At 40.3% G+C, this 204,257-nt stretch overlaps 1 protein-coding gene and 1 pseudogene across 2 annotated transcripts; one reads left to right on the top strand and one right to left on the bottom strand.

Annotated features, from left to right (window-relative positions):
• Window positions 1-4,472: 4,472 nt before the first annotated feature.
• On the bottom strand, window positions 4,473-73,769 carry ADGRE1 (adhesion G protein-coupled receptor E1). 2 transcript variants are annotated; one of them, XM_053586173.1, is made up of 20 exons: window positions 73,706-73,769; window positions 70,683-70,745; window positions 56,016-56,162; window positions 55,184-55,339; window positions 54,921-55,040; window positions 34,587-34,730; window positions 34,346-34,492; window positions 33,178-33,266; window positions 31,390-31,473; window positions 23,854-24,031; window positions 21,133-21,252; window positions 19,002-19,201; window positions 17,382-17,552; window positions 15,419-15,613; window positions 13,758-13,993; window positions 12,675-12,741; window positions 9,258-9,349; window positions 6,502-6,670; window positions 6,273-6,377; window positions 4,473-5,003 (listed from the first exon to the last, which is right to left on the bottom strand). In XM_053586173.1, exons 1-20 carry the CDS (start codon window positions 73,734-73,736, stop codon window positions 4,998-5,000), a joined length of 2,520 nt encoding a protein of 839 aa, XP_053442148.1. In that variant the 5' UTR covers window positions 73,737-73,769; the 3' UTR covers window positions 4,473-4,997. The 2 variants fall into 2 exon arrangements, with proteins under 2 accessions (XP_053442148.1, XP_053442149.1); XM_053586174.1 differs by lacking the exon at window positions 6,502-6,670.
• Window positions 73,770-90,233: 16,464 nt separating this feature from the next.
• On the top strand, window positions 90,234-157,717 carry LOC128580969 (RNA-binding protein 39-like; annotated as a pseudogene).
• Window positions 157,718-204,257: the final 46,540 nt, after the last annotated feature.

A 204,257-nucleotide genomic window follows, 5' to 3' on the forward strand; every position in this document is an offset into this window, starting at 1 on the left:
GTGAGTTCTGCTTTTTTAAATTTCCATTTCCCTGAAATATGACATCCAACCCTTCACCCTAAGTTTTGTTTAGTCTTTGGAGCTTAGATGTGTTTCCTGAAAACATAATATACTTGGAATGTGCATTTTTTACCCAGTCAGCCAGGCTTCTCCTCTTCAGTAGGGAATTCAAGCCATTTACATTTATTGAGAGACTTGTAGTTATGCTTGTCTTATTTTTTGTAGGTCTGTTGCTTAGTTTTATCCCTTGTACCGTTGAGGAAGTTAAGCTTTGTTCTTTAGTTTCTGAGTGTCTTTACTTTGCTGGTGGTCCACTGTGATGGTCAGTGTGAAGAAAGTACTCTGAATATTTCCTGCAGAGCTGATCTTATTGTGGCAAATTTTCTCAACATTTACATTTCAATAAAAGATTTGATCTCTCCATTGAATATGAAAATTATTTTTGCAGCATACATGATCCTGGACTGAAAACTGATTTGTCTGAGAAGTTTATAGACAGGTGACCACTCTTTTCTGGCTTAAAAAGTTTCTACTTAAAAGTCAGGTATCACCTTAAAAGAGGTAAAAAGAAGATGCTTATGCCTGCCTGCCTGCAGAATTTTCTCTTTCATTTTGACTTTAGCCAAGTTAATTGCCATGTGTCTAGGAGATGCCTTTTTGAATTGAGTCATCCTGAAGTTCTGAAACTGTCTGGTATCTGAATTTCTAGGTCTCTCATAATGCTTGGGAAATTCTTGATATCTTAAAGTACAGCTTCCATGCTTTTATGACTCTTCCTCTTCAAGAATTCCTATAATTCATATGTGCATGTATTTTTTGTAGTCCTATATCTCTCTAAGTGATAGTTCTACTTCTTCTCTTTTCCTTTTTGCTTTTTTTGAATGCTTGGGTTACTTCTTTGATTTCTGATATTTCTTATTCTCCTTATTCTCCACGTTCTACCCTATTGGTAAGACTCTCTATTGTATTTTTCAGCTCCTTGAATACCTCTTTCAATTCCTTAAACTCTGCTATATCCTTCCTAATTATGTCTAGATTCTCAGTGACTTTGTCTTTACTTTCACTGATTTCTTGAGACACTTTTTGTACTTCTTTTTTTATTTCTTTTTCAATTTTCCCTTCAATTCCCATTTGTCTTGTCATCCATACTCTGAATTCCATTTCTATCAATTCAAAAATTTCTCTATGGATGGTATTTTCAGCTGTATTTCTCTTGCAATGTCTTAGGGGAGTTGATCTACTCTGATTTTTCATGTTGCCAGGGTTTTTCTGCTCATTCCTCCCCATGTGGGTTTTCAATTTATTTATACATTTATTACACTTTTTAAGCTGGAGTATTAGGCTGTCTCTAAATTGTTATTAAGTAATATTGTAATTGAGGTCATTTGGGCAGCACCCCACAGCCTGATGGAGCCCAAGATATGGAGCTTGACAGAGTCTGACAGAGTACAGCACCTATATTCTTAAAATAGTACTGTTCAACTGTCCAAGCAAGTGGGCTAGTAGAAAAATTTGCTGCCCCAAATTGCACAGCTATCCACCTCCCTTTAAGAAATTACACATGGAAACCAGCAGGCTGAAGTCAGATCCAGAGGCCCCAGTATATGGGCTTGCCACTCCCCTTCACCACTGTTCACACAAGCTGCTGCTTATACCTGTGGCCCTCCCTGCACACAGCCTCCCTGAGCTCCCTTTCAGGGCTGAAGCATGTCGGAGTCCCTAAGGACCAGCCTTTCTTTCTCTAAGCTGGGTGAGATACAGGTGGAGACAGGACCTCCAGGTGATGCCTCTATGCCAGGTGGCTCCCTGACACTGAGCCAAACTGTTCCAGCCAGAGGACCTGCCCTGCCTACCAACAAATTCAATAAACCGTACTTTTCACCAAAGCCCTGTCCCACAATAGATTCAAAATGCTATGGTTTTAACCTGTGGGTGGGGGAGGGGAACCTACAACTTGCCACGTGATTCCCTAATTTCTCAGAGCTGTTCACCTAAGCAAGACCCTCTGTTCTCCTAGCCAGCAGATGCTCTCCTTTAGGACAAGAGGAGAGTCTTGCAGGGCACAGATGCCAAATTGAGTCACCCCATGGGGTGGGGAAGTTTCCCCTTTGCAGGAGACAAACTCAACAAAAACCCTGCCTGGCCAGTTTTATTGTACTTGAGCCACCATTTCCTGGCCTGAGGTGGGGATGGGGATCCCAGTTCACAGGGCTACACAATGCAGTGGTCCCTCAGAGTTGCCGCCAGACCTGTTGGGAAAGCAGGGCTTGTCTCCCTTTCCTCCAGCAGCTGGCTAAGGATCCCTCCAGTTGCCAGTAACAAAGAAAGCAGCCTCTGTAACCCTTACTTCCATGGATACTATGAGGATGAATAGGGAACAAACCTCCTTAGCCTTTCTGGTGCCTGGGGTGGGGCGGCCCTTCCTGCTTATCTGGGCTGTTCTGGTGCTCCAACGTGCCTGTGCAGGGAAGCAAGCCTTTGTAGGGGCCAGTCAAGCTACCAAGAAAGAGCAGGGTGGACTGTGGACACAGTGGTTCAAGCCAGGATTGTTCACTATTCTTCCAGGCAGGCAAAGACCCAGAGGAGGATACCCCTAAGTTCAGGAAAACAGGGACTATTTGTCCTTCATGACACTGCGCAGTGGGGTGAGAAGTCCTGTGCATCACAGCTCAGAAAGCCCAGGTGGGATCAGGGCCCCTTTAATCTCTACTGGGCTATGGCTCATCCAAGTCTGGTCCACTCCATGACTGTCCTCAGTTCTCTTCTTTTTATTCTGCTTCTCGTTACTCCCAGTTAGTTTCAGTATGGCTGCTTTATTTTTGCTATTTTGATTGGCTTCTAGATATAATGTTTCATTTCTTTGCAAAAGCCCATGTCTAAAACAGTGGTTCTCAACAAGGGGAGATTTGGACCCCCATGCTCCCCTCTCCTGGGCACATTCCACAGAGTCTGGGGACATTTGGGGTTGTCATAACCCAACAACGAGGATACTACTGCCACCTAGTGGGTGGAGGCCAAGCATGCTGCCCATCATCCTGCAATGCCAAGAGCAGGCCCTGACCCTCTAGCAGTGGTTCTCAACCTATTAAGATACCAAAGCAATTATTTCCAAGTGGGCAATGGCAGGGTCTTGCCATGATCTTTCCATCCCTTATCTATGGCACCAAACAGTCCACCACTTTTTGACTCTCATGTATTTTCATTGTTACAAAGGGGTCGCACAATTAAGGTTATGAGGGGGGAGGAAAAGCAGAAAGAGGGACGGAGGGAGGGGGGTGGGGCCTTGGTGTGTGTCACACTTTAGGGAGGCAAGACATGATTGCAAGAGGGACTTTGCCTAACAATTGCAATCAATGTAACCTGGTTTATTGTACCTCAATGAATCCCCAACAATAAAAAAAAAAAAAAGAAAATAGAACAGAAATACAGTTGAGCCTTGGACAAGAAAAAAAAAAAAAAAAAACAAAGGGGTTGCAACCCACAGGTTGAGAACCGCTGCGAGTTACTCAGTCCAAAGGTCAATAATGACAAGGCTGGAAACCTCAGCCCTGGGATGGTTTTTCTACATCAAAGGGAGATGTGGCTTAAAACTAGTACAATAAAATTAGAAAAAGTTTTGTAGGCAAATTCATTTTCAGAAACCTCATAATCCCCACAGAATTCTTCACCATTGCTGTAGCTATATTATTTTGGTATTGAGTATCCGTTTTCTTTGAATTCAATAGCATTCACTTATTAAGATACCAAAGCAATTATTTCCAAGTGGGCAATGGCAGGGTCTTGCCATGATCTTTCCATCCCTTATCTATGGCACCAAACAGTCCACCACTTTTTGACTCTCAGGACTATTGGGTTCAGCAAACATGGTGTCATTCGAAGGAGCGAGAGCACAAAGCTTCAATTGTGTATCAGCCCTCCCTGAAAAGGGCTAGACTGGCTGTGTGAGATGCTGGGCTCTACTGCTCACCTGCTGTGCAATCTCGGACAAGCCCCAGAACCACTGACCCCATTTTCTCATCTGTGAAATAGATCTAAGAAGAGTGACTGCTTCTTGGGAATGTTGGGAGGTGCTTAGCAAGATACATCCTCCTTTAACATTCTCTATCACTCTTCCCGATACTGTCCACCCTCTCTACTGGAACTGTCTGTGTCAAAACCACTATCAAAGCTGGGCACAGTAGCCTGTAATCCCAGCACTCTGAGAGGCTGAAGCAGGAGGATCCCTTGAGCTCAAAAGTTTGAGACCAGCCTGACCAAGAGCGAGACCCCATCTCTACTACAAATAGAAAAACTCAGCTGGGGGTTGTGGAGGGCACTGGTAGTCCCAGCTACTCAGGAGGCTGAGGCAGGAGGGTCACTTGGGCCCAGGGGGTTGAGGTTAATTGCAGGGAGCTATGACATCATGGCTTTCTAGCCTGGGTGGCACTATTGACTTTGGCAGGCATGAGGCACAGGAGCCACTCTGGTGGGCAAGTTTGTGCCACAGTAGCCTTTGTGTCCATGAGCTCTATGGTTCCTGGGGACTCTCAGTATAGTTTTGCTGACCATTTATTTAAAAGCAGGAAGAATCCCTGGCCCAGCGTACCTCAGTCAGACAGACGACAATCATTTATTGAGAGCTGCTCTGAGCCAAGTACTGACAGACGCTGGAAGACAGACTGGGAACCACACACCAACAAGTGCAAGAGAAACAGCCTGGATGCCAGTTGTCATGGTCATGCCATTGAACTGGACCTGTTGTTTCCCCAAAGTCAGGAAATTCACAGAGATGCATGATCCAGGAGACAACACGGTCCTTTGAGGCAGAAAGCCTTGCTTCTCCCCACTGGGCATAAAACCATGAGAAACCAGCCCAGACGTGCAGGCTCTGAATCATGAGGGAGTTCTGGGGCTGCTGGGATCTAGCACTTCCATGTTAAGCTGCAAAGAGATTTCAGAGTAGGCATCTACTGTCTTCAACTATTACTCCATAGTGTATATGAGAGCAAGAATGGACTTTAACCCTGTGAGAGAGAAAAGAGAATGTTTTCCAAGTCACTGGGAGGATTTATACAAAGTTGATACCAAAGGTCATATCTACAGAGATATGGGTCTGAAAAATACATGGGGAGGTTAATATAGCAAGAAACACTGGAAAGATAAACATTGAAATGTGAAAAGTGATTGTCTGTAGTGTGGTGGGCACTGTTGGCAAAGCCAAAGACATTCTCAGCCACTTCACCATTGACAGCTCCCATTCTAGAAGTTAGAAATCCACATGCAGTCATCCTCTGTTCCTGCAGGACTGTTGCCAGGAGCCACTGAAGTCACCAATATCTGTAGATGCTCAAGTCTCTGGCATAAACTAGCATGATATTTGCATATAACTTACACACATCCTCCTTTATATTATAAATCAGGCATCCTCAAACTGCAGCCCGCGGGCCACATGAAGTGGTGTGAATTGTATTTGTTCCTGTTTTATTTTTTACTTCAAAATAAGATATGTGCAGTGTGCATAGGAATTTGTTCTTAGTTTTTTGTTTTAAACTATAGTCCGGCCCTCCAATGGTCTGAGGGACAGTGAATTGGTCCCCTGTTTAAAAAGTTTGAGGATACCTGCTATAAATCATCTCTAGTTTACTATGTAAATAGTTAACTGTATTCCTTAAAGAATGACCCCAACAAATGTCTGTGCATATGAAGCACTTTTCTGAATATTCATGATCCCCAGTTGGTTGAATCCATGGATGTGAAATCCATACATATAGATGGCAAACTATACATGTGTGTATGTGCATGTATGTATATACATAGAAGTATGTATAATATATGCACACACACACACCTGTTCTTTGTCTTCTCTCTTTTTTTTTTTTCCTGAGGTAGAGTCTCAAGCTGTCACCCTCAGTAGAGTGCCATGTCATCACAGCTCATAACAACCTCAAACTCTTGGGCTTAAGCAATTCTCTTGCCTCAGCCTCCCAAGTAGCTGGGACTACAGGTTTGAGTCAATTGTTAACATCTACCTGATCTGGTTCCTTCACTGATTAATGATTAGAATAAAATCCTTAACATGCTCAATTCATATCAGTATAAATCATGATTTTAGCTTTTTCTAGGTCACACCTAGGAAGGGAAGCCTGGTTTCCCAACCCAGAGGCTTCAACCCTCACTCCATTCCTTGAACTCACTAAGATGGGAACACTGGCAACCAGTGAGAACCCAACACTTGGCCGCCTTGAGCAGCACTCAACAGTGAGCTCGCCTTCCTCCCAGCACCAGTCTCTCACCATCTTGGATGTGGACGGTAGGGAGGACAGTAAGATCCTTGAGGTCTGGGACTGGGAGCTGGGCTTGGTCTTCCCAGTGATCCACCTCCTGTATTCTTCTCGTACCTGCAGACGGAGACAAACCACTACCAAGTGCAGGGAAACAATCCTGGGACATGCATGTTGGGTGGAGGCTCAGTGGGGGTGGGGTGGGAGTAGGGCAGGAACAGGACGGACAGCAGCCACACACCTGGTGGTTGAGCAGACAGTGAATGAGGAAGATGAAGGCCCCTTGAAGGCTGTTGGTGATGGTGAACAGGTAGGCCATGACACTTGCTATGGGCCCAATCTGGAAAATGCCCAACACCCAGGTGCAGCCCAGGACAAAGAGCTGAGCAAAGGCCTTGAAGGTCAGTAACCTGGGGGAGAAGATGGGCAGAGCGTGAGGTTCTAGTGAGTGGCTGTTGTCCTTGTGGGCCATGCTTCTGGCAACCATCTGAAGCTGCTACCCTGTGACCTGCCACCTGGGTGGAATCTCCAAGTCCACTTGCAGGGAAATCAAGTCCTGCAGGAATTCAAAAGCAGTAAGCTCACTGACACATGCAGACACAAAGATGTCTGGGCATGTGTATTTAAGGAACTTTTGTGTGTAGTTGTGAAAAGATAAGAGAACCCCATGTCCAAAAACGTGGGACCATTTAAATAAATGGCGAAACCATAGTGTAAAATACAGCCTTCTTTTCATTGGTGTAAAATTCACCGAACAAAAGAGTCACCATTTTAGTTAAATATCTAACAATGGATGAATGGATAAACAAGATCTGGTATATTATCCACATGATTGGAATATTATCCAACCATGAAAAGGAGTGATATAGTGATACATGATACAATGTGGATACACCTTACAAACTTAATGAGTAGAAGAAACCAGACACAGAAGACAATAGGCAAATTTATAAAGGTTGAAAGCAGAGTATAAAGACATGTTTAAAACTAATATGAGAGTGGCTATATGCTGTACTGGAGGAGGGTATAGGCTGGATCAGACAGCCTGCATTCTAATTCCCCTGATCTAATCACTGACACTGTGGCCTTAGCACGTTATTTAATCTCATTGTGCCTTAATTTTCTTACTTTGACATATCAATAATAATGCAACACCTAACCAGTAAACTTATTCTACACATTAGATGATGAGACAGAAATACCTGTAAGATGCTTAGAACAGTATCTGGCACAACATAAGCATTTTTGAGTTATTATAAGCCACAAGTATCGATGTAAGATAAGTTATATGTTATTTGTCAAAAATAAAGTGCAGAACAATATATGCAGTATTGTATCGTTTATATAAAATAGGTGGACAGGACACATAGCCAGAGACTGTTCTGGAAGAAAGCACAGTGTGAGTGACAATGGTTGCTTCAGGTTGGGTCAGATCGGGACACCTGAGAGTGTAGGAGATTTAAAAATGTTAATGGGCACAGACTGCTTTGTGGGATGATTGAAGTATTCTGGAGCTACAGAGTGGGTGGGGGCACAATATTGTGAATGCACTAAAAGCCACTTAATTGTACCTTTTGAAGTGATTAAAGATGAAATTTACTGTTTAAATTTTGCCATTTGTATTATTAACTTTGTTTTAGTTTAACTTTTGTACTACTAAAAATATCTAAAATGGATAAGGGATCAAGATACATAGAAAAGAAGCAGGCCAGGCATGGTGGCTCGTGGCTGTGATCCGAGCATTTTTGGAGGCTGAGTCAGGAGAATCACTTGAGGCTACAGTTCAAGACCAACCTGATCAACATGCCAAAACCCTGTCACAACAAAAATATTATAAATGAACAGGGCATGTAGACACCTTTAGTCTTAACTTCTAGGGAGTCGGAGGCAAGAGGATCACTTGAGCCTAGGGGTTTGAGGTTGCTGTGAGCTATGATGACACCACTGCACTCTAGCCCAGGCAAAAGAGTGAGACCATGTCTCAATTTAAAGAAAAAGAAGCAAAGTATATCATCAGGTTACTGACAATATAATCTACACAATGGTTGTAGTAGGTTCTTAAAAAGAACAGTAAGTTAGTAATAAAGTTAAGAAACACAAATGATACGTAAGAATATGAAAAGGTCTCACATCTCTAATACAATATAATAATAGAATATAATACATATGTAACTAAAATAATGAGGTGGTATATTTCACCCATTGGATCACTAAAACAAAACAAAACCAAAGGCAAAAATGAACCCCAGTGCTGGCAACGCTGCAGGTAAACAAGCACTCTCATAACTGGAAACAAATTTATTGGAAGATATATATACTAAAACCATTATGATCCAGGCCACCCTTTATACAGGCACTCTTGCATGTGGTGTTGTAATTAAATAACACAATATAGAAGTATTTACAATGGGTACAATGGTATACAAGGCAGTATCATTTGTGATAGAAAAAAAGCAGCAACTTAGATGTCTATGAATAAGAGATAATTTAAATACAATGGGCTACCTCCTTCCACTGAACTGCTATGCAAAAAAAATACTGTAGAATAATTTCTGATTAAATGATAATGTTAATTACATTATTAAGATAAAAAATTATTAAAAATAGTATGATTCTTTTTGTTATAAATATGCACATATATGTATGCATAGAGAAGAATGAGAAATGTGTTATTAGTTGTAATATATGAAACACTATTCCTAATAACTGTGCTAAATACTTCATAAGCCACATGAAGTAAGCAGTATTTATTAATATCCTTATTCTATAGATGAAGAAACTGAGCTTCAGAGATGCTATGTAACTTGCCTAAGGTCACACAGCTATTAGGAAGCACAGCTGAAGTCTGAGCCTTCTGATCCAGACCCTGTGCTAGCCTAAACAAGCTTCATCACCTGTTTTGGGCACAGGATCCAGCATACAAAAGGAGCACAAGGAGCTTTAGTGGGAAGAAGGAATGGAAAGTAGAAAGGGAGTGGAGAGGAAGGAGGATAGTACCTGGTGTCTTTCAGTGTCGACACGTCAGCATTGACACTGGAAAGCTTCTTTCTCAGGATGTACAAGGCCCAGGTCAGGAGGATGCAGTTGACCTACAAAGTGCAAAAGAAAAGACCAAGAGACTCAACGTGCAAATGGACAATGGCCAGCCATCTATAGAAAGAGAATCCTGACCCACAATCCATAGCAACCAGCTCAGGAACCCACCAATCATCCCCAGACAAGCAGCATGTCTTGGTTAATAACCGACAATTTCCCTAATTTTTATTCCTGCTTCCAACTTAACATCCACAGGAGGGAGCCCATGTGCTCTCCTAACCAATCAAACAGGATAGCTTGCTTCTAGTTAGCCACCCTGCAGCTTCCCCATGCCAACAACCTCAGTCGGGGCTGCCTGAAGCATTCTCTCTTTTTCCACTATAAAGATGTCCACTCTTCTGCCTGCCTTTGAGGCTTAGCCAAATGCAAATAGTGGCTGGCTCCCTTATGCTATACTATAGCCATCTCTGCAGAAGTAGCCTTTGCTTGAACTCATTTAAGTGGTCATTGTTTATTTCCACAGGTTGGATCTGATAAGTTCAGACACAGGCTGAGAGTTTAGTACCTTCTTGGGCCTTCCCTCAAAAGCATCTCAGCTTGGGATGCACAGGCTCCTGGGCAGAGTCTCTGCACCTTGGCAATGTCAACACTGGGGGTTACATCATTCTTGGTATGTGGTCCTGATGGGAGACTGGGGTGCTGTCCTGTATGTTGTAGAATGTTGAGCAGCCTCTCTGGCCTGTACCCACTAGATACCAGCAGCGCCCACACTCTTAGTTGTAGCAACCAAAAATACCTCCATACTTTGCCAACTTCCCCTGAGGGGCAAAACTGTCCCAGCAAGGACCATTACACTAAGGGAATTGTTTTTTCCAAATGAATAAAACTTCCAGGAGAGCTTAATGTCATTGAAGATTTCAGAATGGAAATCTTCATTATTAAGGATAATGTATTATCCTTAATATTATCATCATTTTCCTTATTCTTGCTCCTTCCTAATATTATTGCATTATTCACAATGCCATAATATTGTAGTAAGCATCTCTTTGCACTAAGATAGGGACAGAGGAGGAAAGAGAGGGGAGATAGAGGAGGAGGAGGTATGTTCATGGTTTGAACCCCACCATTACCTCCATGAGAAGAGTATGCAGGGAAGAACTTGACATTCCAAGGGAGGAGAAAGTTCAGTGTTACCGATAGAGGGCTGAACTTGCACAGGAGAAGAAAGGGATGCCCTGAAAGCTGGACAGGGCCAGGTCATGAAGGACCGTAGGTGTCAGGCGTAGAGATTGGGCATTGCCCTGGGACAATAGAGAAATCATGAGAAGGGTTTCCATCATAAGAGTGTGAGGATCAATTTAGGGTTTTCTGAAAACCTCTCTCATTACAAAACATGACAAATGGTGGAAAAACCCAATTGACAGTTTCTTCTCTTTTTTTAAATGAAAAATTTTATTTATTTATTTATTTATTTTTATTAAATCATAGCTGTGTACATTAGTATGATCATGGGGTACCATACACTTGGTTCATAGACCGTTTGACACATTTTCATCACACTAGTTAACATAGCTTTCATGGCATTTTCTTAGTTATTTTGCTAAGACGTTTACATTCCACATTTACTAGGATTCACATATACCCTTGTAAGATGCACCGCAGGTGTAATCCCATTAATCCTCCTCCCTCCACCTAATGTAGGACCTCCACATGAAAGCTATAACCCAGTTACAACCTAAGAATAGGGAGAAGGGGGAAAGGGAAGAGTGGGAGGAGCCTTCCCCTCCCTTTCCCCCTTCTCCCTATTCTTAGGTTGTAACTGGGTTATAGCTTTCATGTGGAGGTCCTACATTAGTTTCATAATAAGGGTGAGTACATTGGGTACTTTTTCTGCCATTCTTGAGACACTTTACTAAGAAGAATATGTCGTATAACAGCAAGAAAATAAAATAAATCCACCCACCAATGAAAGAGTCATCATGAAGAAAGAATATTGGAACTGCCCCAAGTGTACATATTTCCTAAAACCAAGAATCTAAAGCACTGGAAATTTAAGCCTTATTCAAAAAGACAGGAGAAAGCCATGTAAGTTGGGGAGTCTACAAAATAATTCAAGGATCACATCCTCATTGAAAGAAAAGGCAAAAAAATATCTTGGCAAATAAGGTAACTTTTTGCCAAGGTTGTGGAGCTTAGTGAAAAAAAAAGAGAAAAGACAACAGAATGAGACCCTGCCTTAGAAGAGAGAGAAGGAGGGAGAGGGAGAAGGTGAAAGCAGAAGGAAAAAGAGGAAGAGGAAAGTGGAAACAGAGGGAGAGAGGAGAGAAAGAGAAAGAGGACAAGGCAGGGAGCAGAAAAGAACCATAGGTCTGGCCTCCCATGGATCAGGAGTTGAAATTTATGTTACCTTCACGGTCTGGGAAACCCTGCAATGAGAAATGTACTTAACATTGTTTGAGGGTGGTAGTGCCTCAAATTATGGGTTTGAGGGGTTAAATCGTGCCCCTGAAAAAGACATGTTGATGCTCCAAACTCCCAGCATCTCCAAATGTGACCTTAGACACAAACATGCATACAAGGAAGATGATGTGAAGAGAAACACAGGCTAACTACAAGCCAAGGAATGTCTGAGGCTACCGGAAGTTGAAGCAGATCCCTCCCTAGTGCTGTCAGGGGGACTTTGGAACCATAAAACAGTAAATTTCTGTGGTTCTAAGATACCCAGTGTGTAGTACCTTGTTATGGCAAAAAAAAAAAATCTGATAAATATCAGAGAAAAACCTCTCTGGAGGATTATTTAATAATATTGAGGGTTCCTAAGATTTAGATCAGTCAAACATGAGCTCACAATTAAAAGTTACCAGCGACACTAGGAAATGAGCCACCATGAGTGACAGTCAGAAGAAACATCATCTTTTGGGACTGTCGGGTCTGGATGGGAGGCAGAGAAGCAAAGACATGGTGCTCAACGTTCCCAGGCTTCCCTTTGCCTTTGTCCACCATTTCCTTCTGTCACCTCACTTTTCTCCCTGCTATTGCTCTTAATATTTTTGTACCTTTTCTTTTGTTCAACATTTATGAATGTTCAACATTTATAACTTGGAGAGACTGATAAAATTCTTCTTACTGAAGCATAAAGGAAAATCAATAATACTCTTATCCCTCCCAGGACATCTGCATCTCAGCATTAAAAAAAAAAAAAATCACAAGTCAAAGAAGTTATTCTCTAACTTGGAAATCTAAAGATTCAAGGGTCAGAAGGAGAACTTTTCGGGAAAATAAGAGACCTTCTCAACTGTGCACTTCTCTGGCAATTCCCAATCCCTCAGGACCCCTTGTATCTCCTTCAGAGCACAGTACCCCGAGCAATTTGCTTACCGTTATAATTGTGCAAACTGGCCCCAAGAAACTCCAGATGAACCCTGTCTCTGTATTCAGCCAGCAGCTATGGAGAGAAATATGTATCAGAGTCTGGACCCTATAGTTACTCATATTCCAACAAAGGCACTGATAGAGGAGAATGTTGGGAGGTAAGACTCAGATGATCCTCTTGATGGTTCAGGTCATGTTTCAGTTTCCTTTGGTCCATCGCTCTTCCTCTTTCAGAACTGCTTCTTGGGAAAATCTCCATGAAATTTTCATCTGGCATCCTAGGTTCAGTTGATTCACAATTCATAACCATTGTGATCTTCTTTCCCTCCATGCAAAACTCTCTGGTACATCTTGTCATTCAAATGTCACCTCCTCTGAGAAGCCACTCCTAAGTATCCTTTGTGAAAGTATCCTGTATTTACCCCTGGCTACTTTCTAGCCAAACTCACTGCATTCTTTTTAAATGGCAACCATCACTATCATAAATTATCATCTCACTCAAAACTTGCAGACTGTCCTTTCCTACTAGATGATGAGCTGCAGATGGATCTTAACCTTGAATGGTCATTCATCTCTCTATACCCAGCACCCAGAGCAAAGCCTGGCATGGACAAGAAATTCTGTAATTATTTATTAGTAAGGAAGAAAGAAAGGAAGGCAGGAAGACAGGAAGAAAGAGAGACTGATCTGCCTCTTTCTATCATGTTACTGCTATATATTTGCTACTTTTATCACCAACAGCCATTCTTCCATGTTCAATTACAGCACTTAATATTCTTTTGGCAGAATATTCATTCCCCTTTCCCCATCTACCACACATGCACAGATGAGAGAAAGAAACTGTTCATGTTAGGCCAACCAAATGTTGTCTCCTGGAATGTGAGACTTAGTAGTATGCCTACTGGATTTATGCAGTGCACAACCTGTGCTAGTGTACATGACAGCCCTGACACCAACAGCACATAAAGTAAGAATCCAATAAATGGCAGCCACACTACTGCTACTGTTATTACTAGTCTTCTTGTTCATCTAATAATAACCATGAACCCTGGTTGCAGGGTCTTCAGGGAACAAGAAGATGTCACTCACCGATTATTTGTCCCATAGTCCCATGACTGCACAGTGGCTGAGATAAGCACCACCAGCCCTGGGAGTCCATAGCCAAAGGAACAGAGGTGCAGCATCTTGATGTTGCGGGAGCTGAAGTAATTCACCACCTTCAGGTTCCTGACCATCAAGAAGAGCATCACCGCCTCCACCAGCATCCAGAAGAAGCAGGCAAGGAAAAGGTAGTGCAGAAAGCCTGCGATGATGGCACAGCCCATCTGGAGGGGAGAAGCCTGCACATCAGGTCCCCCAACCCCAGAAAGCAGGGTGGAGAGGGGGGCAGGGAGGGACTAGTGTGACTGGAGTTCCCCAAACATGCTTATTCATCCAGTTCACAAATATTTATAGAGACACACAGTAATTTTTATTCCGAGGCAATGTTTCTCTTGGAAGGGTGGCACATTGTCCTGGTTTGTCTGGAATGGAGGTTTCCCAGGACACGTGATTTTCAATGCTAAAAGTAGAGGGGTTTGGGGAAAATGGATAGTTAATCACCATACTTTAGGGAGAATTTGAAGATGTGGGTTTTCAAAAAACTACAGCCCATGGGCTGGCTGCCCATTTTGTAACTAAAGTTTTATTGGCACAGTACTATGCCCGTGGGCCTGTTATCTACAGGTGCTCTCCGACAGCTCAGTTGAGTAGTCATGACAGAGACTGTATGGTCTACAAAGTTGAAGATACATAGTACCTAGCTCAGGAATATCCAACCATTTTTCTTTCTGTTGCACATTAGAAGAATAAGTGTTCCCCTGGGCCACACAGTAGATGTGCAAACAGTAATAAAAGCTGATGAGCAAAACAAAAGGTCCATGCATAATTTTCCTGATCTCTGACACTACTGATAAACAAAAAAAAGTCCTCATAAAATCAGTCTGTGGCCCATGGACCACAATTTGGACACCTCTGATCTAGCTCTTACAGAAAATGTTTGCCCATCTCTAGCTAAATGATTAGCCTACTAGCATTTGGTGTTCAGGGAGGGGTAGTTCTACACCAAAAAATGATAGTCTCATTTAAAATGTCAATAGTAATCCTTTTGAGAACCCCTGGGAGCCTGCTATGTGTCTAGTGCTGTTATAGGGTATGAACTGGCTGAAGCTGTTATTCCCATGGGGCTCACAGTCTAACAGAGGATTTAGTGACACAAGAAATATAGCCACAAATAATAAGTATGGCTTTAAGTAAGTGCTGGGGAGACAAGACAGAGTGATAGAAAGGAGCAGACTCTCAGCTCAACGACACTATTGCCGGGTCATTCTCTGTCGTGGGAAGCTGTCCTGTGCATCACAGGATGTTCAGCAGCACCCCGACCTCTATCTACTAGATGACGGTGGCCCCTCCCTCCAGGAGTGACAACAAAAGATGTCCCCAGACATTGCCCCTGGGAGCCAAATCATGCTGGCTGAGAGCCACCCCCTTAGAAACTAATAGGCGGGACCACTGCGGTTCATAACATAATCCAGAAAGTAATTTTAAACTGACACCTATGACAAGAAGGAGCTACCTAGTGGAGGGGCTGGGATGAGTGCTACAGGCAGTGGGCACAGCATGTGCAAAGGCCCTGAGGTTAGAACAGGCTTTGAGGGAGCTGAGTAGGGATGAGCTGAGGCAGATGGGGACACAACCAAAGGGATATAGACCTTGTTGTCTGTCTTGCCTATGCCAGCAAGGAAGAGACTCTTGGCCAAGAAGAGGCACACACAGAGGTGTAGGTGGATGTAGGTGTTACGGTTTCGAATGGAGCGACACAGCAAGAAGGTGGCAATGGCCAAGATGAGGCACACCAGGGAGATGATCATGCCCACATGGCTAATGACATACAAGGAGAACTCCACCTGTGGGGAAGAAATTCAGCTGTTAGCCTCAGAAGGGGATCAAAGTCCTCACCAGGCAGGAAAAGGTAATCATCCAGATCCCTGGATCAAAGCCTTGCCTCCCTTTGACACGCAGAGTGAACTGGGTCCATCAGCATTTTTGCAATCCATTGCAATCCACCCATTCCCAGCCTGTCCTGTGCTCTGCCCTGCATATTCCTGGGGCTGGATGTCTACAAACTACATCTCCCAGAATCCTTTGGGGTGGGTGTAATTCATGTTCTCCATTGGGACGCATCTGTGAAAGTTTTGAAAGGTAGATGGGAAGCAAATACCAGCTTTGTTCAGACAGGAGTCAGCTGTGGCTAAATTTCATATTCCAACTGTTCAGTCTCCAGTTTCATGGTAGAGGGGACATGACAGTAGGAATTTCTGACCTCTGCATTAGAGCTGCAGTGGGAGTCACCCGGGAAGCAGAATCCAAGAGGCAGCCCCCTGACTTCAACTCCTCCATCTCCTTCCAGCATTTTATGAGCATGTAATTCCCTGTGTTAAATCCCTTTCTGATTGAAATACCTGGAGTGGTTTCTGCTTCCTGCACTGAATTCTGACTGATACTCAAACATTCCAGCATGTTACAACTACAGGGAGCGAAGCATGACATGGTTAGTCCTTCCCTTAGGTCATTCATTTATAATTATTTTTAATATTAATTTTAAATATATTTGATTCTCTGTGTGATATGTGAGGCAGGCACTCATTACCTCCTTTTTTATAATATTGTCAACAAAGTGGTTAAGAAAACTGACTACAGTTCTGCTGGTTTCTAGCTGTACGAGTTTGGACAAGAAACTCAGCTGGACTGTGCCTCATTTTCCCCTTCTGTTAAAAAGGTAACATTAATAATAACTGCTTTATAGGGTTGTTTTAGGAGGATTAAATGAAAATGCTTCAACATACAACTGTGCCAGAAGCATACTATACACTGTGTAAGTGTGAGCTGTCATTATTTATTTGAGATGAGAGAGCTGGGCTCAGCTCAGACAGGTTGAGTGCCATGACCAAGAACACAGAGCTAGGAGGTGATAGAGATAGATGAGTTTTGCTCTGCATTTGGTTCTCTTAAATCCTAAGCCACATGGTCCTCTAAGTCGCATTTAAGACATCCCTGGCCGGGAATCGAGCCTCAAGTACAGTGTGATGATCGGCAAGGATATTCTCCACAACACCAATGGGAATGTCTTCCTTCTCTCCAATTCTACCCATTCACCAAAGCTCACTTCACATGCCATTCCTCCCTGACCCACCATCAGCTCTCACAGAAACATCTCTGAATTCCTACAGCACAGCTCTTGCTCCATTTGTATGGTTTAGTGGGATGTGATCTGTGAGCCAGACTTCCCTGGGTTTGAATGTTCCCTCCACCAATTACTAGCTTTATCAATAGGCAGTACCTTTTAATGAACTTTAGTCTCCCATCCTGTAAAATGGGCCCCAACACACTTAACTTAAAATAAAGAGCCCAGCACACAGCAAGCACTCATTTGGTAAGATCTGTGATACCCACACCTGTTCAGGGCCATTATTTCTCATGCTGTCCTTGAGTGTCACAACTTCTTCAACCAGTCTGCACATCCAGCAGGGGCAAAGGTGTGGTACACACACACCCTCTATCTCCATGACTCCCTCCACAAGGTGTCCTCCCACCACCACAGAGGACACACAACACATGTTTAGTCTGTATTTCCCGGTTGGATTTAGGGCCAGAGAACAGATCATCCACACTGACCGTGAGTTCCCCAGAAGCCATGATGACGGCAAGATTCGCCACCCGATTACAGCCACAGACAGTGTGCATCTCAGAAGCTTTCAGGGTCACACAGCCAGAGGGCGTCCATCTCCCGCCCTCAGCATCTGTGCTCCAAGAAACGCAGATGGGCCTCTCTGACTCCCCCTTTGGCTGAAAAACAAAGGGCCTGGTCACCGATGGATTACCTTACATAGATTAAATGTGACCACCCTCCAGAGTGCTGGAGGCGAGAACATGGAAGGTATGTTCTGCAGGGAATGGAGGGAAGTGCTGGTGTTCCAACATGCAGTGATGGTGAGTCGGACAGGGCCACCTATTCTCTGGTTGCTAGAAGGAAACACCTCCTCTCATCAGACCAGGAAAGGTGTCCTGCAGTCACTCATGTGTTCTCTAGTCATTCAGTGTGTTCTCATTAAGCACAAGGCTGGATCTGTACTGCAAAGGCATAGTCAGTAAAACAGACCTCGGTGGGCAAAACAGACATGGTCCTGCCCTCAAGGAGATTATAGCCCATTGGGAAGAGAAGCACATACAAAACGGGTTCATGAGAAATATTTTTAGTAATAGTTTAAAAATGTCAATATACCTTAAGAATGTATAATAGAAATTAAAATAATCTGGGGTTGGGGACAGGCACGGAAGACTTCTCAGAAGAAAGCACATTAGAGATGCAAAAGGTACTTGGTGTTATCTGGATGAATGTTGAGCATGGCGTATATGGGGTGAGGACAAGACAGTCTAAGCAGGAAGGATAACACATACAAATGTCCTGGGGCAGAGAGGAGGTTGGTGCATTTCTGAAACTGAAATAAATCCAGGGTGGCTGGAAAACAATAAAAAGATACCCATGAGAATATTCATGGTGCTGACTCAGAATTAAACACCTAGAGTGATGGGTCAATGGGGAGCCCTCCAGAACATTCCACTAAGCTCATTATAAAGACGCTTACTTGAAACTTATCAAAAAAGTCAAACATATATTAGAAAAATAGAGATACAACAATGATAAATTTAAGAGAAATATCTACAACTAGTTGGGCAGTACTGGAGAGTATCACTGAGGAGAAGATAATGGGTCAAGTCTCATTACTCCAAATGGCATATGTTATTCCAGCAAACACACCATCTCCTATTTCTACTCTGGCTAAAACTGGTCACTTGAGAATTCCTCTCAAATGGATTCGATGTGACCAACTTCAAGAGTAATTTGGGGTAAGAAGATGAGAGATATGTTCTGTAGGGAATGGAAGAAAATGCTGAATATTTCAAAGTGCAGGGATGAAATGAAATGTCTTAGAGGGCAGACACGTCTCCACTACTGATGTGAATGTAGTTAATGTAAATAACCATCAATGTACCTGCATTGATGGTACTTCATCTACCCTAAATATCATGCCACGTACTGAATGGAGGGATACCATGGAGAAACGGGAGAGCTCATTCCTTTAATGGTGGCTTTGGGAAGTGGCTTTAGTTGCTGGAAATGATGGAAATGAGCTACCTTAAGGGCTTCTCATCAAAAATGAGAGTTGAGGCCATGGAGAGAGATGGGGCATTTCTGAGGTAAACAGGGGTCTCAGGACAGACCTCTTCACAAACCTGGATGTTCTCCAGAGTGTAGATGATGGGAGCTGAGAAGTCATCTTTCCTTTCCCCAGTCACGATGCCCCCAATGACCCGGGAATTCATCTTCAGCTTCCTCCAGGAGTTGCCCAAGGGGGTCTGGAGGTCTTGGAAGAAATGCTCATCTAAAGCAGACTCCATGCCCACAAAGGAGACAAAAGCCACTCCAGCAGTCCCTGCAGATTTCCCCCAGTGGAAAAAGAGGGGGAACCGTGTGGTCAATAGTTAGTATAGATGAGCCAACACTCACGTGTGCACACACAAAGACACACTTTAATATCTCACTGGTAGTTCACTGAAATACCAGTGAACTTCCAGATTGATGACTGCTTTCCTGGAACCATACATTTAAAATTAAATTTGAATTTGTGGGCCAGATGCAGTGGCTCATGCCTATAACCCTAGCACTTTGGGAGGCTGAGAAGGAGGATCACTTGAGGCCTGAACTAGTCTAAGAAGGAGTGAGTCCCCATCTCTACAAAAACTAAAGTAAGGTGTGGTGGTGGGAGTTTATAGTCCCAGCTACTGAGGAGGCTCACTTGAGCCCAGGGGTTTGAGGCTGCAGTGAGATATGGTGATGCCACTACACTCTAACCCAGATAGCGGAGTTACACCCTGTGTAAAAACAAAAAAAAACTGTATTTATACTTTTAGGGAAAATACTTCACAACTCCATGGTGGTAATAAAGCTTTCCTCCTATATTTATGTTCTTCTTGTACAGTCTCTTTGGGGGGCTTCCCTTTTAAATAATGATATGGTCCCTAGGGATGTGTCTGAGGCTTTCTTCCTGTCCCACATAGACAGCACCATCCTCCAGCCTTCATCTGCCACCTCCAAGCTGAGGGAGGAACCCCACAAATGTCCCCCCAGATATCATAAACTGAGAGCTTCCTCTTCCTTCTTCTTTTATCTGTATCCCTATTTTCAATAAATGGTGTCACCTGACCTGGAGCCTGGAGAGTCATCCTCAGTTTCTTCTCTACCCAAAAATCGCTTCCTCCTTCTTAATGTGCATTAAGTCTATTTCTTATCTCTTCTCCACATCTCCCATGTCTAACACCTTTCTCCTGCACCTCTGGCTCTCCACACGTCCTCGTCTGCCCTCAGCCTCATCCCTCCAAAAAAGGGTCTACATTGCAGCCAGAGGGCTCATTTCTAAACAGACTTCTATCTGGAAGACATAATGAGATCATCTTCTGACATCATCAAAACATCCCAAAATTTTCGGTGCCCTCAGGAGAAAGCCCAAACATACCACATAACAGCCTGGAGTTCAATGGCCTCAGTTATCTTCCCCTGTCTCCCACATTCACGGCTTTCCAGCCTCACACTACCTACTCCTAGTTCCATGGACACTCCAAGCTTTTTCTCAAGGCAGAGCTATAGCTCGTCCTGCCTGGAACACTCTCTCATGCTTTTTCTTATTCCTCAGAATTTAGCTACATATTTCTTCCACATTGCACCCTGTGCTTTTACACTGAAGCATTAAGCACAATATCAATCACATACATAGATCAAGGGGTGTCAAACTCTGGGCCAATCTGGCCATCTCCTGCTTTTTGTAACTAAAGTTTTATTGCAACGTGCCCATGCCTGTTCATATAGACAGTGTCTCCAAATGCTTTTGCACTAGAAACTAGAATGGTGGAGTTAGGGGGTTGTGACAGAGAATGTACTGATTACAACACCTAAAATATTTATTAACAAGTCTGCTATAGGAAAAGTTTGCCAACCCCTGATATAGATTAGTTCTGTCCAATAGAAATACATTAGAAGCCACATATGTAATTTTAACCTGCTTTAAAAAGCAGGCTGTATTAATTTTGTTAATGTATTAACTCAATATAAGTAGGATATTATAACTTTAACATGCAAATTTTATATTTTAAATATAAAAATACATTTTAAAGATCTTTTAAATGTGTATTTTTTTAAAGTATTTTTCATTTTCAATATAAAAAAATGACTAGTGAGGGAACAGACCCTTTCTGCCTCCACGTCATTGATTCTCAACCACCTGTGCTGGTCCTGGCATCTGGAAGGTGATCAGTAAATATTTGCTGGTGGAAGGTACCCTCAGCTGGATTCCAGGAAGTGGGTCAGTACCTGTGGATTCTGATTCTGCAATTGTGGAACACCCAATCTTCATCTCATCCCCCTTGGCTTTCAGATTAAAGACTACATTCTCTTCAGTGCATTCATCATTGATAACTTTGCTCTCGATATCTAAATAGAAAAAGGGAGAGTTTGTATGAGGTCACCTGGAAAGTGGGTCCTGAGTCTGGCTTCCGTCTAAGAGAGGCACCCATACATAGAGAGGCCCCCATATATAGAGAGGCACCATACATAGAGAGGCACCCATACATAGAGAGGCACCATACATAGAGAGGCACCCATACATAGAGAGACACCATACATAGAGAGGCACCATACAAGTGAAGCAGAACAGAAGGGACTCACACCTCATCATCTTCTGGATACTCCCGATATAAATAAGTTTTCCAAGGACACGGGAAGGGGCTGGGGCAAGCGTAGTGTGGCAGACAGGAGCTCAGGTTGTGCAGTCACATGGTCATAACGAGGAGACCCAGCTCTGCCACTAACCAGCTATGCAAATCTGAGCAATGACTTAACCTTTCTGAGTCTCCCATCTCTCATCTGTAACATGGTGATAAATTCAAGACCTGTCCCACTGACTCTTTATGAAAATAAAATAGATAATAGAACAAAAGTATCTTCTCACAATGTTAATCAAATAATGTCATGCCTGTACCCAAAGTCTCCAACACACCCCAGTCTTTCTTCAAATAAAACATTTATCTGCAAAATTTTCCTCCTTCTCTTTTCTAACCCCTTCTCTTACTGTGCTCACCTCTGCCAGGGGCCCTCAAACTGCGGCCCGCAGGCCACATGAGGTGGTGTGATTGTATTTGTTCCCATTTTGTTTTTTTTACTTCAAAATAAGATATGTGCAGTATCCATAGGAATTTGTTCATAGTTTGTTTTTGTTTTTTAAACTATAGTCCAGCCCTCCAATGGTCTGAGGGACAGTGAACTGGCCCCCTGTTTAAAAAGTTTGAGGACCCCTGCTGGGCCATTCACCCACACTGGCCACCCCATTGTTCATTGAACTCACCAGGTATTCCAACAATTACTCTTTCTCCAGATATTTACATGGCTCCTTTCCTTGAGGTCACTGCCCCAGTGAAGTAGCTCATGACCACACTCTGAAAAATAACAACTCAGGCTGGGTGTGATGGCTCACACCTGCAATCCTAGCACTCTGGGAGGCCGAGGTGGGTGGATTACCTGAGCTCAGGAACTCAAGACAAGTTTGAGCAAAGCAAGACCCTGTCTCTACTAAAAATGGAAAACCTAGACAGGTGATGTAGCAGGAGCCTATAGTCCTAGATACTCAGGAGGCTGAAGCCAGAGGATCACTTGAGCCCAGGAGTTGGAGGTTCTGTGAGCTATGACACCAAGGCACTCTACCTATGGTGACAGAGTGAGACTGTCTTTGTGGTGCATATTACAGGGGTATTTGTGAAACTTGGTAAATGTAGAATGTAAATGTTTTGGCACAGTAACTGAGATAACGCCGGAAAGGCTATGTTAACCACTGTGATAAAAATGTGTCAAATGGTTTATGAAGTGAGTGTATGATGCCCCATAATCATATCATTGTATACAGTTATGATTTAATAAAAAAATTAAAAAATAAAAATGGGAACAAATACGATCACACGGCCTCATGTGGCCCGCGGGCCTCAGTTTGAGGACCCCTGCTTCTGTAAAGTAGGAAGTATATTTAAAAGTTAATAAAAAAAAGAGAGAAAAAAAAATTATAAAATAAAATAAAGAAATGAAACAATATACTAACAAAATAAAATAAATAAAATAAAATAGCAACTCTCCTCCTTATTCCTGACCCCCTCTAACCTCCCAGGCCTGCTGTATTTTCCTCAGTAGAAATAGCTCTGTTTGGTATATAAGATGTCTGTCTATTGTCTGACTTAAGTCATTAAAATGTAACAATTGTGAGGCCAGTTGTGTTCACAACTGGTGGGACTCCACCAAATACCCTATTTCTGCTAATACCGCTTGGCCTCTGGGCATCCCTTAGGATTGAATTTCCTAAGTTTATGTGGCTGATACAAAAACTACTAATAGGAGTGGGGTGTTAGCATAAAAGATCCATAGCACCAGGTATTCCCACATGGCCCCTGGTCAAGCATGTGCCAGTCAGGAAAGGATTAGTCATGCAGCAGTAACAAACAACCTTAATAGATTAGAAAATAATAATGATGCATTGTCATTAAGGCTTTGTGCTTATCATGTTGCCTTGGGGCCACACTCTGTTTTCCTTACTCTGGGACCCAGGCAGATGGAACAGCTGTGATTTGAAACTCTGCCAATAACTATGTCAGAGGGAAAGAAAGTTCTGGAACATCTCACACCTTCAACTATTCTCTTCCCCAATTCATTGGCTTTAATTAGTCACAAAATCCTGCTGAATCCCCAAACCAGGAAGTACAATCCGACCATGTTCCCAACAGGGAGAAACGATAATATTTGAACGCAACAAATAACTAACATACCTTAACCTAGGATAAATATTTGTTGAAAAATTAATGTCATGCTTTTAGCACAGTGCCTGGTCCTTGCCAAACACTCAGTAAATGGGAAACGTTATTATAATTAGACTTGCTTTGCTTGGAGATAAGGGTTTGGACCAGCTGGGGGAAAGGTGAGTGGGAGGGTGATAAAAATTCCATTTCCAGAGTCACTCATGAAATTCAACACCTTGCCATAAGTGGAATGTCCTACCCAGGTATTCTGTCTGAATAGTCTCACTGACGTTCGCTGAAGGGTTCAGAAGAGCTGCCAATGTGGTGCTTTCCACACTCTCCAGTAGGACTCTACCCAGGGTGGACGTCTCTTCTTTGGTGAATCTGGACCATGTAGATATTTGTTCAAGCACAGAGGATAAGCTCTCAGCCGTACTCTGCAAGGAAAGATGTTTGCCATGTTTTCTCTCTCTCTCCTCTGTCTTTCTCTCTCTCATTCTCTCTTTGTCTCTTTCTTTCTGCCTCTTTCCCTTTCTCTCTTCCTCTTTCTATCTCTCTCCATCTCTTCCTCTCTTTGTCTCTCTTTCTCAATCTCTGTCTCTCTTCCTTTTCTTTGTCTCCACTCTTGTGCGCTCTCTCTCTCTCTCTCTCTCTCTCTCTCCCTCTCTCTCTCTCTCTCTCTCACACACACACACACACACCGCTAATAAAATAACAGCTGTCTTTTCTCTTTTTAGGAAGAGAAGTTTGGGAGTCGAGACCAAAGTCTAACTGAAAAAACCATCCACAGGCTCCTCTTGCTGATTCAAGATGTTCCACTGTGAATACACACCCGTGTCACCTTTACAGGGTGCAGTATAAGTTGCCACCTATAACTGCATAAATTGCACATACCTTAGACCCAGCAATTTCCCTTCCAGGAATTGATCCTACTAGAAATACTTAAAATTTGTGCAAGGATCTTACCCACTGATGTTCATTTTAAGATGGTTCATGGAAAACCCAAATACCAAATAGATTGGTTAAATAAATGAAATAATATGCCAGCTGTTAAAAAGAATGTGTACTTATACATATTCACAAGCAAAAAAAGTCCATGGGCTATTGCTAAGTCAATCTAATTACAGAGTAACATGTATGTATTATTTCATTTGGTTTAGAATAAATAATTCTAATTTTGAAAATTATATTTATAGCTATTAATATTTGTGTCCTGGCATATAGAAGTAAAAATAACATACACTTATTAAGAGCTAGGTATTGTTTTGGGTGCCTTATGCATATTAACTTGTTTATTTTTCATGTGATACTTTTTACGTCTTTTTTTAATACATTAATGCATTTATGGGGTTCAAGGTGCTGATTTTATATAAAATTTGGAATGCTTACATCAAACTGGTTAACATAGCCTTCACTTCACTTACTTAATAATTGTGTTAAGACATTTATACTTTACACTTAATAGATTTGACATGTACCCTTGTAATATGCACCATAAGTGAGGTCTCACCATTTACCCTCCCTCCATCCCCTCTCCCCTCCCATTTCCCTCCTCTTCCCTCCTTCATCCTGGGCTATAGTTGTGTTTTATCTTTCATATGAAAGTGTGGGTGATTATAAATTGGTTTCATAATCCACCTCCATCCATGTAAACATAAAGGAGGTAAAGCCACCATCTTTTTAAGGCTGTGTAATATTCCATGGTATACATATACGGTAATTGATTAATCCATTCATGGGTCGATGGGCACTAGGGCTTCTTCCATGACTTGGCAATTACGAATTGAGCTGCAGTAAACAATCTGGTGCAAATATCTTTGTTGTAAAGTAATTTTTGATCTTTTGGATATACACCTAGTAGAGAAATTGCAAGATCAAATGGCAGGTCTAATTTTAGGATCCCTAAATGTTCTCCAAACTTATTTCCAAAAAAGGAAGGTATTTGCTTACATTCCCACCAGCAGTGCAGAAGTGTTCCCTTTTCTCCACATCCACACCAACATCTGTAGTTTTGGGATTTTGTGATATGGGCTACTTTTATTGGAGTTAGATGATATCTCAAAGTGGTTTTGATTTGCATTTCTCTAATGATTAAAGATGATGAGCATTTTTTCATGTGTCTATAGGCCATGCACCTGTCTTCTTCAGAGAAGCTTCTGTTCATGTCTCTTGGCTACAATGAAATGAGATCACTTGTTCTTTTCTTATTAATAACTTTGAGTTCTCTGTGGATTCTGGTTATCAAACCTTTGTCAGAAACATAACCTGCAAAAATCTTCTCCCATTCTCAGGTCTGTTTGCTTTTTTGCTTACTGTGTTCTTGGCTGTACAGAAGCTTTTTAGTTTGATCAGGTCTCACTAATATATATTTGATGTTGCTTCAATTGCCCCCGGGGGAGTCTTCCTCATAAAGTATTCTCCAACGCCAGTTTCTTCAAGTGTTTCCCCTGCACTCTCTCAAAGAATCTTTATAGTTTCATGTCTTAAGTTTAAATCTTTTATCCACTCAGATCATGAATCAGGCAAGGTTGCCATTGTCTCCACTGCTTTTTAACATAACATCGCAATCAGGCAAAAGAAGGCAATCAAGCATTTGCCATAGGGTCAGAGGAGATCAAACTTTCACAAATCATATGATTTTATACCTGTAAAACCCCAGGAACCCAACTAAAAAACTCTTAGAAGTGATCAAGGAATACAGTGCATCTCAGGATACAAAATCAATACTCACAAATCAGTAGCTTTTATATATAGCAACAATAGTTAACCTGAAAAAATAGTCAAGGACTCTATTCCTTTTACATTAGTGCCAAAGAAGATGAAATATTTGGGAATTTACCTAACAAAGGATGTGAAAGATCTCTATAAAGAGAACTATGAAACTCTGAGAAAAGAAATAGTTGAAGATGTTAACAAATGGCAAAACATACCATGCTCATGGCTAGGATGAATCAACATTGTTAAAATGTCCATACTACCCAAAGCAATGTACATATTTAATGCAATCCCTATTTTGTTATCTCTTAAGGAAATTATTATTTTTTATTAAGTCTTTTATACATAGATCATAAATACATTTATGCCATTTTCAGTGTGTTGATTATTTGTACAAATTGGAGTGCTTACATCATACTAATCAAGATAGCTTTCACGTCATTTACCCAATTATAGCATTAGGACATTTGTGTTCTACACATGATACCATGGAATACTATGCAGCAGTAACAAAAAAATGGAGACTTTACCTCTTTTATGTTTACATGGATGGAGCTGGAAAATATTCTTTTTAGTAAAGTATCTCAGGAATGGGTGGAAAAAGTATCCAATGTACTCAGTATTACTGTGAAACCAATTTATAATAACTCACACTTGCATATGAAAAATGAAATACAACTTTATCCTAGGATGCAGGAGGGAAGGGGGGGTGGGGAGGAGTGAGAGGGATAGTAGGGGGACTACAACTATGAAGCGCATTGCAAGTATAAATGCAATCCCTAGTAAAGCACCTCTGTCATACTTTAAAGATCCGGAAAAAATAGTACTTTGTTTTATATGGAATCAGAAAAAAAAACTCAAATAGCCAAGACATTACTTAGAAATAAAAACAAATCAGCAGGAATCACACTACCAGACTTCAGACTATACTATAAATCTATAGTGATCAAAACAGCATGGTAGATGGCTACCTATCTACAGAGGTAGATATATGGAGCATAATAGAGAACCAAGAGATGAACCCAGACTTAGCGTCATTTGATCTTTGATAAGCCTATAAAAAGCATAAATTGGGGGGAAAGATTCCCTATTTAACAAATGGTGCTGGGTGAATTGGCTGGCAACTTGTATATGACTGAAACCCCACATCTTCACTATTACCTTGTTTAATTTGGAGAAGATAGCTATAAAATTGAGCCTATTATTATTTTCATTTTGGATTAGCAAACAAGGCTGCATATCTAGTAGGTGGAAGACCCATGATTTGAATCTTGCCAGCTTAGCACCAGAGGGTGGCTCCCTAATCATGGCCTTAAATCTCTTATAATAGTGCAATAAATGACCCAAATTTGTTTGTGTGCATGTACACACAAAATAGAAAGATATACATCTAACTGTTAACATTGGTTAAGTCTGAGGAGTAGAATTAAGATAAGAAAAGCAATATTAATAACAGTAATGTTCATACTACCCTCCTTATTGTTGATAATTGTCAACAAATTGACTATAACATGTAACTCTGACCCAAATAAAAAAAAATGAAAAGAATTCAGAACCTAATAAATGCATGAAAGAAATGAATTAAATCAAGAAAGAATATTAAGGAAATTAAACTGAAATATGAGCAAATTTTTATTTTTCCAAATTAGACAGTGTTTTAATTAAAATGGGGTATGCATGAAATTTGAGAGATATTTGTCTGGGAGGACCTGGATGCCTTGACCTCTGTAAACTAACCCCAGAAACACACAGGTTTGGACTTTATGCCCACCACAACCCTGACATACCAGAAAAATGTCAATTAGAAGTGTCCTAGACTGTCTGACTCTGTTGCCCAGACTGGAGTCCAGTGACCTGGTCAGCCACTCAATCCTCCTGTCTCAATCTCCCAAGTAGCTAGGACTACAGGCATATTCCATGCCACCATACCTGAATAAAATTTTTTTTATTAAATCATAGCTGTGTACATTGATATGATCATGGGGCATCATACACTAGCTTCATACGCCGTTTGACACATTTTCATCACACTGTTCAACACAGCCTTCTGGAATGTAGATGTCTTGGCACAATAACTAAATAATATTTTTTATAGAGAAAAAGACTCACTATGTTGCCCAGGCTGGGCAACTCAAACTTCTGGCTTCATATTGCCCTCCCACCTCAGCCTCCCAGAGTACTTGGATTACAGATGTGAGCCACTGTAAAAGTTTATTTAGACATTTATTTTAAAATTATGATTATATAGAATAATTATATAGGGTCAAATGATAATGACTATAAAAATACTTAGTTTATGGCTTGGCATTGTAAATTGGCACATAAAAATAGTTTTACTAATGTTTTTAGATCCACATTTAGGTCCAGTTCTTACTTTCTGCAGGAAAAGTAGATAAATTCAGAAGGAACTAGGGAGAACAGCAGACTCAATAGATAGTACAGAAATAGAAAATGTGATATTTTCCACTAAATTAAGCTTAGCTCTTTAACAACCAAATTTTTATTTTAAAATTTTTTTTGTTTTTTTTATTTTATTTATTATTTTTTTATTTTTATTAAACCATAGCTGTGTACATTAGTATGATCGTGGGGCACCATACACTTGGTTCATAGATTGTTTGACACATTTTCATCACATTAGTTAACATAGCTTTTGTAGCATTTTCTTAGTTATTTTGCTAAGACCTTTACATTCCACATTTACTAGGATTCACATATACCCTTGTAAGATGCACCGCAGGTGTAATCCCATTAATCCCCCTCCTTCCCCCTCCCTCCCCTCCCTTTCCCCTTTCTCCTTATTATGAAACTAATGTAGCACCTTCACATGAAAGCTATATCCCAGTTATAACCTATTTTAAAATTTTAATGTCACTCTTTCCAACACACACATCACACCTTCTTGCCTACTAGACACATTATAATGATCACATCCCAGGTCTCCTACCCCCTCGCTGTAACATAGGGGAATTTATGTGATAGCTGCTCTGCCTGTTTTCACTTAGGGTAATATTATAACCTCTTTCATAGTACTGGTAGGTATGAAAAGAATAATTTAAGCATTCAATACTTTTAATTGACTAAAAAGAAAGAAAAGAAATGTCCTAGAAAAACATGGTCCTCAATTCTACAGCTGACGAAATCTCATCAAACTCTCTGAAATGCTGCATCTATTCTTCCTAGCTGGGAAGTTTATTTTATATCTCAGGAGAGTAAAAAAAAAAAAAAAAAAGGCCAATTAAGTATCCTTAATGGACAAACTTTTGTGTTAAATTTAAAAGGTTTTGAGATATTTAGTATAATCCAGAAACAACTGTTATTTAAAGGGTTTAGAACAATTTGGCACATTACAGAAGGTTGCCAATTAGCCTTGTGGTGTTTTACTGGAAAAAGAAATTAGACTTTTGATTATAAAAGGATCAACTGAAGACCACACGGTTGTTTATGAACTGTACTGACAGATGACAGTCTGAACTTAGATGACAGTCTGAACTCTCACATTAATAGGTGTGATCAGTTGAATGTGTGAGTCCCTCAAGGGATTGAGTGACCTAGCCTATTAGATTTATAAATCTAACTCATTAGGTACTTGAAATCTGGGGGGAATTAGGATATTTAATGAGGTATGCAAGCAAGGCAAACTATGAAAATGTAATCTGAAAACTCTATGAATAAATTTGCATTTAATGAATAGATAAGTTAATTAATTTTAAATTAATAAAATTACAAGTAAACTTATTATTCTTATTTTCTTACACAAATAACCACATTAATAAATAAAATAATGACATCCTTAAGTCAAGTCTAAAGGCTTAAGAAAAACTGGATTTTAATATTGACAAAGATAATGACCTTGTAACTCCTCAGTATTTACTTTGGACAAATGAAAATTCCTATTCATACCAAAAAGAAACTACACATGAAAGTTTATAGCAGCTCTGCCAGTAACCACCAAAAGCTGAAAACAACCAAAATGCCCTTCAACAATGTATGCATAAATCAACTGTGGCTCATCCATAAAGTGGGGTATAACTCAGCATGACAAAGGAACAGGGCATTGATCCAGGCTTCAACAAACGTAAATCCTCAGGACACTCTTCAGTGAGACAGCAGGCACAGAAGGACACATCCTGTGTGGCCTCACTTAGATGGGCCAGCCACGGAAGGACATATCCTGTGTTACCCACTCACCAGAGGTCTCCAGAGTGGTCTGATCCACAGGAACAGGTAGTAGGAGGTGGGTGCAAGGGCTGGGGAAGGGTGGAGAGTTGGTGTCTCATTGGGACAGAGTTCCAGTTTGGGAAGATGAGAAAGTCCTAAAGATGGAGGATGGTGATGGTTGCACAAAACTGTGACTCTACTAAATGTCACTAATGGTAAAAAAAATTTTAAGAGAAGGAGGAGGAGGAGAAACACCTGTGGAGCATATGACAAGGGTACAAGTCAAATCTGTCAAGTGTAGAACACAGATGTTTTGGCAGAATAATCAAGTAAATGAGGTGAAAGCTATGTTGATTGGTTTGATCTAACCACATCAGATTGCATTAAAAAGAATCAGCACGTTGTACCCCACAAATGCATGAATGTATTCATGATCTATGTGTATTTGACTTAATAAAAAAATAATAAAATAAAGACAACTTCAGTGAGTCTCAAGTGCACCACACTAGGAGAAATAAGCCAGTCTCAAAAGGCCAGATACTACATGATTCCATTTATAAAATGTTCTTGAAAAGGCAAAACTGTAGTGACAGAGATTTATGAAGGTTAGGGGTGCAGGGAGAATCTGAATATAAGGAGAAGACCCAAGGGAATTTGGGGGAGAAATTAAATTGAAAAACTGTTCTGTATTCAGATAGAGGTGGTAGGTCCACAAATCTATTCAGGTGATAAAACTCACAGAACTATACATCAAAATAAAGGTAATTTTACTGCATGTTAATTTTTTAAAACCTCATAACTATAATAAGTTAAATGTTAACTCACAACCCATTCATTTTTATAAAGAGGACTTTCTGCACCCAAAATGTACACAAGATATTTGGAACTCAACACACAGTTACCAAGACATTGTCATTACCTTCAGAGGAACCACAGCAGTTTTGTTTTCACACACATTGTCCAGAATGTGGAAGGTGTCCTTTATCAGTGCACAAAAGGAACCCTGTGCCCCAGAAAGAAGAGTTTTTATGAACACTGATGGATCTATTCCTTCAAGCATGAAATTTACAAATTAAGCCATCAAGCCCACCATAGTCCTGCATCCCAAGGAGCTATATCTCAGGGAAATAAAACTATCATTTGATCTAAATTAGAATAACATCACCTTTCTCTTCCATGAATAGAAACAGCAAACATAAGCAGTGAAAATATTTAGTGGGACAAAAAGATGGGGAAGTGTGTAAGCAAACAACAGTTCAAATGAAACATTAGTCAGCCCTGAGAAGGAAGGAGTTCTGACCCCCGATGTAGTGTGAGTGGAACTTGCCAACGCCATTCTCGGTGAAAGGAGGCAGACACACATGAACAGATACTGTACGATCCCATTTGAATGAATCCATAAGGATTTGATGGATTCCATAAGGATAGAAAACTGGTTAATGTTTTCTAACCAGTTTAACCATGGGGGGCTGGGAAAAGGAAAAAATGGGGAGGGAGAACATAATTGGCACAGGGTCCCTTTGGAGTGATGAAAATATCTGGAACCAGATACATTAGCAGCAGCGATGGTTGCATGACATCGTGAATTGTGCGCTTTAAAATGTTTAAGATGGTGGATTTTGTGATAAGTATATTTTGCAAATTTAAAAGGAAAACAGTGGTCCAAGGTGTGTGGTAGTTTCCAAAGGTATTTACAAGCTCATATTTATAATAAAGGCATCAATTCCTTAAGAGACTATAGAGTCTTTACTCAGTGCAATGGCTTCATTAGATAGGAGGTCCAAATTCCTCTTTGCCTGGCTGGCTGTGTATCACCTGTCCCATAGCACTTGGATGCAGCAGTATGATATCTCCCTGTGGGGAGACTCTAATATATTCTTCTCTTCTGCTTTCTCAAGTTTTAAACAGGCCAATATCCTTTCTTCCCAGCTTTCCTTGCAGCTATGAGGGACCATGTGACTAATTTTTGGCCAATCAGGTGCACACAGAAGTGATGATGGGTCATGCACTGAAAAAAAGTACTGTGCCTTTCACTTCCCCTTCTCCATTTCCCACCATGTGGAATGCACATGTGATGGTAGGAGCTTGAGCAGCTCTCTTGGACCACAATGCAGGAGTCTTATGTTGATTTCAGGGCATTATGAAGCTGTGGTTATCAGCTCTGCACAGCTAATACTCAGACTGTTTACAGAACACAGAAAAAAACACTGTCTGGTTTAGGCCACTATTATTTTTGCCTTTGTTAAAACTTCAAAACCTGGGCGGTGCCTGTGGCTCAGTGAGTAGGGCACCAGCCCCATATACCAAGGGTGGTGGGTTCAAACCCGGCCCTGGCCAAACTGCAACCAAAAAAAGAAGAAAAAGAGCTGAGCGTTGTGGCAGGTGTCTGTAATCCAGCTACTCGGGAGGCTGAGGCAAGAGAATCTCCTAAGCCAAAGAGCTGGAGGTTGCTGTGAGCTGTGACACCATGGCACTCTACCAAAGACGATAAAGTGAGACTCTGTCTTAAAAAAAAAACAACTTCAAAAACAACATCTAGGGCAGTGCCTATGGCTCAAGGAGTAGGGTTCCAGCCCCATATACCAGAGGTGGCGGATTCAAATGCAGCCCTGGCCAAAAACAAAACAAAAACAACAACAACAAAAAAATTTTAGCTAACGGGTTCCTAGGAAAACTTCAAGAAGCAAGAACCTTCAGAAAGACTTACATATTCAGGCTTTACTGCTGCCCCCTGTGGGCACTGCTGGACCTGTTCATGACTGGGTATCACATCTTCCTTACACTTGAAGGGAAGTCCTAGGAAGAAATCAAAGGAAAGAAATCAAACCAACTTCAATTAGAAAGACAGCATAAAGAAAAAAGCAAGTCAGGTTTCATTCTCCCCTCCAAGGTTTAAAAACCATCTGTTGCCTTAATACACATGGTGAAATGAACTAACAACAACCACACACCACAGCGTGAAAGACTTCATGGAGTGTGGTACTGAGTGAGAACAGAGGCAGGGAAGACTGCATGGTCTGATATCACTGTTGCAAAGCTCCAAAGCAAGCAAGACCAAGCAGACATGGTGTAGGGCTATACACACAGGAGAATATTTTTTTTAAGTCAAAGAATAATGAAAGCAAAATTCCAAGTGGGTCCCTCTGAAGAGGAGGCAGAGTGAGGAAGGAACATGCAGAGGACACACAGCACTGATGATATTTCCTTTCTTTTCTTTCTTTTTTTTTTTTTGAGACAGAGTCTCACTTTGTCACCCTCAGTAGAGTGCTATGTCCTCATAGCTCACAGCAACCTCAAACTCTTGGGCTCAAGTGATTCTCTAGCTTCAGCCGCCTGAGTTGCTGGGACTATAGGCGCCTGCCACAACATCTGCCTATTTCTACAGACAGGGTCTCGCTCTTGCTCAGGCTGGTCTTGAACTCCTGACCAAGCAATCCTCCTGCCTCGGCCTCCCAGAGGGCTGGGATTGCAGGCATGAGCCACTGCACCTGGCCAATATTATCTTTCTTATGTTGGGAAGGGACTGAGATATATCCATTTTACTGTTATACCTCATTTTCCTCCATATAAGTAACATAAATGTGTGGGCACTCCCTGTTTCCTTCCTGTACAAGCTGCATGAGGACAAGAACATGCCCATCATATCCATAACTGAAGACTCTTCAGTATCTCATGCAAGGAACCTGTTTAATTAGGTAAGTAAATAATCAGTGCTCAAAACATAATGTACCAAAATCACTAATAAATTAATAAAAGAAAAAGAGTATATGGATGACATGGAAATAGAAGGATCCAGGAGTTGGGCAGAGTGAGAGTTTTTGCAACCAAAGCAAGACACCAAGAAACCATCACCAAGAAATACAGGAGATCATTACTTTTACAGCTGAAGTTGCCATATTTCTGGAATCCTTCTGGGTTGGGACGAAAGCCCACAGTGCAGCTACAGCTGTAGGATCCCAGGGTATTGGTGCAGACAGAATTTGGACCACATGGTGATGGATCTTGGAAGCACTCATCAATATCTGCAAAAAAAGCTGTAGAATATTAAAAAAAAAAAAAACAGAAGAACAAGAAGGAGAAATGTTTTCTCAGGGCCATCTGGCAAACTGTGCTCACCTCTACATTCCACTGCTTGGTCTGTGAAATCCAGCTGTCCACTGCTTGGTGCAAAGCCAGGATGGCAGGTGCAAAAGTAGCTCCCAGGAGTATTGGTGCATGTTGCATTCGCAGGGCACATTTTGACAATACACTCATCAATATCTGTATGATACAGGATGAGTGCCAAGGAGTGGTGGCCAACAGTCCAACCAAGTCATACTTCTGAAGTATAGAGTCATGTTTCACTAGAAAATGGCATCCCTGCTAGGGACTACATTTCCCAGAATGCCCTGCATCTGGGTGGGACCTTGTGACCAGTTTCCTAGTCTCTAGAATAGGAGAGCTATGATAGACGCTTCACTTGTGAGCTAGTCAATAAGTAGGCATGACCCCTCTCTCTTGTCTCTTACCCCTTCACTGGCTAAAATGAGGAATTTCAGAACCAAAAGGTGAAGACCAGTTCCCTCTATCATCAGGTGGAGAAAAGCTGCCCACTGGTCATGTATATCCATATGGATTTGTTATAAGATTGAGAAATTTCTATTATGCTAAGGCAGTAGTACTCAACTGGGGGCAATTTATAGGCAATATCTGTAGACATTTTCTGTTGTAACAACATGAGTATAGAAAGAGCAATATCAAGATCTAGTGGGTAAAGTCCAAAGATGCCATCAAACATCCTACCATATGCAAAACACCATCCCTGCAACAACAAAATATTAAACAACCCCAAATGTGTTTTTCTTTCTTTTTTTTTTTCTTCTTGAGACAGAGTCTCAATATGTCGCCCTTGGGAGAGTGCTATGCCATCATAGCTCACAGCAACCTCAAATTCTTGGGCTCAAGCAATCTTCTTGCCTCCGCTTCCCAAGTAGGTGGTACTACAGGCACCCGCCACAATGCACAGCTATTTTTAGAGATGGGGTGTCACTCTTGCTCAGGATGGTCTCGAACTCCTGAGCTCAAGCAATCCACCTGCCTCAGCCTCCCAGAGTGCTGGGGTTACAAGCTTGAGCCAAAATATTAATAGTGCTAAGGTTCAGAAACTCTAACTTACCACTACAGGAAGATGCCAGGTTACTATGCCAATAGATGGTTAGCTCTACCTCTGAGAATTCTGAATTGCAGTGGAATAGAACATTAGGGGTGGGGGGAGGGGAAATAACTAGGAAGTAGGTAAAGAGAAAACCTTTCCTGTTTCTACATCAACTCACAAAATACAAGGAACAAACAGGCAAGTAGTGACTCAGGCTAGTATATGATGGATGGATGGCGTGTTACCATGGAGAGTCAGGATAAAAGTCTTTGTGATATGAATGTAGATTAATTTGAAGACTTCCACAGACACAAGAATGGGCTGTTATTGGAAGGTAAGGGAAAGTGGTTTTCCTATTAGCATTCATGGAAGACGTCACAAAAAAGTCTTAGTGGGAGAGAGCTCTCCACTTCCAGAAACATTTAAGAATAACCTAGGTGAGCTCTTGTTAGTTATAACACATATGAACTTTTGATATATTCTTGTGAACTACTGGCTTATAAATACCTATGAAGTTGGATTAGATGCATGATCTTCTAAACGTTTTGACCCAGGAAGCTTTTCCTTATGTGAAATGAAACCTAAATATGTAAAACAAATGAAAGAGGTGCTGATTTGATAGAAAATGGAGTGGGACAATCCAAGACTTTGCCTTGGCCTTCGTGGGATCCTGATTGTGTTCCCTGGAGTGCCCAAAGCTATATTAATCTATTTATCAAATCGCTTTTGATATTAATGCTGTTTATTATTAAATCTTGTAACAATGTCAGAAACTAGTAAAGATTGACAAATAACATTAAAAAATGAGATTTTTAATGAAGAAAAGCATGGACTTTTTCCTCAGGGATGAAAGGATATAAAATACAGTCTGCAGGGGGGAGAAGGTGTTCCAAAGAGGGCCACCATCAATTCTAATCACACTCTGCAGTGGAGAAGGTATTCCAAAAGTGACCACCATCAATTCTAAATGCACTCTGCAGGGGAGAAGATGTTCCAAAGATGGCCACCATTGATACTAATCACACTCTGCAGTGGAGAAGGTATTCCAAAAGTTACCACCAAGGATTCTAAACACAATCTGCAGGGGAGAATGTGTTTCAAAGATGGCCACCATCAATTTTAAACACACTCTGCCGGGGAAAAGGTGTTCTAAACAGGGCCACCATCGATTCTAATAACACTCTGCAGTGGAGAAGGTATTCCAATAGTGACCACCATGGATTCTAAACACACTTGCAGGGGAGAAGGTGTTCCAAATATGGCCACAATCATTTTTTGCACTACCTGTATGCACGTTGCTCCTCTAGTGAGACAGAGAGTTTGTTTACCTTTCCTTGAAATCTATACTGACCCCTTAAAATCTATATAGACAGCCTTGGCCAATAGAATGTGGTTGAAGCAACATTCTGGAACTTCCAACCCAGCCTATAAAAGGACTGGCAGTCTCTTTCTTCCTCTTGAAACGTTCTTTCTGTGCACCCCAGTATCTATGTTCTCCCCTTCTCCCAGGGCTCACTCTGAGACACATTTCCCTGTCCCCACTTGCAGTTAGGTATATAAATTCTGGACAATGATATGTAAGTAGAAGTGTGGCAAATAGTTTCAAAATATAATTAACAGAGATGCAAAAATGGCCATAGTCCATTCCTCTTGTATTCACACCTTGGGATGTAGATTGCATACAATAGACATTGCCACATCTGCCATTACGTCCCTGGGAGAAAAATCACTCTGGCTTAACCTTTATGTAACAAAATTATGAGCTGTCTTGCAGCTTCCATGTACACCCAGGTTGAAGGTCACTGCCAGCTGAACCAAGCATTCAATCGTAGGAGGAACACAGAAGCAGAGACTAAATTAAGATGGCAGGATCCGAGATCCAATCAGATCTAGCCCTGGAATCATCCTGCAATATGATCCAATCATATCATGCCTCCTGGTTTTACCTCATTGCAAGATCAAATCAGATCATATTGGGAGGTGGAGCATGATGGTGGACAGCACAGATGTGTAGCCCACCTCTCCCAAGTCATTAGGTGAGAGGGAGGGGGCTCTGGATCTTTTCCCCATGTGGATTATTGGTGTGGATAGACAGCTGGAGACGTGCAGCAAATTGGCAGATTGCTGTATATGAGGTGTAATTTAAAACCACAGACTCTGTTGTAGGAATTTCCCCTGCCTGGCCATGCTGGCTGGCATCTGGCTTCTCCCTCACAGAGGACAGCAGTTCGCAGTTCCTGGCGAAACCCAATTGATGAAAATTTATTCCTGAGCAGAGTTTGGCAACCAGAAAGGGGTGCCACACAGAACCACAAGGGGCTAAGTAGCCTGATGAAAATTGAAGGGAAGGTATACAGACATTTTTAATTGTCCGAAATGGCAGACAGCTTCTCCCAGAACAACAGGAATGATTAAATAGACCACACCATTCCTGGTGGGGAATGTTGGTGTGGACTGGCAGTTTAGGCTGTACAGTGAACTGGTGGGTGGCTGGACTCTAAAGTCCAGAATCAAAAGTGAGACGGCCGAGCCACAGAAACTGAGGGAAAGGTCTCCATGCACCGCAGCGGTGGAAGACAGCAGCAGCCAACCCCTCCACCACAGCCGATTGCAGTTGCCAGTTTGTGGGAGAATGTAGGAGCACAGTGGAAAGATTTGTGATGCGTGGACTCCTGCACTGAGTTGAGAGGTCAGATAGGAGTGTTGTCTGGAACAGAGCAGCCAAAATTCGACAACAATTAGGAAATACACTTTTATAGAAACTCCAAAAATGGCAATCGGGCAGGTAGGGTGGTTACCATGGTAACAATGTAAACTGTGAATCAGGTATAAGCCTGGGAACCACTCACAGCACCACCTGGTGTCCAGAAAGTATGTTGCATTATAAATATATTCCTACTAAAGTTGACACCTACGTCATACATATAGATGTATATTTCTATATATATACAAGAATAATATTTTTGTGCTTGGTGACTTTATTTTTCTTCTCTTTTTTTTCATCCTTTTCTTGGAGGAGCTATTGTTAATTCTTTTTATTTTCAATTTTTTTCTTTCTTCTTTTTTAATTTTTTTATGAACACCACTTTTTTTTCCTTCTCACTTCCTCTTCTTCCCTTCTATGGTTTCTGAGAGTGCTTACATCAGATTTTTAGAGGTTTTTTTTGTTTGTTTGTTTTTCCCTTTTTTCAATATTTTATGATTATCATTATTTTTATTATAGTTTTTTTTCTGTCTGTGTGTCTATGTGTTTCTGATTGTTCATGCATCTGTGGGCTTGCGTGTCTGGTAGCCTTTTATCTGTTTATTTGCTCATTTGGTCTCAATGTGTTTGGTGTTTTGCTAAATCCTCGGGTTGGTTATTTTCCCTAACTCCAATTTTCAATTTTAATAAGAACAAAGGGGGGGACAGGGGAACAATGGCTGATTGGAGCCAGCTCTCAATAGAAGCTCCAGTCTGGAGGGAGAGATAACAGCCAGAAAGAACCCAACAAATCTGAAGAAGGGGAGCTGAGCTGAGAGATGAGATAGATAATTGCTCATCTTCCCTGCTGAGGCAAGATTCGACTCCAAAGAAACTATTTTCAGGTACAGATCTCATCCCAAAGAGATTGTGTGGCCGTACCCTCCCCTAAAAGAGTTGCTTGCTTACTGTGTGATCTCTACTGGTGAGCAATAAACTGAGCTCTCCTTCCTCACCCCACTGAAGGGAATTGCTGGAAGTTGGGACTCCTTCTCAAGAGACCCGATGCTGTGAGTCTAGGAATTCCCTTGTCTGGCAGGAAATTTGAACAAATATTTTCCTTGCCACCTTAATCCTTCAGTCTACCCACTCCCACCACACCCCCGGCCTGGCAGTCTAGAAGTCCAACTCCTCCAGAATCCAGAATGTCTGCATTTCTTGGCTAGGATCGGGCATTGCATAGACCGTGGCAGTACAGCTGCACTGCACCTGTGAATCCAGTAACTGTACAGAAAGACATAGAAGGAAAGGTGACTGACCTGGCCCAAAAAAAGAGTATCTCAGCAGCAGACAGAGGCTTGGGTTCCTGCACTGTGGGTGAAGGCTCGGAAACTGCTGATGTACACGAACCCAAGAGGAGGCATCTCCCACCCAACTTCATCATTAATAGAGTGATCCTGCTGGGGCCTAACTCTGGAGAGTCAGCTCTTGTGGCCTGCCAGAGGGAACCAGACCTCACCCTATAGGGATTCTAGAGCTTCAGAACAATGGCAACAAAGGTGCAGTGGCTGAGGGAGAAATTCTTTTGCTGTCTGGATATCCTCAGGTTTTAACTGAGCTCAGGCAGAACTTTCTTCACCTGCCATTGAGCACCAGAGGCAGGCAGACCTCAGCTTCACCTGCTGGATGGTGGTAGACTGTGGTAACCACGAGGAGGAGGCAACAACCTCATTTTCACTCTGGCAGGCACATAGCCTTGGCACATTTGCTTATTGGACAGAACAGGGCCACAGAGAATTGGTTAACAGAGATTGCCAGTGGGAATACTAGAGACTGAGGCGACCAAAGTTCAGTGGTGAAGGACAAGCAAGGTGGGGTAAGAGGCATTAACCTCCTGGCTCTAAACCTCCTACTGGACGGACCTCTCTGACCCCTCAGAGCACCAGAGGTGCTCAAATCACACTTGAGCTGCCAATAGACCCCTAACATCTAGCTGCTGGAATCCTCTTAACTCTCCAGATACAGAGTGGGGGCTGTCTTGGACAATTGGTCTGGAACTCTTGAACTGGACAAATTACCCAAGGACCCTCCAAGGTGGGAACCTGGTTTTACTGTAGTGGGAAGGTTTGATTGTCCTCTTCCAGATATTACCGATGGGGGAAGGGATGTCCTAGTTGCTTATATTTCACCAAAGCTGAGACTGAAACCTAGAGTCACTGATTCACTAGAATTGGACAGAGATCAACCGAATACAAGACAGAGCCACCTACCGCCACTTCACCAAGCAGGCCTCTAGAGTCACAGACTGTGGTACTGTACAGGTCCTTTGCAAAATTGTACAGGAAAAGCTGCAGTCACCAGTCCCTGTTCCTAGGTGAAGGGCTGGTCAACCAAAACTGTAGAAGTTTCCATTTTAATTTCACCTTACCTGCTCATCTAGCTAAACACTGGAAAACAATGATGGGGTGGAATCAGCAGAAAAACTCTGGCAACATGAATAAACAGAACAGTTCAACTCCCCCAAGGAATGAGAAAACAAAACAGCCAATCCAGAGGATCCCATTCACAAACAGATAACTGAGATGTCTGAAATCAAATTTAGAATATGGACTGCGAGGTGTCAGTCGAGGGAGAGCAAGATGGCGGCTGAGTAACAGCTACCTTGCATCTGGGCACCATGAGTCTGGGGAGATAAGACTCCAGGCATCACTGGCTGGTGGGATCTGCCTATAATCATCCCTTTGAGGATACAGGTAGTCAGAGAGAGACTTCTGGACCCCAAGAGGAGGACAAAAACAGTGAAAAACTGGCAAGTAATCTTGTGTGTTCGAGTGGTCTAATTCCGCCGACAGCTGTAAGTGCAGTAGCAGCGAGACTGCAACTCGGAAAGGCCTTACCTGTGAACTGTTTTGGTGTTTTTTGACTTGGCACTCAGTTGAACTGCCTTGGGGAGAGCTTGAGTGGGAGTGCAGAGAACTTTGGGCATTGTCTGGGACCCCAGACTGAGCTGCTGAGCCAGACAGATGGAGCTAATAGTGTTTGGCTGTCGGCCGCAGGGATCCATTGTGAGAGAACTGCCCCAACAAGGTCCAACCTAGGGGTTGCAGAGCAAGCATTGGGCAGGACCTAGTAACCTAGTGACTGAGCAGCCTAAAAGTGGGGTCTGAGCCGCCTTACAACCCTAACCCTCAGGGGCAGAGTGAGACCAGTTTTGGCACACTGAGTAAGTGGATAGCCACTTCACCAGTCATTCCAGCAACAAGCTCATTCCTGGGAAAGCTTCCACTTAGCAAGTTTAGAAGCTTAAAGTACCTTTTAAGAGGGCTGAAGAGAGACTTAGGGTGTCTACCTGTGAGGTCTGAGAAATCAGCGGAGGCCTCAGGTAGTATCAGCATGGTAATTAACATCTCATACCCCAGAAGACCACCTGTTGCCCAGACAATATTCAACAAGATATATATACTCCTTTGTTTTGCGGGGCTTTGTTGTTGCTGTTGTTTGTTTTTTGTTTATTTTGATGTCGTTGTTGTTGTTTTGTCTTTTAATTTCAACCTTTTCCATACAGATTTTTTCTTTTCTTTCTCCAATTTCTAGTATAAATACTATTTCCCATTGCTGCCTTTTTCAATAACTAGAACTTCATTTTTGCTAGTGTTTCTACCCCTATCATTTGGTTTTTCACCCAATTTTATCCCATAAAGCTTTCTGTTTGCTAGTTTTGGTTGATTTATAGCATTTTTGTTTTTCCCCTCTACTTGGTGGAGGTGGGGTACTGTGTCTGATCACGTAAGCAAAGAGTTGCTGACCTCAAGGGAGCCACCCAACCGGGCACCCCAAGAGGTTGGGGTTTTTAAAGGTTGTGTCAAAGTACCACACTGTACACCTATATTGCTCTGCCTCCCTCTCTTTTTTTTTCTTTTTTTTTTTTTTTTTTTTTGGTCAATATTACTTTTACCCACCCCCTCTCCTTTCTCTATTTTCTTTTCATTTTTTCTTCTTTCTTTCATACCTTCTTGCTTTTCAACCTTCTCATCCTTCTGGGCCTATACCAAAAGGACTCATCTAAACCTTAGTCCACAGGCATGGGAACTTAAAGAGCAAGAGGAAATTAGAGGAAAAATAGGGCAAGGAAACAGATCAAAGAAATCACTCACAAGGAAGAATCAGCAGAAAATTCCAGGCAACATGAAAAACCAGTCCAGAACAACCCCTCCAAGGGACAATAAGGTAGCTACTGCAGAGGATTCCACCAATAAAGAAATGTTAGGAATGACAGAAAGAGAATTTAAATACACATGATGAAAACAATGAAGGAAATGATGGAAACAATGAAGGAAACTGCTAATAAAGTGAAAAAATAACCAAAAGGAAATACAAAAACAGAATCAAATAAGAAATGAACGATATGAAGAATATAGAAAGGATATAGCAGAGCTGAAGGAACTGAAGCAGTCAGTTAGGGAACTTAAAGATGCAATGGAAAGTATCAGCAAAAGGGTAGACCATGCAGAAGAAAGAATTTCAGAGGTAGAAGACAAAGTCCTTGAGATAACTCAGATAGTAAAAGAGGGAGAAAAGAAGAGAGAGAAAGCAGAACATTCACTGTCAGAATTATGGGACCTTATGAAGCATTCCAACATACAAGTTATAGGAATCCCAGAAGTGGAAGAAGAATGCTCCAGAGGAATGGAAGCCGTATTAGAGAATATTATAAAGAAAAATTCCAAAATACAACCAAAGAATCTGACACACTGCTTTCAGAAGGATATCAGACCCCAGGTTGCCGCAATTCTAACCGAGCTTCTGCAAGACACATTGTGATGAACCTGTCCAAAGTCAAGACAAAAGAAAAGATTCTTCAACCTGCCAGAAGTAAGCGCCAGTTGACCTACAGGGGCAAACCCATCAGAATGATGGCAGACTTCTCTAATGAAACATTCCAAGCAAGAAGACAATGGTCATCTACCTTTAATCTACTTAAACAGAACAATTTCCAGCCCAGAATTTTGTACCCTCCTAAGCTAAGCTTAAAAATTGATGGAGAAATCAAATCATTTATGTATGTACAAACATTAAGGAAATTCGCCACAACAAGACCAGCTCTACAGGAAATACTTCAACCTGTTCTACACACTGACCATCACACTGGATCAGCAGCAAAGTAAAAACTCAGAAATTAAAGGACAGAACCTAACCTCCACACTGATGCAAAAGATAAAACTAAGCAATGGACTCTCACAAAATAAGATGAATAGAACACTACCAAACTTATCAATTATCTCAATAAATGTTAATGGCTTGAATTCCTCACTGAAGAGACATAAATTGGCTGACTGGATTAAAAAAACACAAGCTATCTACTTGCTGTCTGCAAGAAACACACCTGGCTTCAAAAGACAAATTAAAGCTCCAGTCAAGGGTTGACAGACAATTTTTCAGGCAAATGGAATTCAGAAGAAAAGAGGAGTTGCAATCTTATTTTCAGATACATGTGGATATAAAGCAACTAAAGTCAAAAAAGACAAACATGGTCACTTTATATTGGTCAAGGGAAAAATACAACAAGAAGACGTTTCAATTCTAAGTATTTATGCACCCAACTTAAATGCTCCCAGATTCTTGAAACAGACCTTACTAAGTCTGAGCAATATGATATCTGACAATACCATAATAAAAGGGGACTTTAACACTCCTCTTACAGAGCTGCCAGATCCTCTAAACAGAAATTAAACAAAGATATAAGAGATTTAAATGAGACCCTAGAACAACTGTGCTTGATAGACACATATAGAACACTCCATCCCAAAGATAAAGAATATACATTCTTCTCATCACCCCATGGAACATTCTCAAAAATTGATCATATCCTGGGACACAAAATAAATATCAAAATAATCAACAGAATCAAAAGAACTGAAATCTTACCGTGTATCTTCTCAGACCATAAGGCACTAAGGGTAGAACTCAACTCTAACAAAAACGTTCGACCCCCCCCCACAAAGACATGGAAATTAAACAATCTTCTGTTGAATAACAGATGGGCGCAGGAAGAAATAAAACAGGAAATTACTAACTTCCTTGAGCATAACAACAAGGAAGACACAAGCTACCAAAACCTGTGGGTACTGCAAAAGCAGTTTTGAAAGGAAAATTTATGGCTTTAGATGCCTACATTCAAAAAACAAGAAGAGAGTGCATAAACAAACTCACAAGCCATCTTATGGAGTTGGAAAAAGAAGAACAATCAAAGCCTAATGTCAGCAGAAGAAAAGAAATCTCCAAAATCAAATCAGAGATCAATAAATTGAAAATAAAAGAATCATTCAGAAAATTAATGAAACAAGGAGTTGGTTTTTTGAAAAAATTAATAAAATAGATAAACCATTGGCCAGACTAATGAGAAATAGAAAAGTAAAATCTCTAATAACCTCAATCAGAAATGATAAAGGGGAAATAACAACTGATCCCACAGAGATGCAAGAGATGATCTCTGAATACTACCAAAAACTCTATGCCCAGAAATTTGACAATGTGAAGGAAATGGATCAATATTTGGAATCAAACTCTCTTCCTAGACTTAGCCAGGAAGAAATAGAGCTCCTGAACAGACCAATTTCAACCACTGAGATCAAAGAAACAATAAAAAATCTTCCAACCAAAAAATGCCCTGGTCCAGATAGCTTCACACCAGTATTCTATCAAACCTTCAAGGAAGGGCTTTCTCCTGTATTGCAGAAATTATTCCAAAAATTAAGGAAGAAGCAATCTTCCCCAACACCTTCTATGAAGCAAACATCACCCTGAAACCAAAACGAGGAAAAGACCCAAACAAAAAGGAGAATTTCGCCCAATCTCACTCATGAATATAGATGCAAAAATTCTCAACAAAATCCTAGCCAATAGATTACAGCTTATCATCAAAAAAGTCATTCATCATGATCAAGTAGGTTTCATCCCAGGGATGCAAGGCTGGTTTAACATACGCAAGTCCATAAACGTTATACACCATATTAACATAAGCAAAAATAAAGATCATATGATCCTCTCAATACATGCAGAAAAAGCATTTAATAAAATCCAGCATCCTTTTCTAATTAGAACACTGAAGAGTATAGGCATAGCTGGCACATTTCTAAAACTGATTGAAGCTATGTATGACAAACCCACAGCTAATATTTTACTGAATGGACTAAAACTGAAAGCTTTTCCTCTTAAAACTGGAACCAGACAAGGTTGTTCTCTGTCACCTTTACTATTCAACATAGTGCTGGAAGTTCTAGCCAATACAATTAAGGAAGACAAGGAAATAAAGGGAATCCAAATGGGAGCAGAGGAGGTCAAAATCTCCCTCTTTGCTGACGACATGATCTTATACTTAGAGAATCCCAAAGACTCAACCACAAGATTCCTCCATGCATTCCTCCACACCATGCTCATGGATGGGCAGAATCAACATTGTCAAAATGTCTATACTTCCTAAAGCAATCTACCTATTCAATGCCATTCCTATCAAAATACCAACATCGTACTTTCAAGATTTGGAAAAAACAATTCTGTGTTTTGTATGGAACCAGAAAAAAACCCATACAGCTAAGGCAGTTCTTAGTAATAAAAATAAAGCTGGGGGCATCAGTATACATATTTTAGTCTGTACTACAAAGCCATAGTGGTCAAGACAGCATGGTACTGGCACAAAAATAGAGACATAGACACTTGGAATCGAATAGAAAACCAAGAAATGAAACTAACATCTTACAACCAACTAATCTTCGATAAACCAAACAAGAACATACCTTGGGGGAAAGACTCCCTATTCAATAAATGGTTTTGGGAGAATTGGATATCCACATGTAAAACACTGAACTGGACCCACACCTTTCCCCACTCACAAAAATTGATTCAAGATGGATAAAGGACTTAAATTTAAGGCATGATACAATAAAAATCCTCAAAGAAAGCATAGAAAAAACACTGGAAAATATTGGCCTGGGGAAAGACTTCATGAAGAGGACTGCCATGGCTTTTGCAACAACAACAAAAATAAACAAATAGGACTTCATTAAACTGAAAAGCTTCTGTACAGCCAAGGAGACAACAACCAAAGCAAAGAGACAACCTACACAATAGGAAAGGATATTTGCATATTTTCAATCAGACAAAAGCTTGATAACTAGGCTCTATAGAGAACTCATATTAATCCACATGAAAAAAGTTAACAATCCCATATATCAATAGGCAAGAGACATGAATCGAACCTTCTCTAAAGAAGACAGACAAATGGCTAACAAACATGTGAAAAAATGTTCATCATCCCTATATATTAGAGAAATGCAAATCAAAACCACCCTGAGATACCATCCAACCCCAGTGAGAATGCCCCACATCACAAAATCTCAAAACTGCAGATTCTGGCGTGGATGTGGAGAGAACGGAACACTTTTACACTGCTGGTGGGACTGCAAACTAGTACAACCTTTCTGGAAGGAAGTATGGAGAAACCTCAAAGCATTCAAGCTAGACCTCCCATTTGATCCTGCAATCCCATTACTGGGCATCTACCCAGGAGGAAAAAACTCCTTTTATCATAAGGACACTTGCACTAGACAGTTTATTGCAGGTCAATTTACAATCACCAAAATGTGGAAACAGCCTAAATGCCCACCAACCCAGGAATGGATTAACAAGCTGTGGTATATATATACCATGGAATACTATTAAGCTATTAAAAAAATGGAGACTTTACATCCTTCATATTAACCTGGATGGAAGTGGAAGACATTATCTTATTAAAGCATCACAAGAATGGAGAAGCATGAATCCTATGTACCCAATTTTGATATGAGGACAATTAATGACAATTAAGGTCATGAGGGGAGGAAGGAAAAGCAGAGAGGGAAGGAGGGATAGGGGTGGGGCCTTGGTGTGTGCCACACCTTCTGGTGGCAACACATGATTGCAAGAGGAACTTTACCTAACAAATGTAATCAGTGTAACCTGGCTTATTGTACCCTCAATGTATCCCCAGCAATAAAAATAAAATAAAATAAAATAAAAAAGAATATGGATTGCAAACAAGATCAACAGAATGGAAGTAAAGATGGAGGTAGAATTGGTAGGATTAATTCAGAAGATGTCTCAAGAATTCAATGAATTCAAAGACAAAATACCCAATGATTTAGACACATTGAGAAAAGAAGTTGCAGCCTTACATGATGTGAGAAATACAGTAGAATCCCTCAGTAACAGAATGGAACAGGCAGAAGAAAGGATTTCTGGCATGGAAGACAAAGCTTTTGAACAATCCCAAATGCTCAAAGAGGAAGAGAAATGAACAACAAAAACAGACGATTCTCTCAGAGAGCTCTGGGATAACCCAAAGAAAATCAATATTCACCTTATAGGGATTCCTTAAGGTGATGAAGTAGCTTCACAAGGCACAGAGGCCCTTCTTCATGAGATTATGAAAAAGAACTTTCCAGACATGCCAAGAGATATCTAAAATCCAGATAGCAGACAGTTTCAGAACTCCAGCACAACTCAACCTGAACAAGACATCCCCTAGGCACATCATAATTAACTTTACTAAAGTTAATATGAAGGAGAAAATACTAAAAGCAGTCAGACATAAAAAAACCATAACGTACAAGGGGAAGAATATTAGAATGACTGCTGATCTCTCTGCTGAAACCATTCAAGCCAGAAGAGAGTGATCATCGACTTTTAATGTCCTAAAAAAAAAATAACTTTCAACCAAGGATCCTAAACTCAGCTAAACTGAGTTTCATTTATGACAGAGAAATTAAATACTTTAATGACATTCATATGTTGAAGAAATTTGCCATAACTAAACCAGCTCTCCAGGATATCCTCAGATTTATTCTTCACAATGGCCAGCACAACTCCCCACCACAAAAGTAAACTCACTCTGAAACTTTTGATCAAATTCCAAATTCCACAGTGGTGAAAGGTTTTATAAAGTGCACTGGTCTTTTGAAAAACTCGATACCCAAAATTATACCAGGCCTATCAATGTTCTCCATTAATGTGAAAGCATTATATTGTCCTCTAAAGAGGCACAGGCTGGCTGACGGGATACAAAAACTCAGACCAGATATCTGCTGCATACAAGAATCTCATCTTACCTTAAAAGATACATATAGACTCCAAGTGATGGAGTGGTCATCTATATTCCAGGCAAATGGAAAACAGAAAAAAGCAAGAGTTGCAATTTTATTTGCAGATACATTAGGCTTTAAACCAAAAAAAAGTAAGGAAAGATAAGGAGGGTCACTACATATTTGTTAAGGGCAAGACTCAATTGATGAGATTTCAATTATTGATATTTAGCACCCAAGCAAAATGCACCTCAATTTATAAGAGAAACTCTAACAGACATGAGCAACTTGATTTCCTCCAGGTCCATAGTAGTTGGAGATTTTAAAACCCTTTTAGTGGTGTTGGATAGATCCTCCAAAAAGAAGCTAAGCAAAGAAATTTTAGATTTAAACTTACCCATCCAACAATTGGATTTAACAGACATTTATAGAACATTTTATCCTAACAAAACTGAATACACCTTCTTCTCATCAGCTCTTGGAACATACTCCAAAATTAATCACATCTTAAGTCACAAATCTAACCTCAGCAATTTTAAAAGAATAGAAATTATTCCTTTCATCTTCTCAGACCATCATTGAATAAAAGTGGAACTCAGTAACAACAAGAACCTGAGTACTCATACAAAAACATGGAAACTGAATAACTTCATGCTGAACTATAGCTGGGTCATAGACGAGATTAAGAAGGAAATAAACAAATTTTTGGAACAAAACAACAACGAAGACATGAATTGTCAGAACCTCTGCGATACCTCAAAGGCAGTCCTAAGAGGAAAATGTATAGCACTGCAAGCCTTCCTCAAGAGAACAGAAAGAGAGGAAGTTAACAACTTAATGGGTGTGGGTTAAACTGTCCCACATAAGCCACAGAAGGCAAGTCTGTAATGGGTTAAAAATGGCTTTCGCTAACACAAAGGCAAAAAGGGAACTGGACTCCCCTCTGAGGCATACTCAGAGCCTGTTTCAGAACAGTTTCTCTAATGTTATGCTTCCGTTAAGCCCACGTGGTCAGAGACTTACAATCTCTCCACTGGAGATATAGGCCAGAGGTTGACAGATGTTAAAAACACATTGTCTTTGGAGCCTAAAGATCTCTACCTTGTGGAAGAACAAAGTCATTACTCCATTATGAGGCAAATTAAGTGTGTGCTTGAGGTATTTTGTTTCCCCTTCTTCCCCAGAAGTTCTTTGTGATTTTTATTTGGATACCTTGCTCAAGAATTAACATATGTCTGAGAAGAAAGAGAAAGCAGAGGAAATTGGATGATTTGTAGACTTGATGTCTCCTCAAAAGTTAAAGTTAGATAGAAAGAGTTAGAGATAATAGATTAAGTGTGTACGTGACCAACAGTGTATATAAGGTGGTCAACAATAAAAATGTTTTGCTACAAGCCATCCCATGCGATGTAGTCTGTTTCTTGTTTACTCTTAATAATTACAGGAGCGATCTTATACCCACAGCAAAGCTGCTGTTCTTTTGCGTCTCTGGTCATGCAACAATGGGACATCTCAAGTGATTGGAAAAGGAAGAACATTCCAACACCAAACCCATCAGAAGAAAAGAAATACCAAAATTAGAGCAGAATTAAATGAAATTGAAAACAAAAGAATTATACAACAGATCAATATATCAACAAGTTGGTTTTTTGAAAAGGTCAATAAAATAAATAAACCTTTAGCTAACCTAAATAGGAAAAAAAGAGTAAAATCTCTAATTTCATCAATCAGAAATGGTAAAGATGAAATAACAACAGACTCCTCAGAAATTCAAAAAATCCTTAATGAATACTACAAGAAGCTTTATTCTCAGAAATACAAAAACCTAAAGGAAATTGACAAATACTTGGAAGCACGCCACCTCCCAAGACTTAGGCAGAATGAGGTGGAAATGTTGAACTGGCCTATATCAAGTTCTGAAATAGCATCAACTATAAAATCTCCATAAAAAAGAAGACCTCAGGTCCAGATGGCTTCACATCAGAATTCTACCAAACTTTTAAAGAAGAACTATATTACCTATATTACTCATACTTTTCCAAAATATAGAAAAATAAAAAATACTACCCAACACATTCTATGAAGCAAACATCACCTTGATCCCCAAACCAGGAAAAGAGTCAACAAGAAAAGAAAATTATAGATCAATATCACTAATGAATATTGATGCAAAAATATTCAACAAGATCCTAGCAAACAGAATCCAGCAACACATCAAACAAATTATACACTACGACCAATTGGGTTTTATCCCAGGGTCTCAAGGCTGGTTCAATATATGTAAATCTATAAATATAATTCAGCACATAAATAAATTAAAAAACAAAGACCATATAATTCTCTCAATTTATGCAGCTTTTGATAATATCCAGCATCCCTTCATGATTAGAACACTTAAGAATATGGGTATAGAAGGGACATTTCTTAAACTCATAGAGACCATATAAAACAAACCTACAGCCAATATCGTATTGAATGGAGTTAATTCAAAACCATTTCCACTCAGATCAGGAACCAAGCAAGGTTGCTCATTGTCCCCATTGCTCTTTAACATTGTAATGAAAGTTTTAGTCTACACAATTAGGGAAGAAAAGGTGATCAAGGGTACCCATACAGGGTCAGAGGAAATCAAATTTTCACTCTTCACAGATGATATGATTGTATATTTGGAAAAAATCAGGTATTCTACTACAAAACTCTTAGAAGTGATCAAGGAATACAGTAATGTCTCAGGATACAAAATCAACACCCATAAATCTGTAGCCTTTATATATACCAACAATAGCCAAGCTGAAAAAACAATCGAGGACTCTATTCCATTTACAGTAGTGCCAAAGAAGATGAAATATTTGGGAGTTTATCTGAAAAAGAGTGTGAAAGATCTTTATAAAGAGAACTATGAAACTCTAAGAAAATAAATAGCTGAAAATGTTAACAAATGGAAAAACATACTGTGCTCATGGCTGGGAAAAATCAACATTGTCAAAATGTCTGTACTACCCAAAGCAATATACAATTTTAATGCAATCCCTATTAATGCTCCATTGTCATACTTTAAAGATCTCAAAAAAATAATACATCATTTTATATGGAGTCAGAAAAACCTTGAGTAGCCAAGACATTACTCAGAAATAAAAACAAAGCAGGAGGAATTATGCTACCAGACCTCAGACTATACTATAAATCAATAGTGATCAAAACAACATGGTACTGGCACAAAAACAGAGAGGTAGATATATGGAACAGAATAGAGAATCAAGAAACGAATCCAGCTACTTACCGTTATTTGATATTTGACAAGCCAATTAAAAACATTCAATAGGGAAAAGATTCCCTATTTAACAAATGGTGCTGGGTGAGCTGGCTGGCGACCTATAGAAGACTGAAACTAGACCCACACCTTTCACCTTTAACTAAGATAGACTCTCACTGGATTAAAGATTTAAACTTAAGACATGAAACTATAAAAATGCTAGAAGAAAGTGCAGGGAAAACTCTTGAAGGAATTGGCCTGGGCGAATATTTTTTGAGGAAGACCCCCCAGGCAATTGAAGCAGCATCAAAAATACACTACTGGGACCTGATGAAACTAAAAAGTTTCTGCTCAGCTAAGAACATAGTAAGTAGAGCAAGCAGACAGCCCTCAGAATGGGAGAAGATATTTGCAGAATATGTCTCTGACAAAGGTTTAATAACCAGAATCCACAGTGAACTCAAGCATATTAGCAAGAAAAGAACAAGTGATCCCATTTCAGGCTAGGCCAGCGACTTGAAGAGAAACTTCTCTGAAGAAGACAGGTGCATGGCCTACAGACACATGAAAAAATGCTCATCATCTTTAACCATCAGAGAAATGCAAATCAAAACTACTTTGAGATATCACCTAACTCCAGTAAGATTAGCCCACATCACAAAATCCCAAAGCCAGAGATGTTGGCATGGATGTGGAGAAAAGGGAACACTCTGCACTGCTGGTGGGAATGCAAACTAATACGGTCCTTTTGAAAGATGTTTGGAGAATACTTAGAGATCTAATTCCTCTACTAGGTATATGTCCAGAAGACCAAAATCGCATTATAACAAAGATATCTGTACCACAATGTTTATTGCAGACCAATTCATAATTGCTAAGTCATGGAAAAAACCCAAGTGCCCATCGACTCATGAATGGATTAATAAATTGTGGTATATGTACACCATAGAATATTATGCAGCCTTAAAGAAAAATGGAGACTTTACCTCTTTCATGTTTACATGGATGGAGCTGGAAAATATTCTTCTTAGCCTGGTATCCAAAGAATGGAAGAAAAAGTACCCGATGTACTCAGCCCTAATATGAAACTAATTTATAGCTTTCATACGAAGGCTATAACCCAATCTCAGAACAAGAATGTAGGAAAGGGGGCAAGGGAGGGGAAAGAAGGGGGAGAAAGGGTAGAGGGATGGTGATTGGTGTGTCCGCACCTACAGTGCATCTTGGAAGGGTGCAGATGAAGTTTACTAAGTGTAGAGTATAAGGGTTTGAACACAAAAATTAATAAAATGCCATGAAGGCTAGGTTAAACAGTTCAGTGAAAATATTTCAGACTGTATATGGAACCAGCACATTGTACATCATGATTGCATTATTGTACACAGCTATGATTTGATTTAAAAAAAAAAAGAGTCAAAAAAAAAAAAAGATTGTTACTTTCTGCTTCTAAAGCCTGACCCACCCCTGCTCCAGGAAACAGATTTGAGCATTACCCCTCTCTCATTTCCAGTCACCAGTCAACTTGCAATAAAGCTTTTCTTCATTTTCTTTAACTCTGGTGACATGGTATTGGCTTCTATGCACACCACACAGTAAGCCCATTGATTTGCTCAGTGATAGAGCTCCCTATTATGCTCAAATACAGCCTGTCTTCCCAGGAATTCAAACCCAAGCTCTTACACTTAGTAGTCGCATAACCTTGAGAAAATCACTTCACCTCTTTGAGGCCAAATTTTCTCATCCCTAGACCAAGAAAATTCAAGCTATACATAGTGGCTCATGCTTGTAATTCTTTTTTTTTATTATTTTATTTTATTTTATTTTTTATTAAACCATAGCTGTGTACATTAGTATGATCATGGGGCACCATACACTTGGTTCATTTATCGTTTGACACATTTTCATCACATTAGTTAACATAGCTTTTGTAGCATTTTCTTAGTTATTTTGCTAAGACCTTTACATTCCACATTTACTAGGATTCACATATACCCTTGTAAGATGCACCGCAGGTGTAATCCCATTAGTCCCCCTTGTTCTCCCTCCCTCCCGCTCCCTCCCCTCCCTTTCCCCTTTCTCCCTATTCTTAGGTTATAACTGGGATATAGCTTTCATGTGAAGGTCCTACATTAGTTTCATAATAAGGGTGAGTACATTGGATACTTTTTCTTACATTTCTGAGGTACTTTGCTAAGAATACGTTCCAGCTCCATCCATGTCAACATGAAAGAGATAAAGTCTCCATCTTTCTTTAAGGCTGCATAATATTCCATGGTGTACATATACCACAATTTATTGATCCATTCGTGGATCGATGGGCACTTGGGCTTTTTCCATGACTTAGCAATTATGAATAGGGCTGCAATAAATATTCTGATACAAATATCTTTGTTATGGTGTGATTTTTGGTCTTCTGGGTATATGCCCAGTAGGGGGATTACAGGATTGAATGGCAGATCTATTTTTAGATCTTTAAGTGTTCTCCATATCTCTTTCCAAAAGGAATGTATTAATTTGCATTCCCACCAGCAGCGCAAAAGTGTTCCCATTTCTCCACATCCGCGCCAACATCTCTGGTCTTGGGATTTTGTGATATAGGCTAGTCTCACTAGAGTTAGATGATATCTCAAAGTAGTTTTGATTTGCATTTCTCTGATGATTAAAGATGATGAGCATTTTCTCATATGTCTGAAGGCCATGTGCCTGTCTTCTTCAGAGTAGTTTCTCTTCAAGTCCCTTGCCCAGCCTGCAATGGGATCCCTTGTTCTTTTCTTGCTAATGCGTTTGAGTTCTCTGTGGATTCTGGTTATTAAACCTTTGTCGGAGACATAACCTGCAAATATCTTCTCCCATTCTGAAGGCTGTTTGCTTGCTTTACTTACTGTGTTCTTGGCTGTGCAGAAGCTTTTTTAATTTTAGAGGCCATGGTAAGAGGATTATTTGAGGCTAAAGTCTTTGAGACAGGCCTGGGCAACATAGCAATATCCCATCTCAAAACAAAAAAAATTTAAACTTGCTGGGTATGGTGGGGCACCTGTAGTCCCAGCTACTTGGGATGCTGAGGCTGATGTATCACTTAACCCAGGCATTTAAGGTTGCTGTAAGCTATGATAATACTACAGCACTCTACCTGAGGCAATAGAGTGAGATCCTGCTTCAAGAAATAGTAAAATAAAATGAGAAAATACTTTCTTCATATGGTCTTCTAATGATGTGATCCATAATTAATTAGGCAGGTAAATAATAAAAAGTTGGTCCTTTATACCTTCACAGATAGAATTGCTAGAGATGAATCCAACTTGGCAGCTGCAACTGTAGCTTCCCATGGAGTTGACACAGTCAGAATGCTCAGGGCAGACCCCGCTGGAGAGACACTCATCAATGTCTGAGATGCAGGGGAGACAAGACACTCATCAATATCTGAGATGCAGGTAGACAAAAGATCAGTGTCTCAGTCCAGAAACACATGAACTCAACCCAGGGGTAGATGTCCACCAAGGCCCCTGTTGCAGAGCCCAAGAGCATTACCTGTGCAGGCAAAACTGCCTGGCTTTTCTGGGGTCCAGTCATTTCCAGTGGGAGAATAGAAACCAAGAAAACAGCTACATTTGTACCTCCCCAGCATGTTTCTGCAGACTGAGTTAGGACCACATTTGGGGGAACTTTGAGAACACTCATCAATATCTGGACAAAGAAAGAGTTGAAATTACAAAGTGACCTCATCCTGTGTAGCAGGCTGCTGTTTTCCCAAAAGAGCTGAAACAATATCTTCCCCACATGCTCTCCATTCCACTGACTTTGGTGCTCCTTTCATCAAGTGATGGGGTGTTTGTCCCCTCTGCTCTTGAATCTGAGCATGCCTGTGACTATGATGGAAGTGACACTCGACCAGAAAAACACTATGCTAGGTCATTTATTTATTTATTTATTTTGGTTTTTGGCCGGGGCTAGGTTCGAACCTGCCACCTCTGGCATATGGGACCAGCGCCCTACTCCTTGAGCCACCGGCGCCGCCCTGTATGCTAGATCATTTAAAAATTGTGTGCTTCCACCATGTCTCTTGAGATACTCGTCCTTAGAATCCAGCTGCCACATTGTGAGGAATTCCAACCATCCATGAACTTTTACAGTAAACTTTTATATTTTCATAATCAGAAAAATAAATAGAAAGGGGGAAAGAGGGAGAGTGGAAGGGAGAGAAAAGGGGAGGGAAAGAATTTAAAAAGGAATAAGGGAGGGAAGGCAGGGAAGGGAAGGGGGAAGGAATCATGTTTGGGGCAGGAGGAAGAACCTACATCTTCAGCTTCCACCTGATTTTCCTATCAAACACTGCAGAGTTTTGAGGGGGCTGTGAACTCACCTGTGCATTTTACTCCTGGACCTTTGAAGTGACTCTGTCCATTACTGGACAGGAAGCCATTTTTGCAACTGCAATAGTAACTCTCCATGGTGTTGGTGCAAGTGGCATAAGCTGGGCATGCAGTGGTGTCAGCACACTCATTCACATCTAAGCAGCATAGAAGGGAGAAATGGGACAAGAGTAGAACATCAGAGTGAGGCTGCAATAGAACCCAGCCTAAAAATGACTATGGGTTGAATTATTTCCCCACCAAAAGATATGTTAAAGTCCTAGACCTGGTACCTGTGAATGGAATCTTATTTTCAAGTAGGGTCTTTTAGATGTAATTGAGATGTAAGTTAAGATGAAGTGATACATCCAGTACAACTGGTGTCCTTCAATGAAAAGAAGACACAAGGAGACAGCCACCAGGGGAGCACCAGGTGGTGACAGAGGCAGATTTGGGGTACTGTGCCCACAAGTGAAGGGACACCAAGGATTTCCACAATGCCAAGAAGCTAAGTGATGCAGTTTGGATGTCTGGCCCCTCTGGATCTCAGGCGAAGAGATCCAGATGTGAAGAGCTGAGGCTCAAAGAGGTTAAGTGAGTTGACCAATGACACATAGCTGGCCTTTCAAAATCCAAATTGTCATGCAAGATATGGAATCAACCTGAGTGCTCATCCATGGAGGAGCGAATAAAGAAAAAGTAGAGATATAGAGATTATCCAAGATGGCGGCTGAGTAACAGCTTCCTTGCAACTGGGCACAGTGAGTCTGGGGAGACAAGACTCCAGGCCTTTCTGGCTGGTGGGATCTGCACAGAAACATCCCTTTGAGGACACAGGCAGTCAGCGAGAAACTTCTGAATCCCATGAGGAAGATAAAAGCAGTGGAGAACTGGCAAGTGTTTGCATGTGTTTGTTTGGTCTAATCTCGCCGGCAGCTGTAAATACAGCAGCAATGAGATAGCAAACTGCAAGGCCTTACCTGTGAGCTGTTTTGGATTTTTTCGACTTGGCACTCAGTTTAACTACATTGGGAGAACTTGGGCAAGAGTGTGGAGGACTTTAAGCATTGTCTAGGGCCACAGACTGAGCCGCTGAGCCAGACAGAGCTAATAGTGTTTGGCTGTGGGCCACACGGATCCATTGTGGGAGAACTGCCCCAGCAAGCTCTGCCCTCAGGGTCACAGAGCAAGGATGGGCTGAGAGCTAGTAATCTAGTGACTGAGCAGCCTAAAGGCAGGGACTGAGATGCCTTGCAGCCTTAGCCCTCAGGCGCATAGAGTGAGACCAGTTTTGGCACACTGGGTAAGTGGATAGCTACTTCAGGAGTGATCTCAGGGACAAGCGCTTTCCTGGGAAAGCTTCTGCTTAGCCAAGTTTAGCAGTTTAAAGTGACTTTTAAGAGGGCTGAGGAGCAATTTAGGCTCTCCACCCTGTGGGGTTTGTGAAATCAGCAGAGGCCTCCAGTCTCCATCTCATACAAACGTATCAGCATTGTGTTTAACATCTAATATCCAGAAGATCACCTGTTGCCCAGGCAACATTCAGCAAGATATATACACTGCTTTGTTTTTGTTTTGTTTGGGGGGGTTTTTTTTTTGTTGTTTTGTTTTTTAATTTCAACATTTTCCCTATAGATTTTTCTTTTCTTTTTTTTCTTTCTTTTCTTTCTTAGTTTTTAAATATAATTTCCCATTGTTGCCTCTTTCAACAATTAGAACTTCATTTCTGCTAGTGTTTCTACAATTATTATTTGATTTTTCCCCCAATTTTATCCTGGAAGGTTTTCCATTTGCTTGTTTTGGTTTGATTTATAGCATTTTTGTCTTTTCTCTCTACTTAGTGGAGGTGGGGTACTGTGTCCAAAAAGGCTAGCAAAGAGCTTCTGACCTCAAGGGAATCCCCCAACCCAGTACCCACAGAGATTGGGGGTTTTTAAGGTTGTGTCAAACTACACTACTGTACACGTATATTGTTCTGTCTCCCTCTTTCTGTGCCTCTCTTCTTTTTGTCAATATTCTCTTCTACCCACCACCTCTCCTTTCTATTTTTTCTTTTATTTCTTTTGTTCTTTTTTTTTTCTTTTTTCCTTTCCTGCTCGTCAACCTTCTCATCCTTCTGGTCGTGTTCCAAAAGAACTCATCAAAACCCTAGCCCAGAGGCACAGCAACTTAAAGAGTGAGAGAAAGTGAAAGGAAAATTAGGGAAACTAAACAGATAAAAGAAATCACTCCTGAGGAAGAATCAGCAGAAAAATCCTGTCAACATGAAAAACTGGCCAGGAGAACGTCCCCAAGAGACCAGGAGGTAGCTACTGCAGAGGATTCCACTTACAAAGAAATGTTTGAAATGGCATAAAGGGAATTTAGAATTCAGATGATGAAAACAATGGAAGAAAACAGCTGATAAAGTGGAAAATAACCAAAAGGAAATCCAAAAACAGAATCAAATAAGATATGAATGATATGAAGAATATAGGAAGGATATAGCAGAGCTGAAGGAACTGAAGCAGTCAATTAGGGAACATAAGATACAATAGAAAGTATCAACAACAGATTAGACCATGCAGGAGAAAAATTCTTGGAGTTAGAGGACAAAGATTTTGAGATAACTCAGATAGTTAAAGAGGCAGAAAAGAAAAGAGAGAAAGCAGAATGTTCATTGACAGAATTATGGGACTTTATGAAGTGTTCAAACATACGAGTTATAGGCATCCCAGAAGGAGAAGAAGAATGCCCCAGGAGAATAGAAGACATACTAGAAAAATATTATAAATGAAAATTTCCCAAATATCACCAAAGATTCTGACACACTGCTTTCACAGGGATATCAGACCCCAGGTCACCTCAACTCTAACTGAGTTTCTCCAAGACACATTGTGATCAACCTGTCCAAAGTCAAGACAAAAGAAAAGATTCTGCAAGTTGCCAGGAGTAAGCGCCAGTTGATCTACAGGAGCAAATCCATCAGGGTAACTGCAAACTTCTCTAATGAAACTTTCTAAACAAAAAGACAATGGTCATCTACCTTTAATCTACTTAAACAGAACAATTTCCAGCCAAGAATTCTATAACCTAGGTTTTAAAATTGATGGAGAAATCAAATCATTTACTGATATACAAACATTGAGGAAATTTGCCACAATAAGACCAGCTCTGCAGGAACTACTTCAACCTGTTTTACACACTGACCATCACAATGGATCAGCATAAAAGTAAGAACTCAGAAATTAAAGGACACAACCTAACTTCCACACTGATGCAAAAGATAAAACTAAGCAACGGACTCTCACAAAATAAGATAAATAGAACACTACCACACTTATCAATTATCTCAATAAATGTTAATGGCTTGAATTCTCCACTGAAGAGGCATAGATTGGCTGACTGGATTAAGAAACTCAAGCCATCCAATTGCTTTCTGCAGGAAACACACCTAGCTTCAAAAGCCAAATTAAAACTCTGAGTTAAGGGTTGGAAGACAATTTTTCAGGCAAACGGAATTCAGAAGAAAAGAAGGGTTACAAGCTTATTTTCAGATACATGTGGATTTAAAGCAACTGAATTCAAAAAAGATGAAGATAGTCACTTTATATTGGTCAAGAGAAAAATACAACAAGAAGATGTTTCAATTCTAAATATTTATGCACCCAATTAAATACTCCCAGATTTTTGAAACAGACCTTGCTTAGTCTGAGCAATATGATATCCTATAACATCATGATAACAGGGGACTTTACCACCCCTCTCTCAGAGCTAGACAGATCCTCTAAACAGAAATTAAACAAAGATATTAGAGATTTAAATGAGACCTTAGAACAACTGTGCTTGATAGACGTATATAGAACACTCCATACCAAAGATAAAGAATATACATTCTTCTCATCGCCCCAGGGAACATTCTCCAAAATTGATCATATCCTAGGACACAAAACAAACCTCAACAGAATCAAAAGAATTAAAATTTTACCTTGTATCTTCTCAGAACACAAGGCGCTAAAGGTGGAACTCAACTCCAACAAAAACGTTCAACCCCACACAAAAGCATGGAAACTAAACAACCTTCTGTTGAATGATAGTTGGGTGCAGGAAGAAATAAAAGAGGAAATCCTTGAGTATAACAACAATGAAGACACAAGCTACCAAAACATGTGGGATACTGCAAAAGCAGTTTTGAGAGGAAAATTTATTGCTTTAGATGTCTACATTGGAAAAAAAGAAAGAGACAGTATCAACAAACTCACAAGCCATCTGATGGAATTAGAAAAAGAAGAACAATATAAGCCTAAACACAGTACAAGAAAAGAAACATGCAATATTAAATCAGAGATCAATGAAATTGAAAACAAAAGAATCATTCAGAAAATTAATGAAACAAGGAGTTGGCTTTTTGAAAGAATAAATGTAATAGATGAACCTTTGGTCAGACTAACTAGAAATAGAAAAGTAAAATCTCTAGTAACCTCAATCAGAAATGATAAAGGGGAAATAACAACTGATCCCACAGAGATGCAAAAGATCATCTCTGAATACTACCAGAAACTCTATGCCTAGAAATTTGACAATGTGAAGGAAATAGATCAATATTTGGAATCACACCCTCTCCCTAGACTTAGCCAGGAAGAAATAGAGCTCCTGAACAAACCAATTTCAAGCACTGAGATCAAAGAAACAATAAAAAAAGCTTCCAACAAAAAGAAATGCCCAGATCCAGATGGCTTTACACCAGAATTCCATCAAACCTTCAAGGAAGAGCTTATTCCTGTACTACAGAAATTATTCCAAAAAATTGAAGAGGAAGGAATCTTCCCCAACACTTTCTATGAAGCAAACATCACCCTGATACCAAAACCAGGAAAAGACCCAATTAAAAAGAAGAATTTCAGACCAATTTTACTAATGAATATAGAAGCAAAAATTCTCAACAAAATTCTAGCCAACAGATTACAGCTTATCATCCAAAAAGTCATACGCCACAATCAAGTAGGTTTCATCCCAGGGATGCAAGGCTGGTTTAACATACACAAATCCATAAACATTTTTCACCATATCAACAGAAGCAAAAACAAAGACCATATGATCCTCTCAATAGATGCAGAAAAAGCATTTGATAAAATCCAGCATCCTTTTCTAATGAGAACACTGAAGAGCATAGGCATATGTGGCACATTTCTAAAACTGATTGAAGCTATCTATGATAAACCACAGCTAATATTTTACTGAATGGAGAAAAAAATGAAAGCTTTTCCTCTTAGACCTGAAACAAGACAAGGTTTTCCTCTGTCTTCATTACTATTCAGCATAGTTCTGGAAGTTCTAGCCAATACAATTAGGCAAGACAAGAAAATGAAGGATATCCAAATGGGAGCAGAGGAGGTCAAACTCTCCCTCTTTGTTGATGATATGATCTTATCTTTAGAGAACCCCAAAGGCTTAACCACAAGACTCCTGGAAGTCATAAAAAAATAATGTTTCAGAATATAAAATCTATGTCCACAAGTCAGTAGCCTTTGTATATGCCAATAACAGCCAAGATGAGAGGTTAATTAAGGACACAACTCCCTTCACCATAGCTTCAAAATAAATGAAATATCTAGGAATATACCTAATAAAAGAGGTGAAGGATCTCTATAGAGAAAATTATGAAATCCTAAGAAAGGAAATAGCAGAGGATATTAACAAATGGAAGAACACACCATGCCCATGGCTGGGAAGAATCAACATCGTTAAAATGTCTAAACTTCGCAAAGCAATGTACCTATTCAATGCCATCCTATTAAGATACCAACATCATACTTTCAATATTTGGGAAAAAATGATTCTGTATTTTGTATAGAACCAGAAAAAAACCCTGTATAGCTAAAGCAAGTCTTAGTAATAAAAACAAAGCTAGGGGCATCAGCATACAGATTTTAGGCTGTACTACAAAGCCATAGTGGTCAAGACAGCATGGTACTGGCACAAAAATAGACATTTGGAATTGAATAGAAAACCAGGAGATGAAACTAACATCTTACAACCAACTAATCTTTGATAAAACAAACAAGAACATACCTTTGGGGAAAGACTCCCTATTCAATAAATAGTGCTGGGAGAACTGGATATCTACATATAAAAGACTGAAACTGGACCCCCACCTTTCTCCACTCACAAAAATTGATTCAAGATGGATAAAGGACTTAAATTTAAGGCATGAAACAATAAAAGTCCTCAAAGAAAACATAGAAAAAAGCACTGGAAGATATGGGCCTGGGGAAAGACTCATGAAGAGGACTGCCATGGCAATTGCAACAAAAATAAAAAAATGGGACTTAATTAAACTGAAAAGCTTCTGTACAGCTAAGCAGACAACAACCAAAGCAAACAGACAACCTACACAATGGGAAAGGATATTTGCATATTTTGAATCAGACAAGTTTGATAACTAGGATCTATAGAGAACTCAAATTAATCCACATGAAAAAAGCCAACAATCCCATTTATCAATGGGCAAGAGACATGAATAGAACCTTCTCCAAAGAGGACAGATGAATGGCTAACAAACATATGAAAAAATATTCATTATCCCCATTTATTAGAGAAATGCAAATCAAAACCACCCTGAGATACCATCTAACCCCGGTGAGAATGGCCCACATCACAAACTCTCAAAACTGCAGATGCTGGCTTGGATGTGGAGAGAACGGAACACTTTTACACTGCTGGTGGGACTGCAAACTAACACAACCTTTTTGGAAGGAAGTATGGAGAACCCTCAAAGCACTCAAGCTAGACCTCCCATTTGATCCTGCAATGCCATTACTGGGCATCTACCCAGAAGGAAAAAAATCCTTTTATCATAAGGACACTTGCACTAGACTGTTTATTGCAGCTCAATTTACAATCGCCAAAATGTGGAAACAGCCTAAATGCCCACCAACCCAGGAATGGATTAACAAGCTGTGTTATTTGTACACCATGGAATACTATTCAGCCATTTTAAAAAATGGAGACTTTACATCCTTCCTGGATGGAAGTGGAAGACCTTATTCTTAGTAAAGTATCACAAGAATGGAGAAGCATGAATCCTATGTACTCAATTTTGATATGAGGACAATTTATGACAATTAAGGACACAGTGGGGGTGGGGAAATGGGAGAGCAGAGAGAGAAAGAAGGAGGGGTGGGGGAAAGGAAGAGCAGAGAGGGGGAAGGAGTGGGTGGGGCCTTGGTGTGTACCACAGCTTTTGGAGGCAAGACACAATTGTAAGAGGGACTTTCCCTAACAAATGCAATCAGTGTAACCTGGTTTCTTGTACTCTCAATGAATACCCAACAATAAAAATAAATGTACATATACACAGTGGAGTATCAGTTGGCCATTGGAAAGAACGAGATTCTGTCATTTGCAACTGGAGTACATTATATTAAGCAAAACAAGCCAGGCACAGAAACACAAATAGCACACATTCTTATTCATGTGTGGGAGGAAAACAAACTGAACTCTGGGCTTAACACAATGGTTCACACCCGTCATCCCAGCACTTTGGGAGGCTAAGGTGGGAGGATTACCTGAGGCCAGGAATTTGAGACCAGCCTGGGCAACTGAGAGAGACCCCATCTCTACAAATAGTTTAAAAATTAGCTGGGCATAGTGATGCACACCTATAGTCCCAGGTACTCAGGATTGGATGTGAGGTCTGAAAGGAAAGGAACCAATGATAATGCCCAGTGTTAACTGGTGGGGTGGGGAAACTCCTCATAAAGTACCAGATAAAAAATAGAAAGGATGATGATCATATTGATGTACACAGCTATGATTTAATAAAAAATAAAAAATAAAAGAAAATAGAAAGGATGGATCATCATCATTATTATTATTAATCATCATCATCATCATTGTCTTCATGATGTTTTCCACTCTGGTTATTGTCACGCTAGTTTTGAGATCCAGGCTGCTCTCTCCTCTGATGTGCCTTGTTTATTTCCCTTCCCTGCATGAGGCCTCAGATGGTATCTCTCTCCTCACTGCCAGCTTCCTCTTTCCTCTGCAGAGGCAACCTTTCTCTTTACAGATTTCCTGTAATTTACTAGTGTGGTCTCTTGATGCTATGAACTTCCCAATACCCTCTTCCTCCAGCCCAATTCCTCGAGACTCAAAAATCACCCAAAACCAGATCAACAGCCCCGCCCTGCATGACAGTCATCTGCCTACCTGCCCCACTCATTCCCTGCCCTGTCCATGCTCACCTTCACTCAGTTCTCCAAACTCTCTTCAACCTCAGCAACCTTGGCTTCAGTTAAGCAAACACACCCTCTCCCACCATGCTCCCTTTGCTGGATAACATCAATCCATCCATCCTTGTGTGTCCACTGAACCACTTCCTCAAGGAATTTTTCCAAACCATCTCAATAAAATTTGTCTTTTAAAAAAAATCCCCCCACTCGGGCGGCGCCTGTGGCTCAGTCGGTAGGGCACAGGCCCCGGCCAAACTGCAACCAAAAAATAGCCGGGCGTTGTGGCGGGCGCCTGTGGTCCCAGCTACTCGGGAGGCTGAGGTAAGAGAATGGCTTAAGCCCAGGAGTTGGAGGTTGCTGTGAGCTGTGTGGGGCCATGGCACTCTACCAAGGGCCATAGAGTGAGACTCTGTCTCTACAAAAAAAAAAAAAAAAAAACCCACAAATGACAACTCACATCTAAAAAAATACAATAATAATAATAGAACCTAAACAATTTTAAGAAGAAAAATAAGTTGGGGTAAGTCTAAAGTTTACATAAACAATAGCTATGTTATCAAATCCAATTCTGGTAGGAAAAAAGCAACAAACATACACATTTGGGGTGAAGAAACATTTAAAATTATCCCACTTTTTTTCTACACCTTTGTTCACCATAGTTTATAGGTGTGCTCTGTTATAATACAGAGTAAATAAAGCATTGGGAGAGTTGGTCAAAAACAGTTAAGTTTTTCAAATCCCTCCGCCTTTATAGACTCAGTCTTCTTGTACCCATCGGTGCCTGTGTTGCCCAGGCTGGAGTGCAATGGCGTCATCACAGCTCACTGAAACCTCCAACTCCTGGGGTCAAATAATCCTTCTACCTCAGCCTCCCAAGTAGCTGGGACTACAGCCACATACCACCAGCCTAGCTAATTATTCTTATTGTTTTTGTTTGTGTGTGTGTTTGTTTTTTGGAGAGATGGAGGCTCGCTATATTGCCCAGACTTGTCATGAATTCCTGGGCTCCAGAGATCCTCCCACCTCAGACTCCAAACTGTTGGGATTACAGGCATGAGCCATGGTGCCTGGCAAGATACCATAGTTTTTTTTTTCAAGATCCTAAAGGCAAAGGAGGAGGAGGATGGAGTGAAGAAAGGGGAGGAGGAGGAGAAGAGGGGGGCAGGACGATGTTAACATTAGCAAGCACTTACTACTACTACTACAAGGACCAGTCCAGGAAAAAAAAAAAAAAAACCTGTGTTTTATCTCACTAAATCCTTAGTTCTCTTGCCATTTTCATGGAAACTGAAGTCCTATGCAATTAACTGAAAAGACCTAACATCATCATGGCAAATACTGGTACCAAAAGTCCCAAGAGCCCAGGAAGGAAACACGAGCTTCAACAGCACCACTGTGGAGTCAAATTCTCATAAGTACACCACTGCAAGGCCTATGAGTCAGATGGCAAGCTGAGGCATGCAGGCATGCACACAAGGTCTAATTCCCTCATGTTCAAGGAATCCTCTTGCCAGAAATGCTCTACCACCTCAACTGCAGATTTAAATCAGCAAGCAGAGGAAACAGAAGTTGTTAGATCTCCTGGAAATGTAGTCACAAGCCATTTCCTCACTCGGTAAGCCCCACTGGCTAGACACACTGCAGGTGTCTCTGCAGGGCCCTTTCTTTTTCTTTCTTTCTTTTTTTTTTTTTTATAGACAGAGTCTCACTTTATCACCCTTAAGCAACCTCCAAGTCCTGGGCTTAGGCAATTCTCTTGCCTCAGCCTCCCAAATATCTGGGACTACAGGCACCCACCACAATGCCTGGCTATTTTGTTGTTGTTGTTGTTGTTGCAGTTTGGCTGAGGCCAGGCTTGAATCCACCACTTTCAGTATATGGGGCCAGTGCCCTACCCACTGAGCCATAGGCGCTGCCTGCAGGGCCCTTGACTCACTCAAAAATCCTCATCTCAAATATGAATTGTATATGTCTAAGAGGTATAATGGAATGTTTTGATATATGTATACAATGTGTGATTAAATCAAGCTAATGAACATAACCATCACCACACATCCATATCATTTTTGTGTGTGGTTTGTCAATTAAAATAAGATTTTTTAGAAAGAATAAAGTACAAATTATTTCATGAAAAAGCAAAAATATCCTCATGTCAGGCTCCGCTTCTAAAAAAGAACTAACCCTTTTCACATGGAAATGTCTATCCTATCCCAACATTGTTTGGAAGCACATAACTTGTTAATATCATAGGCTCACAGCTGGAGAGGGGTTTGCCTCAGAATGAATTATGCCTTGAGTCTCAGCCATACCTGATTTGTACACTCCTCTAGACTTTGGTCTTTTGAGATGATGCTGGAATGAGCTAATGCTTTGAGGCCAGGTGGCATGGCTCATGCCTGTAATCCTAATACCCTGGGAGGCTGAGGCAGGAGGATCACTTGAGGATAGTAATTCAAGATCAACCTAAGTGAGAGTGAGACCCAACTGTTGGGATTACAAGCATGTAATCATCTCCACAAAAAAATAAAATCATTAGTCAGGGATGATACCACTACTCCCAGCTACTTGTGAGGCTTAGGCAAGAGGATCCCTTGGAGGCTGCAGTGAGGTATGAGTCATGACAATTAAGTTCACAAATTCATCCTAGAAAAAGTTCTCTGAAAAGTGGAATAGGCATTGATTTCAGAGCATTGCTTCCCAACAGGAGTACCTCAAAGGCAACTGCAGTGATGCTCACCAATGAGGTATATAGCACCTTTTCTAGGCTGAGTTTGTAAACTTAATTTTTTGACCTATATGATGGTTCCAGAGCACTCTAGCCTAGAAGAGGCAAAACCATGTCTATAAAAAAAAATTTTTAGGGTTGTTGGAATGAAATTAATGTATTTTGATGAAATGAGTGTATTTTGTATGTTAGATACATAGGATTTAGGGGAGCCAGGAACAAAACATTATGGTTCGATTATATTCCCCAAGTTCATGTGTTGGAAACTTAATCCCTAATACAGTAGTGTTGAGGGATGAGACCTTTAAAATATGATTAGATCAAAAGGCAAGAGCCATGATCATATTGATGTACACAGCTATGATTTAATAAAAAAAAAAAAGGTAAGAGCCCTCATGAATGGATTAAGGTCATCATCGTGGCAGTGTGTCTATTATATCAGGGAGTCTGGCCCTCTGTTTATCGCTTTCTCACGTACCCTCCCCTGCCTTTCCTCCTTTCACCTTCTGCCATGGGAATGACACATCTGACAAGAAAACCCTTGCCAGATGCCAGCACCATGCTCTTGGGCTTCCCAAACTCCAGAACTATGAGCAAATAAATGTCTTCATAAATTACCCTGTTTTAGGTATTCTGTTACAATGTCACATTAAAAAACAAAACAAAACAAAGCAAAGATAGCTACTGCATTGGTCAGTGTCTATCTAGAAAGTTCCCACCTCACAGCCAGTCCTGTTGAGCAAGGTGTTCTCTGATACTTGCTTGTTGACTCATAGCAGGTCTTTCAGAATCAAGACAGCAAAAGTGTCAAGTTTTTTAACTGGTTCAGGAATAAACTGGGGGGGGGGGGTAATTGTAGTATTTTCTCTGCCTTTGGATATTTAAATAGTTCTATAATAAAAATAAAATGTTTGGAGACATCTTTCCAAGTCCATTTATGTAAACCTACCTCATGCTTTTCTACAGCTGCATAATATTCCATTGTATCCATCCAGGGACTAGATTTGTGCCAAAGATACCTAGCCAGCCAAATACCAAACCAAAACACTAATCTATACTCCTTCTCCATGGTTGGATCTGCCTCTAGGAGGAAGCCACCCACTCATGGACTACATTTCCCAGGAATCATTGCATCTAGCATGAGTGGAGGTGACAGATGTTGGTACCAGATATGAGTTTTTATAAAATACATGCATCTTATCCCTTGTCTCTTGCCTCTTCTGCCACTATCTGCTGGTGGGATTGTAAACTAATACAACATTTCTGGAAAGAGGTATGGAGAATTCTCAAGGAACTAAAGTTGACCTACCATTTGATCCTGCAATTCCATTACTAGGTATCTACCCAGATCAACAAAAATCATTTTACCACAAAGACATTTGCACCAGAATGTTTATTGCAGCCCAATTCATAATTGCCAAGTCATGAAAACAACCCAAATGCCCATCAATTCATGAATGGATTAACAAATTCTGGTATATATACACCATGGGGTACTATTCAGTCATAAAAAGAGGGAAACTTTACATCTTTTATGTTTACCTAAATGGAGCTAGAACACATTCTTCTTAGTAAAGCATCTTAAAAATGGGGAAAAATTATCCAATGTACTCAATACTATTAGGAAACCAATATATAAACACTTACACACTCATGTGAATGATAAAACACAAATACAGTCTAGCAGAGGGAAAGGGCCAGAAAGAAGAGGAAAAGGGAGGATTATTGGTGGAAGGGGGGAGGGCATTTGGTGGGATCTCACCTAATGTGCACAATGCAAGGGTATATTTCAAAATTTTAAATGTCAAGTAAGTGTGGTGATGGCTATGTTAATCAGTTTGATTTAAGCATTCCACACAGTATATCAAATCATCACATTGTACCCCATAAAAGTATACAGTTAGAATTTTAATTTAAAAATAATTAAAGAATTAAAAACAAAAAAAGCTGGGCGGTGCCTGTGGCTCAGTGAGTAGGGCACCGGCCCCATATGCCAAGAGTGGCGGGTTCGGACCCAGTCCCGGCCAAACTGCAACAGAAAAATAGCCGGGCATTGTGGCGCGCGCCTGTAGTCCCAGCTACTGGGGAGGCTGAGGCAAGAGAATCACGTAAGCCCAAGAGTTAGAGGTTGCTGTGAGCCGTGTGACGCCACGGCACTCTACCCGAGGGCAGTACAGTGAGACTCTGTCTCTACAAAAAAAAAAAAAAAAAAAAAAGCTAACTTAAGGGAGGAAAGAAGACAGGTAGAGTAAATTCACATCTAATCAGTGCAATGCACATATTCTGAGTGAGGGCACACTTATAACCTTGACTTAAAGTGTACAAAATCAAATTATGTAACCCCTGTAATATTCTGAAGTAAATTTTTCAAAAATTTGAAAAGAAAAAAAGAAAAGAAATGTACCCCAAAAACTAAGAACAGATGCACATGGGTGGTAGAATTGTAGATGACTGCTCCCTCTAATTGCTATATAGGCTGTAATTTGGATTCTATTACTTTCATAATAAAAAACTAGTTTAAGACCCTGAAGATCTACTTAATGTGGATCTACAGTTGACACAACAGTTACTTAGGAGAATGGCTTGATTAGTCTACTTAGGGGATATACAATGTAAGAAGCCACGTTTTGCCTACTAAGATTTGCATGATTGGAAAAATGATATAAATTAAGGAGAATGGTAGGGGTTACCATTAGCATAATAAAGATAAATTAGTAGAAGAAAGGAGAAGAACAAAATCCCTTTTATGGCCTTTATTGGACACCAACATTGTCAGCTTCATCACACTGAATAAAAACATTAGAATTGGTAATATATGTATTTCAGCAAAGCTTTATATGTATGTACCTAAATAGACATATACACACAGAGATATATTTTTGTATCAAATAAACTAGGAAAAATGCTTACTCTGAAAATCTCCTGAGAAATTGTCTAAAGACCCATCTTTAGGGTTGGGTTGTTGTTGTTTCACTGCCATTCATTGGCTCTGTTTTAACTACAAAAATAAACAACATACATTTTAAAAAAGAATAAGGCAGCGCCCTGGCCACATACACCAATGGTGATGGGTTTGAAACCAGCCAGGACCAGCTGAAACAATGACAAATGCAACAAAATAAATAGCTGGGCATTGTGGCAGGCGCCTGTAGTCCCAGGTACTCGGGAGGCTGAGGCAAGAGAATTGCTTAAGCCCAAGAGTTTGAGGTTGCTGTGAGCTGTGACATCACAGTACTCTACCAAGTGTGACATAGTGACACTCTGTCTCAAAAAATAAATAAAATAAAATAAAATAAATAAAACATGGAGGAGCCCTTTGGGGTTTTTTTCCACATGGAATTGTAGTATGAGTAACTTTCATACCCAATCCTTCCACACTACCATTTACAAAGCTCACACCATGTACGAACCAGGTGGTTTACAAAGTTACCTTTTTGAATTAAAGCTTCACAACACGCTTGTGAGATAGGAACCATTGTTACCTGTATTTCACAGTGGAGGAAACTGAAGATCAGAAAGGTTAGGTAACTTGCTAAGATCACATAGCAATCCAAAGCACAAAGAAAAGAGCCTGGATTGGAAATCAGGACTCCTGTGTGTTAACTCTTGCTCTGCCACTAAATATATCCCAGCAAGCATCCAAGTGAGCTACCAGAGCATTCAGACAAAAGAGCTCTTCTCCCCAGGGAAACTTCGTCACATCAGGCACATAGATCCTCAGATCCGCACAGCAAACTTACCCGCTGTCGTGGTAGCCACGGTGGATACTACATGCATTTTCCAGCTGTATATACCACAACACCCTGTGAAGACAGAAAAAAAAAAAAAAAAAAAAGCACCCTGAACCACCAAGAAAAGAAAAACACTTTTGTTCACAACCTGAAGAATCACTCCTGGGTTGGCCTCACAGAGGGTGAGGCTAGATGAGAAACCCAGCTGGCTGAGAGACAAAACTCTTTCAGGTAATCTTGCCAGTGACCCTTCTTGATTTTCTACAATTTGTTTTTGTTTTTCATCACGTTCGTCTTTATCTTTGTTTTCTTTTCAATTACAAAAATTGTCCCAGCTTTTTTTTTTTTCAAACATATACATTGAAGGCTCGACACCTGTCGCTAAGTGGTTAGGGTGCCTGCCACATACACTGGGGCTGGTGGGTTTGAATCCACCCAGGCCTTCTAAAACAACGACAAGTGCAATAAAAAAAAAAAAAATAGCTGGGTGTTGTGGCGAGTACCTGTAGTCCCAACTACTTGGAAGGCTGAGGCAAGAGAATCATTTAAGCCCAAAAGTTTGAGTTTGAGGTTGCTGTGAGCTATGATGCCATGGCACTCTAACCAAGGGCAACATTGTGAGACTCTGTCTCAACAGCAACAACAACACACACACAGCAATACACACACATGCACACACATTGAAGTGTATATTCTTTTTTTTTCTTGAGATAGAGTCTCTTTGTTGCCTTCTGCAGAGTGCCCTGGCCTCATAACACACAGCAACCTCCAACTCCTAGGCTCAAGTGATCCTCTTGCCTTAGCCTGACAAGTAGCTGGGACTACAAGCACCTGCTACAACACCCAGCTAGTTTTTAGAAACAGTGTCTCACTCTTGCTCAGGCTAGTCTTTTACTCTTGATCTCCAGCAATCCACCACCTGTCTCGGCCTCCCAGAGTGCTGGGATTACAGGCATGAGCCAGTGTGCCCAACATAAAGTATTCTTAAAAGGGGTGCTGTCTCCTCCAAGGGAGGCAAACTTGCTTCTTAAGGAGATTTTTTTTAAATTTATTATTTTTTTAATGTGTAAGACACATGTGGATATCTATATGTAACACATGTAGATGTACAGTGTATCTGTGACATTTAAATTTCCCGAGAGGGCAGGTGGTTAGATCTTAAGTGTTTGAAAAACAGTGCAGCCTCGCAGCATGCAGCTTCCCCAGCACAACATCATCAGCATCACCAGTATCACCATATCATCTTCACAACTCTTTGCTGATTAGCTTCAAGGTAGAATAAGGGTTGCTACTTAACACCAGTGCCGATGCCCTAAAATGACTACTCTGCACCTCTAGATTTGATGTCCATGAGCCAACTATTTCTTCTAATAGAGCCTGCCAATCAACAGCTCCCACAGTGGCTGGGTGTGGTGACCATGCCTATGATTCCAGCACTTTCAGAGGCCAAGGCAGGAGGATCACTTGAGGCTTGGAGTTTAAGACCAGCCTGGGAAACACAGCAAGACCCTATCTCTACAAAAGTTTGTTAAAAATTAGCCAGGTGTGTTGGTGGGCACCTTCAATTCCAGCTACTTGGGAGGCTGGGGTGGAAGGAATGCTTGAGCCTAGGAGCTCAAGGCTGCTGTGAGCTATGACTGCACTACCACACTCCAGACTGGATGACAGAGCAAGACCCTGTCTCTAAGTACAAAGAAAAAAAAGCCCCTAGACCCAAATTCCCATCCATTATCACTAACAAAAAATTCTTTTGCTCGGTAATTATTTTAAAGCCCACACAGTATAGTGTTTAAGTATGCAGGCTCTGGAGTAAAAACATGATGGTTTAAAAATATGGCTTTAACAATTAATCATCACTTAGCCTTGGAAAATTTATTTAATCTTTTTGTGCCTCAGTTTCCTCCTTGGTAAAATAGGGGAACCAGATCCACTGTGCAACAGCAGAGGAGAACCAGGCTTACAACTAAGAAAATGTTCCCTATTCTTACGTTTTATGACAATGACAAAAAGTCACAAAATGTAGAAGAAAAACAGCAACATGAAACATAAACAAGGCCAGGACAAACCGATGCCTGAAGAAAGAGAAGTAAGAGTAGACAGGAAGGTTTCATCTCAGTGTTCAGGTCTTGGTGCAAACCTCCACAGAAGTGTCTTCTCTGACTTCCCTTCATTCCAACACCCAGTCCTATTTTATGACAACTTATTCAGTAGCACTTATCACTACACAAATTTCTTTTGTCTGCTTATTATCTGGTGCAACATAGTGTAATGCTAATAAGGCATACAGATGCTCAAATCAGATGGCCTGGTTTGAAACCCTGGCTCTACTTATTGGCTATTTGGACTTGAGCAAGTTATTTTATCTCTTTTGCCTCCATTTTCATCTTTGAAATATGAGGCTAATGATAACCCAATATCATAGAAATTTTATGACGTTCTGACTTTAAAGAACTTAGGACAATGTTAACTGAGTGACTGATGTGACAGTCCCTGGCTTCTTCTCTGTCTGCCCTTAACCCTAACCCTAACCCCATGAGCACAAAAACCTGTCTGTTTGTCCATTACTATATCTTCAGTGCCCACCTAGAACAGCACCGGTCACACAGCAGATACTCAGGAAATCTCTTCTCCAGAAACGCACAGTGGCACATATCTGTAATCCCAGTACACTGGGAGACTTAGGCAGGAGGATCGCTTGAGGTCAGGAGTTCAAAACCAGCCTGAAATCAAGACACTGTCTCTACTAAAAATAGAGGAATTAGCTGGTCATTTTGGCTACTTGGGAAGCTGAGGTAGGAGGATCACTTGAGCCCAGGATTTCAAGACTGCAGTGAGCTATGATGGCACCACAGCACTATAGTCTGGCCAAGAGAGTAAGACTGTCTCACAAAAAAGAGACAGAAAAGAAAAGAAACTATACGTATGGAATTTTGTCAAAGGGGCCCCAATTAAAGTATTTGCAACATCCAACCCAGTGCGTCATTCAGACCTCGTCCAGAACCTGCAGCGCCCCCATTCAGCTTCACACTCACCCCAGAAGAGGAGCAGGCTGAAGGGCCACATCACTTCTTGATTCTGCTGTTCCAACAAGGGAACCTTTTCTTCTCACCCAGGGTTTTTAATAACGGAAGGTATGGAATGAGAGGGAGGCGGGGCCAGAATTGCTCAATGCCCAGTGCATCACAGCCTATTTTTGCTGAGTTGTTGGCTCTAAAGGACATCCTGAAAAACTCTTCATTTCCCCCTTTCTCCATAATAAAGGGAAGTTAATCTGGCCAATGTGTGCTATTCTCTACTGCTCCCTCTGTCTCTCTCTCTTTTCGTTCCTCACCAACATCTATCTCCCTATCTCTCATCACCTTCTTTAACTGCACCCAATAAACGAGTTTCCATCTCCTGCCCCTGGTGAAGAAAGCCCCAAACTTAAGGGTCTCTTCCCAGCCTGCCACACAAAAATAGCTTTTAAATGGCCATAATGTGCTGAACACATTACCAAAAAATATTAATTTCCTCACCATGTCATCTTCATAAAGTGGGAATTCCCCTGCTTCCACTCAATGAAAGGAAACAGACTTGCAGAGGAAATTTAACTTGTCCCAGGTCACACAAACCCAAGATGTGAAACAAAGACCCTTTGGCTCCAGGGTCAAGAGCTTTAACTATTTCATCTTCCTTCAGACTTCAACTCTATCTGACCACTGTGCATTAGCACTCCCAACCCCTTCTCAGTTTCCTCATCTATCTCTGTCCTCTCTTCTCTCTTCTCTCTCCCTCTCATAAATATGGAAATTTAACAATATCTTAAGGTCTTCCAAATGGCCAGACATGATGGCTATAATCCCAGCACTATAGGGGGCCAAGGCAGGAGGATTGCTTAAGGCTAGGAGTTAGAGACCAGCCTGGACAACATAGTTGTTGGGGTTCCATCTCAGGGGCAGGATTTGTTAAGACTTGCAGAACTGGAGGTGACTGACTGAAGAATATAAAGTTAGAAATGATGATAAAGAGAGAAACAAGAGACATAGAATAGAATTTTTAAGGGTGGGAACTCAGAGGACCACTGCCCATTTGTGGAGTTCTGGTGATGGCCCTGAGCATCTGTTTTACTCAGCTTTCTTTTTTTATCATTACTAAGTCATATATACACAGATCATGAATACATGTATCCCTTTGTGGGATTCAATGTGTTGATTATTTGTACAAATTAGAGTGCTTACATCCTACTAATTAACATAGCTTTCAATTCATTTACTTGATCACAGTGTTAAGACTTTTGTGTTCTATACTTGATAGATTTGACTTGTACCCTTGTGATATGCTCCATAGATGTGGTCCCACCATTAACTCTTCCTCTATTGAACCATCCCCCTCCCTCCCCATCTCCTTCCCCTTCCCACCTTCATTGTGGGCTATAGTTGTGATTCATCTCTCATATGAAAGTGTGAGTGATTATAAATTGGTTTTATAGTAGTACTGAGTACATTGGATCTTTTTTCCATTCCTGAGATACTTTACTAAGAAGAATATTTTTCAGCTCCATCCATGTAAACATAAAAGAGGTAAAATCTCCATCTTTCTTTAATGCTGCATAGTATTCCATGGTATACATATACCAAAATTTATTAATCCATTCATGGATCAATGGGCACTTGGGCTTCTTCCAACACTTGGAAATTATGAATTGAGTTGCAATGAACAATCTGGTGCAAATATCTTTGTTGTAAAGTGAATTTTGGTCTTTTGGATATACACCTAGTAGAGGAATTGCAGAATCAAATGGCAGGTCTACATTTAGATCCCTGACTGTTCTCCAAACTTCTTTCCAAAAGGAATGTACTAGCTTGAATTCCCACCAGCAGTGCAGAAGTGTTCCCTTTTCTCCACATCCACACCATCTTTAGTTTTGGGATTTTGTGATGTGGGCTACTCTTACTGGAGTTAGATGATATCTCAAAGTGGTTTTGGTTTGCATTTCTCTGATGATTAAAGATGATGAGCATTTTTTCATATGTCTGTAGACCATGCACCTGTCTCCTTCAGAGAAGCTTCTGTTCATGTCTCTTGCCCACAATGAAATGGGATCACTTGTTCTTTTCTTATTAATAAGTTTTAGTTCTCTGTGGAATCTGGTTTTTAGATGTTTGTCAGAAATATAACCTGCAAAAATCCTCTCCCATTCTGAGGGCTGTCTACTTGTTTTACTTACTGTGTTCTTGGCAGTGCAGAAGCTTTTTAATTTGATGAGATCCCAGTGATGTATTTTTGATGTTGCTTCAATTGCCTGGGGTGTCCTCCTCACAAAGTATTCTCCCAGGCCAATTTTTTCAAGCTATTTCCCTGTACTCTTTCTAAGAATTTTTATAGTTTGATGTCTTAAGTTTAAGTCCTTTAACCAGTGAGAGTCAATTTTTGTTAGAGGAGAAAGGTGTGGGTCCAGTTTCAGTCTTCTACAGGTTGCCAGCCAATTCCAGCACCATTTGTTAAACAGGGCATCTTTCCCTCAATTTATATTTTTGATAGGCTTATCACAAATCAAATGACAGTAAGTGTCTGGGTTCATCTCTTGGTTTTCCATTCTGTTCCATACATCTACTCTCTATTTTTGTGCCAGTACCATACTGTTTTGATCACTATCAATTTATATTATAGTCTGAAATCTGGAAGCATGATACCTCCTGATTTGTTTTTATTTCTGAGTAATTTCTTGGCTATTCAAGGTTTTTTTCTGTTTCCATATAAAACAAAGTACTAATTTTTCCATATCTTTAAAGTATTACAGAGGTGCTTTAGTAGGGATTGCATTAAATCTATAGCTTACATTGGGGAGTATAGACATTTTAACAATGTTGATTCTTCCTAGCCATGAGCATGGTATATTTTTCCATTAACATCTTCAGCTATTTCCTTTTTCAGAGTTTTATAGTTCTCTTTATAGAGATCTTTCACGTCCTTAGTTAGAGACACTCCCAGATATTTCATTTTCTTTGGCACTATTGTAAATGGAATAAAGTCCTTGATTGTTTTTTCACCTTGAATATTGTTGGTAAATATAAAAGCTACAGATTTGTGAGTGTTAATTTTGTATCCTGAGATTCTGCTGCATACCTTGATCACTTCTAGGAGTTTTGTAGTTTAGTCCCTGGGGTTTTGAAGATATACAATCATATCATCTGCAAAGAGTGACAGTTTGATCTCCTCTGATCCTATTACTCAGCTTTTATTGAAATTTATTTGCCTAGAGGGTAAGCTGAAGGAGAGAACAAAGAAGTTAGTAGTTTCTCTGAATGAGTATATCAGTTATTATTATTATTATTAACTTTAAGGGTCTAAGTAGTCTTGAGAAATCTGAAACCTGAGTCTTGTGTGAGGGACGTCACATACATAGATTTTTAGGGAGGTGTGAAATTCTGTTATTTCCCTGTGGAGTAAAATGCCACTGGTGTCAATCTCCTCTGAGGAATTGGTGGGAGAGAGGAAACTTTCTTTTTCATCACCACCACAAAGGGTCTTCCTCTGTGATAGGGGATAGAAGCCCTCTTGTCCATATCTCAGGGCCCAAGTTGTTTTCTGCCCCGGCCAAACATAAATCTTTATAATGGGTATTTGTTTTACCTGTTTACCAGACAAAAAATAACCTAGTTAATATTTTTTTTAGGTCTTGTCATAGTTTCTTTTTATGGCCACTTTCTTTTTTAGTGTATTCACAGACCCAACAGGGGTGTTTATAAATTATATTTCTAATAGGTCAGAGTTCTAAACAAGACAAAAAACTTGTTCAAATAAACAAATAATTGTTGAATTAAAAGTAAACTAGCTGACTTTTCTTTTTTCCAACTTCTTCAACTTACTTTTCAATTTTCCCTTTTTCTGGGGGTGCCTTTCCCTGCCAAGGATGGGATCTTCAGTCCCCATTCTGCCTACAACAGTGAGACCCCATCTATAAAAATAAATAAATAAATTAGCTGTGCATGGTGATGCACACCTGTAATCCCAGCTACTCAGGAGGTCCAGGAAGAAGGATCACTTAAGCAGAATAGTTAGGAGGTTGCAGTGAGATCTGATCACACCACTGCACTCCAGCCTGGGTGAAAGACCAAGACTCAGTCTCAACAAACAAACAAACAAAAGTAAAGGTCTCCCAAATGTAGACCCTGAGATAAGGATTCTAGTGAAAGTTTATCAGTGAGGTGACCTCAGAAAACACCATCTGGGGAGTTAAGAGGACTAGAGATAGGGAAGAGAAAGAGTCACTAACAGGTGTGTTGAAGTTATACAGTGAAAAAAATAGAGCTTAACCTCTGCAGGCACATCCAGGAGGCAGCAAAGAACACACTCCTCAGAGTTAGCCTAACCGAACGGTGGTGGGGTTGTCAGTTATGGGTTGAGTCCATCCCCGGGTGGGCAGGGGAGGGAAACACCAACCCAGAGGCACTTCAGGCCTGGCCTCCAAGCAGACAGAATGGGCTCCACTTGATATAAGTCCATTGATAACAAAATGCAGTGGCTGGCAGATGTCAGGCACCAACAGTGTCTCCTACAAGCTACAAAACTGGCTGCAAATTACACTCCTAAATTCTCAGAAGGAAAATCTCCACTTGCTTCATCATTCTCCTTTCTGTTCTAGGTAAGGTAAATATCCACCATGGAGCTATTATCTCTGAAGAAGATTTATCAATGGCTTTGCTTCCTGTTTGTGGATTCAGTGACCCTGCCAGGTTAGGCTGCAGTTAAGAGCTAGCATGAAAATACAATTTTTTTAAAGTACATATATATATCACACATACTAAAAAGTACATATATATTATGCATACTTTTTTTTATTAAATCATAGCTGTGTACATTAGTAGGATCATGGGGCACCATACACTTGGTTCATAGACTGTTTGACACATTTTCATCACACTAGTTAACATAGCTTTCGTGGCATTTTCTTAGTTATTTTGCTAAGACCTTTACATTCCACATTTACTAGGATTCACATATACTCTTATAAGAAAATATATATATATATGTATATATTTCCAGCAGGGAGGAGGATAACAAAGCTGAACGCCAAATCTGGAACCAGATTGCTGGGGGTTCAAATCCCATCTCCATTTGCCTCAATATTCTTAAATATAAAATGGGTCCATTAACAGTAAGATCTACCTCCCTGGTGGTTGATGTGGGTCTCCCAGGAGTTGGCAGATACAACACACTTAGAAGGGAGGCTAGCACACAGCAAAAACATTGAGTGTTGGCTATCTCAGTGGCAAGAACAGGCATCAGGCAGCCCTGCGTTCAAAGCCTGACTCTGCAGGGTGTGCCCCAAGTGTCTGTGCCAGGTAACTCACCTCTCTGGGTCTCAGTTTCCTACCTGGAGGACAGAGATACTGCTCAGTGCTGCCCAAAGAGATCCTTAAGTGCTGGACACATGGCCTGACAGGCAAGTGGGTACAGGCAGGTCCCAGGTTACAAATGAGATAGGTTCTATAGGTTTATTCTTAAGTTAAATTTGTATGTAAGTTAGAATGGGTGCACTTACCTACCACCTCTGATAGCCTCCATTCTTTTTTTTTTTTAAGTTTTTTTTTTTTATTAAATCATAACTGTATACATTGATATGATCATGGGGCATCATACACTCGCTTCATAAACCATTTGACACATTTTTATCACAGTGGTTAACATAGCCTTTCTGGCGTTATCTCAGTTACTGTGCCAAAACATTTACATTCTTAAGTGCAAATCAGTCAGGTGTCAGTTGGGTGTTTGTAACTCGGGGACTTATTGTAATAGCCTCCATTCGTATGAGTCTCATGTCGGTCGGATGTTTGTAACTCAGGGACTGCCTGCATCGCCTGAGCCCAGTAACCAGTGTTGCTATGGTCCCTAGACGCGCAAGAAGTCAGACTCCCCACATCCCAGGGTGACAGAAAAAGGCAGGTTTGTCCTCCTCGTTGAGAGGTACAGAGAGCCAGAGGCCAGGGACCTACTACCCGGGCAGAGGAAGTCTGAGCCCGGCCAGAGCCGAGGGAAGGGCCTCCCAAAATAGTTGGCGTCTAAGCTGAGACCTGAGAACCAGCGGCCGCCGCCGAGCTGCGCGGAGGACTCGCGGCGGGGAGGGGAGGCGCGGGCAGGGCCATGGCTCTGCGGACGCTGCTCTCGGAGGAGGCTCCCTGGTCTCTGCGCCTTCTCTGCAGAACAGAAACGCCAGCTCTGCCGTGGTGGCTTTCTTAGCCTTGGTTTATTCTGACTTCTCATTTACCTGGTTGAGATGTGACATCTTTGTGTTCTTCCTTTCCCGATTTTTCCCCTTTTGTTCTTTTCTTAAATTTTTGTTTTTAGTTGATAAATAAAAACTATATATTTATGGTGTACAACATGATGTTTTAAAATACAAACTGGCTAAATCGCAGTAATTAATGTATCTTTAACCTCTCATGCATATTGTTTTTTGTTGGCAAGAACACTTAAAATCTATGCCCATGTTTGAGTACACAATACATTGTTCTTGAGTCAACATATTGTACAATAGATCTCTTGAACATAGTCTTCCTGTTTAACTAAAATTTTGTATCTTTTACCAACATCTTCCTGCACATGCCTTGTTAACATGCTTCCAATCATTGAGTACAGGGAAAAGGCCCAAATAGCCACAGGACTCACCAAAGGAGTTGAGAGGATTTCCCCCAACAAATACCAGCTCTGCAGAAATCACAGATGTAGCTCTCTCCTCCCACGTCCCTCCTGGTAATATTACCCCACCCCCATTCTCTCCCTGATGATTCCCTGTGGAGTAATATTCCCTCCTAGGAGGGACTGCCAGAGACCTGCCCTCTCTTCTGTGATCTTTGTTCGATGTATGCAGGACTGTGGTTCCTAGACAGTTCAATGTGGTGATTTTAACACATATCCACAAATTCTTTGACACTCCTTCCTTCAAGTGGTGGAGCCTAATTCCTCTCTCCTTGGGTGTGGGCAGAACTTAGTGACTTGCTTCTAATGAACAGAAAAAGAACATGACACAATATGTCATATCTGAGACCAGGTCACAAGAGGCATTGTACTCTTCTCTTTGCTCCCTCTTTGCAGGATCAATCGCAGCACTCCTGGCTGATCACCATGTTGTGAGGACACTCAAGTAGTGCTGTGGAGGAACCCAGGCCTTCCACCAATAGCCACATAAGTAAGCTACCTTGCAAGCAAATCTCCCAGCCTCCTCTGACGCAGCTCCATCCAAGAGCTTATCACCTGAGCAAGATCCTGAGCCAGAACCACCCAACAAAGCCACAACCAAATGCCTGACCCCCAGAGACAAAAGGAAAGTAAACTTTGCTGTTTTAAGCATCTCAGTTTTGGAATAATTTTGTTACATAGCAAGAGATAACAAATTCACCTAGGAGGCAATTTTATCTTCAATGAAATAAGAATACTAATGTGTCTGCTTCACAGGGTTTGACACTTAATGTACAATCATAAAACCCTGCCTGGCCCAGATTAAATGCTTAACCATTTGTGTGATGCTAGCTGGCTGTTTTGTGGTTATCTCTTGGGTGCATGTTAAACAAAGGAAGAATTGTTCATGAGTTTCTTGGGAGAGTGATAGAGAATCTCTAGAACCGTTGGTCCTCCTTCCATTTAAACAATGTAGGGCAAATTCCAGGAATTGCCATGGCATCTGGATATTGTATGGTGTTGGAGGGAGTTTATTTTGGCATATTAATGCATTACAGTGGTGTAATAAGCAGTGAGGGTAAACTGAGGTCAGTTTTCATCACCATCTTGACTTTAACTTATTTTTGCTGGTTTCTCTACCACCTTCTATTTTGTTTTGTTGTTTGTTTATTTGTTTGTTTCTTGAGAAAGGGTCTCTTCTGTTGCCTGGTGTCATCATAACTCAAGCAACCTCAAACTCCTGGGCTCAAGTAATCCTCCTGCCTCAGCCTCCGTAGGAGCTGGGACTACAGGCACCACACCACCATGCCCAGCTAATTTTTCAAATTTTATTTAGAGATGGGAATCTTGCTATGTTGCCCAGAATGGTCTCAAATTCCTAGCCTCAATCAATCCTCCTGCCTCAGCCTCCCATGGTGCTTGTATGACAGGCATGCACCACTGCCCTGGCCCTGCCTATCTATTATAAGGGATCTTGGTTCAGGTCTTTATTGAGCAAGACCTACTGATTCCCTCTCTCAGGCAAGAGTTTAGAATTTTTTTAAATTAAATCATAAACGCATAGATCATGTATCCATTAATGCATGTATGGGGTACAATATGCTGATTTCATATAAAATTAGGAGCATTTACATCACACTGGTTAACATAAACCTCATCTCGTTTACTTAATTATTGTGTTAAGACATTTATACTCTATACTTAATAAATCCAACAAGTACCCTTGCATTATGCACCATAGGTGTGATCCCACCATTCACCCTCCCTCAATATTACCTCCCCCTTCCCCTCCTTTCCTCCCCTCCTCCCTCCTTCATCCTGAGCCATAATTGTGATCTATTCTTCATATGAAAGTGTGAGTGATTGTAAATTGAATTCACATTGGATACTTTTTCTTCCATTCTTGAGATACTTTACTAAGTAGAATACGTTCCAGCTCCATCCTTGTAAATGTAAAAGAGGTAAAGTCTCCATATTTTTTAAGGCTGTATAATATTCCATGGTGTACATATACCACAATTTATTAATCCATTCATGGGTTGATGGGCACTTGGGCTTTATCCTCAGGACAATAAAAGTGAGTTTAGCAAGGGAGTCACAAGCTCAGGTTGGTGTGCTACTACAGAGAGATAACAGACATGATGGGGCCATAGGTGAGCAGATGGGGAGGAGGCTGGGACTGCATCCAGGACAGAAATATGGGGGTGGGATAATGCCATGGATGAGCTTCCTGTGGCTGCCACAACAAATCACCACAAAGTTTGGGACTTGAAAATAAATGCAGATGCACTTTATTATAGGTCTGGAGGCGACAGCCCTACATGACTCTTAACGTAGCTAAAATCAAAATGTTAGCAGGTCTGCCTTCCTTCTGGATGCTCTGGGGGAGAATCTAATTCTTGTCTTTTCCAGCTTTTGAAAGCTATCTGCATTCCTTGGCTTGTGGCCCCTTGTTTTATCATCAGAGCCAGCAATGTAGTGTCTTCAAATCAGTCTCTCTCTCTGTCTCTCTTCTGTCTCTCTCTGTCCATCTGTCTCTCTCACTCTGTCTCTCTCTGTCTCTGTCTCTTTCTGTCTCTCTCTATCTCTGTCTCTTTCTGTCTGTCTCTGTTTCTGTCCATATCTGTCTCTGTCACTCTGTCTCTGTTTCTGTCCATATCTGTCTCTGTCTCTGTTGCTCTGTCTCTGTCTCTCTCTGTCTCTGTCTCTCTCTCCATCTCCTCCTCTCTGTCTCTGTCTCTTTCTGTCTGTCTCTGTTTCTGTCCATATATGTCTCTGTCTCTCTCTGTCTCTGTCTCTCTCCTTCTCTGTTGCTGTCTCTTTCTGTCTGTCTCTCTGTTTCTGTTCATATCTGTCTCTTTCTCTGTCTCTCTCTCCGTCCCCTCCTCTCTGTCACTCTATTTCTATCACTATCTCTTCTTTCAATCTCTCTTCCTCTCCCTGACCCTCCTGCCTTTCTCTTATTAGGACACTCATAATGACATAGGGCCCCCCAGATGATCTGAGATTAATTCCCTGTCCAAAGATTCTTAAATGAATCTCTTCTTCAAAGTCCCTTTTGCCATGGAAGGGAACAGATCCACAGCTTTTAAGGACCTGTAGGGCCGTGGACACCTTACAGAGGTGAGGGGAGCACATTACTTACACAGGTAGGGTCTCTGGCACTGGTGAATAACTAAATACACAAAACCCCAGACACCCATCAGACCCACAAGAGCTGATCCAGGCTATAATCTGAACTGCAGAGATCCTGTGGGGGTGCAGGCAGTGTATGGGGACGAGAAGGTGAAGATAGGCAGGAGGAAATGAACCATTATTATGGTCCAGCTGCTTGTAAAAATCTAACCCCTCATGACTTTACCGGCAAATGGGTAAAGCAAGGGACGCTCAAGATTGAAGAAGTCAGCTGGAAGGAGCCCCATGGACACCACTTGCTGCGGCCCGCCAGTCGAATGTGTCTCAATCTGAGGTTTTTTCAGGGCGAACGTTACAGGTTGATTGGAAGGTCGACGCAGGATGGTTTTTGACAGACTACTAGACACCACAAGTGATGATGGAAGTAGCTGTAACTTTACTGAATTTTAAGAGTGTCTTTTATACATTTTTGACAAAGCATTACAAATCACAAAAGACATTTTTATGACTTGCAGGTGGTCACAAGTTCTTATCTTGTCTTACAAACGCAGGCATTCAACCATCTATCTTACACAGTGTTTTGCCAGCAAGGGGGAACAAATGGCAGCTGTGAGGTAGCTGATAAGCAGCAGTTACTTTTCAGCTCCTTTTATCTAAAGTTGAAATGTGTTTTTTAACATATAACACTACTTTCTTTCATAGTTTTAGTTTCATGATTATATATAGTTGTTATGATTAGAGGTGTATTATGAATCATATAAGTGATTAAAGTGTGAAGGAAACATGAGAAATAAAAGGATATTGTATGAAAACTAAACTATATTGAAAGTGAGGTTAGGAAAGACAAGGTTAGAGATAGGGGGAAAGGGTGGGTGGATATCAGGTTGGAAACATTTTGTTTATGGTATTTACATTCTTTTGATGCACTGTATACTTTCAAGGTTTTTGTTCTAAAGAAGTGGTTTCATTAGTAACACTTGGTTGCTTCCCCTTATCTAGGAATGTCAAGGCTTGTAACTTTTCTTAGTTCTTTAATTGGTCTCAGTTTCTTATGATCTCTCTTAAAAACAGCTGAACATATTCTTTTATGTATAATGTTTGACTACTTCTATATATTTTTACTCTAATTAGTAACTATATTTTGATTCATAGTTAATTGCTTGTTAAACATTAAACTACTTTATTGATTTGTGTTACATATGAAAATTAGTGAAGTAAGACATTTTTCTAAGTAAAGTTTTACTAATTAGTGAAGTCAGATGTTTTTCTAAGTAAAGTTTTACTGCAGGAGGTGTCATGTTGGAACATCCTGTTTGCCGTGCCTGCATTCTCTCGATGTACTATTTCAATTCACTGACATTTATGGTGGGGACGTGCTGTTGTACAGGCTCTCTTGGAGCCACTGAGTCCGGCACAGCCATACTTGCTGTGTTTAATTGTGGATCAGTAAGTCACTGTGTTTATTTTTAGTTTCTCAAAACAATCAGGCAATAATCAGTCATTCAACTGAACAGACAGGTTTCAGGGTAAAAGTTTCTTAGGCTTTTATGCCGCACCTCATGACTTCCTACGTTCACTAAAAGGCATGCTAGGCAACTTATGTGCTGCTGTCGCAAACCAGGGGGACTGGGGGCAACGCTCCGAGGAGCACCCACCGCCTTACCACAGTTTTTACAACGCGGACAGAGCCATCCCGCCACGGCTTGATGCCGGGGGTGCGGCAACCACTCACTGCACAGTGAATGGGAAGAGTGTGCAGGGAACCTCTGGGGCTCTGGGGCAGCCCTGCTTCACCTGAACATGTACTTCTATACTCTGAACATTTCCATGGTTCCCTACCACCTTCAGGATGAAGTTCAAGTTATTAATAAGGTGCTCAAGACCCTTCCTAGTCTTAGTCTTATCTCCACACTTGTCTCACTGCCCCCCCCCCACAGTGATTCTAAAAGAATTGAATTGCCACCAGGGTGGCACCTGTGGCTCAAGGAGTAGGGCGCCAGCCCCATATACAAGAGGTGGCAGGTTCAAACCTGGCCCTGGCCAAAAGCTGCAAAAAAAAAAAAAAAAAAAAAAAAAAAGAATTGAAGCCCCCTGTAGAGAGTGATATTGGTGCTCTGCCCTATCTCCCTCTACCAGCTGGTGCACCCATCCCCTCACTGCTGTGAGTGCTGCCTCCTGATAGCTTTTAGTTTCTCCCTTCTCCAGAGAACTGCCTTCAGCCAAATAGTTGCACAAACCCTCAGACCCAGTGCATGGGTGCAAAAGACCAGCCCTGGGCCTTCAAAGTGAGGTCAACTTGGTGGTGCCATTCACATTCTGTGGGTGCTGGCTGAGGCTAAACCCCAGCTCAGACACCCTCGTTGCTTAGCCCTTCCCTGCCATGCCCCAGTTCCTTTGCTCCTTACCCAGCAGAGTTGATAATTTGTTAATTAGGTAGTTTCTCAAGCATCTATTGGCAACTAACAGGTGTGAGATGTCTGTCAGGGCAACTCATTGGAAACTCAGTGCCCAGGGTTTTCTCAGAGGGAAAGCAGGTCTTTCCTTCTGGTTTCCACAAACAGTATGAGAATGGTGAGAAACACCTCCCAATCCAAATTTCTGGACACCACAAAGAACCAACTATGTTATCTTGTCATGAGCCAGTGTGGCAAGGGGAACAAACCAGAGTGGAATTGGTGGGGAATGAGGAAAATACAGCATAAGAGAAGAGATGAAAATGAAAGATGGGATGGAGGGAGCTGACTGAGCTGATGGCTGCAGCCACCACCAAAGCAGAAAATCAGCTTTATTTTGTAGTATCTTTACAGGGTTGTCCAGGGAGAAGTAGACAATATGGGGAAATACCATAAACAAAAGACATAATTTTGGTCTTACAGTACAATTGTAAAATGTAAATGACTATAAGAAAGACAAATCATCATATTAATGGTTTCTACTCACCTTCATTGACATATGACAAGAAAGAAGGGAAATATCACGAGGATCTCTGCATAGTTGGCAAAACAAAGGAAGAACTTTGTTGACTTAGTAGTTTCTACTCAACTTCATTAACATGTTATAAGAAGTAGGAAAGCAAAGATCACAAGGGTCTCTGCATAGTTAACTGGACAAAGAAAGAGCTACGTGACTTCTGACAGAGGGAGCATGAAGAAAGGAATATGGCTGTTTCAGGAATAGTGGAGAAGCAGTTGGGGGTTCATTCCCTGAATGTTCCCCAGGCTGTGAGGTCCCTGCCATCTCACAGCCCGCTCTCCACACTATCTCACTTCTGCACAGGTATAGGATACCTGTGTGGGGTGAAACACAGACCAATCAGAATGCACTCTGGCTAACATCCCAAATAGGATACCTGCATGGGGTAGAAAACTGACCAATCAGAATGCACGCTGGCTAATAACCCAAGGCAAGATTGTAGGACCCATGCCTAGTGTCAGGCACTAACCCATTAGTAGCTGGATTGTAGGGTGTCTTAGGGTAATGCTTGGATATTCAGGGGACTTGGAGTCATGACTACTTACCATCAAGAATGAAAGTTTGCCTGTATTTTAGCCATTCTCCTCCTATGCTCTTACTTGAAGAAAGATAAAAATATAGATCCACAAAATGACTCATATATAAACATTTGCAGGAGTTTTATTCAAAATTGTTAAGCATGGGGAAAAATTCAAATGACAATCAACAGATAATGGGTTTGTACAATGAAGATATAAACCACTAAAACCCTCAAGGACATGGCTGAATCTCAAAGACATCATACTGAAAAAAGGAACTGACAAGAAAGAATAAAAACTAAAGGGGTCCTGTATTATTCAGGGTTATCCAGAGAAACAAAACTAATAGGAAAGATGGGGAGATAGAGAAAGAGATTCTAAGGAATTAGCTCACAATTTTAGGGTTTCAAGTCCAAAATCCATAGGACAAACTGACAGGCTGGAGATTCAGGTCAGAATTGATGTTGCAGTCTTGAGTCCAAAGGCAGTATTTCTACATTTCTGTGTTGCAGTCTGCAGGCAGAATTCCCTCTTCAGAAACCCTCAGGCTTTGCTCTTATGGCCTTTAACTGATTAGGTGAGGCCCACTTACATGGCAGGTCATCTGCTTTACTTAAAGTCAAGTGACTATAAATGTCAGTTATATACTTTTTAAAATTTCCCATAGTCTAGCCAAGTTGACACATAAAATTAACCACCACAAGCCTATGTATATGAAACTCTAGAAAACTCAAACCACATACAGATGGGGGCAGAAAGGGCAAACCAGTGGTTTCTTGGGACCAGAGGTGGATAACAAAAAATCTGGAGGAAATTTAGGGAGATGGTGAAAATGTTCTGTATTCTGATTTTGGCAAAGTTGTCAAAACATCAAATCTTATGCTGAAAAAGAGTTCCATTTGCTGTATGTAAATTATATCTCAATAAAGATAATAAAATTGACCCCAAAATAAAGAGTATCCACCCTACTGCCAAATTATTTTATGGTGCATGCTACTACATAAAGGGACCTGAAGACATGTATTTTGAGTTTCTCTAATGAAATATAGTTTCAAATTCTTTTTCCTATAGAATTTATTTCATTGCTCAGTAGTAAATATATATGACTTTATTAAGCTAAGCAACAACCAGGCATGGTGCCTGTAATCCCAGCACTTTGAGAGGTGAAGATGGGAGGATCATTTGAGGTCAGAAGTTCCAGACCAGACTGGGCAAGAGCAAGACATTGTCTCTATTAAAAATAGAAAAATTAGCCAGGCATGATGGCATGTGACTGTAATCCCAGCTACTCAGGAGACTGAGGCAAGAGGATTGCTTGAGCTCAGGAGTTGGAGGTTGCAATGAACTGTGATGATGCCACTGTGCCCTTGCCCAGGTAACAGAATGAGAGTTCATCTAAAAAAAAAAAAAATAGCTAAGCAAAAATCTAACAATTTACTTCCTTAAAAACAAAAATAAAACAACAAAAAATGGGTGCAATTTCTGTTTCCTAACTGTACCCTGACTGATAAGAAATATATCATAGAAATCCTTCCCCATCACTACTTAGAGGTTGGGCCACATCCTTTTGAATTGACAGAGTATGCTATGGTGTGCAATTTGTTCATCCACTCCTGCTTGCAGTGGAAAGGTGTTGTCTGCAAGCCTGGCTGCGCATGTACTCTCCCTCTGCAAATTTCTGCAAGGGTTTCTGGCAGAGCTCTAACCCAGTTCCCCAAGTGGTTTTAATTACCATTTCATCTCACCAGAGGCAGAAGGAAGAGCTAGAGGAAGTGCTACTCCAGCCTGCCTTTAGACATTACCAGCAGCAGACTCAGAAGAGGATATGGAAGTGTCAAAGACTAAAGGACAAAATGATAAATCATCACATTTATTCCCCTGAAACAGGGCCCCTGAGTCTAGGCAAACAAGGGCCTGAATTTGAAGAAAGTGGGTCTCAAAGCAATATAGGAAAGGGGACTCCAAAACTGGGGTCTGGCTTCATACAGGAAAGAATTCAAGAGTGAGCCAACACAGTAAATCAAAGGCAAGTTTATTAAAGCAAGAAAAGTTTTAAAAGAATTAAAAAGGAGGTATCCCACAAACAGGGCAGCAGCTATCTCTTAGAGCAACAGAATATCACCTCATGAGTTTTTGGAATCTTTCTTTATACCTTTCATTTAATTTTATGTTAAGTAGAGGAAGGATTATTTATGAAATTTCTGGGAAAGAGGTAGAGAGTTACCAGAATGGAGGGTTCCTCCTCTTTCTGAACCATATAGCAGTGATCCCCATCCCCTAGGCTGTCGACTGGTCCCTGCTAGGTACCAGGTCACACAACAGGAGGTGAGTGGCAGGTGAGCAGGGAAGCTCGCTCGGCTCCCCATCTCTATGGCTCACATGACCATCTGAGTTCCACCTCCTGCCAGATACACGATGGCATTAGATTCTCATAGGAGCAGAACTCTACTGTAAGTTGTGCTTCTTATGAGAATCTAATGCCTGATGATCTGAAGTGGAGCCGAGGACACACACAGCACACTTTGGTATCACTTCTCCCATGCTCAGGGCTCCCACTGATTCTGCATTATGATGAGTTATGTAATTATTTCATTATATATTACAGCATGATAATAACAGAAATACAGTGCACGCTAAATGTAGTGCCTGAATCATCCCCAAACCATTCCTTTCTCCTGTTCCCTAGTCTGTAGAAAAATTGTTTTTCATGAAACAGGTCCCTGGTGCCAAAAAGGTTGAGGACTGCTGCCATTTAAGGTAAATTCCCAGAGTTGCATTCATAAATGGTCCTGGCACTGAGGGGGGTTTCTTTTAGTAAGCTAATACAACATTAACTATTGTATAATGCACAGTGAAGTCTTTTTTTTTTTTCTGGTCATCTGGGCTCTAGCTGGTTTCGGCTGGATTCTTACGCCATCTCTTGTTTTCTTAGAAACTGTTATCTGAGACTTAGGACTATTTATCCAACAAGGACTGCCAGTTCCCTATCTCAAAAGAATATAGAGAAGAAAGAAAATGGAAATCCAGGCCTATGCCTCTGGGAAAGAAGAGTGTTCTGAAAGGTGGAGGGACCTCAAAAATAATATTAATTCTGGGCATAATATTCTTCAAGCTTAGAGAACCAGCTTTTCTGGCACAGCAAACTATTTTCACTATCTTAGCCTATTAGGGCTGCCATAAAAAAGCAGTACATAATTATAAGAAGGACAGTGGGCTGGCTGGTTGCCCAGTGGGTATCCCAGGGCTGACTAGGGCCCCTGAATCGGCTTGCAGGGACATGGACCAGATGACCAGTTCCATGAAGCAGGTACCCAACCCGCTGCCCAAGCTGCTGAGCCTGGAGCAGGGTCAGCGCGGGATTGTAGGCGGCTGAGTGCAAGAGCTTCAAGTGAACTCAGGTGATTTAAATCCTCCAACTTCACTCCAAAAGTCTGTAAATAGGAAGCCAGCTTTCCACAGAGGCTCCCATCCAGTAGGAGAGCTAAAGAACAAAAATTCAGCAAGTAACCTGGTGGATTTGAGCTGCACTAAGAGAGAAGGTTGAAGAACACACATCAAACCCGCTGAGGTGAGCTGCAACCACAAGGATACAAACAAAAGGTACAAAATCCATCACCAAGCAAATGGGAGTCCCCTCCCCAATGAGAACGGCTCAGAGTGCCCCACAAACAATTGGGCAGAGTTCAAAGTTCCTCCCACTACACTCCACGGGAGAGACCCTCTAAAAACTGGACCTACCACCCCTACTGGGGTGCCACAGCGTTCTCCTGCCAGGCATAAAACTGTATATAGTCTCTACCTGGAATTCTGAGCTCCCAGCTCTTCCACAGCTGTATATAGTCTCTACCTGGAATTCTGAGCTCCCAGCTCTTCCCTTCACTCACACTGAGGTCTGGAGGCCAGTCCCCGAGTAGTTAAGAGCCTTGGGTGATTTCTCAAAGGGTGTGGATGGGGCCTCGACTGCAGCTGGTCGGCGCTGGCTCTGGGGCATGGGAGTGAGGAGAGGATGGTCGGTGGAGATGGGACCGCACCGGAGTGGCAGTTCCCTGAGGCACAGTGCGACAGCCATCTTTTGGTGACAATATGGCCAGGCATAAAACTGTGTAAAACTGTGTGTGTTTTCTGCCGGCAACCCCAGGGTCCTAGCGCTCCCCGCGCTCCCCTCTGCTCTCGCTCCAAGGTCAGGAGGCCTGTCCCCCAGGAGTCCAGACTCTTGGGTGATTGCTCGAGGGGTGTAGAAAGTGCCAGGCTGCAGCTGGTCAGTGCAGACTCTGGGGTACGAGAGCAGAGAGAGGACGGTTGGCTGGAAGGGAGCTGCACCAGAGTAGCGGTTGTCTGAGGCATAAAACAGCAGCCCTTTTTGCTACCGAATATTCTGAAGCCACACCCCCTATCTCCCTGGGGAACCAGAGACTCTGAGTATAGGATTTGCCTGAGGAAACTCCAACTTGCAAACCAGGGAAACTCCCAGGGTGGGGCTGACCCAGAGGTCCGCTTTACTGAACCTTTACTGAACCTAACCTGGCCCTCAGGGGATCGTCAGCCTATGGACAATACAAGAGCAAAGACAAGCTGATATGAAACTCAATTCAGCTTCTCTTCTGCAGGAGAACTGCAAAGTTGTTCAGTTCTGTTCTGTCAGTAACATTAATCAGGGGCGAGACTGGACCTGAGTGAAAACCCCCCAACCTGACAACCCGAGGTTGTCAGGCCTCACCTCCTCCTGCCAGAGAGAGGCAGAGCGCAGCGGCCTGGCAGACTTCCTTGTGATTCAGGCAGGTGCAAACTCCTGGAGTACCAATTCACTACAGGCAACTGGGTCAGCCAACTTCAGGGCTATCAGTGACTGGGTGTGACAGCGTTGCAAGGTGGGGAAGGAGGCAGCAACCTTCCCAGACTGATCAATTGGCTTGGTGGCTCCTCCTGACTCCACGAAGCAATGGAGCTGGCCACACCAGAGTAGTCACAAGACCCCTGTGATCCAGTTCCCTGAGACCTCTTAAACTCTTTCACCTGAAACAGGTGCAGACTGAGACAATTGATTTGGACCTTTGCAACTGAACCAAACGCCTGAGGACAAATCAGGTGGTGCCCTGGGTGCACGGTGGTAGGAAGATTTGATTTTTCTTTTCCAATTGTTTGACGGTGGGGGCGGAGTGACTTAATTGCTGATATTCCTCCACATCTGAGACTTCAATCCAGAGTATCTGTTTCACAAGGGTGGAAGAGAAACCAGCTGAAAACCAAACAGAACCACTTAGCCCCACCTCACCAGACAGGGCCCCAGTTTATCAGGCCACAACACTGTACAGGCCCTTGACAAAGCTCCAGCTGGAAAAAATCAAAGGGAGTAAAACAACCATGGAACAGAATCAGTGAAAAAAACTCTGGTAACACGAACAACCAGAATAGATCAACCCCCAAGGAAAGATGTGCCAGATGTAATTGAAGATCCCATTCATAAACAACTGGCTGAGATGTCAGAAATCAAACTCAGAATCTAGATTGCAGACCAGATTAACAAAGTGGAATTAGGAATTCGAGGAGAAATTCAAAAGTTGTCTCAAGAATTTAACAAATTTAAAGACAAAACCACCAAAGACTTAGACACACTGAAGCAAGAATTTGTAGCCCTCAAAGATATGGAAAAAAAAAAAAACAGTAGAATCCCTCATCAACAGAATGGAACAAGCATAAGAAAGGATTTCTGACATTGAAGATAAAGCCTTTGAATGCTCCCAAACTCTCAAAGAGGAAGAGAAATGGAGAGCATTCTCTCCGAGAGCTCTGGGATAATTCGAAGAAGGTCAGTATCCGAATCATTGGAGTTCCAGAAACAGACGAAATGCCCTTGCTGGGCACAGAGGCCCTTCTGCATGAAATTATGAAAGATAATTTTCCAGACATGCATAGAGACTCTGAAATTCAGATAACGGACAGCTTCAGAACCCCAGCATGACTCAACCCCAATAAGGCATCCCCCAGGCATAGCATAATTAACTTCACTAAAGTTAATAGGAAGGATAAAATTCTCAAAGCTGCCAGGAGAAAGAAAACCATTACCTTAAAAGGGAAGAATATTGGAATGACTGCAGATATCTCTGCTGAAACTTCTCAAGCCAGAAGAGGGTGGTCACCGACTTTTAATCTCCTAAAGCAAAAAAACTTTCAACCCTGGATCTTGTATCCAGCTAAACTGAGTTTCATTTATGATGGAGAAATTAAATACTTTAATAACATTCATATGTTGAAGAAATTTGCCATAATGAAACCAGCTCTTCAGGATATTCTCAGACCTATTCTCCATAATGACCAACCAAATCCTATACCACAAAAGTAAACTCACTCAGAAACTTTGGATCAAAATCTAATTCCCACACTGGTGAAAGGATTAAAAATGCCCACTGGACTTTTGAAAAACTCGATACCCAAAACTTCACCAGACTTATCAATATTCTCCATTAATGTCAACGGCTTAAACTGTCCTCTAAAGAGACATGGGTTAGCTGACTGGATACAAAAGCTCAGGCCAATATCTGCTGCATACAAGAGTCACATCTTAACTTAAAAGACAAATACAGACTCAGGGTGAAAGGATGGTCATCCATATTTCAAGCAAATGGTAATCAGAAAAAAGCAGGTGTTGCAATTTTATTTGCAGATACAAAAGGCTTTAAACCAACAAAAGTAAGGAAGGACAAGAATGGTCACTTCATATTTGTTAAGGGTAATACTCCATATGATGAGATTGCAATTATTAATATCTATGCACCCAACCAGAATGCACCTCCATTTATAAGAGAAACTTTAACAGACATGAGCAACTTGATTTCCTCCAGCTCCATAATAGTTGGAGATTTCAAAACTCCTTTGTCAGTGTTGGATCGATCTTCCAACAAGAAGCTGAGCAAAGAAATCTTAGATTTAAACCTAACCATCCAACATTTAGATTTAGCAGCAATCTACAGAACATTTCATCCCAAAAAAACTGAATACACATACTTCTCATCAGCCCACGGAACTTACTCCAAAATTGATCACATCTTAGGTCACAAGTCTAACCTCACTAAATTTAAAGGAATAGAAATTATTCCAGGCATCTTTTCGGACCACCATGGAATAAAACTTGAGCTGACTAACAACTCAGCTCATACAAAAACATGAAAGTTAAATAACCTTATGCTGAATGATAGCTGGGGCAGAGATGAGATTAAGAAAGAAATCGCCCATTTTTTGGAACAAAACAACAATGAAGACACAAACTATCAGAACCTCTGGGACACCGCAAAGGCAGTTCTAAGAGGGAAATTTATAGCACTTCAAGCCTTCCTCAAGAGAATGGAAAGAGAGGAAGTTAACAACTTAATGGGAAATCTCAAGCAACAGGAAAAGGAAGAACATTCCAACCCCAAACCCAGTAGAAGAAAAGAAATAACCAAAATTAGAGCAGAATTAAATGAAATTGAAAACAAAAGAATAATACAACAGATCAATAAATCAAAAAGATGGTTTTTTGAAAAGATCAATAAAATAGATAAACCTGTGGCCAACCAATCAGGAAAAAAGGAGTAAAATCTCAAATCTCATCAATCAGAAACAGCAAAGATGAAATAACAACAGACCCCTCAGAAATCAAAAAAATCCTTAATGAATATTACAAGAAACGTTACTCTCAGAAATACGAAAATCTGAAGGAAATTGACTGATACTTGCAAGCGCGTCACCTTCCAAGACTTAGCCAGAATCAAGTGGAAATGTTGAACAGGCCCATATCAAGTTCGGAAATAGCATCAACCATACAAAACCTCCCTAAAAAGAAAAGACCGGGACCAGATGGTTTCACGTCAGAATTCTACCAAACCTTAAAAGAGGAATTAGTACCTATATTACTCAACCTGTTCCAAAAGGTAGAAAAAGAAGGAAGACTACCCAACACGTTCTATGAAGCAAACATCACCCTGATCTCCAAACCAGGAAAAGACCCAACAAGAAAAGAAAATTATACACCGATATCACTAATAAATATAGATGCAAAAATATTCAACAAGATCCTAACAAACAGAATCCAGCAACACATCAAACAAATTATACATCATGACCAAGTCGGTTTTATCCCAGGGTCTCAAGGCTGGTTCAATATACGTACATCTATAAATGTAATTCAGCACATGAACAAATTAAAAAACAAAGACCATATGATTCTCTCAATTGATGCAGAAAAAGCTTTTGATCATATCCAGCATCCCTTCATGATCAGAACACTTAAGAAAATCGGCATAGAAGGGACATTTCTTAAACTGATAGAGACCATCTACAGCAAACCCACAGCCAATATCATATTGAATGGAGTTAAATTGGAATCATTTCCACTCAGATCAGGAACCAGACAAGGCTGCCCATTGTCTCCATTGCTTTTCAACATTATAATGGAAGTTTTAGCCACTGCAATTAGGGAATGAAAGGTGATCAAGGGTATCCATAAGGGTCAGAAGAGATCAAACTTTCGCTCTTCACAGATGATATGATAGTATATCTGCAAAACAATAAGGACTCTACTACAAAACTCTTAGAAGTGATCAAGGAATACAGCAGCATCTCAGGTTGCAAAATCAACATTCATAAATCGGTAGCCTTTATATATACCAACAATAGTGAAGTAGAAAAAGCAGTTAAGGACTCTATCCCATTGACAGTAGTGCCAGAGATGATGAAATATTTGGGAATTTATCTAACAAAGGACGTGAAAGATCTATATAAAGAGAACTATGAAACTCTAAGAAAAGAGATAGCCAAGAATGTTAATAAATGGAAAAACATACCATGCTCATGGCTGGGAAGAATCAACATTGTTAAAATGTCCATACTAACCAAAGCAATATATAATTTCAATGAAATCCCTATTAAAGGTCCACTGTCATACTTTAAAGATCTTGAAAAAATAATACTTCATTTTATATGGAATCAGAAAAAACCTCGAATAGCCAAAACATTACTCAGAAATAAAAACAAAGTAGGAGGAATTACGGTACCAGACCTCAGACTATACTAAAAATCGATAGTGATCAAAACTGCATGGTATTGGCACAAAAACAGAGAATTAGATGTCTGGAACAGAATAGAGAACCAAGAGATGAATCCAGCTACTTACCGTTATTTAATCTTTGACAAGCCAAAAAAACATTCAGTGGGCAAAAGATTCCCTATTTAACAAATGGTGCTGAATGAACTGTCTGGCAACCTGTAGAAGAGTGAAACGGGACACACACCTTTCACCATTAACTAAGATAGACTCTCACTGGATTAAAGATTTAAACTTAAGACATGAAACTATAAAAATACTAGAGGAGAGTGCAGAGAAAACCCTTGAAGAAATTGGTTGGGCGAGTATTATATGAGGAGGACCCCCGGGCAATTGAAGCAGCTTCAAAAATACACTACTGGGACTTGATCAAACTGAAAAGCTTCTGCACAGCCAAGAACACAGTAAGTAAAGCAAGCAAACAGCCCTCAGAATGGGAGAATATATTTGCAGGTTATGTCTCTGACAAAGGTTTAATAACCAGAATCCACAGAGAACTCAAATGCATTAGCAAGAATAGAACAAGGGATCCCATTGCAGGCTGGGGAAGGGATTTGAAGAGAAACTTCCCTGAAGAAGACAGGTGTGCAGCCTTCAGACATATGAAAAAATTCTCATCATCTTTAATCATCAGAGAAATGCAAATCAAAACCACTTGCAGATATCATCTAACTCCAGTAAGATTAGCTTATATCACAAAATCCCAAGACCAGAGATGTTGGCGTGGATGTGGAGAAAACGGAACTCTTTTGCACTGCTGGTGGGAATGCAAATTAACACATTCCTTTTGGAAAGAGATATGGAGAACACTTAGAGATCTAAAAATAGATCTGCCATTCAATCCTGTAATCCCTCTACTGGGCATATGCCCAGAAGACCAAAAATCACATCATAACAAAGATATTTGTACCAGAATGTTTATTGCAGCCCAATTCATAATTGCTAAGTCATGGAAACAGCCCAAGTGCCCATCGATCCACGAATGGGTTAATAAATTGTGGTATGTGTACACCATGGAATATTATGCAGCCTTAAAGAAAGATGGAGACTTTACCTCTTTCATGTTTACATGGATGGAGCTGAAACATATTCGTCTTAGTAAAGTATCTCAATAATTGAAGAAAAAGTACCCAATGTACTCAGCCCTACTATGAAACTAATTTAGGGTTTTCACATGAAAGCTATAAGCCAGTTACAACCTAAGAATTGGGGGAAGGGGGAAAGGGAGGGGAAGGAGGGGGAAGGTGGGTAGAGGGAAGAGGATTGGTGGGATTACACCAGCGGCGCATCTTACAAGGGTGTATGTGAAACTTGCTAAATGGTCTGTGAAGCTAGTGAATGATGCCCCATGATTATATCAATGTATACAGCTATGATTTAATAAAAATATATAAATAAAAATTATAATAAGAATGTTACCTAACAAATGAAATTGATGTGAACTGGTTCTTTGTACCTTCAATGAATCCCCAACAAAAAAAAAAGGCACCATAAATAAATAAATAAATAAAAATTTAAAAGTAGTACAAACTTGGTGGTTTGAGCAACAGAGACTTTACTTTCTCACAGTTCTAGAGGCTAGAAGTCGGAGATCAAAGTGCTACAGGAGTGGTTTCTTCTGAAGCCTCTCTCCTTGGCTTGCAGATGGCCACATTCTCTCTGCATCCTCAAGATACAGGCTGGTGGAGCCCCAGCCAGGGTGCCTGAGCTAAGGGAAGGACCTGCCACTACCCTCTCTGCCTTGAGCGTGCTGATGCAACACTTTGGGAGGGGGGTCAGGAGGCTCCAGTGGCTAGAGGAGCCAGACAACTGCTGGGGGAACACCTCCAGGTTTCCAGGTCAGGCAGGGAGACCAGTGGTGTATCCACCCTGGCCTCTGTCTACCAGGAATCCCCCCATTTCCTTCTGGGAAAGAGGTAGGGAGTTCTCAGAAGGGCAGGTGTAAATTTACTAGGCCTGGAAATGGAAAGGATTCTATCTATTCATTTGTTAGGCTACATACATATCTCTAGACAAAAGACCCAAGGGGAGATTTTTTTCCAAATGGAGTTTTTCCCTCTGCCAGAAGCTCTAATGCATTCTCTGTATTCTTTTTCCATAAAATAAAGCCTGTCTTACCACTGATCTGTGGTCAGTGGATTCATCCTTTGAATCCCTGAGACCAAGGACCTACTGAAGAAGCAATTCCCATAACATTCACATGGTCCTCCCCAACCTGGGTCTGAGTCCTATCCTCCTCTTTGTATAAGGACACCAGTCATACTAGGTTACAGTCCATCCTAATAACCTCACTCTGACCTAATTTCTTTCTTTAAAGATCCTGGCTCTAAAACTTCAGGAGGTGGAGCATGATGGCGGACAGAATGGACGTGTAGCCTACCTCTCCCAAGCCATCAGGTGAGAGGAAAAGGTGTCTGGACCTTCCCCGTGTGTGGATTATTGGTGTGGACGGACAGCTGGAGATGCTCAGCGAATTGGCTGATTGCTATATATGAGGGGTAATTTAAAACCATAGACTCTGTTGTAGAGATTCTTCCCTGCTTGGCTGTGCTGGCCAGCAGGCCCCTTCCTTATGGATGACAGCAGCTTGCAAATGCTAACAAAACCCAACTGAGGAATATTTATTCCTGAACTGAGGGAGGCGTCCAAAAGGACAGCCACTCAAAACTACGGGGAGCTGGGCAACCTGATGGAAAATTGAAGGGAAGGGATCCTGTCCAGGAACAAGACATTTTGAACTACCCAAAAGGGCGGGCACCTTCCCCCAGGCCAGGAGTGATTGAATAGATGGGAGCATTCCTGGTGGAGAATGTTGGAAGGGGTGGCGGTTCAGGCTGTGTGGTGAACTGGCAGGTCCCGATCCAAAAGGGAAACTCTGAACCATAAAACTCAGAATAAGGTCCCCTGAGCACTCCAGCCACAGGAACCGGCTACAGCCGCGGGACTCTTCAGCCGCAGGACCCGCCAGCAACCCCTCGAACCCAGCAGCACCCTCCCCCACAGCCTATTGCCGTCACCAATTTGCAGGAGAACCTGGGAGCAGAGTGGAAAGATTTGAGAAGCGTGGACTCCTGAACTGAGTGGGAAGGTCAGTCAAGGGTGCTGTCTGGAGCAGAACAGCCGAGGTTACACAACACTTAGGTGACAAACTTTTACAGAAACTCCAAAATGGCCATCAGCCATGGAAGGTGGTTACCATGGTAACAGTATAAACTGTGATTCAGGTATAAGCCTGGAAACCACTCACAACAACACCGGGTGTCCAGAAAGTATATTGCAGTATGAATATATTCCTACGGAAGTTGATCCCTACATCATACATATAGATGTATATTTCTACATACAAAAATAATATTTTTGTGTTTGGTGCCTTTTTTTTCTTTTCTCTTTTTCTTTTTTTTTCTGTTGTTGTTATTGTTCTGTTTTTTCCTTACCATTTTCTTGGAGCTTTTGTTAATTTTTTATTCTTACTTTTTATATAGATATATGTTTTATTTCTATTTTTTCTATTTTTAATTTCTTCTTTCTTCTCTTTTAACTTTTCTATGAGCACCATTATTTTTCTTTTTTTTCAATTATTTCATGATTATCACTATTTTTATTGCAGTTGTTTTTATGTTGCTGTTGCCGTGGGTGTTGTCTGTATGTCTATGTGTCTCCGTCTGTTTCTGTATCCATGGGTTCATGTGTCTGGTAACCTTTGCATCTGTTTATTTTCTCATTTGCTCTCAATGAGCTTGGTGTAACAACCTGCAACTCTGAGCTCCCAGCACTCCCCTCCACTCTCACTCTGAGGTCTGGAGGCCTGCCCCCCAGGAGTCCAGATTCTTGGGTGATTTCTCAAGAGGTGCAGACAGGACCTGGACTGCAGCTGGACAGTGCTGATTCTGCAGCACAGGAGTGAGGAGACAATGGTCAGCTAAGAGGGAATCACGCCGGAGCGGCGATGCCCCGAGGTGCAGAGCAGCAGCCGTCTTTAGCATTAGCAAGACCCACCCCCAGATATCTCATAGCCACACCTCCTGTCTCCATGGGCAATCAGATGAGGCCGGGCATCTTCTCAGATGGCAACCACCACGGAACAGACCTGGGACTAAAACACAGGCCCTGTGAGTAAAGGGTTTTCCTGAGGTGGTACTGGCCTGGGTGGAACGCAGTGACTAGAAAATGCACGCACAGAGCTGGGAAACTCCCAGAGTGGGGATGATCCAGAAGACCGCTCCATCAAGTGCCTGAGGTTGACAGGCCTCACCACCCCCTGCTAGATAGAGGCAGAGAGCAGCAGCCTGAACAAGCAGATACAGACTTCCCTGTGATTTAGGCAGGTGCAAACCTCTGGAGTATCTGCTCACTGCAGACTACTGACTGGGTCACAGCCCTGCGGGGCTAGCAGCGACTGAATGTGACAGAGCTGGAAGGTGGGGAAGGAGGCATCAACCTTCCAAACTGATCTATTTGCTGCGTGGCTCCTCCTGACTCCACGCAGCACTGGAGTAAGCCATATAATAGTAGTCAACAGACCCCTGTGATCCAGTTCCCAGAGACCTCTTAAACTCTCCCGCCGGAGACAGGTGCTGAATGAGACAATTGATTTGGACCTTTTGAACTGAGCCAATAGCCTGAGGACTATTCAGGTGGTGCCCTGGGTGTGTGGTTGTAGGAAGGTTTGATTTCCCTTTTCCAATTGTTGCTTGAGGTGGGCAGGGTGACTTAATTGCTGGTATTTCTCCACAGCTGAGACTTCAACCCAGAGTAACTGTTTCACTAGGGTCAAACAGAAACCAGCTGAAAACAAGACAGAACCACTTAGCCCCACCACACCAAACAGGGCCCCAGTTTCTCAGGCCACAACACTGTAGGGGTCCTCAACAAAGCTCCAGGGCAAAAATCAAAGGGAGTAAAACAATCATGGGGTGGAATCAGTGGAAAAACTCTGGTAACATGAATAACCGGAATAGATCAACCCCCCCGCCCCAAGGAAAGATATGGCAGATGTAATTGAAGATCCCATTCACAAATAACTGGCTGAGATGTCAGAAATTGAATTCAGAATTTGGATTGCAAACAAGATTAATAAAATGGAATTAGGAATTTGAGGAGAAATTCAAAAGTTGTCTCAAGAATTTAACGAATTTAAAGACAAAACCACCAAAGACTTAGACACACTGAAGCAAGAATTTGCAGCCCTCAAAGATCTGGAAAATATAGTAGAATCCCGCAGTAACAGAGTGGAGCAAGCAGAAGAAAGGATTTCTGACATTGAAGACAAAGCCTTTAAATGCTCCCAAACCCTCAAAGAGGCAGAGAAATGGAGAGCAAAAATGGATCATTCTCTCAGAGAGCTCTAGGATAAGTCGAAGAAGGCTAATATCCAAATCATTGGAATCCCTGAAAATGATGAAGTGGCCTCACTAGGCACAGAGGCTCTTCTCCATGAAATTATGAAAGAGAATTTTCCAGACATGCTGAAAGATTCTGAAATTCAAATAGCAGACAGCTTCAGAACCCCAAAATGACTCAACCCCAATAAGACATCTCCTAGGCATATCATAATTAACTTCATTAAATTTAAAATGAAGGAGAAGATTCTCAAAACATCCAGATGTAAGAAAGCCATTACCTACAAAGGGAAGAATATTAGAATGATTGCAGATCTTTCTGCTGAAACTTTTCAAGCAAGAAGAGGGTGGTCATCGACTTTTAATCTCCCAAAGCAAAATAACTTTCAACCCCAGATCCTGTATCCAGCTAAACTGAGTTTCATTTTTGATGGAGAAATTAAATACTTTAATGACATTCATATATTGAAGAAATTTGCCATAACCAAACCAGCTCTTCAGTATATCCTCAGACTTTTCCTCCATAAGGCTAACCCAATCCTCTACCACAAAAGCAAACTCACTCAGAAACTTTTGATCAAACTCCAACTTCCACAGTGGCTAAAGGATTAAAAATGTCCACTGGACTTTTGAAAAACTCGATACCCAAAATTTTACCAGACTTATCAATATTCTCCATTAATGTGAATGGCTTAAACTGTTCTCTAAAGAGGCATAGGTTAGCTGACTAGATACAAAAGCTCAGGCCAGATATTTGTTGCATACAAGAATCACATCTTAACTTAAAAGACAAATATAGACTCAGGGTGAAAGGATGGTCATCCATATTTCAGGCAAATGGTAATCAGAAAAAAGCAGGTGTTGCAATTTTATTTGCAGATACAATAGGCTTTAAACCAACAAAAGTAAGGAAGGACAAGAATGGTCATTTCATATTTGTTAAGGGTAACACTCAATATGATGAGATTTCAATTATTAATATCTATGCACCCAACAAGAATGCTCCTCAATTTATACTAACAGATATGAGCAACTTGATTTCATCCAGCTTCATAATAGTTGGAGATTTCAACACTCCTTTGGCAGTGTTGGATCGATCCTCCAATAAGAAGCTGAGCAAAGAAGTTTTAGATTTAAAACTAACCATCCAACATTTGGATTTAGCAGACATCTACAGATCATTTCATCCCAACACAAGTGAATACACATATTTCTCATCAGCCCACAGAACTTACTCCAACATCGATCAGATCTTAGGCCACATGTCTAACCTCAGTAAATTTAAAGGAATAGAAATTATTCCTTGCATCTTCTCGGACCACCATGGAATAAAGTTGAGCTCAGTAACAAGAGGAATATGAATACTCATACAAAAACATGAAAGTTAAATAACCTTATGCTGAATGATAGCATCAAGTATACAAATTCTCCCAAAAAAGAAAAGCCCAGGACCAGATGGCTTCACGTCAGAATTCTACCAAACCTTCAAAGAGGAACTAGCACCTATATTCCATAACCTTTTCTAAAACATAGAAAAGGAAATAATCTTCCCCAACACATTCTGTCAAGCAAATATCACCCTGATCCCCAAACCAGGAATGAATCAAACAAAGAAAGAAAACTATAGACCAATATCATTAATGAATATCAATGTCCTAGCAAACAGAATTCAGCAACACATCAAAGAAATTATACACCATAATCAAGTTAGTTTTATCTCAGTGTTACAAGGTTGCTTCAACATACATAAATCTATAAATATAATACATCACGTAAATAAAATAAAATACAAATACCATATGATTCTCTCAATTGATGCAGAAAAAGTTTCTGATAATATCTGGCATTCTTTCATTATCAGAACACTTAAGAAAATAGGCTTATATGGGTCATTTCTTAAACTGATATAGGTCATCTACAGCAAACCCACAACCAACATCAAATTGAATGGAGTAAAATTGAAAACATTTCCACTCAGATCTGGACTAGACAAAGATGCCCATTGTCACCATTGCTATTCAATATAGTACTGAAAGTCGTAGCCATTGCAATCAGGCAAAAGAAGGAGATCAGGGATATTCATATAGGGTCAGAGGAGATCAAGCTCTCACTCTTCATAGATGACATGATCTTATACCTGGAAAAGTTCAGGGACTCAACTACAACACTCTTAGATGTGATCAAGGAAGATAGTGGTGTCTCAGGTTACAAAATCAATACTTTCAAATCAGTAGCTTCTATATATACCAAAAATAGTCAAGCCAAAAATATAGTCAAGAACTCTATTTCTTTTACAGCAGTGCCAAAGAAGATGAAATACCTGGAAATTTATCTAACAAAGGATGTGAAAGATCTCTATAAAGAGAATTATGAAACCCTGAGGAAAGAAATTTCTAAAGATGTTAACAAATGGAAAAACTTAACATCCTTGTGACTGGGAAGAATCAACACTGTTATAATGTCCATACTGCCCAAAGCAATCTACGGACTTAATGCAATCCCTATTAAAGCACCAACATCATACTTTAAAGAACTTGGAAAAATAGTACTTCATTTTATATGGAATCAGAAAAAGCCTCAAATAGCCCATACATTATTTGGAAATTAAAGAAAAAGTCTTTTAAAGTCTTTAAAAGAGTTATCACATTATCAGACTTCAAGTTTTACTACAAATCTACACTGATCAAAACAGCATGTTACTGGCACAAAAATAGAGGTGTAGGTATATGGAACAAAATAGAGAATCTAGAGATGAACCCAGCCGCACATCATCATTTGATCTTTGATAAGCCTAACAAAACATGCATTGGGGACAGAAGAGGACAAGATGGCTGACTGGAGCCAGCCTGCGACAGAAGCTCCCATCCTGAGGGAAGGATGATGTCCAGAAAGTACTCAATGAAGCTGAATACTGGGAGCTGAGCTGAGAGAGAAGAGTGATAACTGTAGGTCACCTATGCTGAGGAAAGCTGTAACTCCAAGAAAGCAAACTTCAAGTAAAAATTTATCCCAAAGGAAAACTGTCTGTCCCCTCCTCAAGAAAGTTGTGGTTTTGTTTTTGTTTTTGTTTCTTTTTCTTTTTCTTTTTCTCTTCATTTGCTGCTGCACATTTTCTACAAGCGAGTGGTAAACTGAGGACCTCTTCTCCCACCCCATGGGTGAGAACTGTAGGAAGTGGGGTCTACTTCCCCAGAGGGACCCTGTTGTGACTCCGAACACTCTCTTGCCAGACATAAAAATTGAGCTAACGTTTTTCCTGCTATTCTGAACTTCCAGTCCACCTTTCCCCCCTTGCCTGATGAACCAGAAACCTAACCCCTGCAGAGACTGTGGGAGGAGGCTCAAGAGCAGCGCCCAATCCCCACTAAGCACCCCATCCCCCATCCACCAAAAGCCTGCTAGAGCTACGCATCTCACACCCTGCCCCCCAACCCTGCCCTCCCTGTCTCTGCACTGCACCCCAACCCAGCCAGAGCTGTGAGCCGACTGTGCCAAAGTCACTGGGTGCCAGGCCCTGCCAGACCATGTACAGCACACCTCACCCTGCTGCTGGATCAGTGTGCCCCACGCTCCTAGAGCTGCTCCTACAGCCAGAACTCCCTGGCTGTAGCAGTCACCTGGGAGCTGCACAGGGTCACTTCCCACAAAAATCCAGCAACAATAGAGTGATCCCACCACGGTCTAATCTTGGAGAAACACCTCCCCAACTCTGAGGACTACCTGAGGAAACCAGAACTCACTCTATAGGGATACCAGTGCTGCAGAGCGGCAGAGGAAAAGGCACAGTGGCTGAGGGAGAAAAGCATTTTCTGACTTATTACCATCAGGATTAGACTGAGTCCAAATGGAACACTCTCCATTGGCTACAGAGTACCCAAGGCAAGCAGGCCTCAGCTCCCCCAGCCAGCTGGTAGCAGAGGTTAGTGGCTGGGCTGCAGGGGCAGTGACCTTCCTTTGACTGACAGGCACAAACCCCCAGCACATCTGCTTATTGGAGAGAGCAGGACCTCAGCCCTGTGGGGTCACCAGTGACAGGGCATGAAAGAGGAGCAAAGTGAAGAAAGAGACCCAGGCCCCTGGTCCAACTCTGCTACCAGGAAGGCCTTTCTGACTCCACAGAGCATGGGAGCAAGCCAAATTTGAGCATCCAATAGACCTCCTCCATCTACTTGCTGGAAACCTTTTGAACTCACCCACTTGAAAGTTTATACTGACTATGTCAATTGGTTTGGAATTCCTAACCTGGACCAATCACCCAAGGACTCTCTTGGGTGGTACCCTGGTTATGTAGTTACAGGAAGAGTTGATTTTCCTCTTCCAGTTTTTGTCCATGGCAGGTGGGTTGTCTTTGTTGCTTGTATTTCTCCACAGCTAAGACTTCACCAGAGTTACTGATCCACTAGGATTGAACAAGAACCAGCTGAATACAAGGCAGAGCCACCTAACCCCACCACACCAAGCAGGTTTCCTCAGCCTGAGACTGTAATACTTTACGAGTCATTAGCAAAGATATAAGGAAAAAAATGCCATCATCAGTCCCAGATCCTAGACAAAGGGCTAGTTAACCACAACTCCAGAAACAATCAACTCATTTTCACATTACTTGCCCATCTAGCCAAAGGTGAAAAACAATCGCGAGCTAGAATCAGGGGGAAAACTCAGGCAACGTGAATGATCAGAGTAGATCAACCCCCCCAAGGAACGATATGACAGATACACCACAAGATCCCATTAGTAAACAAATGGCTGAGATGTCAGAAATCGAGTTCAGAATTTGGATAGAAAATAAGATCAACAGAATGGAGGTAAAGATGGAATTAGGGAATTTCAAGGAGTAATTCAAAAGATGTCTCAAGAATTCAATGAATTCAAAGACAAAATCACCAATGATTTTGACACATTGAGGCAAGAACTTGCAGCCCTGAAAGATCTGAGAAATACAGTAGAATACCTCAGTAACAGAATGGAGCAGGCAGAAGAAAGGATCTTGACATTGAAGTCAAAGCTTTTGAAGACTCCCAAATGCTCAAAGAGCAATAAAAGTAGAGAACAAAAATGGATCATTTTCTCAGAGAGCTCTGGGATAATTTGAAAAGATCTAATATTTGCCTTATAGGAATACTTGAAGGTGATGAGGTTGCTGCAAAGGATACAGATGCTTTACTTCATGAAATAATCAAAGAGAATTTTCCAGACATGCCCAGAGATTCTGAAATTCAGATAGCAGACAGTTTCAGAACACCAGCATGACTCAACCCAAATAAAAATTCTCATAGACACATTATACTTAGCTTAGCCAAAGTTATATGAAGGAGAAAATTCTGCAAGCAGCAAGACATAAGAAAACAATTACCTACAAGGGGAAGAACATTAGAATGACTGCAGATCTCTCTGCTGAAATCTTTCAAGCTAGAAGAGGGTGATCATCAAAATTTAATCTCCTTAAAAAAAATAACTTCCAACCCAGGATCCTGTATCCAGCAAAAGTTAGTTTCATCTATGATGGAGAAATTAAATACTTTAATGACATGCACATGTTGAAGAAATTTGCCATAACTAAACCTGCTCTCCAGGATATTCTTAGACCTATCCTCCATAATGAACAGCACAATCTTCTACCACCAAAGTAAACTCACTCAGAAACTTTTGATCACATTCCAACTTCCACAGTGGTGAAAGGATTAAAAATGTCCACTAGACTTTCAAAAAACTTGATACCCAAAATACTATCTGGCTTATAAATACCCGCAATTAATGTGAATGGCTTAAATTACCCTCTAAATAGGCACAAGTTGGCTGACTGGATACAAAAACTCAGGCCAGATATCTGTTGCATTCAAGAATCTCACCTTACCTTAAAAGATAAACATAGACTCAGGGGGAAGGGATGGTCATCTATAACTCAGGCAAATGGAACTCAGAAAAAAGCGGGTGTTGCAATTTTATTTGCAGATACAATAGGCTTTAAAACGACCAATGTAAGGAAAGATAAGAATGGTGACTTCATATTTGTTAAGAGCAACACTAAACATGATGAGATTTCAATTATCAAAATTTATGTACCCAATTAGAATGTGCCTAAATTTATAAGAGAGAATAACATACATGAGCAAATTGATTTCCTCCAGCACCATAATTGTCGGAGATTTTAACACACCTTTGGCAGTGTTGGATAGATCCTCCAAAAAGAAGCTAAGCAAAGAAATTTTAGACTTAAACCGAACCATTTGACATTTGCATCTAACAGACATCTATAGAACGTTTCATCCTAACAAAACTGAATACACATTCTTCTCATCAGCTTGTGGATCATCCTCCAAAACTGATCACATCTTAGGTCACAAGTCTAACCTCAGCCAATTTAAAAGAATAGAAATCATTCCTTGTATTTTCTCAGATCATCGTGGAATAAAAGTTAAACTTAGTACCAACAGGAATCTACAGACTCATACAAAAACATGGAAACTAAATAACCTCAGGCTGATTGATAACTGGGTCATAGAAGAGATTAAGAAGAAAATTACCAAATTTATAGAGCAAAATGGTAATGAAGACATGAACTATCAGAATCTCTAGGATACCACAAAGGCACTCCAAAGATGGAAATTTATAGCATTGAAAACCTTCCTCAAGAGAACAGAAAGAGAAGAAGTCAACAACTTAATGGGACATCTCACACAACTGGAAAGGGAAGAACATTCCAACCCTAAACTAAGCAGAAGAAAATACATAACTAAAATTAGAGCAGAACTAAATGAAATTTGAAAACAAAAGAATCATAGAACAGATCAACCAATAAAAGAGTTGGTTTTTTGAAAAAGATCAATAAAATAGATAAACCTTTGGCTCACCTAACCAGAAGCAGAAGAGCAAAATCTCTAAATTCATTGATCAGAAATGATAAAGGCTAAATAACAACAGACTCCCCTGAAATTCAACAAATCCTTAATGAATATTATATCAAACTCTATTCACAGAAGTATGAAAATCTGAAGGAAATAGTTCAATATTTGGAAACATGTCACTCTCCTAGACTTATCCAGAAAGAAGTTGAAATGTTGAACAAGCCTACTACAAGTTCTGAAATAGCATCAACTATAAGAAATCTCCCCAAATGGAAAAGCCAGGGACCAGATGGCTTCACATCAGAATTCTACCAAACCTTTAAAGAGGAACTACTACCTATATTATTTAACCTTTTCCAAAATGTAGAAAAAGAAGGAATACTTCCCAACACATTCTATGAAGCAGATATCAACCTGATACCCAAACCAGGAAAAGACCCAACAAGAAAAGAAAATTATAGACCAATATCTCTAATGAATATTGATGCAAAAATATTCAATGAGATCCTAGTAAACAGAATCCAACAACACATCAAACAAATTATACATCACAACCAGATGAGTTTCATCCCAGGGTCCCAAGGATGGTTCAATATATTTACATCCATAAATATAATACATCACATAAACAAATTAAAAAACAAAGACCATATGATTCTCTCAATTGATCCAGAAAAAGCTTTGACAATATCCAGCATCCTTTCTTAAAGAGAACGCATAAGAAAATAGGTATAGAAGGAATATTTATTTAACTGATAGAGGCCATCTACAACAAACCCACAGCCAATATCATATCGAATGGAGTAAAATTGAAATCATTTCCACTCAGATCAGGAACCAGGTAACGATGCGCACTGTCTCCACTGCCTTTTAACATTGTAATGGAAGTCTTAGCCACTGCAATCAGGCAAGAAAAGACAATCAAGGGGATCCAAATAGGACTAAAGGAGATCAAACTGTCACTCATCACAGATGATATGATTATATATCTGGAAAACCCCAGGGAATCAATTACAAGACTCCCAGAAGTGATTAAGGAATACAGCAGCACATCAGGATACAAAATTAACACTCACAAATTGTTGGTAGCCTTTATATATACCAACAATAGTCAAGGGGAAAAAAACAATCAAGGACTCTATTCCATTTACAATAGTGCCAAAGAAGATGAAATACCTGGTAGAGTATCAAACTAAGGACATGAAAGATCTCTATAAAGAGAACTATGAAACTCTGAGAAAATAAATAGCTGAAGATGTTAACAAATGGAAAAATATGCCATGCTCATGGCTAGGAAGAATCAACATTGTTAAAATGTCTATACTACCTAAAGCAATCTACAGATTTAATGTGATCCCTGTTAAAGCATCTCTATCATACTTTAAAGACCTGGGAAAATTAGTACTTTGTTTTATATGAAAACATAAAAAAACTCAAATAGCCAAGACATTACTCAGAAAAAAAAAAAATCAGGAAGAATCACGCTTCCAGACTTTAGACTATACTATAAAACAATAGTGATCAAAAGAGCATGCTACTGGCACAAAAATAGAAAGGTAGATATAAGGAACAGAATTGAAGACCAAGAGGTGAACCCAGACACTTATCATCATTTGATTTTTGATAAGCCTATTAAAAATATAAATTGGGGAAAAGATTCCCTATTCAACGAATGGTGCTGGGTAAATTGGCTAGCGACCTGTAGAAGACTCAAACTGGACTCACACCTTTCTCCTCTAACAAAAATTGACCCTCACTGGTTAAAGGACTTAAACTTAAGACATCAAACTATAAAAATTCTTAGACAGAGTGCAGGGCAAATGCTTGAAACAATTGGCCTGGGAGAATACTTTAGGAAGGGGACATCCCGAGCAATTGAAGCAACATCAAAAATACATCACTGGTATCCCATCAAATTAAAAAGCTTCTGCACTGCCAAGAACACAGTAAGTAAAGCAAGTAGACAGCCCTCAGAATGGGGGAGGATTTTTGCACGTTGTACTGCTGACAAAGGTCTAATAACCAGAATTCACAGAGAACTCAAACTTATTACTAAAAAAGGAACAAGTTATTCCATTTCATTGTGGGCAAGAGACATGAACAGATGCTTCTCTGAAGAAGACAGGTGCATGGCCTACAGACACATGAAAAAATGCTCATCATCTTTAATCATCAGAGAAATGCAAACCAAAACTTCTCTGAGATACCATCTAACTCTAGTCAGAGTAGCCCATGTCACAAAATCTCAAAACCATAGATGTTGGCGTGGATGTGGAGAAAAGGGAACACTTCTGCACTGCTGGTGGGAATGCAAGCTAGTATGTTCCTTTTGGAAGGAAATTTGGAGACTACACGGGGATCTAAATGTTGACCTGCCATTTGATCCTGCAATTCCTCTTCTAGGTGTATATCCAAAGGACCAAAAATCATTCATTAATACAGATATTTGCACCAGGTTGTACACTGCAGCTCAATTCATAATTGCCAAGTCATGGAAGAAGCCCACTGATCATGAATGTATTAATAAATTGTGGTATATGTATACCATGCAATACTATGCCCCATTTAAAAAAATGGAGACTTTACCTCTTTTATGTTTACATGGATGGAGCTTGAAAATGTTCTTCTTAGTAAAGTATCTCAGGAATGGAAAAAAAAATCTTCTCAGTACTACTGTGAAACCAATTTATAAATCTCACACTTGCATATGAAAAATGAAACACAACTATAGCCTAGGATGAAGGAGGGCATAGGAGGGAGAGGGGAAGTGAGGAGGGTGGGTTGATAGAGGGAGGGTTATTGCAAGTACAAGTTGGATTTATCAGGCGTAGAACACAAATGTCTTAATGCCGCAATTGAGTAAATGAGGTGAAAGCTATGTTGATTAAAAGGATGAGCACTCCAATTTGTACAAATAATCAACACATTGAATCCCATAATAGCATAAATGTATTTATGATCTATGTACAAATGACTTAATAAAAAAATTAAAGCTCATAAAGACAAAAATAAATAAATAAATAAATAAATTCTCACTGTAATGATTACAAAAAAAACATGCATTGGGAAAAAGAATCTCTATTTAAAAAATGGTGCTGGAAGAACTGGCTACTGACTTGTAGAAGACTGAAAATGAACCCTCATCTTTCACCACTAACAAAAATTGATTCTTGTTAGAGAAAAGATTTAAATTTAAGACACCAGGCCAGGGACTCTGCCAGAAACCGTGCGGCCCTGCCAGGCCTCTGCACACAGGCCCTAGCCAGGGACTCTGCCAGCAACTGTGTGGCCCCACACCCCATGCCCACCAGACCTCTGCAAGCCCACCCCAGCCGGGGACTCCACCGGTAACTATTCGGCCTGATGCCATGCACACACCAGGCCTCCGCCCACCCTGGCCAGGAATGCCGGGAGCCACACAACCCGCCTCCTTACTCCTGTACCCTCTGTGCCTCCACACCAGCCCTGCATGTCTGGCCAGGGACTCTGGAATCTGCGTGACCCATGTCCTCCCTCTGGAACCTTCCCTGCCTCTGCGTGGAGCCCTCGTCCTGGCCAGAAAATGTTGTAGCCCCAGGCTCTCTGTGCCAAAGTCACCGGGCACCAGGTGCTCTGAGAACCATGTACACCATCCCCCACCCTGGAGGTGGATCCAGGTGTGCCACAATCTGGAGCTGCTCCCACAGCCAGAACTCCCTGCCCAGGGCACTTCCAGAGGAGCTACACAGGGTCACTCCCTGCAAAGATCCAGCAACAATAGAGTGATCCCGCTGGGGTCTAATCTTGGAGACACACCTCTGCAACTTGAGGGCAGCCAGAGGCAATGGTGAAAAAGAATAATGGGGCAGAATCAATGTAAAACTCCGGTAATATGAATAGTCAGAGTAGATCAACTCCCCCAAGAAACGACCAAGAAGACACAGCACAAGATCCCATGCATAAACAAATAGCTGAGATGTCAGAAATCAAATTCAGAATCTGGATAGCAAATAAGATCGAATTAGAGCAAGTCATGATTGCAAGAGGGACTTTACCTAACAATTGCAATCAGTGTAACCTGGCTTATTGTACCCTCAATGAATCCCCAAAAATAAAAAAAAAAAATGCCATGAAAAAAAAAGATCGAATTAGAATTTCATGCATTAATAAAAAATATCTCAAGAATTCAACAAATTCAAAGACAAAATGACCAAAAATTTTGACACATTGAGACAAGTTGCAGCCCTCAAAGATCTGAGAAATACAGTAGAATCCCTTAGTAACAGAATGGAGCAAGCAGAAGAAAGGATTTCTGACATTGAAGACAAAGCTTTTGAACATTCCCAAACTTACAAAAAGGAAGAGAAATGGAGAGCAAAAACTGATCACTCTCTCAGAGAGCTCTGGGATAATTCAAAGAAAATCAATATTCACCTTATAGCTATCCCAGAAAGCAACGAAGTGGCTTCACAAGGCACAGAATCTCTTCTTCATGAGATTATGAAAGAGAACATTCCAGACATGCCAAGAGATTCTGACATTTAGATAGCAGACAGTTTCAGAACTCCAGCATGACTCAAACCGAATAAGATATCTCCCAGACACATCATAATTAATTTCAGTAAAGTTTGGGGGCGGAGCATGATGGCAGACAGGACGGACGTGTAGCCCAACTCTCCCAAGCCAGCAGGTGAGAGGAAAGGCGGTCTGGACCTTCCCTGTGTGTGGATTATTGGAGTGGACAGACAGCTGGAGATGCCCAGAGAACTGGTAGATTGCTATATATGAGGGGTAATTTAAAATCACAGACTCTGTTGTAGAGATTCTTCCCTGCTCGGCCGTGCCGGGCAGCAGGCCCTTCCAGTACGGACGTCAGCAACATGTAAATGCTGACAAAACCCAATTGACAAATAATTATTCCTGAACTGAGGGAAGCATCCGAAAGGAGAGCCATTCGAAACCACAGGGAGCTGGGCAAACTGTTGGACAATTGAAGGGAAGGGATCCTGCCTGGGAAACAGATATTTTCAACTATCCAAAAGGGCGGGCACCTTTCCCCAAGGCATTGGAGGGGGCTGGCGGTTTAGGCTGTGAGGCAAACTGGCGGGTGCTGATCCAAAAGGGAAACTCTGAACAATAAAACCCACAATAAGTCCCCCGAATGCTCCAACCATGGGACCCGGCTTTGGCTGCTAAAGCTGGAAGCTACTGAAGCCGCGGACCCGGCTTTGGCTGCTGAGGCTGCGAACTTGGCTTCAGCCCTGGGAGCCAGCTACAGCAGATAAAACTGCAAGCCCACCAACGACTGTGTGAAATGAGCACCACTGCCCCTAAAGCCGATTGCAGTCGCCAGTTTGCAGGAGAACCTGGGAACAGAGTGGAAAGACTTAAGAAGCATGGACACCTGCACTGAATGGGAAGGTCAGTTGCAAGTGCTGTCTGGAAAAGAACAGCTGAGGTTACACAATTCTTAGGCGACAAACTTTTGCAGAAATTCCAAAATGGCAATCGGCCATGGAAGGTGGTTACCAGGGTAACAGTATAAACTGAAAATCAGGTATAAGCCTCGGAACGACTCACAGCGCCACCTGGTGCCCAGAAAGTATATTGCAGTATGAATATATTCCTACAAAAGTTGATCCCAACAACAGACATATAGATATATATAGGTATATTTCTACACGCAAGAATATTTTTGCAGTTGGTGCCTTTTTTGTTTTGTTTTGTTTTGTTTTTTGTTTTCTGTTTCTTTTTTTGGTTTTCGTCGGGGTTTTTTGTTTGTTTGTTTTGTTTTTGTCTGCTTTTTCCTCACCATTTTCTTAGAGGAGATTTCGATAATTTTTTATTATTACTTTCTATATAAATAAATTTTTTATTTCTATGCTTTCTAATTCTAATTTCCTCTTTCTTCTCATTTAACATTCCTACTAACGCCACTTTTTTCTCTCTTTTTTCCTTTCTTTCAATTATTTTACAATTATCACTATTTTTATTGCAGTTGTTCTTATATTGCTGTTGTCGTGGCTGTTACCTGTATGTCTATGTATTTCTGTCTGTCTCTGTATCTATGGGCCCATGTGCCTGTTAACCTTTGTATCTGTTTATTTGTTCATTTGGTCTCAATGAGCATGGTGTTACGACCCGCAACTCTGAGCTCCTAATACTCCCCTCCACTCTCACCCCGTGATCTGGAGACCTGACCCCCAGGAGTCCAGATTCTTGGCTGAACTCTCGAGAGGTGCAGACAGGACCTGGACTGCAGCTGGCCAGTGCTGACTCTGTAGCAAAGGAGTGAGAAGACGACGGTCGGCTAAAAGGGAATTATACTGGAGCAGTGGTGCCCCGAGGTGCAGAGCAACAGCCGTCTTCAGCAATAACAAGGCCCACCCCCAGATATCCCAGAGCTTCTCCTCCTATCTTCCTGGGCAACCAGGTGAGGCTGAGCATCTTCTCAGATGGCAACCACCATGGAACAGACCTGGGACTGAAACACAGGCCCCATGAAAAAGGGTTTGGCTGAGGTGGCACTGACCTGGATGGAACATGGGGACTAGAAAACACACCCACAGAGCAAGGAAATGCCCAAGGTGGGGATGATCCAGAGGACTGCTTTACTGAGCCTAAGACGCACCTGGCCCTCAGGGGTCACCAGCCTATAGACAAAGGAGGCCAAGCCAACAACTGATCGTGCTGCGAATACAAACCCACAGGACTAAAGACAGGGCCTGACACACAGGTTCTGGGAACTCAATCAACCTCTCCTCTGAAGAAGAATCTAGCAGGGTCAGAAAAAAACTCCCACCGCGTTGTTCTGTTCACCAAGTAACATAAACTAAGGGTGGGGCTGGAACTGAGTGAACACCTCCAGCCTCCATCAAGTGCCTGAGGTTGACAGGCCACAACACTCCCTGCTGGATAAAGACAGAGAGTAGCAGCCTAAACGAGCAGACACAGACTACCCTGTGACTTAGGCAGGTGCAAACCCCTGGAGTATCTGCTTACTGCAGACAACTGACTGGTCACAGCCCTGTGGGGATAGCAGCGACTGGGTGTGACACAGCTGCAAGGTGGGGAAGGAGGCATCAATCTTCCCAGACTGATCTATTTACTGGGTGGCTCTTCCTGACTCCATGCAGCACTGGAGCAACCCACATTAGAGCAGTCACCAGACCCCTGTGATCCAGTTCTCAGGGACCTCTTGAACTCTCCCACCCGAGGCAGCTGCTGACTGAGACAAATGATTTGGACCTTTTGAACTGAGCCACTCACCTGGGGACGATCCAGGTGGTGTCCTGGGTGTGTGGTTGTAGGAAGGTTTGATTTTCCTTTTCCATTTGTTTCCTGTGGTGGGTGGGGTGACTTAACTTCTGGTATTTCTCCACAGCTGAGACTTCAACCCAGAGTAACTGTTTCACTAGGATCAAATAGAAACCAGCTGAAAACAACACAGAACCACTTAGTCCCTCTACACCAAACAGGGCCCCAGTTTCTCAGGCCACAGCACTGTACGGGTCCTCGACAAAACACCAGGGGAGAAATCAAAGGGAGTAAAACAATCATGGGGTCGAATCAGTGGAAAAACTCTGGTAACATGAACAACCAGAATAGATCAAACCCCCCCCCCAAGGAAAGGTACGGCAGATGTAATTGAAGATTCCATTCACAAACAACTGGCTGAGATGTCAGAAATCAAATTCAGAATTTGGATGGCAAACAAGATTAACAAAATGGAACTAGGAATTCGTGGAGAAATTCAAAAGCTGTCTCAAGAATTAACGAATTTAAAGACAAAACCACCAAAGACTTAGACACAAGAATTTGCAGCCCTCAAAGATATGAAAAATACAGTAGATTCCCTTACCAACAGAATGGACCAAGCAGAAGAAAGGATCTCCGACATTGAAGATAAAGCCTTTGAATGCTCCAAACTCTCAAAGAGGAAGAAAAATGGAGAGCAAAAATGGATCACTCTCTCAGAGAGCTCTGGGATAACTTGAAGAAGGCAAATATCCGACTCATAGGAATTCCTGAAACAGAGGAAGTGGCCTCACTGGGCACAGAGGACCTTCTGCATAAAATTATGAAAGAGAATTTTCCAGACATGCCTAGAGAACCTGAAATTCAGATAGCAGATAGCTTCAGAACCCCAGCACGACTCAACCCCAATAACACATCCCCAGGCATATCATAATTAACTTCACTAAAGTTAATATGAAGGAGAAAATACTCAAAGCGCCCAGGCGAAAAAAAACTATTACCTTCAAAGGGAAGAACATTAGAATGACTGCAAATCTCTCTGCTAAAAGTTTTCAAGCCAGAAGAGGGGGGTCATCAACGTTTAATCTCCTCAAGCAAAGTAACTTTCAACCCCAGATCTTGTAACCACCTAAAATGAGTTTCATTTATGATGGAGAAATTAAATACTTTAATGACATTAATATGCTAAAGATTTTTGCCATAAACAAACCAGCTCTTCAGGATATTCTCAGACCTATCCTCCATAATAACCAACCCAATCCTCTACCACAAAAGTAAACTCACTCAGAAACTTCGGATCAAACTCCAAATTCCACAATGGCAAAGGGATTAAAAATGCCCACTGGAATTTTGAAAAACTCAATACCCCAAATTTCACCAAACTTATCAATACTCTCCATTAATGTGAATGGCTTAAACTGCCCTCTAAAGAGACATAGGTTAGCTAACTGGATACAAAAACTCAGGCCACATTTGTTGCATACAAGAGTCACACCTTAACTTAAAAGACAAATACAGACTCAGGGTGAAAGGATGGTCATCCATATTTCAGGCAAATAGTAACCAGAAAAAAGCAGGAGTTGCAGTTGTATTTGCAGACACAATAGGCTTTAAACCAACAAAAGTAAGGAAGGACAAAAATGGTCACTTCATATTTGTTAAGTGTAAGACTCAATATGATGAGATTTCAATTATTAATATCTATGCACCCAACCAGAATGCACCTCAATTTATAAGAGAAAGTCTAACAGACATGAGCAACTTGATTTCCTCCAACTCTATCATAGTTGGAGATTTTAACACTCATTTCTCAGTGATGGATCAATCCTCCAACAAAAACCTGAGTAAAGAAATTCTAGATTTAAATCTAACCATTCAGCATTTAGATTTAGCAGACATCTACAGAACATTTCATCCCAACAAAACTGAATACACATACTTTTCATCAGCCCACGGAACTTACTCCAAAATTGATCACATCTTAGGTCACAAGGCCAACTTCAGTAAATTTAAAGGAATAGAAATTATTTCATGCATCTTCTCGGACCATCATGGAATAAAACTTGAGAAGAGTAACAACAGGAATCTGCATATGCATACAAAAACATGGAAGTTAAATAAACTTATGCTGAATGATAGATGGGTCAGAGAGAGATCAAAAAGGAAACTGCCAAATTTCTGGAACAAAATGACAATGAAGACACGAAATATCAGAACCTCTGGGACACCGCAAATACAGTTCTAAGAGGGAAATTTATTTATAGGACGGCAAGCATTACTCAGGAGAACAGAAAGAGAGGAAGTAAGCAAGTTAATGGGACATCTCAAGAGACTGAAAATGGAAGAACACTCCAACCCCAAATCCAGTAGAAGAAAAGAAATAACCAAAATCAGAGCAGAACTAAATGAAATTGAAAACAAAAGAATAATAAAACAGATCAATAAATCAAAAAGCTGGTTTTTTGAAAAGGTCAACAAAATAGATAAACCTTTGGCCAACCTAATCAGTAAAAAAAGAGTAAAATCTCTAATCTCATCAATAAGAAATAACAAAGACGAAATAACAACAGACTCCTCAGAAATCAAAAAAATCCTTAATGAATATTACAAGAAAATTTATTCTCAGAAATATGAAAATCTGAAGGAAATTGGCCATTACTTTGAAACACGTCACCTTCCAAAACTTATCCAAAATCAAGTGGAAATGTTGAACAGGCCCATATCAAGTTCGGAAATAACATCAACCATACAAAATCTCCCCCAAAAGAAAAGCTCACGACCAGATAGTTTTACGTCAGAATTCTATCAAACCTTTATAGAGGAATTAGTACCTATATTGCTCAAACTGTTCCAAAAGGTACAAAAAGAAGGAAGACTACCCAACATGTTCTAAGAAGCAAACATCACCCTGATCCCCAAACCAGGAAAATACCCAACAAGAAAAGAAAATTATAGACCAATATCACTAATGAATATAGATGCAAAAATATTCAACAAGTTTCTAACAAACAGAATCCAGCAACATATCAAACAAATCATACATCATGACTAACTCGGTTTTATCAGAGGGTCTCAAGACTGGTTCAATATATGTAAATCTATAAATGTAATTCAGCACATAAACAAATTAAAAAGCAAAGAACATATGATTCTCTCAATCGATGCAGAAAAATCTTTTGATAACATCCAACATCCCTTCATGATCAGAACACTTAAGAAAATTCGTATAGAAGGGACATTTCTGAAACTGATAGACGCCATCTACAGCAAACCACAGCCAATATCATATTGAATGGAGTTAAATTGGAATCATTTCCACTTAGATCTGGAACCAGACAAGGCTGCCCATTGTCTCCATTGCTCTTTAACATTGTAATGGAACTTTTAGCCACCGCAATTAAGGAAGAAAAGGCGATCAAGGGTATCCACATAGGGTCAGAAGAGATCAAACTTTCACTCTTCGCAGATGATATGATTTTATATCTGGAAAATACTAGGGACTCTACTGCAAAACTCTTAGAAGTGATCAAGGAATACAGCAACGTCTCAGGTTACAATATCAACATTCATAAATTGGTAGCCTTTATATATACCAACAACAGTCAACTTAGAAAACATTTAAGGACTCTATCCTATTCACAGTAGTGTCAAAGAAGATGAAATACTTGGGTGTTTATCTAACAAAGGACGTGAAAAGTCTGTATAAAGAGAACTATGAAACTCTAAGAAAAGAGATAGCTGAAAATGTTAACAAATGGAAAAATATACCATGTTCATGGTTGGGAAGAATCAACATTGTTAAAATGTCCATAATACCCAAAGCAATATATAATTTCAACAGAATCCCCATTAAAGCTCCACTGTCATACTTTAAAGATCTTGAAAAAAAAATACTTCGTTTTATATAGAATCAGAAAAAACTTCGAATAGCCAAGACATTACTCAAAAATAAAAACAAAGTAGCATGAATCATGCTACCAGACCTCAGACGATACTACAAATCAAGAGTGATCAAAACAGCATGGTACTGGCACAAACACAGAGAAGTAGATGTCTGGAACAGAATAGAGAACCAAGAGATGAATCCAGCTAATTACCATTATTTAATCTTTAACAAGCTAATTAAAAACATTCAATGGGGGAAAGATTCCCTATTTAACAAATGGGCTGGGCGAACTGGCTGGCAAACTGTAGAAGACTGAAACTGGACCCCCACCTCTCACCATTAACCAAGACAGACTCTCACTGGATTAAAAACTTAAACCTAAGACATGAAACTATAAAAATACTAGAAGAGAGTGTAGGGAAAGCCCTAGAAGAAATTGGGTTGGGCGAGTTTTTCATGAGAAGGACCCCCGGCAATTGAAGCTGCTTCAAAAATACAATATTGGGACTTAATCAAACTAAAAAGCTTCTGCACAGCCAAGAACACAGTAAGTAAAGCAAGCAAACAGCCCTCAGAATGGGAAAAGATATTTGCAGGTTATGTCTCCGACAAAGGTTTAATAACCAGAATCTAAAGAGAACTCAAACACATTAGCAAGAAAAGAACAAGGGATCCCATCACAGGCTGGGCAAAGGACTTGAAGAGAAACTCCTCTGAAGAAGACAAGCGCACGGCCTTCAGACATATGAAAAAATGCTCATCATCTTTAATCATCAGAAAAATGCAAATCAAAACTACTTTGAGATATCATCTAACTCCAGTGAGACTAGCCTGTATCACAAAATCCCAAGACCAGAGATGTTGACATGGATGTGGAGAAAAGGGAACTCTTTTGCACTGCTGCTGGGAATGCAAATGAATACATTCCTTTTGGAAAGAGATATGGAGAACACTTAGAGATCTAACAATAGATCTGCCATTCAATCCTGTAATCCCCCTACTGGGCATATACCCAGAAGACCAAAAGTCACATCATAACAAAGATATTTGTATTAGAATATTAATTGCAGCCCTATTCATAATTGCTAAGTCATGGGAAAAGCCCAAGTGCCCATCGATCAATGAATGGATTAATAAATTGTGGTGTGTGTACACCATGGAATATTATGCAGCCATAAAGAAAGATGGAGAGGGGGGAGAGACAAGATGGCGGACTGAACCCAGCTTTCAACAGAGGCTCCCGTCCAGAAGGAGAGTTAAGGGACAGGAATTTAGTAAGTATCCTGGTGGACTTGAGCCTCACCAAGAGAGAAGGTCGAAGAACGCACATCAACACCGCTGAGGCAAGCTGTGATCACAAGGACACAAACAAAAGGTACAAAATCCACCACCAAGCGGACGGGTGTCCCCCTCCCCCATGGGACAAGCTCAAGAGCCCCACAATTAAACAAGCGGGCAGAAATTAAAGGCCTTCCCACTACACTCCACGGGAGAGACCTTCTTTTTTTTTTTTTTTTTTTTTTAATTTTTTTATTAAATCATAACTGTATACAATGATATGATTATGGGGCATCATACACTCACTTCATAAACCATTTGACACATTTTTATCACAGTGGTTAACATAGCCTTTCCGGCGTTATCTCAGTTACTGTGCCAAAACATTTATATTCTACATTTACCAAGTAAAAACTGGACCTACCTCCCCTACTGGGGTGCCATGGCGTTCTCCTGCCAGGCATAAAACTGAATAAAACTTTAAAAATCCTTTGCCGGCAACCCTGAATCCCCAAAACTCCCCTCCCGCCCACTGAGGTCTGGAGGCCAGGCCCCCAGGAGTTCGGATCCTTGAGTGATTTCTCAAGGGGAGTGGACAGTCCCCGAGATGCGACTGGTCAGCATTGACTCTGAGGCATGCGAGTGAGGAGAGGGCACCGGGCTGAGGGGGAGTCACGCCTCAGCAGCTCTTCCCTGTGGTGTGGTGCAACAGCCCTACCCGTGCATCAATACAGTCAGACATAAAACTGAATGAAACTCTAGCTTCCCCCCCCACTCTCACTCGGGGCCTGGGGACCTGTCCCTCAGGAGTTCGGATCCTTGGGTGATTTCTTGAGGGGAGCGCAAAGTGCCCAAGCCGCGACTGGTCAGAGCTGACTCTGAGACACACGGGCGAGGAGAAAGCACTCTACTGAGGGGGAGTCACACCTCGGCGGCACTTCCCTGTGGATTAGGTGCAGCAGCCCTCCCGGGGCAACATTACGGGCCGGGCATAAAACTGAATAAAAGTCTAGCTTCCCTGCTGAGAGCTGAGAGCCCCTACTCTCACTCGGGGTCTGGAGGCCTATCCCCCAGGAGTTCAGATCCTTGGGTGATTTCTCGAGGGGAGTGCACAGTGCCCGAGCTGCGTCAGGTCAGCACTGACTCTGAGACACGTGAGCAAGGAGAGGGCACTCTGCTGAGGGGAAATCAAGCCTTGGCGGCACTTCCCTGTGGTGCGGTGCAACAGCCCACCCCGGGGGCGTAAAACTGAATGAAACTCTAGCTTCCCCCCACTCACAAACGGGGTCTGGGGGCCTATCCCCCAAGAGTTCGGATTCTTGGGGGATCTCTTGAGGGGTGTGGCCGCAGCATAAACTGTGCCCGCTCAGTGCTGACTCTGGGGCATGAGACAGAGGAGAAAAGGGTCGGCTGAGTGCCCACACCAGAGCAGCAGTTCCCTGGAGGCAGATCAACAGCCGTTTTTTTTTAACGGAAGAACGCTCACTTCTGGATATTCTGAGGCCACACCCCCTGTCTCCCTGGGCAACCAGAGGAGGCCACCGGTGAGCGGGGGATTTCCTGACACTGCTCACAAACCTGGGAAGCTTCCAGGGCGGGGCCGACCCAGAGAGGTGATCGGCAAACCTCCAGTAGCAAAGAGAACACAAACCTCCAGCAGCAAAGACGTTTGAACTCAGAACAGCCCGTCTTCTGTAGGCGATTTCGGCAGGAACAGAGAAAGAATCCCGCAAAGTTGTGTGTTCTGTTCTGTTCTGTTAACAGCATCCATCAGGGACGGGGCTAAGCCTGAGTGAACACCTCCTTCCCATCACCTGCATAAAGCACTCAAAGATGTCAGGTCCCATCTCCTCCTGCTAGACAGCGGCAGTCTGCGGGGGCCTGGCAGACTTCCTTGCGATTCAGGCAGGTGCAAACCCCTGGAGTGTCTGTTCACTGCAGGCAACTGGGTTAGCCATCTGCAGAGATACCAGTGACTGGGTCCGACGGAGGGGCAAAGTGGGGAAGGAGACGTCAACCTTTCCAGACTGCTCTGTTTGCTGGGTGGCTCCTCCTGACTCCACGCTGCACTGGGGTGAGCTGTGTCAGAGGAGTCACCAGGCCCCTGTGATCCAGTTCCCAGAGACCTCTTAAACTCTCCCACCTGAGACAGGTGCAGATTGAGACAGTTGATTTGGACCTTTTGAACTGGGCTAATAGACTGAGGACTTTTCAGGCGGTGGCCTGGGTGTGCGGTTGTAGGAAGGTTTGATTCTACTTTTCCAACTGGGGCCAGAGGTGGGCAGGCGGGTTGACTTAATTGCTGATATTTCCACACAGCTGAGACTTCAAGCCAGAGTAGAAGTTGCAATAGGATCGAACAGAAACCAGCTGACAACAAGACAGAACCACTTAGCTCCACCACACCAGACAGGGCGCCAGTTTCTCAGGCCACAACACTGTACGGCCCCTCGATAACGCCCCAGGGGAAAAACCAAAGGGAGTAAAATAACCATGGGGTGGAATCAGAAGAAAAACTCTGGTAACATGAATAACCAGAATAGATCAACCCCCCCAAGAAAAGATGCGGCAGATGTGATTGAAGATCCCATTCATAAACAACTGTCTGAGATGTCAGAAGTCAAATTCAGAATTTGGATTGCAGAGAAGATTAAGGAAATGGAATTAGGAATTTGAGGAGAAATTCAAAAGTTGTCTCAAGAATTTAACGAATTTAAAGACAAAACCACCAAAGACTTAGACACACTGAAGCAAGAATTTACAGCCCTCAAAGATATGAAAAATACAGTAGAATTCCTCAGTAACAGAATGGAGCAAGCAGAAGAAAGGATTTCTGACATTGAAGATAAAGTCTTCGAACGCTCCCAATCTCTCAAAGAGGAAGAGAAATGGAGAGCAAAAACGGATCACTCACTCAGAGAACTCTCAGATAATTCGAAAAAAAGCAATATAAGAATTATAGGGATTTCTGAGAATGATGAAGTGGCCTCCAAGGGCACAGAGGCCCTTCTGCATGAAATTATGAAAGAAAATTTTCCAGACATGCCTAGAGAATCTGAAATTCAGATAGCAGACAGCTTCAGAACCCCAGCAAGATTCAACCCCAATAAGTCATCCCCCAGACATATCATAATTAGCTTCACTAAAGTTAACATGAAAGAGAAGATTCTCAAAGCAGTCCGGCGAAAGAAACCTATTACGTACAAAGGTAAGAATATTAGAATAACTGCGGATCTCTCTGCTGAAACTTTTCAAGCCATAAAACGGTGGTAATCAACTTTTAATCTCCTAAAGCAAAAAAACTTTCAACCCAGGATCTTGTATACAGCCAAATGAGTTTCATCTATGATGGAGAAATTAAACACTTCAATGACATTCATATGTTGAAAAAATTTGCCATAAGTAAACCAGCTCTTCAGGATATTCTCAGACCTATCCTCCACAATGACCAACCCAATCCTATACCACAAAAGTAAATTCACTCAGAAACTTCGCATCAAAATCCAACTTCCACACTGGCGAAAGGATTAAAAATGTCCACTGGACCTTTGAAAAACTTGATACCCAAAATTCCACCAGACTTATCAATACTCTCCATCAATGTGAATGGCTTAAACTGTCCTCTAATGAGGCATAGGTTAGCTGACTGGATACAAAAACTCAAGCCAGATATTTGTTGCATACAAGAGTCACATCTCAACTTAAAACACAAATACAGACTCAGGGTGAAAGGATGGTCATCCATATTTCAGGCAAATGGTAATCAGAATAAAGCAGGTGTTGCAAATTTATTTGCAGATACACTAGGCTTTAAACCATCAAAAGTAAGGAAGGACAAGAATGGTCACTTCATATTTGTTAAGGGTAATACTCAATATGATGAGATCTCAATTATTAATATCTATGCACCCAACCAGAATGCACCTCAATTTATAAGAGAAACTCTAACAGACATGAGTAACTTGATTTCCTCCAGCTCCATAATCGTCGGAGATTTCAACACTCCTTTGGCAGTGTTGGATCGATCCTCCAGCAAGAAGCTGAGCAAAGAAATCTTAGATTTAATCCTAAACATCCAATATTTAGATTTAGCAGACATCTACAGAACATTTCATCCCAACAAAACTGAATACACATACTTCTCACCAGCCGACGGAACTTACTCCAAAATTGACCACATTTTAGGTCACAAGTCTAACCTCAGAAAATTTAGAGGAATAGAAATTATTCCTTGCATCTTCTCGGACCATCAAGGAATAAAACTTGAATTGAGTAACAACAGGAATTTGCATACTCATACAAAAACATGGAAGTTAAATAACCTTATGCTGAATGATAGCTGGGTCAGAGATGAGATTAAGAAAGAAATCGCCAATTTTTTGGAACAAAACGACAATGAAGACACAAGCTATCAGAACCTCTGGGACACCGCAAAGGCAGTTCTAAGAGGGCAATTTATAGCACTGCAAGCCTTCCTCAAGAGAACAGAAAGAGAGGAAGTTAACAACTTAATGGGAAATCTCAAGCAACTGGAAAAGGAAGAACATTCCAACCCCAAACCCAGTAGAAGAAAAGAAATAACCAAAATTAGAGCAGAATTAAATGAAATTGAAAACAAAAGAATAATACAAAAGATCAATAAATCAAAAAGTTGGTTTTTTAAAAAGGTCAATAAAATAGATAAACCTCTGGCCGACCAAATCAGGAAAAAAAGAGTAAAATCTCTAATCTCATCAATCAGAAACAACAAAGACGAAATAACAACAGACTCATCAGAAATCCAAAAAATTCTTAATGAATATTACAAGAAACTTTATTCTCAGAAATATGAAAATCTAAAGGAAATTGACTGATACTTGGAAAACACCACCTTCCAAGACTTAACCAGAATCAAGTGGAAAAGTTGAACAGACCCATATCAAGTTCAGAAATAGCACCAACTATACAAAACCTCCCTAAAAAGAAAAGCCCAGGACCAGATGGTTTCACGTCAGAATTTTACCAAACCTTTAAAGAGGAATTAGTACCTATATTACTCAACCTGTTCCAAAATGTAGAAAAAGAAGGAAGACTACCCAACACGTTCTATGAAGCAAACATCACCCTGATCCCCAAACTAGGAAAATACCCCACAAGAAAAGAAAATTATAGACTGATATCACTAATGAATATAGATGCAAAAATATTCAACAAGATCCTAACAAACAGAATCCAGCAACACATCAAACAAATCATACATCATGACCAAGTTGGTTTTATCCCAGGGTGTCAAGGCTGGTTCTATATATGTAAATCTATAAATGTAATTCAGCACATAAACAAATTAAAAAACAAAGACCATATGATTCTCTCAATTGATGCAGAAAAAGCTTTTGATAATATCCAGCATCCCTTCATGATCAGAACACTCAAGAAAATTGGTCTAGAAGGGACTTTCCTTAAACTGATAGAGGCCATCTACAGCAAACCCACAGCCAATATCATATTGAATGTAGTTAAACTGGAATCATTTCCACACAGATCAGGAACCAGACAAGGCTGCCCATTGTCTCCATTGCTTTTCAACATTGTAATGGAAGTTTTAGCCACCGCAATTAGGGAAGAAAAGGCGATCAAGGGTATCCATATAGGGTCAGAAGAGATCAAACTTTCGCTCTTCGCAGATGATATGATTGTGTATCTGGAAAACACTAGGGACTCTACTACAAAACTCCTAGAAGTGATCAAGGAATACAGCAATGTCTCAGGTTTCAAAATCAACATCCATAAATCGGTAGCCTTTATATACACCAACAACAGTCAAGTTGAAAAAGCAGTTAAGGACTCTATCCCATTCACAGTAGTGCCAAAGAAGATGAAATATTTGGGAATTTACCTAACAAAAGACGTGAAAGATCTCTATAAGGAGAACTATGAAACTCTAAGAAAAGAAATAGCTGAAAATGTTAACAAATGGAAAAACATACCATGCTCATGGCTGGGAAGAATCAACATTATCAAAATGTCCATACTACCCAAAGCAATATATAATTTCAACGCACTCCCTATTAAAGCTCCACTGTCATATTTTAAAGATCTTAAGAAAACATTACTTCGTTTTATATGGAATCAGAATAAAACCTCGAATAGCCAAGACATTACTCAGAAATAAAAACAAAACAGGTGGAATCACTCTACCAGACCTCAGACTTTACTACAAATCAATAGTGATCAAAACAGCATGGTATTGGCACAAAAACAGAGAAGTAGATATCTGGAACAGAATAGAGAATCAAGAGATGAATCCAGCTACTTACCGCTATTTGATTTTTGACAAGCCAATTAAAAACATTCAGTGGGGAAAAGATTCCCTATTTAACAAATGGTGCTGGTTGAACTGGCTGGCAACCTGAAGAAGACTGAAATTGGACCCACACCTTTCACCATTAACTAAGATAGACTCTCATTGGATTAAAGATTTAAACTTAAGACATGAAACTATAAAAATACTAGAGGAGAATGCAGGGAAAACTCTTGAAGAAATTGGTCTGGGTGAATATTTCATGAGGAGAACCCCCCGGGCAATTGAAGCAGCTTCAAAAATACACTACTGGGACTTGATCAAACTAAAAAGCTTCTGCACAGCTAAGAACACAGTAAGCAGAGCAAGCAGACAGCCCTCAGAATGGGAGAAGATATTTGCAGGGTATAACTCTGACAAAGGTTTAATAACCAGAATCCACAGAGAACTCAAACGCATCAGCAAGAATTAAACAAGGGATCCCATCGCAGGCTGGGCAAGGGATTTGAAGAGAAACTTCTCTGAAGAAGACAGGCGCACGGCCTTCAGACATATGAAAAAATGATCATCATCTTTAATCATCAGAGAAATGCATATCAAAACTACTTTGAGATATCATCTAACTCCAATGAGACTAGCCTATATCACAAAATCTCAAGACCAGAGATGTTGGCGTGGATGCGGAGAAAAGGGAACACTTCTGCACTGCTGGTGGGAATGCAAATTAATACATTCCTTTTGGAAAGATATATGGAGAACACTCAGAGATCTAAAAATAGATCTGCCATTCAATCCTGTAATTCCTCTGCTGGGCATATACCCAGAAGACCAAAAGTCACACATAACAAAGATATTTGTACCAGAATGTTTATTGCAGCCCAATTCATAATAGCTAAGTCATGGAAAAAGCCCAAGTGCCCATCGATCCACGAATGGATTAATAAATTGTGGTATATGTATACCATGGAATACTATGCAGCCTTAAAGAAAGATGGAGACTTTACCTCTTTCATGTTTACATGGATGGAGCTGGAACATATTCTTCTTAGTAAATTATCCCAAGAATGGAAGAAAAAATACCCAATGTACACAGCCCTACTATGAAACTAATTTGGGACTCTCACATGAAAGCTATAACCCAGCTACAACTTAACAATAGGGGGAAGTGGGAAAGGGGGGGTGGGTAGAGGGAGGGGAATCGGTGGGATCACACCTGTGGTGCATATTACAGGGGTATTTGCCAAACTTGGTAAATGTAGAATGTAAATGTTTTGGCACAGTAACTGAGATAACGCTGGAAAGGATATGTTAACCACTGTGATAAAAATGTGTCAAATGGTTTATGAAGTGACTGTATGATGCCCCATAATCATATCATTGTATACAGTTATGATTTAATAAAAAAATTAAAAAAAAATAAAAAATAAAAAATAAAAACATTCAGTGGGGAAAAGATTCCCTATTTAACAAATGGTGCTGGGTGAACTGGCTGGCAACCTGCAGAACACTGAACTTGGACCCACACCTTTCACCATTAACTAAGATAGACTCTCATTGGATTAAAGATTTAAACTTAAGACATGAAACTATAAAAATACTAGAGGAGAATGCAGGGACAACCCTTGAAGAAATTGGTCTGGGTGAGTATTTCATGAGGAGAACCCCCCGGGCAATTGAAGCAGCTTCAAAAATACACTACTGGGACTTGATCAAACTAAAAAGCTTCTGCACAGCTAAGAGCAGAGTAAGCAGAGCAAGCAGACAGCCCTCAGAATGGGAGAAGATATTTGCAGGGTATATCTCTGACAAAGGTTTAATAACCAGAATCCACAGAGAACTCAAACACATCTGCAAGAAAAATCAAGGGATCCCATCGCAGGCTGGGCAAGGGATTTGAAGAGAAACTTCTCTGAAGAAGACAGGCACACGGCCTTCAGACATATGAAAAAATGCTCATCATCTTTAATCATCAGAGAAATGCAAATCAAAACTACTTTGAGATATCATATAACTCCAATAAGACTACCCTATATCACAAAATCTCAAGACCAGAGATGTTGGCGTGGATGCGGAGAAAAGGGAACACTTCTGCACTGCTGGTGGGAATGCAAATTAATACATTCCTTTTGGAAAGATATATGGAGTACACTCAGAGATCTAAAAATAGATCTGCCATTCAATCCTGTTATTCCTCTGCTGGGCATATACCCAGAAGACCAAAAATCACAACATAACAAAGATATTTGTACCAGAATGTTTATTGCAGCCCAATTCATAATAGCTAAGTCATGGAAAAAGCCCAAGTGCCCATCGATCCACGAATGGATTAATAAATAGTGGTATATGTATACCATGGAATACTATGCAACCTTAAAGAAAGATGGAGACTTTACCTCTTTCATGTTTACATGGATGGAGCTGGAACATATTCTTCTTAGTAAAGTATCTCAAGAATGGAAGAAAAAATACCCAATGTACTCAGCCCTACCATGAAACTAATTTGGGGCTCTCACATGAAAGCTATAACCCAGTTACAACTTAACAATAGGGGGAAGTGGGAAAGCGGGGGTGGGTAGAGGGAGGGGAATCGGTGGGATCACACCTGTGGTGCATCTTACAGGGGTATTTGCGAAACTTGGTAAATGTAGAATGTAAAGGTTTTGGCACAGTAACTGAGATAACGCCAGAAAGGCTATGTTAACCACTGTGATAAAAATGTGTCAAATGGTCTATGAAGCGAGTGTATGGTGCCCCATCATCATATCAATGTATACAGTTATGATTTAATTAAAAAAAATATAAATCAACAAATTGAGTGGAGAGGAGACTGAAAAAAAAAAAGAAAGATGGAGGCTTTACCTCTTTCATGTTTACATGGATGGAGCTGGAACATATTCTTCTTAGTAAAGTGTCTCAAGAATGGAAGAAAAAGTACCCAATGTACTCACCCTTATTATGAAACTAATGTAGGTCCTTCACATGAAAGCTATAACCCAGTTGCATCCTATGAATAGGGAGAAGGGGGAAAGGGTGGGGAGGGAGGTGGGAGGTAGTTGGAGGGAAGGGGATAAATGGGATTACACCTGCGGTGCATCTTACAAGGGAATATGTGAATCCTAGTAAATGTGGAATGTAAAGGTCTTAGCAAAATAACTAAGAAAATGCCACAAAAGCTATGTTAACTAGTGTGATGAAAATGTGTCAAATGGTCTATGAACCAAGTGTATGGTGCCCCATGATCATACTAATATACACAGCTATGATTTAATAAAAAAATAAATAAATAAAAATAATTTCAATAAATTTAATATGAAGAAAAAAATTCTGAAAACAGCCAGACGTAAGAAAACCATCACCTACAAGGGCAAGAATATTAGAATAAATGCAGATCTCTTTGCTGAATCCTTTCAAGCTATAAGAGGATGGTCATTGACCATCTCCTAAGTCTCCTAAAACAAATTGACCAATCTCCTAAAACAAAATAACTTTCAACCCAAGATCCTGTATCCAGCTAACCTGAGTTTCATTTATGATGGAGAAAATAAATTCTTTAATGACATTCACATGTTGAAGAAATATGCCATAACTAAATCAGCTCTCCAGGATAGTCTCAGACCTATCCTCCATAATGACCAGGGTAATCCTCCATCACAAAAGTAAACTCACCCAGAAACCTTTGATCAAATTCCAACTTCCACAGTCACAAAAGGATTAAAAATGTCCACAAGACTTTTGAAAGGCTTATCAACATTCTCAATTAATGTGAATGTTTAAATTGTCCTCTAAAAAGGCACAGGTTGGATGACTGGATACAAAAACTCAGGCCAGATATCTGCTGCATACAAGAATCTCATCTTACATTAAAAGATAAATATAGACTCAAGGTCAAGGGATGGTCATCTATATTCCAGGCAAATGGAAAACCGAAAAAAGCATGTCTTGCAATCCTATTCACAGATCCAATAGGCTTTAAACCAACCAAAAATAAGGAAGGATAAGGATGGACACTAGGAAGGCAGAGACAAGATAGCTGACAGAAGCCAGCTTTCCACAGAGGCTTCTGTCCAGAAGGAGAGTTAAAGGACAAAACTTTAGCAATTAACCTAGCAGGTTAGAGCTGAGCCAAGAGAGAATTTTGAAGAACTCACATCAACCCTGCTGAGGCAAGCTGTGACCCCAAGGATACAAACAAAAGGGCTCACCCCTGGGTATTCTGGATTCACACCCCCTGTCTCTCTGGGCAACCAGAGGAGGCCAGGCATCTTCTCGGGTGGCAACCACTGGCAGAAAAGATCTGGGATGGAAACGCAGGCCTCATGAGTAAAGGCTTTGCATGAGGCAGTACTGGCCTGGGTGGAGCGTGGGAACTAGAAAATGTACATGCAGTCTCCCCCGGCAGAACCCAGGGCAGGGCTGACACAGAGGACCACTTTACTGAGCCTAAGATGCAACCGGCCCTCTGGGGATCATCAGCCTAGACAAAGGAGGGCAGGAGGCTAGAAATGACAGCTAAACATGCTGCAAATACAAACCTGAAGGAGCAAAGACAGGGCCTCAGGTGCAGGTTCTGTGAACTCAAAACAGCTTCTCTTTTGCAAGGGAATTTAGCCAGAACAGAAACAAATTCCACAAACTTGTTCTGCTCTGTCAGTAACATCAATCAGGGGCGTGGCTGTAACTGCGTGAACACCCCCATCCTCCATTAAGCCCCACCTCCCCCTGCCGGATAGTGGCAGAGAGTAGTGGCCTAGCTGAGGAGACAGATTTCCATATGATTCAGGCAGGTGCAAACCCCTGGACTATCTGCTCATTGGAGTCAACTGGGTCACAGCGCTGCAGGGTTATCTGTGACAAGGGGTGACTAAGTTGCAAGGTAGGGAAGGAGGCATCAATCTTCCCAGACTAATCTATTTGCTGGGTGGATCCTCCTGACCACACAGAGACCTGGGGCAAGTCATATTTGAGTGGTCAGCAGGCCCCTGTGATCTAGTTGCCAGAGACCTTTTTTAACTCTCCCACCTGACACAGGTGCTGACTGAGAAAATTGATTTGGACCTTTTGAACTGAGCCAATCGCCAAAGCACTATATAAGTGGTGGCCGGGTCTCTGGGTATAGGAACGTTTGATTTTCCTTTTCAAATTGTTGTCTGTGGTGGGCGGGGTGAATTAACTGCTGGTATTTCTCCACATCTGAGACTTCAACCCAGAGTAACTGTATCACTAGGGTCGGACAGAAACCAGCTGAAAACAAGTCAGAGCCACGTAGCCTCCCACACCAAACAGGTCCCCAGTTTCTCAAGCCATACCACTGTACGGGTCCTTGGCAAAACTCCAGGGGCAAAGTCAAATGGTATAAAATAATCATAGGGTGGAATCAGTGGGAAAAAATCTGGTAACATGAATAACCAGAGTAGATCAACACCCCCCGAAGGAAAGATATGGCAGATGTAACTGAAGATCCCATTCATAAACAGCTGGCTGAGATGTCAGAAATCGAATTCAGAATTTAAAGTGCAAACAAGATTAATAGAATGGAGGAAAATTTGGAATTAGAAATTCGAGCAGCAATTCAAAAATTGGAATTAGAAATTCGAGGAGAAATTCAAAATTTGTCTCAAGAATTCAACAAATTTAAAGACAAAACTGCCAAAGATTTTGACACATTGAAGCAAGAATTTGCAGTCCTCAAAGATCTGAAAAATACAGTAGAATCCCTCAGTAACAGAGTGGAGCAAGCAGAAGAAAGGATTTCTGACAATGAAGACAAAGCTTTTGAATGCTCCCAAACTCTTAAAGAGAAAGAGAAATGGAGAGCAATAACGGATCATTCTATCAGAGAGCTCTGGGACAATTTGAAGAAGGCTAATATCCGCCTCATGGGAATCCCTGAAAGCAATGAAGTGGCTTCATAAGGCACAGAGGCTCTTCTCCATGAAATTATGAAAGAGAATTTTTCAGTCATGCCAAGATTTTCTGAAATTCAGATAGCAGACAGTTTCAGAACCCAAGCACGACTCAACCTGAATAATACATCCACCAGGCACATCATAATTAACTTCACTAAACTTAATATGAAGGAGAAGATTCTGAAAGCAGCCAAACATAAAAAAACTATAGCCTACAAAGGGAAGAATATTAGAATGACTGCAGATCTCTCTGCAGAAACTTTTCTTTTTCTTTCTCTTCTTTCTTTCTTTCTTTCTTTCTTTCTTTCTTTCTTTCTTTCTTTCTTTCTTTCTTTCTTTCTTTCTTTCTTTCTTTCTTTCTTTCTTTCTTTCTTATTTTTTTATTAAATCATAGCTGTGTACATTGATATGATCATGGGGCATCATTCACTAGCTTTACAGACCGTTTGACACACTTTCATCACACTGGTTAACATAGCCTTTCTGGCATCCTCTGTTACTGTGCCAAGACACTTACATTCCACATTTATAAAGTTTCACATACACCCTGGTAAGATGCACCGCTGGTGTAATCCCACCAATCCCTTTCCCTCTACCCACCTCCCAACCCTCCTTTTCCCACTTCTCCCTATTCTTAGGTTGCAACTGGGTTATACCTTTCATGTGAAAACCCTAAATTAGTTTCATAGTAGGGCTGAGTAAATTGGGTACTTTTTCTTCCATTCTTGAGATACTTTACTAAGAAGAATAAGTTCCAGCTCCATCCATGTTGTTATACATTTTAATTTGCTGTCACTCATCCTTTCAGGTAGGGGAAATTAATTTATTTTTTTATTGTTGGGGATTCATTGAGGGTACAATAAGCCAGGTTAAACTGATTGCAATTGTTACGTAAAGTCCCTCTTGCAATCAAGTCTTGCCCCCATAAAGTGTGACACACAGCAAGGCCCAACCCCCTCCCTCCGTCCCTCTTTCTGCTTTCCTCCCCATAATAATTGTCCTCATATCAAAATTGAGTACATAGGATTCATGCTTCTCCATTCTTGTTATGCTTTACTAAGAATGTCTTCCACTTCCATCCAGGTTAATATGAAGGCTGTAAAGCCTCCATTTTTATTAATGGCTGAATATAATTCCATGGTATACATATAACACAGCTTCTTAATCCATTCCTGGGTTGATGGGAATTTAGGCTGTTTCCACATTTTGGCGATTGTAAATTGAGATGCAATAAACAGTCTAGTACAAGTGTCCTTATGATAAAAGGATTTTCTTCCTTCTGCGTAGATGCCCAGTAATGGGATTGCAGGATCAAATGGGAGGTCTAGCTTGAGTGCTTTGAGGTTTCTCCATACTTCCTTCCAGAAAAATTGTACTAGTTTGCAGTCCCACCAGCAGTATAAAACTGTTCCCTTCTCTCCACATCCATGCCAGCATCTACAGTTTTGAGATTTTGTGATGTGGGCCATTCTCACTGGGGTTAGATGATATCTCAGGGTTGTTTTGATTTGCATTTCTCTAATATATAGAGATATGAACATTTTTTCATGTGTTTGTTAGCCATTCGTCTGTCATCTTTAGAGAAGGTTCTATTCATGTCTCTTGCCCATTGATATATGGGATTGTTGGCTTTATTCACATGGATTAATTTGAGTTCTCTATAGATCCTAGTTATCAAGCTTTTGTCTGATTGAAAATATGCAAATATCCTTTCCCATTCTGTAGGATGTCTCTTTGCTTTGGTTATTGTCTCCTTAGCTGTACAGAAGCTTTTCAGTAATGAAGTCCCATTTGTTTATTTTTCTTGTAGTTGCAATTGCCATGGCAGTCTTCTTCATGAAGTCTTTCCCCAGGCCAGTATCTTCCAGTGTTTTCCCTATGCTTTCTTTGAGGATCTTTACTGTTTCATGCCTTAAATTTAAGTCTTTATCCATCCTGAATAAACTTTTGTGACTGGGGAAAGGTGTGGGTCCAGTTTCAGTCTTTTACATGTAGACATCCAGTTCTCCCAACACCATTTATTGAATAGGGAGCCTTTCCCCCAAGGTATGTTCTGGTTTGGTTTATCGAAGATTAGGTGGTTGTAAGATGTTAGTTTCATTTCCTGGTTTTCAATTTGATTCCAAGTGTCTATCTCTCTGTTTTTGTGCCAGTACTATGCTGTCTTGACCACTATGGCTTTGTAGTACAGACTACCGTCTGGTATGCTGATTCCCCCGGCTTTATTTTTATTACTAAGAACTGCCGTAGATATACGGGGTTTTTTCCGGTTCCATAGAAAACGCAGAATCATTTTTTCCAAATCTTGAAATTACGATGTTGGTATTTTGATAGGAATGGCATTGAATAGGTAGATTGCTTTGGGAAGTATGGACATTTTAACAATGTTGATTCTTCCCATCCATGAGCATGGTATGTTCTTCCATTTGTTAATATCCTCTGCTATTTCCTTTCTGAGGATTTCATACTTTTCTTTATAGAGGTCCTTCTCCTCCTTCATTAGGTATATTCGTAGGTATTTCATTTTCTTTGAAACTATAGTGAAGGGAGTTGTGTCCTTAATTAGCTCCTCATCTTGACTGTTTTGGGTATACACCAATATACAAAGGCTACTGACTTCTGGACATTGATTTTATATCCTGAAACATTAATGTATTTTTTGATGACTTCTAGGAGTCTTGTGGTTGAGTCTTTGGGGTTCTCTAAGTATAAGATCATGTCGTCAGCAAAGAGGGAGAGTTTAACCTCCTCTGCTCCCATTTGGATTCCCTTTATTTCCTTGTCTTGCCTGATTGTATTGGCTAGAACTTCCAGCACTATGTTGAATAGTAAAGGTGACAGAACACAACCTTGTCTGGTTCCAGTTCTAAGAGGAAAAGCTTTCAGTGTTACTCCATTCAGTAAAATATTGGCTGTGGTTTTGTCATAGATAGCTTCAATCAGTTTTAGAAATGTGCCACCTATGCCTATACTCTTCAGTGTTCTAATTAGAAAAGGATGCTGGATTTTATCAAATGCTTTTTCTGCATCTATTGAGAGGATCATGTGATCTTTATTTTTGCCTCTGTTAATATGGTGGGTAATGTTTATGGAATTGCGTATGTTAAACCAGCCTTGCATCCCTGGGATGAAGCCTACTTGATCATGATGAATGACTTTTTTGATGATAAGCTGTAATCTATTGGCTAGGATTTTGTTGAGAATTTTTGCATCTATATTCATGAGTGAGATTGGTCTGAAATTCTCCTTTTTGTTTGGGTCTTTTCCTGGTTTTGATATCAGGGTGATGTTTGCTTCATAAAATGTGTTGGGAAAGATTCCTTCTTCCTCAATTTTTTGGAATAATTTCTGCAGTACAGGCATAAGCTCTTCCTTGAAGGTTTGATAGAATTCTGGAGTGAAGCCATCTGGACCAGGGCATTTTTTGGTTGGAAGATTTTTTATTGTTTCTTTCATTCCAGTGCTTGAAATCGGTCTGTTCAGGAGCTCTATTTCGTCCTGGATAAGTCTAGGGAGAGGGTGTGATTCCAAATACTTATACATTTCCCTCACATTGTCAAATTTCTGGACATAGAGTTTCTGGTAGTATTCAGAGATGATCTCTTGTATCTCTGTGGCACCAGTTGTTATTTCCCCTTATCATTTCTGATTGGGGTTACTAGAGATTTTACTTTTCTATTCCTCGTTAGTCTGGCCAATGGTTTATCTATTTTATTTATTTTTTCAAAAAACCAACTCCTTGTTTCATTAATTTTCTGAATAATTCTTTTGTTTTCAATTTCATTGATCTCTGATTTGGTTTTGGATATTTCTTTTCTTCTACTGAGTTAAGGCTTAGATTGTTCTTTTTCCAATTCCATAAGATGGCTTGTGAGATTGTTGATGCGATCTCTTTCTGTTTTTCGAGTATAGGCATCTAAAGCGATGAATTTTCCTCTCAAATCTGCTTTTGCACTATCCCACAGGTTTTAGTAGCTTGTGTCTTCATTGTTGTTATTCTCAAGGAAGTTAATGATTTCCTGTTTTATTTCTTCCTGCACCCATCTGTTATTCAACAGACGATTGTTTAATTTCCATGCCTTTGTGTGAGGTTGAGTGGTTTTGTTAGAGTTGAATTCCACCCTTATTGCCTTATGTTCTGAGAAGATACAAGGTAAAATTTCAATTCTTTTGATTCTGTTGATATTTCTTTTGTGTCCCAGGATATGATCTATTTTGGAGAATGTTCCATGGGGTGATGAGAAGAATGTATATTATTTATCTTTGGGATGGAGTATTCTATACGCGTCTATCAAACACAGTTGTTCTAGGGTCTCATTTGAATATTGTATATCTTTGTTTAATTTGTGTTTAGAGGATCTGTCCAGCTCTGTAAGAGGAGTGTTAAAGTCCCCTGTTATTATGCTATTATCAGATATCATATTGCTCAGACTGAGCAAGGTCTGTTTCAAGAATCTGGGAGCATTTAAATTGGGTGCATAAATATTTAGAATTGAAATGTCTTCTTGTTGCACTTTTCCCTTGACCAATATAAAGTGACCATCTTTGTCTTTTTTGACTTTAGTTGCTTTAAATCCACATGTATCTGAAATAAGATTGCAACTCCTCTTTTCTTCTGAATTCCATTTCCCTGAAAAAATTGTCTTCCAACCCTTGACTCAAAGCTTTAATTTGTCTTTTGAAGCCAGGTGTGTTTCTTGCAGACAGCAAATGGATGGCTTGTGTTTTTTAATCCAGTCAGCCAATCTATGTCTCCTCAGTGAGGAATTCAAGCCATTAAAATTTATTGAGATAATTGATAAGTGTGGTAGTATTCTATGCATCTTATTTTGTGAGCGCACATTGCTTAGTTTTATCTTTTGCATCAGTGTGGAGGTTAGGTTCTGTCCTTTAATTTCTGAGTTCTTACTTTGCTGCTGATCCATTGTGGTGGTCAATGTGCAGAACACGTCGAAGTATTTCCTGTAGAGCTGGTCTTTTTGTGGCGAATTTCTTCAATGTTTCTATATCCGTAAATTATATGATTTCTATGTCAATTTTTAAGCTTAGCTTAGCATGGTTCAGAATTCTGGGCTGGAAATTGTTCTGTTAAAGTAGGGTAAAGGTCGATGACCATTGTCTTCTTGCTTGGAAAGTTTCATTAGAGAAGTCTGTGGTCACTCTGATGGATTTGCCCCTGTAGGTCAACTGGCGCTTACTCCTGCAAGCTTGCAGAATCTTTTCTTTTGTCTTGACTTTGGACAGGTTCATCACAATGTGTCTTGGAGAAGCTCGGTTAGAGTTGAGGTGATCTGGGGTCCGATAGCCCTCTGAAAGCAGTGTGTCAGAATCTTTGGTGATGTTTGGGAAATTTTCTTTTATAATATTTTCTAGTATTGCTTCCATTCCTCTGGGGCATTCTTCTTCCCCTTCTGGGATTCCTGTAACTTGTATGTTGGAATGCTTCATAAAGTTCTATAATTCTGACAGTGAGTGTTCTGCTTTCTCTCTCTTCTTTTCTGCCTCTTTTACTGTCTGAGTTATCTCAAGAACTTTGTCTTCTACCTCTGAAATTCTTTCTTCTACATGGTCTAACCTGTTGCTGATACTTTCCATTGCATCTTTAAGTTCCCTAATTGACTGTTTCAGTTCCTTCAGCTCTGCTATATCCTTTTTATAGTCTTCATATCGTTCATCTCTTATTTGATTCTTTTATTGGATTTCCTTTTGGTTATTTTCCACTTTATTAGCAATTTCCTTCATTGTTTCCATCATTTCTTTCATTGTTTTCAACATGTGTATTCTAAATTCCCTTTCTGTCATTCCTAACATTTCTTCATAGGTGGAATCATCTGCAGTAGCTACCTCATGGTCCCTTGGCAGGGTTGTTCTGGACTGGTTCTTCATGTTGCCTGGAGTTTTCTGCTGATTCTTCCTCATGAATGATTTCTTTTATCTGTTTCCTTGCCCTAATTTTCCTTCCACTTCCTCTTGCTCTTTAAGTTCTCATGCCTGTGGACTAAGGGTTGCAAGACAAGAAGTGTGAGAAGGTTGAAGAGCAAAAAAGGATGAAAGAAAGGAGGACCGAGTGATAAGAAAAACAAAGAAAATAGAGAAAGCAGAGGGGGTGGGTAATAGGAATATTGACAAAAAGAAGAGAGGCACAGAAATAGGGAGACAGAGTACTTTGACACAGCCTTAAAAAAAGCCACCTTCTGGGGGTGCCCAGTTGGTTGGTTCCCTTGAGGTCAGCAGCTCTTTGCTAACCTGATCAGATACAGTAGCCCACCTCCACCAAGTAGAGAGGAAGACAAAAATGCTATAAATCTAACCAAAACAAGCAAACAGAAAACTTTATGGGATAAAATTGGGTGAAAAACCAAATAATAGCGGTAGAAACACTAGCAAAAATGAAGTTCTAGTTATTGAAAAAGGCAGCAATGGGAAATTATAATTAAACTAGAAAAACTGAGAAAGAAAAAGTATCTGTATTGAAAAGGTTAAAATTAAAAAACAAAACAACATCAAAATAAACAAAAAAAAAAAACAACCAAACCAAAAAAAAAAAAAAACACACAACCAAAAACAAAGCAGTATTTATATGTGTATATGTTATTGAATAGTGTCTGGGCAATACGTGGTCTTCTGGGGTATGAGATGTTAATCACAGTTCTGATATGACTGGAGGCTGCTGATTTCTCAAACCCCAGCAGGTAGACACCCTAAATCTTTCTTCAGCCCACTTAAAAGGCACTTTGAACTTGTAAACTTGCTGAGCAGAAGCTTTCCCAGGAAAGTGCTTGTCACTGGAATCACTGCTGAAGTAAGTATCCACTTACCCCGTGTGCCAAAACCTGTCTCACTCTGCCCCTGAGGGTTAGGGCTGCAAGGTGGCTCAGACCCCACCCTTATGCTATTCGGTTGCTGGGTTACCAGTTCCCACCCGTTTCTAGCTCTGCAACCCTGAGGGCAGAGCTTGCTGGGGCAGATCGCTCACAGTGGCTCCCTGTGACCCACAGCCAAACACTATTAGCTCCGTCTGGCTCAGCGGCTCAGACTGGGGCCCTAGACAATGGCCAAAGTTCTCCACACTCCTGCTCAGGCTCTCCCCAAGGCAGCTCAACTTAGTGCCAAGTCCAAAGACACCAAAACAGTTCACAGGTAAGGCCTTTCTGGTTTGCAGTCTCGCTGCTACTGAACTTACAGTTGCGGGCGGGTTTAGAGGAATTGAACACATGAGACCACTTGCCCGTTTTCCACTGTTTTAGTCCTCCTCTTGGGGTCCAGAAGTCTCTCACTGACTCCCTATAGCCTCACAGGTGTGATGATAGGCAGATCCCACCAGCCAGAGATGCCCGGAGTCCTATCTCCCCAGACTCACAGTGCCCAGATGCAAGGCCACCATCTTGCTCTGTTACTTGGCCGCCATCTTGCTCTGCTTCCCTCTGCTGAAACTTTTCAAGCCAGAAGAGAGTGGTCATCAACATTTAATCTCCTAAAACAAAATAATTTTCAAACCCATATCCTCTATCCAGCTAACCTGAGTTTCATTTATGATGGACAAATTAAATACTTTAACAACATTCACATGTTGAAGAAATTTGTCATAATAAACCAGCTCTTCAGGATATTCTCAGACCTATCTTCCATAATGACCAGCCCAATCCTCTACCACAAAAGTACACTCATTCAGAAACTTTTGATCAAACTCCAACTTCCATGGTGGCAAAAGGATTAAAAATGTCCACTGGACTTCCGAAAAACTCCATACCCAAAATTTTCACAGATGTATCCAATATTCAACATTCTCTAAAGAGGCACATGTTCGCTGACAGGATACAAAAACTCAGGCCAGATATTTTCTGCATACAGGAATCTCATCTACCTTAAAACATAAATATACAGTCAGGTGAAAGGATGGTCATCCATATTTCAGGCAAATTGTTATCATGAAAAAAACAGCTGTTGCAATTCTCTTTGCAGATACAATAGGATTTAAACCAACAAAAGTAAGGAAGAATAACAATGGTCACTTCATATTTCTTAACATTTATAATCAATATCATGAGATTTCAATTATTAATATTTATGCACCCAACCAGAATGTGCCTCAATTTATAAGAGAAACTCTAACAGACATGAGCAACTTGATTTCCTCCAGCTCCATAATAGTCAGAGATTTTAACGCTCCTTAGGCAGTGTTGAATAGATCCTACAAGAAGAAGCTTAGCAAACAAATTTTAGATTTAAACCTAACCATCCAACATTTGGATTTAACAGACATCTACAGAACATTTCATCCCCAAAAAACTGAATACACATACTTCTCATCAGCACATGGAACATACGCCAAAATCAATCACATCTCAGATCACAAGTATAACTTCAGTAAATTTAAAAGAATAGAAATTATTTCTTGCATCTTCTTGGACCGCAGTGAAATAAAAGTTGAACTCAGTAACAACAGGAATCTGCATACTCATACAAAAACATGGAAGTTAACTAACCTTATGCTGAATGATAGCTGGGTCATAGATGAGATTAAGATGGAAAGTGCCAAATTTTCGGAACAAAACAACAATGAAGAAATGAATTATCAGAACCTCTTGGATACCACAAAGGAACTCTTAAGAGTGAAATTTATAGCACTGCAAGTCTTCCTCAAGATAATGGAAACAGAAGAAGTTAAAAACTTAATGGGACATCTCAAGCATCTGCAAAAGGAAGCACATTCCAACTCCAAATCCAGTAGAATAAAAGAAATAACCAAAATTAGAGCAGAATTAAATGAAATTAAAAACAAAAGAATTATACAACAGATCAATAAATCAAAGAGTTGGTTTTTTGAAAAGGTCAATAAAATAGATAAACCCTTGGCTAACCTAACCAGGAAAAAAAAGAGTAAAATTTCTAATTGCGTCACTCAGAAATGAAAAAGACAAAATAACAACAGACTCCTCAGAAAACCAAAAAATCCTGAATGAATATTACAAGAAACTTTATTCTCAGAAATATGAAAGTCTGAAGGAAATTGACCAAGACTTGGAAGCACGTCACCTTCCAAGACTTAGCCAGAATCAAGTGGAAATGGTCAACAGGCCTATATCAAGTTCTGAAATAGCATCAAACATACAAAATCTCCCTTAAGAGAAAAACCTGGTACCAGATGGCTTCACTTCAGAATTCTACCACAACTTTAAAGAGGAACTAGTACCTATATTACTCAACCTGTTCAAAAGTATACAAAAAGAAGAAATACTACCCAACACGTTCTATGAAGCAAACATCACCCTGATCCCTAAACCTGAAAAAGACCCAACAAGAAAAGAAAATTATACACCAATATCACTAATGAATGTAGATGCAAAAATATTCAACAAGATCCTAACAAACAGAATCCAGCAACACACCAGACAAATTATACATCATGACCAAGTCAGTTTTATCCCAGGGTCTCAAGGCTGGTTCAATATACGTAAATCTATAAATATAATTCAGCACATAAACAACTTAAAAAACAAAGACCATATGATTCTCTCAATTGATGTAGAAAAAGCTTTTCATAATATACAGCATTGCTTCATCATCAGAACACTTTTAAAAATGGGTATAGAAGGGACATTTCTTAAACTGATAGTGGCCATCTACAGCAAACCCACAGACAATATCGTATTGAATAGAGTTAAATAGAAATCATTTCCACTCAAATCGGGAACCAGACAAGGTTGCCCATTGTCTCCACTACTCTTTAACATTATAATGGAAGTTTTAGCCATCACAATTAGGGAAGAATAGGCGACCCAGGTTATCCATACAGGATCAGAAGAAATCAAACTTTAGCTCTTTGCAGATGATATGATTGTGTATCTGGAAAACACCAAGTATTCTACTACAAAACTCTTAGAAGAGATCAAGGAATACAGCAGCGTCTCAGGTTACAAAGTCAACATTCATAAATCGGAAGACTTTATCTATACCAACAATACTCAAGTCCAAAAAATAGTTAAGGACTCTATTCCATTCACAGTAGTGCTAAAGAAGATGAAATATTTGGGAGTTTACCTAACAAAGGACGTGAAATATCGCTATAAAGAGAACTATGAAACTCTAAGAAAAGAAATAGCTGAAAATGTTAACAAATGGAAAAACATACCATGCTCATGGCTGGGAAGAATCAACCTTGTTAAAATGTCCATGCTACCAAAAGCAACACAATTTTAACGCAATCCCTATTAAGGCTCCACTGTCATACTTTAAAGACCTTGAAAAAATAATACTTCATTTTAAATGGAATCAGAAAAAACCTCGAATAGCCAAGACATTACTCAGAAATAAAAACAAAACAGGAGGAATCACACTACCAGACCTCAGACTTTACTACAAATCGATAGTGATCAAAACAGCATGGTACTGGCACAAAAACTGAGAAGTAGATGTATGGAACAGAATAGAGAACCAAGAGACAAACCCAGCTACTTACCATTATTTGAATTTTCACAAGCCATTTAAAAACATTCAGTGGGGAAAAGATTCCTTATTTAACAAATGGTGCTGTGTGAACTGGCTGGCAACTTGTAGAAGACTGAAAGTGGACCCACACCTTTCACCATTAACCAAGATAGACTCTCACTGGATTAAAGATTTAAACATAAGATATGAAATAATAAAAATACTAGAAGAGAGTGCAGAGAAAACTCTTAAAGAAATCGGCCTGGGTGAATATATTGTGAGGAGGACCCCCCAGGCAATTGAATCAGCTTCAAAAATAAACCTATTGGGACTTGATCAAACTAAAAAGTTTCTGCACAGCCAAGAACACAGTAAGTAAAGCAAGAAGACACCCCTCAGAATGGGAGAAGATATATGCAGATTATTTCTCCAACAAAGGTTTAATAACTAGAATCCACAGGGAACTCAAACGTATAAGTAAGAAAAGAACAAGTTATCCCATCGCAGGCTGGGCAAGGGACTTGAAGAGAAATTTCTCTAAAGAAGACAGGCACAAGGCCTACAGACATTTCAAAAAATGCTCACCATCCTTAATCAGCAGAGAAATGCAAACCAAAACTACTTTGAGATATCATCTAACTCCAGTATGATTAGCCCCTATCACAAAATTTCAAGACCAGAGATTTTGGCGTGGATGTGGAGAAAAGGGAACACTTCTACACTGCTGGTGGGAATGCAAATTAATACATTAATTTTGGAAAGAAGTTTGGAGAACACGTAGAGATCTAAAAATAAATCTGCCATTCAATCCTATAATTCCTCTACTAGGTATATACTCAGAAGACCAAAAATCACATTATAACAAAGATATTTGTACCAGAATGTTTATTGCAGCCCAATTCATAACTGCTAAGTCATGGAAAAATCCCAAGTGTCCATTGATCCACAATGGATTAATAAATTGTGGTATATGTATACCATGGAATATTATGCCGCCTTAAAGAAAGATGGAGACTTTACCTCTTTCATGTTTACATGGATGAAGCTGGAACATATTCTTCTTAGTAAAGTATCTCAAGAATGGAAGAAAATGTATCCAATGTACTCAGCCCTACTATGAAACTAATTTATGGCTTTCATATGAAAGCTATAACCCAGTTATAACCTAAGAATATGGGGAAGGGAAAGAGGGAGGGAAGGGAGGGAAAGTGATTGTTGGGATTATACCTACAGTGCATCTTACAAGGGTACATGTGAAACTTGGTAAATGTAGAATATAAATGTCTTAACACAACTAAGAAAATGCCAGGAAGGCTATGTTAACCAGTGTGATGAAAATATGTCAAATGGTCTATAAAACCAGTGTATTGTGCCCCATGATTGCATTAATGTACACAGCTATGATTTAACAAAAAAATAAATAAATAAATAAATAAAAGAAAATAGATTAAATATCAAAAAATGGACACTTCATATTTGCTAAAGGTAATACTGTATATGATGAGATTTTAATTATTAATATTTATGCACCCAACCATAATGCATCTTAATTTATAAGAGAAACTCTAACAGACATGAGCAACTTGATTTCCTCCAGTTCCATAGTAGTCAGAGATTTTAACACCCCTTTAGCAGTGTAGGATAGATCCTCCAAAAAGAAACTAAGCAAAGATATTTTAAATTTAAACTTAACCATTCAACATCCGGATTTAACAGACATCTACGGAACATTTCATCCCAACAAAACTGAATACACATTCTTTTCATTAGCCCACAGAACATACTCCAAAATCAATCACATCCTAGGTCACAAGTCTAACCTCAACAAATTTCAAAAACTAGAAATTATTCCTTGCATCTTCTCAGACCATCATGGAATAAAAGTTGAACTCAATAACAACAGGAATCTGCATACTCATTCAAAAGCATGGAAGCTAAATAACCTTATGCTGAATGATGGATGAGTCATAGACGAGATTAAGAAGTAAATTACCAAATTTTTGGAACAAAACAACAATGAAGACACAAATTATAAGAACCTCTGTGATACCCAAAGGTATTCCTAAGAGGGAAATTTATAGCACTGCAAGCCTTCCTCAAGAGAATGGAAAGAGAGGAAGTTAACAACTTATGGGACATCTCAAGCAACCAGAGAAGGAAGAACATTCCAACCTCAAACCCAGCAGAAGAAAAGAAATAACCAAAATTAGAGCAGAATTAAATGAAATTGAAAACAACAGAATTATACAACAGATCAATAAATCAATGAGTTGGTTTTTTGAAAAGGTCAAAAAATAGATAAATCTTTGGCTAACCTAATCAGGAAAAAAAGAGTAAAATCTCTAATTTCATCAATCAGAAATGGTAAGGACAAAATAACAACAGACCCCTCAGAAATTAAAAAAAAAATCCTTAACAAATATTATAAGAAACAAGAAAAGGTATCCAATGTACTCAGCCCTACTATGAAGCTAATTTATAGTTTTCATATGAAGGCTATAACCAACTATAACACAAGAATATGGGGAAAGGGCCAAGGGAGGGGAGGGGATGGGGGAGGTTGGGGTGGAGGGAGGGTAACTGGTGGGGCCGCACCTACGGTGCATCTTAGAATGGGTACAGCCAAAACTTACTAAATGCAGAATACAAATGTCTTCATACAATAACTAAGAAAATGCCATGAGGGCTTGTTAAACAGTTTGATGAAAATATTTCAGATTGTATATGAAAGCAGCACATTGTACCCCTTGACTGCACTAATGCACACAGCTATGATTTAATAATTAAAAAAAATAAATTAAAAAAAATAAATTTAAGACACCAAACTATAAAAGTACTAGAAGAGAGTGCAGGAAAACTCTTGAAGATATTGGCCTGGGAAAATATTTTATGAGGAGGACCCTTGGGCAATTGAAGCAACACCAAAAATATATTAGTAGAATTTGATCAAGCTAAAAAGCTTCTGCATAGCTAAGGACCCTACAACCAAAGCAAATGATTTTTGCATGTTATGATTGTGACAAAGATCTGATAACTAGAATCTATGGAGAACTCAATTAATCAATAAGAAAAGAACAAACAACCCCATTTGTTTGTGGGCAAGAGACTCCAACAGAAACTTCTCTGAAGATGACAAGTGCATGGCCTGCAAACACATGAAAAAATGCTCATCATCTATAATAATCAGAGAAATCCAAATCAAAACCACATTGAGATATCACCTAACTCCAATAAGATTAGCTCATATCACAAAGTCCCAAAACTGCAGATGTTGGCATGGATGTGGAAAGAAGGGAACACTTCTACAGTGCTGGTGAGATTTCAAACTAATACAGCCTTTTTGGAAAGAGGTATGGAGAATTCTCAAGGAACTAAAAGTTGACCTACCATTTCATTCTGCAATTTCATTACTAGGTATCTACCCAGATCAACAAAAATCATTTTACCACAAAGGCATTTGCACCAGAACGTTTATTACAGCCGAATTCATAATTGTCAAGTTGGGAAGCAGCCCAAATACCTGTCAACCCATGAATGGATTAACAAATTGTGGTGTACATATACCATGAAGTACTTATTCAGCCATAAAAAAGAGGGAGACTTTACAACTTTTATGTTTACTTGAATGGAGCTGGAACACATTCTTCTTAGTATAGTATGTGAAGAATGGGGGGGGGAAGTATCCAATGTACTCACTACTATTATATAACCACTTACACATTCATATGAATGATAAAACACAACTATAATCCAGAAAGGAGGAGGGGGGAGGAGGGGGAGGGGAGGGCAGGGAGGAGGGCAAGAGGAGAGAGGTTATTTGGTGGGATCTCACCTAATGTGCACAATGCAAGGGTACATTTCAAAACAACTAAGAATATATTATAAATGTCTTACCACAAAAAACAAGTGAGATGATGCTTACGTTAATCAGTTTGATTTAAATATTCCACATTGTATAACAAATCATTACATTATTCCCCATAAATTACACAGCTATGATTTGATAAAAATTAAATTAAAAATATATACATATATATTTTTTAATATACTTTAAAATATATTTTAAAACTGTTTTGTTACAAAAGGTACATTTTATGCCTATTTGTGTTATACATTTTTGTTATGAATTTTATGGTATATTATAAATTTATGTTATGAATACTTTACTACAATAAGATTTTTAACACCTTCCAATAGTCCCTTGTGGCACCCACTGATGGCCTGAGAGACACCTTTATGAGAATTTTAACAAGGGGATCATTCCTGACAGATGCAGCCCCACTCCCGGAGTACATATGGCTTAACTTAGGATACATTTCAGCTCCTTTTTATTCCTTCATCAAAGTACCTTGTGCAAAGGACAACTGTACATGGAAACACTGGTTCCTCAATAAAGTTAGGGGGGAATCCCATGTTTTCCCCCATGGTCTGTCTCTGACGATCTCACTTCCCATCTCTCCCCTCCTTGCTTTACTCTTCTGCAGGCCTTAGACTATTTCTTGATCTCCCCAAGCTTCTTCCCTCTTCAGAGCTCTTTTCATTTGCTGTCCCTGCTGCCTAAAACATACACATTTCCTCCCCATTTTTCCATGATGCAGTCTTCATACTCACTTGGATCTCAGGTCAAATATAAGAGTGTCTTCTCTGGTTACCCTATCAATAATAGCCACGTATAACCATCAGGAGATTCCTAGCATGGATTTTTTTTTTTAATTTTTAGAGACAGAGTCATGCTCTGTCACCAAGTTAGAGTGCAGTGGTGCAATAAAAGCTCACTGAAGCCACAAACTCGGGCTCAATTGATCTCCTGCCTCAGCCTCACAAGTACATGGACTAGAGGTTCCTGCCAACATGTATGGCTAATTTTTTTTTTTTTTGTAACGATAGGGTCTTGCTATGTTGCTTAGGCTAGTGTTGAACTCCTGGGCTCAAGTGATCCTCCCCTCTCAGTCTCCTAGGTGGCTAGGACTGCAGGTTTGCACCACTGTATCTGACTCTAGCAAGAAGTTGTTAATGTGATCTACATATATGATACGATACTATTCAGTCTTTTTTTTTAATTCCTGTCATTTGAGACAACATGGATGCTTCTGGAAGGCATTTATGTTAAGCGAAATAAGCCTGACACAGAAAAAACAAACAAATGCCTGATCTCAGTTATAAGTGGAACCTTAAAAAATCAGCCTCATGGAAGTAGAAAGGAGAATGAAGGTGGCCAGGGGCTAGGAAGCAGGAAAGGGAACAGATAGATGATAATCAAAGGGTACAAATGTTTGAGTTACACAAGAGGAATAAGTTCAAGAGATCTATTGTACAGCATGGTGTACATGTATTGTATTCTTGACCATTGCTAAGAGTAGATTTTAAGGGTTCTCACCAACACACACACACACAAAAATAAGTATGTGAGTAATGCACATGTTCATTAGCTCAATTTAACCATTCCACAATGTATACATATTTTCAAAATGCCATAAATATATACAACTATTATTTGTCATGTTTTCTTTTGTTTTGTTTTGCAGTTTTTGGTTGGGGCTGGGTTTGAACCCACCACCTCCGGCATATGGGGCTGGTGCCCTACTCCTTTGAGCTACAGGCACCGCCCATTTGTCATGTTTTTTAAATAATAAATTTAAAAGCCATACTCTAGCTTATAACTCTGCTTTGGTTTTAAATGATAAGTTTATTTTTTTAGAGAGGCAGAGCAAGATGGCGGCCGAGTAACAGCTTCCTTGCATCTGGACACCGTGAGTCTGGGGAGATAGGACTCCAGGCATCTCTGGCTGGTGGGATCTGCCTATCATCACTCCTATGAGGATACAGGGAGTCAGCAAGAGACTTCTGGACCCCAAGAGGAGGACAAAAACAATGGAAAACCGGCAAGTGGTCGCGTGTGTTCGATCCCTCCAAATCCGCCCACAACTTCCACAGGCAAAAGACCTCTTTCATGTTTACATGGATGGAGCTGGAACATATTCTTCTTAGTAAAGTATCCCAAGAATGGAAGAAAAAATTCCCAATGTACACAGCCCTACTATGAAACTAATTTGGGACTCTCACATGAAAGCTATAACCCAGATACAACTTAACAATGGGGGAAGTGGGAAAGGGGGTGGGTGGGTAGAGGGAGGGGAATCGGTGGGATCACACCTGTGGTGCATATTACAGGGGTATTTGCGAAACTTGGTAAATGTAGAATGTAAATGTTTTGGCACAGTAACTGAGATAACGCCGGAAAGGCTATGTTAACCACTGTGATAAAAATGTGTCAAATGGTTTATGAAGTGAGTGTATGATGCCCCATAATCATATCATTGTATACAGTTATGATTTAATAAAAAAAAAAAGAGCAAGAGGAAGTGAAAGGAAAATTAGGGCAAGGAAACAGATAAAAGAAATCACTCATGAGGAAGAATCAGCAGAAAACTCCAGGCAACATGAAGAACCAGTCTAGAACAACCCCACCAAGGGACCATGAGGTACCTACTGCAGATGACTCCACCTGTAAAGAAATGTTAGGAATGACAGAAAGGGAATTTAGAATACACATGTTGAAAACAATGAAAGAAATGATGGAAACAATGAAGGAAATTGCTAATAAAGTGGAAAATAACCAAAAGGAAATCCAAAAACAGAATCAAATAAGAGATGAACGATATGAAGAATATAAAAAGGATATAGCAGACCTGAAGGAACTGAAACAGTCAATTAGGGAAATTAAAGATGCAATGGAAAGTATCAGCAACAGGTTAGACCATGCAGAAGAAAGAATTTCAGAGGTAGAAGACAAAGCTCTTGAGATAACTCAGACAGTAAAAGAGGCAGAAAAGAAGAGAGAGAAAGCAGAACGTTCACTGCCAGAATTATGGGACTTTATGAAGTGTTCCAACATACAAGTTATAGGAATTCCAAAAGGGGAAGAAGAATGCCCCAGAGGAATGGAAGCCATACTAGAGAATATTATAAAAGAAAATTTCCCAAACATCACCAAAGATTCTGACACACTACTTTCACAGGGCTATCGGACCCCAGGTCGCCTCAACTCTAACCGAGCTTCTCCAAGCCACATTGTGATGAACCTGTCCAAAGTCAAGACAAAAGAAAAGATTCTGCAAGCTGCCAGGAGTAAGAGCCAGTTGAACTACAGGGGCAAATCCATCAGAGTGATCGCAGACTTCTCTAATGAAACTTTCCATGCAAGAAGACAATGGTCATCTACCTTTAATCTACTCAAACAGAACAATTTTCAGCCCAGAATTCTGTACTCTGCTAAGCTAAGCTTAAAAATTGATGGAGAAATCAAATCATTTACGGATATACAAACATTGAGGAAATTCGCCACAACAAGACCAGCTCTACAGGAAATACTTCAACCTGTTCTGCACACTGACCACCACAATGGATCAGCAGCAAAGTAAGTACTCAGAAATCAAAGGACAGAACCTAACCTCCACACTGATGCAAAAGATAAAACTAAGCAATGGACTCTCACCAAATAAGACGAATAGAATTCTACCACACTTATCAATTATCTCAATAAATGTTAATGGCTTGAATTCCCCACTGAAGAGACATAGATTGGCTGACTGGATTAAAAAACACAAGCCATCCATTTGCTGTCTGCAAGAAACACACCTGACTTCAAAAGACAAATTAAAGCTCCGAGTCAAGGGTTGGAAGACAATTTTTCAGGCAAATGGAATTCAGAAGAAAAGAGGAGTTGCAGTCTTATTTTCAGATACATGTGGATTTAAAGCAACTAAAGTCAAAAAAGACAAAGATGGTCACTTTATATTGTTCAAGGGAAAAATACAACAAGAAGACATTTCAATTCTAAATGTTTATACACCCAACTTAAATGCTCCCAGATTCTTGAAGCAGACCTTACTCAGTCTGAGCAGTATGATATCTGATAATACCATCATAACAGGGGACTTTAACACTCCTCTTACAGAGCTGGACAGATCCTCTAAACAGAAATTAAGCAAAGATATAAAAGATTTAAATGAGACCCTAGAACAACTATGCTTGATAGACGCATAGAGAACACTCCACCAAAAAGATAAAGAATATACATTCTCCTCATCACCCCATGGAAAATTCTCCAAAATTGATCATATCCTGGGACACAAAACAAATATCAACAGAATCAAAAGAATTGAAATTTTACCTTGTATCTTTTCAGACCATAAGGCACTAAAGGTGGAACTCAACTCTAACAAAAATGCTCAACCCGAAACAAAGGCATGGAAATTAGACAATCTTCCGTTGAATAACAAATGGGTGCAGGAAGAAATAAAACAGGAAATCATTAACTTCCTTGAGCATAACAACAATGAAGACACAGCTACCAAAACCTGTGGGATACTGCAAAAGCAGTTTTGACAGGAAAATTCATCGCTTCAGATGCCTACATTCGAAAAACAGAAAGAGAGCACATCAACAATCTCACAAGAGATCTTATGGAATTGGAAAAAGAACAATCTAAGCCTAAACTCAGTAGAAGAAAAGAAATATTCAAAATCAAATCAGAGATCAATGAAATTGAAAACAAAAGAATCATTCAGAAAATTAATGAAACAGGGAGTTGGTTTTTTGAAAAAATAAATAAAATAGATAAACCATTGGCAAGACTAACTAGAAATAGAAAAGTAAAATCTCTAGTAACCTCAATCAGAAACGATAAAGGGGATATAACAAATGATCCCACAGAGATACAAGAGATCATCTCTGAATACTACGAGAAACTCTATGCCCAGAAATTTGACAATGTGAAGGAAATGGATCAATATTTGGAATCATACCCTCTCCCTAGACTTAGCCAGGAAGAAATAGACCTCCTGAACAGACCAATTTCAAGCACTGAGATCAAAGAAACAATAAAAAATCTTCCAACTAAAAAATGCCCTGGTCCAGATGGCTTCACTCCAGAATTCTATCAAACCTTCAAGGAAGAGCTTATTCCTGTACTGCAGAAATTATTCCAAAAAATTGAGGAAGAAGGACTCTTCCCCAACACATTCTATGAAGCAAACATCACCCTGATATCAAAACCAGGAAAAGACCCAAACAAAAAGGAGAATTTCAGACCAATCTCACTCATGAACATAGACAGAAAAATTCTCAACAAAATCCTAGCCAATAGATTACAGCTTATCATCAAAAAAGTCATTCATCATAATCAAGTAGGCTTCATCCAAGGGATGCAAGGATGGTTTAACATACGCAAGTCTATAAACATTATCCACCATATCAACAGAGGCAAAAATAAAGATCACATGATCCTCTAATAGATGCAGAAAAAGCATTTGATAAAATCCAGCATCCTTTTCTAATTGTAACACTGAAGAGTATAGGCATAGGTGGCACATTTCTAAAACTGATTGAAGCTATCTATGACAAACCCACAGCCAATATTTTACTGAATGGAGTAAAACTGAAAGCTTTTCCTCTTAGAACTGGAACCAGACAAGGTTGTCCTCTGTCACCTTTACTATTCAACATAGTGCTGGAAGTTCTAGCCAATACAATTAGGCAAGACAAGGAAATAAAGGGAATCCAAATGGGAGCAGAGGAGGTCAAACTCTCCCTCTTTGCTGACGACATGATCTTATACTTAGAGAACCCCAAAGACTCAACCACAAGACTCCTAGAAGTCATCAGAAAATACAGTAATGTTTCAGGATATAAAATCAATGTCCACAAGTCAGTAGCCTTTGTATACACCAATAACAGTCAAGATGAGAAGCTAATTAAGGACACAACTCCCTTCACCATAGTTTCAAAGAAAATGAAATACCTAGGAATATACCTAACGAAGGAGGTGAAGGACCTCTATAAAGAAAACTATGAAATCTTCAGAAAGGAAATAGCAGAGGATATTAACAAATGGAAGAACATACCATGCTAATGGATGGGAAGAATCAACATTCTTAAAATGTCTATACTTCCCAAAGCAATCTACCTATTCAATGCCATTCCTATCAAAGTACCTACATCGTACTTTCAAGATTTGGAAAAAATGATTCTGCGTTTTGTATGGAACCGGAAAAAAACCCATATAGCTAAGGCAGTTCTTAGTAATAAAAATAAAGCTGGGGGCATCAGCATACCAGATTTTAGTCTGTACTACAAAGCCATAGTGGTCAAGACAGCATGGTACTGGCACAAAAACAGAGACATAGACACTTGGAATCGAATTGAAAACCAAGAAATGAAACTAACATCTTACAACCACCAAATCTTTGATAAACCAAACAAGAACTTACCTTGGGGGAAAGACTCCCTATTCAATAAATGGTGTTGGGAGAACTGGATGTCTACATGTAAAAGACTGAAACTGGACCCACACCTTTCTCCACTCACAAAAATTGATTCAAGATGGATAAAGGACTTAAATTTAAGGCATGAAACAATAAAAATCCTCAAAGATAGCATAGGAGAAACACTGGAAGATATTGGCCTTGGGGAAGACTTCATGAAGAAGACTGCCATGGCAATTGCAACAACAACAAAAATAAACAAATGGGACTTCATTAAACTGAAAAGCTTCTGTACAGCTAAGGAGACAATAACCAAAGCAAAGAGACAACCTACACAATGGGAAAGGATATTTGCATATTTTCAATCAGACAAAAGCTTGATAACTAGGATCTATAGAGAACTCAAATTAATCCACATGAAAAAGGCCAACAATCCCTTATATCAATGGGCAAGAGACATGAATAGAACTTTCTCTAAAGACGACAGACGAATGGCTAACAAACACATGAAAAAATGTTCATTAGCCGGGCGTTGTGGCGGGCGCCTGTAGTCCCAGCTGCTCGGGAGGCTGAGGCAAGAGAATCGCGTAAGCCCAAGAGTTAGAGGTTGCTGTGAGCCGTGTGACGCCACGGCACTCTACCAAGGGCGGTACAGTGAGACTCTGTCTCTACAAAAAAAAAAAAAAAGAAAGAAAAATGTTCATCATCTCTATATATTAGAGAAATGCAAATCAAAACAACTCTGAGATACCATCTAACCCCAGTGAGAATGGCCCACATCACAAAATCTCAAAACTGCAGATGCTGTAGTGGATGTGGAGAGAAGGGAACACTTTTACACTGCTGGTGGGACTGCAAACTAGTACATCCTTTCTGGAAGGAAATGTGGAGAACCTCAAAGCACTCAAGCTAGACCTCCCTTTTGATCCTGCAATCCCATTACTGAGCATCTACCCAGAAGGAAAAAAATCCTTTTATCATAAGGACACTTGTACTAGACTGTTTATTGCAGCTCAATTTACAATCGCCAAAATGTGGAAACAGCCTAAATGCCCACCAAGCCAGGAACGGATTAACAAGCTGTGGTATATGTATACCATGGAATACTATTCAGCCATTAAAGAAAATGGAGACTTTACATCCTTCGTATTAACCTGGATGGAAGTGGAAGACATTATTCTTAGTAAAGCATCACAAGAATGGATAAGCATGAATCCTATGTACTCAATTTTGATATGAGGACAATTAATGACAATTAAGGTTATGGGGGGGAGCAGAAAGAGGGATGGAGGGAGGGTGGTGGGGCCTTAGTGTGTGTCACACTTTATGGGGGCAAGACATGATTGCAAGAGGGACTTTACCTAACAATTGCAATCAGTGTAACTGGCTTATTGTACCCTCAATGAATCCCCAACAATAAAAAAAAAATTATTTTTTTAATTTATTTATTTTTTATTAAATCATAGCTGTGTACATTGATATGATCATATGGCATCATTCACTAGCTTCACAGACCATTTACCAAGTTTCACATATATCCTTGTAAGATGCACCGCTGGTGTAATCCCACCAATTAATTGCTAAGTCATGGAAGAAGCCCAAGTGCCCATCAATCCACAAATAGATTAATAAATTATAGTACATGTACACCATGGAATATTATGCAGCCTTAAAGAAAGATGGAGACTTTATCTCTTTCATGTTTACATGGATGGAGCTGGAACATATTCTTCTTAGTAAAGTGTCTCAAGAATGGAAGAAAAAGTATCCAATGTACTCAGCCCTACTATGAAACTAATTTAGGGTTTTCACATGAAAGCTATAACCTAGTTAAATAATAAATTTAAAAGCCATACTCTAGCTTGTAACTCTGCTTTAGTTTTCTCTGTGGAGCTAATCTCTAAATAAATTCCAGCAGGGACCACATCCTTGCTCAGTTCTTTCCTCTGCCCCTTCCTTAGGCCAACGTAGCCAGGGCAGGAAAAGAGATGAACATCATGAAAGGTTTTGTGGTTTACCTGGTACCTGGGCTCTCTGATGTTGAGTGTACTTTCACTGGGTAAATGGGAAGTGGGGAAAACTGAAGATAATGGAGGTGTGGATAATAATAATATCAATGACTTGAAATACACGGATGTGGTGGGAGTGGATGGGCAAATGCTACCTATGCCAAATCTACTGATTAAATCACCCCAGTGCATGGCTCCTCATCTCCTGCAGCTTAGAGCTCAAACTTTAAAGCCTGACTTCTGAGGCTGTCCTTCCAGCTGATCTTTTGGAACAATTTTTTAAATAATAAAAAATAAAAATGACAATCTCTAGACTGTGACTCTGCTTTACTTTTCTCCAAGGAGCTAATCACCCAGAGTTTTGGTTCCTAAAGCCAAATCAATAAAGTCTCACAGCTTCAAATTGGTGCTTAGAAGACACAATGGGGAATGATCTCATAAAACCTGAAATGAACTGACTAGCTCAGATTCAAACACCAAGTAAACATAGTGTGCTGAATTCCCTGAAGACAAGCTTCACCAAGTGAATGGTCACCATGAAATATGAGGGCACCCTAAGTGAAAATCCACCCTACACCTGACTCCATTGCCTGGCTTTCCAACATTAGGGAGACATTCCTTTGGATAAATACATTTCTCTTCCAGAAAATACAGGGTATAGATTCAGTAGCCCAAGGGGAGACTTTTAGAAAGCACTGGAGATTAAAGAAGTTGGAAGAATCCTGAGGCCACAACAAAGGGCTGTGTAGAGCCCTCTCCACCTACATTGGATTTCTCTGCCTTCTCAGCAAACTCCCTTCCACAAAAACTCAATCCTCTAGCCTCCTCCAAACCTGTTTTTCCCCATTGTGAGGAAGTGTATTTTTTCCTGGAAGACTCTTGAATGAGATCCCCCATGTGGTGATGCCGGGTGGATCCTTTACTGTGGTTTCCTGGGAGAATAATTGGGGGTATATAATTCCATAGTAGAGGGACTCCTTACATCAATGATTTTTAACTGGTGAGCTGTGACACACTAGTACTCTGTGAGAGGATCTTAGGTGTCCTGTGAAAAATTTTAAAGATCATTAATTATATTATTTTCAAAAGATGTTCAAAGCACAAAATTAAAACCTCTTTAAACTGAATGTAGAAGTATATCATTGTTATAATAAATAAACATTTTATTGTTATAGTAAATAAACACTGGTTTATTTATAAAGTAAGCAGGGTGCAGCCTTGAAAAATAAGGTTTCACAACACATCCATAAATGAAACAATTTGAAAAGGATTTGCCAGTGATCACTGATATATGTGGAAATCATCCGAAGTGAAGGAAGCCATATGACTCAGCAGTCCCTCATTGTGCCTCAAGTAGAAGGGAGGTATAGCTCATACTGAACATGTTTTATAGTTCTGTCTAGATTTGAAATAGTGAAGTAGCTGGACACAATTACCCTGCAAATCCTAGTTTTGAACGTTTTCAAAGTAATGTGCCAAAAAGGCTTTGGAACAACTTAATGGATTTGAATTTGCAGGAAAGACAATGAAGGTTGGGCATGTTACCAAACGCACTGATGCTTCTAGGACTAGTTCATTTTTGGACAGTGGTGAATCAGAAAGGACTGGAATTGACTTGAGAACAACTGGTTGTCTTCAATTAATGACAACACTAGCAGACGGTACAGGTATGCAGATTCCTTCAGCAGCACAGCAGACTCTACAAATGAGTGGCTCTTTGGCATTTGGTGCTGTGGCAGATTTGAAACGAGACTTTCCCAAAGGACCGAAGCTTCAGCGTTAGCTGCAGCTGCCTCTGTCCAGCCACTTAACAACACAGTGTTTTCAACCCTCTAACATGCTTAACACTCAAATAGAAAAAGAAGTTGAATGGGATACAGATATTAAGTATGATGTGATCGAAGAATGTGTGGGACATAAGCAAAAGAGAGACTCTACCACATAACAAAATCAAATATTTTGACCTGGTATTTTGTACCCTGGTCAAAACATGGAGGAATTATTCACATTTATGTTGACAAAAACTCAACTCAGAACAACATGTATGTGAAGTGCCCATCAATTGCTACAGTGATTGCTGCTGTCAATGCATTGCACATCAGGTGGTTTGCTGGTAAAATGATAACAGCAGCATGTTACCTCTTCCAACTTCCCACAACCTCTTTCCTGATTCTGTGACAGCTACACAACTATTGGTCCCAAGTAGATGATGAATGAAGATTAGTCCTTTATGTACATAGCTTTTATTCTTTCCTGAGAATTAATCTTGAGTTATCTTTATTTAAAAAAGATGCAAGGGTATTCTGTCATTTGTATACAATTTCTGTTACTTTGAAAAAAATAAAAATGTTAACTGGAAAAAGAAGAAAATGTTCCACGTGTGTTTCATTAATAGCTGTATTTCTTTTTTTTTTCTTTCTTTATTTTCTTTCTTTCTTTTTTTTTTTTTGTAAAATAAATTTATTTCAGGTTAATGTAAGGGTACAAAATACCAGGTCAAAATATTTGATTTTGTTATGTGGTAGAGTCTCTCTTGTGCTTATGTCCCACACACAAAAGGTGTGCCAGACACCATCACTTGATACACATTCAGTGAGAGCACTCCACCCCCTCTTCATTGCCAGTCCTTCCAACTTGAATTGAAATGAGTTTTTCTCCTATTTGAGCATGTATTAGATAATCCATTGCTTTCATATTAGTATTGAGTATATTGGATATTTGCTTTTCAATTCTTGTGATACTTCACTGAGAAGAATGTTTTTCAGCTCCATCCAGGATATTACAAAAGATGTAAAGTCACCATCATTTTATGGCTGAATATTATTCCATGGTGCGCATGTACCACAATTTGTTAATCCATTCCTGAGTTGTTTCCACATCTTGGCAATTGCAAATTGAGCTGTGACAAACAATCTGGTGCCAATGTCCTTATGATAAAATGATTTTTTTCTTCTGGTCAAGATGGATAAAATATTTGAATTTGAGAAATAAAACAATAAAATCCTTGAAGAAAGTGTGGAGAAAACACTTGAAGATATCAGCCTGGGGAAAGATTTTATGAACAAGACTTCAGTGGCAATTGCAACAACAAAAATAAATAAATAGGACTTAATTAAACTGAAAATCTTCTGTACACCCAAGGACACAACAATCAAAGCAAATAGACAACCTTCAGAATGGTAAAAGATATTTGCATATTGTGAATTTGGACAAAGGCTTGATAACTGGGATCTACAGAGAACTCAAATTAATCACAAAAAAAGAGCCAACAAACCCATATATCACTAGGCAAGAGACACTGACAGAATCCTCTGTAATGAACACAGATAAATGGCTAACAAACATATGAAAAAATACTCATAGTCCCTAATCATCATGCAAGTCACTCTGAGATATCACCTAATACCAGTGAGATTAGCCCACATCACAGTTCCAAAACTTCAGATGCTGGTGCTGATGTGGAGAGAAAGGAATGCTTTTACACTGTTGATGGGACTGCAAACTAATACAGCTTCTTTGGAAAGAAATATGGAGAATCCTCAAATTAAATCTCTCATTTGACCCTGCAATCCCACTATTTCTTTTAAAAAGTATGAGTTGTCTATTTACTTATTTTTATTACTTTTGATTTGGCATTTTAATTTTTATTACATTGTGTTTAATTAAAATGGACTTTTTTTTCATTCTGGCCCATATGGTTTAATTTTTTTTTATTAAGTCATATACACATAGATCATGAATACATTTATGCATATGTGGGGTACAATGTGTTGATTGATTTTTTTATACAATTTGGAGTGCTTACATCAAACTAATTAATACAGCTTTTGCCTTATTTACTTGATTATTGTGTTAAGACATTTATGTTCTATACTTGATAGATTTGACTTCTACCCTTGCAATATGGTCCATAGGTGTGGTCCCACCATTTACACTCCCTCTATCAAACCTCCCTCCTCCCCACCCTTCCCACTCCATTTCTCTCCTTCATTCTGGGCTATAGTTGTGATCTATCTTTCATAAGAAAGTGTGAGTGAGTGGAGGAGCAAGATGGTGGCCAAGTAATAGCTTCTATGCAACCAGGCATAGTGAGAGTGGGGAGAGAAGACTTCAGGCATCTGTGACTGGTGAGTTCTGCCCAAAAATTCCCTTTGGTGACACAGGAAGTCAGCAAGAGATTTCTGGACCCCATGAGGAGGGCAAAAGCGGTGGAAAACTGGCAAGTGGTAGGTGCGGTTGTTAGTCAGAGGCTGCCCACAGCTGTAAGCAAGCAAGAGAGATTGCAAGCAAGAAAAACCTTACCTGTGGGCTGTTTTGGGTTTTTTAGACTTGGACCCTCGATTGAACTGCCTTGGGAGATCTTGGGTGGGTATGCAGATGACTTTGGGCATTGTCTGGGGCCCTGGACTGAGCCACTGAGCTGAAAAGGAGCTAATATCGGTCAGCTGTGGGCTGCTTGCACAGCTACTGTGGGGGAGCTACCCCTGTGTGTTGCAGTGCAGGGATTGCTGGCCGGGAGACCTTGGCCATGTAATCTAGTGATGGAGCTGCCCAAAGACAGGGACGGAGATGCTGGGGAAGAGTGGAGATCTAAGTGTTTGGCAGATTGACAGCCTTGGCCCTCAGGGGCTTAGAGTGAGACCGGTTTTGGTGCACCGGATAAGTGGACAGCCATGCCAGGAGAGATCTCAGTGATAAGTGCTTTCCTTAGAAAGCTTCTGCTTAGCCAAGATTCACAGTTTAGTGTGTCTTTTAAAAGGGGTGAGAAGACATTTGGTCTCCCAAGCCAGCAGGGTCTGAGAAATCAGCAGAGGCCTCCAGTCTCCAGCTCATACAGCTGTATCAACATCGGGATTAACATCTCATTCCTCAGAAGATCACCTGTTTCAGCAAGATAGATATACTGTTTGGTTTTTTGGTTTTAGAGTTTTTGTTTTGTTTGTTTGTTTTTTCTTAATTTCAACATTTTTCCTTGACATTTTTCTTTTTTTTTCCTTTTTGTTCTTTTTCTCTCTTTTTTTCACTATTCTAGTTTAAATACAATCTTCCCTTTTTGCCTTCTTTAACAATTAGAATTCCATTTTTGCCAGTGTTTCTGCCCCATTATTTGTTTTTTCCCCCAATTTTATCCAGTAAGGGTTTTTGCTTGTTTGTTTCAGTTTGATTTATAGTATTTTTGTGTCTTTCCTCTCAATCTGGTGGAGATGGGGTACTGTGTTGGATCAGGCTGGAAAAGAGCTGTTGGATCAAGGGAACCACCCAACCCAGCACCCCCAGAGGTTGGGGTTTTTTAAGTTTGGGTCTTAGTATCCTACTATACACTTACTCCTGTCTCCTTTTGGTGCTTTTCTTCCTTCTGCCAATATTTCCTTTTGCTCACCCCTCTTCTTTCTCTTTTTTCTTTCTTTTTAAAATCTTTTTTCCCTTCTTGATCTTCAATCTCCTCATCATTCTGGTCCCATACCAAAAGGACTCATTAAAACTTTAGAACAGAGGCACAGTAACTTAAAGAGCAAGAAAAAGTGAAAGGAAAATTAAGCAAAAGAAACAGATACAAGAAAGCACTCATAAAGAAGAATCAGCAGAAAACATCCTGGCAACATGAAATACCACTCCAGAGCAACCCCTTCTAGGGACCATGAGGTAGCTACAGCAGAGGATTCCACCTATAAAGAAATATTAGAAATGACAGAAGAGGAATTTAAAATACACATGATGAAAACAATTTTGAGAAAGTCAAAAATAACCAAAAAGGAAATCCAAAAACAGAATCAAATAAGAGATGAGCAACACAAAGAATATAGAAAGCATATAGCAGAGATGAAGGAACTGAATCAGTCAATTAGGGAACTTAAGGATGCAATAGAAAGTATCAACAACAGATTTAGATCATGCAGCAGAAAGAATCTCAGAGGTAGAGGATAAAACTCTTGAGATAACTCAAAAGTTAAAGACACAGAAAAGAGGAGAGAGAAAGCAAAACGTTCACTGACAGAATTATGGGACTCTATGAAACATTCAAACATACGAGTTATAGGTATCCCAGAAGGGGAAGAAGAATGCTCCAGAGGAATGGAAGCCATTCTAAAGAACATTATAAATGAAAAATTCCCAAATATCACCAAAGATTCTGACATACTCCTTTCAGAGAGATATCAGTTCCCTGGTCACCTCAATTCAAATAGAGCTTCTCCAAGACACATTGTGATAAATCTATCTAAAGTCAAGACAAAAAAAAAAATTTTGCAAGCTGCCAGGAGTAAGCGCCAACTGTCCTACAGGGCAAATCTATTAGGGTGACCATGGACTTCTCTAATGAAACTTTTCAAGCCAGAAGACAATAGTCACCTATCTTTAATCTACTTAAATAGAACAATTTCCAGCCCAGAATTCTGTATCCCGCTAATAAAAGCTTTAAAATTGATGGAGAAATCAAATCTTTTATTGATATGCAAACATTGAGGAAATTTGCCACAATAAGACCAGCTTTAGAGACATGGAGGCGGAGCATGATGGCGGACAGGACGGACGTGTAGCCCACTTCTCCCAAGCCACCAGGTGAGAGGAAAGGCGGTCTGCACCTTCCCTCTGTGTGGATTATTGGAGTGGACAGACAGCTGGAGATGCCCAGCAAACTGGCGGTTTGCTATATATGAGGGGTAATTTAAAAATCACAGACTCTGTTGTAGAGATTCATCCCTGCTCAGCCATGCTGGCCAGCAGGCCCCGAGGTCAGCAGCTTGTAAATGCTGACAAAATCCAATTGACAAGTAATTAATCCTGAACTGAGGGAGACATCCGAAAGGAGAGCCACTCAAAACCACAGGGAGCTGGGCAAACTGTTGGATAATTGAAGGGAAGGGATCCTGCCCGGGAAACAAACAGACATTTTGAACTACCCAAAAGGGCGGGCACCTTTCCCCCAGGTGTTGGAGGGGGCTGGCGGTTCAGGCTGCGCAGTGAACTGGCAGACGCCCATCCAAAACTCTGGACCATAAAACTCAGAATAAATCCCCCGAGCGCTCCAACCATGGGAACGGCTTGAAGCCTAGGACCTGGCTTTGGCTTCTGGGGCCACGGAGCAACTGAAGCCGCTGACTGGCTTTGGCTGCTGAAGCCCCAGGAACCAGCTACAGGAGATACCGAGCGAACTCAGCACCACTCCCCTTATGGCCGATTGCAGTCGCCAGGTTGTGGGGGAACCTGAGAGCAGAGTGCAGGGACTTAGGAAGCGTGGACACCTGCACTGAGTGGGAGGGTCGGTCGCAAGTGCTGTCCAGAGGAGAACAGCTGAGGTTGCACAATTCTTAGGCAACAAACTTTTACAGAAACTCCAAAATGGCGATCGGCCTTGGAAGGTGGTTGCCATGGTAACAGTATAAACTGTAAATCAGGTATAAGTCTCAAAACCACTCACAGCACCACCTGGTGTCCAGAAAGTATATTGCAGTATGAATACATTCCTATGAAAGTTGATCCCTACAGCAGACATATAGACATTTATAGGTATATTTCTACCACAAGAATATTTTTGCAATTGGTGCCTTTTGTTTTGTTTTGTTTTATTTTTTTGGTTTTCGTGAGGGTTTTTTTTGTTTCTTTTTTGCTGTTGTTTTCTTTTTGTCTGATTTTTCCTCACCATTTTCTTAGAGGAGATTTCGATAATTTTTTATTATTACATTTTATATAGATATATTTTTTATTTCTATGTCTTCTAATTTTAATTTCTTCTCACTTAACATTCCTTCTAACATCACTTTTTTCTCTTTTTTTTCCTTTCTTTCAATTATTTTACGATTATCACTATTTTTATTGCAGTTCTTCTTATATTCCTGTTGTCGTGGCTATTGCTTGTATGTTTATGTGTTTCCGTCTATCTCTGTATCTATGGGCCCATGTGCCTGGTAACCTTCGTATCTGTTTATTTGTTCATTTGGTCTCAATGAGCTTGGTGTTACGACCTGTAACCCTGAGCTCCTACCACCCCCCTCCACTCTCACTCCGTGATCTGGAGACCTGCCCCCTCAGGAGTCCAGATTCTTGGCTGAACTCTTAAGAGGTATAGACAGGACCTGGACTGCAGCTGACCAGTGCTGACTCTGTAGCAAAGAAGCGACAAGACGACGGTCAGATGAGAGGGAATTACACTGGAGCGGTGGTGCCCCGAGGTGCAGAGCAGCAGCCATCTCAGCAATAACAAGGCCCAGCCCCAGATATCCCATAGCCTCTCCTCCTGTGTTCCTGGGCAACCAGATGAGGCCGAGCATCTTCTCAGATGGCAACCACCATGGAACAGACCTGGGACTGAAACACAGGCCCCGTGAGTAAAGGGTTTCCCTGAGACGGTACCGACCTGGGTGGAACACGGGGACTAGAAAACACACCTGCAGAGCTGGGAAACTCCTAGGGTGGGGCTGATCCAGAGAACCGCTCTACTGAGCCTAACACACACCTGGCCCTTAGGGGATCACCAGCCTATAGACAAAGGAGGCCAAGAGGCTACAGCCGACAACTGATGGTGCTGTGAATACAAACCCGCAGGACTAAAGACAGGGCCTGAGGCACAGGTTCTGGGAACTCAAATCAACCTCTCCTCTGCAGAGGAATCTGGCGAGGTCTGAAACAAACTCCCACAGGGTTGTTCTGTTCACCCAGTAACATAAACTAAGGGTGGGGCTGGAACTGAGTGAACACCTCCAGCCTCCATCAAGTGCCCAAGGTTGACAGGACACACCACTCCCTACTGGAGAAAGACAGAGAATAGCAGCCTAGTCAAGCAGACACAGACTACCCTGTGACTTAGGCAAGTGCAAACTCCTGTAGTATCTGCTTACTGCAGACAACCCACTGGGTCACAGCCCTGTGGGGCTAGCAGAGACTGGGTGTGACAGAGCTGCAAGGTGGGGAAGGAGGCATCAATCTTCCCAGACTGATCTATTTACTGGTGGCTCTTCCTGACTCCACGCAGCACTGGAGCAAGCCATTTTAGAGCAGTCACCAGACCCCTGTGATCCAGTTTCAAGGGACCTCTTGAACTCTCCAACTCGAGGCAGCTGCTGACTGAGACAATTGGGGACTATCCAGGTGGTGCCCTGGGTGTGTGGTTGTAGGAAGGTTTGATTTTCCTTTTCCATTTGTTGCCTGTGGTGGGTGGGGTGACTTAATTGCTGGTATTTCTCCACAGCTGAGACTTCAACCCAGAGTAACTGTTTCACTAGGGTCACATAGAAACCAGCTGAAAACAATTCAGAACCACTTAGCCCCTCTACACCAAACAGGGCCCCAGTTTCTCAGGCCACAGCACTGTACGGGTCCTCGACAAAACACCAGAGGAAAATCAAAGGGAATAAAACAATCATGGGGCGGAATCAGCGGAAAAACTCTGGTAACATGAATAACTAGAATAGATCAACCCCCCCCCAAGGAAAGATACGGTAGATGTAATTGAAGATTCCATTCACAAACAACTGGCTGAGATGTCAGAACAAATTCAGAATTTGGATGGCAAACAAGATTAACAAAATGGAATTAGGAATTCATGGAGAAATTCAAAAGCTGTCTCAAGAATTTAACGAATTTAAAGACAAAACCACGAAAGATTTAGACACACTGAAGCAAGAATTTGCAGCCCTCAAAGATATGAAAAATACAGTGGAATCCCTTAGCAACAGAATGGACCAAACAGAAGAAAGGATCTCTGACATCGAAGATAAAGCCTTTGAACACTCCCAAACTCTCAAAGAGGAAGAGAAATGAAGAGCAAAAATGGATCACTCACTCAGAGAGCTCTGGGATAACTTGAAGAAGGCAAATATCCGTCTCATAGGAATTCCTGAAACAGATGAAGTGGCCTCACTGGGCACAGAGGCCCTTCTGCATGAAATTATGAAAGAGAATTTTCCAGACATGCCTAGAGAACCTGAAATTCAGATAGCAGATAGCTTCAGAACCCCAGCACGACTCAACCCCAATAAGACATCCCCCAGGCATATCATAATTAACTTCACTAAAGTTAATATGAAGGAGAAAATTCTCAAAGCTGCCAGGAGAAAGAAACCTATTACCTTCAAAGGGAAGAACATTAGAATGACTGCAGATCTTTCTGCTGAAACTTTTCAAGCCAGAAGAGGGTGGTCATAAACTTTCAATCTCCTCAAGCAAAATAACTTTCAACCCCGGATCTTGTACCCAGCTAAACTGAGTTTCATTTACAACGGAGAAATTAAATACTTTAATGACATACATATGCTAAAGAAATTTGCCCTAACTAAACCAGCTCTTCAGGATATTCTCAGACCTATCCTCCACAATTACCAACCCAATCATATACCACAAAAGTAAACTCACTCAGAAACTTCTGATCAAACTCTAACTTCCACAATGGCAAAAGGATTAAAAATGCCCACTGGACTTTCAAAAAACTCAATACCCCAAATTTCAACAAACTTATCAATACTCTCCATTAAAGTGAATGGCTTAAACTGCCCTCTAAAGAGACATAGATTAGCTGACTGGATACAAAAACTCAGGCCAGACATTTGTTGCATACAAGAGTCACATCTTAACTTAAAAGACAAATACAGACTCAGGGTGAAAGGATGCTCATGCATATTTCAGGCAAATGGCAACCAGAAAAAAGCAGGAGTTGCAATTTTATTTGCGGACACAATAGGCTTTAAACCAACAAAAGTAAGGAAGGACAAAAATGGTCACTTCATATTTGTTAAGGGTAAGACTCAATATGATGAGATCTGAATTATTAATATCTATGCACCCAACCAGAATGCACCTCAATTTATAAGAGAAACTCTAACAGACATGAGCAACTTGATTTCCTCCAACTCTATAATAGTCAGAGACTTTAACACTCCTTTGGCAGTGCTGGATCGATCCTCCAACAAAAAGCTGAGTAACGAAATTCCAGATTTAAATCTAACCATCCAGCATTTAGATTTAGCTGACATCTACAGAACATTTCATCCCAACAAAACTGAATACACATACTTCTCATCAGCCCATGGAACTTACTCCAGAATCGATCACACCTTAGGTCACAAGTCTAACCTCAGCAAATTTAAAGGAATAGAAATTATTCCATGCACCTTCTCGGACCATCATGGAATAAAACTTGAGATGACTAACAACAGGAATCTGCATACACATACAAAAACATGGAAGTTAAATAACCTTATGCTTAATGATAGCTGGGTCAGAGATCAAGAAGGAAATTGCCAAATTTCTGGAACAAAACGACAATGAAGACACGAACTATCAGAACATCTGGGACACAGCAAAGGCAGTTCTAAGAGGGAAATTTATAGCACTGCAAGCCTTCCTCAGGAGAACAGAAAAAGAAGAAGTAAGCAACTTAATGGGACATCTCAAGAGACTGGAAATGGAAGAACAATCCAACCCCAAATCCAGTAAAAGAAAACAAAAAACCAAAATCAGAGCAGAACTAAATGAAATTGAAAACAAAAGAATAATACAACAGATCAATAAATCAAAAAGCTGGTTTTTTGAAAAGGTCAACAAAATAGATAAACCTTTGGCCAACCTAATCAGGAAAAAAAGAGTAAAATCTCTAATCTCATCAATCAGAAACAACAAACACGAAATAACAACAGACTCCTCAGAAATACAAAAAATCCTTAATTAATATTACAAGAAACTATACTCTCAGAAATACGAAAATCTGAAGGAAATCGACCGTTACTTGGAAACACGTCACCTTCCAAGACTTAATCAAAAACAAGTGGAAATGTTGAACAGGCCCATATCAAGTTCAGAAATATCATCAACCATACAAAATCTCCCCCAAAAGAAAAGACCGGGACCAGATGGTTTCATGTCAGAATTCTACCAAACCTTTAAAGAGGAATTAGTACCTATACTACTCAACCTGTTCCAAAAGGTAGAAAAAGAAGGAAGACTACCCAACACATTCTATGAAGCAAACATCACCCTGATCCCCAAACCAGGAAAAGAACCAACAAGAAAAGAAAATTATAGACCAATATCACTAATGAATATAGATGCAAAAATATTCAACAAGATCCTAACAAACAGAATCCAGCAACATATCAAACAAGTCATACATCATGACCAAGTCGGTTTTATCCCAGGGTCTCAAGGTTGGTTCACTATATGTAAATCTATAAATGTAATACAGCACATAAACAAATTAAAAAACAAAGACCATATGATTCTCTCAATCGATGCAGAAAAACCTTTTGATAACATCCAACATCCATTCATGACTAGAACACTTAAGAAAATTGGTATAGAAGGGACATTTCTTAAACTGATAGAGGCCATCTACAGCAAACCCACAGCCAATATCATATTGAATGGAGTTAAATTGGAATCATTTCCACTTAGATCTGGAACCAGACAAGGCTGCCCATTGTCTCCATTGCTCTTTAACATTGTAATAGAAGTTTTAGTCACCGCAATTAGAGAAGAAATGGCGATCAAGGGTATCCATATAGGGTCAGAAGAGATCAAACTTTCGCTCTTTGCAGATGATATGATTGTATATCTGGAAAATACTAGGGACTCTACTACAAAACTCTTAGAAGGGATTAAGTAATACAGCAGTGTCTCATTTTACAAAATCAACATTCATAAATCGGTAGCCTTTATATATACCAACAATAGTCAAGTTGAAATAACAATTAAGGACTCTATCCCATTCACAGTAGTGCCAAAGAAAATGAAGTACTTGGGAGTTTATCTAACAAATGACGTGAAAGATCTATATAAAGAGAACTATGAAACTCTAAGAAAAGAGACAGCTGAGAATGTTAACAAATGGAAAAATATACCATGCTCATGGTTGGGAAGAATCAACATTGTTAAAATGTCCATACTACCCAAAGCAATATATAATTTCAATGCAATCCCCATTAAAGCTCCACTGTCATACTCTAAAGATCTTGAAAAAATAATTCTTCGTTTTATATAGAATCAGAAAAAACCTTGAATAGCCAAGACATTACTCAAAAATAAAAACAAAGCAGGAGGAATCACGCTACCAGACCTCAGACTATATTACAAATCGATAGTGATCAAAACAGCATGGTACTGGCACAAACACAGAGAAGTAGATGTCTGGAACAGAATAGAGAACCAACAGATGAACCCAGCTACTTACCATTATTTAATCTTTGACAAGCCAATTAAAAACATTCAATGGGGGAAAGATTCCCTATTTAACAAAAGGTGCTGGGTGAACTGGCTGGCAACCTGTAGAAGACTGAAACTGGACCCACACCTCTCACCATTAACCAAGATAGACTCTCACTGGATTAAAGATTTAAACCTAAGACATGAAACTTATAGAGAACTTATACTAGAAGAGAGTGTAGGGAAAACCCTTGAAGAAATTGGGTTGGGCGAGTTTTTTATGAGAAGGACCCACCGGGCAATTGAAGCTGCTTCAAAAATACACTATTGGGACTTGATCAAACTAAAAATCTTCTGCACAGCCAAGAACACCCAAATATTTCATCTTCTTTGGCACTACTGTGAATGGGATAGAGTCCTTAACTGCTTTTTCAATTTGACTGTTGTTGGTGTATATAAGGGCTACCGATTTATGAATGTTGATTTTGTAAAATGAGACACTGCTGTATTACTTAATCCCTTCTAAGAGTTTTGTAGTAGAGTCCCTAGTATTTTCCAGATATACAATCATATCATCTGCAAAGAGCGAAAGTTTGATCTCTTCTGACCCTATGTGGATACCCTTGATCGCCTTTTTGCCGCACCCTCGGCACCAAGCCGCAGCGAGGTGGCGCTGTCCGCGTTGTAAAGCGACGGAAAGGTGGTCTGTGCTCCCCAGAGCGAAGCCCCCAGCACCCCCAGTGTGCGCAGCAACAGAGATGTTGCCCAGCATGCTGTTTTCTATCGCATTAACCTAAGGGTATGGCTTTCTGTTACAGTGTACGTGCATGTTAGACTGAATGTTTGTTTGTCCTGATAAGTAAGCAATAAGAATGAACACAAAGGTAGCTGGTCCAGAAACAGCACAAAAAGTGTGACTGTGCCAGACTCAATGGCTCCAAGAAAACCTGCACAACAGAACTTTCCCACCATAAATGTCAGTGAAATGAGACAATGCAGGCACAGCAAACAAGATGTTCCATCACGACATGCACCATAACCACCTGCAGTAAAACTTTACTTAGAAAAACATCTTGCTTCACTAATTTTCATATGTAATACAAATCAATAGAGTAGTTTAATGTTTAACAAACAATTAATTATGAATCAAAGTATAGTTACTAATAGGAGTAAAAATATATAAAAAATATATATAAAAGTAGTCAAGCATTATACATAAAAGAATATGTCCAGCTGTTTTAAAAATAAAATCATAAGAAACTGAAAAAAGTTACAGAACTGAGAAAAGTTGTAAGCCTTGACATTCCTAAAGAGGGAGTAAGCAGGTGTTACTGATAAACCACCTCCCTCCGGAGAGCAAAACCTTGAAAACATGTAATGCATGATAAACCGCATATGCAGACACAAAGATAATTTACAAGCATAAGCAGAATGAAGATTGCATTGTTTGAACCTTGGAAAGAAAATGTATAAATACCAACATATACTCTCAGTAAATTTTGCAGCTGCATACTTTAACCCGTAGTGTGCCAGACTGTCATTCCTGCGCCGACCTCTCAACTTTCCTCGTTCCTTCTCCCTGCTTTCCCTCGGACTGAAGCCCACCGACAGGGTGGTCCGTGGCACCTTTTCTTCCCAAATTGCGGTGGCTAAAACTTCCATTACAATGTTAAAGAGCAATGGAGACAATGGGCAGCCTTGTCTGGTTCCTGATCTGAGTGGAAATGATTCCAATTTAACTCCATTCAATATGATATTGGCTGTGGGTTTGCTGTAGATAGCCTCTATCAGTTTAAGAAAAGTCCCTTCTAGACCAATTTTCTTGAGTGTTCTGATCATGCAGGGATGCTGGATATTATCAAAAGCTTTTTCTGCATCAATTGAGAGAATCATATGGTCTTTGTTTTTTAATTTGTTTATGTGCTGAATTACATTTATAGATTTACGTATATTGAACCAGCCTTGAGACCCTGGGATAAAACCAACTTGGTCATGATGTATAATTTGTTTGATGTGTTGCTGGATTCTGTTTGTTAGGATCTTGTTGAATATTTTTGCATCTATATTCATTAGTGATATTGGTCTATAATTTTCTTTTCTTGTTGGGTCTTTTCCTGGTTTGGGGATCAGGGTGATATTGGCTTCATAGAACGTGTTGGGTAGTCTTCCTTCTTTTTCTACATTTTGGAACAGGTTGAGTAATCTAGGTACTAATTCCTCTTTAAAGGCTTGGTAGAATTCTGACGTGAAACCATCTGGTCCCGGGCTTTTCTTTTTAGGGAGGTTTTGTACAGTTGATGCTATTTCTGAACTTGATATGGGTGTGTTCAACATTTCCACTTGATTCTGGTTAAGTCTTGGAAGGTGGCGCGCTTCCAAGTATCGGTCTATTTCCTTCAGATTTTCATATTTCTGAAAATAAAGTTTCTTGTAATATTCATTAAGGATTTTTTGGATTTCTGATGAGTCTGTGGTTATTTCGTCTTTGTTGTTTCTGATTGATGACATTAGAGATTTTACTCTTTTTTTCCTGATTAGGTTGGCCAGAGGTTTAACTATTTTATTGACCTTTTCAAAAAACCAGCTTTTTGATTTATTGATCTGTTGTATTATTCTTTTGTTTTCAATTTCATTTAATTCTGCTCTAATTTTGGTTATTTCTTTTCTTCTACTGGGTTTGTGGTTGGAATGTTCTTCCTTTTCCAGTTGCATGAGATGTCCCATTAAGTTGTTAACTTCCTCTCTTTCCATTCTCTTGAGGAAGGCTTGCAGTGCTATAAATTTCCCGCTTAGAACTGCCTTTGCGGTGTCCCAGAGGTTCTGATAGTTTGTGTCTTCATTGTCGTTTTGTTCCAAAAAATTGGCGATTTCTTTCTTAATCTCATCTCTGACCCAGCTATCATTCAGCATAAGGTTATTTAACTTCCATGTTTTTGTATGGGTATGCAGATTCCTGTTGTTTCTCAATTCAAGTTTTATTCCATGATGGTCCGAGAAGATGCATGGAATAATTTCTATTCCTTTAAATTTACTGAGGTTAGACTTGTGACCTAAAATGTGGTCAATTTTGGAGTAAGTTCCGTGGGCAGATGAGAAGTATGTGTGTTCAGTTTTGTTGGGATGAAATGTTCTGTAGATGTCTGCTAAATCTAAATATTGGATGGTTAGGTTTAAATCTAAGATTCCTTTGCTCAGCTTCTGTCTGGAGGATCGATCCAACACTGCCAAGGGAGTGTTGAAATCTCCGATGATTATGGAGCTGGAGGAAATCAAGTTGCTCATGTCTGTTAGAGTTTCTCTTATAAATTGAGGTGCATTCTGGTTGGGTGCATAGATATTAATAATTGAGATCTCATCATATTGAGTATTACCCTTAACAAATATGAAGTGACCATTCTTGTCCTTCCTTACTTTTGATGGTTTAAAGCCTACTGTATCTGCAAATAAAATTGCAACACCTGCTTTTTTCTGATTACCATTTGCCTGAAATATGGATGACCATCCTTTCACAGTGAGTCTGTATTTGTCTTTTAAGTTGAGATGTGACTCTTGTATGCAACAAATATCTGGCTTGAGTTTTTGTATCCAGTCAGCTAACCTATGTCTCTTTCGAGGACAGTTTAAGCCATTCACATTGATGGAGAGTATTGATAAGTCTGGTGGAATTTTGGGTATCGAGTTTTTCAAAGGTCAAGTGGACATTTTTAATCCTTTCGCCAGTGTGGAAGTTGGAGTTTGATCCGAAGTTTCTGAGTGAGTTTACTTTTGTGGTATAGGATTGGGTTAGTCATTGTGGAGGATAGGTCTGAGAACATCCTGAAGAGCTGGTTTACTTATGGCAAATTTTTTCAACATATGAATGTCATTGAAGTATTTAATTTCTCCATCATAGATGAAACTCAGTTTAGCTGGATACAAGATCCTGGGTTGAAAGTTTTTTTGCTTTAGGAGATTAAAAGTTGATGACCAGCCTCTTCTGGCTTGAAAAGTTTCAGCAGAGAGATCTGCAGTTATTCTAATATTCTTACCTTTGTACGTTATAGTTTTCTTTCGCCGGGCTGCTTTGAGAATCTTCTCTTTCATGTTAACTTTAGTGAAGCTAATTATGATATGTCTGGGGGATGACTTATTGGGGTTGAATCGTGCTGGGGTTCTGAAGCTGTCTGCTATCTGAATTTCAGATTCTCTAGGCATGTCTGGAAAATTTTCTTTCATAATTTCATGCAGAAGGGCCTCTGTGCCCTTGGAGACGACTTCATCATTCTCAGAAATTCCTATAATCCTTATGTTGCTTTTTTTTGAATTATCTGAGAGTTCTCTGAGTGAGTGATCCGTTTTTGCTCTCCATTTCTCTTCCTCTTTGAGAGATTGGGAGCGTTCAAAGACTTTATCTTCAATGCCAGAAATCCTTTCTTCTGCTTGCTCCATTCTGTTACTGAGGGATTCTACTGTATTTTTCATATCTTTGAGGGCTGTAAGTTCTTGCTTCAGTGTGTCTAAGTCTTTGGTGGTTTTGTCTTTAAATTCGTTAAATTCTTGAGACAATTTTTGAATTTCTCCTCGGATTCCTAATTCCATTTTATTAATCTTGTCTGCAATCCAAATTCTGAATTCGATTTCTGACATTTCAGCCAGTTGTTTATGAATGGGATCTTCAATCACATCTGCCGTATCTTTTCTTGGGGGGGGTTGATCTATTCTGGTTATTCATGTTACCAGAGTTTTTCCGCTGATTCTGCCCCATGGTTATTTTACTCCCTTTGGTTTTTCCCCTGGGGTTTTATCGAGGGCCCGTACAGTGTTGTGGCCTGAGAAACTGGGGCCCTGTCTGGTGTGGTGGAGCAAAGTGGTTCTGTCTTGCTTTCAGCTGGTTTCTGTTCGATCCTATTGCAACTTCTACTCTGGCTTGAAGTCTCAGCTGTGTGGAAAAATCAGCAATTAAGTCACCCCGCCTGCCCACCTCTGGCCCCAGTTGGAAAAGGAGAATAAAACCTTCCTACAATCGCACACCCAGGGCACTGCCTGAAAAGTCCTCAGTCTATTAGCCCAGTTCAAAAGGTCCAAGTCCGCTGTCTCAATCAGCACCTGTCTCGGGTGGGAGAGTTCAAGAGGTCTCTGGGAACTGGATCACAGGGGCCTGGTGACTCCTCTGACACGGCTCACCCCAGTGCAGCATGGAGTCAGGAGGAGCCACCCAGCAAACAGAGCAGTCTAGGAAGGTTGACGTCTCCTTCCCCACTTTGCCCCTCCGTCGGACCCAGTCACTGGTATCTCTGCAGATGGCTAACCCAGTTGCCTGCAGTGAACAGACCCTCCAGGGGTTTGCACCTGCCTGAATCGCAAGGAAGTCTGCCAGGCCCCCGCAGACTGCCGCTATCTAGCAGGAGGAGATGGGGCCTGACATCTTTGAGTGTTTGATGCAGGTGATGGGACGGAGGTGTTCACTCAGGCTTAGCCCTGTCCCTGATGGATGCTGCTAACATAACAGACAACTTTGCGGGGTTCTGTCTCTGTTCCTGTTGAAATCGACTACAGAAGACGGGCTGTTTTGAGTTCAAACGTCTTTGCTGCTGGAGGAGATTTGCGTTCGAACACCTCTCTGGGTCGGACCCGCCCTGGAAGCTTCCCGGGTTTGTGAGCCGTGTCAGGAAATCCCCCGCTCACAGGTGGCCTCCTCTGGTTGCCCAGGGAGACAGGGGGTGTGGCCTCAGAATATCCAGAAGTGAGCGTTCTGCCGTTAAAGAAAAAACGGCTGTTGATCTACCTCCAGGGAACTGCTGCTCTAGTGTGGGCACTCAGGCGACCCTTTTCTCCTCTGTCCCGTGCCCTAGAGTCAGCACTGAGCGCCGCAGTTTGTGCTGGGTCCACACCCCTCAAGAGATCCCCCAAGAATCAGAACTGTTGGGGGATGGGCCCCCAGACCCCGATTGGGAGTGGGGGGAGAGCTAGAGTTTCATTCAGTTTTATGAAACACTACGGCCCAGGGAGGGCTCCTGCACTGCACCGCAGGGAAGTGCCGCCAAGGCTTGATTTCCCCTCAGCAGAGTGCCCTCTCCTTGCTCACGTGTCCCAGAGTCAGCGCTGACCTGACGCAGCTCAGGCACTGTGCACTCCCCTTGAGAAATCACCCAAGGATCCGAACTCCGGGGGTATAGGCCCTCAGACCCCGAGTGAGAGTAGGGGCTCTCAGCTCTCAGCGGGGAAGCTAGTCTTATTCAGTCTTGTGCCCCATAATGTTGCCCGGGGAGGGTTGGTGCACTGCACCGCAGGGAAGTGCCGCCAAGGCGTGACTCCCCTTCAGCCCGGTGCCCTCTCCTCACTCGCGCACCTCAGAGTCAATGCTGACCAGTCGCAACTCGGGGACTGTCCACTCCCCTTGAGAAATCACCCAAGGATCCGAATTCCTGGGGGACAGGCCTCCAGACCTCAGTGGGCGGGAGGGAAGAGCCAGGGATTCAGGGTTGCTGGCAAAGGATTCCCAAAGTTTTATTCAGCCCTATGTCCGGCAGCAGAACGCCACGGCACCCCAGTAGGGGAGGTAGGTCCAGTTTTTAGAAGGTCTCTCCCTGGAGTGTAGTGGGAGGGCCTTTAATTTCTGCCCACTTGTTCAATTGTGGGGCTCTTGAGCCGGTCTCATGGGGGAGGGGGACTCCCGTCCGCCTGGTGGTGGATTTTGTACCTTTTGTTTGCGTCCTTGTGATCACAGCTTGCCTCAGCGGTGTTGATGTACGTTCTTCAACCTTCTCTCTTGGTGAGGCTCAAGTCCACCAGGACACCTACTAAATTCCTGTCCCTTAACTCTCCTTCTGGACGGGAGCCTCTGTTGAAAGCTGGCTTCAGTCCGCCATCTTGTCTCCCTCCTCTTTGTTCATTCTTTACGAGGTTTTTGTTTCCAGTCCTTATCTTAAACATTGTTATTGTTATTAAATTTTGAGCCTTTTTAATTTTGTGAAGGCAAAAAGTAGAAACCAAATAAACACATGTATATGTATAGAAAAAAATGTGAGTAAATATAAATTGGTTTCAAAGAAGTACTGAGCACATTGGATACTTTTTCTTCCATTCTTGAGATACTTTACTTAGGAGAATATGTTCCAGGTCCATCCATGTAAACATAAAAGAGGTAAAGTCTCCATCTTTTTTTAATGCTGCATAGTATTCCATGGTATACATATATCACAATTTATTAATCCATTCATGGGTCAATGGGCACTTGGGCTTCTTCCATGACTTGGCTATTATGAACTGAGCTACAATAAATAATCAGGTTCAAATATCTTTTTTACAAAGTGATTTTTGGTCTTTTGGATATACTCCTGGTAGAGGAATTGCAGGATCCAATGGCAGGTCAATTTTTAGATCCCTGAGTGTTTGAGGGTTCTCCAAACATCTTTCCAAAAGGAATGTATTAGTTTGCATTCCCATGAGCAGTGCAGTAGCGTTCCCTTTTCTCCACATCCAAACCAACATCTGTAGGTTGGGGATTTTGTTATGTGGGCTACTCTTACGGGAGTTAGATGGTATCTCAAAGTGGTTTTGATTTGCATTTCTCTGATGATTAAAGATGATGAGCATTTTTCATATGCCTGTAGACCATACACCTGTCTTCTTCAGAGAAGCTTGTTCAAGTCTCTTGCCCATAGTGAAGTGGGATCACTTGTTCTTTTCTTATTAATAACTTTGAGTTCTATGTGGATTCTGGTTATCAGACCTTTGTCAGAAACATAACCTGCAAATATCCTCTCCCGTTCTGAGGGCTCTCTACTTGCTTTACTTACTGTGTTTTTGGCAGTGCAGAAGATTTTTAGTTTGGTCAGATCCCAGTAATGTATTTTTGGTATTGCTTCAATTCCCTGGGGGTCCACCTCATAAAGTTTTCTCCCAGGCCAATTTCTTCAAGTGTTTCTCCTGCACTCTCCAAGAATCTTTATGGTTTCATGTCTTAAGTTTAAGTCTTTTATCCAGTGAGAGTCAATTTTTGTTAGAGGTGAAAGGTGTGGGTCCAGTTTCAGTCTTCTATGGGTCACCAGCCAATTCACCCAGCACCATTTGTTAAATAGGGTGTCTTTCCCCCAGTTTATATTTTTGATAGGCTTATCAAAGATCAAATGACAAGTATCTGGATTCATCTCTTCGTTCTCAATTCTGTTCCATACATCTACCTCTCTATTTTTGTACCAGTACCATGCTGTTTTGATCACTATAGATTTATAGTACAGCCTGAAGTCTGGTAGCATGATTCCTCCTGATTTGTTTTTATTTCTGAGTAATGTCTTAGCTATTTGAGGTTTTTTCTATTTAAAATGAAGTCCTAGTTTTTCCAGAACTTTAAAGTATGACAGAGTTACTTTAATAGGGATTGCATTAAATCTGTAGATTGTTTTGGGTAGTATGGACATTTTAACAGTGTTGATTCTTTCCAGCCATGAGCACGGTATGTTTTTCTATTTGTTGACACCTTCAGCTACTTCTTTTCTCAGAGTTTCATCGTTCTCTTTATAGAGATCTTTCGCATCCTTTGTTAGGTACACTCCCAGATATTTCATTTTCTTTGGCCCTACTATAAAGGGAATAGAGCCCTTCACTGTTTTTTCAGTTTGACTATTGTTGATATATATGAATGCCACTGATTTGTGAGTATTGATTTTGTGGCCTGAGATGCTGCTGTATTCCTTGATCAATTCTAAGAGTTTTGTAGTTGAATCTCCGGAGTTTTCCAGCTATACAATCATATCATCTGCAAAGAGTGAAAGTTTGATCTCTTCTGACTCTATATGGATACACTTGATCACCTTCTCTTGCCTGATTGCAATGGCTAAGACTTCCATTACAATGTTAAAAAGCAGTGGAGACAATGGGCAGATCTGAGTGGAAAGGATTTTAATTTAACTCCATTCAATATAATATTGGCTGTGGGTTTGCTGTGGGTGGCCTCTATCAGTTTAAGAAATGTCCCTTCTCTGCCTATTTTCTTAAGTGTTCTGATCATGAAAGGATGCTAGATATTATCAAAAGCTTTTTCTGAATCAATTGAGAGAATCATATGGTCTTTGTTTTTTACTTTGTTTATGTGCTGAATTACATTTATAGATTTACGTATATTGAACCAGCCTTGAGACCCTAGGATAAAACCCACTTGGTCAAGGTGTGTAATTTGTTTGATGTGATGCTGAATTCTGTTTGCTAGGATCTTATTGAATATTTTTGCATCAGTATTCATTAGAGATATTGGTCTATAATATTCTTTTCTTGTTGGGTCTTTTCCTGGTTTGGGGATCAGGGTGATGTTTGCTTCATAGAATGTGTTGGCAAGTATTCCTTCTTTTTCTATATTTTGGAAAAGGTTAAGTAATATAGGAATTAGTTCCTCTTTAAACATTTGGTAGAATTCTGATCTGAAGCCATATGGTCCCAGACTTCTCCTTTTGGGAAGATTTTGTGTAATTGATGCTATTTCAGAACTTGATATAGGTCTGTTCAACATTTCCACTTCTTCTTGGATAAGTTAGGAAGGTGGCATGTTTCCATGTATTGGTCAATTTCTTTCAGATTTTCATATTTCTGAGAATAGAGTTTGTTGTAATATTCATTAATGTTTTTTTTTTAATTTCTGTCAAGTCTGTGGTTATCTCATCTCTGTCATTTCTGATCGATGAAATTAAAGTTAAAATGGACTTTTTAGTAAAGAAACAAAAATTAGAAGATGATGCTAGTACCTCAAATACTGCTTCATCCAACACATTGCCAACTAAATTAAAAACCATTAGTTGTCTATAAATGAAGATTTTTTTTTTTTTTTTTGTAGAGACAGAGTTTCACTTTATTGCCCTCAGTAGAGTGCCGTGGCCTCACACAGCTCACAGCAACCTCCAATTCCTGGGCTTAGGCGATTCTCCTGCCTCAGCCTCCCGAGTAGCTGGGACTACAGGTGCCCGCCACAACGCCCAGCTATTTTTTGTTGTTGTTGTTGCAGTTTGGCCGGGGCTGGGTTTGAACCCACCACCCTCGGTATATGGGGCCGGCGCTCTACTCACTGAGCCACAGGCGCCACCCTAAATGAAGATTATTTATCATTCAGTTTCACATCTAGTAAAGGAAATTGACCACATCCCACATGTGTAATTTGTAGCAAAACATAAGTAAAGAAGCTATAGTTCCTAGGAAATCAAAGAGATATTTACAATCCACACAATCCTACTTATCCAAAAAGTGGAATATTTCAAACAACTTGCACCCAGTAATGCTAAACAAGTAAAGATATAGAGAAAATATGGAATGATATCAGCTAAAGCATAAGAAGCAAGTTATGCAGTTGCAGAAATCCTAGCTAGAAAAATAAAATCTCATGCAATTGCCACATCCATTATTTCACCAGCCTGCTGTGCAATTGTAAAAACAATGTTTGGAGAAGAATATGAAAAGGAAATTCTAAAAATTCCAATTCCACTTTCAGATGATACAATTTCTCAGGATGTTATGGATATATCTGAGAATATAGAATTCCAAGTAATATTTCACCTCAAAGAAGTAAACCTGTTTGCAATTCACTTGAATGAATCTACTGATATCAGTGATAAACCCCAACTTTAAGCATTCAGTAGATTTGTCTTTTAAGGAAGAAATCATAGAGCAGTTTTTATATTGTCAACCACTCCAAACAACAACAAAGGGCCAAGATATTTTCAATTTTATTGATAATTGCTTTAATTCCAATACTTGTCCAGAGGTGCAAAAGGACTTGTTACACTTGTGCAAAAGAAGAATCCAAAATTACACACTGTAACAGAGTAGTGCTAGCTTCAAAATTATTAGTGCCTGAATTACCAAAGGTCCTATAAAACACTATTAAAATGATTAATTATATAAAAAGCAGATCTTTGCGATTAAGATTATTTGCAAAATTTTGTTCCTCAGTGGATTCTTCTCATATGCGACTCTTACTGAATACAAAAGGGAGATGGTTGTCTCAAGGAAGAAGTCTATCAATATTTTATTAATTAAGAGAAGCAGCATCAACATTTTTAAAAATGCAACATTCTAAATTAGGTAATTTACTTTGTGATGAGGTTTGATGTACTAAAGTGGCATTTCTTGCAGATTTGTACTCTTAATAAGAGTATGCAGGGAAATCATAAAAATATTCTCACATCTACAGATAAAATTAATGCTTTCAGAGAAAAATTACCACTATGAAAGGAAAGGATTAAAAGAGAAAATTCACTTTTCTTATTTGCTCTTTTCCTATGGATTAATGTGAGTTCTCTGTAGATTCTAGTTATCAGACCTCTATCAGAATCATAACATACGAAAATCTTCTCCCATTCCAAAGGCTGTTAGCTTTAGTTGTAGTGCCCTTAGCTGTGCAGAAGTTTTTTAGCTTGATCAAATCTCAGTTATTTGTTTCTGGTGTTGCTTCAATTGACAGGGGGCCCTCATAAAATATTTTCCCAGACCAATATCTTCAAGCATTTTTCTGCACTCTCTTCTAGTATTTTTTTTTTTTGAGACAGTCTCACTTTGTCGCTGTAGGTAGAATGCCGTAGTGTCACAGCTCACAGCAACCTCCAGCTCTTGGGCTTCTGTGAGTCTCTTGCCTCAGCCTCCCGAGTAGCTGGGACTAGAGGTGCTCACTACACCTGGCTATTTTTTGTTGTAGTTCTCACTGCTGTTTTACCTGGCCAGGGCTGGGTTCAAACCCACCACCCTGGGTATATGGGGTTGGTGCCCTACCCACTGAGCCACAGGTGTCACCCTCTTCTAGTATTTTTATAGTTTCATGTCTTAAATTTAAATCTTTTATCCAATGAGAATCAATTTTTGTTAGTGGTGAAAAGTATGGGTCCCATTTCAATCTTCTACAGGTAGCTAACAAGTTCTCCTAGTACCACTTGTTAAATAAGGATTCTTTTCCCCAGTGCATGTTTTTGTGAGGCTTATCAAAGATCAAATGATGGTATGTGGCTGGGTTTATCTCCAGATTCTCTATTCTATTCCATAGAACTACATATCTATTTTTGTGCCAATACCATGCTGTTTTGAGATTTGTGATATAACCTGGTCTGGTAACATGATGCATCCAGATTTTTTTTTTATTATTTCTAAGAATTGTATTGACTATTTGGAGTTTTTTCTGGTGCCATGTGAAATAAAGTACTATTTCTTTTTCTTTTAAGTATGACACTGGTGCTTTGGTGGGGATTTCATTAAATCTGTAAATTGCTTTGGGTGGTATGGACATTTTAACAATGTTCATTCTTCCCAGCCACGAGCATTGTATGTTCTTCCATTTGTTAACATCTTCTGCTATTTCTTTCCTCAGAGTTTCATAGTTCCTTATAGAGATCTTTCACTTCTTTTGTTAGATATATTTCCAGGTATTTAATCTTCTTTGGCACTACCATAAAAGTAGTACAGTCTTTGATTATATTCTCAACTTGACTATACTTGGTATATATAAAATCTACTGATTTGTTGGTATGGATTTTGTATCCTAAGACTCTGCTGTATTCCTTAATCACATCTAAGAGTTTTGTAGTTGAGTTCCTAGGGTTTTCCAATAAGAAAAGAGCAAACAACTCTATTTCCTTGTGGGTAAGACACTTGAACAGAAACTTCTCTGAATCTAACAGACAAATGCGAATAAAGACATGAAAAAATGTTCACCATCTTTAATCATCATAGAAATGCAAATCAAAATCACTTTGAGATATCACCTAATTCCACTAAGGTTAGCCCACATCACAAAGTCTGAAAACTGCAGGTGCTGGCATGAATGTGGAGAGAAGGGAACACTTCTACACTGCTGGTGGGATTGCAAACTAATACAGCCTTTCTGGAAAGAAGTATGGAGAATTCTCAAAGAACTAAAAGTTGACATTCCACTTGATCCTGCAATTCCATTACTAGGTATCTACCCAGATCAACAAAAATCATTTTACTACAAAGACATTTGCACCAGAATGTTTGTTGCCAAGTCATGAAAGCAACCCAAATGCCCATCAACCCATGAATGGATTAACAAATTTTATTTTATGGAATACTGTTCAGCCATAAAAAGAGGGAGACTTTACATCATCTAAATGGAGCTAGAACACATTCTTCTTAATAAAGTATCTCAATAATTGGGGGGAAGTATCCAATGTACTCAATACTATTATGAAACCAATATATAAACACTTACACACTCATGTGAATGAGAAAACACGAATATAGTATAAAAAGGGGGTGGCAAGAGGGTTATTGGTGGGAGGAGGGAGGGCATTTGATGAGATCTCACCTAATGTGCACAATGCAAGGGTATATTTCAAAATAACTAGAGTAAATTTTTAATGTCTTACCACAAAAAACAAGTAATGGTGATGGCTATGTTAATCAGTTTGTATTAAGAATTCCACATTATATAGAAAATCATCACATTGTACCCGAAAATGTATAGTTATAATTTTAATTAAAAATTAATTTAAAAATGAAATGAAAGTGACAGTCAAAAAATATATATATAAGAGAAAATGCAGCAGAAATGTTTGAACTAGTGAAAAGGCATAAACTGAATAAAAATCATATTGAACAAATTTTACAAACTTTAGATTTATTGCCCACAATTTTTTGTTTGTTTGTTTGCAATTTTTGGCTGGGGTTGGGTTTGAACCTGCCACCTCCGGCATATGGAGCTGGCGCTCTACTCCTTTGAGCCACAGGTGCCACCCTATTGCCCGCAAATTTTGAAAAATATTTTCCTGCACCTGCACTTGACATAACATCTCTAGATTGGGTGAGAAATCCCTTTACGTGTGAAAGGGGAGGATGGATGGATGGAGGGTAATTAGTGGGACCACACCTATGGTGCATTTTGCAAGGGTACTTGTCAAATCTATAAAGTGTAGGGTATAAATATCTTAACACAATAATTAAGAAATCGAGGTGAAGGCTATGTTTGACAGTTTGATGTAACCATTCCAAACTGTATAGAAAACCCAGCACATTGTACCCCATAAAAGCATTAATATACACAGGTATGATTTAATTTTAAAAAGTGTGTATACATCAGCAAATTTAAATATAACAGAAGAGGAAGAGTCAACAGAAATAAGAAATTACAGAGGATTGCAGTTAAAATATTCAGCCCTTGGTTATCTATGAAGGGTGAATTCCAAAATATAACCAAAAATCCAATAGAAATACTTCTTTCCTTCTCAGTGTTATATTTGTGTGAAGTGAGCTTTTCTGCAATGAATAATATTAAAAACAAAAATAAATCATGGTTAGAATCTTTGAAAGAAGATTTAAGAGTATGTCTGTTCATCTACCCAGAAGGGAAAAAAAATCCTTTTATCATAACGACATTTACACTAGATTGTTTGATGCAGCTTAATTTATAATCACCAAGATGTGGAAACAACCTAGATGCCCATCAACTCAGGAATGGATTAACAAACTGTGGTGTGTGTATTCCATGTAATACTATTCAACTATTTTAAAAAGATGGAAACTTTACATATTTTGTATTAATGTGGATGGAGATGAAACACATTCTTCTCAGTAAAATATCACAAGAATAGAAAAGCAAATATCCAATGTACTTAATACTAATATGAAGCCAGTAGAAGATCTAATTCATGCCCACATAGAAGAAAAACTCATAGGACAAAAATTCAAATTGGGGAGAGGGACAGCAAAGGAGGAGGTAATGGGGATTGGCATACTCATACTTAAAGGGCTAAGGGTGGGGGTTATGGCACAACTTTTGGGTGTGGGACACAACTACAAGAGGGACTGTACCTAACAAATTCAAATATTGTGACCTCACATTAATCTGAAATTAAAAAAAGAAAAAGTATGCCTGTTCAAAATTCGATCTTGAAAAGAAGATATTCTTTAAAAAGCTCAGATTTTTTTAAATTTTAATAAACAGAAAAATAAATAAATATGAATAAGTTTTTAGATTTCAGGGTGCAGAGCAAATGGTGGACTAGAACCATCTCCTTTGAAGCCACTTCTGGTGAAATATCACTTAGAGGGCACAATGCTGATTCACTAGCATTGGACAGAGACCAACTGAAAAAAAAAACAGAGCCACTTAGACCCACCACACCAAGCAGGTCCCCAGTGTCTCAAGCCATAGCACTGGATGGGTCCTTTGCAAAGTTCTAGGGGAAAAGGTACTAGTCCAAGCTCTTGGACAAAGGGCTGGTTAATCCCTACTCCAGGAGCCCCCAACCCAACTTCACCTTATCTGCTCATTTAGCCAAATGGTGTAAAATAATCATGGGGAAGAATCAGCAGAAAAACTCCAGCAACATGAATAATCAGAGTAGATCAACTCCCCCAAGGAACGACATGGGCTACACACCAGAAGATCCCATTCATAAACAATTGGCTGAGGTGTCAGAAATCGAATTCAAAATTTGGATTGCAAAGATTAATAGAATGCAGATAAAGTTGGAAGTGGAAATTCAAGGAGCATTTCAAAAGTTGTCTCAAGAATTCAATGAATTCAAAGACAAAATCACCAAATATTTTGACACATTGAGACAAGAAATTGCAGCCCTCAAAGATGGGAGAAATACAGTAGGATCCCTCAGTAAAAGACCAAAGCAGGCAGAAGAAAGGATTTCTGACATTGAAGACAAAGCTTTTAAATGCTCCCAAACACTCAGGAGGAAGAGAAGTGGAGAGCAAAAACAGATCATTCTCTCAGAAAGCTCTGGGATAATTCAAAGAAAAATAATATTCACCTGATAGGAATTTCTGAAGGTGACAAGGTGGCTTCAAAAGGCTTAAATGCTCTATTCCATGAGATAATCAAGGAGAACTTCCCAGACATGCCAAGAGATTCTGAAATTCAGACAGCAGACAGTTTCAGAACCACAGCACAACTCAACCCGAATAAGGCATCCCCCAGACACATTATAATTGACTTTGCCAAAGTTAATATGAAGGAGAAAATTCTGCAAGCAGCCAGATGTAAGAAAACCATAACCTACAAGGGAAATAATATTAGAATGAATGCAGATCTCTCTGCTGAAACCTTTCAAGCTAGAAGAGATTTTACACTCCTAAAACAAAATAACTTTCAACCCAGAATCCTGAATCAAGCAAAACTGAGTTTCACTTATGATGGAGAAACTAAATACTTTAATGACATGCACATGTTGAAGAAATTTGCTATAACTAAATCAGCTCTCCAGGATATTCTTAGACCTATCCTCCATAATGAACAGCAAAATCCTCCACCACAAAAATAAACTCACTCAGAAATTTTTGATCAAATTCCAATTTCCACAGTGGTAAAAAGATGAAAAATGTCCATGGGACTTTTGAAAAACTTGATATCCAAAATTCTACCAGGCTTATCAATATTTACAATTAATGTGAATGGCTTAAATTGCCCTCTAAAGAGATACAGGTTGGCTGGATTTATACAAAACCTCAGGCCAGATACCTGCTACATTCAAGAATCTCATCTTACCTTCAAAGATAAATATAGACTCAGGGTGAAGGGATGGTCATTTATAATTCAGGCAAATGGAAATCAGAAAAAAAGCAGGTGTTGCAATTTTACTCGCAGACACCATAGGCTTTAAACAGAAAAAGTAAGAAAAAATAAAAATGGTTACTTCATATTTGTTAAGGGCATAACTCAACATGATGAGATTTCAATTATTAACATTTATGCACCCAACCAGAATGCACCTCAATTTATAAAAGAGACTCTAATGGACATGAGCAACTTGATAGCTTTTAGCTCCATAATAGTCAAAGATTTTAACACTCCTTTGGCAGTGTCAGATAGATCCTCCAATAAGAAGCTAAGCAGAATTTGGAGTTGGACTGACGCTCACTTGGGGAAGGTCCCCTGAACATCCTCTTAAGAGTCAGTTCTACAGGCCGTGATCATTCCAAAGCCAGAATTCAGCCTCAATCAACAGATTTAGAAAAAGATTCTTCTCTAGTCAAGTCTCAGAGGAGGACTCAATCCAGCTGACATGTCAAGTGAAGCTGAGGAGACCCTAAGCAGAAGACCCCACTAAAATGTGCTCAACCTCCTCCCAGAAACAGAGTGTCTTCAGAGGCTCCCATCCAGAAGGAGAGTTAAAGAACAGAAATTTAGCAAGTAACCTGGCAGATTAGAACTGCACCAAGAGAGAAGGTTGAAGAACACACTTCATCCCTGCTGAAGTGAGCTGCAACACCAAGGATACAAACAAAAGTGCCTGGACTTCAGCTGGTCAGTGCTGGTTCTGTGGGACGGGGGTGAGGAGAAGACGGTCAGCTGAGAGGGAACCATGCCAGAATGGCGGTGCCCCGAGGCACAGAGCAGCAGCCATTTTTGGCAACAATAGGGCTCACCCCCTGGATATTCATGACTCACACTGCCTGTCTCTCTGGGCAACCAGAGGAGGCCAGGCATCTTCTCAGGTGGCAACCACCAGCAGAACAGATCTGCAACAGAAATGCAGGCCCCAGAAATTTAGCTGGGACAGAAACAAATTCCACAAAGTTATTCTGTATGGTCAGTAACAACAATCAGGGGTGGGGCTGTAACTGGGTGAACACCCCCCAGCCTCCATCAAGTGCCCGAGGTTGTCAGGCCTCACCTCCCCCTGCTGGATAGAGGCAGAGAGCAGAGGCCTGGCTGAGGAGACATAGATTTCCTTGTAATTGAGGCAGGTGTAAACCCCTGGATTATCTGCTCATTGGAGACAACTGGGTCACAACCTTGCAGGGTTATCAGTGACTGGGTGTGATGGAGGTGCAAGGTGGGGAAGGGGGCATCAACCTTTCCAGACTAATCTATTTGCTAGGTGGGTCCTCCTGACCTCATGGAGCAGAACAAGTCATATTTGAGTTGTCAGCAGACCCCTGCAACCTAGTTGCCAGAGAACTTTTAAATTCTTCCACCTGAGACAGGTGCTGACTAAGAAAATTGATTTGGACCTTTTGAAATGAGCCAATTGCCCAAAGACTATCCAAGTGGTGCCCTGCATGTGTGGTTGTAAGAAGGATTGATTTTCATTTTCCAATTGTTGCCTGTGGAAGGCAAGGTGAATTAATTGCTGGTATTTCTCCACAGCTAAGAATTCAACCCAGAGTAACTGTTTTACTACGGTCAGACAGAGACCAGCTGAAAACAAGACAGAGCCACTTAGCCGCATCACACCAAACAGGCCTCCAGTTTCTCAGGCCATAACACTGTATGGGACCTCGGCAAACCTCCAGGGGAAAAGTCAAATGGTGTAAAATAATCATGGGGTGGAATCAGCACAAAAACTCTGGTAACATGAATTGAATAACCAGGGTAGATCAACCCCCCCACAAGGAAAGATATGGCAGATGTAACTGAAGATCCCATTTCTAAACAGATAACCGAGATGTCAGAAATCAAATTCAGAATTTTCATTGCAAACAAGATTAATAGAATAGAGGAAAATTTGGAATTAGAAATTCGAGGAGCAATTCAAAAGTTGGAATTAGAAATTTGAGGAGCAATTCAAAAGTTAACTCAAGAATTCAATGAATTGAAAGACAAAACCACCAAAGATTTTGACACATTGAAGCAAGAATTTACAGTCCTCAAAGATCTGAAAAATACAGTATAATCCCTCAGTAACAGAGTGGAGCAAGCAGAAGAAAGGATTTCTGACATTGAAGACAAAGCTTTTGAATGCTCCCAAACTCTCAAAGAGAAAGAGAAATGGAGAGCAAAAATGGATCATTCTCTCAGAGAGCTCTGGGGTAATTCAAAGAAGGCTAATATCCACATCATTGGAATCCCTGAAACTGAAGAAGTGGCTTCACAAGACACAGAGGACCTTCTACATGAAATTATGAAAGAGAATTTTCCAGACATGCCAACAGATTCTGAAATTCAGATAGCAGACAGTCTCAGAACCCCAGCACGACCCAACCCAATTGAGAAATCCCCCAGGCAAATCATAATTAACTTCATGAAAGTTAATATGAAGGAGAAAATTCTGAAAGTAGCCAGACATAAGAAAACTGTTACGTACAAAGGGAAAAATATTAGAATGACTGCAGATCTCTCTGCTGAAAATTTTCAAGCCAGAAGAGGGTAGTCAACGACTTTTAATCTCCTAAAACAAAACAACTTTTAACCTCAGATCCTGTGTCCAGCTAAACTGAGTTTCATTTCTGACAAAGAAACTAAATACTTTAATGACATTCACATGTTGAAGAAATTTGCCATAACCAAACAAGGTCTTCGGGATATTCTCAGACCTTTCATCCATAATGACCAGCCCAATCCTCTACCACAAAAGTACACTCACTCAGAAACTTGATCAAACTCCAACTTCCACAGTGATGAAAGGATTAAAAATATCCACTGGACTCTTGAAAACCTCCGTACCCAAAATTTTACCAGACTTATCTATATTCTCCATTAATGTGAATGGCTTAAACCGCCCTCTAAAGAGGCACAGGTTGGATGACTGGATACAAAATCTCAGGCCAGATATTTGCTGCATACAAGAATCACATTTTACCTTAAAAGATAAATATAGACTCAGGGTGAAAAGACAGTTGTCCATATTTCAGGCAAATAGTAATCAGAAAAAAGCAGATGTTGCAATTCTATTTGCAGATACAATAGGCTTTAAACCAAAAAAAGTAAGGAAGGATAAGAATGGTCACTTCATATTTGTTAAGGCTAATACTCACTATGATGAGATTTCAATTATGAATATTTATGCGCCCAACCAGAATGCGCCTCAATTTATAAGAGAAACTCTAACAGACATGAGCAACTTGATTTCCTCCAGCTCCATAATAGCTGGAGATTTCAACACTCCTTTGGCAGTGTTGTATTGATCCTCCAATAAGAAGCTGAGCAAAGAAATTTTAGATTTACACCTAACCATCCAACATTTGGATTTAGCAGACATCTACAGAACACTTGATCCCTACAAAAATGAATACACATACTTCTCATCAGTCCAGGGAACATACTCCAAAATCAATCACATCTTAGGTCACAAGTCTAACCTCAGTAAATTTAAGGGAATAGAAATTATTCCTTGCATCTTCTCGGACCACCATGGAATAAAAGTTGAACTCAGTAACAACACGTTTTTGTTTTCATACAAAAACATGAAAGTTAAATAACCTTAAGCAGAATGATAGCTGGGTCAGAGATGAGATTAAGAAAGAAATTGCCAAATTTATGGAACAAAAATGACAATGAAGACACAAATTATCAGAACCTCTGGGACACCGAAAAGGCAGTCCTAAGAGGGAAATTTTAGCAATGCAAGCCTTCCCCAAGAGAATGGAAAAAGAGGAAGTTAACAACTTCATGGGACATTTAAAGCAACTGAAAAAGGAAGAACATTCCAACCCCAAACCCAGTAGAAGAAAGAAATAACCAAAATTAGAGCAGAATTAAATGAAATTAAAAACAAAAGAATTATACAACAGACCAATAAATCAAACAGTTGGTTTTTTGAAAAGGTCAATAAAAATAGGTAAATCTTTAGCTAACCCAACCAGGAAAAAAAGAGTAAAATCTCTAAAATCATCAATCAGAAATGACAATAATGAAATAACAACAGACTCCTGGTGCATATTACAGGGGTATTTGCGAAACTTGGTAAATGTAGAATGTAAATGTTTTGGCACAGTAACTGAGATAACGCCGGAAAGGCTATGTTAACCACTGTGATAAAAATGTGTCAAATGGTTTATGAAGTGAGTGTATGATGCCCCATAATCATATCATTGTATACAGTTATGATTTAATAAAAAAAATCCTTAATGAATATTACAAGAAACTTTATTCTCAGAAATATGAAAATCTGAAGGAAATTGATGGATACTTGGAAGCATGTCACTTTCCAAGACCTAGCCAGAATCAAGTGGAATTATTGAACAGGCCTATATCAAGTTACACAATCTCCCTAAAAAGAAAAGCCCAGGATCACGTCAGAATTCTACCACACCTTTAAAGAGGAACTAGTACCTATATTACTCAACCTATTCCAAAGTATACAAAAAGAAGAAATACTACCCAACATGTTCTATGAAGCAAACATCACCCTGATCCCCAAACCAGGAAAAGACCCAACGAGAAAAGAAAATCATAGACCAATATCACTAATGAATGTAGATGCAAAAATATTCAACAAGATCCTAACAAACAGAATCCAGCAACACATCATACAAATTATACATCATGACCAAGTCGGTTTTATCCCAGGGTCTCAAGGCTGTTTCAATATACATAAATCTATAAATATAATTCGGCACATAAACAAATTAAAAAACAAAGACCATATGATTCTCTCAATTGATGCAGAAAAAGCTTTTGATAATATCCAGCATCGCTTCATGATCTAAACACTTAAGAAAATTGGTATAAAAGGGACATTTCTTAAACTGATAGAGGCCATCTACAGCAAACCCACAGCCAATATCGTATCGAATGCTGGTTTTTTTTTTGTTTTTGTTTTTGTTTTTAATTAAACCATAGTTATGTACATTAGTATGATCATGGGGCATCATACACTTCGTTCATATATCATTTGACACATTTTTGTCACATTAGTTAACATAGCTTTTGTAGCATTTTCTTAGTTATTTTGCTAAGACCTTTACATTCCACATTTATTAGGATTCACATATACCCTTGTAAGATGCACCGCAGGTGTAATCCCATTAGTCCCACTTCTTCCGCCTCCCTCCCCCCTCCCTCTCCTCCCTTTCCCCTTTCTCCCTATTCTTAGGTTATAACTGGGATATAGCTTTCATGTGACGGTCCTACATTAGTTTCATAATAAGGGTGAGTACATTGGGTACTTTTTCTTCCATTCTTGAGACACTTTACTAAGAAGAATATGTTCCAGCTCCATCCATGTAAATATGAAAGAGGTAAAGTCTCCATCTTTCTTTAAGGCTGCATAATATTCCATGGTGTACATATACCACAATTTATTGATCCATTCATGGATCGATGGGCACTTGGGCTTTTTCCATGACTTAGCTATTATAAATAGGGCTGCAATAAATATTCTGATACAAATATCTTTGTTATGGTGTGATTTTTGGTCTTCTGGGTATATGCCCAGTAGGGGGATTACAGGATTGAATGGCAGATCTATTTTTAGATCTCTAAGTGTTCTCCATATCTCTTTCCAAAAGGAATGTATTAATTTGCATTCCCACCAGCAGTGCAAAAGTGTTCCATTTTCTACACATCCACGCCAACATCTCTGGTCTTGGGATTTTGTGATATAGGCTAGTCTCACTGGAGTTAGATGATATCTCAAAGTAGTTTTGATTTGCATTTCTCTGCTGATTAAAGATGATGAGCATTTTTTCATATGTCTGAAGGCCATGCACCTGTCTTCTTCAGAGAAGTTTCTCTTCAAGTCCCTTGCCCAGCCTGCAATGGGATCCCTTGTTCTCTTCTTGCTAATGCATTTGAGTTCTCTGTGGATTCTGGTTATTAAACCTTTGTCGGAGACATAATCTGCAAATATCTTCTCCCATTCTGAAGGCTGTTTGCTTGCTTTACTTACTGTGTTCTTGGCTGTGCAGAAGCTTTTTAGTTAGATCAAGTCCCAATAGTGTATTTTTGAAGCAGCTTCAATTGCCCGGGGGGTCTTTCTCATAAAAAACTCGCCCAACCCAATTTCTTCAAGGGTTTTCCCTACACTCTCTTCTAGTATTTTTATAGTTTCATGTCTTAGGTTTAAATCTTTAATCCAGTGAGAGTCTATCTTGGTTAATGGTGAGAGGTGTGGGTCCAGTTTCAGTCTTCTACAGGTTGCCAGCCAGTTCACCCAGCACCATAGAGGCCATCTACAGCAAACCCACAGCCAGTATCATATTGAATGGAGTTAAATTGGAATCATTTCCACTTAGATCTGGAACCAGACAAGGCTGCCCATTGTCTCCATTGCTCTTTAACATTGTAATGGAAGTTTTAGCCACCGCAATTTGGGAAGAAAAGTTGATCAAGGGTATCCACATAGGGTCAGAAGAGATCAAACTTTCCCTCTTCACAGCAGATATGATTGTATATCTGGAAAATATTAGGGACTCTACTACAAAACTCTTAGAAGTGATTAAGGAATACAGCAGTGTCTCAGGTTACAAAATCAACATTCATAAATCGGTAGCCTTTATATATACCAACAATAGTCAAGTTGAAAAAACAATTAAGGACTCTATCCTATTCACAGTAGTGCCAAAGAAGATGAAATACTTGGGAGTTTATCTAACAAAGGACATGAAAGATCTATATAAAGAGAACTATGAAACTCTAAGAAAAGAGATAGCTGAGAATGTTAACAAATGGAAAAATATACCATGCTCATGGTTGGGAAGAATCAACATTGTTAAAATGTCCATACTACCCAAAGCAATATATAATTTCAGTGCAATCCCCATTAAAGCTCCACTGTCATACTCTAAAGATCTTGAAAAAATAATTCTTCGTTTTATATGGAATCAGAAAAAACCTCGAATAGCCAAGACATTACTCAAAAATAAAAACAAAGCAGGAGGAATCACGCTACCAGACCTCAGACTATACTACAAATCGATAGTGATCAAAACAGCATGGTACTGGCCCAAAAACAGAGAAGTAGATGTCTGGAACAGAATAGAGAACCAAGAGATGAATCCAGCTACTTACCGGTATTTAATCTTTGACAAGCCAATTAAAAACATTCAGTGGGGAAAAGATTCCCTATTTAACAAATGGTGCTGGGTGAACTGGCTGGCAACCTGTCGAATGGTGTTAAATTAAAATCATTTCCACTCGGATCAGGAACCAGACAAGGTTGCCCATTGTCTCCACTGTGCTTTAATATTACAATGGAAGTTTTAGCCATCACAATTAGGAGAGCAAAGGCAATGAAGGGTATCCATATAGGGTCAGAAGAGATCAAACTTTCGCCCTTCACAGATGATATGATTGTATATCTGGAAAACACTAGGGATTCTACTACAAAACTCTTACAAGTCATCAAGGAATACAGCAGCATCTCAGATTACATAATCAACATTCATAAATCGGTAGCCTTTATATACACCAACAATAGTCAAGCTGAGAAAACAGTTAAGGACTCTATTCCATTTACAGTAGTGCCAAAGAAGATGAAATATTTGGGAGTTTATCTAACAAAGGACGTGAAAGATCTCTATAAAGAGAACTATGAAAGTCTAAGAAAAGAAATAGCTGAAAATGTTAACAAATGGGAGGCGGAGAAAGATGGCGGCCGAGTAACAGCTTCCTTGCATCTGGGCACCGTGAGTCTGGGGAGATAAGAATCAAGGCACCTCTGGCTGGTGGGATCTGCCTATCATCACCCCTGCGAGGATACAGGGAGTCAGCAAGAGACCTCTGGACCCCAAGAGGAGGACTAAAACAGTGGAAAAATGGCAAGTGGTCGCGTTTGTTCAATCCGTCCAAACCCGCCCGCAACTGTAAGTTCAGTAGCAGCGAGACTGCAAACCAGAAAGGCCTTACCTGTGAACTGTTTTGGTGTCTTTGGACTTGACACTCAGCTGAACTGCCTTGGGGAGAGCCTGAGCGGGAGTGCGGAGAACTTTCGCCATTTTCTAGGGCCCCAGTCTGAGCCGTTGAGCCAGACAGAGCTTTGGCTGTGGGTCACAGGGAGCCATTGTGAGCGATCTGCCCCAGCAAGCTCTGCCTCTGGGTTGCAGGGCGAGAACGGGGTGGGAGCTGGTAACCCAGTGACCAAGTAGCCTAAGGGCGGGGTCTGAGCCGCCTTGCAGCGCTAAACCTCAGGCGCAGAGTGAGACCAGTTTTGGCACACTGAGTAAGTGGATAGCCAATTCAGCAGTGATTCCAGCAACAAGCACTTTCCTGGGAAAGCTTCTGCTCAGCAAGTGAACAAGTTCAAAGTGCCTTTTAAGTGGGCTGAAGAGAGATTTAGGGTGTCTACCTGCTAGGGTTTGAGAAATCAGCAGCCTCCAGTCGTATCAGAACTGTGATTAACATCTCATATCCCAGAAGACCACGTGATGCCCAGACAATATTCAATCACATATACATACTGCTTTGTTTTTGGTTGTGTTTTTTTGTTTGTTTGTTTGTTTGGGGGGTTTTTTTGTTTATTTTGATGTTGTTGATGTTGCTTTGTTTTTTAAGTTCAACGTTTTCCATACAAATCCTTTTTCTTTCTCAATTTTTCTAGTTTAATTATAATTTCCCATTGCTGCCTTTTTCAATAATTAGAACTTCATTTTTGCTAGTGTTTCTACCGCCATTATTTGGATTTCCAACCAATTTTATCCAGTAAAGTTTTCTGTTTGCTTGTTTTGGTTTGATTTATACCATTTTTGTCTTTCCTCTCTACTTGGTGGAGGTGGGCTACTGTGTCTGATCAGGTTAGCAAAGAGTTGCTGACCTCAAGGGAACCACCCAACTGGGCACCCCCAGAAGGTGGTTTGTTTTAAGGTTGTGTCAAAGTACCCTACTGTACAACTATATTGCTCTGTCTCCCTCTTTCTGTGCCTCTCTTCTTTTTGTCAATATTCCTTTTACCCACCCCCTCTCCTTTCTCTATTTTTCTTTGTTTTTCTTATCACTTGGTCCTCCTTTCTTTCATCCCTTTTTTGCTCTTCAACATTCTCACACTTCTGGTCCTGTAACCCTTAGTCCACAGGCACGAGAACTTAAAGAGCAAGAGGAAGTGAAAGGAAAATTAGGGCAAGGAAACAGATAAAAGAGATCACTCATGAGGATGAATCAGCAGAAAACTCCAGGCAACATGAAGAACCAGTCCAGAACAACGCCTCCAAGGGTCGATGAGGTAGCTACTGCAGAGGATTCCACCTATAAAGAACTGTCAGGAATGACATAAAGGTAATTTAGAATACACATGATGAAAACAATGATTGGCTGACTGGATTAAAAAACACAAGCCATCCATTTGCTGTCTGCAAGAAACACACCTGGCTTCAAAAGACAAATTAAAGCTCCGAGTCAAGGGTTGGAAGATAATTTTTCAGGCAAATGGAATTCAGAAGAAAAGAGGAGTTGCAATCTTATTTTCAGATACATGTGGATTTAAAGCAACTAAAGTCAAAAAAGACAAAGATGGTCACTTTATATTGGTCAAGGGAAAAATACAACAAGAAGACGTTTCAATTCTAAATATTTATGCACCCAATTTAAATGCTCCCAGATTCTTGAAACAGACCTTACTCAGTCTGAGCAATATGATATCTGATAATACCATAATAACAGGAGACTTTAACACTCCTCTTACAGAGCTGGACAGATGCTCTAAACAGAAATGAAACAAAGTTATAAGAGATTTAAATTAGACCCTAGAACAACTATGCTTGATAGACGCATATAGAACACTCCATCCCAAAGATAAAGAATATACATTCTTCTCATCACCCTATGGAACATTCTCCAAAATTGATCATATCCTGGGACACAAAACAAATATCAACACAGTCAAAAGAATTGAAATTTTACCTTGTATCTTCTCAGACCGTAAGGCACTAAAAGTGGAACTCAACTCTAACAAAAATGCTCAACACCACCCAAAGGCATGGAAAATAAACAATCTTCTGTTGAATAACACATGGGTGCAGGAAGAAATAAAACAGGAAATCATTAACTTCCTTGAGCATAACAACAATGAAAACACAAGCTACCAAAACCTGTGGGATACTGCAAAACCAGTTTTGAGAGGAAAATTCATCGCTTTAGATGCCTACATTCGAAAAACAGAAAGAGAGCACATCAACAATCTCACAAGAGATCTTATGGAATTCGAAAAAGAAGAACAATCTAAGCCTAAACTCAGTAGAAGAAAAGAAATATCCAAAATCAAATCAGAGATCAATGAAATTGAAAACAAAAGAATCATTCAGAAAATTAATGAAACAAGAAGATGGTTTTTTGAAAAAATAAATAAAATAGATAAACCATTGGCCAGACTAACGAGGAATAGAAAAGTAAAATCTCTAGTAACCTCAATCGGAAACGATAAAGGGGATATAACAAATGATCCCACAGAGATACAAGAGATCATCTCTGAATACTACCAGAAACTCTATGCCCAGAAATTTGACAATGTGAAGGAAATGGATCAATATTTGGAATCACACCCTCTCCTTAGACTCAGCCAGGAAGAAATAGAGCTCCTGATCAGACCAATTTCAAGCACTGAGATCAAAGAAACAATAAAAAAGCTTCCAACCAAAAAATACCCTGGTCCAGATCGCTTCACTCCAGAATTCTATCAAACCTTCAAGGAAGAGCTTATTCCTGTACTGCAGAAATTATTCCAAAAATTTGAGGAAGAGGGAATCTTCCCCAACACATTCTATGAAGCAAACATCACCCTGATACCAAAACCAGGAAAAGACCCAAACAAAAAGGAGAATTTCACACCAATCTCACTCATGAATATAGATGCAAAAATTCTCAACAAAATCCTAGCCAATAGATTACAGCTTATCATCAAAAAAGTCATTCATCATGATCAAGTAGGCTTCATCCCAGGGATGCAAGGCTGGTTTAACATACGCAAGTCCATAAACGTTATCCACCATATTAACAGAGGCAAAAATAAAGATCACATGATCCTCTCAATAGATGCAGAAAAAGCATTTGATAAAATCCAGCATCCTTTTCTAATTAGAACACTGAAGTGTATAGGCATAGGTGGCACATTTCTAAAACTGATTGAAGCTATCTATGACAAACCCACAGCCAATATTTTACTGAATGCAGTAAAACTGAAAGCTTTTCCTCTTAGAACTGGAACCAGACAAGGTTGTCCTCTGTCACCTTTACTATTTAACGTAGTGCTGGAAGTTCTAGCCAATACAATTAGACAAGACAAGGAAATAAAGGGAATCCAAATGGGAGCAGAGGAGGTCAAACTCTCCCTCTTTGCTGATGACATGATCTTATACTTAGAGAACCCCAAAGACTCAACCACAAGACTCCTTGAAGTCATCAAAAAATACAGTAATATTTCAGGATATAAAATCAATGTCCACAAGTCAGTAGCCTTTGCATACACCAATAACAGTCAAGATGAGAAGCTAATTAAGGACACAACTCCCTTCACCATAGTTTCAAAGAAAATGAAATACCTAGGAATATACCTAATGAAGGAGGTGAAGGACCTCTATAAAGAAAACTATGAAATCCTCAGAAAGGAAATAGCAGAGGATATTTACAAATGGAAGAACATACCATGCTCATGGACGGGAAGAATCAACATTGTTAAAATATCTATATTTCCCAAAGCAACCTACCTATTCTATTTCATTCCTATCAAAATACCAACATCATACTTTCAAGATTTGGAAAAAAATGATTCTGCGTTTTGTATGGAACTGGAAAAAACCCCGTATAGCTAAGGCAGTTCTTAGCAATAAAAATAAAGCTGGGGGCATCAGCATACCAGATTTTAGTGTGTACTACAATGCCATAGTGCTCAAGACAGCATGGTACTGGCACAAAATCAGAGACATAGACACTTGGAATCGAATTGAAAACCAAGAAATGAAACTAACATCTTACAACCACCTAATCTTCGATAAACCAAAGAAGAACATACCTTGGTGGAAAGACTCCCTATTCAATAAATGGTGTTGGGAGAACTGAATGTCTACATGTCAAAGACTGAAACTGGACCCACACCTTTCCCCACTCACAAAAATTGATTCAAGATGGATAAAGGACTTAAATTTAAGGCATGAAACAATAAAAATCCTCCAAGAAAGCATAGGAAAAACACTGGAAGATATTGGCCTGGGGAAAGACTTCATGAAGAAGACTGCCATGGCAATTGCAACAACAACAAAAATAAACAAATGGGACTTCATTAAACTGAAAAGCTTCTGTACAGCTAAGGACACAATAACCAAAGCAAAGAGACAACCTACACAATGGAAAAGGATATTTGCATATTTTCAATCAGAAAAGCTTGATAACTAGGATCTATAGAGAACTCAAATTAATCCACATGAAAAAAGCCAACAATCCCTTATATCAATGGGCAAGAGACATGAATAGAACTTTCTCTAAAGATGACAGACGAATGGCTAACAAACACATGAAAAAATGTTCATCATCTCTATATATTAGAGAAATGCAAATCAAAACAATCCTGAGATATCATCTAACCCCAGTGAGAATGGCCCACATCACAAAATCTCAAAACTGCAGATGCTGGCGTGGATGTGGAGAGAAGGAAACACTTTTACACTGCTGGTGGGACTGCAAACTACTACAACCTTTCTGGAAGGAAGTATGGAGAGACCTCAAAACACTCAAGCTAGACCTCCCATTTGATCCTGCAATCCCATTACTGGGCATCTACCCAGAAGGAAAAAAATCCTTTTATCATAAGGACACTTGTACTAGACTGTTTATTGCAGCTCAATTTACAATCGCCAAAACGTGGAAACAACCTAAATGCCCACCAACCCAGGAATGGATTAACAAGCTGTGGTATATGTATACCATGGAATACTATTCAGCCATTAAAAAAATGGAGACTTTACATCCTTTGTATTAACCTGGATGGAAGTGGAAGACATTATTCTTAGTAAAGCATCACAAGAATGGAGAAGCATGAATCCTATGTACTCAATTTTGATATGAGGACAATTAATGACAATTAAGGTTATGGGGGGGGAAGCAGAAAGAGGGACAGAGGGAGGGGGGTGGGGCCTTGGTGTGTGTCACACTTTATGGGGGCAAGACATGATTGCAAGAGGGACTGTAGCTAACAATTGCAATCAGTGTAACCTGGCTTATTGTACCCTCAATGAATCCCCAACAATAAAAAAAAAAAAAAAAGAAAATGTTAACAAACGGAAAGCATATCATGCTCATGGCTGGGAAGAATCAACATTGTTAAAATGTCCATACTACCCAAAGCAATATACAATTTTCATGCAATCCCTATTAAATCTCCACTGTCATACTTTAAAATCTTGAAAAAATAATACTTCATTTTATATGGAATCAGAAAAAAACTCAAATAGCCAAGACATTACTCAGAAATAAAAGTAAAGCAGGAGGAATCATACTACCAGACCTCAGACTATACTATAAATCAATAATGATCAAAACAGCATGGTACTGGCGCAAAAACAGAGAGGTAGATGTATGGAAGAGAACTGAGAATGAAGAGACAAACCCAGCTACTTACCGTTATTTGATCTTTGACAAGCCAATTAAAAACATTGAGTGGGGAAAAGATTCCCTATTTAACAAATGGTGCTGGGTGAACTGGCTGGCAACCTGTACAAGATTGAAAATGGAACCACACCTTTCACCATTAACTAAGATAGACTCTCTCACTGGATTAAAGATTTAAACTTAAGACATGAAACTATAAAAATACTAGAGGAAAGTGCAGGGAAAACATCTGAAGAAATCAGCCTAGGCAAATGTTTTATGAGGAGGACCCCCACCCCCACCCCCAGGCAATTAAATCAATACCAAAAATACATTACTGGGACCTGACCAAACTAAAAGGCTTCTGCACAGCCAAAAACACAGTAAGTAAAGCAAGCAGACAGTCCTCAGAATGGGAGAAGATTTTTTGCAGGTTATGTCTCCAACATAGGTTCAATAACCAGAATCCACAGAGAACTCAAAAGTATTAGCAAGAAAAGAACACGTGATCCCATCTCAGTGTGGGCAAGAGACTTGAAGAGAAACTTCTCTGAAGAAGACAGGTACACGGCCTACAGACACATGAAAAAATGCTCACCATCCTTAATCATCAGAGAAATTCGAATCAAAACTACTTTCAGATATCATCTCACCCCAGTAAAATTAGCACACATCACAAAATCCACAAACAAGAGATGTTGGTGTGGATGTGGAGAAAAGGGCACACTTCTACACTGCTGGTGGGAATGCACACTAATACATTAAAGATGTTTGAAGAACACTTAGGTATCTAAAAATAGACCTGCCATTCGATCCTACAGTTCCTCTACTAGGTATATATCCAGAAGACCAAAAATTACTTTATAACAAAGATATTTGTACCAGAATGTTTATTGCAGACCAATTCATAAATGCTAAATCACGGAAGAAGCCCATGTGCCCATCGACCCACGAATGGATTAATAAATTGTGGTATATGTACACCATGGAATATTATGCAGCCTCAAAAAATGGAGACTTTACCTCTTTCATGTTTACATGGATGGAGCTGGAACATATTATTCTTAGCAAAGTATCTCAAGAATGGAAGAAAATGTATCCAATGTACTCAGCCCTACTGTGAAACCAAGTATGCCCAAAAAGAGGGGAAAAAGCAGAGGGAGGGGAAGAGGGAGGATGGGTGGAGGAGGGTAATTGTTGAGACTACACCTACGGAGCATTTTACAAGGGTACATGTTAAATTTAGTAAGTGTAGAGTATAAATGCCTTAACACAATAACTAAGAAAATGTAATAAAGGCTATGTTAACCAGTTTGATGAAAATATTTCAAATGGTATATAAAACCAGCACATTGTACCCCATGGTTGCATTAATGTACACAGGTATGATTTAATAAATAAATAAATAAGGAAAGAAAAAAAGATTTAAATCTAAGACACGAAATGATAAAAATCTTAGAAGAAATTGTGGGAAAAACTCTTGATGATGTTGGACTGGGTAAAGATTCTATGATGAAGACTTCAGTGGCAATTGCAAAACAATGAACATAAATGAGAATTATGCTAAAAAGCTTCTGCACAGCTAAGGACACAACAAGTAAAGCAAATAGACAACCTTCAGAATGGGAAAAGATATGTACATGAATTTGACAAAATGTTGATAACTAGCATCTGCAGAAAACTCAAATTAAGCAACAAAAATTCCATCTACCACTGAGAGATATGAACAGAACCTTCTCTGAGGAAAACAGATGAATGTCTAACAAACATTTGAAAAAATGCTCATCATCCAAGAAATGCAAATTAAAACTACCCTGAGATATCACCTAATCCCAGAGAGAATGGCCCACACCACAAAGACTCAAAGCTGCAGATGTGGTGTGGATGTGGAGAGAAGGGAACACTCTAATTTGCAGTTAGAGACTGCAAACTAATACAGCCTCTTTGAAAAGAAGTATGTAGAATCCTCAAAGAACTCAAATTAGACCTCCCATTTGATCCTGTAATCCCATTACTAGCCATCTATCCAGAAGAAAAAAAAATCATTTTATCATAAAGACATTTGCACTAGATTGTTTATCACGGCTCAATTTACAATTGCCAAGATGTGGAAACAACCTAAATACCCATCAACTCAAGAATGGATTAACAAGCTGTGGTATATGTATACCATGGAATACTATTCAGCCATAAAAATAAGGAGACTTTATATCTTTTATATTAACCTGGATGGAGTTGAAACACATTCTTAGTAAAGCATCACAAGAATGGAGAAGCAAGAATCCAATATGAAGCCAGTAGATGATCTAATATATGCCCACATAAGAGAAAAACTCAAATATATTCAAGGTGGGGTTGGGGGACATGGGAGTGGGTAGGAGGAGGAAGAAGGGGGGTGGGTGTGCTACCACTTAATGGGCATAATGTTAGGGTACATGGCCCACCTCTTGGGGCAGGATACAATCATGAGAGGGACTCTACCTAACAAATAAAGACACTGTAACCTAATTCTTTGTGCCTTCAAATTAACCTGAAACAATATTTATTAAAAGTAAGTTTTTAGAGCGGCGCCTGTGGCTCAGTGAGTAGGGCGCCGGCCCCATATGCCGAGGGTGGCGGGTTCAAACCCAGCCCCGGCCAAACTGCAACAACAACAAAAAAAAAAAAGTAAGTTTTTAACAAATAATATTCGTTAAAAAGTAAGTTTTGCTGTCCACTAGGGGGCAACCATGGCTTTAATTGGGGGGCTGTCTGTGGCGGGACTGTCAGCCTGCCTGCCTGCCTGCCTGCCTGCCTGCCTGCCTGCCTGCCTGCAGGTCTTTGTGAAGCTTGTAAATGTCCCTGTTTGATCTACTGAATGAAGTCTACATCCAAGCCATATACCACAGCTTGTTAATCCATTCTTGCCAGTGTCTTTATCAGTGTTTTTAAATTCTTAGGGCAAGGTGTAGGAGTGAGTTTTTTGAAAGAGAAAGAGTCTCTGTATCAGGGACCGCCTGGCGTTCCTGTGGGCGGTGTGCGAATGTGTATGTACACATGCAATCGCCTGCTGAAAGAGGGTGTCTATATCTATTTTTGCATCTGTGTATATCTGTTTCTATTCACTCTTTGGTCTGTTTTTCTTGGCTTTGTGGGAGGCAGAAACAGTGGTTTGGGTCGGGAGTCTGTTGGCTTCTTGCAATGGGCTACGTGGTCTGTGTCTCTACAGCTTTTTGTCTGCTGTGTTTGCCTGTTTTTCAAGGTCAGACAATTAAGTTCACAATTCATCCTAGAAAAAGTGCGATATACCTCACTGCTGAATATCACTATGATCACCTTTGAAGTACGCCCCTTAGGAAGCTGATGCCAGTGCCCAGTCCACTCTTCAAAGCACTTTTTCTAGGATGAGTTCATGACCTTAATTGTCAAACCTCATGCAATGACAGCTCTGATGGCGGTTCCAGAAAAAGAATTCCAAAATTACTTTGAAGCATGGACTAGGCCCTGGCATCAGTACATAGCTTCCCAGGGGGATTATTTCAAAGGTGACCATAGCAATATTCCGCCATGAGATATGTAGCACTTTCTCTAGGATAAGTTTGCAGATTGAATTGTCTGACCTCCTATGTGTGCACCTATACTCACCCCAGGCAGCAGAAGTTACTGACAGCTACCAGTAGAGGACTTGGAGTTACAGCATTGTGAGGATGCCCTGCAATCTTTGAACCTCTGTGCCAGCATGTTAGGGCACTAGCTGTTCCCAACCCCCTAGGGCTGAGGCCCTCAGGGTGCCATCATCATCATCCTCCCCATCACCCTCCCCCATCTAGACATCTTCAGGAATCAGTTACCCCTGTCTCTGGGGAACACATAAGTACAGGGTGAGGGGTTGTCATGCATCAGACCTTACCTGAGCATGATCAAAGTCCCAACTTTCCAGACACCCTTCCCCCCATTTCCCTCTCCCTCTGAGCAAAATGAGCCCCTTAAAGTTCCCACAACCTCTCAGGATCACCCTTATTTTCACTTCCCCTGAAAAAGTTTCTCCCCATTTGTCCTAGGCAACTCCCTGCCACCTTAGATGTCTCCTCCTCCGGGAAGCCCTCCCTGACTATCCTCCCCTAACCAAGCCTAGGTTAGTATGTATTTGCTCCCACTGCCTCCTTGGTTCCCTCATCATGAAACTCATCGCTCTGAATTATAATTGCCTACTCCATTGTTAGAATCCCCTATTTGATTGATTGGACGTACTTTGCAGGCTAGTCTGTGCCTGACTCATTCTCACCATCTGGGACTGAGGTCAGCAGCACTCAGGAACACAAGAACAAGTCCATGACCTCAACCACACTAACACCATGGAACTAGGCAGCCCAAGTGCCCACCTTAGGCCTTAGGTAAGTTCATGGCCTGACTCACTGGGGAGTAATAGAGGGGTAGAAACCTCTCACCACAGTCCTTGATCCCTTGTGACTCCACTGCCTACTGCCAAAACCCCCTTCCCAGCTTCATGGTCCCTCAGACATGGAAAACACTCCACTCTGAGCTCCAGAGTCTATATTGTGCACCTAGCCAGGTGTGCACAAGTGCTATCTGGGCATTGGAGGGAATTGGGACATGCCACAGTCCCCACCAGCCACAAAGTGATGGTTAAGAGGGCAGCTTTGCATTTAGAAACACGCTAGCTCTCTGCCCTTGGGCAGGTGATGTCATCTTTTTCTATTTCAGAGAGGTGAAGTCACCCCCAAAATCTTACAGCTAATTTTATAGGAGCAGAGAGGACCTGAGAATCTTCCTGGAGCCTCGGCCACAAAGGCCACATTCTGATGTCCTGAGGTTATGACTTTGACATGTGAATTGGGAGGGCATATCATTCAACTTGTAGACACACTCACAGAGAGCACACAAAGGCCCCTACAAGACCACACACAACTAGCCAAGGCACACAGATGTTCATTAAGAAAACAACCCCAAAGATAGACACAAACACCAACTGCCCAGCGCCTGGTTGTGAGAGCACATTAGCAAGTGTGCGTGAAGCGCTTACCTCCTTGATGGGAGGCGACATTGAACACTTGACATGGCAGGCTGCGGCCATCAGTGGTGTGACACAGTGAAATTGGAAAGTACTATTTTACCCCCAATTAACCTACATGGTTAAAGCACATGATCTTTCTCCAGAATTGGCTACTCACACCAGCCCATCTCTTTGCTCACTAAGGGTTATTCCAGTAGCTGCAGGATATTTATGGGGGGGGAAAGAAAAAACCTTCCTGGCTTTTGAACTTCAAAATCCTATTTAGAGATTCTGAATCTTGGCTTATGAACATGAAAGACTCTAAACCCTGGTAGGGTGCAGTGGCTCACATCTGTAACCCTAGCACTCTGGGAGGCCAAGGCAGGAAGATCCCTTGAGCTCAGGAGTTTAAGACCAACCTGAGCAAGAACGAGATCTCGTCTCTACTGAAAACAGAAAAACCAGCTGGGCAATA

This window comes from Nycticebus coucang, chromosome 3 (assembly GCF_027406575.1).
Source record: "Nycticebus coucang isolate mNycCou1 chromosome 3, mNycCou1.pri, whole genome shotgun sequence".
NCBI classification, from domain to species: domain Eukaryota; kingdom Metazoa; phylum Chordata; class Mammalia; order Primates; family Lorisidae; genus Nycticebus; species Nycticebus coucang.

Excerpts from the sequence above, each read along its gene's own strand:
- ADGRE1 (XM_053586173.1), bottom strand. The coding sequence starts at position 73,736 with ATGTGGCCCTTCAGCCTGCTCCTCTTCTGGG. Across the intron at positions 6,671-9,257 it reads TCGACACTGAAAGACACCAG|GTTACTGACCTTCAAGGCCT; the intron begins GTACTATCCTCC and ends CTTCTCCCCCAG. Across the intron at positions 6,378-6,501 it reads ACTGTCTGCTCAACCACCAG|GTACGAGAAGAATACAGGAG; the intron begins GTGTGTGGCTGC and ends CTCCGTCTGCAG.